General features: G+C 43.0%; 2 protein-coding genes across 2 annotated transcripts; one reads left to right on the top strand and one right to left on the bottom strand.

The window, feature by feature from the left end:
• Positions 1 to 59387: 59387 nt before the first annotated feature.
• On the top strand, positions 59388 to 112723 carry LOC149455661 (opsin-5-like). Its single transcript, XM_089686058.1, has 4 exons — positions 59388 to 59637; positions 80101 to 80394; positions 87925 to 88256; positions 104237 to 112723. The coding sequence occupies exons 1-4, from the start codon at positions 59565 to 59567 to the stop codon at positions 104594 to 104596; spliced, it is 1059 nt and encodes a 352-aa protein (XP_089542184.1). The 5' UTR covers positions 59388 to 59564; the 3' UTR covers positions 104597 to 112723.
• Positions 112724 to 134268: 21545 nt separating this feature from the next.
• MMUT (methylmalonyl-CoA mutase) lies at positions 134269 to 277191 on the bottom strand. Its single transcript, XM_089686057.1, has 13 exons — positions 277070 to 277191; positions 271909 to 272340; positions 262669 to 263036; positions 256857 to 257014; positions 254484 to 254655; positions 250805 to 251053; positions 249250 to 249361; positions 242343 to 242458; positions 210396 to 210511; positions 192323 to 192454; positions 176149 to 176296; positions 157277 to 157444; positions 134269 to 134645 (listed from the first exon to the last, which is right to left on the bottom strand). The coding sequence occupies exons 2-13, from the start codon at positions 272303 to 272305 to the stop codon at positions 134517 to 134519; spliced, it is 2265 nt and encodes a 754-aa protein (XP_089542183.1). The 5' UTR covers positions 272306 to 272340; positions 277070 to 277191; the 3' UTR covers positions 134269 to 134516.
• Between the last annotated feature and the right edge of the window lie 11167 nt (positions 277192 to 288358).

The following is a 288358-nucleotide window of genomic DNA, read 5'->3' as shown; positions in this document are numbered from 1 at the left end:
CGGGCAATAGGGGATCATGGGGCCCCTGTGTCCTTGAACAAACTCAAAAAAGCCTATGAAAAAGGTACCAGGGGCATCTCATGGGGCCCCCTACTGACCCCGGGCCCTCAGGCAGTGCCCGAGTTTCCAAATGGTCAGTCCGCCCCTGCCCCCACACACACCATCAGAAGTCAAGAGTCCCACACCTTCCATTACATCACAGTGCACCCCCTTACTTTGTGCTGCTTCCTGTAAGGAACTGGGTGTGGAGCTGGGAAAGTGAAAGCAGAAAGTGCAGGATCTGGAGGAGGACCATATGAGGGCTGGAGTCAGCTGCCAAAGTCTGCTGAATGCTGAGACCAGGGGAGGCAGAGATGAGGGGGTGCTGCAGCTGCATAGAGAGGTGCAGAATCTGTTGCAGGATTTCTGCCCTTCTCTCTGCTGCCGACTTCTGAGACAAGATGAGGACAGCGATGGGGGGGGGGGGGGTGTCACAGCTGCAGGAGAAGTGCGAGGGCCACATGAAATTGTCTGGGGGGGGGGAAGACCCACAGGCTTTGTGTTTGACACATGTGCTCTAAAAGCTGGAAACCCCTGAAGTAGGCACGACTGTTCCTGTGATCTCCACCTGCATCCAGGTCCCGGGCCAAGCATTTTCCCTGCTGAATTCTGAACACAGGAGGTCAGCTGCCCAGTAATGGCGCATTCAGTAAATGGATGAGTTGGAGAAGAGGAGTGGTCACGCCATACCTGGAATTCTTCTTTAAGCATGCTGAAAGCTGCTAACAGGTATGCAGTACAGGCACTGAAAGGTGCCCTAACTTTCAGTATTCTCTGTTTTGCCAGGGTCAGTGTGACAGGCAAAGCTCTGACATGTTCGGGTAGTCGCTGAGCTTACCATTTAGTCCCCCATATATTTCTATTGGCTGATCACTATGGAGGGCGGCTTCACTGGCCAATCAAAGTGTGTAAATGGAGGGATGTAGCGGGCAAGTCTTAGCACTATGAAGAAGTGCACGGTCAGAAAGCCCAGCATTCCAGCATAAAAGAGGATATTGAAAGCTATTGAAATGAGGAGAGATGATCAGAATATATACACTATGGGATGGATATTGGCTCTCTTCCACATGAAGATGCACTTAAAGATAGATCAAAGGATTAGCTCATTTATATGCATAGATTTGTTTTTCCTGCTGTACTGAAGCTGAGTGATGCTATGATTTGTATAACGAGTTTCCAGAATTACCAATAGAGAAGATGCTGGTCAAACATGCCCATCTAAGTAAATAGATGGGAATAACAAGAGGCAAGGTGCTCAAAATTACATTTCTACAGATGTTCAGACTCTGCAATTTGTTGACAGCTTGCCCCATCTATGCTGCCCCTTCTTAAACCCCATGCATCAATGCTCAATAAACTTCCTTTTCCAATGACAACGGAACCCTCCATTTCTGATCCTGGTGTTAAAATGGAACTTTACTGTCCTTCAGACTTTAGGGGGACTGGATTATGGCCAGTGGGAGAACACTTCCTAATGTCAGTGGGAGTAAACAATCCCACCTTTAGTATTAGGGGGTGGAAGAGTGCCCTATCGTTGGTGTCAGTGCAAGGAATAATGCCCCATCATCGGTGTCAATGTAAGAAATAGCCACCCTCTATACAACATAAGTACTAAATCAGAGAGATGTCCATGTACTGTGTCTAAGGCTCCCAGGTAAGTTCAAATTTTGGAACCATGTCCTCCAGGATCCTGACTAAACAGTCATGGAGCATTATCCAGGAATTTTTTTGCTTTGCAGCAGTCAGAGAAACCTAATAGAAACTCTTACCTATGTTATCCAAGAGAGTTCTAAGTGGACAGGTATTTGTCACTGGCTGGTGGCTGTGTCCCTATGCAACCACATGTGACATAAAAATATCACATGACCAAGTTTAGGAGATGCATGTGTAGTGCCCTCCTATTAGGTTGCTAGTAGAATTAGGTCAACTTGGTTTTGGCTCCTTTGTAACCAGTGGAGCAGAGTTTGATTGCTTTTAGCTGTTATGGGTCCTGCTGGCTACAGGCTCAACTACTTCCTCCTGTCTTCTACTAGGTTCTAGAACAGTGTTTCTCAACCTTTTTCAGTCAAGGCACCCTTTAAATTTATGGACAGTCCCGAGGCACCCTTTAAAATCATGGACAGTCCCAAGGCACCCCATTCTAAAATGTGAAAAACTATTCTAAGTTTTATATAACGCAGCAACATCCACAACATTAGAGGTGATTTATTCTGCCAAAGCAAATACACTTCTGCACACTGGTACTGACTAGTATTCCATTGTTTCTCTTCTCCCTCAATTTTTCTCCATCACTGAGCTAATGTGACCCCAGCACTGATGGAGAGGGGCGGGGGAGGGTCAAACTAGGATGCTGTGCAGGCAGCTGACATCCTACTTATCAACTGATGATGTCATTGGTTGTCAGGACGGCGGCGGCTAGAAGGTCGTAATGGTGCACAATGAGAACCTGTGGCTTTGTGTAGCTAAAAGGCAGTATTTTTACAATTAGACATTTTGCCAAGGCACTCCTGAAGAAACCTCAAGGCACCCCTGGGCACCCTGGTTGAGAAAAGCTGTTCTAGAATATAGTGGTTTTAAAGAGGCAGACCCTGTGCTGAATATTCATACAGCCTCAATCTATGGTCAAGGGGATGACCAGCAGAGGGCTTACATGTGTCTAGGGCCTGGAACAGCAGGTTTCTTATGCAGGAGGAGAATACCCTGCCTGAGGGGCTGTTGAGCTTCGGAGCAGATTAGATGAAGACTTCAGGAGTTTCATCAAGGTCCTAGCTCAGGGAGACCTGGAGAAGGGGGGGGGTGTCTATCTCTAAATCTGCTAAGAACAGATTGGAGAAAGTCTGCTGAGGAAGTGGCTTGGAGGCTCACAGTACAGGATCTGGCTGGTACTGAAAAGAGGCATCCAAATACACAGTAAGTAAGGGCTTGAGAGAGAGAGAGATCCTGGTGACTGTTGTTGCTTAACCCTGGTGCAGATTGTTCCAGAGATGCTGGCATAAGGCTGCTTCCATAATGGGAGTCCCCTGAGCTGTATGTCCATTATCACTTATCACAAGAGGTCCATCCTGAACAGTTTAGATATTACCAGAGAATGTCCTCTGTTACAGTTTGCACTAAATTTGGAGCACCCCAAGGCTCACCCTACACTCCAACAAAGTTTAACCAGCATTAAACTTTAAAAAGACACTTGCTGTCTGGTTACTGTGTTGAGAGACAGGGAAACTACTGTGTGCCTGGCTGACGTGCAGCCAATAGAGAATAGAACCTGGGACACAATGGTAGGACCAGCTTGGGGTTTGTGCTACACATGTTGAAACTTTACTGTACTCAGCATTGGTCATCAGCAGAATTATATAAATACTAGTAATAATTTGTTAGAACAGGGGCCTGTTTGCCTTAGTGAGTGCTGTGACCCCTGTTCTTACTAGATTCTTGGTTTTAAAGTAATGACAACCAACCTAGTAGCAGTTTGTAGTAGAAATAAGATGCTCACCATATATAACAGGGGTCTCCAAACATTCTAAACAAAGGACCAGCTTGCTGTCCTTCAGACTTTAGGGGGGCTGGACTGTGGCCATTCGGAGTAGAAAAGTTCCTGATGTCAGTGGGAATAAACCATGCCCCTTCTTTGGTTTTAGCGGGAGCAATGGCACCCCATTGTTGGTGTCATTGTGAGGAATTGTGCTCCATCATCAGTGTCATTAGGCCTGTTAAATGGTGTCATTGTGAGGAATTGTGCCCCATAATTGATGTCCCATTGGTGGTATCAGTGGATAAAACAGTACCCAAGGGCCAGATAAAAGCAAGCAAAGGCCACATCCGGCCCTCGGGCCACAGTTTGGAGAACACTGATATATAAACTGTGGCTCCTCAGTTCATACAGCACTATTCCATGTAGCAGGGGGAGCAGGCATTATACATACCTGGTAGTATCAAATACCTGTAGCAGCTGGGAAACAGCAAAGTCATGGGCCGCCTGAAGGATAAGTCTATAGCATCTGCTTTTACAGGTGTGTTTTATTTTAGTATCTAAAAACAAATGGCAACCACCCCAACCTATCTTTGGCCTTTGCAGCAAGGAGCACATGGAAGGGTGCTGCATGTCAAAAGAACAAGAAACACAAATTCCCAGCTCATTTACCAGCCAGCCTGCAAGAAACCAAACTGACCCTGTCTAACAGTTCATGTTAAAGCAAGAGGTTTAGTTTGCACACATTTGCAAATATATGTGTAAGGTGCAGAGGCCACATCACGGCACCCCAGTGTACTGCTGCCATAACTCAACTTGATAAATGTTGAGAGGTTCCAAAGATGGAGCACATATATAATAATGGATAGATTAAGGGCAGGCATGTCTGGAGGGAGTCCTCCCCTCCTTAAAGGTATAGGGATGCACTGGACACCCAGCAAGAGCACAATGGCAGTGACGGTATCCAGTGTGTCCCCTCACCAATTCACCAACAGTACACACAAATGGAAACCACCCCAACCTATAATTGGCTTTTGCAGCAAGGAGAACATGGACACATGTCAAAAAACAACAAACAAAAATTCCCAGCTCACTTACCAACCAGCCTGCAACAAACTAAATTGACCCTAACAGTTCACATTAAAACAAGGGATTCGTTTGCACACAAATGCGTAAGCTGCAGAGGCCACGTCAGGCTGGCTGGTAAGTGAGCTGGGAATTTTTGTTTGTTGTTTTTTGACATGCACTGCCCTTCCGTGTTTTGTTAGTTTATTATCAACCCTGTAGTGATAAGGTAAACAATAATTGTGTTTTTGATGCGTTTTTGAAGCATTCCAGTGCATTTATTATGCATTCCAGTTCATTTTTTCCCCTCTTTTTTCTTCAATTTAAATATGGACATGTGCATTCCAGTGTGTTTTTGATGCATTTTGATTCATTCCAGTGCATTCTGATGTGTTTTTGATGCATTTTACCGCATTCCAGTACAGTTATGTGCAGAAAAAATTTAGCATGTTCTACTTTTGTTCCTGCAACCAGAACATACTGGAACTGCAAACACTGATGTGAACTATGATATTGACAACCATATAACCTACTTACTGTGCATTTTGGATGCAGAAAAAAAGCAACTGAAACACATGTAGTGTGAACTTGTCCTTACAGATTAAGATAGGTTAATGCCATGAGACTGCAGTGGGTGGATTCAAAGCTTCAAATAGCCATACAAAGGGATCCTTGATGGGTAATTTATCTTAGATTTTACAGATAAATGTTCCTAAAAATTGACAAGAAGAAGATTTTTTTTTAAATCTTATATAATATTGTACAAGCTGGAAAGTCACATAGGACCTTTCAAAAAGATGTAATGACAACAACAAAAATCAGCCTGACAGTCCATCAGATATCATTTTATTCATGTGAGGCTATTAGGATCCGAGCTATATTTTATTGACATGCTGTATGACATAGGTCAAGCCTTTACCCTGGCATCGCCTTCTGTGTAGTCTGTGTGTTAGCACGAAAAGTAGAAAACATTATTTCACTTTGGCGAGTTTTCCAATCAATTTCTCCCATTTAGCATGAAAAGTGTGAGGATGTCTGATGACCTGAATATTGCTGATATGCTAATAACATTTGGCCGCTAAGGCTTTTAATCATGCAACTTGTGATAAGGAAAGTTCTAGAATTCTTCTCAGCATCACAAGAACTACAGGGCATGATGACATTTAGAAAATGTAAAATCTTCTACTTAGTTCTGCAGCAGTGTCCATTTACCCACCATGTTCAGATGCAAGCACAGTCCCCTTGAACTCCCTTTCCCACAACTACCTGAGTTTTTGGACATGCCCTGTCCCGACACGTCCCATCAGCTTCCCTCCATCCAGAGCTGAGAGAGTGCAGTGCAGTGGAATAACGTCCTTACAGGATGTCTTCAATTTACAAGCCGACCTCAATGCACTGTGTAATTGGGCAACTATGTGGCAAATGAGGTTTAATGTTGATAAATGTAAGGTTCTGCACTTGGGGGGCTAAGAATATGCATGCATCATACATACTAGGGGGGTACAACTGGGGGGGGGGGTCAATGGTGGAGAAGGATCTGGGAGTTCTGGTAGATCACAAGCTTAACAATGGCAAGCTGTGGTTTCTAAAGGGAGCAAAATCCTCTCCTGTATTAAAAGAGGTATAGACTCCAGAGAGAGAGATATCATATTACCCCGGTACAAATCATTAGTAACACCTCATCTGGAATATGCAGTTCAGTTTTGGACACCAATTCACAAAAAGAACATTGGGGAACTGGAGAAAGTACAGAGAAGGGCAACCAAACTGATAAGAGGCATGAAGGAGCTCAGCTATGAGGAAAGATCAGAGGAACTGAATTTATTCTCTCTTGAGAAGAGGAGATTAAGGGGGATATGATCAACATGTATAAATACATCAGTGGGTCATATAGTGAATTTGGTATAGCGTTATTCACTTTAAGGTCATCACAGAGGACAAGGGGGCACTCTTTACTTCTGTAAGAAAAAAGATTTAATCTCCAAATACGGAAAGGATTTTTCACAGTAAGAACACTGAAAATGTGGAATAGACTCCCTCAGGAGCTGGTTCTGGCCAGTTCATTAGATTGCTTTAACCACTTGACAACCGGCTGTAGCTGAATAATGGCTACAGTGCGGTTGTCCAGTTCTGGGAGGGCATCATATGATGTCTTTCCAGAACGTGCCCCCCACGCGCCCCCAGTGATGCACACCCAGTGCTGTCTGTGGTTGCCGTGTCCTATGGACACAGCTGATCATATGGCAAAGTTAAAGGCCAATCACAGTGGCCTTTTACCATGTGATCAGCTGTGTCCAATGACACAGTTGAACACAAAGTAAATACAATTGCCAGTTATCTGCAGCACTTTCCTCATGCTGTCACAGCGTGAGGAAAGTACTGATGATAACGGCAAGTGTCACAGAGGAAATCTGCACTGATTATCAGTGCAGCCCCAAAAGTGCCCAGCAGGGCCACCCATCAGTGCCCACCAGTGCCACCCATCAGTGCCACCAGTAAGTGCCATCAGTCAGTGCTGCCAATCAGTGCCATCAGTCAGTGTCGCTAGTCAATGCCCATGGACTTTTTCAGCTATATAGCAAAAAAAAATAAAAATCCCAATGGTAAATAAATACCAGCAAAATAAATCTTTATCTGTCTCAAAAAAATGCTGAAAAATTCATATGGGTACAGTGTTGCATGACCGTGCAATTGTCATTCAAAGTGTGATAGCACTGAAAGCTGAAAATTGGCCTGGACAGGAAGAGGGTAAAAGTGTCTGGACTTGAAGTGGTTAAGTCAATCGTTTTGTTTCATTGCATTTGTTATGTTAAAATGATTTGTTTTCAGATTTAATTTCGTATATTTGGATTTGTTTAATATATTTGTGGTTCCAAATCAATTAATATTTTTGGAAGTTATTTCAGAAGATTCGGATTCATTCATTATGTCTTTATGTTAGTTCAACGACTTGCTCACGACTTTGATGCGACTTGCCTGTAATTTCAGTGCAACTTTATTGAGACTTTGATGTGTTGCTTGACTTTGGCCAGTCATACAAATGCAAAATGTGACACACATATTACTGAACTTACAAAATCCTCTGAAGTCACAAATGAATGAATATGAATTACTTAGTTGTCTTGGTTATAATTTATTTTGGACTTGTTGAAATTAGTTACTATCGTGATCGTACGAATGCATGTCTAGTCCAAAGGTCTTCCACTGCGATAGGCAAAGATATCATGTCTATGGATTAGCTTTAACCTCCTCGGCAGTATGATTCTTTCAGATTTTTTGTGCTGAAAGCGGTACCATTTTTTTTGCATGGAAATATGTAGTTTTTTATTGTAGGCTGTAATTTTTCGGAATAACTCACTGAAATCTGTCCGAACAAGAGTCTAGTAAACATTCCGGATATGATAAAATTTGAAACACGAAATCATAAATTGTAATTTAATAAATAATCATAAAAAATAATAATATAATAATAAATTTAATTCAATAATATAATCAAACCAAAAACACTGAAATTTGAAATACAGAGGCAAATTCGCACATCGCTGAGCAAAGTCGCAAAATCGTTTTCAGTGTCTGATGATGAATTTCCCCACGAATCATTATCACTCAATTCTGCAAATGGTTCTGATTTACTATCGCTGTTCTAAAACCGCTTTTGACGTAAAGGGACGCTTTTTGGACTCCATGGACTTTTCTAAGTTTTCAGGCAGAAAGAACATTCAAAATGCAGGCAGGGCACAGGACAAAGCAGTAGGGACAAAATATATGTGAAATGCATTGAAACAGCAATGACAGCAAAAATGAAATTTTTTAAAAATTTCAAATTTCCCGCCGGTTCCGGCTCCCGTACGTCCCGACGTCACAGGGACCGGAACACGGAAGCCGGATGCCGGCATCGGCCGGAGGAGATGGCCGGGGACGCTGCAGGGGACACATCGCGGGAGCGAAGGACAAGGTAAGTGCTGCAGGGACCCCCTGAGCAACGCCGCATGGTAAGCCCGAGTGTAGCTCGGGGTTACCGCTCTTGGTATAGAAATTTTACCCCGAGCTACACTCGGGATTACCGCTAAGGAGGTTAAGCTGGGAACACACTAGTAGATTTTCTTTTGATAATTTTAGGTTTTGGAAAGTTTGTTTAATTTTTTTAATGTTTAGTGGGCTCAAATCAATGATCATTTTGGACCGTATTGATGAAAAAAGATGCTGAATGTGGTTTCCACATGTACATATTGTAATGCATATGTTCTAGGCATAAAAGCAACCTGTTTAACATGTCTGGAATTCCATTCAAATAGCAGGTCTGGATGATATTTTAACGGCTTTTGAACAAAATTAACTGACTCAACGATTGCAAGAAGGAATGTTCTGGTCACTGATTTTTCAGAATTTCTGTGTGAATGTTTTAACTTAAGACATTCTTGCAAAACAGATATTTGATATAAATTGTAAATGCACAAAAATGCAGGTTTTATAAAGGTTTTATGCACCCATTTGGGGATACTTGGAAAAATGAGGATTACTGTACATAAGTATTAAAGGATTCTGAGATCAGCTTCCTGAAGTATGTGCTGACACCCAGAGATGGCAGATTGTTGCTAATTCTGGATGTCTTTGGTGGGGCAGCACAGTGGCTAAATGGTTAGCACTTCCGCCTGGCAGTCACTAGGGTTGTTGGTTCGGATCCCTGCCAACACACCACCTGCCTGGAGTTTGCATGTTGTGCCTGTGTGAGTTTCCTCCCACACTCCAAAGACATGCTGGTAGGTTAATTGGCTCCTGTCTAAATTGGCCCTAGTATGTGTTTGTATGAATGTGAGTTAGGGACTTTAGATTGTACACCCCTTGAGGGTTAGAGACTGATGTGAATATACAGTATATATGTAAAGCGCTCTGTAAATTGATGGTGCTATATAAGTACCTGAAATAAATAAATAAATCTCAGGTATGCAACCCATCCCCTGCACTGCACCTGAACTAATGAGTCAGGAATATAAAGGGATTCAATTTCCTGATCGTGAGATTAGACTTATTCCTGTTTGATAAGTTCTAATAAAGTGCAAGGGATGTGCTTTATACCTCCACAGTTCATTTAGGATACAGGATTTATCCTTTCCTGACTAAGTAATTGCTTTGACCAGATTTCTAAATTGTATGATCCCCTTCTTATCAGACAGATCTTCAAGAAAATGTCCAGCCTTTACAAACCTACCCTGAAGAAGTGACACAATGTTCAGCAACTGTTTCCTCTTCCGAGGGCTTTCCTCCAGCTCCCACTGGGTCTTCATACAGTCTTGCAGTTGGTCAATGCACTGCCTCTCTCTGTGGCTGCATACAGTCATATAATAGTTTGAGAAAAGGAGAGGAGGTGCAGGGCAGCAGCATTGACAGTAGTCTAGTCCCAGCTATCAGACAGAGCAGTACTGTGGACCATGATACTGAATTTTCACTATTACTTTAAATCGTTTACCCAGCTTGTTCTTCAATTACAGAGCTTAATTCAGCTCCAACAAAGCCCATTCCACTGTTATTGGTGTCCCAACGACTGTTGGATTGTCATGTAGCTGGTAGAGATCAAGCTGGTAGAGAGGGGGCTTTTCATGCACCTCCTGTCCAACACCCCTGGTAATAGTGATAGGAGGTGTGAGAACACAGAGGGGCACAAGGACCAATGTAGAAGGCAGCGCCAGCTGTTGGTTACAGGATCCAGATGACTGTGGATCACCAGCCAGGGAGCAGTACACGATGACACTTGACCAGTGGACAGGAGCGAAGCCAGGACCAGGGGCGGACTGACAACTCATGGGGCCCCTGTGTCCTTGCCCAAACTCAAAAAAGCCTATGAAAAAGGTACCAGGGGCATCTCCTGGGGCCCCCTACTGACCCCAGGCCCTCGGGCAGTGCCCAAGTTTCCAAATGGTCAGTCCGCCCCTGACCAGGACACAAGCCAAAACGCTGTAGAAAACTGGGCATCAAGGTACAGCAACAGCAGGCAGAGGCAGAGTCAGGATGGAAGCTGAGTCAGTTCTCAGCTGGACAGGGAGATACAGGAAGTAAGACAGATGTGGAGTCAGGGTACAAGCCAAGGTCCCAACAGGTAGGCAGGAATTCAAAGATAGATCAGAGGCAAACCAGGTCATGCACAGGAAGGCAACTATAGCAGGTCAGGGCACAGGTAAAGCAGGCATTAGCTGAAGACCACTCAGCAATCTGTTTATGTCCCAATCCAGCTAAATAGGTTGTATAGCACCCATGCCAGTGCTAATACCCGTGTTGCAGTGAGCCTTTGCTCAGAATTACGAGCATGCGCATGTGCATGAGCATGCAACAGTCTTCTTTTTCTGATGTGTTCTGGGATTTTCTTACATAGATTCAGTTCAGGGCAGGTCACCACTGGCAAGATCAGAAGAATCCAAACATTCCAGCAGCACTTTAGAAAGTTATTGCTACGTTTTCAACATTTTATTATTATTTCTCCCTCACTCCTTTCAAAGCTTACTATAATCCTTGTGTCTGGCACATTTTGTTGGCTGGAAGCTAAAAAGAGTGGGAAATTTGAGTGGAGAGTGAAAAACAGTTGTGATGTTGACTGCTGGTGATTGCGGATGGGTGTAGTTGTTTTATTTTCTTCTTTGGAGTCTTGCTAGTAGCTTTTACTTTTTTAAATAGCATTTTTTCCCTTTTCCTTTCCTTTCCTTTTTTTTCCCTTTCCTTTCCTTTTTTCCTTTCCTTTCCTTTTTTCTTTTCTTCCTTTCCTTTCGTCAGTCTGCTTATTAAGGGGAGGGGTTAATTGGTCACAGGTTCTGCAGGTACTATATATGCTTGCTGGACCTTTGATCAAGTGGACATTTGAGTTAACCTCCCTGGCAGTATTCCCGAGTGTAGCTCGGGGTAAAGTTTCAGCACCACAAGCAGTAACCCCGAGCTACACTCGGGAATACCTTGCAGCATTGCTCCGGGATCTGTTCTTCACTTACCTTGTCCTGCACTCCCGCAATGTCCCTCCTGCAGTGTCCCTGGCAATGTCCTCCGGCCGATGCCGGCATCTGTCTTCTGGGTTCCGGCTTGAGTGATGTTTCGTGGGGAAATTCGTCATCAGACACTGAAAACGATTTTGCGATTATGCGATTTTGATCAGTGATGTGTGAACTTGGAGCTATATTTCAAATTTAAGTGTTTTTGGTTTGATTACATTATTGAATTAAATGTATTATTATTATATTATTATTTTTTATGATTATTTAGTAAATTATAATTTATTATTTCGTGTTTCAAATTTTAACATACCCGGGATGTTTACTAGACTCTTGTTCGGACAGATTTCAGTGAGTTATTCCTAAAAATTACAGCCTACAATAAAAAAATACATATTTCCATGCAAAAAATACTGACATAATCAGACCGCTAGGGAGGCTACAAAAACCAGAGTTGAAAACAGGAGATTATAATGGGAATCGACTAACCTTTAAGTGACAACTGATATTTCCTATTAGTAATATTTATATTGTAACTGGGATAATGATTGCTAGCAGTATTGAAGGTTTTATGCAGTGCACAGTGTGCCGCATGTATACAACAATGGAGTAACAGCTCCAGGATTGATACCGCTGAGACAGATGTGAGCGGGTTGCCCTTCTGGAAGCTCATGTTAGAGATCTGGAGGAGCAAGTTGCAACACTGGACAGAACTGACAACCTTGAAAGGGGTCTTCTGCTCTCTGAGCAAGAAGCTAATGGATTTAATGTGGAGGGCGGAGGGGCTAATCAGGATTATCAGGTAGGAAGATGGGTTACTGCAGTGAGAGGGAGTGGTAGGGGCTCACAGAAAAGAAAGGTCAGCCCTGGGTTTGAGCACAAAACATATTTGCCAAGTGGGGTGAAGACGTGGGGGTGACAAGCTCAGGGGTGGCAGCCCTGGATTTCACTGCTATCCCTAACAGTCGGGACTGCAGACCATCTGGGAGGGGTGGTGAGGGTACTGAAGGAAGGCCTAGACAGTTGGTGGTAATAAGGGATTCTATAATCAGAAGGACTGATAGAATAATTTGTCGCCAGGATCTCCTTAACTGAATGGTTTTCTGTCTCCCTGGTGCCAGGGTTTAGCATGTGGTGGTCTGGGTTGATAAATTACTAGAAAGGGCTGGGCATGACCCAGCTGTCTTGGTTCACGTTGGAACCAATGACAGAATACATGAAAGGTGGAGGCTCCTTAAGAATCAATTTAAAGAAAGGTGACATTCTCTCAAATATTACCTGTGCCATGCACAACTCAGAAAAGACAGGGGGAGATTAGAGAACTCAATGCATGGCTAAAGTCTTGGTGTAAGAGGGAAGGATTTGGGTTTCTAGAGAACTGGGCTGACTTTTCATGGGGTGCAACCTGTATGCTAGAGATTGTTTGCATCTAAATTGAAGGGGGTCTGCTGTGCTGGAGGAGAGGTTTATGGGAAGGCTGGAGGAGTATTTAAACTAGGATCGAGGAGGGAGGGAGAATTAGATTATAAAGGAGCAGACAGATCAGACGGGTCAGTCCTTATTGGTGGGTGGAATGGGGAAAGATGGGGGAGGGCTATGGCAGGTGATAAGAAGGTTCCCTTGTTACAAACAACCTTTGGAATTGGTATTATCTGTATGAAAATAAAAAATATGCAAATATAATAAGTGTGCACAAGGTGTCAATGCATTAAAGTGTTTGTTCACCAATGCCAGAAGTCGTCCAAGCAAAATAGGTGAGTTGGAAGCTTTGGCGAATGAACAGAACTATGATTTAATTAGTATTGCTGAATCTTGGCTTCATTCTTCACATGACTGGACCATGATATTCCTGGCTATGTTCTCTTTTGGAGAGACAGGATAAATAGGAAAGGTGGTGGTGTCTGTCTCTATGTGAGAAGTGATCTCAGAGCGAGTGTGAAAGAGGACCTAGTTAATAGAGAGTGTGATAAGGCTGAAGCATTATGGGTGGAACTGCATATGGGGGTGCGTACTACAAAGGCAAGCCTTGCAGATATTTATAGGCCTCCCAGTGTTAATGAGGAGGTGGAGACTCAGCTCCTTGCACAGATCAAAAGGGCTGCAAGGGCTGGGACAGTGATAATAATGGGGGATTTTAACTACCTGGAAATTGACTGGAGTAATGGCACTGCAGGAACAGTTAAAGGGCAAAAATGTACAAACCTACTGCAGGACAATTTTATGGTACAGTTCATAGAGGCCCCAACTAGGAATGATGCTCTGCTGGAGCTGGTAATCTCAAACCATGCAGAGCGTATTACTAATGTCCATATAAAAGAACATCTGTGTAGTAGTGACCATAACATGATTTCATTTATTGTTAGCTGTAAACAAAAAGCACATATACAAAATGCAAAATATATTTCCATAGCCAACAAGTTTAAAAGGCTAAAAATCAAACCTATGTGGCTTATGGCCAAAGTTAAAAAAAGCTATACATAATAAGAAGGAATGCTATCATCATTTAAACATTACAATCAATATAAGAGAATATGTAAAAAGGAAATAAAGGCCGCAAAAATTGAAAATGAACAACAGATTGCAAAAGATAGCAGGACCAACCCCCAAAAATTCTTCAAATATATTAATAGTACAAAGGTCAGGTCTGAGCATGTAGGCCCTTTACAAAATAATCTAGAGTGGGTGACTGGGGACAAAGACAAGGCAAATTTATTTAATACCTTCTTCAGCTCTGTGTATACAAAGGAGCATGGGGGCTCTCTTGTCCATAATGGGCATGGTACTGACACAGCTCCAGATGATCCACATTGCCTCACAACTGATATGATCCAAAAATATTTAGACAGAATAAAGGTGAATAAAGCACTTGGACCGGATGGCATACACCCACGAATCCTTAAAGAATTGAGCTCTGTTATTTCAAAGCCATTGTTTCTCATTTTTAGGGACTCTTCAATGACTGGCAAGTAATTGTAGACCCGTTAGTTTAAAATCTATAGTTGAGAAGATACTGGAGAGTTTAATAAAAGACCACATAGATGAGTTCTTGCTGGAAAAAAATATTTTAAACAGGCATTGTGCATTCACAAAAGACCAAAGTTGTCAAACAAATCTGAATTTTTTTTTATGAGGCAGTAAGCAAAACCTTGGACAGAGGGTTGGCAGTGGACATGGTATACTTGGACAGAGGGGTGGCGGTGGACGTGGTATACTTGGACAGAGGGGTGGCGGTGGATGTGGTATACTTGGACAGAGGGGTGGCAATGGATGTGGTATACTTGGACAGAGGGGTGGTTGTGGATGTGGTATACTTGGACAGAGGGGTGGCGGTGGACGTGGTATACTTGGATTTAGCAAAAGCGTTTGACACAGTTCCCCACACTAATGTGTAAGTTAAAGTCTACAGGCTTGGAAAATTCATTATGTAAATGGATAGAAAACTGACAAAAATATCATATTCAGAGAGTAGTGGTTAATGATCCATACTCTGCATGGTCTAGGGTTGTCAGTGGTGTACCCCAAGGTTCAGTGTTGGGACCCTTACTTTTTAATATATTTATAAACTATATAGGGTCTGGGATTGAAAATACCTTTTCGGTCTTTGCAGATGATACCAAGCTGTGCAGTGGCAAATGAGGTTCAATGTTGATAAATGTAAGGTTCTGCACTTGGGGGCTAAGAATATGCATGCATCATACATACTAGGGGGGGTACAACTGGGGGAATCAATGGTGGAGAAGGATCTGGGAGTTCTGATAGGTCATAAGGTTAATCATGGCATGCAATGCCAAGCTGCAGTTTCTAAAGCGAGCAAAATCCTCTCTTGTATTAAAAGAGGTATAGACTCGAGAGAGAGAGATATCATATTACCCCGGTACAAATCATTAGTAACACCTCATCTGGAATATGCAGTTCAGTTTTGGGCACCAATTCACAAAAAGAACATTGGGGAACTGGAGAAAGTACAGAGAAGGGCAACCAAACTGAAATGAGGCATGGAGGAGATCAGCTATGAGGAAAGATTACTGGAACTGAATTTATTCTCTCATGAGAAGACGAGATTTATTCTCTCATGAGAAGAGGAGATTAAGGGGAGATATGATGAACATGTATAAATACATCAGTGGTTCATATAGTGAACTTGGTGTAGAGTTATTCACCCTGAGGTCATCACAGAGGACAAGGGAGCACTCTTTACGTCTGGAGGAAAAGAAATTTAATCTCCAAACATGAAAAGGTTTCTTCACAGTAAGAGCTGTGAAAATGTGGAATAGACTCCCTCAAGAGTTAGTTCTGGCCAGCTCAGTGGATTGCTTTAAAAAAGTCCTGGATTCTTTCTTAGATACACAGAATATAACTGGATACTAACATTTATAGGTAAAGTTGATCCAGGGAATATCCGATTGTCTCTCGGGGGATCAGGAAGGATATTTTTTCCCTGCAGGAGCAAATTGGATCCTGCTTTGCTGGGTTTTATTGCTTCTGGATCAACTGTGGGTATAGGATTATAACTTATTTCTTTTTTCAGTTGAACTGGATGGACGTTGGTCTTTTTTCAGCCAGACTAACTATGTAACAATCTAATCCCTTGTATTATCTTTTTTTTTTTTTTTTTTTTTATTTGTTTGTTATTTGTTGTTATTTTATGTCCTGTTTCAGTACTGTTTGCCCATTCTTCAGTGTCCCTAATAGACAAGCCATCTACATGCAAGTCTGCAGGGAGATGGCTGTTTCATTAGAGCATATAGGGAAAAGATGTGCATGCACAGCACCTTACAACTTCATCAACTGAGAACAGGACCAGAGTGCCACCAAGCATAGGTCATGGCTTCTGGACCAGGTCGTCCAGGCAAGAAGAGCATTTCTTTGGGGGTAAAACATGTCAGTTCTATAGATGTTTATTGAACCAAGAGGCTCACTGTGTGTATAAATCCATATTGGGAGCAAAATAGACAGCAACACACAAAAGGAGGGTCAAATATCAACAGACTTTCTGTAACAAAAACCAAGGACTAGAAGTATAATATAAAGGATAAATGCATCATCATTCTTTGTGATTAACTTGATGAGATAATGGTGCACCTTAGCATTGTTATGGTGATAATAATAATGGTTATTCTTCCTAAAGAATCCTTTCTCAAAGTGTCAAAGCTCCAAATGGTTTCATATATATATTTATTTATTTTTTGAGCAGTAAAGGCAGACTGACAACCTTGTTGTGTGGCAATGTGTTGTAACTAGACAAAATTAAGAAACATTATTAAGGATAGACTGGGAGAGGAGTAGAGTTTCTGTTGGGTGTGCATCATGTGTTCCTTTGGGGGGAATCTCCACTCACTTTCTGTCAGTAGTGAATGTGATGAGATCCTCCCAACAGAGACATGGACAAAAAAAAAAAAAGATCCTTAGTAGAGCAAGAAAGGGTTAGAACTTGTGATAATGTGTTTATTGCTTTCTGTGCCATAACACCCCCCGTTTTTTAGAGAAGGTATGACTGGGTTGGGAGACAGCATTCCATTTGGCCACTGGGCCAGTACTAATAGACATGTGGTCCTGAGTGAAGATACTTCACCATCCAGACCTCAATCGTAGTGGGACCTGCAGTCAGTGACACGATTGGCATTTTATAGCTACCTTGCTTGCAGACCTGTGATTACAATGTCTGACACGAGGAAAGTTTTCTAACTTCCTAAGATGTCATATGAGCAAATGCCAAGAGGCGCAAAGGAGGCTGATCCTGGATGATGTAAAGATGTGTGTAATTAGCTATGTCTTTTATGAACGTCCACCTTTCACCATGTCCCCCAATTACTGTGGCACCATTGCAAACTTATTGCACTTCCTTTAGTAGACAGAATCTGTCCCCATTAAAGGGGCCATAGGTTCTAAGTACACCTCTATCCAAATACAAGAGAAAATCTTCCTAATGGGGTCAGAGTAAGAAATAAATGCCTGGCAGGAGTGTTTAACTCTATAAAAAAAAGTTTAAAAAATCTTTAGGTTTACAATCTTTGTGGTGAGTGCAGTTTTCAGTCTTTTTTGCTGGCCGTATTATAAGACAGGACCCAAAGACTGTCTTTGCATGCAGAATATTAGCACATTTAAAAATAGACAGTATATACCAATAAGGAACATTGAAGCTGGAGATGCTCCTTTCAACAAACTTTGATCTCCTTTCTCTGCTTTGACTACATCTGAACTAAGAAAAATCAAATTTTGCCCAATGGCAAGATCTTGATGGAATAATTCTGCCCATGGCCATACTACACCATTTTCCCAATCATAATATTACAATGTATTTAATTGCTTTAAAGGATATGTTCACCTTTTGGACAAAAATAATAAATGCACATTTTTTTGCAGGTAAAAAAATGCATTTACTATTTTTGTCCAAAAGAGCCTGGAAAGCATTGCACCAGCGATCAATAGATCACTGATACCATGCAGGTCTCCTGCAGACCTGTCAGAATATCTGCTTGTCCATATGGGATGTATGAGCAAGCAGATATTCTGACAGGAAGCTTCAATGATTCAATATGTAGTAAAGTCAAGGAATGACTGAGCTAGGGGCCAGTACTATAAGATATGTTGGGCTGGTAATCCTGAATGAAGATGCTTTACCATTTATTATTATTTATTATTATTATACAGTATTTATAAAGCGCCAATAGTTCACTCAGCGCTGTACATTACAAAGGGGGACAGAACATGTGACAGAACAATACCAATACAATGCAAAACATGAGGAGATCGAGGGCCCTGCTCTTTCGAGCTTACAATCTAGAAGGGACGGGATAGTGGTACGGGAGGAGATAGCTGTGGGGGATGGAGTGGTAGGAAGAGTGGAGGAGGTCGCTCAAGTTAGCAGGGGGTAGGCTTCCATGAAGAGATGGGTTTTCAGGGTGCGCCTAAAGGAGAGGAATGTAGGTGATAATCTGATGGTTGGGGAAGGGAGTTCCAGAAGATGGGTGACACCCTGGAGATGTCCTGGAGGCGGGCATGGGAGGAGGAGACCAGGTAACTAGAGAGAAGGAGGTCTTGTGAGGAACGGAGTGTGCGTGCTGGGTGGTACTTGGATATTAGGTCGGTGATGTAGTTCGGGGCAGTATGGTGGACAGCTTTGTACGTCGGTGTTAGGATTTTAAATTTGATCTGTTGCGCAATCGGAAGCCAGTGGAGGTATTGGCAGAGGGGGGTGGCGGAAACGGAGCGGTTGGAAAGGTGAATGAGTCTGGCAGCCGTATTCAGGATCGACTGATAGCCAGCGGCGAGGCAGGCCAGTGAGGAGGGAGTTGCAGTAGTCGAGTCGTGATATGATGAGGGAGTGGATGAGCTGTTTAGTGGTTTCTGGGGTTAGGAACGTGCGGATTTTGACGATGTTGCGGAGGTGGAGTCTGCATGAGTTTGTTAAAGATTGGACTTGGGGCTGGAAGGATAGGTTGGAGTCCAGAATGACACCAAGTACTCTGGCCTGCAGGGCGGGTTTGATATTGGCGTTGTTGGATGTGATGGAGAAGTCAATGGGGGGTGGGGTTCTGGCTGGGGGGAAGACAAGAAACTCGGTTTTGGAGAGATTCAGTTTAAGGAAGTGGAGCGACATCCAATCTGATATGTCGTTCAGTAGGTGTGTGATTCGGGCGGAGACCGAGGGGGTGAGGTGGGGGGTTGAGAGATAGATTTGTGTGTCGTCGGCATAGAGGTGGTAGTTGAAGCCGTGAGAGTGTATGAGTTAGCCAAGGGAGGAGGTGTAGATGGAGAAGAGAAGGGGCCCAAGGACAGAGCCTTGAGGGACCCCAACAGAGAGGGGGAGTGAGGGGGAGGTGGTAGCATTATAGGTAACGCTGAAAGAGCGTTGTGACAGGTAGGATGAGAGCCAGGAGAGAGCAGAATCTCTGAGGCCGAGGGAGTGTAGTATTTTGAGGAGGAGGGGGTGGTCAACTGTGTCGAAGGCCGCAGAGAGGTCAAGGAGTAGGAGCACTGAATAGTGGCCATTAGCTTTGGCGGTTAGAAGGTCGTTGGAAAGTTTGAGTAAGGAGGTTTCGGTGGAGTGTAGGGGACGGAAGCCAGACTGTAGGGGATCGAGGAGGTTGTTGTCGTTGAGGTGAGAGCATAGGCAGGTGTAGACGAAGCGCTCGAGGAGTTTAGATGTAAATGGGAGCAGGGAGATGGGTCTGAGGTTGTTCGGGTCATTGGGGTCCAGGGAGGGCTTTTTAAGTATGGGGGTGATGTGTGCATGCTTCAGTGGGGAGGGGAAAGTGCCGGAGGAGAGGGAGAGATTAAAGATGTGGGTGAGGGAGCATAGGATGGAGGGGGAGGGAGGTCGTAGGAATTGTAAGGGGATAGGGTCGAGGGGGCAGGTGGTGAGGCGGGCATCAGAGAGGATCTTGGAGACTTCCTCAATGGCAGTAAGGTCAAAGGTGTGGAGTGTTGGGGGAGCTTCAGTATGAGGAATGTAGGGTGGGGTGGAAGTGGAGGTCAGAGCAGTGGTGGGGCCGTGGGAGAGGGGTGATGAGGGGGTAGTTGTGTGAGGGGAAACGGGGTTGGAGGGAGTTTGAGCAACGACGAAGTCCCTGCGGGTTATGTCGAGGGGGAGGGGGGATGAGGGGGTAGCTGTGTGAGAGGGGACGGGTTGAGAGGGCGTGTGAGTTGCGGCAATGTCCTTGCGAATTGTGTCAATCTTGTTTTTGAAGTGATTGGCAATCTCAAGGGCGGTGAGTGAGGTGCTGGGTGGAGGTGGGGGTGGAGAGAGTAGAGAGTTGAAGGTGGAGAAGAGTCGGCGAGGGTTGGAGGAGAGGGTCTTGATGAGGGTCAGGAAGTAGGCTTGTTTGGCAGGATGGAGGGAGGAGGTGTAGGTGCAGAAGGCAGATTTGTAGCGGGTGAAGGCTTGTTGGGATTTTGTTTTGCGCCATAGTCGCTCCAGGGCACGACTGTGTCGTTTGAGGGTTTGAGGCATTTAGAGATTGTTTAGAGTGTTAGAGTGACAAGTGCTGGGTATTGCATAGCTGTCTAGTATCTGATTAGACCTGTGATGTCCAAAATCTGGCAGAGCGAATTTCCCAGTATCAAATTTGTTTGTGGCTCTTAGATGGCAGCTAAAGCAGTAGTAAATACGTGCATCATTTAGGAAATATTGAGTTTCTGCAGCCTGGCACATGCTCTCTGAAGGGACAGCATACTCATACTCATACTCATACTCCATTCAAAGCTCTGTTCTGTGGCCACGGCTCCCGTATGCATGCGTGGGAGCGACGTCATTGTGGCTCAGCCATTCAAATGTCTGGAGCCAGCAAACCCGGAAGGAAGACCAGGTGAAGATGTCAGCAGTGACAACGTGCTGCTGGAGGGCTTCAGTTTAAGGAAAGCATTTTATGCACATTAGCACTTTATGCTCTTAACTTGCAGGGAGAATTAAATTTTTTGTTTTTCATAGGAGAGTCCCTCAGGAACACCCATCCTTTACCATGCCCACTAGTCAATGAGACACTGCAGACTATGCATGGTAGACTAAAACAGCCCATGGATGAGTCATTTTTTTTCATTCAACCAGTGGGCTGAATGAAAAAAAAAGTGACCTGATTTCTGATTCCTTACGCTGATACTTACGGGAATCCTTACACTGATCTATTGTATTCTTGTGCACATTGATCCGGCACCAGGCACTTCATTCAAAGTGCGACAGCGCTGAAAGCTGAAAATTGGCCTGGGCCAGGGGCGTATCTACCGTGAGGCAAACAAGGCATTTGCCTAGGGCGGCAATTTTTAGGGGGGGCAGCACCGGCCCCCTGGAAGAAGGGACCTTTTGAGCAGCAGCGGACAGCAGGAAGATCAATGTGGTGGGGCGTAGGGGAGGGCAGTTGCAGAGCAATGGTCATGTATCTCTCCCTCCAGCAGCTGATGAGCAAACACCAGGGGACAGCCTGGAGCAGGGAGAGAAGCAGCAGAGAAGAAAGAGCCTGGAGGAGGTGAGCTGTATTGTGTTCTGTGGATTTTCCCTCCTGTCATTCATCCAGCAGATTACACACTGACAGATCGTATGGGACTGCACCCCCCCCCCTTCCTGCTGCACGGAGATCAGAAGCCCTTGGAGATGGGGGGGGTGGTCCCATACGATCTGTCAGTGTGTAGGATCGAGGGGGGGAGGAAGAAGGGGGGAGAGAGGGAAGAAAGAGAGAGGGAAGAAAGAGAGAGGGAAGAGAGAGAGAGAGGGACGAGAGGGAAGAGAGAGAGAGAAAGAGAGGGAAGAGAGAGAGGGGGAGGGGGGGAGAGGGGGGAAGAGAGAATGAGGGAGAAAGAGATGTGAGAGAGAGGGGGAGGGAGAAAGATAGAGGGGGGAGAGACAGAGGGAGAGAGAGAGAGGGAGAGAGAATCATATACACACACTTATTGAACTCTCTCGCTCTCTCATTGGGGGGGGCGCAAAATTTTTGTGTTGCCTAGGGCAACTAAATACACTACTGGCCTGAGCACAAAGAGGGTATAAGTGCCCAGTAGGCAAGTGGTTAATAAAGCACTCCCATATAAGAAACTGATTTGTAACCACACAAGTTGCCCAAAGAAATTTTAGAAAATGTGGGTTATATGACAAGCAAAATCCTCTACTTGCTGTCCAAAAAATGCAGTGCCTATTTGATTTTGAACAGTGGCTTATATGTGTTTAGGTTCGATGTACTCAGGCTGCAGTGCCACGCACACATTTGAGATCTGTTATGTCTATGGGTACTACTAAGTTCCAAAAATCCCTATATTTGAGATGGCGCTGTAGAGGAAATAGTTAACCTCCCTAGCGGTCTGATTATTTCATATTTTTGGTGCTGAAAGCGGTACCATTATTTTGCATGGGAATATGTAGTTTTTTTATTGTAGGCTGTAATTTTTAGGAATAACTCACTGAAATCTGTCTGAACAAGATTCTAAATCATACATTTAATTCAATAATATAATCAAACCAAAAACACTGAAATTTGAAATATAGCGCCAAGTTCGCACATAGCTGAGCAAAGTCGCAGAATCGTTTTCAGTGTCTGATGACGAATTTCTCCACGAATCATTATCATTCAATTCTGCAAGTGGTTCTGATTTACTATCGCTGTTCTCTAGCTGATCTAAACCCGCTTTTGACCTAAAGGGACACTTTTTGGACGCCATGGACTTTTCTAAGTTTCCAGGCAGAAAGAACAATCAAAATGCAGACAGGGGACAGGACAAAGCAGTAGGGACAAAATGTATGTGAAATGGGTTGAAACAGCAATGTTTTACTATGTAAAATCGTTTTGCAAAAAATGACATTTTTTTCAAATTTTCAAATTTCCCGCCGGCGCCCATACGTCCCGACATCACAGGGACCGGAACACAGGAGGCGGATGCCGGCATCAGCCAGAGGAGATGGCCAGGGACGCTGCAGGGGACACATCGCGGGAGCGAAGGACAAGGTAAGTGCTGCAGGGACTCCCTATACAGCGCTGCATGGTAAGCCCGAGTGTAGCTCGGGGTTACTGCTTTTGGTACAGACATTTTACCCCGAGCTACACTCGGGAATACCGCTAGGGAGGTTAATTCTGTATATGAATGTATTTTATTTTGTATGCTAATAATGTTTTGATTACGTTTGCATTCTTTTGAGTCCTTTTTACCATAAAAGTACAATTGTAATATTAATGTAATACCTACAGAAGCATCTGTATAAAAATTTCAATTTCACTGAATTTCAAAATAAATTCCAAATAAATATTTGGAAAGATGCTGAGTGTATCTTTTTGTGTCTGTTACCTACTGCAGTAGTTATCAATTTGGAACCATAATTAGTACAAGGATAGGAGTTGCCTATCTATGACATTTCCAGAACAGCACACAGTTTCTCAACTGATTTTACTCTAGTTATTTGTACATTGCTATGTTATTTTGCACTTATTCCTATGAACAGTCTATGATGTTGGTTGGGCGGTTTCTTTTGTCTTCAGCAATTTCATAACTCACCAATTACCTATGTACTTCATTTCTTCAGTGTATGCTACATTGCAGAGACATTGACCTATCTATTTCTTTGTTTGAATATGTACAACACACAGTCGTGGTCAAAAATATTGGCACCTATGCATTTCTGTCAGATGCACCACTTTGCCCAGAACATTGTTGCAGTTACAAATGTTTAGGCATTCTCGTGTTTATTTCTTTTGTTTGTATTGGTATGACACAAAAAAGTAAAAAAACAGAAAGCCAAATCTGACACATTCCACCCAAAACTCCAGAAATGGACCGGACAAAATTAACACCCTCAATTTAATATTTAATAGCTGAAATCAATCGCTTCCTGTAACCATCAAGGAGTTTCTTACACCTCTCTATTGGAATTTTGGACCACTCTTCTTTTCACCAACTTCTCCAGGACTCTTGGATTGGAAGGGGGCCTTTTCCCAAATGCTGTTTTGAGATCTCTCCACAGGTGCTCTATGGGAGTAAGATCTGGACTTATTGCTTGTCAGTTCAGTCCTCTCCAGCACTTTGTCTGAAACCATTTCTGGGTGCTTTTTAATGTGTGCTTTGGGTCCTTGTCCTGCTGTAAGACCCATGACCTCTGACAGAGACCCAACATTCTGACACTGAGCCCTACATTGCACCCCGGAATGCTTTGGTAGTCTTCAAATTTTATAATGCCATGCATATGGTCAAGACATCCAGTTCCTGAAGCAGCAAAGCAACCCTTAAACATCATACTTGGCTGTAGGGACTGTATTCTTTTCTTTAAAGGCCTCATATCTTTCTCTGAAAACAGTAGAATGAATGGCTTTAGCAAAAAGCTGTAGTTCTGATTTTTCTGTCTATAGCACATTCTCCCAAAAGGATTTTGGCTTCCTCAGGTAAGTTTTGGTAAACACCAATCTTGCTTTGTTCTGTGTTAGCAGTGGGGACCTCCTGGGTCTCCTACCGTAGCATCCCTTTTCATTCAGATGGTAACTTATAGTGTGAGCTGACACAGTTGTACCCTGTGCCTGAAGGTTAGCTTGAATTTGTTTGGAAGTTGATCGAGGTTCTTTAACCACCATTTGAACAGCCCTTCACTGCAATCTTTGATCAATTTTTCTCTTTCATCCACGTCCAGGGAGATTAGCTACAGTGCCATGGGCTGTACACTTCTTCACAATGTTGCGCACAGTGGACACAGGAACATTAGCATCTCTGGAGATGAACTTGTAACCTTGAGATAGTCCATGCTTTTCCACAAATTTTGTTCCCAAATCCTCAGAAAATTATTTGCTGCTATTTCTCTGCTCCATGCTCCATGTGGCACACAGAGACACACAGAGAAAGGTTTAGTCAATTTTTCACCATTTTAACTGGCTGCTGGTGTGATTTCTATATTGTCAGCATCTGTTAATTGATACAGGTGAGTTTAATTATAAATTACAGGAGCATCAAAAATACCAATGCAAACAAAAGAAATAAACATGAGAATGCCGAAACATTTGTAATTGCAACAATTTTCTGGATAAAGTGGTGCATTATCTGACAGAAAAAAAATAAAAGGCCAATATTTTTGGCCTTTTATTTTTTTTATATTATATTTGGTTAATTTTATTAGCATTTAGATTATTTGCATTTGAAGAATTATACTATGTTAAGGAAAGGTCACATAAATTGGTATTGAGGTGTAAGTGAAACTCCTGCACGTTATTATACATTTCTTATTTTATGATGACCTGTCCTGTGCTTCCTGATGTGTCCAGGGAAGAACAATATTAGTGATCGATTTATATTACACCTTTGAACACCTCCTTCTCTATCACCTTTGCATTATAATACTGGCCATGTCTAGTTGACAAAAGGGTTGTCAAAAGAGGTTTTCTATGGCTAGAAATTTCATAGTAGCCTTCTCAGAGTGGTAATGTGAAAGGATGACAGCTTGGCCAGGTCAGTTTGCTGTCAGTCATCAGCACTCTGAGCCATTAAGCCAAGTTGACAAGTCACAGCTTTTGTATGGACATAGTTTGATGGAAATACTGTGCTGACCTATAAATGTTCTTATCATGCAATTTCTTGCTTTGCTGAGCTTTCCTATAACATCATCTTAAGTGTCATCAATTTTTTGGACAACAATGCAAGGGCAGGCAAAAGTAGACCCTTGCACAAAGAGCTATAATGTTTGCCTGTTAGATTGCCTGCCTGTTGCTGGCTCAGATTAATTTGTCCACCCAGGCTTTATGTCTTGACCCCGACCTGGACATGATTCCTCTCTCACCTGCAGCCCTGGTATATAGTCTCCCCAGCATATTCTCTCCATTACAGCCACCCCTTTGGTGGAGTAATCCTCAAGGCTGTGACTGGTGAAAGTTTACTGGACAGTAAACCAGGACCACTAAGGTCTCAAGACCATTTCCACCTTCAGGGACTCCCATGGAACAGTGCCATACTATGGTAAACATCTTCATAGACAACACTTTAAAAGCTTTTACAGTTTACCAGCTTAGAGTTACACAGGAGGTCAGGAGGCAGAATTATTTTTCACACTCTGACATTTGTGGTGATATCTCACATGTGTAGTGCGATCGCCATTTACATATGTGTGCTGGACCAGTGTACGCATTTGCATTTGCGTGCAAACACGGAGGGACAAGGGGGTTTACATTTTATTATTATTATTTATTTTACACTGTCTCTTTAATTTTTTTAATCACCTTTGTTGCTATCACAAGGGGTGAACATCATCCCTTGTGATAGCATGGGCCGTGACAGGTCCTTTTTTATTGAGAGATCTGGAATCACTGTGTCTCAGAAACAGGATGCCGCTGGTTGTATTCTTACTGAGCTCCCTGATTACACAGGAGAGCCTGGTAAAGGTGGTGGAGGGAGGGCGGTAGGACCACTTCTGCTCCATAACCACTAGGATTATTTTTACATAGAAGGGAATCACTGGCTGAAAAAAATTATTTTTGCAGCTGCAGCTATGATTGAGATGTCACCCTTCCAATCCAGCAATGTACCAGTATGTCAAATAGGTAAAAGTAGGTAAATGAGCGCTAGAAAAAACAAAAAGCAGCTGGCATAAAAGGTATAACCTCTAACCCTCATAGACATAAATAGAAAAATAAAAATGCAGCGCTCTAAACAAATAAAACAGTTAAAGATATAAAATATGAATAAAAGCTCAAATATAGATGCGTATACGTAAACGTACATAAATGTGCATAGGCAAAATGACAAAAGTTGGCGTATTAAGCAGCCAAAACTTACACAGTCCCACTGAAATCAACATAAGTAAATAAATGCGCTGCGGGGTACCACAGTGAATGTGTTGATTACGTCTAAGTATGACGCAAGTGGTGCGTAGGTGATAACAAATGTCCAATATACAGGTGGGTGAGAATCCGTGCTTCAAGTGAGTGTGGTAATGAGAATATATTGCACTAACCAAATAGCGCAATAAAAAAGCACCTTTGAGTAACTCAGGCCACTCCTGGTCATGATCATCCTAGGGTAACCACGGGGATCATCTGGCATACGTCTGCACATCAGCTGATCATCCTCTGCTACTCTCCGGATTCCAGGAAAACTCACGTTTTCCTAAATTTTACATTTTATTCTCCTCCATATAATATAACTCTTCCTACCTAAATATTTTTGACTCTGTTTATCCAATCATTTATTCTTGGTGGCTCTGGGGACCGCCAAATCTTGGGGATCAGGCCCTTAGCCGCACTGAGTAAATTATATAATATCCTGTTTTGGTACTTTTTCACTGAAGGCTCACAGTTATAAAATAAACATTTCCACAGGTCTTTCTGTAAGGTAATCCCACATAATTTATGGCTATAGTGGATTATTTCCTTCCAGTAGACCTGTATTTTTGGGCAATCCCACCATATATGTGCCATTGTTCCCTTTTTCCCACATCCTCTCCAACATAGAGGTGAAATATCCCCTTGCTGCTTATGTGCCACACTTGGTGTAATATACCATCTCGCCAAACATTTGTAATTCATTTCTGCTGTTCTCATATTTATCCCATTATGTGCAACTTTGAATATTTTATTCTTTTGTTTCTCATTCACTTCAGTTCCAAGTTCCTGCTCCCATTATCCGGGGACGGATCAGTTCCTTTCAGATCCATAAGTATCTTATATAGCCTCGAGGTGGCATGTTTTGGTGTCACCTTTACGTTTAACAATTTTTCAAATCCTCTGACATCCTCAATGGTTATGGGAGCATTGCAACAAAGTGTACTAATTGGCAGTACCGCCACTCATCTAATGTGACAAATAACTCTTTTTTTTCCCTTTAAATCCTTAAAAGTTTAAAAGTAAATTCCCTTTTTTCAAAATATCCATCAAACGTGCATTTTTATCATTAATCCATTTCCCGGAAATATTTTCCATCCCTGGGGGGAAATACTCCGTACCAACCAGAGGAGTCAATACTGAATTATATTTCTATCCCTTTTACATATATTGTATATTATATCCCAAACACTTAAAACATTGTCAGTGAACTAGTGTTTACGTCGAATATACAAAATGTTTGTGGTATCCAGACAATCTTCCCTAACTGTGCATTACTCAAAATCCCTTCCATATTTACCCAACCTTTCCCTTGTGAATTAAATTTCCAATATACTAATTGTGATAATATTACCGCTAAATAATACTTCCTAAAGTTAGGCAAACCCAATGCCCCATTCTCTTTTACCCTACACAATACCTCATACCGAATTCTCGGTCTCTTATTTGTCCAATCTGAGTATCCTCTTCTTTATTATCCCAAAAAAAGGCCTTGGTAGATTTACTGGAAGCATGTGAAACTTATATAGATTTTAGGTACTATCACCATCTTTATCAGATTTATACAACCTATCCAGGAAGCTCCTCCCTCAGAAAGTCTCCCCAACTTATCTTTTATTTCATTTATTAAAGGGATATCATTTGCCTGGTATAGGCCATTTATTGAGTGTGTCAATTTTATTCCCAGATAACCTATTTCCTTTTCCCTCCAGGTAAATGGGAATTCTTTTTGTAAGCTCAACTTTTCTGACTTTGGGATATTGATTTTTAGAATCTCTGACTTTGCGGTGTTTATTTTCAAGTTTGATAACTCCCTGTACTGATTCAATAGTCTCATTAAATAAGGCAATGTTATTTTGGGATTTGCAATATAAAATAACATATCGTCCACGTATGCTGCCACCTTATGCTCCACTTCCCCTATCTTTATTCCAGCTCTATCTATGCACTGTCTTACCGTCACCAACACGGGTTCCAGAGATAGGACAAATAACAATGGAGATAGTGGATAGATAGTCCCATTGTACATTTTGAAAAATTGGGAAAGGGATCCATTTACTGTAACCGCCGCTGACGGGCCATTATAAAGTCCCTTTCTCCACTTCCAACATTTTAGGCCCTATTCCTAAGACCTCTAACGTATCAAACATAAATCCCCAGTCGACCCTGTCAAAAGCATTTTCGGCATCGATCAACAGGAATAATGATGGGCTGATTCTCTCTCTTTACTTTTCGTAATAGGAACAATGATCTCAATCCATTATCCCTTCCTTCTCTACCAGGAAGGAAACCTACCTGGTCAAGGTGTATCCACTTCAGCATCAGCGGCTTCAATCTAGTCGCCAATACCTTAGCATAAACTTTTGTATCAATATTTAACAGGGATATGGGCCTGTAACTAGCACACTGGGAGCTATCTTTCCCTTCTTTAAGTATGACCGTTATATATGCTTGCAATGACTCTTCCCTCATTACTAACCCTTCTCCTATTGCATTCATATAGCCACACATTTTTGGGACCAAAAGATCTCTACATTTTTTAAAGTAGCCTATCGTATATCAGTCTGGGCCAGGACTTTTTCCTGCAGCTGTATTCTTCAGGGCCAGAATACTTTTCTTCGGGGTAAAGCTCACTCTAAAGCCTCTAATTTTTGATCTGCTATTTTTTGCAACTCCACCTTCTTTAGATAATTCTGTCTGTTTCTCTTTTTTAATCCTCCAATTCTTTTTGGTTTCTGAGGCTTACATCATACAACTTACTATAGTAACTATAGAACCTGCTAGCGATATCAGTAGTGGCGTACACCAGTTCTCCTTTACCATCTTGAATTTTATCTATAAAATGTTTTGATTTTTTTTTCCTTTAACCTCCTCATTAAGTATTTTCCAGGTTTATTCCCCCACTGATATATTTCTTTTGATACCCTGTTGAGTATCCTTCTCGTCTCTTGTTCCATAAGATCTTTTAATTCTGCCCTTTAATAATTATCTTCTGGTATAAATCTGAACCTAAATTCTTTTTATGTGACTGTTCTAACTTATAAAGCTCCTCTGCCACCTTCTTTATCTTTTCCCCCCGTTCTTTTTTAGCTCCTATCGTAATCAATATTTCCCTAATATATGCTTTATGTGTTTCCCAAGTTGTAGGAGAGGAAATGTCCTCGGTCTCTTTGAGCATAAAGAATAGCTCAGTTTCCTTCCTTAACCTTCTCTCTATTTCAGGATTTTGTATAAATATCTAATTTAACCTGCAGGTACTTGTCCCTTCCTGATCCCCTCCTACCCGCAGTCTCACTGTGACAGGAGCATGATCAGCAATAGACATAACTTCTATTGGAACTCATCAATGACTCCAATTGTCTATGCTCAATCATAATATAATCCAGTCTTCAATACGTTCCATGTAATAATGAGAAGAAGGTGTAATCTCTTTCTTTTGGATGTATCCATGAATTGATATTGGTATAATAGCCTCTTCAGGAATTTTCATTTCCTGCCACCCTCTCTCTGTGTACCCGATGACATATCCAACTGTGGATCCAAACACAAATTAAAATCTCCTGCCACAACCAGACTACCCTTTTTAAATTAAGAAAGTTTTCTTAACACCCCCTCCAGGCATGTTACTGGATTTTTATTTTGACAATAGATTTTAGCTAAAGTATATTCAAATCCTTGTAATTTTCCCTTCAGAAATAAAAACCGACCCTCTGGGTCCATCAATATCTCCTCCAGGGTAAAACTAAAATTTTTTGAAAACCCAAATTCTACTCCTTTAGCTCTTTTCTGTTTCAATATTTTTATTAGGAAAGTTTTGATTTTTAAGAATATAGCAAGCTCAAAATATGTCCTTGCAGGGGCAGAGCAGAACAATAACATATAAACAGGGACATCCTGCTGATTTGTATTAGTCAAATAACAAAAAGTCCGATGACATCAAGAAGGGACGGCAAACAGCCGAGCCAAATAGCAGCAGTAATCCAACATAATATTGGAAGAAAGAGAAAAGAAAAGAAGTTAGAAGAAAAGAGAAAGAAAGTAAAACAAAAGGGAATCAAAAAGAAAACATGAAAGAAGGGAAACTAAAGGGATGACGGATTCCTTTAGCCCTTTTAACTGGGGAATCAGCATAAATCCATGTAGGATTGTACTTTGTGTATAACTTAATGTTTGTATCTTGGGTTATATAAGTCTCTTGTAGAAACACTACGTCTATGGAGTGTTGGTTTATTTCCCTAAGTATCTTATGCCTTTTTGTCGGAGAGTTTAATCCTTTCACATTATAAGTCATATACTTAATCAAGCTCATCACTGATGTTATTAAACCACCCTCTCCACTTTTCCAAACATAGACATCTTAAGGTGTGAACTCCCCCTCCCAAGCTCCCACCATTACTCTCCTCACTCTGTTCACCCTCCCATCCTCCTTCCCGTCCTACCCCCAAAACCCTCATGGCCCACATATTGCCTTGGAATCCGTGGTGCGTTATATCCACTAGCGATTCCTAATTTGCAGAGAGACTCAAAACATGAACACCCGCTCCAATATCTAGCTCGTATCATTAATACTAGAGATGAGCGAATTTCTCAAAAATTCGATTCGGCTGATTCGGCGAATTCCAGTGTGAAATTCGATTCGATGCGAATTTCTTCGCTACGAAGATGACTTATAAAAAGGGTTTCTAGGCTTCAGAGAGCCTTTAAATTAGTGCAGAACACTGTACCTTTAATTTAAATGCCCTTGGAGATGAGGAAAGAGAAGGAGAAGGAGAAGGAGAAGGATGAGAAGAAGGAGAAGGATGAGAAGAAGGAGAAGGAGAAGGATGAGAAGAAGGAGAAGGATGAGAAGAAGGAGAAGGAGAAGGATGAGGAGAAGGAGAAGGATGAGAAGAAGGAGAAGGATGAGAAGAAGGAGAAGGAGAAGGATGAGAAGAAGGAGAAGGATGAGAAGAAGGAGAAGGAGAAGGATGAGAAGATGGAGAAGGAGAAGGATGAGAAGAAGGAGAAGGATGAGAAGAAGGAGAAGGATGAGAAGAAGGAGAAGGATGAGAAGAAGGAGAAGGAGAAGGATGAGAAGAAGGAGAAGGGTGAGAAGAAGGAGAAGGATGAGAAGAAGGAGAAGGAGAAGCAGAAGGAGAAGGATGAGAAGAAGGAAAAGGAGAAGGATGAGAAGATGGAGAAGGAGAAGGATGAGAAGAAGGAGAAGGAGAAGGATGAGAAGAAGGAGAAGGATGAGAAGATGGAGAAGGAGAAGGATGAGAAGAAGGAGAAGGAGAAGGATGAGAAGAAGGAGAAGGATGAGAAGAAGGAGAAGGAGAAGGATGAGAAGAAGGAGAAGGAGAAGGATGAGAAGAAGGAGAAGGAGAAGGATGAGAAGAAGGAGAAGGAGAAGGATGAGAAGAAGGAGAAGGATGAGAAGAAGGAGAAGGAGAAGGATGAGAAGAAGGAGAAGGAGAAGGATGAGAAGAAGGAGAAGGATGAGAAGAAGGAGAAGGATGAGAAGAAGGATGAGAAGAAGGATGAGAAGAAGAAGGATGAGAAGAAGGACAGTTCTGTGACAGTTTCTGTCTATTTCTGACAGTTCTGGGACATTCACTCCATACAGCTGTTTCAACCGCTGTATGGAGGGAATGTCATGGAACTGTCAGAAATAGACTATTAATGACAGTTCTGGGACTGTCCTTCCATGCAGCGGTTGAAACATTGTATGTATTTGTTTCCATAAATGGATCCATTTATGGAAACAAATAGATACAATGTTTCAACCGCTGTATGGAAGGACAGTCCCAGAACTGTCATTAATAGTCTATTTCTGACAGTTCTATGACATTCCCTCCATACAGCGGTTGAAACAGCTGTATGGAGTGAATGTCCCAGAACTGTCAGAAATAGACTATTTATGACAGTTCTGGGACTGTCCTTCCATACAGCGGTTGAAACATTGTATCTATTTTTTTCCATAAATGACATTCTGCAAATACACTTAGAGGAGCGCTGCAGATACACTTTTTGCCGGCTTGGAATTAATCTTATTTTCATCCTACTTCTTCTTCTTCATCCTCATCCTCATAAGAAGAAAAAGAAGAAGTAGGATGAAAATAAGAATAATTCCAAGCCGGCAAAAAGTGTATCTGCAGCGCTCCTCTAAGTGTATCTGCAGAATGTCATTTATGGAAAAAAATAGATACAATGTTTCAACCGCTGTATGGAGTGAATGTCCCAGAACTGTCATAAATAGTCTATTTCTGACAGTTCTGGGACATTCACTCCATACAGCTGTTTCAACCGCTGTATGGAGGGAATGTCATAGAACTGTCAGAAATAGACTATTAATGACAGTTCTGGGACTGTCCTTCCATACAGCGGTTGAAACATTGTATGTATTTGTTTCCATAAATGGATCCATTTATGGAAACAAATACATACAATGTTTCAACCGCTGTATGGAAGGACAGTCCCAGAACTGTCAGAAATAGTCTATTTCTGACAGTTCTGGGACATTCACTCCATACAGCTGTTTCAACCGCTGTATGGAGGGAATGTCATAGAACTGTCAGAAATAGACTATTTATGACAGTTCTGGGACTGTCCTTCCATACAGCGGTTGAAACATTGTATGTATTTGTTTCCATAAATGGATCCATTTATGGAAACAAATACATACAATGTTTCAACCGCTGTATGGAAGGACAGTCCCAGAACTGTCATTAATAGTCTATTTCTGACAGTTCCATGACATTCCCTCCATACAGCGGTTTCCGGCAAAAAGTGTATGTGCAGAGTTCCTCTATTCTGCAGATACACTTAGAGGAGCTCTGCAGATACACTTAGAGGAGCTCTGCACATACACTTTTTGCCGGCTTGGAATTATTCTTATTTTCATCCTACTTCTTCTTCTTCTTCTTCTTCTTCATCCTCATCCTCATCCTCTTCTTCTTCTTCTGAGGATGAGGATGAGGATGAAGAAGAAGAAGAAGAAGTAGGATGAAAATAAGATTAATTCCAAGACGGCAAAAAGTGTATGTGCAGAGCTCCTCTAAGTGTATCTGCAGAATAGAGGAACTCTGCACATACACTTTTTGCCGGCTTGCAATTATTCTTATTTTCATCCTACTTCTTCTTCTTCTTCTTCATCCTCTTCTTCTTCTTCTGAGGATGAGGATAAAGAAGAAGAAGAAGAAGAAGTAGGATGAAAATAAGATTAATTCCAAACAGGCAAAAAGTGTATGTGCAGAGCTCCTCTAAGTGTATCTGCAGAATAGAGGAACTCTGCACATACACTTTTTGCCGGCTTGGAATTATTCTTATTTTCATCCTACTGCTTCTTCTTCTTCTTCATCCTCATCCTCATCCTCAGAAGAAGAGGATGAGGATGAGGATGAAGAAGAAGAAGAAGAAGAAGAAGTAGGATGAAAAGAAGAATAATTCCAAGCCGGCAAAAAGTGTATGTGCAGAGTTCCTCTATTTCTGACAGTTCTCTCACAGCTTCTTCACATGTACAGCGGTTGAAACATCTGTATCCTAAATGGAAACTAATAGATACAAATTCTGCAGAATAGAGAAGAATATTATTCTTCTTTTCATCCTACTTCTTCTTCTTCTTCTTCATCCTCATCCTCATCCTCTTCTTCTGAGGATGAAGATGAAGAAGAAGAAGAAGTAGGATGAAAAGAAGAAGAATTCCAAGCCGGCAAAAAGTGTATGTGCAGAGTTCCTCTATTTCTGACAGTTCTCTCACAGCTTCTTCACATGAACAGTGGTTGAAACATCTGTATCCTAAATGTAAACTAATAGATACAATGTTTCAACCGCTAAACATGTGTTCCTTCTGTCAGAGAACTGTCAGAAATAGCGGAGCTCACTGCAGGGACACTTTTGCCGGCTGATCGGGAAATGTTCGATTCGCGCACCCGAAGTAGGCAAAATTTCGGTTTCGCCGCGAATCGAATATTTCCTGAAATTCGACTCGAATTCCGGTTCGCCTGGTTCGATTCGCTCATCTCTAATTAATACGATTGAAGTTTGACGTCATGTCCGACCTCCAGGCTACCCTTCGCCCCCCCCCCACTCTTCCACCCCTCCCACCTGGCGATCTCAGCCAGGAAAAAAGGGCTGAAGGCAAAGGCACCCATAATGCAGCCGGGGGAGGGCGACGGGGGATGAGCACAAGAGAGAGAGAGAAAAAAAAGGAGGGGGGAGCACAATACCAAACTCCAAAATACACCTAGGAATACTCCCATCCCCTTTCTTCCTCTCTCTCCGACTCCACCCTTCCCTCTCCCCTCTACCTCTTCTTCCTCTCTACCCGCTGCCAATTTCCAAACCCCTGCCCTCCACTCTGCTTAACCCCCTCTGACCACCCTTCAAGGTCTATTTTTTGTAAGTCTAATTTTTCACAAAAGTCACTGAGAACTTCTGGGAACCTCAGCCTTCCCGCTTTTATTTATTTATTTATTACAGGTACTTATATAGCGCCGTCAATTTACGCAGCGCTTTCCATATATATTGTACATTCACATCAGTACCTAACCCTCAAGGGGTGTACAATCTAAGGTCCTTAACTCACATTCATACATACACATACTAGGGACAATTTAGACAGGAGCCAATTAACCTACCAGCATGTCTTTGGAGTGTGGGAGGAAACTGGAGTACCCAGAGGAAACCCACGCAGGCACAGGGAGAACATGCAAACTCCAGGCAGGTGGTGCCGTGGTTGGGATTCGAAACAACAACCCTGCCAGGCGGAAGTGCTAACCATTTAGCCACTGTGCTGCTTTTCCGCTTTTCCATCCGATCAAGCAAGCTGGAAAACTCCTGTTATATCAAACTTTTTATTCTCTCATATGTTCCAAGAGTGGATTCAAGGCTCTTTTTCCAGCCAGTGTCTCTGGAGCAACGTCAGCAAAAATAAGGAACTATTTGTGTGAAAAAAAGGACAAAGTTTGTTTGGGTACAGAGTTGCATGACCACACAATAACCAGTTGAAATACCGCAGTGCTGAATAGCAAAAAATGGCTTGATCAGGAATGGGGGAAAACCTTCCGGGCCTGAAGTGGTTAAATTAAATATTTAATTCTGAAACATGTGTAGACCCCCACTACTACCTTCGCAGCTCAATGGGGAGTGGTTGGGGGATAGTAAAAATGAACTGAACTGTGTGTTTTACTGTCCCCCAACTGCAAGTGTAAATGCCCCTTTAAGATATTTCAACCACTATGTTATGTATTTCAGATCCTCAACAAAATATTTTATCAGTATTTACAGCTACAGCTCATGCTAACTGGGCAGGCCAAAATCCAGAGTCTACAAATGGCACTTACCCCCTGATCACTATGTTAACACGTTACTGTAAAAAAAATTAGTTATCTCCAAATTATATACTTTAATTTATCTTGACCAGACTGACAACACAGCATTGCCTTATAGGAAGGGATGGGAGGAGGACCTAGGCAGCATATCAGGATAAAACTGATAGCGAGCCCTAGAACTAGTGCCAGTGGTATCTTTGTCATCAACTAAGAGGCTCATGTAACTCTCCATATTACATACCAGTATACTGTATTATACCCCCACAAAAACCATTTCAGTGGCACCAAAGGAATCCACTGAACTGACCCAGATATGAGGGCTCTCCAGTTAACATATTCCATATGCTGTGAAGAGGCTGAAAAACCATATTGCTACTGGAGGTCATTTGTGAATACTATTATTAAAACCTATCAAATTACTATTGCCTTCTTGCATACGGGGGGGAAGGGGTTAGATGAAGAGACAATTTTTCTAGAGGCCTTAGCTCCTGTGGCTAGTCTCTTGTTCTTGGCTCCAATATTGATAGCCTTGAAGTAGTTAGCCGCCTCCCTCCCACTTTTGAGGAATGAAGACACCAAATCATTGCCATTCTGTTCAGGGAAAAAAATTATTTTCCTGTTTGAGGGAATCTAGGGTATCAACACCCAGGCTGGTTCCTATACCTCTTATCGTGCAACAGCTATTCCATGAATATGATAACAGAACTTCTTGGAAGTTCTTTCTCCTACCTCCACTCTTAACTCCAAAACGCATTGACTCCTGCTGCCTTCCTCCTGGGTAAATGCTCCTTTCTCCTACCTCCACTCTTAACTCCAAAATGCATTGACTCCTGCTATATTCAGAACAAATGGTGTATTTATATTTTTGTATATGTGGACCAGCTCTCACCTTTAGCTACACCCGTTTTACGACTGGTGTCTGTTTCCTGAGAGAATCATCCCCCACTCCTCATGTGATCTTTATCAGCTTCTAATTGGGGTGGAGTTGAATGCTCATTTGAGCATCTCCCTATAAATTTAGATCAGCTCATGGGGGAGATCTCTGATGGGGTGCTGCTTCAGATTGAGTGCGGCTTCGAACGAGTGCATAGAAGAAGCAGTTAAACGCAGCAGTTGAACTAAAGCAGGAGAACCCAAGCAGCAGGAAGACACAACAACAGTAAGAAGCTCTACTTCATGCTGGAAGACTGCAAGCAAACACCCTGGGAAACCTCTTACATGCCTGAGACCCACTCTGTGTGCCTTTATATAATACGCCCCTCTTCTCATCATATTACTACCCTCTGTTCCCAAATCTCATTTCTCTACCCCTCTGCTCCACCCCACAACCTGTACATCTCCCCCTCACTGCTATCATCTCCCTACTACTGCTCTCTTCACCTCCCCAAAATGCCTCTTCCACTCCTCCTTCTCATTTTCCTCTCCTCCGTTCCCAAATTCCATTCACTATATCCCTCTGCCCCTCCCAAACATTTGTATATCGTGTCCTCACTGCTTCCCTCACCCCTCTATGGCACCCACCACCTCCTCCTATTACTCCACTCTCCCACTGACCCCAACACCTCCACTAGGAGTTTCTCACGCTCCTGCACATCCCGCTTCCATGCCACCTTTCTCACCCTTCTCCTCCTCCTAGCCGCCGGGGACATCTCCCCAAATCCTGGCCCTCCACCTCCCTCACCCGCTCAACACCCTCCCACTTCCACGTCCTACTGCAACCCCCGCAACTTAGTATCTGTCCCCCTGCTCCCTAAAATCTCCCCCCCGTTTTCATGTGCACTCCTGAACGCCCGTTCGGTGTGCAACAAGCTTACCGCCATCCACGACCTCTTTGTTTCCCGTTCCCTCAACCTCCTGGCGATCACGGAAACCTGGATCCAGCCCACTGACTCTACCTCCCCTGCTGCACTCTCCTATGGAGGTCTCACCTGGACCCACTCACCCAGACCTAACGGTCGTAAAGGTGGTGGGGTTGGTCTGCTCCTGTCACCGCAGAGCACCTTCCGAGTCCTCCCAAACCCCCCCTCCCTATCCTTCTCCTCCTTCGAGGCCCACTGCGTCCGACTATTCTCCCCAACCCCCCTGAAGATTGCTGTGATATACCGGCCTCCTGGATCCATACCCCGCTTCCTGGATGACTTCTCCTCCTGGCTACCCTTCTTCCTCTCCTCTGAGCTACCCACCATAATTCTTGGGGTTTTCAACATCCCTGTCAACCTCGACAACCCGGACACAGCCCGTCTCCTCCACCTAACCTCCTCCTTTGCACTTGCACAGTGCATACAATCCACCACCCACTCCGACGGAAATATCCTTGATCTTGTCTTCTCCAACCGATGCGCTCCCCACAACCTCACTAACACCCCCTTCCCTCTCTCTGACCACAACCTGATCACCTTCTCTATCTCCTCGTCCTCCAACGCCTACCCCTCCAAATGTCACACTACTACCAGCCGTAACCTCCGCAACCTTAACCCTGCCTCCCTCCACTCTGCAGCTGATCAACTCCACGACCGCATCCTCCCCCTGTCCTGCCCCGACTTGGCTTTGACCGCCTACAACAATGCGCTCTCAACAGCCCTTGACTCACTAGCGCCTTTAACCACACGCAACATCAGACCCCGACCGCTCCAGCCCTGGCAGACTGATCACACCAAAACCCTCAAACGACAAAGTCGTGCCCTAGAGCGACTATGGCGCAAAACCAAATCCAAACAAGCCTTCACCCGCTACAAATCTGCCTTCCGCACCTACACCTCCTCCCTCCATGCTGCCAAACAGGCCTACTTCTTGACCCTCATCAAGGCCCTCTCCTCCAATCCTCGCCGACTCTTCTCTGCCTTCAACTCTCTACTCTCTCCACCCCCACCTCCACCCAGCACCTCACTCACTGCCCTTGAGATTGCCAATCACTTCAAAAGCAAAATTGACACAATTCGCAAGGACATTGCCGCAACTCACACGCCCTCTCAACCTGTCCCCTCTCACACAGCTACCCCCTTATCCCCCCTCCCCCTCGACATAACCCGCAGGGACTTCGTCGCTGCTCAAACTCTCTCCAACCCCCTTCACCCTCACTCAGCTACCCCCTCATCACCCCTCTCCCACGGCCCCACCACTGCTCTGACCTCCTCTTCCACCCCACCCTACATTCCTCATACTGAAGCTCCCCCAACACTCCACACCTTTGACCTTACTACCATCGAGGAAGTCTCCAAGACCCTCTCTGATGCCCGCCTCACCACCTGCCCCCTCGACCCTATCCCCTCACAACTCCTACGACCTTCCTCCTCCTCCATCCTACGCTCCCTCACCCACATCTTCAATCTCTCCCTCTCCTCAGGCACTTTCCCCTCCCCTCTGAAACATGCACACATCACCCCCATACTTAAAAAGCCCTCCCTGGACCCCAATGACCCGAACAACCTCAGACCCATCTCCCTGCTCCCATTTACATCTAAACTCCTCGAGCGCCTAGTCTACACCCGCCTATGCTCTCACCTCAACGACAACAACCTCCTCAATCCCCTACAGTCCGGCTTCCGTCCCCTACACTCCACCGAAACTGCCTTACTCAAACTCTCCAACGACCTGCTAACCGCCAAAGCTAATGGACACTATTCAGTGCTCCTACTCCTTGACCTCTCTGCGGCCTTCGACACAGTCGACCACCCCCTCCTCCTCAAAAAACTACACTCCCTCGGCCTCAGAGATTCTGCTCTCTCCTGGCTCTCATCCTACCTGTCACAACGCTCTTTCAGCGTTACCTATAATGCTACCACCTCCCCCTCACTCCCCCTCTCTGTTGGGGTCCCTCAAGGCTCTGTCCTCGGGCCCCTTCTCTTCTCCATCTATACCTCCTCCCTTGGCCAACTCATACACTCTCACGGCTTCAACTACCACCTCTATGCCGACGACACACAAATCTATCTCTCAACCCCCCACCTCATCCCCTTGGTCTCAGCCCGAATCACACACCTACTGAGCGACATATCAGACTGGATGTCGCTCCACTTCCTTAAATTGAACCTCTCCAAAACCGAGTTTCTTGTCTTCCCCCCAGCCCGGACACCACCCCCCATTGATTTCTCCGTCACATCCAACAACGCTACCATCAAACCCGCCCTGCAGGCCAGAGTACTGGGTGTCATTCTGGACTCCAACCTATCCTTCCAGCCCCAAGTCCAATCTTTAACAAACTCGTGCAGACTCCACCTCTGCAACATCGCCAAAATCCGCACGTTCCTAACCCCAGAAACCACTAAACAGCTCATCCACTCCCTCATCATATCACGACTCGACTACTGCAACTCCCTCCTCACTAGCCTGCCTCGCCGCTGGCTATCCCCTCTTCAGTCCATCCTGAACACGGCTGCCAGACTCATTCACCTTTCCAACCGCTCTGTCTCCGCCACCCCCCTCTGCCAATCCCTCCACTGGCTTCCGATTGCGCAACGGATCAAATTCAAAATCCTAACGCTGACGTACAAAGCTGTCCACCATACTGCCCCGAACTACATCACTGACCTAATATCCAAGTACCGCCCAGCACGCACACTCCGCTCCTCACAAGACCTCCTTCTCTCTAGTTCCCTGGTCTCCTCCTCCCATGCCCGCCTCCAGGACTTCTCCAGGGTGTCACCCATCCTCTGGAACTCCCTGCCCCAACCCATCAGATTATCACCTACTCTCCTCTCCTTTAGGCGCACCCTGAAAACCCATCTCTTCAGGGAAGCCTACCCCACCCCCTGCTAACTTGCCTCCCTCCTCCACTCTTCCTACCACTCCATCCCCCACAGCTATCTCCTCCTGTGCCACCACCCCCTCCCTCCTAGATTGTAAGCTCGAAAGAGCAGGGCCCTTGATCCCCTCATGTTTTGCATTGTATTGGTATTGTTCTGTCACATGTTCTGTCCCCCTTTGTAATGTACAGCGCTGAGCGAACTATTGGCGCTTTATAAATACTGTATAATAATAATAATAATAATAATACTGTAAAGGAAGAATTGTTTATTTACACAATGGTATTGACTGAACCGAGTGCAACTCTAAGTCAGTTTTATATGGGCTTGTTATGTGTAGTAGGTAGCTGTTAGCTTTTTAAAAAAGTAATATTCTACCACATCAGCCTAAAGCCTAGTACACACGATCAGAAAATGATACAAAAAATACTGCTTTAGATGTGATCGTACGATAATCTGATTGTTAGTATTTTTGTCAAAAACTATTTGAAGGGACAAGCACAAAAAATGTATCTTATACTATACCAGATCATACGATTTTTGTTTAACCAGTACAATTTTCATAAGATAATACAAGAAAAATGCATTACATCACTTGTATTCTGTCGTACAAGAATTTTCAAGAAAATCAAGAGTTAAAGTCAAGTGCACGTTGGAGCCCGCTCTATGTGCACGGCGTGGTTCCATGCTGCTAACGGGACTGGTAGTGGGGAACACTGGACAGGTGGCTGTGGTCAGTGTTTGGCATGGTCCACTTAATGGCGAAAGCTACAGTTCAAGTATGTACATTTACACAGGGATCCGACAGTTAACTGAAGAACAGTTGTTGAGCAAGTGTATATGTATACGTTCATCTCTGAGAACAGAGGTCCGTCTTAAAGTCGAGTATTCCTTGACAGCAACCTCAGCCTTGTCCCAGGGCACTGGTGATAAAGGCATTAAGCATAGGAACCCATGTGTGTCAAGTAGAGAGAGAGAGAGAAACCCTGTACAAGGTGCCTAGTGTAGCCCAGAAGAACCCACCCCGGGGTAGGCCTCTCATGTTTCCCAGACTTGGCGCCCAGCGAGTTAATTGAAAAACATGGAGCACGTGACAACCACCACCCTGCCCCCTTACACTTACATAATATAATATGGTCCTTATATTTAATTTTTGATTGAGGCCAAAAGAAGCCATAGTGTTTAATGTGTATATCAAGTATGTCTCCTGGTTGCAGAGTTTCCAGAATCTTTCTGTTTGAGGGAATGAGCACAAATATTTCCTAGGAACACACACAATATAGTGAATCACAAAACAGATGATTGCAAAATGGCTTCAGCTGGCTCTCCGCCTATCAGGAAAGCACCTGTAACATTTTTCCCTTGAGTAAGGTTTAACCATAGAGGCTTGAAGAAATGGTTTCAAATACAAATATACTTAGACCCTTGTTAGATTTATTAAAGTGAAGTGTCTGAGAACACTATAATCAAATGTGGTATTCCCAAAATGACTCCATAAGGCTACATGCACATCAATGGTTTGGCCCATGTGCATCAATTTCTGGCATTTTCAGGTGCCAAGTAGGCACAGTTGCAGGGTCCAGCCCCACTGCCATCAGCCTGTCAACATCTATAACTGGTTGAAACATAGGATGGCTAGACGCTGCATTGATACCTCCTGGCTTTTGAAGAATTTGATGCACATAGGCCAAACCACCCATGTGCATGAGGCCTAGGGGTGTAGTAGCGTGGACAACGTATATTAAATTACAAGGGCATGTTAAACCATATGTCACACAATCAGAGGAGCAATTTAAAAACTGTGTAATATGATGTTCTTTTACTGTATTATCTTTATATTACAGTGGAAAATACATTTAAAGATATTGCAGGATCAAGTTTTGAATCAATGATTGACTTTAGGTCAACTTAGAAGTGGAGCTGTACTTAGAAAGTAAAGCTAAACTATGCTATACAGTACACTTAGAAATGGTAAAATAAAAATGAACCAACACATTCTCTGAAAAGTAAATAATGTGGAGCTAAAGCTTTTCCCTAAAAAGACTTGGAGCAGGCCAGCTGTTTATTGCAGAAGAGACATAGTAATGTTCCTTCTGCAATAAAGTACACCTACCTGCCTACTCGCAGTCTTCTTCAAAATGTACCCTGAATTGCACATGTGCAGCTTGGTATACATTCTGGCATGGAGTGTGAGTGACAGGATAAGTGAAATTTTGCACATGCACAGGGGTTACGTCATCCTATGCTGTCCAATCAAAATGGAAGAATAATGGCAGCTGGAAGAATCCATGGAGAAGTTGCTGGCTCCAGCAAGGGACCTCACAGATATCAGAATGCTGGAATGTTGTAGGCATTTAGAACGGGCACGCGTTCCCAGACCTGCATATGTCTGTGTGAACCTAGACTTCAGACTGCAAGATCCCGTGAGATCCAAAAACAGGCATGATTTCAGGTACATGACGTTTGTGCATCATCTCATGTATGTGCCATACAACATTACAGCTGTCCCCTTTCTTTTCTCAGACGATGCATTACTGCACATGTGTGAGATGAGAGATAGAGAAAGAGGCCAACATTCTTTTAAAAAATGTTGGTGTAGGTTTCCAACCAACTGGGTGGACAGGGCAAAGAAACTGAGGAAAAAGAGCAAGAAGGAGGCAGGTAGGTACTGCCAACCTTATTTTATTTTGAGGAGGTGGATTATTTTGGGCTGTTCTGTGTCTCACTTGTTGCAGGTTTGACCGCTTCTTCTTGCCTTCAGGAGGGTTCTGGAATGTAGTGGGCTAGGAGAGTCAAATAAGCAGGTTTATGTGGTCCCAACCAATCCCTGGGGGAGGGTGCTCAGTACATGGCTGGGAAAATACATAAGCAGTTTGAGGCCTAGAGCAGTAGGGTTCTTGTCCAGGAGAAGAAGATCCCTGCCCAGGGGCGGACTGACAACTCATGGGGCCCCCGGGCAATAGGGGATCATGGGGCCCCTGTGTCCTTGCCCAAACTCAAAAAAACCTATGAAAAAGGTACCAGGGGCATCTCCTGGGGCCCCTTACTGACCCTGGGCCCTCGGGCAGTGCCGAAGGGTCAGTCCGCCCCTGTCCCTGCCTGAAGGGCTGATGCCCTTCTGGGAAGTCCAGCTGTGTTTCTTCATTTGCTCATCAAGCTCCCAGCTGTGGGACCTATTCTACTGAACTTTGCTGGACCTGATCAAGGGATTTATAAGGGGATTTGGTTTACAGAACTCACAGGAGTGATACTGGAAGAAGGCATCCAAATATCCAAGGAAGTTTGTGCATACAGACCGGGGTGTATGAGGTCCCAGTGATTTTGTGCTCCTGCTATCCCTTTGGCACCAAAGTCAGGATTTGCATGAAAGTAAACATTCCTTATAGTATCCCAGTGTCATTCAGTCTACTATTTGTTTCACCAAGGACTATGCTAGGAAGCTTTGAGAAGGAGATAAGTGTACTCAGGTTACTACTTAGTGGTACTGGAATATCCCATGTCCATCTCAGTTCACGTTTCAATAAAGCATCAGAAAAAGAATACCCCTAAACTAATTACTGAGCCGGAAGAATGATTGGGACTGTGTGGCTGCTAACACTCAAGTATAGGAAAAGAACCTTGGGACCAATCAGTGGGCCCTTTAGGGGGTGAGCGCTACCAATATATTCTGTATATATACAGTATATGGTATATTCTCTCTCTCTCTCTCTCTCTCTATATATATATGTACACAGTTGTGTTCAAAATAATAGCAGTCAGACATCACTAACCTGATCAATCACTGTTTTTGGTAGAAATGACATTTCTACATGGCAAATAATTTACTAGCAGGTGTAGTAGAGTAATAGAAATCCAACAGACCCAACATTCATGACATGCATGCTGCTGTTTCTGTGTAATTGAATCACTAATTGAAAGGGGCATGTTCAAAATAATAGCAGTGTGGAGTTCTATTAGTGAGGTCATTCATTCTTTGAAAAACAGGTGGCAATTATTGCCCTTATTTAAGGAAGGAAGGCAGCAAATGTTGTTCAAGCTGGTTACAGTGCATTTCTCTCTGAAATTCTGAGGAAAATGGGTCGTTCTAGACATTGTTCAGAAGAACAGCATACCTTGATTAAAAAGTTGATTGGAGAGGGGAAAACATATAAAGAAGTGCAGAAAATGATAGGCTGCTCAGCTAAAATGATCGCAAATCCTTTAAAATGGCAACCAAAACCTGAAAGACGTGGAAGAAAGCGAAAAACTACCATTCGAATGGATAAAAGAATAGCCAAAATGGCAAGGACTCAGCCAACAATCAGCTCCACGAAGATGAAAGAAGGTGTAAAGTTCCCTGTGAGGACTGTTACAATTAGAAGACGCCTATGTGAAGCCAAGCTATCTGCAAGAAGCCCCCGCAAAGTCCCACTGTTGAAAAAAGACATGTGCTGAAGAGGTTACAATTTGCCAAAGAGCACACTGACTGGCCTAAAGAGAAATGGTGCAACATTTTGTGGACTGATGAAAGTAAGATTGTTCTTTTTGGGTCTAGTGGCCGGAGACAGTTTGTCAGACGACCCCCAAACACTGAATTCAAGCCACAGTACACTGTGAAGACCGTGAAGCATGGTTGCGTAAGCATCATGATATGGGGATGTTTCTCATACTACGGTGTTGGGCCTATTTATCGCATACCAGGGATCATGGATCAGTTTGAAGACATCAGAATACTTGGAGAGGTCATGCTGCCTTATGCTGAAGAGGAAATGCCCTTGAAATGGGTGTTCCAACAAGACAACGACCCCAAACACACCAGTAAACGTGCAACATCTTGGTTCCAGACCAACAAGACTGACGTTGTGGAGTGGCCAGCCCAATCCCCGGATCTTAATCCAATAGAAAACTTGTGGGGTGACATGCAGTTTCTGAGGCAAAACCAAGAAATAGAGAAGAACTGTGGAATGTAGTCCAATCATTCTGGACTGGAATACCTGTTCACAGGTGCCAGAAGTTGGTTGACTCCATGCAACACAGATGTACAGCAGTTCTCAGAAACAGTGCTTATACAACGAAATATTCATTAAGTGATTCAAAGGAAAGCAAAATCTTCAAACAGTTTTCAGTTTATATAGTGAATGTTTGAGTTTGTAAAGAAGAATACAAACACTGCTATTTTTTTGAACAGTCTAATATTCACTTTTCTTCAATTTTTTTTAGAGGAACAACACAAATTTGATATATTTTTCTTCATGTTTTGATTTGGAATAGAATGTGTAGTGTTCCCAATGCATTTGTGTGGATGGAAATAAAAGCTATTAGAAGGATTTTGAGCTTTATTCACTTTTTTCAACACACTGCTATTATTTTGAACACAACTGTATATATATATACATATATATTATACACTCACAGGCCACTTTATTAGGTACACCTTGCTAGTGCCAAGAAAATCTCCCCCACACCACCACCACCATCGGCCTGAACCGTTGATACAAAGTAGGATGGAGCCGCGCTTTCATGCTGTTTATGACAAATTCTGACCCTACCACCTGAATGTTGCAGCAACCAGTCTGCCCATTCTCCTGTGACATCAACAAGGCATTTTCATCCACACAACTGCCGCTCACTGGATATTTTCTCTGACCATTCTCTGTAAACCCTAGAGATGGTTGTATGTGAAAATCCCAGTAGATCAGCAGTTTTTCAAATACACAGATCAGCCCATCTGGCAACCAACAACCATGCCACATTCAAAGTCACTTAAATCCCCTTTCTTCCCCATTTTGATGCTCGGTTTGAACTTCAGCAAGTTGCCTTCACCACGTCTAGATGCCTCAATGCATTGAGTTACTGCCATGCAATTGGCTGATTAGCAATTTATGTTACCAAGCAATTGAACAGGAGTACCAAATAAAGTGGCTGGTGAGTGTAGACTCCAAATAAATATTCCTGTATAGAAATATATTTTTGTACAAACAGACATTTTCATAATATTTGTCCATAATAATAATTTTATGCTGTCTGGCTTCAAGCACCCACAGCCTCTTAAATATGTTTTTTTATTTATCATAGTTACATAGTTAGTCTGGATGAAAAAAAGACAAAAGTCCATCCAGTTCAACCATTAAAAAAAAAAAAGTTATAATCCTGCACCCACAGTTTATCCAGATGAAGGCAAAAAATACAGCAAAGCATGATGCAATTTTCTCCTGCAGGAAAAAAAAATTCCTTCCTGTTTCCCCAAGAGGCAATTGGATATTCCCTGGATCAACTTTACCCAAAAATGTTAGTATCCAGTTATATTCTGTGTATCTAAGAAATAATCCAGGACTTTTTTTAAAGCAATCCACTGAGCTGGCCAGAACCAACTCTTGAGGGAGTCTGTTCCACATTTTCACAGCTCTCACTGTGAAGAAACCTTTCCGTGTTTGGAGATTACATTTCTTTTCCTCCATACATAGAGTGCCCCCTTGTCCTCTGTGATGACCTCAGGGTGAATAACTCTCCACTGAGTTCACTATATGAACCACTGATGTATTTTACATGTTGATCATATCCCCCCTTAATCTCCTCTTCTCAAGAGAAAATAAATTCAGTTCCTCTAATCTTTCCTCATAGCTGAGCTCCTCCATGCCTCCTATCAGTTTGGTTGCCCTTCTCTGTACTTTCTCCAGTTCCCCAATGTTCTTTTTGTGAATTGGTGCTCAAAACTGAACTGCATATTCCAGATGAGGTGTTACTAATGATTTGTACCGGGGTAATATGATATCTCTCTCTGGAGTCTATACCACTTTTAATACAAGAGAGGATTTTGCTCGCTTTAGAAACCACAGCTTGGCATTGCATGCCATTATTAAGGTTGTGATCTACCAGAACTCCCAGATCCTTCTCCGCCATTGATTCCCCCAGTTGTACCCCCCTAGTATGTATGATACATGCATATTCTTAGCCCCCAAGTGCAGAACCTTACATTTATCAACATTAAACCTCATTTGCCACATAGTTGCCCAATTACACAGTGCATTGAGGTCGGCTTGTAAGTTGAAGATCTCCTGTAAGGACGTTATTCCACTGCACAGCTTGGTGTCATCTGCAAAGACTGAAATGGGATTTTTAATCCCAGACCCTATATCGCTTATAAATATATTAAAAAGTAAGGGTTCCAACACTGAACCTTGGGGTACACCACTGACAACCCTAGACCATTCAGAGTATGAATCATTAACCACTACTCTTTGAATACAATCTTTTAGCCAGTTTTCTATCCATTTACATACTGATTTTTCCAAGCCCATAGACTTTACCTTACACATTAACCATGTGTGGGGAACTGTGTCAAACGCTTTTGCAAAATCCAAATATACCACGTCTACCGCCACCCCTCTGTCCAAGTATACCACGTCCACCGCCACCCCTCTGTCCAAGTATACCACGTCCACCGCCACCCCTCTGTCCAAGTATACCATGTCTACCGCCACCCCTCTGTCCAAGTATACCATGTCTACCGCCACCCCTCTGTCCAAGTATACCATGTCTACCGCCACCCCTCTGTCCAAGGTTTTGCTCACCTCCTCATAAAAAGAAATCAGATTTGTTTTCAATGTTTTCTCTGATGCTTCTGATGTAAAAGAAAGAATGTTAAGGTCAGATTGATACATGTGTAATGACCTCATGACAAAGAGACAAGCAAAATCTTTTAGCAATATCAATAAACAAAATTTTTCGCTTTGACATTTTCTGACATGTGTTAAGATCATGAAGGGGGATGACTTGGGAAGGAATAATGAGCAACTTTTTTTCCATATTATTCTATATAAGCCCATAGCAGATACGTCTTCATGCTGAAAAGACAGCTGTAACAATACTGGAAAATAAATAGCAAATTGGATTCTAAAACATGTAGGGCCTCTTCAAACCATTGTGATATCAGTTAGGCATGTGAATGTGAAGTGGTGCCAGGCACCCTAGAGCACCCTGCCAAAAGACATGTGTTGCAGCGCAAGGTAATGCACTGTGTGTTGAAGTGCACTGCGTTACAAAAAATTGCACATGGACCTTTTTTGCTATGTTAGATGCCATAACGGAAAACATGTTAACAAGCTCTATTATAAACATTAAAATGTGGACACCAAGGCCCCATTTACACCTAAACTTGAAGCTCCAAAATGCTTAATGCCCCAAATCCCTTGATTTGGGCTTCTGCCAAACCATAGACACAGCTCGAGTGTGAATGCAGCCAAAAGCAGACAACAGTGAAGAATGCCTGCATAATGCCTATTGAACTGGCCACCTATAGTCTCCATTGGGAACCTGTGTAACAGGGTAACAACACAGTTGCACCAGGTATGTAGATAATGGGGGAACAAACTCCGCCCCACCCCCAGGACGTCTGTCCAAGGCGCATGATGTTAATGTAGCTCAATGTGGTAGCCACTATATTGGATAGGAGCCACACACAGGGGCAGACTGACCATTTGAGCACTCGGGCACTTCCCGAGGGCCCGGGGTCAGTAGGGGGCCCCATGAGATGCCCCTGGTACCTTTTATTGGCTTTTTCATAGGCTTTTTTGGGTGTGGGCAAGGACACAGGGGCCCCATGATCCCCTATTGCCCGGGGACCCCATGAGTTGTCAGTCCGCCCCTGGCCACACAGCAACTTACTTCTCTCTTGGGCCATAGATGGGCAGCTCAGTGGAGAGGAGAGAAGGAACTTGATTGGCTGCATCAACGGCTGTACTTTTAGCTTCAGTCATTGGACACACAGTTTGGGCTGCATGGTGCAGGGAGCCTGAGAAAAAGAAAGAAAGTTGCAGAGGGATTAAGGAGAGTGTGCTGAACAGCAAGAAAAGCAGAGTGAGGTGAGCTGTGCTAGGCAGAAATAATAGAAGCCTGGTGGGCACTCTGTACCTTTGACTTTGTATGACATGCTCCTGACCACTGCACTCTGTACAATGGGCTGTATATAAGACATGCCCCTGAACACTGTACTCTGTAAGCTGGGCTGTATATGACATGTCCCTAACTACTGCACCCTGTATGCTGGTCTGTATATGACATGCCCCTGACCACTGCCCCCTGTACACTGGGCTACATAGGACATATTCGTGACCACTGCACTCTTTACACTGGGCTGTGTATGACATGCTCCTGACCACTGCCCTCTGTACACTGGGCTACATAGGACATATTCATGACCACTCTTTACACTGGGCTGTGTATGACATGCTCCTGTCCACTGCACTCTATCTTGAGCTGTGTATGACATTCTCTTGAACACCACACTCTGTACACTGGGCTGTATATGACATGCAGCTGACCACTGCACTCTTGATACTGTACAACACTTGCTGGTTTTTCAATTTTCACTCGCTATATTAATGAAGCTCTTCCTGAAGGTTGGCTGTATGCAGAAAAGCATGTGTAATGGAAGAGTTTAATTTTTACAAATCATTGTGCTGAGGTTTGTATGTGTCTGTTAGACTCCCACTTGTAGCACAATAATTAAAGCATATTTTATGGGTACAGTGACTGGGCAGAGTTGTCACCCTCAGACAGAAAGAGTTTTAGAACTACAGAGCACCTTGACCTCTCCTCAACTGGGTAGAATTAGAAGAAGTGTTCTGTAGCCCACAGAGACAACTAGAAACATGATAACGGATACGGGTCAGAGCATGCAACGAGTATGAGAGGTTTCAGCACACAAGGTTTCTGGCAGAACAGCAGGTATTTTTTGTACTTATTTCAAAGATTTAATAAAACACTTTCAATGGTGTATTTACCATTGTTAGGGTTTACGTATGTAGCACCCTCCTAGTTACAATAGGTGGAGCTAGATCCCTACTGGTTATACAGGAGCAGAATGGCAGCTCAGGTGTAATAGCCAAAGGGGTCAAATTGTGGTCAGGGCTGAAAGATTTTGCAGGCCAGACCCTCTTGAAATTCCCCCTGCTCTGAAGCTTTCGGAGGAGGGCCTTGTAGACAGTGGGTGGATCTGAGGAGTGGTCGGCTGCACCTTTGAGGGACCTCAGCCAGTCCCCAAGAGGAGGCTTGGAAAGGGGCTGGACTCCCTTGAAAGTATTAGAGTCTGCTCAGTAGTAGCAGTTGGAGTCGGGTGGAAGGAGTGAGAAGCAAGAAGATGTGAGGCTGGAGGAGGAAGGCTGCCAGGAGGCCTGCCTGCAAGCCTGGAGCTGGAAAGGAGGAAACCTCAGGACTCACTGGTCCCCTGAGAGAGGACCACCTGTGTGGCAGGGAAGAAGAAGCCCAGCTGATAGGGCTTGTTGCAGTAGCCAATCCACACCACTGAACAGGAGAGGATCTAAGTGATTACCCCTGCATCCCCTGGGCGGATAGGAGAAGGAGCACTCAGGTGGGAAACCAAATTAGCCCTTTGCTATTGACTGTGCCCCTTATTTGGGGGAACAGGAGCCAGTTCTCCTGCTCAGGAAGAAACCTAAAGATTGCTGGGTGAAGAGGAGTTCATCTAGTGCCTGGGACAGTTCAACTGGAGCTGCTGGCTAGCACTCCAACAGAGACTGTGTGTCGGAGAGAAGACGCTGTGAATAGTTCAGGAAGTTGTCTTCAGACTTCAGTTCCCTTGGGAATCCTATACATCCATAAACCCTATCCAAGTTTAATCCCTTTAATAAAGCACCAAAGCCAACGTTCAAGGGCTGATTTCTGTCTGTGGATGAAAGCTGTGTGGAAAATGCTAACTGACTGGCTGTACAGGACTATAGGGGCACCCAAATTCATCAGCAATCCAAACCACAAAGGGGGTAGTGCTACACGTACATGTCAAAAACATTGAAAATTGGTTTGCATTAAAAGTATGGCCAAAGATTTTAATGGTCACATTTCTCTTCTGGGTCACAGAAGAGCACCTACTTTACTCTCTTGTGACCCAGAGTCACCTTAACGTGTTACTAAACCCCAGACCCTGCATTCCCCAGACCCTGCATTCCCCGGACCCTGCATTCCCTATATCCGGTTTCCCACAGTACATAAAACATAGAAATGTAATTATTTTAGTAATTATAAACTGCTTAATACCTTTTCTCATCAGCAGTTATAGCAGTTTTGTGACTTCTATCAGTGACCAGCAGGGCACTGATTAAAGCTTGTAGGAGGAGATTTCTGCTTGTAGGAGGAGAACCCTGACCTCTGTCTGGACAGTGCTGATTGGCCCTGTGCTGACAATATGCACTCTCCCAAGAAAAAAAAACTCTCTAGCAATACACACCAAACAGAGCATGTGCAGCTTGTCCCCAAGGGTCTGTTCTATCAGCAGATGGATTCGGGACAGTAGAAGAAGGGAAGGATCAGAGAAGACAGGATCAAACGGCCTTTTTACACAATGCAGAGGATTAACCCCTTAGGTTTCACAGGGAGTATAACAAGCATGCTTTCCTGCATATACAGACTGATTTTAGGGTTGTGGGTTTAGTAACACTCATTTCCCACTACCACCTGAAGTCACAGAACCTCTTCAGGCTCTGGAAGGATCCCAAACATATTGTCAAGATCTACCCAGCTGCCTGATTGAGAGCTGGCTCTACCTCTCAGCACACAGCCGACAGCCAAAAGCGAGCAGTGCTCACCCCCTTTCCTGCCCAGTGCTCCAGGGGTTGGGTGGACAGCAGTGATTGACAGTCTAAGTAGACCAAAAACAGCAGACATGTGATCACTCAGTTCTTAGAGCTGGCAGGGGACAGCTGCTGTGGACTGCCTACAGACTGCCTGGGAACCTGTGTACAGAATTGAAGCAGTTAGGTTTCCTTAACTCCTTGGCGCCGGAGCCTCCCGGCCCTTTAAGGGTTTCAGAAGCTGGGAGGCGGGGCGGGGTTTTAGAGTCAAGTGACCGCCGTGATTCGCCGTCACGGCGGTCAAATGATCGGGAAAGGTCCCGATCGAAAGAGGAGAGCGGGACCTTGCTGTGAGTACCGGACATGTGTGCTGGGAGCGCGCTGGGCGCACGCTCTCAGCACATATGTTTTTTTTAATTGCACACAAATGTGCAGCTACTCAGCGTTTAGACCCAGATGCCGGGAGGCCGCACATTTGTGTGCGGCCGGCGTGAAGAGGTTAAAGGACATGTAATCTCCAACAACAAACTTCTCTTGTTTGCTCTGTTTTGGTCTGCTAAAGATACCATTGGAAGATTTTTTAATCCTGAATGTAAATGAAGAATAATATCTGTTGATCGTGCCGGAAAAACTGCAAGGTAATAACTTTCCTGCGCTGCTCTTATCAGTTACATTGTTTCCGGCTATCTCTAAGAACAACACACCTCCTTACTATGTTATGGAGAAGAGGAGGGGGTTCATTGCTGTCCTGTCCTACAATGACACTGCTTCTTCTCCATAGCTCCAACACATGAAAGTGGATGCAAACCTCTGAAATTAACAAAGCATATCTTTCTTTAGTGTGTCATTTCCTCAATCCAGTGCAATTCGTGTGATTTCTGTCTTTTCACTCATTCCTTTGCTATCTGCATAAGTCACATCTGACAGTCTATGCCGACACCAGAAAATCTCCGGGGGAGATTGTCCCCCTCCAGCACACAGCAGGTGAGTGGCAGCCTAAAGCCTAGTACACAAGATCAGAAAATCGTACAAAAAAAATAAAAATACTGCTTTCAAAGCTACCGTACGATAATCAGGTTGTTAGTACATAGCTTGTGTCCGAAATCATTCAAAGGGACAAGCACAAACATTTTTCACGTACTATACCAGATTGTATGATTTTCGTTTTATCAGTACAGTTTTCATCCCAAAATACAACACAAATACATTACAATACATGACATCACTTCTCAATTTTTATTCTCTCCTATGAGAATTTTCATAGACTTTAGTAACCTTTGCAGTATCTATGTGAGACTTAGCATGCAAAAAAAAAAACGGACGATCATTCGTCCAATATTCTTATCGTGTGTATGGGGCTTTAGCTGTGCATGTTTCCCTATGAGGCTGTGTAGAGGGGGGGGTGTGTATTTCGTCCACTCAAGTCTCAGATTACACTTAGCTATCTGCTGTGCAGTGTGTGACATCAGATCTCGCCCCCTGCCTTCTGAAGCTCAGAAATTCTGTGTAAATTCTGGATTTTGAACCAATGTAGAAAGGAGAGGTTTTCAGGTAAAGAGGTACAACTTATACAGGAAAATTTGCTTCATTTGTGTATCACCTGACGCCAGTCACTGCACTAGGCATATGTAATGGTTTACAACTACTAAGAGAGCATTGTCACCCTAGGCAGGATCACCAAGAAAAAGCCTAAAAAAATAAAAGAAAACAAATGCAACCACTACACCTAAGGACTGGTAAATGCCTATATATTATATTTTGTTCTTGGGTTCCCATATGAAATAAAAATATATTTGAAATATATTTTTAAAATATTCTTCTCAAATATATTGACATATGTTTGAAATACTACAGTTTTGGCCATGTTCAATATATATATACTTTATGTTGAAATGCGCTTTTATTACAAAATATATGTGTTTTTCAACATGCAGTGTATATATATATATATATATATATGTATATACATACATATATATATATATATACACATAAATGTATATATATATACTGCAAGTTGAAATGCGTTCTTTATATATTACAAAATATATGACAAATTTTTTTTTTGCATATATTCTTCAGATTTTTTTTAACATATAAAAAAGTCATTTTAACATATATATATTTACATATATTTGTAAATGCATTCCAAAAAATGTAGATTTGTATTTTTAAAGACATACAGTATATTTGAAAATGTATTTTTAAAATACTTTTCATATATTTTGTAATAAAAACGGATTTCAACATACAATACATATATACATATACAGTCATGGCCGAAATTGTTGGCACCCTTGATATTTCTCCAGGAAATCATGTATTTCTCACGAAACGTATTGCATTAACACATGTTTTGCTATACACATGTTTATTCCCTTTGTGTGTATTGGGACAAAACAAAAAAAGGGAGGAAAGAAAGCAAATTCGACATAATGTCACACAAACCTCCAAAAATGGGCTGGACAAAAGTATTGGCACCCTTTCACAACTGCGGATAAATAAGAATGTTACAAGCATGTGATGCTCCTGTAAACTCACCTGGGGCAAGTAACAGGTGTGGGCAATATAGAAATCACACCTGAAAGCAGATAAAAAGGAGAGACGTTCACTTAACCTTTGCATTGTGTGTCTGTCTGTGCCACACTAAGCATGGACAACAGAAAGAGGAGACGAGAACTGTCTGAGGACCTGAGAACCAAAATTGTGGCAAAATATCAACAATCTCAAGGTTACAAGTCCATCTCCAGAGAACTAGATTTGCCTTTGTCCACAGTGCGCAACATTATCAAGAAGTTTGCAACCCATGGCACTGTAGCTAATCTCCCTGGTCGTGGACGGATGAGGAAAATTGATGAAAGATTGCAACGCAGAATAGTCCGGATGGTGGATAAGCAGCCCCAAACATGTTCCAAAGACATTCAAGCTGTCCTGCAGGCTCAGGGAGCATCAGTGTCAGCGCGAACTATCCGTCGACATTTAAATGAAATGAAACGCTATGGCAGGAGACCCAGGAGGACCCCACTGCTGACACAGAGACATAAAAAAGCAAGACTACAGTTTGCCAAAATGTACTTGAGTAAGCCAAAAGCCTTCTGGGAAAACGTCTTGTGGACAGATGAGACCAAGATAGAGCTTTTCGGTAAAGCACATCATTCTACTGTTTACCGAAAACGGAATGAGGCCTACAAAGAACAAAACACAGTACCTACGGTAAAATATGGTGGAGGTTCAATGATGTTTTGGGGTTGTTTTGCTGCCTCTGGCACTGGGTGCCTTGACTGTGTGCAAGGCATCATGAAATCTGAGGATTACCAAAGGATTTTGGGTCGCACTGTAGGGCCCAGTGTCAGAAAGCTGGGTTTGCGTCCAAGATCCTGGGTCTTCCAGCAGGACAATGACCCCAAACATACGTCAAAAAGCACTCAGAAATGGATGGCAAAGAAGCGCTGGAGAGTTCTGAAGTGGCCAGCAATGAGCCCAGATCTAAATCCCATTGAACACCTGTGGAGAGATCTTAAAATTGCTGTTGGGAAAAGGTGTCCTTCCAATAAGAGAGACCTGGAGCTGTTTGCAAAGGAAGAGTGGTCCAAAATTCCGGGTGAGAGGTGTCAGAAGCTTATTGATGGTTATAGGAAGCGACTGATTTCAGTTATGTTTTCCAAAGGGTGTGCAACCAAATATTAAGTTAAGGGTGCCAATACTTTTGTCCAGCCCATTTTTGGGGTTTTGTGTGACATTATGTCATATTTGCTTTTCTGCCTCTGTTTTATATTTGTTCCAATACATACAAAGGGAATAAACATGTGTATAGCAAAACATGTGTTAATGCAATACCTTTTTTGTGTGAAATACTTGATTTTCAGGAAAAATATCAAGGGTGCCAACAATTTCGGCCATGACTGTATATACACATACATCACCTGGACCCACTCACCCAGACCCAATGTTCGTAAAGGTGGTGGGGTTGGTCTGCTCCTGTCACCACAGAGCACCTTCCGAGTCCTCCCAAACCCCCCCTCTCTATCCTTCTCCTCCTTCGAGGCCCACTGCATCTGACTATTCTCCCCAACCCCCCTGAAGATTGCCGTAATCTACCGGCCTCCTGGACCCGTATCCCGCTTCCTTGATAACTTTTCCTTTTGGTTACCCTTCTTCCTCTCCTCCGAGCTACCCACCATCGTCCTTGGGGATTTCAACATCCCTGCCAACATTGACAACCCGGCCACATCCCAACTCCTCCACTTAACCTCCTCCTTTGCACTTGCACAGTGCATACAATCCACCACCCACTCCGACGGAAATATCCAGGACCTTGTCTTCTCTAACCGCTGTGCTCCCCACAACCTCACAAACACCCCCTTTCCTCTCTCTGACCACAACCTGATCACCTTCTCTATCTCCTCGTCCTCTAATGCCTACCCCTCCAAATGTCATGCCACTACCAGTCGTAACCTCCGCAACCTGAACCCTACCCCCCTCCACTCTGCAGCTGATCAACTCCATGACAGCATCCTCCCACTGTCCTTCCCCCGACCTGGCTATGACTGCCTATAACTATACGCTGTCAACAGCCCTTGACTCACTAGCGCTGTTAACCACACGAAACATCAGACCCCGACCGCTCCAGCCCTGGCAGACTGATCACACCAAAACTCTCAAACGACACAGCCGTGCCCTATGGCACAAAAGCAGATCCCTACAAACCTTCACCCGCTATAAATCTGCCTTCCACACCTACACCTCCTCCCTCCACGCTGCCAAACAAGCCTACTTCCTAACCCTCATCAAGACCCTCTCCTCCAACCCTCGCTGACTCTTCTCCACCTTTAACTCTCTCCTCTCTCTGCCCCCACCTCCACCCAGCACCTCACTCACTGCCCTTGAGATTGCCAATCACTTCAAAAACAAGATTGACACAATTCGCAAGGACATCGCCGCTACTCAAACTCCCTCCAAACCCATCCCCTCTCACACAACTACCCCCTCATCACCCCTCCCCCTTGACACAATCCGCAGAGACATCGTCGCTGCTCAAACTCCCTCCAACCCCATCCCCTCTCACACAGCTACCCCCTCATGACCCCTCTCCCTCGGCCCCACCACTGCTCTGACCTCCACCTCCACCCCACCCAACATTCCTCACACTGAAACCCCCTCAACACTCCACACCTTCGACCTTTCTACCATTGAGGAGGTCTCCAAGGTCTTCTCTGACGCCCGCCTCACCACCTGCCCCCTCGACCCTATCCCCTCACAACTACTATGACCTCCCTCCCCCTCCATCCTACGCTCCCTCACCCACATCTTTAATCTCTCCCTCTCTTCCGGAGCATTCCCCTCCCCTCGGAATCACGCGCACATCACCCCCATACTTAAAAAGCCCTCCCTGAACCCCAATGACCCGAACAACCTCAGATCCATCTCCCTGCTCCCATTTACATCCAAAATCCTCGAGCGCTTAGTCTACACTCGCCTATGCTCTCACCTCAACAACAACAACCTCCTCGTTCCCCTACAGTCTGGCTTTCGTCCCCTACACACAAACCTACTAAACGATACATCAGACTGGATGTCGCTCCACTTCCTTAAACTGAATCTCTCTAAAACCGAGCTCCTAGTCTTCCCCCCAGCCCACACACCACCCCCCAGTGACTTCTCCATCATGTCCAACAATGCCACTATCAGGCCCGCCCCGCAGGCCAGAGTACTTGGTGTCATTCTGGACTCCAGTCTATCCTTCCAGCCCCAAGTCCAATCACTAACTAACTCATGCAGACTCCACCTCCGCAACATCACCAAAATCCGCACGTTCCTAACCCCAGAAACCACTAAACAACTCATCCACTCCCTCATCATATCACGACTTGATTACTGCAACTCCCTCCTCACTGGCCTGCCTTGCCACAGGCTATCCCCGCTTCAGTCGATCCTGAACACGGCAGCCAGACTCATTCACCTTACTAACCGATCAGTTTCCGCCACCCTCCTCTGCCAATCCCTCCACTGGCTTCCGATTGTGCAACGGATCAAATTCAAAATCCTAACACTGACGTACAAAGCTGTCCACCATACTGCCCCAAACTACATCACCGACCTAATATCCAAGTACCACCCAACACGCACACTCCACTCCTCTCAAGACCTCCTTCTCTCTAGTTCCCTGGTCTCCTCCTCCCATTCCCGCCTCCAGGATTTCTCCATCCTCTGGAACTCCCTACCCCAACCCATCAGACTATCACCTACTCTCCTCTCCTTTAGGCGCACCCTGAAAACCCACCTCTTCAGGGAAGCCTACCCCACCCCCTGCTAATTTGCAGACCTCCTCCACTCTTCCTACCACTCCACCCCCCACAGCTATCTCCTCCTGTACCACTATCCCCTCCCTCCTGGATTGTAAGCTCGAATGAGCAGGGCCCTCGAACCCCACGTGTATCGCATTGTATTGTTTTTGTACTGTCGCATGTTCTGTCTCCCTTTGTAATTTACAGCGCTGAGAGAACAGTTGGCGCTTTATAAACACTGTATAATAATAATAATATAAAATATCTATTTATTGAAATATATTGAATATGGCCAAAATTGTAGTATTTCAAATATATGTCAATATATTTTGGAAGAATATTTTTAAAATATATTTTTCTTCCACGTGGGTTCGGATACACCTTGAAAACATATAGCATGAAAATGCATAGGTTACAATTTTACTGTACACAGAACTCTCTGTGTACTGTTGGTACAGTTCATACATATTTTTTACATTTCTTTGTATCAGAGTAGAATGCCTATATTAACAGTATGGGTTGTAAAATCTTCTGTTCTACATCTGCCCCTTTGATCACACGTGTCTCATCTGCATATATGTCACACAGACATTTGTGGGGCAGCCCCCTCCTCTCTGGCACAGCACACATCCTTCTCTTATAATGACTTTATTCCTGCAGTCTGAGGGATTCTGTTATCCCTCCTGACGGCAGCGTGTTTCAATAATGTTCCAGTCTGTGTAGATTCCCCCCTCTGTTTGCTAATCGGAAGCCTCTCCAGCCAAGTCCCTATGATTACAGTCTTATTACAGACAGGATCATGAGTGCACATCCATAACATATGGCTTAAAATTCCAATCTCAAAACTTGGATCATGGAGACCAAATATGTGTCTACTCTACATCCACTGGTGGACTATGCTGCAGGAATATTCTTGGTCATCATAGGTAAGTGGACTTGCTGCCACTGCTAAGACACCAAAGGAAGCACACACTTTACAACATCACATTGTACAATCTACTAAAGGTAGGATGAACTGTACAAAGTTTGGAGTCACATCCAACTGTAAACCTACCATTAGGCTGACATGAAATGAAAACTGGATGAGACAAATCATTTTTTCTTTTCTTGAGATCTAATCAGATTGCACAATGTGTCTGTCATGGTTGCTTGGAGTTTCCCATAACTTTTTTTTTAATTTAAAGACCATCTGGTTTTTATGTGGACGCATTCACTTTTCATTTATTGTTGAAGATTCTTTATATTTTTAGGAAAAGATGAAGGGGCATTTTTTTAAACATCTGTCTATGTTTATGTGTTAGCAAGAAGGCATTATTTATTTTTTCGATGTTAAGTTTTTATTGTATGTCTTTATATATTTGCATATAGTGACAATGTTTGATAGATTTTTTATAGGGGTTCTTTGACTTAATCTACTGGATATACTGTAACTAGATTGGATAAGTTACCTGTAAATACTTGTTGCCTGTGAACAGGTAGTCTAGAGAAACCTTTTTCAACCGAGGTGCCTTGGCAAAATGCTTACAAATTGGCCAAAAATTGTATACAAGCCAGCAGGTGGATCAAGCCTACCTTTTAGTAACACAATACCCCAGGTTTTTATTGTGCACCATTATAACCTTTCAGCTACTGGCATCCTAACAACCAACAGCATTATCGGTTTATAAAGAGGATGTCAGGACCCTACACAGCATCCATGCTTCCCATGCCTCTCTCCATCAGCAATGGGGTTAACATTGGATGAGAGAGGGAGAGAAACTGAATGAGAAAGAAACATTGGAATACTAGTAGGTACCAGCGTATAAAGGTATATTTGTTTTGGAAGAGTAAATTGCCTCTAAGGTTGGGTGTCTTAAGTGTGTGGATGTTGCTGCTTTATGTAAAAATTTTAGTCTAGTTTTTTCCATTTTTAAATGGGGGGGGCGCCAAGATTGTGCAGAATTTTAAAGGGTGCAGCAACTGAAAAAAGGTTGGTCTAAAGTGTTCCTATGCCGTGTAAAATTCTCCTTGACAGCCAACAGACTTTAAAAAACTTTTTGTTTGTATTCATTTTATAGTCTTTTACATCCAGGCAACTTTGGACTGTGTAGATTTTACCAGTGGTCTAATAACACATTGCAAAGAAAGTTAGAGCACAAGAAAAGTTGGACCTTATGCTTAGGTGGATTTATTCATTATTGTCATTTATGTCCCCTAAATAAAAGTAATCACAACTGTCCACTACTTTTTAAACCCAAATCATTCTGGCTCAGATGTCCATCTTTTGGATCTGAAATATGGACCTATAGAAATAAATAAATAAATAAATAAGACATAAATTGTTATATTGCACCAAACTTTTTATAGAAATATAGAAAAATGATGGCTGAAAAAAGACTGAGTGGTCCATTGAGTCTGGCCGTTTTATTTATTTATTTATTTATTTTTATATATATATATATATATATATATATATATATATATATATATATATATAAAATTTTGTGTTTTGATTTGAGTATAGATCTATGTGTGTCCCAAGCATGTTTGAAGCCACTTGCTGTTGACTGGCTCGCTACCTCTACTGGAAGTTTATTCTAAGCATCAACTACCCTTTCGGTAAAATAATACTTTCTAAGTTATCAAGCCTTTAAAATTATGCATTCGTGATTTTTATACACTAGGATAAAGGTATTCAAAATGAATTAGTGGGTTTAAGGCTGGGGCTTTAAATAGCAAAGGGATTTATTTGCCAATGTAGCTAGATTATTGTTGCTGCTATTATTAGTATTATTTCTTTTCTGGGCGTCTCTGCACTTAATTGATGATAAGGCAGCTTTATTGAGCATTCTGCTGCTTTTTATGTGTATTTGTTGCTCATATTGAACACATTGGTGTTATTTTTTAAGTATTATTATATCTTGTTTACCTTTAGACCTATCTTTACATATTTATTTTTGTATGTTACTGTCTTGATTTAATTATTGTGCACTAAAATTCCTCTTTATTATCTAAATAATAGGAGGTATGTAGACAAATATAGAATTCTGTTGATCTTTTCATAAGACAAAGAATAATTGGCAAATTACAGTAACTTGACCATTTTTTTATTATTATCCTCCTCATTGCACAGCTTTCCAATCAGCAGTACAGCAATTGAACAACTACCATTTGCCTTTTTGTTGTACTGAGTATGTACACATGTAAGATAGTAAGCTGCCTTAAGATGATCCTTGTATGTGGATGTGCCTTAAAGAAGGTGAGCTTGCTCTGAATGTATTCATTGCTGTGATGAGAGAGGTCCTGGAGATTAGAGCAGAAAGCATGCTATACATAGACGCCTTGATTCTAATGAATATTTTTCATGTATTTTCACCATATACAAATTGAGATTTCTTGTTTTGTTGAAATATTATAAACAGGCTTTCCTTAGATTTCTAGTGCTTGATAATAGGCTGATACTTGGACACTTTTGTATTTTGTTAAACATTTCCCCAGTTGGCAATAAATCTATTAAGCCCTTACAATTGGCTGTTTTTTGCATCGCACACTGGCCATCAGAATGCATCATTCATTGCCTTGATAGATGAGAGCTGACAGCTGATTGGGTCCTATAACGCATCACTTACTGCACAGCATCATTATTCTTTGCTCTCTCATATTAAAGAAAACTGGCCAGGGCAATAAAAGAGGGAGTGACTGCACACCTGACTATTCCAATGAAAGTGAAGAAATCTAATGTATCGGGCCAATACAACAGAAATCCCTTTAGGAGGAACTCCTCTTCTGAGTCATTTCACCCACAAATAGTCTTAAAGGAAGAGATGAGGAGGGACAGAAAGGAGAGACTTTTACAAGCACAGGTGTTAGTAACTTAAAGACACTGAAAGGCATACAAAAAAATTGATAAGATTGAATTAAGTAAAACCATCCCATCAAACTTCACTGTTTTCAATATTGACCAATGATTCAATGTGACCAAAGTCTTCCAAAGTTTAGTTTTGAACCTAAAATTTCTCCTTCCCCTGATGGGGAAAACATCATCTGAAAGGGAAAATAAGAAAAACACCCCAAACCATACTGCTAACAGCAAACTACACTACATTGCCAAAAGTATTGAGACGCTTGCCTTTAAACACACATTTAATGGAATCCCAGTCTTAGTCTGTAGGGTTCAATATTGAGTTGGCCCACCATTTGTAGCTTTAACAGTTTCAACTCTTCTGGGAAGGATGTCCACAAGGTTTAGGAGTGTGTCTATGGGAATGTTTGACCATTCTTCTAGAAGAGCATTTGTGAGGTCAGGCACTGCTGTTGGGCGAGAAGATCTAGCTTGCAATCGCAGCTCTAATTCATCCCAAAGGTGTTCTATTGGGTTGAGGTCAGGACTCTGTACAGGACAACCAAGTTCTTCTACCACAAGTTCATTCATCCATTTCTCTATGGACTTTGCTTTGTGCTCTGGTGTGCAGTCATGTTGGAACAGGAAGGGGCCATCCCCAACTCTTCCCACAAAGTTGGGAGCATGAAATTGTCCAAAATGTCTTGGTATGCTGATGCCTTAAGAGTTCCCTTTACTGAAACTAAGAAGCCAAGCCCAAACCCTGAAAAAAACCTCCCCTCCACCAAACTCAACACTTGGCACAATGCATTCAGGCAAGTACTGTTCTTCTGGTAACCGTCAAACCCAGTTACTTCCATTGGATTGCCAGACAGACATGCATGATTCATCACTCTAGAAAGCATGTCTCCACTGCTCTAGAGTCCAGTTGTGGCGTCCTTTATACCACTTCATCTGATGCTTTGCATTGTACTTGGTGCTAAAAACTGAAATAGAGACAGGAGTCCTCCTGCGCTGAAAGGAAGTCCACCTACTGGAAGCTACCAGTACTTAAACTGATACCCAAACAGTGTGTGAAATAATCATAAATAGTGCAGCGCTTAAAGCAATACTACGTGCAATTCAAAAAAACTGTGCTCACATACAAATGTGTCAATATTAAATAATATAAATAATATTAAATATATTAAATCAATAAATCAAATGTATCTTGAATATATAGTGCCACTCAAAATAATCTCTTGACAATAGTGCCCACACAATAAAAAAATAATAACAGCCTCCTACAGAGGAGGATAATTAAACAGTGCTTAAGTGTAATACAGTGACCACACTTCAAATACCACTCAAATAATCAAACAAAATGTCCATGAAGTAATCCACAGGTGATATAAAATTCATGCAATGATACCCCGAGGAAGTCACGAGTAGCCTGTGACGTACCGCGTAGGTACGCTATTACGCAGCTTCTGGTACGCGGTGACGCACTTCCGGTGCCTGCCGCCATCTTGGTATACCCAGGACGTTCCTTTACATGCAGTACACCCACATATTGGTGAGGAAGGAGGACTGCGGGAACATGTGAGTGGGTTTTTCTTTTCTTTTTACTGACAATAAAAAGAGTCTTGGTTAAAATACTACACTTAGAGGATTCTTTTTTTGGCTCACTGGGTTGGTGAGCAATTATTCTTCAGAAGCTTCCGGTCTGGGGTAATGGGAGTCCCCTAAGAGATCCACATCGTGAGGAGAGGTACTTGTCCTCAGGAAATAGGGATCCAGGGTGATCCTGAAAGCTGTTTGGCTCTTGGGGGTCACTTGGAGGAGGTGAGGAGGCAATTTAGCCTTAGTAGGTGAGGAGTGTGGACACGCTCACGGAGTACAAGCACTATTTGCAGATTGCATGAATTTTATATCACCTGTGGATTACTTCATGGACATTTTGTTTGATTATTTGAGTGGTATTTGAAGTGTGGTCACTTTATTACACTTAAGCACTGTTTAATTATCCTCCTCTGTAGGGGGCTGTTATTTTTTTATTGTGTGGGCACTATTGTCAAGAGATTATTTTGAGTGGCACTATATATTCAAGATACATTTTATTTAATGATTTAATATATTTAATATTATTTATATTATTTAATATTGACACATTTGTATGTGAGCACAGTTTTTTTGAATTGCATGTAGTATTGCTTTAAGCGCTGCACTATTTATGATTATTGCACTTGGTGATGTCAGGCTTGGATGCAGCTGCTCAGCCATGGAAACCCATTCCACGAAGCTCTCTGCACTGTTGTTGTACTAATCTAAAGCCACATGAAGTTTGGAGATCATTAGCTATTGACTGTGCAGATAGTTGGTGACTTCTGTGCGCTTCAGCATTATCCTGCTCTGTAATTTATGTGGCCTATCACTTTGTGGCTGAGTTGCTGTTGTTCCCAGTTGCTTCCACTTTGTTATAATATCACTAGCAGTTGACCGTGGAATATTTAGTAGCAAGGAAATTTCAGGGATGGACTTATTGTACAGGTGGCAACCTATCACGATACCACACTTGAATTCACTGAGCTCCTGAGAGCGACCCATTCTTTCACAAATGTTTGTAGAAGCAGTCTGCATGCCTAGGTGCTTGATTTTTATACACCTATGGCCATGGAGGTGATTGGAATACCTAAATCTAATAATTTGGAGGGGTGTCCCAATACTTTTGGCAATATAGTGTACAGTGCCTTGAAAAAGTGTTCATACCCCTTGAAATTTTCCAGATTTTGCCATGTTACATCTAAAACGTAAATGTATTTTATTGGGATTTATGTGATAGACCAACACAAAGTGGCACATAATTGTGAAGTGGAAGGAAAATGATAAATGGTTTTCAAACTTTTTTACAAATAAACTTCGACTCAGGCATCACCAGCAAGGCTCCCACTTACCATTCGTTACACATCTGCATCAGAGGCTGGTCATTAGCTCTGAGGAAAGGGATTTGTCCCAGAAACGCGTCAGACATTTGACCACACTGACCGTGAGAACACCTTGCCTGCCGTTGTGGCCATCGTCATTTTTCTATGCTTTTTAGATACATGTTTTGTCTGAGTATGTTTTTATTTTTTCACTCCTCACAATAAACCTTGGATAATGCACTAGGTGTGTGCGCCACCTGTTTTCTCTTTAAGCCCTGGAGAAGAGCATGGGAGGAGGAGACCAGGGAACTAGAGAGTAGGAGGTCTTGTGAGGAGTGGAGAGTACGTTTTCGGTGGTATTTGGATACCAGATCGGTGATGTACAGTTGTAAGAAAAAGTATGTGAACCCCTTGGGATTACGTGAAGTTTTTCATGAATTGGGCATAAAATGTGCTCTGAACGTCATCTAAGTCACAACAATAGAAGAACAGAGTCTGCTGAACATAATACTACACAAACATTAGATGTTGCCATGGTTTAATTGCACATAACATGTAAACATTCACAGTGCAGGGAGGAAAAAGTATGTGAGGCCCTAGCTTAATGACTTCTCCCAGAGCTAATTGGAGCCAGGAGTGAGCCAACCTTGACTCCTATCAGTGTGATGATATTGGATGTGTTGCTGACAGCTGTCCTGCCCTTAAAAAACACACACCTGTTTTGGGTTTACTGGTTTCAAGAAGCACTGTCTGATGTGAACCATGCCTTGCAGAAAAGAGCTCTCAGAAGACCTACGATCAAGAATTGTTGACTTGCATGAAGCTGGAAAGGGTTACAAAAGTATCTCCAAAAGCCTTGATGTTCATGTGTCCACGGTAAGACAGACTGTCTACAAATGGAGAAAGTTTAGCACTGTTGCTACTCTCCCTAGGCGTGGTCGTCCTGTAAAAATGACTGTAAGAGCACAGCGCAGAATGCTGCATGAGGTAAAGAAGAATCCCAGAGTGTCAGCTAAAGACCTACAGAAATCTCTGGCACATGCTAACATTTTTGTTGACACATCTACAATAAGGAAAACATTAAACAAGAATGGAGTACATGGGAGGACACCACGGAGGAAGCCATTGCTGTCCAAAAAGAATATTGCAGCACATTTGAAGTTTGCAAAAGAGCACCTGGATGTTCCACAGCACTACTGACAAAATATACTGTGGACAGATGAAACCAAGATTGAGTTGTTTGGGAAGAACACACAACACTATGTGTGGAGGAAAAAAGGCACAGCACACCAACATCAAAACCTCATCCCCACTGTAAAACATGGCGGAGGGAGCATCATGGTTTGGGGCTGCTTTGCTGCCTCAGGGCCTGGGCGGATTGTTGTCATTGATGGGAAAATGAATTCCAGAGTTTATCAAGACATTTTGCAGGAAAACGTATGACCATCTGTCCGCCAACTGAAGCTCCGCAGAGGATGGGTGATGCAACAGGACAATGACCCAAAGCATACAAGTAATTCAACAAAACAATGGCTGCTACAGCACAGAATACGCCTTCTGGAGTGGCCCAGTCAGAGTCCTGACCTCAACCTGATTGAAATGCTGTGGCATGACCTTAAGAGAGCGATTCACACCACACATCCCAAGAATATTGCTACACTGAAACAGTTTTGTGAAGAGGAGTGGTCCAAAATTACTCCAGATCGTTGTGCAGGTCTGATCTGCAACTACAAGAAACGTTTGGTTGAGGTTATTGCTGCCAAAGGAGGGTCAACCAGTTATTAAGTCCAAAGGTTCACATACTTTTTCCTCCCTGCACTGTGAATGTTTACATGTTATGTGCAATTAAACCATGGCAACATCTAATGTTTGTGTAGTATTATGTTCAGGGTTCACATACTTTTTCCTCCCTGCACTGTGAATGTTTACATGTTATGTGCAATTAAACCATGGCAACATCTAATGTTTGTGTAGTATTATGTTCAGCAGACTCTGTTCTTCTATTGTTGTGACTTAGATGACGTTCAGAGCACATTTTATGCCCAATTCATGCAAAACTCCACGTAATCCCAATGGATTCACATACTTTTTCTTGCAACTGTAGTTTGGGGCAATATTATGAACAGCTTTATAAGTCAATGTTAGCATTTTGAATTTTATCCGTTGGGCAATTGGGAGCAAGTGGAGGGAGTGGCAGAGGGGGGTGGCGGATACAGAGCGGTTAGTAAGGTGGATGAGTCTCGCCGCAGCGTTCAAGATAGACTGAAGCGGGGATAGCCTGCAGTGGGGTATGCAGATGAGGAGGGAGTTACAGTAGTCAAGGCGTGATATAATGAGGGCGTGAATGAGTTGCTTTGTGGTACCCGGGGTTAGGAACGGAGATGTTGCGGAGGTGAAGTCTACATGAGCTTGTCAGTGAATGGACCTGGGGCTGGAAGGACAAATTGAAGTCTAGGATGACACCTAGTATTCTGGCTTGAGGGGAGGGACTGATGGTGGTGTTGTTGGTCTTGATGGAGAAGTCGGGGGGGGGGGGCGCGGTTTTGGGGGAAAACTAGGAGCTCAGTTTTGGAAAAATATCCAAATATGCACTGCTTAGCATAAAATTAAAAAAATATTAAATAAAAGGCAGAAATTTGATATGTAAAAGCTCTTATAAAAGATGATAGTGCATGAAGTAATAAAGTGACAAGTGGAATGGTGAATGGATGATGATGTCTAAAATAATAATCCAGCTGGTTATGATTAACTCTTGGTTACAAACATCATCACAATAAAAGTATGTGCAAAAAATGCCAATAAATATCAGTCCAGTTAAATGGTGAATGGAGGGGATCCAAAAACCAACACACTCAGGAATGTAGGTATTCACGGTGACGACAGGATAAAGTGCAGGTGACTTCTTTGTGAAATATAAATGAAGTGCGCTTGCACTTACCAGAAGCGCAAAAATTATACGCATATAGTGAATCTCTCAACAGTAGTCTGGATCCTGGTAGTCATCAAGGATCTGGTCACGGGGGAATAGAGGGGGGCACCAATGGTTCACACACATCAGGCGGCTCTCCAAACCACGTAACGGATCAATCCCATATGCAGATGATCATGAAGATGATTCCTTGAGTGATATCAGCTACTTTTTGATGATTTGCACCAGGGGTACTACTCCAACCTTAAAATGGCTCAAAATGATGAAGCCACAATGTTCAGCACTACTCCTCATCTGGAGACAAATGTTCACAGGACTCTCCGCTTCCCAATCATTAATGGCAGGTTTGGCATTTTTAAGACTCCAGTGCCTACATGTAGGAGCTGGAGCAGGGGCGGACTGACAACTCATGGGGCCCCCAGGCAATAGGGGATCATGGGACCCCTGTGTCCTTGCCCAAACTCAAAAAAGCCTATGAAAAAGGTACCAGGGGCATCTCATGGGGCCCCCTACTGACCCTGGGCCCTCGGGCAGTGCCCGAGTTTCCAAATGGTCATGAAAAAAAGTGATTTTTTTTTTATAAATACCCCCACATGGTTTGAAATGTTTTACTAGGCTCAATGTCATTCAGCAAATGAGCATACAGACAACCATAACTGATCTTCAACAAAATTTACCAATTACTGTGTTGTATAGGGCAGTATTTCTCAAACTTATTGAGTCCAGGGCCCCGTAAATTCTTAAAAACCTTCCATGCATCAATAATAAAAAATAAAATGTATGCTTACACGTAAACGTATGGAAATACAAAATATGTTTTGAAATTCTTGAAAACGTTAGATGGGGCTGGGTGTCACTGTAGGTGGATAGGTTTTCTAGAGGGGGTAAGGGTACTCTGCAACAGACATGGTGGCCCTATAGGGTATGGAATTTCTGGAGGTGGTGGCAACTGTGAGGGATGGGGTTTCTCCAGGAGGCTGGGGGCTTTGCAGGGGCACTGTGAAAGACTGTAGCACCCAGCGTGGGCTGGGAGACACTGTTGGAGATTATGGGGAGGCTAAAAGTTCTGTAGCAAGCTATGGGGGCAGTGCAGGGCACTGTGGGAGATTAAGGGGCATTGCAGGACACTATGGGAGGATGGGGGGCACTATGGGAGCTGAGAGGCACTGTGGGAGGTTAGGGGATCTTTGGTGGACTTAAGGCCCAGAAGTACAGAAGCCCAGCAGCAGACCAGACGGATAAGAATCACTGATGTAGAGACCTGTCAAATATTTTTTCGACAATTTTTGTCTAATCAAGGAGACCCTCATACTACACAGCTGATGGGTGCTGATCTGACATATGCTATATGAAACAAAATCCATGTGTAGTCAGCATTTGTAAGCCAATTACAGATAGTAATGTAAAGATGTAAATTAAAGGCATGAATGCTGGCCATAGTTCAATCTTTCTGAAAACAGGTGGAGACCCATCTGATTGCCCTTTATGTCTCCCGGGGCCCACTTCTGATTATCTTGGGACGTAAGTTGGCCATGCACTATTTAAACTTAGTCCAGATCCTCAGGAACTGTCCAAAATTTGCTCAGTGGATGGTCCTGTCTGTAGGCATGACCTAAGCCTTGGGTACCCAATCAGGGAGAGACCACACACACAGTCTTTGATGTTGTCATTTATCTTGTATATTGAATAAAGGTTAGCGGTATTGAATAAGGACAGTTTGTACAGGCACTGGTAATAGACAATAAAGCAGTTGAGATAAGACACTATAGCAGTTGGTAATTGTTTAGTATCACCAGGATTGGGCCTGCTTTATTGGAGGATGACTTCTGCTGGAGAGGTGGCAGTTTGTAATGTACTGGGATGGCACTGTGATGCTACTGTAGGGAGTCCCACTTCACTGGTCCGGATACCAGAATGTTCCCTTAGCACATATGATGGACCCTACTGTCAAGAACCTCTCCCTGTGCTATTCACTCTTCCTAACAAGCTGGGTCTCTGGACCTCACCTACCATTCGCTCCACACCTAAAAGAAGCAAGTACCCTAACTTATAGGGTTCCACACCAAGATGGCTGACAGAGGTCTCCAGAAGTTGCAGAGTCCAATCATACAGCTACAGAGTCCCTGAGGAAGTAATTCCCTCTATAGACTCTATCCATCTGTATGATGGCACAGTGCCACCTACCTGATGGAGGAAACACTGCATCTGCCTACAGGTCAGCTGCACCCTGTTTAGCTAATGGGTTAAAACCACTACTCACCCTGCTGTCTCCTACTGTCAGCATGTTCCTTGTTAGAACGCTTTAGGATCGTATGATTGGTTCCCAGCTTTGCCCCTCCTTCCAGGCTGAGGGTTGCTGAACAGAGGACTGACAAAATCAAATAAAAATATTTATATTAGTTATACATATACAACTTTCCAAGATGGGAATGAGGGACACCTGCTATCAAAAGTATGTAGCCACAGGACACACCTCTGCCACACCCCTTTAAAGGAGAATTGTACAAAACAAAGTTAGATTAAACCGACAAGTGCATTTGTACCACTACTATTCCTTTATACTGGCTTTTGAAGTTTACAAATGCAACAATTTAGAAATTGGATGAAAGGTTTAGCACCGTGAAACACTTTTTGATAGGTAAGTGCATTTTATATACAACTATATAGATCAGACCAAATTGAGGGACAAATGAGGAGGAAGGAGGGACAGAGGGACTTTGTTCCAAATGAAGGACAGTCCCTCGAAATTAGGGGCAATTGGGAGCTATGCATATAGAGATGCAATAATGTGGTATATCTACCTGGAGTTCAGCTCCAAATTGTAGGATTAGGTTGAATGCTAAGAATTCATTTGTAGAGTTGGGTTAGATATCAGGAGTCGATTCTAAGGTTTAGTATCTTGGTAGGTTAGATGTCAGGGTTTTATTGGGGGGTAGGTTAGTTAGTAAGGCTAGGGTAGAAACAGGCTGAGTTTTTAAAAGTGATGATAAAGCTATAATAAACCCAAAGCAAAAAATGTAATATAATACAGCTTACCAATCATTAGATGTTGTGACTGCATTTGTTATCTTTTTTTTAGGTTTCCCCTCTGTTTTCACCAGGTGATCTGGCCAGTAACACACCTCCTGTATTAGAGCGACCCCCACTCTGGATGAAGGAGCACAGGGGGGCAGCATTGTTAATCTGGGGTGAGGGAAGTGTGAGGGCCCATTCACACCAGAAACTGCATGTGACTGTGTGTTTTTCCTTGTACCTATGCATGCAGTTGATGTGCGTTTCTACATGCAGTTGATGTGCGTTATACATGCAGATGATGCGTGTTTTACCTGAAGTCAACGCCCATTTACATGCAGTTGATGCGCGTTATACATGCAGCTGATGCGTGTTTTACCTGAAGTTGACACACATTTACATGCAGGTGATGTGTACTTTTCTAACTGCATTTGATTTGTGAGGCCACTCCCTTCTTCTTTCCTTGGGCTTCTATATGCACTGCAATGCATTGCAGTGCATTTGTATGTGTTTTTGCGCATTTGTAGTGCGGAAAAAATGCAGCATGCTGTACTTTATTGCACTGTGCTGAACTGCACTGCAACGGTGTGAACTATGCCCAGAGGATTGCCTGGATTTTGGAACGTCTATGCAGTTGGAGTGCAGATCAAAATGCAGCCAACTGCATTTGGTGTGAAAGGACCCTTAGATGGGCTACCAGATTTAAACACACTAACACATTTAAGCCAAACTCCGGCTAACAATTTTTAGGCAGTTACAGCAAACTGTTTTCCTTTTGGGATAAAGGTTTTACCTAATCAAATAAAAGCTGATAATTGTAGCCACCCCTGATATTGTTAAATTATATGTGAACCTTCACTTTGTACAACCCATTCAGTGTACAATAGAAATGAAAGGCAAAACATTTGTGCATATATATATGTATATATTTACATAGTTAGTCTGGCTGAAAAAAGACAAAAGTCCATCCAGTTCAACCATAGAAAAAAAAATTATATACACTTTTTTCCCTTTTTTATAAGTGATCACATTCCCTCTGTTTTCAGCTGCATAAGAGCTAGAGAAGAAGAAACAGCAACACACTGATTTTTCCAGTGAATGATGGTGTAGGGCAGGGAGGTGTGTGTCAGGCAAGCCTGACGATTGGAGGAGAGCAGGCTGAGTTCCCAGCACAGCTAGATAACTGACCGCACTGTGCTCTCCTGTCTAGTGTGGTCAGTTTTTTTTTAAAAAATAGGAAAGCAGAGTGACTGGCAGGAACACTAGTGATTTCACACAAAGGAAGCAGGAGAACAGGATACATTTTCACGCAAGTACATGGTACAGCAGACACATATCAGAATTATGAAATGTTGGGTTTTTACATATTCTTTAAATGGTTTGTCTCATCTCTGTAACTGATACATTCTGCTGGAGAGCTTGTTCATCAGGATGGACCACCAGATTAAAATAGAAGATAAAAAGCCTAAAAAAGAAAACTAATGCAGCCATCACATCTGAAAATTGATAAGCTGCAATATAATAATATTTGCTATTGGTTTAATACCACTTTAATAGGGATAGGTAATTAATAAAGGGATTATGGTTGATAAGAAGGGTTTGCTTTGGAAAAGGAGAAACCTGCACCCAAATGCCGATCACTGTGTTTCATGACCTAAAAAATCATGTAAAATGTGTTTATGACGGTCAGTTTATTGGATTAAGTAGAGCAGTGTCAGCCTGTCATCCCTTAGTGGAAAGCAGATCTGTCATAGTCTATGCATGTGTGCCCTGCAGCTGGATACATGCTGAAATGGACACTAGAACGGCACAGTCTGTCACTTGTTATACTTGTCCCCCAGCAGGCTGAGTGTGATGAGGACTGGATTGTGATTTAGGCAGTGTCTCTGCTTACTCCTGATAAAAAGGCATTCTGGAGTACAGAAATCTGCTGTCAGATGTGGGGTCCTGGGGGTTAGGGAGCACAGACTGATTTATTCTTGTGGGCAGAGGCATTAGGTGCCCATTTTCTTTCATACAATATAAAGACGGCATTCCGGGAAAAGTGCCTTTTGTAAGGTGATGATGCCACATGGAGGGATAAGGTGAGTATTCCCACATGGAAGAAAAATATATTTTAAATATATTTAAAAAATATTCTTTTAACCACTTCCATACAGGGCACTTTTACACCTTCCTGCCCAGGCTGGATTTCAGGTTTCAGCGCTCTCACACCTTTGAATGACAATTGCACGGTCATACAACACTGTACCCAAACTAAACTTTTATCATTTTCTTCACACAACTAGAGCTTTCTTTTGGTGGTATTTAATCACCGCTGGGATTTTTATTTTTTGCTAAATTAACAAAAAAAAGACCAAAAATTTTGAAAAAAAAACATGTTTTTCTTTTTTTCTGTTATAAAAGTTTACAAATAATTAATTGTTCCTCATAAATTTAGGCCGAGATGTATTCTGCTACATGTCTTTGGTGAAAATAACCCAAATTAGGATGCATTATTTAGTTTGTAGGAAAGTTATAGAGTTCACAAACTATGGGATATATCTGAAAATTGATCAATCCTGAAGTACTGAAAGCCAATCTAATTTCTTGAGGTCTAAGAATGTCAGAATAGTACAGATATCCCCCAAATGACCCCTTTTTGCAAAGTAGACAGTCCGACGTACTTCATAAGAGGCATGGCGAGTTTTTTGAAGTTGTAATTTTTATTGTCATAATTTTTCGGAAATTAAGAAATAAAAAAAAATATTTTCACTATTTTTTTTTTTTACATACTGTCACCAGTGCAGTACAGTGTCATCATATAACTGGCATGGTGGTGATCAGGGACACTGACTGGTGACAGTAAGAAAAAAAAAAATGATAATGACGCTTTTTTTACTTTTTTTATTACATTTTTTTTTCTTTTTTTAAGATTTTGTTTTCATATTTCTCTATGACCAAAGTAGTACAATGTTACCATAGTAACATTGTACTACTTTGGGGAAGTGATCTATAAATATTTTTTTATTTTTACACAATTTGCTTATAGCAAAGAATTACTTTGCTATAAGCAAGCATTTACCTGAATGAAATCGATTCATTCAGGATTTTTTTTTCTTAACTGTGATTTGGCCACAGCTAATCACATGACACAGCTGGGCTGTGATTGGCCCAGCTTGTGCATGTGATCGCTGTGACCATTCAAAAACACAAAAACGCTAAAGAACTCAAGTTTTTAACATGACTTTACACAGCGAATGCTACCAAGATTTATTGAAACGCCCCATGTGCATGGAGCCTTATGTTTAGCTACAGGTGGTGAAAAGTCTTTAGCCAAAAAATAATCACTTACAATAACAAGTGTCCCCATTGGAAGATCCTCACTCTTATACCTGCTCTGGTGGCAACTCCAAATTTTAGGTTAGTTCTTCTATGTAGTGCTTGTCCTGTGACATTAGTCACCACAACAGATGGAGAGGATGGATCTCTCCAACGATGTGACAGCTATAAAAACTTGACAGGGTTGATGTCCCTTTCATACTTCACCTAAAACTAAGGTGCACATACAGTCAGGTCCATAAATATTGGGACATCGACACAATTCTAACATTTTTGGCTCTATACACCACCACAATGGATTTGAAATGAAACGAACAAGATGTGCTTTAACTGCAGACTGTCAACTTTAATTTGAGGGTATTTACATCCAAATCAGGTGAACGGTGTAGGAATTACAACAGTTTGCATATGTGCCTCCCACTTGTTAAGGGACCAAAAGTAATGGGACAATTGGCTTCTCAGCTGTTCCATGGCTAGGTGTGTGTTATTCCCTCATTATCCCAATTACAATGAGCAGATAAAAGGTCCAGAGTTCATTTCAAGTGTGTTATTTGCATTTGGAATCTGTTGCTGTCAACTCTCAAGATGAGATCCAAAGAGCTGTCACTATCAGTGAAGCAAGCCATCATTAGGCTGCAAAAACAAAACAAACCCATCAGAGAGATAGCAAAAACATTAGGCGTGGCCAAAACAACTGATTGGAACATTCTTAAAAAGAAGGAACGCACCGGTAAGCTCAGCAACACCAAAAGACCCGGAAGACCACGGAAAACTGTGGTGGATGACCAAAGAATTCCTTCCCTGGTGAAGAAAACACCCTTCACAACAGTTGGCCAGATCAAGAACACTCTCCAGGAGGTAGGTGTATGTGTGTCAAAGTCAACAATCAAGAGAAGACTTCACCAGAGTGAATACAGAGGGTTCACCACAAGATGGAAACCATTGGTGAGCCTAAAAAACAGGAAAGCCAGATTAGAGTTTGCCAAACGACATCTTAAAAAGCCTTCACAGTTCTGGAACAACATCCTATGGACAGATGAGACCAAGATCAACTTGTACCAGAGTGATGGGAAGAGAAGAGTATGGAGAAGGAAAGGAACTGCTCATGATCCTAAGCATACCACCTCATCAGTGAAGCATGGTGGTGGTAGTGTCATGGCGTGGGCATGTATGGCTGCCAATGGAACTGGTTCTATTGTATTTATTGATGATGTTACTGCTGACAAAAGCAGCATGATGAATTCTGAAGTGTTTCGGGCAATATTATCTGCTCATATTCAGCCAAATGCTTCAGAACTCATTGGACGCCGCTTCACAGTGCAGATGGACAATGACCCAAAGCATACTGCAAAAGCAACCAAAGAGTTTAAGGGAAAGAAGTGGAATGTTATGCAATGGCCAAGTCAATCACCTGACCTGAATCCGATTGAGCATGCATTTCACTTGCTGAAGACAAAACTGAAGGGAAAATGCCCCAAGAACAAGCAGGAACTGAAGACAGTTGCAGTAGAGGCCTGGCAGAGCATCACCAGGGATGAAACCCAGCGTCTGGTGATGTCTATGCGTTCCAGACTTCAGGCTGTAATTCACTGCAAAGGATTTGCAACCAAGTATTAAAAAGTGAAAGTTTGATTTATGATTATTATTCTGTCCTATTACTTTTGGTCCCTTAACAAGTGGGAGGCACATATGCAAACTGTTATAATTCCTCCACCGGTCACCTGATTTGGATGTAAATACCCTCAAATTAAAGCTGACAGTCTGCAGTTAAAGCACATCTTGTTCGTTTCATTTCAAATCCATTGTGGTGGTGTATAGAGCCAAAAATGTTAGAATTGTGTCGATGTCCCAATATTTATAGACCTGACTGTATGGTACCTCACATGCATAGATGTGAATGTGCTCTTAGAAATTCCCTTTACAACTACACTGAACTGCAGAACATAGCTGTCAGCCAGCCACAGATGAAGAGGATGAGACTTCTCCTTGGAATGCATTTTCATGCAGTAAAAGTCATGTATTTTACTGCAGAAAAGAAGACGTGTGCATAGGCATGGAAGCCTGCTGATGTACTGTACGTTCAGTTAGTGTCCTTATTTGCTAGGTCATACCTGACCCATTGACTTGCCCTGAGAGATATTTATGTATTTATTTATTTCAGGTACTTATATAGCGCCATCAATTTACGCAGTGCTTTACATATATATTGTACATTCACATCAGTCCCTAACCCTCAAGGGGTGTACAATCTATAGTCCCTAACTCACATTCATACTCACACATACTAGGACCAATTTAGACAGGAGCCAATTAACCTACCAGCATGTCTTTGGAGTGTGGGAGGAAACTGGAGTACCCAGTGGAAACCCATGCAGGCACAGGGAGAACATGCAAACTCCAGGCAGGTGGTGCTGCGGCTGGGATTCGAGCCAACGACCCTAGTACTGCCACGCAGAAGTGCTAACCACTTAGCCACTGCGCTGCCCATAAAGCACAGTCTTTGCGCAATATTTCTAAATCAGAAGCAGAGCCTTTATATTAGAGAGATCCTATCAGGTCTCTAAAGGATTCCAAATGTCTGCTACCTGAAAAAGAAGACTATATATACTCACCTATCACCTCAGCCTGTGTCTACTACCTTCCCTCTGTTCCAGCTCTCCCACTCCAGTCAATATATTTGGCATTCGATATTTCCTGGAGTGTCAGATGCCTGTGTCCCCTGCTGCATTCCTTGGTTCCTTCCTCTGACCCCTGAAGGACTAAGCAGTGACACAGGGGTCAAAATACAGAACCACTGATAATGTAATACGAGTCAGTAAGGTGGGCATAGCTTGGTGTGGCAACCTATTTCCTAAAAAGACGAAAAAAAATGATTACCGAAGAACTGGCACATTTATTTATTTATTTAATGCACTTATATAGCGCCGTCAATTTACGCAGCTCTTTACATATATATATTGTACATTCACATCAGTCCCTAACCCTCAAGGGGTGTACAATCTAAGGTTCCTAACTTACAATTGCCAATTTGGACAGGTCCCTAACTTACATTGGCCAATTTAGACAGGATCCAATTAACTTACCAGCATGTCTTTGGAGTGTAGGAGGAAACCAGAGCACCCGGAGGAAACCCACGCAAGCATAGAGAGAACATGCAGGTGGTGCCCTGGTTGGGATGTGAACCAATGACCCTAGTACTGCCAGGCGGAAGTGCTAACCATTTAGCCACTGTGCTGCCCACATCTACACTGACAAACCATTAACATGACAAACTGCAGAGAAAGGATGTTTATCTTTCATACTTTGCAAAAATGCCAACATCTCTTAAAAATAAAACTCTTACAGCATATTTCCATCTGTTTGACCAATCGCTTGCTACCTAAGCGGTCACAGTAACCTCCCTGCACTAACCATGGTAGTGCCTTGGTGTACTTTTGTTGTAGGGGGTACGCTCTCAGTCTTTTTTCCTAGTTGTTGCTTTGCCACCTTCTACCCATTGACTCGTTCTGTATGACGTATGAAGTGCTTACCCATGAAGGAGCCACTGGATATATTGGGTCCCCTGGTCCTGTGCCCATGACTCTACAAACAGCACCACACACAACAGGCTGGGTGTGGGAATATTTATTTCAGTTGTATATGCAGTACCCTGGCAGCAAAAGAGATATGAAACAACAGCAATGATAAGCAGTTAACTCTCTCAAGGAATATATTGCAAATAGTTGAACAGTAAAAAGAAATACATTGTACAAGCAATGGGTATAGAGAGCAAATTCTCCTAAACCTTACGTGGGCATCGGAATAAGGAACATATTTCACTGTACTGAAGAAAATAAAAATCTCAGGACCAGGGATGGACTGACCATTTGGAAACTCGGGCACTGCCAGAGGGCCCGGGGTCAGCAAGGGGCCCCATGAGATGCTCCTGGTACCTTTTTCATAGGCTTTTTTTAATTTGGGCAAGGACACAGGGGCCCCATGATCCCCTATTGCCCGGGGGCCCCATGAGTTGTCAGTCCGCCCCTGCTCAGGACTTGGCATGCCCCAAGGAAATGGATTTAGGTAAGTAAAAGGGGCTATTAGTGTAGGATTTTTTTTTCTGGAACATGGAGAGTTGGGGAAAGCAAAATAGGGTTAATGCCTGGAGTGCTACTGTTACTTTCGATTTTGCTTGCAGTGTGCCAATGTGTTATCAGCAACGTTGATCAGTTGCCCTATCATGCTGATATCAATGCCAATAGTTTTCACCATTAAAACAAATGCTAAAAACAAAAAAAAACAGCACTAAAGTGTCTGCTCTAAATAAATATATTTGTCATTGGGGGTATAGTGGAAAAATACAGTTTGTAAAGTCATATGATCTTCATCAGCTATCATTATAGGTTTATTTAAAGGGCTGCAGTGAGGATATCATTTAATTTTCTTAATCTGTGTTATGTAAAAGAGTCTTTAAAGTGATATGTACTCCGATCACGGCCTGGGTATCTCAGTGGTGCTAAGTGTGGGGACCGTAATCAGAGTACATATGACGCAGAACCTGGAGAGAGAGGTGGAGCAATTGATTTTTAGAGCCCACCCGATCCACTGCAGTATCCAGAGGAGGGAGTTCCTACACCCACACATCCCTTAAAGCAGTGTTTCTCAACTCCAGTCCTCATGGACCCCCAACAGGTCATGTTTTCAGGATTTCCCTCAGATGAAACAGCTGTGGTAATTACTAAGGCAGTGAAACTGATCAAATCACCTGTGCAAAATAATGGAAATCCTGAAAACATGACCTGTTGGGGGTCCATGAGGACTGGAGTTGAGAAACACTGCCTTAAAGGGACCTCTGGCTGACTGGATCCTTTGCCACCTGAGAGTTTCTGATGCACCACCACTATCCAGAGGGAGGATTATCCTTGGCCTGGCTCATATCCGATTCCTAAAGGGGGCCTCCACTGATTGATTTAATGCGTATTATCATTACGCATTTGGTGAGTGCGTATTCTTACCCCACTATTCTGGAGCACCAGCACTGAAGCATTGCTTCTATTCACCATATACCTGCACAGATTGTCACGTATGGACTAATACCATTAAGCTGGCATTTATTTAACATATTTTCATTCTATGTGGACTATTTCTTATATTTTTAGCGCTGCACTTTTCTTATTTGATTATTATTGAGGTTTTATTATTGGTTACCTTTAGTTCTACAGCTGCTACTTGTCATGATAGTAATCTTAGCACAACCATTGCGATGCTTATCCTTTTTGGATCCACTACTTGTGCTTTTCATTGTGAATGATGGACCCATGACAAGTATACAGCTGGTGATTCACAATACATTGTTTGTACTGTCTATGCAGCCCTCTTGTATAAGACTTGAACAACATACTTACTGGCATCTCTTCTTCTGCAGCCATTTTAAGTGCGGTAGGTAATCTGGCCGTACTTGCCACAGCGATAAAATGTTCATCCCACTTGAAGTCTCCGGACCTGCTTTCAGTAAACTTAGCCATAACGGACTTTGGTATGGCCATTACTATGTACCCTCTGGCTATTGCCTCTGCCTGGAATCATGCCTGGATCGGAGGAGAACCAACTTGTCTTTATTATGCCCTAATGGGATTCTTCTTTGGAGTAGCCAGTATGATGACTTTAACGGCCATGGCAGTTATCCGCTCCTTGGTGACCAGCACAACCACAAGCACCCGTAAGTAACGCATTGAGGTAAAAAATGTTTAGACTTTAGAACCACTTTAAGCCAGAGACTTTGTTGCAAAATAGCCAATGAAATGTCTAAGATAACAACATTTAACAAAAGTCCAACAGGACAGGACACCAATGTATAGCAGAGATTTTCAATTAAGCCCGTTATAGAATTGCTAGTTCATAATAGTTTAGCAGGTGGTTAAAAGAATCCACATTCATGTCCTACTTTTGTTAATTGACAGCTCTCATATGCCAGTCATATTGTGTAAATCCTGATTTGATAAAGTTACAGTCATAACAAGCATATACCCAAATGTATAAGTAAATCATTATTAATTTGATACCACACATGCCTCTGCTATAATGTACAGCAGGTGAATTAGTTTTATCATGTCTTCTAGGCAATGTGTGCATCCAATTTACTATAATCACATGATTCTATGCAATATGTTGATGGTTAGACTGTAAAATATGGTTATTGAGAGATATAAATAGTTAGAAAAACTGTCAAGAAGGAAAGTTTCTTCTAAACAATAATAAAACATTTTGACACCTCCTCAGCCCACTCCTCAGACCCTTTCATTTATTGCTTAATTTCTGTGATCGTTCTCCTCAGAGACTACAAAAGATGGCTGCAGCTCATGTTCTTCTAAGGTACCATCAAAACTATGCATGAATATCGAGAATCGTTTCTGAGGGCCAGTGACTCTGTCATATTCAGACTTATGCTGCTAACTTGTTTTACATTTCATATGGAAACCCATGTACATTAAGCAAATTAATAAACGCAACAAAAGGACATTTACATTTCAAATAAAAGCTTCTAATGAAGAAATGGCATCTGAAAAATGGTATTTTAAAAGATACTGTACACTTACTTGTAATAAAAAGAAAGATGGATGGAAGGAACAGGGGCGGACTGACAACTCATGGGGCCCCCGAGTAATAGGGGATCATGGGGCCCCTGTGTCCTTGCCCAAACTCAAAAAAGCCTATGAAAAAGGTACCAGGTGCATTTCATGGGGCCCCCTACTGACCCCAGGCGCTCGGACAGTGCCCGAGTTTCCAAATGGTCAGTCCGCCCCTGGGAGGGAACAATCTAACTTGCCAATAAATGAACTGCCAATACTGAGAAATCATCTGTGTTGAGTTATCTGTTTGGTTAGTGGCCTCACCGGCTCGATCCTTATTAGTATTCCCTTTTTAGTAATTCTCACTGAAAACCAGGCTGATATGAGAGTGATTAATATTCATAACAATTTGTACATCCTCCATTAAACCTTATTCTCTGCTTATACAGACCTGTAAAGATTTAACCACTTGTCTAGCAGGGCTATTTTTTCAGTTTTTTTGTATATAGCGCCGTCAATTTGCACAACGCTTTACATATATGTTGTATTTTCACATCAGTCCCTGCCCTTATGAAGCTTTCAATCTTAGGTCAATAACTCACATTCATACATACATACAGGCACAGGCAGAACATGAAAACTTCAGGTAGGTAGTGCAGTGGCTGATATTCAAACTGCCAACCCTAGTGCTGCTAGGTGAAAGTGCTAACCACTTAGCCACTGTGTTGCCCACACATGTTAAGATGCAGATTTTAGACTTGAAGATTAGTTAAACCACCCCAAACTGTGGTGGAAGTTGGAATTTTTTATGTCACATGATACTGGTGCACGTTTATCAAACACAAGTTTTCAGAAAAAATAGACTAAAGTTAATTTTAGTGCACACAAACACAATATATTACTAAATGTTTTGTAAAATATAAAAGATGAGGTATTGTCTGGTAAATAGATACCTAACATATCAAGTCTTAAAATTGCACATATCTGTGAAATGGCAACAAACTTTGGTACCCAAAATTGTCCCTAGGCGTTACTTTAAAAATCTTTACAGGTTATCAGTTTAGAGGCAAACGCAAATGATGGCCCTGGAATTATGGCTCACGCTCCAATGTTTGCAGTTATATGTAACATGTGTAGAGCAATCCTCATTTTCGTATGTACAGTTGCAAGAAAATGTATGTGAACCCCTAGGGATTACATGGAGTTTTGCATGAATTGGGCATAAAATGTGCTCTGAACGTCATCTAAGTCACAACAATAGAAGAACACAGTCTGCTGAACATAATACTACACAAACATTAGATGTTGCCATGGTTTAATTGCACATAACATGTAAACATTCACAGTGCAGGGAGGAAAAAGTATGTGAGGCCCTAGCTTAAAGACTTCTCCCAGAGCTAATTGGAGCCAGGAGTGAGCCAACCTTGACTCCAATCAGTGTGATGATATTGGATGTGTTGCTGACAGCTGTCCTGCCCTTAAAAAACACACACCTGTTTTGGGTTTACTGGTTTCAAGAAGCACTGTCTGATGTGAACCATGCCTCGCAGAAAAGAGCTCTCAGAAGACCTACGATCAAGAATTGTTGACTTCATTCATGCAAAACTCCACGTAATCCCAAGGGGTTCACATACTTTTTCTTGCAACTGTATGTAACATGTGTAGAGCAATCCTCATTTTCGTATGTAGGTATGCCTGCCACATCTGTTTATGTTCTTATATGCATGTGCGCGGGGGCAAGGGACATTAACCCTAGGTTCATATCTTTGCAGGTGGTGCCACTGCGGATCTGCACGAAATTCTGTGTAGCCGCACCATCCGTACAGAGAAATGCGGACCTGCAGGCGGGTGCCATTAGTTCTAATGGCACGCTGCCCTCACTGGAAAACGCAACTGTACTGGGAACCGAGGTTCCCATGTGGGCTGCGTTTTCCAAAGAAGTGCAGGGACTTCTTTCCCTGCGTGTCACGGGCACAGGAGTCCATTCAAATTAATGTGCTCTCGTGCCCGTGCAAAACGCGGCCCGCACGGCCGCATAGATGTGAACCGTGGGGTAAAACGTTTTTGTGTGTTTTTGTTACTTTGTTTACACTATCATTACTATTATTTTATTTTTTACAATTAACTTTATTGCTATCACATGGGGGCCAGTATGTGGTGGCGGTAGACAAGTGCTTTAAACATAACAGGCATCCAATTACATTCCTGCATAAAAATGGCACCTACCAAGTAGTCTGTAGTCAGCAGGCAGTTTTCTTTTGGAGAGCTTTAACTGTTGTGAATCAGCAAAAAAAGTCTGGTGTACTTCTAACAGTCACCACGTCAGATTTACCAAAGCTCCAGGGAAAGCAAGCCCATTGCCTGATTTTTTTTTTCAAATTCCTGACCTGCACAATGAAGGTATGTCAACCTCACCAGAACAGAAAGTAACAATGAAAGCCCCAAACAGGATCACAGATAAACATGAAAAGATAAAGAGAGGTCCTAACCCTACCCCAAGCTATACAAAACTACATGTGAAAGTTCTGGATGTATTCCCATTCTAAACAGTCTGCATCGTTTTTGTAAATGTTGGATTTTCTTACCCAGTCCTATGTTTGGGTTCTGTCTTCTGCTATCTCTATATATTTAACAGCCTCGTTCCCCTTCTTTTTCAACTTATACTCATATTCAGGTAATGCTTAACAAAACAAGATATTGACTTGTTTCTTCTCCCACTCTAGATTAATATATTTTGATAAATGATCTGCAATAACTCTGCTTTCCAATCTGAATCTATGGTCATGTGGTCATTGATGCCTCTTCCTGTAATGGTCACTTGTCCCATAGCTTCTCTCTTTTGTGCAAGTGACTGGTCACTTCTTTCTGCCCCTCTGCATTTTACTTATGTAGAACATTTGGAACACTCCAAACATTCTCCTCTTCATGCTCTGTAATGCTTCAATGCTTTTCATTCCTGTCAAAATATCACCCACTATCACAGCAATGGAGCCACCCATAAACAAGACCTTTTGTGAGGGACCATGGTAAATGTTGTGCTGTGGGCCCTGCTGGCAAAACCCTACCTTGACATGATTCTTCCCATAGCGTTCCATGTTGGAACACTCCACACTTTCTCCAAAGGTACACTCTTTAACACCTTCAGCCCAGCCAAAATGCCACCCACTATCACAGCAATGGAGCAACCCACAAACAAGACTTTGTTTTTATGTGGTTGTAAACCCTTAATATTCTGCTGTGGGACCTGCTGGCAAAACCCTACCTTGACATGATTCTTCCCATAGCGTTCCATGTTGGAACACTCCACACTTTCTCCAAAGGTACACTCTTTAACACCTTCAGCCCAGCCAAAATGCCACCCACTATCACAGCAATGGAGCAACCCACAAACAAGACTTTTTGTTTTTAAGTGACCCACCTCAGGTGATACACAAAGATTAAATAAATTATTCTACATAAGCTGTACCTGTCTATCTGCAGTCTTATGCTTTCTACATCTGTTCAAAGTGCTGAATATTTAAAGCTTGTCTGAAAGTTCAGAAAAAAGGGGGTGGAGAGCTGAAATTACATTCTGCACAGCTCATTGAGGAGAGCTCTGATAGTTGATTGGAGGGACTGGACACACCCCCTTCACACAGCACACAGGAGCAGAGCTGAGGCTGTCAATCTGCTGGAGCTCCCTCCCGTCACCTTTTTTTCCTCTTCGTCAGGGAAACTTGTCAGAAGTGATTCATGCCGATAGCAGAGGGACAAAGCAGTAGACAGAAATGATACTTCGTGCTCTTAATTGATACAAGTACATGCTATAGAGGGATATGTTTTCTTCATATTTCATTTCTGAGGTTTACAACCACTTTAAGAGGCCATGGGAAATGTAGTGAACTGAGTTCTGCTGTCAATAGCCTACCACTGTCTAGAAGTTACAAAAGAAGAATACAGCTTCAATCAGGAAAGCAGTTTTCACAATAATAGTGCTAGAATGACAAAAAGTGCAATAGAGGATAGGAAATTATCTTTTCAACTTGCATGAATTTCAGATTTAAAGAACTTGCATTGCTACATACTGTAGTTTCATGGTTTGGACAAAAATGACACGTCCGTTGAGACTAAGTTCAGGTACCTAAAGTTGCCTGTTTTCACCATTGCAACATTTTCCTTGTTTTCTTTCTTTCTTCCTCCTCTAAGTTGGCCAAGATCTACTAAAACAGTACTAAACCGTGAAGCTCCCATTCACCTAACAACATTTTGGAGGATGCCTAGGTCTTTATCAAGCTAGGAGCAGACTGCATATATTTTATTTCTTGGAATTCTGTTTTTTAGTCCCCTATGTTGCTTTATCATCTTCTTGTTATATTTGTAAGGGAGGGAATGTTTCCAGCTCTCTGTCTTTAAGGACCTTGTCCAATAACAGTGCAAATTTAATTCTCTATATTCATTTTCTTAGCAATGCTTTGCTTGTCTTCTTCCTGGTTGTGACAAACAACCCCATTGGGTCCAGGGCATCATTGTTGATGGGATTTGTCTGCTGCTCAACTGTGGTGTTTTATGAGATAAGGTGCTGTTAGTGGCAGGTCTGTGTAGCAGTTCATGTGGTTTAAACACTGGCCACACTCAGGGTATAAATTATAGTGGTACTAAACCCAAAAATGTGATACATTGCAGCATACCAATCCTTAAATAGAGTGGCCACATTAGTTTCCTTTTATTAGACTTTTTGTATTTTCATCTGGTGATCTGGCCAGTACCACACTTTCTGTCTTCAGGTGTTTCCATTCTGGATGATGGAGTAACAAAGACATTCTTGGACAGCAGCATTGTGAGTATGGGGAGCAGGATTGTATTTACCACAAGGAAAAGAAGGCATTTGCCTAGGGCGGCATTTTTCAGGGGGGCAGCAGTATTTTCAGGGGGGCAGCACTGTCCCCCAAAAGAAGGAAAGGAAGAAGGAACACACAGCATTGGGACAAGGTGGGATCTGAGAGAGGCTGCAGGCTGCTTGATGGTGTATGCAGAGCCTGACTCTTGTTCCCGGGGATGTCCGAAGCTGTGAAGGTGAGTGTCTTATCTCTTGCCGGGGTGGGGGGCTGCGGTGTTGTTGGTCAATGGGCGGAAGTCAATTTTTGTGTTGCCTAGGGCAGCACGAAACCTAAATAAACCACTGATGGGGAGGAGAGTATTGAATGGGCTAGCAGATTTAGATGAACTTGACAAACACATTAAGGCCTTTTCCAGATGGGGTGCACTCCATCCAGAGTCCACATTCTTAGCAGGGGGATCTGTTCACTGATCCCTGCTGAGCAGGCTGATGGCTGGTCTGTGTCTAAAAATTGGTAAGCTGTGATATATTACATTTTTGTTTTTGGGCTTAATACCTCTTTAAATCTTCTCTGTGATGAGTGGTGTGTTTTAGAGAGAAAGATTGTGTGCTGGATGTGTTGGAACAGCTTATAAGTCTAGGGAGACCCAAATTGCCTCATAACTAGCCAGAAGGCAGAATGTTCTGTTCTGCATGGATTGTGCTGATACAGACTCTCTGCGGGAGAACACTTTTGTTTCACGTTTGATGCAATGATGATGAATGAACACGGGCCAGGAATTCCTTAAACACACTTTGGCGCCTGGACTACCTTTCTGCAAGCTCTACGTTTGAAGCTGACCACTTCACAAATGTCTGCACTTACATAAAACATTCTGTTTGGCAGAGGATCTAAATGTTTTATTGCTATGTCTATCTTTACATTAATTTGTTCTAATAAAAAAATTTAACTGTAAAAACAAAATCCTCAGGTTTTGCTTCTGAATAATGAAAGATTTTCTATATTGTCATCTAAATAATAATCAGCTCACAGTTGGTGTAATCCCTAATACCTTCCAATTTACAGTATATAATTGCTCTGGGCAGTAATGCACCTTTATAGAATGGCAAATTTCTCAAAACAACCCAGTGAGAATTAAAAGGAATCCTTTGGGTAATTCATTTCTTACAAGTTACATTTTACAACAGCATCATTTTTAAAACAAGCTTTTATCGCTAAAAACGGTCCTTGAGCTCAAGTCATGTGACTTTGCCTAGACTAAAGCTGGCGGTTAGTTTTTTTCAGCTAACAGATACCTCCATCCACACAAATGAGGTGGATGGAGGCATTCTCTCCGCCACTGTCAGAATATACTGATCAGCAGCTGCAGCTGATTGGCTGCAGCTGCTGATCAAGGAAAATTTTCCAACATGTTCCTTTGATAGAGGTTGATCAAATTGTTATCTTCTGTCAACTGGGGGCAGCCACTGCTTGATCAGACATCTTAATTCTTCAACAACACAAGGAAGTATCCAATGCAATTTTATTTCATCTAATTCTAGTACAGGGGATGTTTTTCCTGTTTTTTGAAGTGTAAGAAGACAACTGTTTTCAGCCGATTGGTTCACACTCTCATTAATATGGAGTATAAGTAGACGTCACTGGCTGACCATTTTCCCAGGGGAATGACTGATTAGGCAGTTTTGAAGGCCACTTGAGCATTCATGTTTGTTCCTGCATCTGAACAAAGAGATCTCATATAAATATCAGTCTAGCCTGCCCATCCAACCATAATTTGAGGTTTATGCCAGCTTTAGAATGTTAAACTTTTGCTGAATCTGATAAGTGTAACTATCTCTCAGAACTGTTTATTGTGTTTTGCAGGCAATATCATTAAGAAGAAAGCAGTCTACATCCTAATAGCTGGCATATGGCTGTATGCATTGCTGTGGGCAATATTGCCGTTGGTTGGCTGGGGCCATTATGGGCCAGAACCTTTTGGGGTCTCTTGCACCATTGCCTGGTCTGAGTTCCAGAATTCCACCAATGGATTCTCATTTATTATTAGTATGTTCATACTGTGCACAATCACTCCGGCTGTGACCATTATCACCTGTTACACCAGGATAGCCTGGAAGCTTCATAAGGCCTATCAAGAGATCCAGAACTATGACAAGATCCCCAATGCAGCCAGAGTGGAGAGGAAGCTCACCCTGGTAAGTTCATATAAAAACGCAATAATCCTAAAATGCAAGCCATCTTTATAGTTTTAGGTTTAAAATAGACCAAACCTGTGCTTTGCCCATGCAGGCCAATACAACACATTTGCTTTAATACTAATAGGAGGAGCATGTGATAACACCGGTTCTTTGTGATTGGCCCAGCACTATCACATGGAAGTGGAAAGTGTTGAGGAATTACAGACACACCACACTCTTATGGTGAACAAAAGAAGTCTTTATTCACATCATACATGTGCATGGGCCAGTCCAGGGGAGGACTGACCAACAGCTTTCCCTTTACAACGATTATTTATACGGTGTAGGAGGCACAAATGTGGTTGGTCAACATTGTTTGATGCTAACAGCATGTCACCATATCTAATTTGGAATAAATGACCAAGTATGACATGTCACATTATAACTAGACAATAAACAAGGTGCAGGGCAACCTCTGACATATGTTCCCAAATGGTCATGTCATAAAACATTCTTAGCTTGCTTGTTTTAGCTACTTAAAAAGGTTCTAATGAGTTCATGACCCAGGTTTGAACCATAATGTTTAAAGCAGCAGTTACAGTATAGTTATGTATTTATTTGATATCTAAGGCCTACTTCCTTGACAGAAGAGTCCTTAGCCCTATGCAAGCTCTAAATTAGAAGATTCAGAGTTTACAAAGAGCTTCCTCTCCTTTGTCCTTGTGGCTGATTGGAGTGGCAGGAGAGCGAAGGAAAGAAGAGAGTAATAAAGTGACCCCATTGACCTATTCCCAAATGTTAAACTATGCTGGGATGACAACACTTAGGTTGGAAAACAGCTGAGCATTAGGACCCATGCAAAGCCATTTTAACAACAGTTTCCTCAATGTCCAGTTGATAGTCTAGAAGCAGGAAGATTTAGAACAGGGAACACATTGCCTACCTTGTGTTTAATTGATAAAGTGTGGAACTGAGCTAAGAAACATCTGGGTTACTTATACTAATTACTCCATGTTTATTAATAATCTTAATTATCCTGAGCTTTTCAAACTGAAGGGATTTGATGTATGGACTGTATAGTGGAAGTGTTCTTAAAGATTTTCAATCATTGAAAGAGGAGTTTGGATTTCCAAACAAATGCTTCTTTCAAAATCTGCAGCTGAGGCATACAATATTAGCGCAGTCCAGGTCTAGTGTATGGTCCTTGACATTCCCTCTCTAATTGATTATATGACTGCCTCCGTCTCAATGAAGGGTCAAATCTTGTCATCGTATAAAATCCTGTTGCAGCAGTCCATGAACCATAGGACTCATGGAGGGAACATTGGCAACTCAATATGGGGCCTATCTTGGACTATGAATAAATCAATATTCTAAAAACTGTGCTACAGGTATCACTGTCTACTACTCAGATACTGACGCAACGGTTTATTATCCATAAGACCTTTTACATTCCTCAAAACCTTTTTAGATGGCATAGAACAGACTCATCCTTCTGTGCATAATGTGCATTAGACATGGTGTGACAGTGCACGGCGTCAGACCCCAGCCCTTCTCACCAACTCGTGACTGAAGGACTAGCTGATCTCAGACCGCGCTGTCAGTTGCGTAACAATGCCACTCTCAGCTGCGCCCTGCACAAAGATTTTCCAGCTCGCGGGGCCACAATCTATGTGCCAGCAGCCTGAGAGCGATTGTTACTGGGTCAGGTTAATTTACGCAATTAACCCTTCACACTGCTGCCACCACCACCTTTTTACAGAGAAGGAGGACACTCACAAATCTTAGCAGTAACACTATGATATTAGAATAAGCGTCTGCAACACACACTGTCACCGCAGACAGATGTATTCAGAGGATTATCACACACAGTAGCACTCTTCAGAGGCAGGGATTCTTTTAGTTTGCATTAAAAGCTTTAGAGACAGTTTCAACACTTTTCAGAAAATAGGATTTATTACTAAAAAGGTCAAAATGGTGCAATTAAAATATTTACAGAAAAAGATGTAACAAATATATATAAAGACAGTAATAAAACAACAGAGAAATAAAAGAAAGAAGTTTCAGAAGGCAGGATACTTGCAAAAGTCCTTGGTTTGAGCAGAGTCCAATCGTCCGAACAAAAAGGTTGCCTTTCTCCCAAAGATGGTTCCTGATGTTAAAAGGGAGAGATCTTACGTTTCTCCAGGCTGTCAGTCTTTTTCTATTATCTTAAAGGGGTGTCTCCTGAGAGCAAGTATCCAATCGCCTCATTTGGGGATGGGTGTTAGGCGTTGACCAAGGTTATGACCAAATCCCTTCAAGTTCATACTACGGTCAATAACCTTCAATAGGTACAGGTAGCATCCTAGCAACTGGCAGATTAATATTTAGAATCATATTCCAAACGTGCAGATACCAAACTGTAGCATATCCTGCCACTCCGGATAAAATATATTGCTTTCTACCCTCTTGTAGGCAGTACATAGGGATGTAAGGTGTCATGTGACTCATATTAAAATGACCTATCCGAATATATACTTCATATCAATGTGCCCAGTTCCTGCTGAAGTTTATGAATTTGTATGAAAAATGACTCATGTGGGATGTACGTTTTATGGCACCCTCTGCTGTAATGCTTACAGGTCATGACCGACTGAGTTATGGTCTCAAGACCGGGCAGAGGAAAGTGGTTGTCAAGTAGACATTCTGGAACCAGGCTAATTAGGAATTTACAACCATGGAGCTTATTCAGCTGTGCCTATGCACTTTTGACCCCCCTTCACTACAGACTCACATTCCATTCAGAAGGGAGGGGGGCAAAATTATGAGAGTCATGAGACAAAATGGTAGACCTAACAAAATGGTTGCCAGCGTCCCTGTCCCTATGCGCACAATTGCCACACACGTGTACGATCATCTACATGCTCCAGAAATGTCCCAAGTTTTCTCGATATTGGACGTTAATCTTAAATACTATCCACATTGTTTTTTGTTCTGTTAATCTACAATTTCATCTCAAGTTTTGAGTGTTCGGATAGTTAGATGAAGAACAATATTCCCCTTGTGTGTATCTTGCTGTTAAATGCTTGCTATTTATAGCACGTAAGCTTTTGTACCGATAAATGGATTTCTCCAACCCCACCCCATTCGTGACAAGTGGAAACAACTGGTACAGTAAATTCTTCCCTCTTAAGGGAGAAGCCAGTATATCAACATATGAGTTGCCTTTTTAAAATCTTCAAAATTCTAAGAATAGAAATTTTAAGAAGTGTTTATTTGAGCAGTGTACTTTTCTGATTACACAGAGTAAATAAAGCCACATTCAGTGTTTACATTGTTCCTGCATGTGAGTGGGCAGGCATTATACTTGGGCCTTCATTTCAATTTCAAAAACTTATGATCGTAAAATAATCAAAACAGTAAATCAATCATGAAAATGAATTAGTTGTACTCCTGATGGAATCCCTGTACTGACTGTGGGTGCATTAGAGATCTTGAAGTCTATTACAGATTATCCTCTGAAGTATACATAAGCAAACTGTCCTGAGAAAATATTTAGGCTATCACTGCTTAACTCTCCTCTTAAAAATGCTTGTTGTTTGGCTGTTATGCTAATCTAAAGGCTTTCATGCTGTTTTTTATTTTAATAGATTTTCCTAAAAGCTCAGCTGAAGTCTGACACTTTTTTATCCATTTACAGCTCTGTCTAACAGCACGCTATGATTTGACACTTTTTTTGCTTGGGAATGCATTCAGATTCATTATTATAAAATTGCTGCTCCCAGTCCTCACACTGTAGTGGTCTATACTGGCATAGAATAGTAATAGCCACCATGGCTGAATCTAGGGGGGTGCTGTGGTGGGCTAAGCCCCCCCAGATTTCAGCTGCACCCCCTTCCCTACCAAAGCCAACTACTGCCCTCCTTCACCCTGTGCCTGGCCACTGAATCATGCAGACAGCAGCACTTTCCCTGTTCCTGCTTCTGTTAACTGCTAAATATACCACCAGGCTAAGTTGATGATCTGCTCAGGGACCCAGCAGGGTGGGGGGAAGCGGTCTAACACTCCCCTGCCATCTAATTAGGAGTGGTTATTCCTAGGGAATCTGCAATATCTCCCGAGGCAGCGGGAGTTGGTGGGCAGGGCCAGGGGTATCCCTGCTTCCTCCACTCCTCCCACAGACTCCTGCACTCAGGCTGATCCCCAGCTGAAGGAGAAAGAGGAGGAGCCAACACAGCAGCCCGGGAGTCTTCATCACCAGCCATGGGGTAGGTGACTGAGCACACTGTCACTACACACTACCCTAGCCTACCACTATACTACCCTAACCTGCCACTATACTTCCCTAACCCGCCACTATACTACCCTAACCCGCCACTATACTGCTCTAGCCTGCTACTATACCATCCTAACTTGCCACTATACTACCCTAACCCGCCACTATACTACCCTAACCTGCCACTATACTACCCTAACCTGCTACTATACTACCCTAACCCGCCACTATACTACCCTAACCCGCCACTATACTACCCTAACCTGCCACTATACTACCCTAACCTGCCACTATACTACCCTAACCTGCCACTATACTGCTCTAGCCTGCTACTATACCATCCTAACCTGCCACTATACTACCCTAACTCGCCACTATACTACCCTAGCCTGCTACTATACCGTCCTAACCTGCCACTATACTACCCTAACCCGCCACTATACTACCCTAACCCGCCACTATACTACCCTAACCTGCCACTATACTACCCTAACCCGCCACTATACTACCCTAACCTGCCACTATACTACCCTAGCCTGCTACTATACCATCCTAACCTGCCACTATAGTACCCTAGCCTGCTACTATACCATCCTAACCTGCCACTATACTTCCCTAACCCGCCACTATACTACCCTAACCCGCCACTATACTTCCCTAGCCTGCTACTATACTGTCTTAGCCTGCCACTATACTACCCTAATCTGTCACTATACTGTCTTAGCCTGCCACTATACTTCCCTAACCTGCCACTATACTGTCTTAGCCTGCCACTATACTTCCCTAACCTGCCACTATACTTCCCTAACCTGCCACTATACTGTCTTAGCCTGCCACTGTACTACCCTAACCCGCCACTATATTGTCTGGAGATGTTTTTAAAAGCAGTGACCTCTGTTCTCTGCCCTGCCAGCAATGACCCCTGTCCTCTGCCCTGCCAGCAATGACCCCTGCCCTCTGCCTTGCTAGCAATGACCTCTGCCCTGCCAGAAGTGACTCCTGTCCTTTGCCTTACCAGCAGCCAGCCCTGTCCTCTGACCTGTACGCAGTTACCTCTATCCTCTGCCCTACCAGAAATGACCACTGTACTTTTGTCTACCTCCCTACTAATCCTTTTTCTCCACCTTGCTGAAACCTGTTTTCGGCTCTGCTGACCCATATCCTTAGCATTGCTGACTCCTGTACACTGCTCTGCTGACCCCTGTCCTCCACCCTGTGGACCCCTGTACACAGCCCTACAAACTAATGGCCCCTGTACACTGCCTTACAAAGTGCTCACCCTATTCTCTGCCCTGCTGACCCCCTGTGTACTTCCCTGTTGACCTCCCATCCTCTGCCCCCCTGACATTTTTTACCCCCACATCAGACAGGCTAGATCTGGCCCTGATAGCCACACTCCTCAGGATAAGCTTCCTTAAACAGACTTGTATTGAAGAGTGAAGGCGGGATGTGTCGGACCAGTGCACTGATTACTGAGTGTATTAGGTCTAAGGTGCCTATTGAATGAACAGTTCAATTTAAACACCCTGCACAACTGCTGTACTGGAGATTCTCAGTTGTTTGTGCAACATTTTTCTGACTATGTATCTAGTTCATATCTATTTTAATTTGGCTTTAATTTACAACTACATAGTGTTAGCTTTGGTGGTTTGTGGCTAGTAGAATTTAGCAAACTTCAACTGGATAAGTCGTATTGAATGTGGCCGGCTGCCAGTAGGCGATATACCATAACCTGGATAAATGAGAACCATCACAGGCATATTGACGATTTGTATTTCTTTAAAAAAACAAACTACCTGGCATAAGCTAGTATTCATAAGTACAACAATGATTAAAAAAAATCAATGCTAAAAAAGTAAACAAAAGGATAACATTTTATACTATGTTAAAACAGTATTGGCTAACAGTTTTTTTTGCCCAAGTTTTTTTCATATCAAGTTTTAACTAGAAAAGCTACAATTTCTGGGGAAATTGTGTGAAGTGTTCTTGCCTCCACCAGTAGTCTACAACTCACACTCTAGCTTTTGTCACTCTGCTGGCTGCTCACACACCTGGGTTCCTATGGCAACTCACTCTACAGCAAGTGCAGAGAAGAGCGGTTAAAAACAAACTGCTCCAACTTGCTCACTTCACTGGCGGTTGCCATTTTCAAACGGTTGTAGTTTAAAAATTATAAATCCTACACTGAAGAGCTTTATATTGTGAGAATCACAAGACCCTGACCTACGGGTTGATGCATAGTATGTCTCTGAAATATTAAAAATAAAGGCACAGTTGCAGTTTAGACATTGCCCTTCAAATTTGAGGTGGCTAGAGTGGAGTTGCAATGAATGTCAATGGGTGTTGTAAGTTGCAAACAAATGGTCATATTGTGAAAACTATCAGGACTATGGCTTAGCCGTGGACATTTTTAGTGGCAGCAGGGATAGCTGAACGTTTTTATATAAGTTTTGTGTAGATGGACTTGAAAATGAGGGAGTGATGGCAGTTTAGAAATCATGTCCTGATTTTTCTGCTCACACTCTAGCTTTTGTCAGCTCCCACTCTAGTTTTGAACATTCCGCCATTCATTCCTATGGGACCAATTTCACCACAAAAATGCCGATATTTCGTAAACCATTCGGCAAAATGTTCCACAAAGTAATAGCACACCAATCGGGAACAATCTGCACGTTTCGGTATATTACTTGTCTATGTAGTGTAAAAACTGTGGGAGGAGTTAGGGTGGTAAATTTGGCTATAATAATAAGAATATATATGTGAGATAACAGTAAGTGGTCTTGCCATGCAAGAACACTTAAAAATATTGGAAAATAGCAAGAATATTTTCTTGTACAGTTTGTCAGTTTTTAGGATATAAAAAAAATGGGTAATTAGCATTAGTATTGTCTCATGAGATCTCAGATACTAATTAAATTGTTACATGCTGTGTTTTACCAATAAAAAGACAGGTGTAACAAGTTCTGAAGTATATAAAAGAGGATAATAAATTTACCTTGAAATATGCTAACTTAATTTAATTAGAACTTAATGAATTTTCAAAAGATTTGTATTGTATGTGAAGAGTTTGTTGTTTGGTTTCCTTTCATAATAAATGGTGTTTGGCCAAAGGCACTTGTAGCTTTCACCATGAATGGAAGTTGTAAGGAATGTCCTAATTAAAATAACTTCAATGTATAGTACCGTATTTTTTGCTCCATAAGACGCACTTTTTTCCCCCCAAAAAAGGGGGGAAAATGTCAGTGCGTCTTATGGAGCGAATATAGAGCGGCCGGTCCGGTATTTCCACCGCCGCCGTGTCAGAATACCGGGCCGGCCGCTCAGCTCTGCAGTGGGACCTTACCTGTTCCTCTATCCAGCGGCGCGCTGTCTTCCCGGCTTCTGTAGTGTGCGTGACAGCCGGGTCCCAAGTGCGCATGCACAAGAAGCGGTGCTCTTTGTGAATGGTAAGGCAGTACCTGGGACACATGACAGATCCCAGAAGCCGCCGGACCAATCACAAAGAGTAGCGCTTCTCGCGCATGCGCACTGGGCATCGGGCTGTCCGTCGAGCGCCCACACTACAGAAGCCGGGTAGACAGCGCGCGGCTGGATAGAGGAACAGGTAAGATCAAAGAAAAACTCTGCGGAAGTAAGAGCGGGTACCTGTCAAATTCAGGTACCCGCTCCCCACCTCCGCAAAGGTCAGCAGTCATCTCCTGTACTGTGCACAGTCTCTGGTCATCCCTGTACTGTCCGCAGTCACTGGTCATCCCTGTGCTGTCCGCAGTCACTGGTCATCCCTGTGCTGTCCGCAGTCACTGGTCATCCCTGTGCTGTCCGCAGTCACTGGTCATCCCTGTGCTGTCCGCAGTCACTGGTCATCCCTGTGCTGTCCGCAGTCACTGGTCATCCCTGTGCTGTCCGCAGTCACTGGTCATCCCTGTGCTGTCCGCAGTCACTGGTCATCCCTGTGCTGTCCGCAGTCACTGGTCATCCCTGTGCTGTCCGCAGTCACTGGTCATCCCTGTACTGTCCGCAGTCACTGGTCATCCCTGTGCTGTCCGCAGTCACTGGTCATCCCTGTACTGTCCGCAGTCACTGGTCATCCCTGTGCTGTCCGCAGTCTCTGGTCATCCCTGTACTGTCCGCAGTCACTGGTCATCCCTGTACTGTCCGCAGTCTCTGGTCATCCCTGTACTGTCCGCAGTCACTGGTCATCCCTGTACTGTCCGCAGTCTCTGGTCATCCCTGTGCTGTCCGCAGTCTCTGGTCATCCCTGTACTGTCCGTAGTCACTGGTCATCCCTGTACTGTCCGCAGTCACTGGTCATCCCTGTACTGTCCGCAGTCTCTGGTCATCCCTGTGCTGTCCGCAGTCTCTGGTCATCCCTGTACTGTCCGTAGTCACTGGTCATCCCTGTACTGTCCGCAGTCACTGGTCATCCCTGTACTGTCCGCAGTCTCTGGTCATCCCTGTGCTGTCCGCAGTCTCTGGTCATCTCCTGTACTATGTCTGCAGTCCATTAGTTCAGAATTTTTTTTTCCTGTTTTCTGCCTCTAAAACCTAGGTGCGTCTTATGGTCAGGTGCGTCTTATGGAGCGAAAAATACGGTATCTGCAGAAGAGAGAGTTGGTCTAGAGCTTAGGGCAGTTAATCAATCACTTAAGCTGGCCATAGATAGAACAAAATGTAGCCAATTTAGCAGGGACCGGACAAATTTCAATCCATCTGTGATCATTCCCATTCATGAGAAGTCAATCCACTGATCAACTTCTCATAAACAGGTTTGTTGGAAAATTTTTGGTTAACCAGCACTGCAGCCAATTGGCTGTAACGATGATCAATGTATTCTGACAGAGCAGGAGTCTCTGCTGTCAGAATACAATAAAACAACGGGGAGAATTCCTCCATCCACCTTGCTTTTGTGAATGAGGGAATCCATTCAGTTTTTTTCGATCAGCCCCACTGATGTATAGGAAAGGAAGCTAGGTCTGCAGGCAGACACTGCAGTCAATGGTTATCTCTGGGTAGAACAGAGATCAGGACTGGTTTTCTAATCTATGGGGGACTGTATTTTTTTTAGACTAGGGTGCATCAAGGTTTAAAGAATGAAAAAGAGAAACACTGCTTAAAAAAAACATTTTTTTCCATTTTTGTCCACTCTGAGACAAGGCAGCAGGACTTTCTCCCATGTTTCTAAGTGCTTTTTGACCCTAGCTATGAGGTCTGAACTGCCGCCCCCCTGCTGCGGCATCTATGCTCTTGAGCGAGCATGGTGAAAAACTAAATCCCTAAAAAGACTTCACCCTCTACAAATCGCCCTTCTCCTGCTTCCACGCTGCTAAACAAACCTACTACACCACTCTCATCCAAAACCTCTAATCCAAACCTCCTCACCTCTTTTCTACCCTTAATTCCTTACTTCACCCCCCACTGCCTCCAGCCATCAACTTGCTTACAACCCAGGAGAATGCCAATCGTTTCAAAAACAAAAAAGACAACGCATGATGGGATATTCAGCGTCCAGTTTTCTCTCCCAACCAACACACCAAGTCCCCCACCACACTCAACACTTTGCTCCTTTAACCCTGTTACCACTGAGGAAGTTGCCCACTGCCCACCTCACCACCTGTCCCCTGTCCCCTCCCAATTACTGTGACCACATTCCTGCTCCATCATAAACTCTCTAACCCACATCTTTAGCCTCTCCCTCTCCTTCGGCACCTTTCCCTCCCCACTCAAACATGCACTGTTCACCCCTATACTTAAAAAACCCTCAATGGACCCCACCTGTTTGAATAACTTCAGACCCATCTCGCTGCTCCTTTTTACCTCCAATTTTCTTTAAAGCCTTGTCCACAACTGTATAAGTTGCTGCCTCACTGACAACAATCTTTCAGATCCCCTACAGACAGGCTTTTGACCACAACATCAACATTCCACTGAAACTTCCCTATTAAAACTCACCAATGACCAACTGATAAAATCAACAGCCAGTACTCCATACTCATACTCTAAGACCTTTCTGCTGCCTTTGACACAGTTGACCAACCACTCCTCAACAATCTCTACTCATTTGGCTTCCATGACTGCTCTTTTCTAGTTCTCCTCCTACTTACTCAGCGCACATTCAGTGTTGCATACAATACCATCTCCTCCGCCCCTCTTCCTGTTGGGGTACCCCAAGGATCCTTCCTTGGGCCCCTCTTCTTCTCTCTCTATACTTCTTCCCTGGGCCAGTTGATAACCTCCCATGGCTTCCAATACTAGCTCTATACTGATGATACCCAGATGTATCTCTCGACTCCTCAATCTCCTTACGTATCACAAATTTACTGAGCGACATCCTCTCCCTAATCCCCTCCCCATGAGTTTACAGTACAATTGAGATCAACGGCACAACCACTGGTCACTCCACACATGCTAGGGTGTTAGCTGTAATCCTAGACTCTGACCCTCCTTCAGCCCCCAGTTCCAATCATTAGCTAAGTCTTGCTGCCTCAACCTCCGCAACATTTCCAGAATTCGCCCTTCCTGACTAACGACACCACAAAACAGCTTATTCACTCCTTGGTTATTTCCCGCCTTGACTACTGCAACTCTCTCCTCACTGGCCTACCCCTACACAGGCTATGTCCCCTTCAGTCTATTATAAATGCTGCTGCTAGACTAATACACCTTACTAACCGATCCGTGACTGCTGCTCCTCTCTGCCAATCTCTTCACTGGCTTCCACTAGCCCAACATATAAAATTCAAAATACTAACCACAATGTACAAAGCCATTCACAACATCACCCCCAGCTATGTCACCACCTCATCTGCAGATATCACCCAAACCATCCTCGGTGCTCCTCCCAAGCTGTCTTGCTCTCCAGCTTGTTGCCTCTTCCCACGCTAGCCTCCAGGACCTATCCAGAGCCTCTCCTATACTCTGGAACTCCCTGCTCCAGTATGTCCGGTCAGCTCCCTCTCTGTCCCCCTTTAGGCAATCCTTGAAAACTCACTTATTCAGGGAAGCCTACCCCACCTCTGCTTAAGAACTGTGCTTGGGTAACCTCGATCAGATCATCCCCTGCAACTATTACTTTTTGTACCACCTCCCCCTCCCTTTAGATTGTAAGCTCTGTGAGTAGGGCTCTCCTACTCCTTCTGTATTGAATTGTATTGTAATTGTACTGTCCTCCTTTATATTGTAATGCTCTGCATAAACTGTTGGCGCTATATAAATCCTGTATAATAACAATAATCTGACATCAGCTATGAAGATCGCTGACTGATAGCTGTAGCTTGTCTTGTCAGTGAATACTTTCCTGAGACAACCAACGGCAAGAGGAATGCAGAGGCTGACGCCCCCCTTCTGCACTCCTCTTGCCTTTGCTGGTCTAAGGAAAGTGTTCACAGCTGAGACAAACTGTAGCTATAAAGCAGCCATTTCCTACAAAGTTGTCAGGTCAAATGTGGCAGGAGGGAGGTGGTGGCAGGTCGGACCTCATAGTTAGGGTTTAAAAAGTACTTAGAAATATGGTGAAAGCAGGTCCAACTGGACTTGGGCACAGCGTGAATTCACTTGGCATCACAGACCTATTCTTCACTTGTCTGAGAGATTCCCCACTCCCATAGGAAGTACATTAACTTAGTTCAGCCATAACCTCATGCTTTCAGCTATTTTCCAGATTCTTTATGGATAGGCCTTAGAGGAAGGAGACACCAATGTGTTTTCAAAATTTTACTTGATAATTTCATGGAAGCAATATTAATAACAGTTCAGAACTTTTAGAAAAAGCAACTTTTAGTACATGACATGAGCACTTCTCATTGTTTCTCAGCACTTTCTTGATCACAAGTCCAAATTTTCCTACCTCTATTCCTCAGCCATTGAATACCTTGGACTGATGAGTCTACATCAAAGGGGGGAGGCCCCAACCAGTCTGACAGGGGCTGACTCAACCCAAGGCTGCATCTTCTTCTACTTCTCACTCTCTGCACCCGGATGATGCCCACTCCACCAACTTAAAGTAGAGTTCAACCCAAAAGGGGACGTTCCACCTTAATGATCCCCATTAAGGATTGGCACCTTTGGGGAGCGGGGGGGGGGGGAATTGACAGGTAACTCCCACTTCTTCTGCGATTGCATATAATGTATATGGTGTGAATGAGCCCTAATTCATTGCTCCAACGCTGCAGAGGGCATTTAGCAGTGGCATGAATTGAGCAACTGAAGTTAGCTGTGCAGCACCAGTATTGGCCTCCCACCCTGCTGGAGACACTACTGTCACCCCCCCCCCCCCCCGTTCATCTCATGCCCATTCCTCAAGTCCCTGCAGACCAGTTCCAACATCTTACACCCAGCCAACTCACCTCCCTTCACACATCCCACAGACATCCCTCCTGGCGGGATCAACGGCAGCCGGCAGCTCCGCCTGTATCTTTCTGTAGGCAGCACTCGAGGAGACTGAGCGAAAACGCTGGAGACTATTAAGAGAGCCAAAGGGGAGAGACTTCAGGTTGGCACTGTATTGCCCTCCTGCCCCCCAGCCAAGGCTATGATAGCAGCTGGGCCCCATTCCACTTGTCAGGGTGGAAAAAAAAATCTGAAAAATATATTTAAAATATATATTTTTAAAACTATATTTTTTTAAAATATATTCTTCAGATTTTTTTTTACGTAAAAAAGTCATTTTAACATATATTTGTAAATGCATTCCAAAAATGTAGATTTGTACTTTTAAAGACATACAGTATATTTAAAAAGTATTTTTAAAAATATTTTTCATATATTTTGTAATAAAACCGCATTTCAACATGAGATTATATATATATATATATACACACACACACACACATATACATATACACACACAGGTGAATCTAAAAAAATTAGAATATCGTGCAAAAGTTCATTTATTTCAGTAATGGAACTTAAAAAGGTGAAACTAATATATGAGATAGACTCATTACATGCAAACCAAGATAGTTCAAGCCATGATTTGCCATAATTGTGATGAATATGGCTTACAGCTCATGAAAACCTCAAATCCACAATCTCAGAAAATTAGAATATTACATGTATATAGCATACATATGTACTCAGTACTTGGTTTGGGCCCCTTTTGCAGCAATTACTGCCTCAATGCGGTGTGGCATGGAAGCTATCAGCCTGTGGCACTGCTGAGGTGTTATGGAAGACCAGTTTGCTTCAATAGCGGCCTTCAGCTCATCTGCATTGTTCGGTCTCATGTCTCTCATCATTCTCTTGGCAATGCCCCATAGATTCTCTATGGGATTCAGGTCAGGCGAGTTTGCTGGCCAATCAAGCACAGAAATCCCACGGTCATTGAACCAGGTTTTGGTGCTTTTGGCAGTGTGGGCAGGTGCCAAGTCCTGCTGGAAAATGAAGTCAGCATCCCCATAAAGCTCATCTGCAGAAGGAAGCATGAAGTGCTCCAAAATCTCCTGGTAGACGGCTGCATTGACCCTGGACTTAATGAAGCACAGTGGGCCAACACCAGCAGATGACATGGCTCCCCAAATCAACACAGACTGTGGAAACTTCACAATGGACTTTAAGCATCTTGCAGTGTGTGCCTCTCCATTCTTCCTCCATACTCTGGGTCCTTGGTTTCCAAATGAAATGCAAAAGTTGCTCTCATCAGAAAAGAGGACTTTGGACCACTGAGCAACAGACCAGGTCTGTTTTTCTTTAGCCCAGGTAAGACGCTTCTGACGTTGTTTGTTGTTCAGGAGCAGCTTGACAAGAAGAATACGACATTTGAAGCCCATGTCCAGGATCCGTCTGTGTGTGGTGGCTCTTGGTGCACTGACTCCAGCCTCAGTCCACTCCTTGTGAAAGTCCCCAACACTTTTGAATGGCCTTTTCCTGACAATCCTCTCCAGGCTGCGGTCATCCCTGCTGCTTGTGCACTTTTTCTTCCACACTTTTCCCTTCCACATAACTTTCTATTAATGTGCTTTGATACAGCACTTTGGGAACATCCAACTTTGCAATTACCTTTTGAGGCTTTCCCTCCTTATGGAGGGTATCAATGATGGTTTTCTGCACAACTGTCAGGTCAGCAGTCTTTCCCATGATTGTGATTCCTACTGAACCAGACTGAGAGACCATTTAAAGGCTCAGGAACCCTTTGCAGGTGTTATGGCTTAATTAGCTGATTAGAGGGGGACACTTTGAGCTGAGAATATTGCACCTTTTCACAATATTCTAATTTTCTGAGATTGTGGATTTGGGGTTTTCATGAGCTGTAAGCCATAATCATCACAATTATGACAAATCACGGCTTGAACTATCTTGCTTTGCATGTAATGAGTCTATCTCATATATTAGTTTCACCTTTTAAGTTGCATTACTGAAATAAATGAACTTTTGCACGATATTCTAATTTTTCGAGTTTCACCTGTATATTGAATATTTTTAACTTATATTTCAAATATATTTTTCTTCCATATGGGTCTGAATTATTGGCTGCTCAGGGACCAGGCACTGCATCATTGGAGTAACCTGAAACCTGATAGAGTCACATGCTCTTATACACCTGGAGGTACTAGGTATTTTACTCTTTCTGGTGAATGGGACAGTTGTGGTGCTGCTTTAGTATCTATAGACATTACATGATGGATTTCAGGTGGCTAATGTGATAATCTTCAAGTTTATGGTTTCTATCAGACTATACCGATACAGCTCGCAGAACAATCTCAGAGAAAAAACAAACATAGCTTGGGCTACATATGTTCAGATGTTGGACTGGCCAAAGCCTGTACTCTGAACTGAACTATTCAGATGAATGAAGCAAGTCCTTAGACATGCAATTCTGTTACCTCCATCATTCCCAGTGAGGTAATCTGCCCAGCCCCTAAACTACGGCTTGCCCCATTAAAATGTTCACCTGCTGTCTCTCCTTTCTATATTCTTAACCAACAGTGTTGAGCTGGTTACACTCTTAAAGGACTAATGATGTTGAAAATAACTTTTGGTAGGTACGTTATTTATATCAGTCTCAAGATGGGTCATTGTTCCTTGAAAGCTTGCAATGATATCCTCTATTGTACACTCACCAGTCACTTTATTAGGCACACCTTGTGAGTGCCAAGAAAGTATCCCGCACACCATTACACCACCACCAGCCTGAACCGTTGATACAAGGCAGGATGGATCCTTGCTTTCATGCCGTTTACGCCAAATTCTGACCCTACCATCTGAATGTTGCAGCAACCAGTCTGCCCATTCGACTCTGACCTCTAATATCAACAAGGCATTTTTCTCCACACAATTGCCGCTCACTTAATATTTTCTCTTTTTCAGACCATTCTCTGTAAACCCTAGAGAGGGTTGTGTGGAAAATCCCAGTAGATCAGCAGTTTTTGAATTACTCAGACCAGCCTGTCTGGCACCAACAACCATGCCGCGGTCAAAGTCAAGTGTTCCCCATTCTAATGCTCGGTTTGAACTTCAGCAAGTCGTCTTCACCACATCTACATGTCTAAATGCATTGAGTTGCTGCCATGTGATTGGCTGATTAGCAGTTTGTGTTACCAAGCAATTGAACAGGTGTATCTAATAAAGTGGCCAGTGAGTGTAGGTATTGTCAGTTTTTTGGGGTTTTTTTGCACTTCAACCAGTGTACGACTCTTGAACCTTTCATTAGAACCAAGGAGAATCAAGCTAAATAGTTGTAATGTATTATCCATGGACTTTTATTTACCTATTTAAAATCATAACCTTCCTTTCTGTCTCTCCACAGATGGCAATACTGGTCAGTGTTGGTTTTCTGGTTTCCTGGACTCCCTACGCTGTTGTCAGCTTTTGGTCCATGTTCCATTCTAGCGCAAGCATACCACCAACTGTTTCTCTGCTGCCCTGCCTGTTCGCCAAATCCTCCACTGCCTTCAACCCCATCATCTACTACACGTTCAGCAAAACCTTCCGGCAGAAGGTGAAACAACTGAAGTGCTGCTGTGGGTGGAGAATCCATTTCTTGCAGTCAGACAACTCAGTGGATAATCCAGCAGTCTCTGTAATCTGGTCGGGAAGAGAAAACATTAAGCTCTCCTCTGCTCTCCAACTAAACAAAGGACAGACTAGCTCAACAATAACACAATGAGCAATGTTTTTGCTATGGGGGTAATAGAGGGTACTTGTTAGTTGCACACAAGTATGGCTAATGGCAATGTGCAGTAACAATCAGCATGTAATCATAATTCTTCTAGCACAGGATCTGACCAGAGCTGTATTTACCATACATGGTACACAGGGGCCAGTGCTTGGGGCATCAGGTTTAGGTGGGGTAGCATCAAGCCTCAGCATGAACAAATTGTGATAACTTCTTCCATACCCATTTCCCCCTTCTGGACACCTCTGGATGTTTGTGATTAAATTCAGCAAGAGTAATGTGGGAGTTGTGGTGGATGCTGAGAGGAGGGACAAAGCTCTTTAGGGTAGAAAGTATGAAGCCAAGGTGTAACTACAGTCTTAGCAGCCCAAGTAGGTACTATGGGGACCCAGCTCAAATATGAAAGTGGTATTATAACAAAAAAGTAGTTCACATATTCAACCATACTCTCCATCATTAAAAGACCACTTTTAAACTGCTGTGCTTTGATTCAACTGGCTAAGGCATCTTGTATTCAGGCTGTGGTGTGGAGTCTATGGTGCCCCAGGGGGTTCTGTTTGCTTAAAGAGGTTCTTCAGTCTGTAAAAAAAAAGTAATCAGCTACAAATACTGTAGCTGCTGACTTTTAAAAAAAAGACACTTACCTGCTCGGGTCCTTGGTGCTACCATGTTTACTGTGGGAAACACGCTGGGATTTGTGGCTTCACAGCTGGCTCCCCCACTGTGCATGTTTGAGTCATGCTTAGCTTTGTTCATGGACTGGCAGCCTTCTGGGACTTGTGACATGTCCCAGGAGGATGCAGGTAGGGGGGAAGTGAACTTCCACTGGGATCCCCTAGGCAATTCTACCACAAGTGTGAGTGGGTACCTGTTAAAACTAGGTATTTGCTCCCTAACCCTCCCCCCTAAAGAAAAAACCTCCAAAGGGGAGGGAACTTTCCTTTTCTTGAGCCTCCTTATTTTTAATTATATTTCAGACCTCTGAATCCAGCAGAAGGCCATGCAAACCTGTATAGCACATGTCTGTGCTTTATATGGGTGTGGGGATGTATGGCCATGCCTTTCTGATGGACCTTAGGTTATTAGAAGAGGAACTGAAATCATTACTAAAAAATAAAACAAAAGTCAGCATCTACAAATATTGTAGCTACTGACTTTTAACAGAAGGACACTCACCGGCCCAGGAGTCCAGCGCTGTCTTTTTTTCTTTTTAATTTAAATATTTATTAGTTTTTCATATTATTACAAAAATTCCATAAGAAGACACACAATACATATAAATAATCAATACATTTCTACTTTGCCCCTTCTAATTACCTCTTTTCTTTCCCTCCCCTCCCAACCCACATTCTACCCCCCTTCCCCCTCCCTCCACTCTGCAAGATCTCCAATCTCTCAAGACCCAATAACTTTAAATAACTTCCTAGTTTAAAATTTTCTATATTTCTCTTTCAATCCTGCTTTTTCCCATCGCGAATAGTATATTTCCAACCTGTCTTCCTGCATATAGTAAGATTTTTCCATTCTACTAATCTGGTTTACCCTATTGATCCAATCCTCCTCCATCGGCACCTCTGTCTTCCACCAAAACTTGGGTATCAACCCTTTTGCAGCACTTAAGTAGTACCATACGCCCGATTCTTTATATTTATTTACTGTTGTCTCAACACTATGTAGGAGACACATGGTTGGGTCTAACCCTATGTCATTTCCAGTTATTATTTCTATTAATTTAACTATTGTCTTCCAGAAAACCTGAATTTTTGGACATTGCCACCATATGTGGAACACCGTGCCCTCCTCCCCACATCCTCTCCAACACATTTTTGAATTCTCCCCACTCATCTTGTGCTCAGTGCTCGGTGTAATATGCCATCGTGTCAGACATTTATAGTTAATCTCAACGTCTCTCATACTAACACTCTCGTGAACTAGTCTAAATATCTTATTCTGTTGTTCCTCATCTATCACCACCTCCATATCTCTTTCCCAATTTGTTATAAAAATTAACTTTGTGTCTGTGTCTAATTCTGTGAGTATTCTATAAATTTTTGTAACACCGTGTTTCCCATCTCTACGTGTTTCTAATAGCCTTTCAAACATATTCCACTCTTTTTTTAATCTCAAGGGTTTTGGGAGACTTCCAATGAAACATTTTAATTGATGATATTTCCACTCATCTATTCTAGTAAACATATCTCCCCCCCTCTCTTTTAATTCTTTAAATGATCTCAATTCCCCCTCTACCAATACGTCTCTCAGTTGGATATCTTCCTTTTTAAACCATCTCCCTGATATCTCATCCTTTCCTGGAGGGAAAAACTCCGTGTTTGCAAGAGGCATTAATATAGAATTGAATTCCCATTTCATGTGTTTATGTAAATTATCCCATGTCCTTAAAACATTTAAAGTGAAAGTGCTTGTGTTTTCTTTAATTCTTCTATAATGTGCTGGAACCCATATCATCTTACTCAAACTAATTCCATTCAATTCATTTTCTATTTTTACCCAACTTTTTCCCTTATGGTTAAATGTCCAATCATAAATTCTTGCTAAAATTACTGCTTTATAATATCTCTTGACATCAGGGAGTCCCATTCCCCCTTTCTCTTTAGTCCTACTTAGTGTTTCGTATGATATTCTTGGTTTTTTATTTCTCCATATATATCTTGTTAACATTCTTCTCATTATCTTAAAAAACGCCTCTGGGAGTTTAATTGGGACCATTTGAAATCTATAGAGTATTTTAGGTATAATTACCATTTTAACTAGGTTTACACGTCCTAACCATGATGGATTTCCTCCTTCTAATCTTTTTAATTCATCCTTAGTCTCATTTATCAGAGAAATATAGTTTAATCTATACAATTGTTTATATGAGGTAGCAAGTTTTATTCCTAGGTATTTTATATCTTTTTCTCTCCATATAAAGGGGAATTCTTTTTGTAGCTTTTCTTTTTCGCTCTTTGGTATATTGATGTTCAGAATCTCTGTTTTTGTTGGGTTAATTTTTAGATTTGATAGTTCACCATATTCCTTCAGGGTCTTCATTATACTTGGTAGTGTTATTCGGGGGTTGCCTACATAAAACAGTAGGTCGTCCGCAAAGGCCGCTACTTTATGTTCTATATTTTCTATCTGGATTCCCTTTACCGCTCCACTATTCCTTATTATTGACAACAGGGGTTCCAATGTCAAAACGTACAACAAGGGGGACAATGGGCAGCCTTGTCTTGTTCCATTGGACATCCCAATGGATTCCGACCTCTCCCCATTTACCGTGATGATTGCGGTGGGCTCCCTATATAATTTACCTATCCACTCACGCATTCTCTCTCCAATCCCCAACACTTCCAAGTTGTCCATCATAAAGTCCCAGTCCACTCTATCAAACGCCTTTTCGGCATCAATTGACAAGAGCACCACCGGGGCTTTCCCTTTTCTACTTTTCTGAATAAGCATCAAAGTTCTCAACCCGTTATCTCTACCCTCTCTCCCTGGAACAAAGCCCACCTGATCTCCATGGATCCATTCAGGCATTAGATCTTTCAGCCTGTTTGCTAGGACCTTTGCAATAATGAAATTGGTCTGTAGCTAGAGCACTGAGAAGGATCTTTTCCCTCCTTATGAATGAGAACGACATGGGCCTGAAGGGATTCCCTCCTCCCCTCCATCCCACCTCCCAAGTCATTCATATACTTCTTCAACTTCGGTAATAGTAATCCAGCGCTGTCTTTACCTGGGTCGGTTGGTTGACAATCTTCCAATCCCTGACAGCGCCATCTTGGTTGTGGGAGCTCGTTGTGACTTCCTGTTGTTGAACAGCTGGCTCCCCACTGCACATGTACAAGATCATTCAAGATTGGTCTCCCAGTCTCCTGGGACATGTGCCAGGAGGCTATGGGTGGGAGGGAAAGGGGGGCTATTTATACTTACGTAATTCACTCCCAGGCGAGATTTGAAGTGGGATTGGGTACCTGCACCCCAAACCCCCCCAATTACCTTGAAATATGTTGGGGGGGGGGTGGAGAGGTGGATTAGTGAAGACTTTCTTTAATGGCAAAGGCATCACATTAGGTACTATAGGGGTGCATTACAGGCCATCTAAATTTACTAAGGGCCCAATCAAACTGTTGCTATGGGGTACTGTCATTTCCAGTTGAGCCCCTGCCTGACACCTTTATACTGCTTAGTAGTCTGTACAGTAGAAATTAGTTCTGCACAAAAACTATCCCCATAATACCTCCCATAGTGCACTTTAGCAGTAATTTTACAATAATCACATGACACAAGGGGCAGAGCTTATACAAGAGGGTGTTGTCAATTAGGAGTGCCTATTGCATTGTACAATAATCATATGACACAAGGTACAGAGATTATGCAATAGGGTGTCATCATTTAGGGGTGCCTAGTGCAGTGTGATGGCTAAGTACAGCCCTGGTTCAGACTTTAAAGTAAGCTTTTCCTGAAAAAAAAAAACATGGCGGCTCCCATCACTGACTTCTTTCTAATGATGCTATTTGCCTAGCTATTGCCATGACCCGATAGCTTTACTGCAGATTAGGAATACCAGAGGCCTTTATCTTTATGCTCCCCTCAAATCAATGACTGAAAGTAAGTGAAAGCTATTCTACTAGCATTTATAGAAAGATGTAATGGTGGCCTCCATGTTTCTCTTAATTACGGTCTACTTTAATTTATTTGTTGCTGAGGGTGACTGCATTTTGTGAATCTTCATAGCTCTTTGTATTGCCTTGTTGAAGTGCACTTGTGATTTTGCTTATACTGGAAAGGGAAGGAAAAATGGGCTCTGTCACTGGTTTTAGATTTAGTGCAAATTTTAGCACAGTGATGAAAAAAGCTCCACCTCTCTTTCAGTTCAGCCCCTCCCCTATATCTACTTTTGTTGCTATGGCAGCTATAGGTGGTAAGGTTGTTGGAGAGTTATGGTGGCACTTACAAGATAGTGCCACCATAACTCTCCAACAACATTACAGCAGGTCTCAAAAGGCTTTCAAGCATCAACTCTCTTACCAGAATTGTAGGTCACCTAATACAACGGAGTGGCCCATATATTAATTTTAAGCGCCATTCCTTTATACATTAGACAGTTTTACTACCAAAGAAATTGGGAATTTGTCCAATGTGTTTCAAACTCTTCTTCATGGGCAGGAGCACATTCTTATCTACAGGAAATGTACAGTTCTATCTCACATAGCATTTTTTGATCCCACTACAACCTATTAATCAGTTGCAAAGATAAGACGATAATACAATGTGTCAGCTAGTACAATCATTCTTATTTTTGGACCCAGGAAAATCACAGCCGACCCGCATAAACCCCAAGTATGTACGGGGTGCCATATTACAAAATAAACAAATCAAATAACTAATCTCAGAAATGTCAATGATAGAATAAATCGTATTATCCCCAATTTTAAAAAGGCCATCAAAGACAAAATACAGTGGCAAGAAAAAGTATGTGTTCGATAAAGACACAAAAAATTTGAATTGTTTATATGTTATCAGGTTAAGCACATTCTGTGTGTGTGTATTGTTATGACTTAGATGAAGATCAGATCTTATTTTATGGCAATGTGCTGCAAAAAAAAAAAAAAAAAAAAAAGAATTCCAAGGGGTTCACATACTTTTTCTTGCCACTGTAGTCAAAATATAAACGCATAATCAAACCAAAAGGGTAATATAGAAGAGATACTACTTCAGAAAGGACCAATGTGTATAATAGTACCTCAATGTGTTTGAAAATCATTCCAACACAAGAGCATAGTATGGCAAGATGAAGATATCAAGATGGTGACCTCCCCACAGATTGGAAAGGAACTCGAAGAGATATTGGAAAATAACCCAAGTTTGCATGTATAAACCAGAAAGAGACATAAGTATACCAAAATGAACCCATCATGTCCAAGCCTCTGTTGCATGCAACCTTTACCTGGTTACCTCTATCATGTGTGGGATATTGGAGACAATCATTTTGGTAATATTTTGGAATGTCAGCCTATGATTTAATTTTGTGTTAAGGATTTTCTATGTAGCACTACCCCCTGCATGGGCCTCTTGATAATGCGTGTCCCCAGTGGTTGCCCTGACCTTGCAAGCCTCTCAATACCTCTGACACTCTGGGTTCAGATATATTTCAATAGTATAGAATAATAATACAAAAGTCACAATTTTTTAGAAAAACCTCTATGTTAGACTTGTTCAAAAGAGTAGGCTACAGAAATAATGGTTTTAGGACATACAACCCAAGTTAACGCATAGATGCAGGATGCTGGTAAAATAAGAATAATCCATTAGCAAAATTAACAGGTTATACAGTCATGAGTAGTAAGCTTCAACTAATTAATTGCAACATCAGCAGCAAGAGGGGGAAGAAAAGGCTTGTTGACTTATCAGCTCCCTTTGTGCCACCGGTGCCACAACAGGACATGCAGAGAATTACGTATATGTATACTCTGGCATAAATAGATATAAATACCCTACACTGATTTGCAACTTGAGTCCTGTGATGTTTATAATTCTTGATATGGTGGTATCCATTTTCTTCTGCTAGCAATGGTGGGGCCCATAAGCATTAGTGGATACTGGTAATTCAATCAAGTTAAACAGGCTGCTCAAAGCAAAGATCTCCTGATACTTTGGTGTATCAAGTGTCTGCATGCAGCATCCCTAGAGTGATGACAGAAAGAAGTTGCTCACCAATCCTATGGATAGCATGGTCTCCTAGGAACGAGAAGTTCTCATTTTGTATTTTACTTAAATTTGGTTGTCTTATTGGAGTGCCTAAAAAGTTCCAGTTTGTTGTGTCGTAGTTGTGTCTATCACACCTAACTCCCTAGCACTGCCATAGCAATAGGCAAACACCATGAAGGCACAGGGGACCTCATCAAGCCTTAAGCATGTCACTTCCGATATACACTAAAGCCTTCAGTATTGTAAGAAACAAGTGCAATATTGCACTCCACTCCTTTCCTCCTTCACAGCATCATGCTTCCTATGAAATCAAACATGCATGTTAAATACGCACAACATGGAGGCCATTTTGAAAACTGAACTAATAGTCATGAAAACACACCATATTAGTTTGCTAGGATCTGGTGACCTCACTTGAGGACATTCAGGTGTCACTGGCTCCTAGTGAACAACTACCTCAGTGATCAACTCAAGTTCTCATATTATTAGTTCAGCCAACTGGTCACTTCCACCAATAAAGTGTATGTTTCAGTGGACAAAAATGTGGAGAGCATGTGCTGATGTAGGAAGCAGTTCATTAACACTGGTCAGTAAGTGCCTGCAAATGGTTTACAGTGATTTTGTAGTGTATGGCTAGGCCTCATACTAATAATAATTTAGGTTAGAAAGTGCCTGGGTATTGATCATGGGAAACAAGGACCGAATGGTGATTTTTTTTTATATCCCAGAAAGTCTTTTCATCACCAAAACATTTTTTAAAAAGTTGTATATATAGGAGTTAAAACCCCTGTCAAGTTTCTATTGCTTGCTGAGGCCTCATTGGGCATATTTCTCTTCTCTTTTGTGTTTGAAGAAGTGCGGTAAACTCTGCAATGGGAATCCAAACAGCAATAAAAAGCCGACAGGGTATTCTTCCTGAACCATATTTTAATACATTAAGAAGGCCTTTATTGTTGTCTGTATCCCTAATAAAAGCTTACTCCCAGGGGCGGACTGACCATTTGGAAACTTGGGCACTGCCCGAGGGCCCGGGGTCAGTAGGGGGCCCCATGAGATGCCCTTGGTATCTTTTTCATAGGCTTTTTTGAGTTTGGGCAAGGACACAGGAGCCCCATGATCCCCTATTGCACAGGAAGTGAGGGGAAAATCTCCCCAAGTGAGTTGTGAACAACAAAAACTCCCACGTTTTTTGCAAAAAAAAAAAAAAAAGAAAAAAATTGGAAAAGGTACTCTTTAAACTAAGACAATTTTTTTTCAATGTTTTCAAAAAGATTATCACCAAATGAAATGTTGGAAAAAACTGCTGTTGATGAGCTGAGCAGTGTATGCAGCATGTATAAAAAGATATTTATTCCATCACAATTTCAGATGCTGTGCAATAAAACTACACTGTACAAAACACAATTACATTATTCATGCTTCTTTTTATTATAGATCTATGTTTTAAATTATGATACGATTATTAACGACTTCAGCTTTCATACCTGTATACCCCTATGGACTTGAGCAATTGTAACAATACAACTTATTGTTTATTTGGGGATGACTTTAGTTACTTAAAGTATCACTAAACCTACAACAGTAAAATCAGTCTGTATATGCGGGAAAGAATACTAGTTATACTCACTGTGGAACCTAGGGGGGGTTAATCCTCATTATGTAAAAAGACTGATCCTGTCTTCTCTGATCCTCCCCTTCTTCTATTGTCTCCAATCCATCTGCTGATAGTACTGATCTCTAGGAGTCACTCTGCACATGCTCAGTTTAGTGTATTTTTTTTTTCTTGGGGAGGGTACATGTGATCAGCACAGGGCCAATCAGCACTGTCCAGGGTCAGGGGTCATGCAGCCTCATAGGACAGTCAGAGGAGAATGAAAACTCCTCCTACAAGCTTTAACCAGTGCTAGGCTGGACACTGATAGAAGCCACATGACTGCTATATACTGCTGATGAGAAAATATATTTAGCAGTTTATATTTACTAAAATAATTGCATTTCCATGTTCTGTGTACTGTGGGAGGCCAGATATAGTGAATACAGGGTCCTGGGTTTAGTATCACTTTAAAGCTGAATTCCAAGAATTCAGCAACTTTAGAAAAAGTGAAGGCACACTATGAGTTAAGTTCAGTGAGGTGCATGACATCTCCTGGACACCTCTCTTTTATTTACATCTGACAGGTTTATTGCACTCTTGGAGGACACACTCGGGGCTGTGAGGGGAGAGACGCACACACAGCTGCTATGCCTGTACCTCCCCTCTGCTGCCCGTTCACAGAAGCCTTTATATTTTTTGAATGAGTGCACATGATACAAGGCATCCTTGATTGAGCCTGGAAGATGGGAGGGGTGGGCATAGCAACTACAGTGAATCTACACTTGAAGAAGCTGAGACCAGAGTGTCCAGCATTGAACCTCCTGCTCCAGAAGTTATCTTCCTGGAACACAATAAACCTGTCAGATTTAAAAATTATAAAGCTACATCCAGGAAGTGGCAGCCACCTCATTGGACTTAACTCATAGTAAGGTTGTAGATTTTACAAAAGGTACTGAATTCCTGGAGTTCAGCTTAAAATATAAGTTCACCTTTGGGAACATGTTACATGTTCTACCCCTTTTTAGGATGGAACATGTAACATCCCATATGAAAGAAAAATAGATTTGAAATACAGTATATTTTAAAAATATTCTTCACAAATATATTGTAATATATTTGAAATGCTTCAATTTTGGCCATATTCAATACATTTCAAAATACATATATACAGCTGTGCTCAAAGTTTGCATACCCTGGAATGTTTGGCCTTGGTACAGACACACAAGGTGACACACACGGGTTAAAATGCCAATTAGAGGTTAATGTCCCACATCCAAGGCTTTTTAAATTGCAATTAGTGTCAGTGTATAAATAGTCAATGAGTTTGTTAGCTATTACGTGGAAGCACTGACAAGGCTAGATACTGAGCCATGGGGATCAGAAAAGAACTGTCAAAAGTCCTGTGTAACAAGGTAATGGAACTTTATAAAGATGGAAAAGGACATAAAAAGATGTCCAAAGCCTTGAATATGCCAATCAGTACTGTTAAATCAATTATTAAGAAGTGGAAAGTTCGAGGATCTCTTGATGGCAAGCCAAGGTCAGGTAGACCAAGAAAGATTGCAGCCATAACGGACAGAAGAATTGTCCGGGATTCAAAGAAACCACAGGCAACCTCAAAAGAAAATCAGGCTGCTCTGGAAAAAGACAGTGTGGTTGTTTTGGAGGAGCACAATATGATGACACTTGAACAAAAATGAGGTGCCAGAAAGAAGACTTTACTGCATCAATGACACAAAAAGGCCTGGTTAGGCATGTCAAGGTGTTAGGCATATTGTAACTGGGCTTTTTGTGGCATTTTTGTCACATTTTCAATATCAATGCCAGTATTGCACAATTTCTGCCAGGGTATGTAAACTTTTGAGTACAACTGTATATATATATATTTTAAATGTATTGAAGATTGTGTGTGTGTATACATATATACAGTTGTGGCCAAAATTATTCAACCCCCAATGCTGTAAAGGGGTTTAGGGACTATAGTGTACATTTGGAATTGTATTCAGAATCAAATCCTACAAGGACGTTGTAACTACCCAAATGCAACTAAAATGACATCAATTGTTTATGTAATACAGTAGTAAATGGTTCTTATGTGGTTTCTTCATTGCCACAATTATTCAACCCCTTAAAGACTACCACTCTGAAGAACAGAGGTTCATACAGGTGCTTTCCATCAGGTATTGAAAACACCTGTGGATGTCACCGAGCAGCAATCAAGCATAATAAGCACCAATTAGGCAGCTTTAAAATGACTGTGATACTCAGCTCCTTCTAGACATTTACTGGTGTGGTTACAAACATGGTGAAGGCAAGAGAATGGTCCAGGAAGACAAGAGAAGAGGTGATTTCTCTTCACAGGAAGGGCAATGGCTATAAGAAGATTGCAAAGATGTTAAACATACCAAGAGACACCTTAGGAAGCATCATTCGCAAATTCAAGGCAAAGGGCACTGTTGAAACGCTACCTGGTCGTGGCAGAAAGAAGATGCTGACTTCGACTGCTGTGCGCTACCTGAAGCGTAGAGTGGAGAGAAGTCCCCGTGTGACTGCTGAGGAACTGAGAAAAGATTTGTCAGATGTGGGTACAGAAGTTTCAGCCCAGACAATAAGACGCACACTGCGTAATGAAGGCCTCCGTGCCAGAACTCCCAGGCGTACCCCCTTGCTGTCTCCAAAGAATAAGAAGAGTCGACTGCAGTATGCCAAAAGCCATGTGGACAAACCACAAAAGTTGTGGGATAGTGTTCTGTGGACTGATGAAACAAAATTAGAACTGTTTGGGCCCATGGATCAACGCTATGTTTGGAGGAGGAAGAACAAGGCCTATGATGAAAAGAACACCTTGCCTACTGTGAAGCATGGTGGAGGGTCAATCATGCTTTGGGGCTGTTTTGCTTCTGCAGGTACAGGGAAGCTTCAGCGTGTGCAAGGTACCATGAATTCTCTTCAGTACCAGGAGATATTGGATGGAAACGTGATGCAGTCCGTCACACACCTGAGGCTTGGGAGACGTTGGACCTTTCAACAGGACAATGATCCCAAGCATACCTCCAAGTCCACTAGAGCATGGTTGCAGAGGAAAGGCTGGAACATTTTGGAGTGGCCATCGCAGTCACCAGACTTAAATCCGATTGAGAACCTCTGGTGGGACTTAAAGAAAGCAGTTGCAGTGCGCAAGCCTAAGAATGTGACTGAACTGGAGGCCTTTGCCCATGAAGAATGGGCGAAGATACCCGTAGATCGCTGCAAGACACTTGTGTCAAGCTATGCTTCACGTTTAAAAGCTGTTATAACTGTAAAAGGATGCTGTACTAAGTACTAAGATTGAATGTCACTTGGGGGTTGAATAAAACTGATAATGCTGTGAGCACAGAAAAGACATTTGTGGTTATTTCATTATAACTGTTATGTTATATTTGTCTGACCTACAAGTGCCTCTTTAATGTAAATGTAAGCAAGATGACTGAATGATCAAAAGCAATGTCAAACTGGCCAAAACACTCAATTTCAGTGGGGGTTGAATAATTTTGGCCACAACTGTATATATATACACACACACACACACACACACACACACACATATATATATATATATATATATATATATATACATACATACATACACACACACACACACACACACACACATACAGTATATATATACACACATACATATACACACACACACACGGCATGTTGCAATGTGTTATTACAAATTATATGCAAAATATTTTTAAAAATACATTTCAAATATACTGTAGGTGTTTAAAATACAAATCTACATTTTTGGAATGCATTTACAAATATATGTAAAAATATATGTTACAATAACTTTTTATATGTTAAAAAAAATCTGAAGAATATATTTTTAAAAAATATATTTTTAAAAATATATATTTTAAATATCTTCTTCAGATTTTTTTTTTTAACAAAAAGTAATTTTAATATATATATATATATATATATATATATATATATATATATATATATATATATATATGTAAATGCATTCCAAAAATGTAGATATTTAAAATGTATTTTTAAAAACACTTTGCATATATTTTGTAATAAAAATGCATTTCAACATGCTGTGTGTATATATATATATATATATATATATATATATATATATATACACATATATACACACATATATACACACACATACACACACACACACACATTGAATATGGCCAAAATTGTACCATTTCAAATATATGGCAAAATATTTGGAAAGACTATTTTTAAAATATATTTCAAATATATTTGTCTTCCATGTGGGATGTTCCCAATGCTGCAGCTGCTGCCCCCTCCCTGTGACAGAAGTCTGGGGAGAAGTTCCCTTTACAAGCTGTCAGTTTTTAAAAACAGCATAACTGAGTCATTTATTCACAGTGCTCTATGAATGAATGAACTACAAGTCCCAATAGCATTAGTGTCCGTTTGTAGTTCTCAATGAACTACCACGGCGCTGTGGATTGCCTTACAGGCAATCAGATATACTGACAGGTCTGCAGGAGACCTGCATGGCACCAGATGTCTGCTGATCGTTGGTGCAATGCTTTACAGGCTCCTGCAACCAAAAACAATAAATACACTTTTTTTTTTTACCTGCAAACGTTGGGTAAACATCAGTTTAGATGCCTTTGGTGCAGGGGCGGACTGACCATTTGGAAACTCGGGCACTGCCCGAGGGCCCGTGGTCAATAGGGGGCCCCATGAGATGCCCCTGGTACCTTTTTCATATGCTTTTTTGAGTTTGGGCAAGGACACAGGGGCCCCATGATCCCCTATTGCCCGGGGGGCACCATGAGTTGTCAGTCTGCCCCTGCTTTGGTGCCAACAAATCTGTGGTATTAACAACATAAAAGCTTCAATTCACGACGATGATATACTTTTATTCAAATTGCAGCTTATTTTTTGTATGGAATGAAGGTGTCAAAGTTTTCTCCATTTCCCCACTCCCACCTCTATGAAAGAATCAGATTTCTTATTATCAGGAATCATAGCTGGTATATTCCAGTGGAATTCCTGGAAAAAGCAGCTTGCCTATATACGGAGCTGTTGCTGAACAAACACACGTAGCTATAAAAGGAAGATATTTATGGATTCATTTTTACCAATTTAATATGTCCACATATCCAAACTAATACAGCATTGTTGCCAATGTCTGTTGGCTTTATTTACCTTTATAGTGCCTAAACTGAAATCAATATTCAAAAATAAAAAAAAACCCTCGCTAGAAGCAAATCCAATAAGATTCCTTTTTAATAATGCGTTGTGCAACTACTGCTTCCCCTTTGACGACGTTACAAGGCTGAAACACATCAGAACACGGCTGCAACCGGAAGTGATGTCAGATGCAATCTGGAAGTGACGTGTTGGAAGTGATGTGATGGGGGACCGAGTGAGAGGCCACATCCACTGGTCCTACCGACAATGGCAATTCTGATGCTGATACTGATTTTGGTGGGCCTATCTTTTGTATTGCTTTTGTGAATGTGATTTTAACTGGAGTCAGTTTTAATAAAAGTGGGGTACAGTATTAAGCGATGCGAGTTCTTTTTATTTTTTAATTAACCCTTTATTAGTCCCAGTGATGTTATAATGGGGGAGTTGGACTGGAAAAGAAGAATCATAGAAGGTGGCAGTCCTGGAAGTCAATAAGGAGGATATCACTTAACCCTTTGGGGACCGTAAGATTTTGGAACGCCAAAACAATCAATTTTTTGGTTTTTAAAGTTCGTACACTTCAGTTGCTGTAACTAAGCCATTTCATGAAATTATTGGCAAAAGGCTAGATCCATTTGTTGTTTGTTGATAAGAACTAATATTTTGACTCAAACCAACAGAAAAAAAAAAAAAAAAGAGAGATTTAAGTTCTTAATCAGATGATACATGCAATTAAAAACATGGGACAAATACGTCAATTGGTCCTCAAAGGGTTAAAGCGCTGTTTGGCAATCAGTAGAATGAGAGGCAATATTTTCCAGTGAGTTTGGTGACCTATGGAACTGGAAACCACTTAGTTTGCACTATTAATGGACACGTTATGATACTGGATATATGAACTTCCATATTATTGAACACTTTTATTTGCACTGAGGTTTATACGTTTGTTTATTTAGGTTGATAGAAATGATTTTGCTACCTATTGGGGGAATTGCATTTCTTCTGTGTAGGTGATACAATTGAAAGTGTTTTGTTATATCTATTCAATATTTGAAAAAAATAAATCTGTTGATCCTACCAGCAGTTCAGTAATGTCCTGTGTCTTGTACATTCAGCATTGTTATCTCAAGCAATTTTATGAACTACAGAATGTCTGTTATAGACATGAAGGGAGGGAGAGATGTTCTGCAGTCCTAACACTCCTTTATGATACAGAATTAGTGAGTGAGTGGTGTCACCCTAGGATAGGAAGTGTACTACTGACAGGATCACAGGTGAAATAAAGCTCAGAAAAGAAAACTAATGCAACCGCTATTCCTATGGACTGACACGCTGCAATATATTTAATTCTTGGGTTTAAAAACGCTTAAGCCCATGTCTAAGTAACAATGAAAACCCCTTCCACCTCCACCTATTTTTCCTATATAGACTTTTCTTCTAGAACAAGGATATACTCATCTAAGTCAGCCATCCATGACCCTTGCTAGTATCATTTCAGGGACTGGTAATCCAGTGGTGCAGATGTGATCATGATGGTTCCTTTTACTAATAGTACAAAACAGTCAGCAGGCTAAGTTAGAAATCCAGATGGAGAATTTACTGAATTCTTAAATCAGCAAAGATGGCCATCTGGCTGTTTTGCACTATTAAAGTCACACAACACCACCATTTAGTTGTGCTTCCAACCCTTTCAAGCAGGGGGTTCAAACTGGCGGCCCTCCAGCTGTTGCCAAACTACAAGTCCCATCATGCCTCTGCCTTTGGGAGTCATGCTTGTAACTGTCAATCTTGCAATGCCTCATGGGATTTGTAGTTTGGCAACAGTTGGAGGGCCGCCAGTTTGACACCCGTGTTTAGAGGGTTATTTCACACGTTTGTGTACTATGGTTTTAGAACTTATAGGTCCTTTTGCTGACAACATCGCTGCAGACTCCTCTTCTGGGTCCCGCTAGTGCGCAGCCAATGGCAAGTGCCCATGTCTCTTTGGCAGTATAGTGGACATAGAAAGAAAGAAGACATAGAAAGAAAAAAGACTCGAGACCGAGACATCACGCAATCATGGATTTGCATAGTTAGTCTTGGCTGAAAAAAGACAAAAGTCCATCCAGTTCAACCATTAAAAAAAAAAAAAGTTATAATCCTATACCCACAGTTGATCCAGAGGAAGGCAAAAAGGCCATTTAGATGCGTAAAATGGCGTTGAAGTAGGTTTTTTTTTGTGGCAGGAATAAGAAGTAGGAGGAGTGTGTCTGTGTGGACAGCCCAGAAAATTGCTTTAAATTTAGGGGCCAAGTTTAGTTAAGAGGTATTTTGGGGGCTTTGTTTAGTGGTTATGTTGAGGGTAATACTCAGTAAGAAAGAACCCTAAACGGAAATCATGCCCATGTTTAGACACTATAAACAAACATATCGTCTATGGTCCCTTAAAAGGAATAAACATCAGCTTCCTGGATCCCCAATTAGGCTGGTACAACTTAGCGTACCGGAGAAAGGTTCACTCTTACTGGCCACTTTGCCTCTACCTCTACTCAGAGCATGACTTGTACCCAATGCTATAGTTTGCGGAATGTTTTACTGAAGGTGACCCACACAGTAAGCAAGCAGATACTAGTAGAACTCAGAATACTGAAAAATATAAATCAATGAAGTTTGCTAAAAGAACGTCACTGATCATAATGCATAAGGTATACAATGCTTCATTTTATTTTGAATGCATGCTGAGACATCTAGTTGGGAGGGTGAAGACAGTATCAGAATTCTGCATCTCTAAGCTTGCTTTAGGTGATCTTGCTGTGCTTACTTCTGCTTTAGTGGTGCAGAAAGTATTGAAAATCACGGTATGAGGAGGACAGCCACACATTGATCACAATAATCACATTGGCAAATACTATCATAAGAAAATACTATGAAGGGAAAAATGTCACGCAAAAGCTTTAACAGCTAATTACATTTCAAACTTATCGATGTTAAAGATGAATTCCAGGCACACTATATTTCTGCATCGTTAGATTTGTAAAGCTTGGACCAACTTAACTACAGCTTGGACCAAAGTAATTATGCATATACCATACCTGTCTGATGTCCCTGGAAGGTTGAGGTGTCTAGTTCAGTGAGCTCCACTTGTTTCTGGATCCCTTGTCTAGTTCAGTGAGCTCCACTTGTTTCTGGATCCCATGTCTACTTCAGTGAGCTCCTCTTGATTCTGGATCCCGTGTCTACTCCAGTGATCTCCTCTTGATTCTGGATCCCGTGTCTACTCCAGTGAGCTCCACTTGTTTCTGGATCCCGTGTCTACTTCAGTGAGCTCCTCTTGATTCTGGATCCCGTGTCTACGCCAGTGAGCTCCATTTGTTTCTGGATCCCGTGTCTACTTCAGGGAGCTCCACTTGTTTCTGGATCCTGTGTCTACTTTAATGAGCTCCACTTGATTCTGGATCCCGTGTCTACTTTAATGAGCTCCACTTGTTTCTGGATCCCGGAGTAGCCAGCCTGATGCATTCTGAACACAGAAAGCTGGCCGCTCGGCACAGAGAGTGATTTGCATTTTCGAATTGAATGCAAACCATTCTCTGATTGAACACGTTGGAAAGAGTTAGGTTACTGCCCTTGCCTCTTCACCTAATCCAATCCATAGACTGCTTTGTATTAATTCAGAAAATGTTTAGCAAGGGGTGAAGGTGGGAGACACTAAGAAAAAAAAACAGAAGGATGAGGAAGGCTGGAGATCTGTCTTTTGCAAAGCACCAGGCCACCTATTTCTATCTCAACTCTGGATATGGACCTTCCAGGCACACAGAGACCCGCCGAACCAGGAAGAGTGGTTTTCTGCTATGGAAAGGCGCTTGAAACACGAGAATGGAACTACCAGTTTATTGATTAACCAAGGTTGGAATGCTACAAGTATACCGTAGCAGCCTTGTGCTGCCAGTATTTTGTTATCTCCCTTCTCTTATTTATGTGTGAATTTTTTAACTAATCCTGTTATCATTTCAACATTATAGGAATGACCACTCTAAATTCATCTAAAGTCTCCTGTGTGAGAGCATCAACAGATCCTAAATCCAATAATGAACAAGAAGAACAAAAGATAACATCTTTTTCTTTTCCTGGGTAAGCTTAAACCTCCTTTTAAAGACTAAATATATCCATGCCACAGTTTTTACAGTGTGTAATTATATGGTGCAGCTGCTAGTTAATTTGATGTGAGTCACGAAAAAACAAAACAAAAACAAACAATCAACATACAAAAAAGGAACAGCATTACTACCAAATTCTAAACAAACCTGTATCTACAAATTTTCAATAAAGTTCAATTGTGCAACATATGATAAGCATAAATACAAATTTGTGCCAATAAATACATAAAAATGTACAAGTGAATTAATATATACTTACATTAACAAATTATCTCATATATATACATATACACACACACACACACACACACATATACATACACACACACACATATACATATATATATATATATATATATATATATACACACACACACACTGTACACACGCATACATGCGCACACACACACACATATATATACACACAGTCAGGTCCATAAATATTGGGACATCGACACAATTCTAACATTTTTGGCTCTATACACCACCACAATGGATTAGAAATGAAACGAACAAGATGTGCTTTAACTGCAGACTGTCAGCTTTAATTTGAGGGTATTTACATCCAAATCAGGTAAATGGTGTAGGAATTACAACAGTTTGCATATGTGCCTCCTACTTGTTAAGGGACCAAAAGTAATGGGACAGAATAATAATCATAAATCAAACTTTCACTTTTTAATACTTGGTTGCAAATCCTTTGCAGTCAATTACAGCCTGAAATCTGGAACGCATAGACATCACCAGACGCTGGGTTTCATCCCTGGTGATGCTCTGCCAGGCCTCTACTGCAACTGTCTTCAGTTCCTGCTTGTTCTTGGGGCATTTTCCCTTCAGTTTTGTCTTCAGCAAGTGAAATACATGCTCAATCGGATTCAGGTCAGGTGATTGACTTGGCCATTGCATAACATTCCACTTCTTTCCCTTAAAAAACTCTTTGGTTGCTTTTGCAGTATGCTTTGGGTCATTGTCCATCTGCACTGTGAAGCGGCGTCCAATGAGTTCTGAAGCATTTGGCTGAATATGAGCAGATAATATTGCCCGAAACACTTCAGAATTCATCCTGCTGCTTTTGTCAGCAGTCACATCATCAATAAATACAAGAGAACCAGTTCCATTGGCAGCCATACAGCCCACGCCATGACACTACCATCACCATGCTTCACTGATGAGGTGGTATGCTTAGGATCATGAGCAGTTCCTTTCCTTCTCCATACACTTCTCTTCCCATCACTCTGGTACAAGTTGATCTTGGTCTCATCTGTCCATAGGATGTTGTTTCAGAACTGTGAAGGCTTTTTTAGATGTCGTTTGGCAAACTCTAATCTGGCCTTCCTGTTTTTGAGGCTCACCAATGGTTTACATCTTGTGGTGAACCCTCTGTATTCACTCTGGTGAAGTCTTCTCTTGATTGTTGACTTTGACACACATACACCTACCTCCTGGAGAGTGTTCTTGATCTGACCAACTGTTGTGAAGGGTGTTTTCTTCACCAGGGAAAGAATTCTTCGGTCATCCACCACAGTTGTTTTCCGTGGTCTTCCAGGTCTTTTGGTGTTGCTGAGCTCACCGGTGCATTCCTTCTTTTTAAGAATGTTCCAAACAGTTTTTTGGCCACACCTAATGTTTTTGCTATCTCTCTGAAGGGTTTGTTTTGTTTTTTCAGCCTAATGATGGCTTGCTTCACTGATAGTGACAGCTCTTTGGATCTCATCTTGAGAGTTGACAGCAACAGGTTCCAAATGCAAATAACACACTTGAAATGAACTCTGGACCTTTTATCTGCTCGTTGTAATTGGGATAATGAGGGAATAACACACACCTGGCTATGGAACAGCTGAGAAGCCAACTGTCCCATTACTTTTGGTCCCTTAACAAGTGGGAGGCACATATGCAAACTGTTGAAATTCCTACACCGTTCACCTGATGTGGGTGTACATACCCTAAAATTAAAGCTGACAGTCTGCAGTTAAAGCACATCTTGTTCGTTTCATTTCAAATCCATTGAGGTAGTGTATAGAGTCAAAAATGTTAGAATTGTGACAATGTCCCAATATTTATGGACCGGACTGTATATATATATATATATATATATATATATATATATATATATACACATACATACATACATACATACATACATACACATATATATACATACATACACATATATACACACACACACACACACACACAAACACACGCATACACACACTTTACTATAATTCTGTAGGTATGTTTAAAGTTAAAGTGCAAACGTGCAATATGTACCCAATCATAATATAGAATACAATTATGGAAATAAATCACAAAAGTGCAAATAACTACCAATTCATGCAATAAATACTAAGAAACCAATTACAAAAAAAAGGTCCCAGGAATAACCATGAAAAGGTTCAAGTGAAAAAATGCTCGAGGAAATGGTGCCTACTCTTCAATTCTTTTGTTTCACTGCAATTGTGCTCTCCACCACCAAATAAACTCATCAGAAAAAATGGTGGTAATATTATAAACCAGCATCTAACACATGTGACTCCTTAGGTCAAGATCTATGGCTTCTCTCCACCCCTCATAGATTCTTCAACTTGGCATTCAAAGTCATTCCAAGGAAGGAAATAATATCATCCAGAAGAAAGAAAGAGCTTGCATAGTGTAAAAACATCTAAAAAATTTTATTTTATAAAAACGCTAATAACAATCACATTTGGCTGTGTCTACACTGACACTAGTATAATACGCTGTCATATAGCAAAACAACCGTCTCCGGCTGCGATCTCAGGCCACGAGTACAAGTTTATTGCGCGGGGTGACATCCAATCCAACATCCTGCCATACGTGTTTCATCATCGAACATCATTGTTGTGCCTCACACATTCCTCCTCCGAGACACTGCAGCTCATACTGGGTTTCAACAGCAGAGGCAATGCTGTCAATCCAGAAAGCAATGGGTATGACCAGGTGTGCCCAGGTGCCAATTGTCAAGCTTGTGAATCAGCAGGGAGAATGCAGATAACCATTCCTCTCTTCAACAGCTTCTCATCTCACTGTAGAGAAACAGGCACTGTCTACATGAAGGTGAAAATGCTGCTCTGAAGTCAAGACACCCCATCATATAAAGCAGCAGAACTTCACTAGGAAGATCAGCAGATATTTGCGTGACATTGCAGGAGGACTAAAAGAAAACTTTAAGCACAGATGCACTTCCCATTAAGTGCTGCAGCAGTTATTTATTTTAAATGGTAGACCATGTTTCTATTTTAAATTTTATGTATGCCAATGTCACATACTAAGAAAAAAAGGATTTACCACCTTGACTTCTTTTTGACGACACATATGCTCACATTTTACATGTTGACAATAGAATCCAGGAGTGGCAGGTCCATTTTCTATAATTTAAATGATTAGTTGGAGTGGTACTTGTACCTCTCTGTTACATTTATCAGAACCGTGGTATAACCAGCTAACTTATACATTTCTGCATGATGAATTATGTTCTTAGTCACTAATATCACCCCTTGTAACAGTTCCTCCCAGTTCATTTTCCATTATCAAAAAATTACTGTAACAAAGTACCTGCCCTAAGAGTGCAGATTTTTTTTTCTATATTAGCGTAAAAGCATCACTAGAAAAATTTCCTTTTTTATTACTTTTTTAAATCTTATAATGGCAATTGATTACCTGTGGCTATTTTGTTACCTTTTTTTGGCCTAAATGATTACTTCACATTACTACCTGCAGCTATGAATAAAAAGGCCTGCCAATAAAATGTACTTTAATTGAGCTTTGGGTGAGAAGGTACAAGGCAAAAAAAAGCAGGCTTAACAATGCTCATGTGCCAAACCAACAATCAAAAAAGAAGAGAGGGAAAAACGAGACAGTTTTAAAGGTGTCAGCATGGATAGTTGTTTTCTAAAGCCGAACTATGAATAGATTTACAGTACATTATCCTTATTAATATAATAAGTTATAGTTTTGTTTTTACAGCACAGTTTTACATTTCCGCCAAGGATAATGCCTAATTCAAAGTTTTATTTTGCCACTGCGGGATTCTGCCTCGTTATGGTCCATTGAAATATCTCCAGCATACAGATTGATCTTTCTTCAGAGAGATCCCTCCTCCAGCAAACACACATTTATTTCTCCCTGGTGAGATCCTTCCTCTAGCACACACAGATTGGTTTTTCCTCCATGAGGTCCCTCCACCAGCACACACAGATTGGTTTTTCCTCTATGAGATCCCTCCACCAGCACACACAGATTAGTCTTTCCCCAGGGAGATCCTTCCACCAGAACACTGAATAAGTGTTCCCCAGCTGATACATCACATCTCATCCCTGGAGTGCAAGCCAGCCTCCGGTCTTGGGGCAGCAGCAGCTATCTTAACCAAAAGCTCTGAATGTACCTGGTGCCGATTTTTAGGCACATATACATGTGAGTGTGCTCTAATTGTAAGGTTTTATATGGTTTAATAAAGTCGGCTGCTTTGCACAATGAACCTTTTATGTGATACTGTTTTTTGGAGTGGCAGTGTATTGCCTTGGAAGAAATCGCATCCTGGTACGTGATTGGTCAAGTTGGGTCCAACCAAAAACGTGCAGTGAGACCTATTGATACAAGGTCCATCCATTGCGGTGAGTGTAAATCCATGTGGGGTCACCTTGAAGTGGTCACCTGTTTATTTCTAATGGCACCAGAACCTGTTCACCTATCTTTTGATTTTCAAGCAATTATTATTTGAATGGGACTTACTGATATATTGGACATTAGTTGGATTTTCTGGTGTTGTTTATCTAATTTTTGCACTTTTACACGTTTCAAACTCTTTAGTAACCTTGATTCACATTTTTGGCAGTGTAGACTATGTAAACATTTATAGGATTTCCAATCAAAGGTTACTCACAAACCATTGCAGAGCAGGAGGAGTCAATGCTTGTTTTTCAATAACCATGTCACCATAGACTACTGTCCAACAGTACATATTGGAGGCACTGCACCCAAGGTTACCCTCTGAGCATTCTATAGCAGGAGAGATCAATGGTCTTATGTGACTAAGTCACCACAGGCCACAGTATCAAAGACATGCTGTGGGACCTTACCACCAAGGGGTCACAAGCCACCCTGACCTGGTGCCATTGCACCTCAGATCTGCCATGTGCTGTGCTAAAGTGTACCTGGAGGGGTACTCACAACAACCTTAATGGTTTGGAAAGGGTTAATGACATCTGTGCCAGGCACCCATGGAGCATGTTCAGATTACTGTGCTGATTTACTGGCAAAAACATGGTCCTCTGCAGGAGTAAAGATGTTGTGCGCATATGCAGAATCTTAATCAAACTAAGCCTTACACATTGCTATGGTGGCCCCTATTGGCATCCAGGAAAAACCCAGTGCAGTTTACCTAACAGTAAAATGGTGCCAATGCACATTCAAACCAATGCTCTTGCCTATAATATGCGTTTTAAGTGTGGCAGCCAAAGCTCTATGAGACCCCAAGGGACTGGAACAAAGCACCTGGGTCTTCCAATGGGCCAGAATCCCAGACTCACCGCTATAGCACATTATCTTCACCAGGAGTAGGATATTCGGGACAAGTCCTATATTGGCTTTGCCCTCCTCATTAGACATAACTCTGAGGGGGTCTTCAGGGACTAAGCTCCACTGCAGGCAGCCCTGGACTTATATAGCTCCCTGTGGCTAACTCAGCAAGATGCATCATATACCAAGGCGAGTGCCAGTGCCTGAAGCAACATTACAGGCTGGCCCTCATCTTCTCCAGGCAGGGTGCAGTCCTCCATTGCTCAGCCGAGGAGTCAATCGAGTCACAAGCTGCAGAAGGAGCCACAGCCAATAAACTTGATAGAAGCAGCTAGAGTAAAAAACCTTCATAGGAAATCAGAAGGCTTCTCTCAGTGGAGAAAAGGTCCATCATCTAGGAACATCAAAAGCTGAGCCTTGCTGGGAGTGGGAGGGATTATATGGGGCTATCCTAACAATTTTGTTTGCCAGAGTCCAATAAATCAAAAGGTGCGCTATATAACCAATGGTTAAGACCACAGTCCATTGTCCTGTTTTCATTAAGAATTTTATTTTTATTACATAGAATAACTGTATTCCTCATTAGCCAGAGGATTTAAAGGGATATTAAACACACACTGTCCTCTTTCTGTATGTGGATGATGGCAAAGTAAATATTTTAATAAAAAAAAAAAAATCTTTTCCTAATCGATATACCCTGCAGCCTGTCTGCAAGGAAACAGTGGCAGGAGGAGCTTCTAGTCCTCTGCTGCTGGTGACATGTTCAAAATAAAGAAAAAAAGCAGCCTTCGGGTTACAGAGTAAAAATAAATAATTAACATCAATAAACCGTTTTAAATAATCATACAAATATATAATCTTTATTATTTTTGGCAATAACCGCTTGTTGGTGGATTTCTTCCAGTCACTGGCTGTGTCAAACACCTTCCACCCCAGACTGTGTCTTAGAATAACAGGGAGGTAAAGCCTCGATTAATCAACCACCCTATTGTGTTTAGCTGATATGGAGGAGGAGAAGGGATGGATTGGGCTGTCATTAACCACTGTGTATATGCCCACATGTATGCCTCTATAGTCACATGGGCCACTCAGATGTGATAGGGAGGAAATGTTCAGCATAGAAACTCACTGAAAACTGAGCATGTGCAGTAGCTGCCAACACTGCTTTGTGAAATCCCCAGCTGCATTGGGGACATGGACAAAAGGCAGAGATAGAGAACAGCAGGATCATCCAGGTTTATTTTTTTTTGGAGAATACAGAAGACAAATACCATATGGAATGAGTGATTATGAACAGTAGGGAAAGGTTTGATGTTCGAGTCGAACATAGGCTGTTCATGTGTTCGACGAACACACGAAAGGTAAAGGCATTTGGCGGGCTATTCACCCGCCACGCTCCACAATGCACTGCACTCTCATGGTGCATCGTGAGAGCTATGATTGACCAAAGCAATGCACCTGACCGCAATGCTTTGGCCAATCAAAGCACAATTGGGCAGAGGTAGTGGTAACATCACCGCTAGCTCCACCCAGTTGTTTACATCTGACTGCGGCGAGTGCTCGTGAGTGCAGACGAGTCGGGGGGCTTTTTTTTTTTTTTATTTCGGCAAGTTGTCGTGACAATGCTGGACATTGTGATTGACAATGGAACTTGTTTGTTTCATTTTTTTTTTTGTCCAATTAAAGGAATTTTTTTTTCAAAAGTCTGGTGTCTATTTTTCTAAATGTAACCCTTTAGTGAATTGGTAGGGGTACAAGTACGCCTTACTCATTCACAAGGGGGGGTACCCTGATGCCAATGAGCCCTCCCTGCCTGCAGATCCTCACAACCACCAGGCCAGGGTTGTGGGGAAGAGGCCCTTGCCGAGGGAGGTGGGGGGGCGCTTGATTGTCCCCTCCCTTTCCAGGCCCTGTGTTCAGATCAAGCGTCTGGTAGGAATTTGGGGGGGGGGGGGCATGCTTCCCCATCTTTGGGGGTGGGGTTCCCCTTATAAGTCCAACCAAGCCTAAAAGGGCCAGGTATGGCTTTTAGGGGGATCCCACGCACTTAAAAAAAATAATAAAATAATTTTTTTTTTCTTACTGTAGGGTCCCCCCTAACCTTCATACCAGACCTAAAGGGTCTGGTATTAATTGGGGGGGAGGGGGCATACTGTTTTTTTTTTTTTTTTTTGTTAAAAATGTTGTTAAAAAAAAATGTCAGTCCTGCTGCAGCAGGTTCTCTACATTGTACAGATGTATAGCATATAAGCCTTCAAAATGGGCACTTTTGAATTTACAAGTTCGAGTCCCATAGTCTTGCATTGAGTTTGAAGTTTGCAGTCATTCATTAGGTTCGAATGTTTGACTGCGAGCTGAACACTGGGGTATTCGGTCCATCACTGATTATCAATATGTAATAGAGCAATTATTGATGGTTTTTATCATGTAGGTATAGTGAAACTTTAAATTCACAGAATTCCTTTGAATACCCAGCTACTACATGGTGAAAGTAGCATTGACATCACTATGCTGCACATAACCTATGCAGAGAGGAGCTGTGGTAGGGACCAAGCAGATCCCATCTACTATATGCTGCCTGCAGAAAACTAAAGGAAGAGGCAGATACAAGACCTCTCTGCCTGTGCAGGGTGACTGATCAATCAACGAATCGTCAAAATTCTGTACAGTATCAAAGTTTCACGTTAGCTTATGCACGATCTGCAAAGGGCAAGAATACACATGCCTCTTGTATTTAGGCAATATTTGCTTTTATTGGACTTCAGCTTTAAGGTTCCAGGCATATATAATATACATAAATGACTTAGAGCTGCGCTCATTGATAAATCTTCAAATTTATTTTTTTAAATGCAAGCAGTGTAAGTAACCAGGGTTGACCTGGCATGAGCCACTTGCAATCCCCTGTGCAGCAGTGCTTAGATAGGAGAGCAAGAAACATCACAAGGAGCAAATCATTCGTGCAGCTATGCAGGGAGCATATTGATAGTAGGAGACCAGAGTGAAATGGAGATGAGGTCATTAGTCTGCTGCAGCTTCTTCTACCACTTCCCAGTCACAGGCTGAAGGTGGGCAAGACCTGTAATTGTTAATGTGTTGCAGCAGAGACTAATGTTAAAATGATACTAAAAGGTACATTCTTAGGTGGTTAAAATAAAAAGATTGTATACTTACCAGTTCTGTGCTCAATGTTGCACAGAACCATCCCTTACCTCTTCTTTGGCAGACACTGTCTGCTCCTACTTCCTCCAGGTGCCTCCTTAGCAAGCTGGGTACTATGGAGGCACCCATGCGTGTGAACTCTTGAGATGAGCTGTGTGCATCCATAGAGACACACAACACCAGTAAGATACGCCCCTGCTTCCTGCTCACATGAGTTTGACTGACAGCAGCAGGAGTCTATGGCTCCTGCTGCTGTCAAGGTCTCCTGGCAGACCAGGAAGGGAGGGGAGCAGGACTACAGCCAAGACAGCGGTGCAGTGGAGTGGTAGCTGGAGTCTGGCTTAGAGTTTAGCTGTAAAGGAAACCTGTATTAAAAGCAGTATCAATACTACTACTGATTACATTTCTTATGGAATTGCTGCTTCCCTTGCTGTTACAGTAATCCAAAGATTCAATACATTTTGTATCACTCACCCAGAACAAGATACATAAGATCAGGAGGTCATAATTTACTTGCTGCTTGTTTGTTCCAGTGTCCTTGAGGTCCAACATGGGCACTATTGCTGTGAGTACAGGTATCCTCATATGCAATATAAGACAGGTACACTTTAGAGATTTTTGACAAAAAAAAAAGCTGTTGATGTTTTTACTGAAATCCAGAACAATGACGTTTTAAAGCTATAGGTTGCAGGTTCAGGTCTGAACTCCCACATCCCCACGCATTATTTAGCAAGGTAGAAAAAGAAAAATGCATTTAAGTTAACACATTTTCCTGAGAAGTTTTCATTAAGTGGAATAACATTGAACAACAATACAAAGAAAACAATTTACCTTGAGTGTTTTAACAACAGTGAACGATCTCTGCCCACACGGTGATAATGGCCTTGCCAAGCTGTCATTTTTTTAATGGTCACCAGGCATCTAACATGAGGATAAGGTTCTATTGTTTGTTTTTGTGTACTTTGCAGCAAATGTTACAAGTAATCCATGGACATAAATTCCTACGCATAAGGTCTGTATTTGGCTAAATGGATCATGTGCATATAAAAATGGAAGTGAAAATAAAAAAAGGGAAGATTTGCTATATTATAGGGTATTTCTAGAAATGTTAATCATGTCTAAGCAGGACTCTAATACTGATTTAAGAAGAAATTTAAAACAAAAAGGTACGTATTCAAACCCCAAAACAAAAGAGTATTAAATTGCAGCTCCCCAAATTTTAGATGTGTTCCTACCAGTAAGTCTGGTGTTTTTCAACTTCCATAACCACTTCCTGCGCGCAGGACATAGGACGGCTGTAGAGCTGCTGGATCCCCGCCACTGCCTTCCCATTCCATCAGGGAGCCTGGGACTGCAGCCAGTGGTTCTGCTGCTGACCATAGAAATGAGGATGAACAGAAGTTCCCTGATCATCTCTAATGGCTATGAAACCAGAAGCGAGATGGATTTTGTCACTTTCAGTTGGGTTTGTTGCTTGCAAGCCATTACCAGCTTGTAACGGCATCTGATCAAGCCGATAATGACAACTTTTATATTTATTTTTGGTCATCAAAATTAATTTTTTCCCAAACCTTTGCATTTGAAAAACCGCTGCGCAAATACCATGTGACATAAAAATATCGCAACACCAACCATTTTATTCTCTAGGGCCTCTGCTTAAAAATATATATAATGTTTTGGAATCTAAGTAATTTTTTTAGCAAAAACATGCAGATATTTACATGTAGGAGAGAAGTGTCAGAATTGGCACAGTATTGAAGTGGTTAAACAAACCAAGCTGTCCAAAGTGGCAGTTAGAGGGTAGAGACAACCCATTTACCACTAACCTTACAACGGTTATCTTCTACTCACTTATACCCAAAAAGAAACAAACTGTTTTACTGCAACTGTTTATAAAGTGTTAGCTGTAGATCAGCTTCAATTTGTTAGTCAAGTCCATCTAAAGCTGGGGTGGTCAAACTGCAGCCTTCCAGTTGTTACAGAACTACAAATCCCATGACGCATTTCAAGGCTGACAGTTACAAGCATGACTCCCAAAGGCAGAGGCATGGTGGGACTTGTAGTTCCTCAAGAGCTGGAGGGCCGCAGTTTGACACCTGTGTATAGAGCATCTAATACTACCCTCTCTCCAGACTGACAATGCTATTGTCCAAAAGGTATCTGTTTTACTACTTCACCCAGAATGCAGACACCCTAAGACAGGAAGTGTGTCATTAGTCGGATCACCTGGTGAAATAAATAAATAAAAAAAGCCGAAAATAAAAAAACAAATACAGCCACACCTATGGATTGGCAAACTGCAATATATTACACTTTTGTTTTTGATTTTAATACCACTTTAAAAAGAGCAGTGCATTTCATGTGCCCACAGCTTTGCATATGCAGTGTGAGATCTAAGGCAATGCTGCCCCTGACTGATAGTCCCACAAGATTAGAGGTCATATTTGGAGAAGTCACTGTTATGTTGCTTACTGTTTTACTTGTTGGAGAGGAAGCTGCATCTGAGGACCTGCAGTGCAAGGATCTCCCTGCCTTCAGCTTCAGTTACCCTGTGGATCTGTGGTTTGTACACTTCTGCTGCTGCTTCTTGAGTATTAATCCATCAGCCATCAGATCACCAGTCAACAGACCACCAAGAAGGCCATCTCCACACATAGACACAATGCAAAACAAGGCATGGTAAGTCCGTAATGAGGAAAAGATCAGCTGAAAAGATCCGTTGCAGGGAGCTTACAATGTTGATTAGTCCTTTGCCTTCTACTTGCCTTTTATTGGGCACAACTTCCACAGTAAAGGTCTTCTTTAAAGTGGAGGAAAAGCCTAACTATAATTATTCTTAAAATGTTCCCTTCCTCCTCCTCCTGTCCTACCTATGATGCCAAACTCGTATTTAAAAAAAAAAGAAAAAAAAAAAAGAAGATCTGTTACTTACCTGCTTTTAATCTTCTCTGGTCTGGTCACATGATTCAGCAGCTACTGCTCTCCTGTGTTAGTGACTGACTGCTGCAGAAAGGAGAAGGAAGCAATGACAAGCACTGGACCATGGGAGTCTATGGGTGATGTCATGGCTGTGGGAATTCACTGCTGTTGCTGAGTGCTCCCTTACACATGAGAACCAGAGCTGCAGGATCACATGACCAGGCTGTAGCAGATTAAAAATCTTTTTCATACTGGGTAGTCAGGATAGGTAAGAGGAGGGGGGAAGGAAATGTTTTAGGAATAGTTCTAGTTAGCCTTTTCTCCCACTTTAAGGGTATTAGGTTTAGAAATGTGTGGCTAAATCTAACTTGAGCCAGTACATCATGAATGCCTAAAATTTCTAATGCTAATTGCAAGCCAGTAATATGTAATAAACTTACAAAAATGTTATTTTATTTTAAATTACATTTAAACAAATCTTACAATTTTTTTTTAACATACATCACTTATTAAACCAAAATATTTGAAGATGGCATATAGGAGAAGTCTTGAAAGTCACATGAAACAGGTTAATCAAAGGTGAGAAAGCTCCCTTGGCACTCCTCCCACTGCACTTACTCCATTCACTGAGCACCAATTGGCAAAACCAATAGACATGTCTTGAGCATAGCCAATTCATTTAAAGAGACTGCTGTCGTTTTTCCAAGCTTCGTTCAATATCATCGATCACCTGGACGGCTGCCTTGGGAATTCGGGTTCCTGGTCCAAACACACTGGAGACTCCAGTATTATATAGGAAGTCATAGTCCTGTAGAAACGAGAAAAAACAGGATAAGCATTATATAAAAAGGAGGGAAAAGATGGAATCTGTTTAATAATACCGGTGACAGAAAATGGTGTAATCTATTACATGCAAATTCCAACAGATTTATTTATTTATTTATATCAGGTACTTATATAGCGCCATCAATTTATGCAGTGCTTTTACATACATAATGTACATTCACATCGGTCCCTAACCCTCAAGGGGTGTACAATCTAAGTTCCCTAACTCACATTCATACAATGTTTAAGCATTGTTAAATATAAAGTAGATAAATATACAGTGAAAATACACACGTTTATCTGCTGAAACATCTGATTCTGTTCCGCTTTGTTGGCGATTCACGAACCCCTTCCATACTTGAAGGACGAGTTGGGTGACACCATTTTTTCTGTTGCAGTTAAGACAGTATTGTCCCCTCCTTGCCCCTAAAGCTGCCCATGGATGGAAATTCAGCTGGTTCAGCAGGGACTGGTCAAATTTCCATCCACCTATGGACAGTCTGACTCGACAGAAGGCGATCTAACAATTGACTGGGACGGGATGTTAGAAAATGTTCATCTTTTCAACGGGCAGCAGCCAAATTGGCAATGCATTCTGACAGCGGAGGAATCCCTGCTGTCAAAATATAATAGCACAGCGGGGAGGATTCCACCATCCACTTTGCTTGTGTGAATGATGGAATTTGCTCACTTTTTTCCATCAATTCTCTTGCTGATCAAAAAAAAAAAAAGACCCATCTATGGCCAGCCAAAACCCAATAATTGTACGATAAAGAAGCAGAAGCATACCAATGAGGTCATACTTAGTCTCTACCTGTATGTACTGTAGGTTCACAATGGCAGACTGACAACACAATACAATAGAGCCTTAAAGCGGATTTCCAGTCACTCTGTAAAAAAATAAAAGTCAGCAGCTACAAAAACTGTAGCTGCTGACTTTTAAAAAAACAGCCACTCACCTGCCCCATGATCCTGCGTTGCCCCCACCGCAGCCAGTTTCACCGGCTGTCCTGTATTCAAGGTGCCGGCATCTTCAGTGTGGGCACCCGGCAGTGACAACTTGTGGCTTCACAGCCGGTTGCCCACTGCGAGCAGTGCCGCGCTCCTGAATGGCCACGTCGTCTTTTGGGACCGGTCACGTGTTCCACAAGACTTCAGGGGGGAGAGGATAGGAGGACAACTTCTGCTTCCGATTGCCTAGGCAATCGCAGCAGAAGTGGGAGCGGGTACCTGTCAAATTCGGGTACCTGCTCCCCAAAGGTGCCAATCCTTAATGGGGAGTAGGGGACCAATCTTTAAAGTGGAACTCCGCTTTAACTGGGTAATATAAAAGAAAAGTCATTGACTTTGAATTTTGATTTCTTTTCTCAACAACAATTGTAACTGCATTTAGGGTTTTTTTTTTATACATTTTTTTTCTTTCTTGCGGTTTACTACCGCTTTAAATTTAAAATTCCCCTGCAAGGTAATGTCATGATGTGCTAGTATGCATGTATACTACCACATTATGTAAAACTTACCTTAAAACGAAGCCCTGCAGCAATGCACTGTCACTGCTGCAGAGGCTTCCATCTTCACCCGATCCTTCTTTCGGGTTTGCGATCTCCGGCCGTCTGACAGGCTGAGCCATGATGACGTCACGCCCGCACACAAGCGCGCAGCAGTCCTGGGCCATAGCACACAGCTCTGAAGGAACAGCATGGGTATGCCGTTCCTTCAGAGTACATGTGCCAGCTTTAGGAAAGAGACTATCTCCTAAACTGTGCATGTTTAGGAGATATTCATTTTACCTATATGTAGACTTTAATATAAGCTTACCTGTAGGTAAAATAAAACAAAAAAACGAGTTTACTACCACTTTAAAACACTATGCATTCTCTTTACATTACCTTTTCCTGACTCCATGGCTAGGATACATTACATTTCGTCCTCTTTTTAATACATGTGACCTCACTGGCCTCTGAGGCAGGATCAGTGTAGCGTTGCCACCTCATCTCTTTAATCCGGAACACATAATAATTACACAGGTTCTGAGGCTAATTTAATGCATATAAGGCACCAAGTGAGTTTAATTACCACCTTAAGCGACCACAGAACCTGCGTAATTAATGTGTTCCATTTTAAAAGGATGAGGTGGCAACCCTAGACCAGTGGCAGTTGCTCCACCCTAGCCATGAAGTTATGTACAATCAGTCTCCAGTAGCAAAGTGAAACCAAATCAGAGAGCGGGACACAGAGGAGACATTTATGGGCAATAAAGGTGCATCAGCCATCTTATGGTAAAAATGTGGTGTAAAAATCAAGTAAAGGATGCATTTAAAGCTAAATTTAATGCAGCTGCTGCTAACCTTTGATTTGGTCTTGATGGGAGGTTTCTGAAATCCTCAGTACAGCAGAGTTCAAACTGGAAGATGGCTGGTTCAGATAAGAAGTCAGTCTCTGCTGGCAGGGAAAATACTGACTGGAGGGTCATGCAGAGTTATGTTGAATCAGTGTGCTGCTGCTCCTACGTTGTTCAATGCGCATCTTTAATCAGCTATGTCCTTGACCAAGCTGTGCTGCTGCATCGGATGTTAAAAACCTGGCTGTGATGTCTAGCAGGGGTGACAGATCGCAAGACTTGCTGCACTGAAATTAAATCCTTTGGCAGGTAAAATGCATCGGGGGGCTTGTCCGGAATCTAGATTTGACTTGAGTTTTATATTGTCTACTTTAGCCAGATTTTAATGTGAGTTGATGACATTTTACCATGATTCTATGTGGAGCAGCCAGACTTGAGAGTTACAGGGGGCGGTGCTCAGAAACAAGGAACACTTGCTGTGCTCTTTTAAAGGTTTAGATCCATGATCATTCAGAAAAGAGGGTTAAAAGGCAACTATAGATATTCATCAAGTGGCACAAGATGACGATTGGGGTGAAAAATAGAACTGCGCAACAATAGATTGTGTACCCCTGAACGTGTTTAACCTGTTGCCGCCCACGTAACACATACAGTATACAGTATGTGAGACAGCAAAAGGATGGGGGTTTAACACCCACATGCTGCATATACAGTGCTGTGCAAAAGAATTTGCCTTTTTTTTCTGCATATTTGTCACACTAAAATGATTCAGATCAATCAAACAAATTATATTACACAAGGATAACACAAGTATATACAAAATGGAGTTTTTAAACAATTTCATTTATTAAGAGGAACCTTAAGTATGTTACAAATCCAAGTATATTACACTCACATTTAAAATATATAAAAAGCGCTAAGTGTCATAAAAGCCTGTGCCAGCTGCCGAGGCATGTACTTGCCGTCTGCCGCTTGCTCTCTCTCCTTCCGAGTGACGTCGTAGCCCCACACCTACACATTACGCCATAGGTCACATGGCTTCATCAGGGGGTTGTGATGAAGCCACAAGATCTATGGCGTAACACGTAGGGGTGGGGCTACGACGTCACTCGGAAGGAGAGAGAGCAAGCGGCAGACGGCAAGTACATGCCTCGGCGGCTGGCACAGGCTTTTATGACACTTAGCGCTTTTTATATATTTTAAATGTGAGTGTAATATACTTGGATTTTGGGAATAAAATACTTTATTTTAAGGATAAAGCACTATGTCTCCACTTTCTCTTTGTGTGCTGAGGAACGAATAAAGAGGAGTAACAGCAAGTGATCTATAACAGCTGAAGGAGGGATTAATCCCTGCGGGGATATACAGCTCATAAGGGGATAGCCTTACTAATCCATAAGGAAGGACCTTACATCCATTCCATACTGCAATTATTCTGGCAGGTTCCAGGTTTGGTGAACCACAAGCGTGTATAGCCTAGTTTTAGGCATAGGAGGTGAGCGTACATCTTTATTGGTTGGAGGATTCACGGAAAGTCACAAATTGTTGATTTATGATCACCTTATCACTAATACTGGACTATTGATTGATGGGACTATTATGTAAAAGTTCAATTTGTTTTTTTTTCCACAATATTATTCTTGATTTTATTTCACTGTCACTTTATTTAAATTTTTTTATTTATAATTTTGAATTTATGGTGTGTGGTATCACAGAAAGTAATATATATATATATATATATATATATATATATATATATATATATATATATATATATATATATATAGTATTGTGGTAATAAGGAGCGCTACATTTATAGGTATAATAATTATTTAAAAACTGTATTTTGTTTTTATGGTTATCTTTGTGTAATATTAAAATCTCTTTGATGATCTGAATCATTTAAAGTGACAAATATGCAAAAAAAAAAAAATCAGGCAAATACTTTTTCACAGCATTGAATACATCACTGGCTGGCCAATGTAACTGTGCTGAGAGCACACTCAAAGACTGCTCTTGGTCCCGATAACAATCGGTGACTTGCAAGACCAGTTCCCAATCATATGACCACTGTGACAATCACAGTGGTCACATGACATGATCACCAATCACATTGGTCTCATGATTGCCGATTCTTCCCACCCCCCGAGCATACAGACTCAATTAAAAAACTCTGGGGCTAGAAGGAAAGTGGTTAAAAAGGGAAATTGTTCATGCCTGTGCTTTTGGCATACCTAAAATGTATTCAGTACATAAACATACCTATCTATATCAAATTCTGTATTGCACAATATTTTGTATTGCTCAATATTTGTCTGTTTTATTTTCAAGGAAGACTAAACCCTGTAAGAGGTAATATCTTCCAGCTGGCTATTCTTGGTTTATGATATCCTGATCTGACTGCAAATGTCCATGCAAAACCTTTTCTTGCCAAGATTCCATACATAATCTATGCTTCAGTCTGAAAGTCTGAGTTTACTTCCAGAAATTGTATTTATCTCAACAATTGCAGAAAAACCCATCCAAATCTACTAAATATGTTATTTCTTACATGTATTTGTATAGTGCCATTAATTTACACAGCGCTGTATCTACTGTACATTCACATCAGTCCCTGCCCTCAAAGGCATAGCAAAACACTGGACAAGTGCCAAAGTTAAAAACAAATGGTTAACTATAGTGACTCTCGTGGCTTTAAAATAGAAATATTGTACAATGAACAAAATTAACAACATTTTTATTAATTTATAGATGTATATACAAAAAGATTCAAAAAAATATTTATGCACAGCACTCTACACCTAAATGTTACAACCAACTAAAATCAGATAAACACATAAGTGTCTGGACGTTCAGTTGGTAAACCAGTGGTAGTGTTGTGGTTAGGATGAAAATCATCCAATGTAATTCTCTAGCACAATGGCTTATATATTCCACAGCACTACCAATGATGCCAAGTTACCCAAAAAACAGTTACTAGAAATTACCTTTTAACCACCTTCAGAACCATAAGTGATATAGTGATGTGATCACAGTCTCACAACTAAAATAAGCCCCTAATGATGGTGCAGCAAGGTCTCAAACCATTATATAACAGTGCCTCAGAGAAATGATGTACATTTCCAGTGCTAAGAATTTATAGAGTATAGATAATCCACATTTACATGTTTCAAGGTATATGAGGACTAAGAGTCAGCTGTTCTAGTTAATGCTTTTTATTGTAGGGCTGCATAGTGGTTGATTTATGCTCCTCAGATTTAAGCCCACGAGAGCAATGGTATAATTACTTATACAAGAAGCCCTTCAGTTATTCACAGTCACAGAATTTCTTTCACTAGATTCATATGACCCAATGTACCAGCCTGTACAAGCATCCCCCTCCATGTTGAGGGTATGTGGCCTGGTATGGTTTGGGGGGGGCTCTCATTCATCCCCCCCCATTTCCTGGCCTGTCGAGCTGCATGCTCAAATAAGGATCTAGTATATAATAAAAGGGGGAACCCACACGCTATTTTTAAAAAAATGTTGGCATCGTGTTCCCCTTCAAAACCCATACCAGATCCGAAGGGGTTGAGTTTTTTTTTCTTTTTAACCGCTTGCCGCCCTGCCACTGTATATATACGTGTGCAGGGCGGCAGTGGAGCGCAAAAGCACGTTTTAAAACGTACTCCGTGCTCCCGACACATTCGCGGGTAGGGGGCGCGCGCTCCCGCCGGCCCGCGGGTGACAATATTCGATCTGGGAGGGATCAATCATTAGATTTCAGCCAGTGATTTCTGGCTGAAATCAGATGATCGGTCCCTGTCCTATCCTGTCCTGTGTTGACATTTACACAGGGCAGGATATGATGTCATTCTTCTCTGCCTGGAGACATTCCATTCCAGACAGAGAAGAAGACATCCAAACAGTGAGTAAAACAGCACATACCCACAGTTAGAACACACCTAGGACACATTTAACCCCCTGATCGCCCCCCCCCCCAGTTAACCCCTTCACTGCCCTGTCACCAGTGTCACTGATCAGTGAAGAGATTTTTACTGATCACTGTATCAGTGTCGCTGGCGACTTCCGATAGAGTTAGCGCCCCTCCCAGATAGCGCCAGATTGCCCGCCAGTACACCAGTAATCCCGTTTAACCCCTTGATCGCGCCCCCCCCCCCCAGTTAACCCCTTCACTGCCCTGTCACCAGTGTCACTGATCAGTGAACCAATTTTTACTGATCACTGTATCAGTGTCGCTGGCGACTTCCGATAGTGTTAGCGCCCCTCCCAGATAGCGCCAGATTGCCCGCTAATACACCAATAATCCCGTCTAACCCCCTGATCGCCCCCCTGAGTTGACCCCTTCACTGCCCTGTCACCAGTGTCATTGATCAGTGAACAGATTTTTACTGATCACTGTATCAGTGTCGCTGGCGACTTCCGATAGTGTTAGCGCCCCTCCCAGATAGCGCCAGTTTGCCCGCTAGTGCACCAGAAATCCCATTTAACCCCTTGATCGCCCCCCCCCCAGTTAACCCCTTCACTGCCCTGTCACCAGTGTCATTGATTACAGTGAACAGATTTTTACTGATCACTGTATTACTGTCACTGGTGACTTCCGATAGTGTTAGCGCCCCTCCCAGATAGCGCCAGATTGCCCGCTAATACACCAATAATCCCGTCTAACCCCTTGATCGCCCCCCCTGAGTTGACCCCTTCACTGCCCTGTCACCAGTGTCATTGATCAGTGAACAGATTTTTACTGATCACTGTATCAGTGTCGCTGGCGACTTCCGATAGTGTTAGCGCCCCTCCCAGATAGCGCCAGTTTGCCCGCTAGTGCACCAGAAATCCCATTTAACCCCTTGATTTCCCCCCCCCCCCAGTTAACCCCTTCACTGCCCTGTCACCAGTGTCATTGATTACAGTGAACAGATTTTTACTGATCACTGTATTAGTGTCACTGGTGACTTCCGATAGTGTTAGCGCCCCTCCTAGATAGCGCCAGTTTGCCCGCTAATGCACAGGATTTTTTTTACCAAAAACATGTAGCAGAATACATTTTGGCTTAAATTTATGACTAACTTTGAGTTTACGATATATTTTTTATAGCTGAAAGTAGAATATTGTTTTTTTTCAAAATTTTCGTGGTTTTTTTGTTTATAGCGCAAAAACTAAAAAGCGCACAGGTGATCAAATACCACCAAAAGAAAGCTCTATTTGTGTGAAAAAAAGGACGTAAATTTCGTTTGGGTACAGCATTGCATGACCGTGCAATTATCATTTGAATTAGTGCAGCGCCAAACAGCAAAAAAAGGCCTGGTCATTAAGGGGGGTAAATCCTCTGGAGCTCAAGTGGTTAATGCCGGAAATTCTTCTGTTTGCATTCTGCTGTCAGCGGGGAACCCCACTGACAGCAGATGAGTCATGGATGTTAAAGACGTGAAGGCCGCCTGGTCCTTAACAACCATGAGATTTACTGGTTGTTGAGGATGCTGGATACCGCTGGCATTAGAGTATCACTAGCTTTCACTACTAAAATACAGCACGTGGTAAAAGGCAGCTGTGACTGGCTTTTTACCATGTCATGTGATCAGCTATGTCCAATGGACACAATGATCATAGACAGCGCCAGGTGCACTCCGCCGGGGGCACATTCTGGGAGGACATCATATGATGCCCACCCAGAACTGGATGACCGTGCTGTAGCCATTATTGGACAAGTGGTTAAAATAGCTCATGCAGTATTTTAGTATTGTTTTTTTTTAGTTAATGGCAACATTATTTTTGAAAAACGTTAGGAAGCATTTTACCTCAGCTCTTAAGCGGTGAATACTGCTTTGTGAATTGAGCCCATAGAGTCATATGCTCATCCTGGCTGTGGACTCACAGTAACAGAGTTGCTGTATACCCAGTTATCAAGCATTATATGGGGTGACATCTTTGCGCTTTGTGGATTATATACCGTGGAGGGCTTCTATTGTAAGCAATTCTACCATTATACTATTGCTCTCATGGGCTTAAATCTAAGGAGCATAAAATCAACCATCATGCAGCCATACAATACAAAGCATTAATTATAACAGCTGACTCTTAGTCTTCATATATCTTGAAGCATGTAACAGTAGATTATCTATACTCTATAAATTCTTAGCACTGGAAATGTACATCATTTTTCTGAGGCACTGTTATATAATGGCTTGAGACCTTGCTGCACCATCCTTAGGAGCTTATTTCAGTTGTGAGACTGTGATCACATCAATTTATCACTTACGGTGCTGAATGCGGTTGAAAGGTCATTTATAATAACTGATGTTGGGGCAACTTGGTACTACTGGTAGTGCTGTGGAATGTATAGCCACTGAGGTAGATAATTACATTGGATGATTTTCATCCTGACCACAACACTACCTTTGGTTCACTGACTGGACATCCAGACACTAATGTCTTTATCTGATTTTAGGTGGTTTTATCATTTAGGTGTAAATTGCTGTGCATAAATATTGTTTTGAATCATTTAGTATGTATATCTATAAATGAATAAAGATTGTTATTTTTGTACAATCTTTCTATATTAAAGCCATGAGAGACGCTATAGATAACCGCTTTTTGAACTCTGGCAGTGTTGCTCTATGCCATTGAAGTTAGATTACAGAGACCACACTACAATTGTGAGTTGGCATGGGAACTAGATACTAGAATTCAAATTTTATTTTATTTTTCCTATACCTGCCCTCAAGGAGCTTACAGTCTAAGATCCCAAACTCGCATTCATATATACACATACTAAGGCCATGCTAGACAGGAGTCAATTAACCCACCAGCATGTCTTGGGAATGTGGAATGAAATCCACAAAGGCACAAGGAGAACATGCAAACTCCATGCAGGTAGTGCCCCAGTTGGGAGGAGAACTTGGGACCCTAATGCTGCAAGGCTTTTTTTTGTGGAGAACATTTTCTGATTTTAAACACAACACGTTTAAGTCAAAAACAAAAGATATAAACTGAATAAAACAGTTATGCAAAATGTTGCTTCAGGTGCTGTCAAGGGTGTCAGCATTGCTCTCCTAAAGATACTAGACATGTGTGATGTGGTTTGTTAAGATTCGTTTTTCAGACGAAAATGCAATTTGTGCAGATTTGGGATTGAGAAGCGAGTTAAGGAGCATCTGTCCTCTGTGGCCTTAACAACCATGACTTATTTGCAGTCAGTGGGGTTCCCTTGCTGTCAACATAATGTAAACAATACAAATGCTGGTTTGTAAAAAACAAAACAAAACAAAAAAAAAAAAACAAAAAACGGCGTGGGGTCCCCCACAAGATTCATACCAGACCCTTATCTGAGCATGCAGCCTAACAGGCCAGGAAAGTGAGGGGATGAGTGAGAACTCACCAAGGGTCTGATATGGACTTTAGGGGGGACCCCACTCTTTTTTTTTTCATTTGCCATGGAGTTCCCCTCAAAATCTATACCAGACTCAGTTTTTAAAAAAAGTTTTTTAATCCCTTCCCGTTGCCACCTTACCTGAACGCTGGTGAGGCAGGTATTTGAGTCATGTGACCACTGGGATCGGCTGTCACAGTCACATGGTCTGAAAGCTCCCAATCACTAGTATGCTTTGGGAGCTATCTAATCCCCGCTAATGTCTGTGTGGGAGCATGCAAGCGAGCTCTCAGCACAGAGAGTTTATTATTTTGAGCAGTATATATGTGCCATATCAGCAGCAGGAGGTTAAACCAGCATTTGTTTTGTTTACGCTCTGCTGACAGCAGGGAATCCCGATGACAGCAGATGAGTCATGGTTATTAAAGATGGCCAGCCACCTGCTCCTTAAAAAGTGGATTTCCACTCACATTTAAAAAAAATAAAAGTCAGCAGCTACAAAAATTGTGTCCTCCCTATAGCCCCACGGTGTCCTCCCCATAGCCCGTTTCACCGGGTGTCCTGTGTTCCAGGTGACAGCATCTTCAGTTTGGACACCCGGCTGTGACAGCTTGGGGCTTCACAGCCGGGTGCCCACTGCACATGCTTGAGTAGTGCTGTGCTTCCTGAACGGTCCCGTAGTCTTCTGGGACCTGTCACGTGTCCCAAAAGACTACGGGCAGGGAGGGTGGGAGGACAACTTGCGCTTCCGATCGCAGCTGAAGTGGGAGAGGGTATCTGTCAATCCCCCCCCCCACTCCCCAAAGGTGCCAATCCTTAATGGGGAGCGGGGGACCAGTCCTTAAAGCGGAACTTCGCTTTAAAAACCAGTTCTATTCTGAATGAAACAATACGAATGCCAAAGCTAGGAACCACATTCTGAAAATGAACTCGTTCATTAATAAATGTATCCAAAAATAAAATTCTTCACTTCATGAATGGATCCAAAACGGAAACAAAACAAACATTTCCAGTGGGTGCTGTCTCTGTATGTGCAACATATGACAATTTTTCTCTTAGGCCTCTTTCACATTTATATTAAGCTTACCGCCCTCTGTAAAGCAATACAAAGTTGATCTCTTTGCAGAGGGTGGTTTAGCAGTGGCTGACAGGCATTCAGGAGTCACTACTGCCGCTTCCTAAATACACTTTTTTTTTTGTTTACTATTTGTCGAATGGAATTTTACATTGTGGGACCACTCTGCAACTGTGAACCGAGCAATTGGCTAAAGGCTGTGGTGCAGCCCCACTGAACTCAACAGGTGAGTTTGACAGGTGGTGCCATCTGTGAAAATCTGCAGCCAGCAATAAAATTGTTGTGGCCACAACCCAAACCACTGCAGCTGAGGCATGTATACATTCAGTCCTGTCCCATCATATTGTTACAGTTCGGGCAGGCGGGTGGAAGGGGCAGTGCAACTGCGGCTTAGCCGCCTGTTTTCACCATCTGGCTGTCTGTGTGAAAGAGCCCTTAGCTTTAGATACACTTGTATGTATGTTGTGTAACTAAAATGGTAAAAATTCTAACTGAAGTATTCTTTATTTCAGGTTGTTACACTACAATATGTGAAAAGTCCAAAGGGGTGAAAAGTTTGTAAAGCGCTGTAAAATCAGACTTGGCAGAATCACTAACTGCATCTTAACCAGCATGATACAGTTGAAATAATCCTCCTCAAGCAGAGATAACAGAAGTTAGTCATTTAGATAAGATTTTCTCCAAATATTATCCCATGAGTTCAGAATATCCTCTCTCTGTCCATCCATGGGGGTTATCTTCATCACCAGGATACAGAAAAAGTTTCTAGACTGAATGTAGAGGTCATACAGATCATTAGAGACTTCCTGCTATTGGTCTGATTGGAAATGGAATTGTGGAAATGTTCTTTAAAAAGGTACAAAAGCAACACCCAGCTAAAATATGAGCTGGTAATTCTACTACAGAGAGAGTAAAGGGATACCTCAAGAGCTGGCACACTATAGGCTGCTCAAATCCAGCGGCAGAGACATGTATAAACTGTAAATAGGGTATATGTCACAGGGGATATATAGAGACCAGTCTTCAATTTATATTTTTGATCATAAAATGTCAGTATTTTGTTGACAATTTGCGTAAAAAAAAAAAAAAAAAAAATCGAAATTTTAATCCGATAACATTTAGTTTGCTAAAGCACTGCATCACAAACAAGTGCTGTGATTTTTGATTTCAAGAAAATGATTTCATTTTCTTATTCCTTTTTTGCATCTGTATTGCTGATCTCATTCAGTCTCTTTCCAGACATGTAATGTACAGTTGCAAGAAAAAGTATGTGAACCCCTTGGGATTACGTGGAGTTTTGCATGAATTGGGCATAAAATGTGCTCTGAAAGTCATCTAAGTCACAACAATAGAAGAACACAGTCTGCTGAACATAATACTACACAAACATTAGATGTTGCCATGGTTTAATTGCACATAACATGTAAACATTCACAATGCAGGGAGGAAAAAGTATGTGAACCTTTGGACTTAATAACTGGTTGACCCTCCTTTGGCAGCAATAACCTCAACCAAACGTTTCCTGTAGTTGCAGATCAGACCTGCACAACGATCTGGAGTCATTTTGGACCACTCCTCTTCACAAAACTGTTTCAGTGTAGCAATATTCTTGGGATGTCTGGTGTGAATCGCTCTCTTAAGGGCATGCCACAGCATTTCAATTGGGTTGAAGTCAGGACTCTGACTGGGCCACTCCAGAAGGCATATTCTGTGCTGTTGCAGCCATTGTTTTGTTGAATTACTTGTATACTTTGGGTCATTGTCCTGTTGCATCACTCATCCTCTGCAGAGCTTCAGTTGGCGGACAGATGGTCGTACGTTTTCTTGCAAAATGTCTTGATAAACTCTGGAATTCATTTTCCCATCAATGACAACAATCCGTCCAGGCCCTGAGGCAGCAAAGCAGCCCCAAACCATGATGCTCCCTCCGCCATGTTTTACAGTGGGGATGAGGTTTTGATGTTGGTGTGCTGTGCCTTTTTTTCTCCACACATAGTGTTGCGTGTTCTTCCCAAACAACTCAATCTTGGTTTCATCTGTCCACAGTATATTTTGCCAGTAGTGCTGTGGAACATCCAGGTGCTCTTTTGCAAACTTCAAACGTGCTGCAATATTCTTTTTGGACAGCAATGGCTTCCTCCGTGGTGTCCTCCCATGTACTCCATTCTTGTTTAATGTTTTCCTTATTGTAGATGTGTCAACAAAAATGTTAGCATGTGCCAGAGATTTCTGTAGGTCTTTAGCTGACACTCTGGGATTCTTCTTTACCTCATGCAGCATTCTGCGCTGTGCTCTTGCAGTCATTTTTACAGGACGACAACGCCTAGGGAGAGTAGCAACAGTGCTAAACTTTCTCCATTTGTAGACAGTCTGTCTTACCGTGGACACATGACCATCAAGGCTTTTGGAGATACTTTTGTAACCCTTTCCAGCTTCATGCAAGTCAACAATTCTTCATCGTAGCTCTTCCGAGAGCTCTTTTCTGCGAGGCATGGTTCACATCAGAAAGTGCTTCTTGAAACCAGTAAACCCAAAACAGGTGTGTGTTTTTTAAGGGCAGGACAGCTGTCAGCAACACATCCAATATCATCACACTGATTGGAGTCAACGTTGGCTCACTCCTGGCTCCAATTAGCTCTGGGAGAAGTCATTAAGCTAGGGCCTCACATACTTTTTCCTCCCTGCACTGTGAATGTTTACATGTTATGTGCAATTAAACCATGGCAACATCTAATGTTTGTGTAGTATTATGTTCAGCAGACTGTGTTCTTCTATTGTTGTGACTTAGATGACGTTCAGAGCACATTTTATGCCCAATTCATGCAAAACTCCACGTAATCCCAAGGGGTTCACATACTTTTTCTTGCAACTGTATGTCAGACTTGGCTCCAAGGAATTGCTTAGGGTAGGCTTTGTAATGGTGAAAACGGCAGAACATGCCTGTGCAATGACAACCTATAGTCTCCAACGGAAGTGCAACTGACAGGGTGACAACCCAGGAAAGCAATTGGAAGACAGAGAGAGAGATTTGTCATCTCATAAGAGGAAGTGGCGGAACAAGTTCCTTTATGACAGGATCACTAGGTATTATTTTAATGAAAGCCATCATCTCCATAGTTTGCAATCAATGAAGAATTCCAGGCAAGGATATTTTTACATTAAACTATGCATTTACTATACCTGTGAGGTCCCTCTAGAAATTGTAAATCACTGTAGTAAACACTGGTTTCTGGGTCCTGTTCTGAGCAGCTGCCTTGGTGCACTGCGAACACAGAAGGTTGCCCGTTTGGCATGGGTCCCATTCAGAGATCGTTTGCATTTTCTCAGTGAATGAAGCATCATCTTATTGGACGAGGTGTAAAGGCAGGTGGTCGCCTCACATTCTCCTCCTCATCCAATCATAAAATGCTTTGCATTCGTTAGAGGTAGAGGTGTCAACTACAGTGATTTCCAGTTTCAAGGGGGATCCCACAGATATAGTATATGCATAGCTAGATTGGACCAAACTAGACCAATGTAACTATGTAAAAATTTATATACCTGGAATTCTTCTTTAATGCCTCATCTGAATAATTCCATCAGCACTTGCGGCTATTATGCCCTCAGAGGATGTCATTTTTTATAGGACCATCTTCTAAAATCTAATTGCTGCAACTGTAAACCTTACATTTTCCCTGAACTGTAAAACAAAGTTAATTCCATTCTTCACCAGTAAGTCTTGGCAACCCTAAACTTACCTACAGTTATGGAGATGTCTACGATCCATGTAGGACACAGCTTCACAATCATCTTTTGACTGTGTGCTTTATTAACAGAGAATGTATGTTCTTTGCTCAGCTTGCTTTGAATCTTGCTGTTCGGTCTCAGAATGAAGTTATCTTGATACATTGGTCTTCACATGTGGTGGTCACTTGAATCTGTGCCAGGTTTTGCTTTTGTTGAAAATGTCTTTGTGAAAATCTCTCTTGCATGTACTCTACTGATCCCTGGCAGCCTTCATCATGGCAATCTGTTACTGAGATAGTTCACCTAAGTGCTGAAAACTATCTGCCCCGAAGCTGCTTTGTTTTCTTAGTATTCTGCATGTTTTTATAGCAGTAACAAAAACATCACTTACAAGACCAACTACATCTTGTACAAGAACACTACTACTTGTTAAAAAACCAAAAATACATTTTGCATGAAAAACGAGATACAATTACCAAGGACCAAATTGGAAATTACCTTGTAGATCACACTCCTAGAAAGAATATATGCACTATATGACACAAAGTTTGTGGAAACCTGAATTGATTCTGCATTTGCACTCATCTAGGAGGGCTTTCTGCAAGTTTGGAGTGTGTCTGTGAGAATTTGAGATATTCAGCCAAAAGAGAATTGGTGAGGTCAGGTACTGATATTGGACTGAAAAAGTTTTGAATCCCAAAAGGTATTCAAGAGAGCTTAGGTCAGGCCTCTGTGCAGGTCAGTCCAGATCCTCCATAACAGTCCTGGCTTTGTGCATACTGGAACAGGAAAAGGCCTTCCCCAAACAGTGATCACAAGGTTGGAGTTGCCCAATTGTCTAAAATGTCTTTTTTGGGAGTGCGCATGCGCGGCCGCCGGGATCGGATGTCCCGGCACTAGCTCCGTACATCTCTGGCACTGACAGCAGCCCATAAAAGGGCATAGTGCCGCTTCACCCCCGGGGCCCCCCCCCCTGCCTTTCTCTGGATCTCGGGCACCTGATATAATGCCCGGAAAGATGGCGGTGAAGAGCCGTGGAGGCTCCCAGCTGCGGCTCCCTGCGGGGACTGGGGGATCCAAGATGGTGGCCGGATCGGCGCCCGCGGCTCCTGGTGCCTCCTCTGCCTCTATTGCAGCAGCACCTCTCCCTCGGAGGGAGAAGATGGGCTCCTCGTCCCATGCTGGTCCAGGGAGGACTGCAGCAGCATCATTGGCTGGGGTAAGTGACTCCCTGCAGCCCCCCCAGTCACCCTCCAGCCCTGTGCCACTAGAGTCCCAGGCTTCGGCCTGTTCATTGAGCCATGACTCCCCTGCATCCTCGCCCTTGAGCAGCGAAATAGCTGCCATTTTTTCAAGCCAGCATAGCGGTCCTGAGCCTGCGGATAGCCCGGCTTCCTCGCCAACGATTCCTCCTGACCCGCCTCTATACTCTGGTGATGCAACTTTGATAGCTCGGTTCGCGGATTTGCTGCAACGCGAATTAGACCGAGCTACCTCAAAACTGGCGGCTGATCTTAAGCAGGATTTTCAGGCCTTGGGCCACCGTCTAGACAGTATTGAGGCTAAAGTTGATGCGACAGTCCAAAGTATCTCCCAAAATTCTAACATGATCACTGACTTGCAAGATCGCCTGGAGGCGTATTCTAAAATTGATGACCTGGAGAATCGGGCCAGGCGATACAATTTTCGCATTCGAGGTCTTCCTGAGTCGGTAAAGGAGCTTACTAGCTGCGCACACACCCTCATGCGGTCCGCTATGCCTGCTATTGATGACCTTCACCTTGAGATTGATCGCATTCACCGGGCACTGATCCCCCCCCCGGCAAGGGGGGCCTCCTAGAGATATCATCGTCAAGCCTCATTTTTTCCAGGTTAAGGAAGTGGTCATGCGGTATGGCAGGGAGAATCCGGATATAAAGCTTGCAGGCACAAGGTACAAATCTTTGCTGATGTCTCGTCGGCCACTATCCAGAGGCAGCGATCCCTCAAGCCACTTCTCTCTCACTTGGTTCAAAAGAGCATTAAATATCGTTGGGCCTACCCTTTTCGTCTACAGTTCACTCTTAATGGAAAGTCCTATGGGTTTGCTACTTTCCAGGATGGCGAAGAGTTGCTGCTTCAGTTAGGTATTATATCTCGCAGTCCGACGTCCCATTCTCCTACGGGATCGGCTCCTCAACCTCCGCTGCTCCAGCCATTGTGGACTACTCCATCATCTAAGAGGAAGGGGTCCCGGAATCCGCCTGGGAGGATTTCTTGAACTTCCGTGTTCTTTTGGGGACTTTTCGCTGGGATATGTTCATTGATGGCGGCCTCTCTGTGGCTCTTAAGGGCGTTGGCCGCTGTTGCTGTGTTGGTATGGGGGGATGGGCTGGGGGTGGGACTTGGGGTGTTGATTGCATCTGTTTGCTAAATACAATTTCAAGTGGTTTTAATTGCTTTGTTTTTATATTCAATGCGCTGTGCGTTTGATTTATTGTTGATGGGTTATAATTGTTGTCGGTGCCGGAGAGTGTCTTTGCGCTCTCCCTGATTGGAAGACTCTTCCCCGGGATTGTTTCTCTGGGCGGATTTATTCCACCACAGGGCTATTGCTCTGTATTTCCTGGTACATTGTTTCATTCATTTACTAGTACTGTTTCGTGTACCGCGGTCACTTGGCATTTGGACTATTGTGTTCCAAATGTTCTCTTTTCTTTTTTCTCCGATTTTTTTCTCTTTGTTTTTTTCAGATTTTTTTGGGGGTCAGCTGGCGACATTTAAGGACTTCTAGGGATCTTCATACTCTTAAGGAATGAGGGGTCTTTATTATGCTTAGTTCCATAATTAATTATTATGTCTTCCTTACGGTCTACTAGCGGAGAAATTCGCTTCTTTTTTCACAATGTTCAGGGGCTTAACTCCCCATCCAAACGCATACAGGCCTTTAGCTCATACCACTCCCTTGGGGCGGATATAGTTGCCTTACAGGAGACTAATTTTCCCCCCTCCTTCTCTCCACGTTATGTTCATAAAAATTACCCTCTCTGCTTTTTTGCTAATGCTTCAGAGAAAAAGCGGGGGGGTGGCCCTATGCTTTTCTCGCCGAGTGTCCTTTGTTGAATCTAAAATTGTCCGGGACAAGGAGGGGCGATATCTTTTGGTGAAAGGCCACTTGGGAGGAAACCTTATCACTTTTATAATTTATTATACCCCCAATGCCAATCAGGTTGAATTTTTCCAATCTTTGCTAAGCACTCTGGCCGGAGAATTTGAGGGTGACGTTATTCTAGCTGGTGACTCTAATTTAGCGTTGGACCAGACTCTGGATCGTTCCCGAACCGCCACGCTTCAGCCTCCTTCTAGACGGAGCCGTAAATTGGCTCAACTCTTATATCGCTATGATTTTATTGATGCGTAGAGGGAGGCTAATCCTACTTCTCGAGACTACTCCCACTACTCCAGGGCTCATAATAGTTAGTTATTCTCGCATTGACCATATTTTTCTTCATACATATTCACTCCCCAAACTTGTTATTGCTAAAATCTTTTCTACGCCCTGGTCTGACCACGACCCAGTTTCTATCACCTTGTCGTCTGAGACTCCTGGTAAGACAGCTTTTCATTGGCGTCTTAATGACTCTATTTTGTGTAATCCTTCTCATTGTCGGGAAATCTCCTCACACCTACAAATATTTTTTGATTTTAATAAAGCAGAGGACACGAACCCGGCGATTAATTGGGCAGCTCATAAGGCCTCAGTCAGGGGATATATTATTCAACTCTCTTCTCGTTTAAAAAAAGCCCGAAATGACCTACTTGCTACTAAAACTCAATTGTATACTGACCTGGTTGCTCAACATAAGCAACATCCCAGTTCTGATTTGTTACTTAAACTGGACCAGGCCCGACTGGAACTTAACTTATGTCTTACTACCACTGCGGACAAACAACTTCGTTGGTCTAATCATAAATTCTTTACTTGGAGGGACAGGCCTGGCACCCTGTTAGCACGCAAGCTGACTCCTAGACATTCCCAGACGGCCCTCCCCAAGCTCAGACTGGACAACGGTTCGTTATCCCAGGACCCGGGTAAGATCCTCCACAAATTCAATTCTTTTTATTCTCAGCTTTATAGTTCGCCCACGGTGGGTTGTTGTTCTTCCTCTCTGGAGGCTTTTTTGGAGTCTATCTCATTTCCCCCCCTCCGGGAGGCCCATAGGGAGCTAATGGAACAACCTATCTCCTGTGAAGAAGTTGGGAATGCGGTGAAATCCCTGGCCTCTCATAAGGCCCCGGGACCGGATGGTCTTCCTAATAATTACTATAAAGCTTTCCCGGACATTCTGATACCCCATATGGCAATGTACTTTAATTATTTGCGGGAGGGGGGAGTGGTTCTCCCAGAGGAAAATAAGGCATTCATTAGTGTCATTCCCAAGCCTTTCAAGGATGCCGCTATGGTCTCTAATTACCGGCCTATTTCTTTAATTAACTGTGATTTAAAGATTCTAACTAAAATCCTGGCCCTACAGCTCCATAACTTCTTGGCTTTATACATTCATGATGACCAATCAGGATTCATAAGTGGTCGACAAACATCGGACCAAATTAGGCGGACTATAGCTTTGCTGTCAGCTGTGCAGTCCAATTGGGATGGATCGTCGCAAAGGGAAATTTTACTACTGTCACTGGATATTCAGAAGGCATTCGACAGTCTGTCCTGGGACTATTTGTTTAGAACGTTGGACAGGTTTGGGTTTGGCCCTTATTTTACGACGCTGTTGCGGGCCCTCTATTCTACTCCGTCAGCTCAAGTTTCCATTCGTGGACATAAATCAGTCCCTTTTTCGATAGAACGAGGAACTAGACAGGGATGTCCTCTTTCTCCATTGCTCTTTGCGTTGGCGATGGAACCTCTTGCGATTGCTATTCGCGCTGATTCCACTATATCGGGTGTTACCTGTGGTCAAAGGGTTCATAAATGCGCCCTATTTGCCGACGATGTTCTTATGTACATATCTAATCCTCGAACGTCTCTGCCTGGTTTCTTCCATCTGTTTCATCGGTTTTCTGAGGCCTCCGGTCTTACGCTTAACTCATCTAAAACTGTTGCTTTAAATATCTCATTACCCGATTCAGAGGTTCGCTACTGCCGGGAAAACTTTGATTTTCAGTGGGCCCCTGGTTCTCTCCCCTATCTGGGGATTCTCCTTACAAAATCTTTATCGACGCTATACCAGGCCAACTATCTCCCGCTTTTCAAACAACTTAAAAATGACTTATTAGCCTGGCAGGATCTTTCACTTTCCTGGTTCGGTAGAATTAATTCTATTAAAATGACCTTCCTACCTAGATTATTATACTATTTCAGGACGTTACCAATTCTGATTCCCAAACGAGAACTAGTCTTACTACAGGCTGCAGTCTCCAGATTTGTATGGAGGGGAAAGCGCCCTAGGCTGAACAAATCTATCTTATTTTCTTTGAAGAGGCATGGCGGTGTGGGACTCCCTAATCTTTTCGCATACTTTCAGGCGGCCCAAATAGCACAACTATCTTGTACTACGGCCAGGGGATATGTCCCCCAATGGGTTGAGATTGAGGCTCTTTCGTGCCGTCCATATGCTATTGGTACTCTTATGTGGCTTCCCAGTAGATTGCGCCCTCCTATTTTGTGTCCTACTCTATCCTATTCATTGTCAGTGGGGGATAGATGGCGAGCTCGTAAACCTTTCTTCTCTCCGCATACCCCGTTGGCTCCGGTGTTTGGTAATCCTGAGTTTGCCCCGGGTTTATCTTTCGCGAGGTTCCAATGGTGGATTAATAAGGGGTTGCTATGTATTGGGGATTATTTGGATGGGGTTCGCCCTCGGTCTCTTCATTATTTTGTGAATTTTTGTGGGATGCCTCGTGGAGAGATATTTCGTTACCATCAACTTCGCTCTTTTATTGATAGCAAACTTAGACTACTCACAGAACCTTGTGCGCTTACTTCCCTCGAGGTCTCCTGTGGGGCAAGTGGGATGATGCGAGGTCGCTTGTCCATTGTTTATGCTTTGTTGGTTGATCCCCTAACTAAATTATCTTACATGACTCTATGGGAACGGGATTTAAATAGTTCCTTAGATTTGGATACCTGGCAGACTGCGGCCCATGCCCTATCGAAGATTTCGATTACTGATCTTGTTGAATCTAACTACAAAACGCTACTTCGGTGGTATTTGGTTCCTGCTTGCCTAGCCATAATGTATCCTTCCGTTTCATCTGGCTGTTTCCAACGCTGTGGTCAAGAGGGTACCATGTTCCACGTCTGGTGGAAATGTCCAGTCGTGAGTAGGTTCTGGATCCGCATATTTAATTTTCTTTACTCAGTGACAGGAATTAATATCCGTAGATCGCCGGAAGTGGCCTTGTTTAATATACTACCCTCTGATGTTCCCAAAAAATCGATTAAATTAATTTTATATATCATATTGGCAGCTCGCATTACCATAGCTAGGAGTTGGAAACAATCCTTGATCCCGCTGAATAGAGTGAAACAAAAACTCAGCTGGATAATGGTTAATGATAAATTGACAAGTATTGTCACTGATGATGTGTCCAGATCTGAGAGGACTTGGGATCCTTGGATTAATTATATTACTGTATCGTGAGTGTCTGGCAGCTGACCCCCCCCCCCCTTATATATATATATATATATATATATATATATTTTTTTTTTTTTTTCCTCTCTTTCTTTCACTTGAGAGTACTTTCCTTTTCGTCTCTCTCTTCCTCTCTTTTTCTACTATTTGTTGAAACATTTTTTTTCTCTCTGTTATTTTTGGTTCATTTTGATTCAATTTTTGTTTATTGATCTATGAAACCTGTATGTTTTGATGGCTATGACATTTCTTATGTGAATTGTAATGCTATTGTCTGCTAATCTTTTTATGTACTTACCAGCGTTATGATTTTGATTCTACATCTTGTTCCACCATGCGGGTTGGCCCTTTTTTTTTTTCTTTTATTGTTTGCCATCTTGTTTTACACTTTAATATGCTTGTTTCTCAATAAAAATATTGAAATATAAAATGTCTTTTTTGGTATCATTATCAAAACCCTCCACTGGAAGCAATAATTTAAAGGGGTGTCTACATACTCAAAAACAGCATTCATATCTTCCATAGTCATATATACTGTATATTATTATAGGGCAGGGATCTCAAAACTAACTAAAAAAAAAGGGCCAGTCCTTCAGACTTCACAGGGGCTTGACTGTGACCATTGGGAGTAAACAATGCCTGATCTTTGGCATTAGGGGGAGAAATAGTTGAGTCAGTGGGAGGAATAGTGTTCCGTTTTTGGAATTATACCCCATCGTTAGAATCAGTGGAAGGCATAGTGCCCCACTGTTGGTGTCAGTAGCAGCAATTATGCCCCATTGTTGGTGTCAGTGGCAGGAATAATGCCTCAAGGGCCGGATAAAAGAAAGCAAAGGGCCACATCCTGTTTCAGGGCCGTAGTTTGGAGACCACTGTTATATGGCATGTCTCTCATGAGTATAATCCAGTTTGTCCAAATATGCCACTTGTCTAGAAATTTTGAAAAACACAACTTTTTTCTTACGTTTTGCATAAAGTATGAATGCATTTATATACTCTGGACATTTTTTGGAGCCAGAAATGTATACAGCACTCTACCTACCATTCATTCACATAAGTCCCTGCCTTAAAAGAGTTCACAATCTAAGGTCCTCAGTGGTGCCAGTTTAGAAAGGAGCCAATCAACCTACCAACAGGAAACTGATACAAGCACAGGGAGAGCATGCAAACCTAATGTTAATTGTCCTGGCTGGTATTTGAAAACAGGATGTCAGTGCTATAAGGCGGAAATGCTACGTCAATCTTCCAAAAGAAAAAAAAAAAAAAACGAATAGAGGATCTATCCAAAACTAAAAGAAAAAATGTTGGTCGGTTAATGGACACTGCATGGCACAAAGTGGAATAAAATATGTCTAGTATTGTTTTGATGATACTCATTCAATCAAATTCACAAAAAAAAAAAAATAATCCTGTTTTCTCTGATCTATTTATCAGTAGGAGTTGGCTGTATTGACTATAAACCATCATGCAGTAAAATTACCTGAGGTGGGATGACACCTCCGCAGATAACCAGAATATCTGGGCGTCCTACGGCACTCAGCTCTTTGATGAGTTCAGGAACAAGAGTTTTATGACCGGCAGCCAGCGTGCTCACTCCCACACAGTGCACATCTGCATCCACGGCTTGCTGAGCAACCTCACGTGGAGTCTATCACAGAAGAAGAAATAAAATAAAAATTCTGATTAACATTCTAAGAAAACTGTACCGGCTCTTCCCTAAAACATGTGTGGACCTCACAGGTGTCCACTAAGCTGCTGACATCTAAAGAATAATCAGATGGCATTAATTATGAGGAAATGGAGGAAATTATAATCTTTTATTAATATACAATGGATGTAAAAATCAAACCTGACCCCATCCCTTTTCCCTCCTCCTAAGGCTTCTTACTGGTCCTTTAATGCAACAGGCCTTCTCATTGACCAATATTGAGGATCAGCAGCTAGGAGGGAAAAGGCCAAGACTGATATCTTCAGGAAAAGTCAAAATTTGCACATAACTTCAGTTGCCTATATACCTGGATCTACTGGTGTTGACATATACTGTAGTTTTCACTGAAGTTAACATCTATTTGTTTCTTCATCATATGTTGGATTTCATTTGCCCTGGAGTGACCGGCATACTCTGTAGGCATATGTGCTGCCCTTCGCATTCCTAAGCACAGTCCATATCAGACAACCATTGTATTTTGGCCACATTAAAAGGGAGAAAATAAAAACAATCTAATTACTATTTCCACAAATGAGCCTCCCCACAGACACCAGATTGTTGGCGGTTCCCGCCAGAAATTGCCACAACAGGAGGTTGCTGATATCTACTGAACCGTACAGTGGATCTATAATGGAATTAATTTTTTTTCAGTTAAAAGGTAAATAATTGTATTAGAATATAAATATATCACCCTCACAGAGATCAGAGTACTCTCCTCAATAAGGCCCCTTTCACACCGACGGTCCGATCAAGTCTGCCTGTCAGTTTTTCAGGTGGACCAAAATCGGACCATCCATAGATCTCTATGGAGCAGTGGGTGTCAGCGGACATGTCTCCGCTGACACCCATCGGCATCTGATCCGGTCCTATAGGCTAAAAACAGACGGATGGGGATTCATTCCCCATCCATCCAGCGGATCAGATTGGATGACAGTCAGGTGGAAACGGTCCTTTCCATCCGACAGCCCCATAGAAAACAGTGGGCTGTGTGTGTCTGCTCTGCAGAAGCGGAGCGGACACAGACCTGTCATCTGTTTGCTTAGCGTGGATCAAGGGAGATATCTCCCGCTTAACAAATGGATCCGCTGACGGGTCTGCCCTGTCTGAAAAGGGACCTAATGTCTTCACCTGCTTTTTTCTTCAGTTTGTTCAGATAATACCTACGGTCACCATATATTTCTGGACTGAGATGCTGGCTGAGAGATGCAAGTCTTCTAAAGCCTGTTGGCTGTGAAGTTCATGAAAATATCTAATAAAATCAGTCCCTTCTGCTACCTCTCACCTTGTGACCTACTACAAACTTACAATGCTGCAGTCTGATGATGGGGGTAAAGGAGACTAGGGAAATACTTCCACCTGCCTGCAGCAGACTGATGACATCTTCTAAGCTTAAGCAAAGAACTTGTCTGGAACTTAAAGCGGTACCAAACCCAAAAACAAGAATTATATTGCAGCTTACCAATTCCTAGATGACTTGGCTGCATGACTGTTAACTATAAGGCTTCCCGAGGACTCCTGGGATAGAGGATACTGATATCCTAGGAGTCCATGGGAGTCACCTAATGACGTCATCGCCTAGGTGGCTGGGACCATAAGAGCCAGCTAGATATCTTAACAAAAAAAAAAAAGGTATTTAGAAACACAAAAATATAAACATTTAAGAATTTACAGCAAGGGGGCATTGAGAACAGAGGGAACTCCACTTTAATTTGCTAGTCAAGTCCATCTAACACAGAACTGGGAAAATTGCGGCCCCAGGGCCACATCCAGCCCTTTGGCTTTCCCTGTTCGGTTCTCGATGCCCCTTTGAGCCTGTCAGCTTTAGGTGAAAATAAAACCAAAACAGGCTAAAAATAAAGCTAATGTAGCCACCTCAATTAAGGAGTGGCAATCTGAAATATTACATTTTTGTTTTCATGTTTTTTTTTTTAATGACATTAAGACTTGTTATTCAATGATAAAAAGGTGGAGCTTTCCTTTAAGATTATATTGTTCCTGAGCAGTATATTGTCACGTCAGAAATTCATTTGTACAAATTGGGAAATGTAATGAAAGTTACAAAGTTAGAGATATGGGTTAAGTTGAGGTTTTTAGGTGTGCTAAATTAGTTATTCAGCCCAGCAGCTCCAACCGCTACAGGCTGCCTGCAAAAAACTACAGGAGAGGGCGGAGACAAGACCAGTCACCCAGCACAAGGAGAGAAAGTAGTGACCAGTCTGTATTACAGGAAGCTCCTAAACTGACGCAAAGTTTCAAACTGGATCACTGCACAACTACTACATCACTACATTAAAGTCCAGCTCTAAGATTAGCCCAGATTTAAGGCAAGTATTGCAGCCTGGTTTGGTTTTTATGTTTTACCCTGCCTGGGGTTCATACTGAAAAAAAACAAAACAAAAAAACAAAAAACAAAACAAAAAACAAAGCACAAAACTTTCAGCAGCTGTGTTCAGAGCTACTAACACCATTTTCTTCCACAGACTAAAAATTAATGACAGGGCAAAATCACAAGTCAATTCCCTCAGTGTCTCTCCAAACAGACTGCCATACTGCAAACTGGCTCCTGAGTACTTAATAAAGTGTAAGAACATTTTTAAGTGCAGGATTCATTTGCACCATTTAGAAATGATTGACTAACACTTGCAAAAATGCATATGTGTTATTAATGATTCTGTCCATCACATGCCTAGAGATTCTTTAAACCTTCAGAAGTAGTTTGCAACTTTATATATTCATTTTGTTCTTTTCCCCTCCTTTTACTGGCAGCTCTGACCCAGTGTATCAGTATCTATTAACCCTTTTTATCCATTTGCCTTCCGGAAGATCAGTATCTATTAACCCCTTTTATCCATTTGCCTTCCGGAAGATTTACCCCCCGTCATGATCAGGCCATTTTTTGCTATACGGCGCTGCTCTACTTTAACTGACAATTGCGCGGTCATGCAACCCTGTATACAAATGAAATTTATATCATATTTTTCACACAAATAGAGTCTTGTTTTGATGGTATTTGACCACCGCTGGGTAATTAAATTGTTTGCACTATAAAACAAGAAAGACCGAAATATTGAGAAAAATTTTTTATTTGTTGGTATAAAACATATCCCATAAAAACAATGCTAGATCTTAGGTAAAAGAAAAATCCCAATAAGTCTACAATAATTGGATTGCATGAAAATGGTAGCGCCTACAAAAGACAGTATACTGTATATACTGGAATTTTTTTTTTTTTTTTTAAATACTAGTAATGGCAGCGATCAGCAACTTATAGCGTGACTGTGATAGTACAGCAGGCATTCTGACACTAACTGACACTGATATGACCAGTGACGCTAATACAGTGATCAGTGCTAATAAAATGCACTGACACTTGGCAGGAATGGGTTAACATCTGTGGCAATGAAAGGGTTAAAGGTGTACTTAACTAAGTGCAATGTGTTGACTGAATGCTGCTTTACTAGATGATGTGCCAGTTTTTGTGTCCTTGCAAAGCAGAAAGACAAAAACTGTCATCCCCGCTGACATCGGAAAGATCTGTGTTTTTTACCAACACAGATCTCTCTCCTGTCACCAGCTCTGATGATTGACGGGTCCTGGCCGTGAATCACTGGCCGGGACCCGCTGATCAGGGACCCAATGACAGCATGGGTAGGCGAGCGCGTGCTCCCTACCTAGAAAAGCAAAGTCACGTATTTACACAGCCAGCCTGCACTGTAGCAGTAAAGCTACAGTACGCAGTTGGCAACTGGTTTTATAGTAAAACTATAGAGAAAATTTTTTTTTTTCATTTTGGATAGCGCAAGTGAGGGTTATAACCCGTCAGGTTTTTTTTTCCACCATCTGTGTCCAATTGCAGAGATTTCCCTTCACTTCCTGACCCACAGCTAAACAGAAAGTGAGAAGAAAGCCCTGCAAATTAAAGGGAATCCATTTGGGCCCCACAGGTCACCAGGATTTGTGCCCTCATTGGAAGATTTCCCCTCTCTTACTTTTCTGGAGTCAACCCCAAATTTTGGATTTTTTTTTACGTTCAATAAAAATGGTAAACAGGACAAATAGAGAGGGTGAATGGGGGTGTAACGGAACCGGATCCCAACTGCGCTAGGGTATTTCCGTTAGATACATGGACACCAACGCTGACCATACAAGACGAGACAGCACCAGACTTGTATTAAAACAGGAAATGGACTGCTTTATTTTAACAGATACAAGATATAAACATTCAAAGGTAACAACCCACCTCCCTGCATAAGGACACAGGGCGAGGCAAACCAAAACTAGTAACAAGAGACACACAGCAGACACCCCCCACCAAGCCCCCCAGTGAGATCTCACCTCCAGCACACACACTGGGTTTTCCCAGTGAGATCCTACCTAAAGCACACACATTGGGTTTTCCCAGAGAGATCCCACCTCCAGCATACATATTGGGTTTTCCCAGTGAGATCGCACCTCCAGCATACATATTGGGTTTTTCCAGTAAGATACCACCTCCAGCACACACATTGGGTTTTCCCAGTGAGATCCCACCTCTAGCGTACATATTGGGTTTTCCCAGTGAGACCCCACCTCCAGCACACACATTGGGTTTTCCCAGTGAGATCCCACCTCTAGCGTACATATTGGGTTTTCCCAGTGAGACCCCACCTCCAGCACACACATTGGGTTTTCCTAGTGAGATCCCACCTCCAGCACACACATTGGGTTTTCCTAGTGAGATCCCACCTCCAGCACACACATTAGGTTTTACCAGTGAGATCCCACCTCCAGTACACACACTGGGTTTTCCAGGGAGATCCTACCTAAAGCACAAACACTGAGTTTTTCCAGTGAGATCCCACATCCCCGCCCACCCCAATTGCGTGGTCAAGCAATATTGTACCCATATGAAATTTTTATCATTCTTTTCACACAAATAGAGCTTTCTTTTGGCTAGTAACCAACACGTGTTAACCCTTGGCAACAAGTCCCTAGCACATGTGTAATTACCCTTCTGTGCACAATGCATGCGCATTACAACCCCAGTGCCCAGTCTCCAGCACAATTTGGATAATCCTTCACATTTAGTCAGTGCATCATGCCAAATGTCCACTGACTTTAGTCCAATAGTAATCTATGCTCCATTGTCCCATCTTCTGCAAGTCCCCAGCAACACTCCCACTGTTCCTGAACTTCAATACACAGCCCTACTAATCACTTGTTGAAATTCCGAGGTCTCTTTTTCAGCCTCCATTGTTCTCACCACCATTACAGTCTGCAACCTTTCTTGTTCTGGAATGGGTATGCAGTTTAAAATGGACCTCTGATTTTATAGTTTCCTAATATAAAGCTCAAGTTAGAAAGCTCTATTTAGGTTATTAATTTCCTAACCACATTTACTTTTTTGCAGTGTTTTCATTTACATTTTGCGCATACATAGTGTATACTACATTCAAGGCATATTTCTGGTGATAGCAATCACAATTGATCTTTCAAGTCTTCAAATGGCTGATTTGACAACATACATGCTGGTAGAGTGCTGCTACAAAAGATAAGGCCTGAAATCCAAACTTGTGAGCAGTTCTTTGTCAACCAGGGTATCCTTGGGGGCCCCCAGAGTAGTCTTAAGAATGTAGAAAGGATGAGATTGCCACAGATTTAATATGAGCCTAGTAAGTTTTTAATGCACATGACAAGAGAAGAGAAAGCCAATGGAGTGATTTACTAAGACTGGAGAGTGCAAATCTAGTGCAGCTCTGCATGGTAGTCAATCAGTTTCTAACTTTAGCTTGCTTTATTAAGCTTTGACAAAAAAAAATTAAAGTAGCTTACTTTAATTACTTAATAAGATGGCAAAATAATGTAAAAGATCTATAAAAGCTATAGAAAAACCCACAAGGATATAGCACCTCAAAGGCTACCACGGCAGTATTTAATATAGACGTAATGAATATTAAAATACACATATCATGCCATATATAATCAAAGCATTTACCCCGACCCGATCCACCCATCTCCTCTCCACTCCCCACCAGTCCTCCCCACCTCGCACCCCCTTCACCCCCAGTACCACACCGACAGGCCTCCACTCCACAGCACCCGGGGTATCCCCACCTAAGTCCCCCTAACCTTGAGAATGATGGACAATGTCCCCCAGAAAGTCCCTCTGTAGCAGTGCCAAAAGCTGGTGAAAGGGTAATGCCGTACAATATGGATACTTGGCCCGACTCTAGTATAGATGCGCTGAATACTACTCCACTGGAGGGGGAAAAAGCGGGAGGAGAAGGCAACCGCAACCCCTACAAATAAAAGTCAATGTTCATGCAATATAGTCAACCGCTTATATTGGATGTACCGCTGTGCCCTCCAAACCTCAGTGGTGTATTAAAGACCATCAGACCTGGCCACATGACAGGCGCCACACAGGTCCAGCCTATCAGTGTTCCCAGTGAAAAGGTAGCTGTTTGACTCTGTGCAGCCTGTATATGGCAGTTAATGCCCTCTGTACCTGCACAATAGAATATAGATATAAAACAGTCTCACCACATGTATAGACAGCAGGTATGTATTCACCCTAAGCTCAATGGGATACCCAGTGTTCATATGCAGGTGTGTAGCAATGTCCAGAAGTATGTCCAGGTCGGCACATGCTATACGGACTGGGCTAGAGAGCCAGCGTGCACTCCGGCGTCTTGCAGAGGGGACTTCTCAGGGTAGGAGGATGTGATCCCTTCTACCTACATGTTTTACCCCTCCCACTGACTGGGGCTTCTTCAGGGACTTCAGCACTTATTGAAGCTTGTTGAAAGCCTGCTGAAGCATGCTAGCAGCTTGCTAAAAAAACACTTCCATTAGGATCTGTGTTCAACATTTACAAACTGGGAGTTGAATGGTACTTGAAGGCTTCGTTCCCACTAGTTTGACTTGTCACGTGACTTTGAAATCAATGGGCTGTGACTTGTCACGTGATTTTATGTGTTCACTGGCTCCTGTTCAAATCTATGCGGCTTAAAGACACTTGACTAAACATGTTAACTCTTAACAAATGCACTTATAGCGTTAATGTACGTTAACAGGTGCGTTTGACTCGTGTTTAATGCGCATTAAAAACACTCCCCAAACGCCCCGTGTGCGTATTTGGCACATTTAAAACTGCACCACAAGCGCCTATAATAGGATGTAATGTTATTAACGCACCACAACTGCAATGCAAACACCTTCCAGCGCGTTTACGGAGTGTTAAAATAGACTTGAATGGGAGGCGTTGAAAGATTCCAAGACTCAACATGATGAAGTGATGCTAATGCTTCATGTATTGATAATGTGAACAGCACTGTGTGCTTTCTGTATTGCCATTTGTATAGGCGTTTGAAGAACGTTAAAAACGCCCCTCAAACGCCTGCTTTCAAAGCCAGTGTGAACTAGGCCTACAAGCTTTAACAAAGCTTACTGAAAGCTCTGCAAATGCTTTAAAAATGTTTGCAGTTCACACTACTCCTATACGAGCTGAAGCCTGTGTAAAACAGACCTTACATTTTAAAACATTCATTGTAACAGGAGATGCTTGTTGGTATCAAAATAAACTGCTTTAAAAGGAGAAGTACAGTCAAAGCTCTTTTGGCTGTACGTCTCCTGTGGATCACAGGAGTGTAATTAGTTCTGTGCTCCTGTGACCATTTTTTAGCTGAAATCAGGCTGAAGCCCGATGTCAGCTGACGTCACTCCAGGCTCCAGGTCCAGGCTGGAGAAAGATCCAGACTTTAAAGTTGAGATCCACCCTAGAGTCAGAAGCATCACCTGGTTCAGCCTATCAGCAAGCCTGTGCCAGCCGCTCCCTACCCCTCCACAGCCCAGCGCTCCAGAAAGCAGGGGCTGGGGTGCAGAGCAAACAGCAGTGGCAGACAGACCTGGCTCTCTGCCACCAGAGCGGCTGTGGAAACTCCACAATTAATGGTCATGTGATCGCTGAGACCTCACACTTCAACCTGGCAGGGGAGAGATGCAGCATCGGACCAATGCTGCATCCACCTATGTAAGTATAATTTAGGAAAAGTAGAGACTAGTAGAGATCTATTCACAGCATTTAATGTGAACTTAGCCTCATACCTTCTTGTCATTAGAAAACGTGTATACTCTCATACAGTGCCCTCCATCAAGTCTTGTGAAAACCCACCCTCTCCTCTATTTTTTTTTTTTTCTGTACAGCAAATGGTGTGATTCCATGCCTCCGGTTGTTCAATTGTATTTGAGTCTGAAAAACTTGAACAAAAAGGAGTTTAAAAAAAATAATGACTCAGGGCAGATGGGGACAATACTACGTTTATGAATGTGTGAGCAATTGCGCTGATGGCACAAGGAAAAAATGTAAAATGATTTTTAAACTGCCCATAATTTGTTTTGTTTGCTGCAGGTATAATAAATAATAAATACAGTGGCAATTGTACTGTCATACACCTCCAGGCAACAATTAAGATCAATGAGACTACAAATACAACGCATAAGAAATAAAATCAGAAAAGCGAACATTATCTTAAGGTAGAACTATAGGAAAAAACAAAACAATGTGCAGCATAGAAGTGAATGCCTACAGCTGTGTGTTCAGATTGAATGTACTGTAAAGTGTGAGCGTGGCTATAATAGTCCTGCATGCTCTGTAAATACTCCATTGTCACCGTTTGTTCCTTGAGCTCTATGTGACTATAGGCTGACACAATGTAGTCACGTGGTCTTCCTCTGTACAGACGCACATCCTCCACCTCCTAGCCCTGCCTAATCTCACATTGCACATTATTACCTGTCTAGGACATGCAGATCTCACCCAGCACTTCCACAAACCAGCCCCACTGTACAGAGAGATGCCGCAATAAATGCTGGGAAACTTATCTTTCAAAGCCACTTCCAGGGTTTCCAGAATAAAGAGGTAGTGCTGAATATCCCTACCCACCACATCCTACCCACGTCAGAAGCACTGATCGTAACATTTAAACTCATTTAAACCAAGAGTTACGTAGATGAGCAACATTATGGTTATTGATCTTGAAGCTGTTGCCGATTGCATCCTACATGGCGACGTATAGACCTTTCATTCAATAAATATACATCTGCGCCTAGTTTTCTCTTAGTCCCCCAGATACCTGGTGATCCTGCCAGTGAATGACACCTAATGCTGCTTCCTGTGATGTAGGGGGGCAACGATGCTGCACTGCTCCTGAATTCAGAGCAGGGTGGACACTCTCATTGCGCCAGAGCAAAACAGAAAAAAAATCTGTAGGGGTCATAGCTATCGGTCATGTTGCGACAAACGTATTGGCAACTTCCTGTTTACTGCCGCAATTAAAGACAGTCAGGTTAAGTGCTTCTCCACCATTTAGGAGATGCTTGTATGTTTATTAATGAATACAAGAATTCCTCTGATTGGCTGAGGTGGAGGAGAGGAATGCAGATGATGTCAATCTCCACTGTGGCAATTCAAAGAAAGCCTTTTATTCAGTGATAAAAATACAAGGCTTCTCCTGAATGGTGGAGATGTGATCCAACCACCCATCTGTATCGACAGCAGACTGGAAGTGCCTCCTACTGCTGTCAGAAAACAGCGCTGCTTACTGTATGCTGGTAACATTATTATAGTATATTACAGCAGCCAGACTGTTCTAGCGTAAAAAAAAATATTTGGACCAGCTTAGTCATTTGCGACAAACTAGAACCAGCTTGGCCAAAACTATTTATTCAAAGTGAGAGCAAACCTAGAATCCTCTTTTAAAAACCAGCTCCCGTCATCAAAAAGGGGTTAAATATAGTGCATGCAATATACAATACCAAAATCCTTTTCCTCCCAGACTGCTCTCATTCACGTACTGAAACTCCATGAAAAGCCAGTTCTGTTATGAAAAGGTGTTATTTTGTTCCTGACCTAATTAACAGTAAGATACCAGAGTGATTATTCTTTCTAGAGGAAGCAACTGCCTCAACTAGGAAAGCAAGAGAGAAAAAAGAAAGAAGTAAAAGGAAAAGAAACTAAAAAAAGAGAAAAAAAAAAGAAAAAAGTAGAACTAAAGTTCTGTAGCAAGTTACAAGGTGACAGGCTGCAGCAGGGGCTGATCTGTACCAGATATTTGTGAACACAATCAAGAACTTGCACAGGTACCAAGATTATCTCTGAACCAGCATTTCAGTCCAAGAAGTATTATTATTATACAGGATTTATATAGCGCCAACAGTTTGCTCAGTGCTTTACAATATAAAGGGAGACAATACAGCAACAATACAGTTCAATACAAGAGGGATAGGAGGGCCTGATCCTTGGAGTAGATGATGATGCCTGAACAAAGATGGCTTGGCCCTTCTGGAGAGAAAAGCAGCTAAATGCATTGTTACAAGGAGTACAGTGATCTCTGTGAGGGATAATACTGGACATTTTACAGACAGATTTCTTATCATGAAGAAATAGATCTGATGCATGGTCCACTTTAAGAGGGATGGTGGGAGCTTACAAATCCAGCATTCACTTTGGCCAAACCTGTAGAAGACTGGTCACCTCTGTGCGGGTGACACTGCAGACTTTTTAGCAGCATGAGCAATTTTCTGTCAGACGTAAAAATATATAATGTCTACTGTAGCATACATTGCCATATGGTGAGCGCTGCAGGGTGAAGAAGCGTAAAAATGGCAATATGAAAGGTCCGTGTTACACACGGAGCCTAATGGATGCCTCCAAATATTACTGGTCACCTACAATGCCAACAGCTAGAAATTACATGCATCTCTGATCAGAGCAAATATAACAAAGCACACTTTACAAATCTACTCATATCGTAAAGTACATAAAAATATTGCCATATAAAAAAAAGGAGTTATAATTTATTCAATCAACTTTTTTTTATAAAAAGATTTACAAGTTTATACACTTTTACATATTTTACTTACTAGTACTGTATACAATCTTTATTTTAAAGAGTAACACCACTTTTGGTGAGAAAAAAACATGGGTAGCACAGTGGCTAAATGGTTAGCCCTTCCGCCTGGCAGCACTAGAGTCGTTGGTTTGATTCTCAGCCATGGCACCACCTGCCTTGAGTTTGCATGTTCTCCCTGTGCCTGTGTGGTTTTCCTTCAGGTATTCCGGTTTCCTCCCACACTCCAAAGACATGCTGGTAGGTTAATTGGCTGCTGTCCAAATTGGCCCTAGTATACAGTGGGGATCGAAAGTTTGGGCACCCCAGCTAAAAATTTGTATTAATGTGCATAAAGAAGCCAAGGAAAGATGGAAAAATCTCCAAAAAGGCATCAAATTACAGATTAGACATTTTTATAATATGTCAACAAAAGTTAGATTTTATTTCCATCATTTACACTTTCAAAATAACAGAAAACAAAAAAATGGCGTCTGCAAAAGTTTGGGCACCCTGCAGAGTTAATATCTTGTACTGCCCCCTTTGGCAAGTATCACAGCTTGTAAACGCTTTTTGTAGCCAGCCAAGAGTCTTTCAATTCTTGTTTGAGGTATCTTTGCCCATTCTTCCTTACAAAAGTCTTCCAGTTCTTTGAGATTTCTGGGCTGTGTCACGCACTGCTCTTTTAAGGTCCATCCATAGATTTTCAATTATGTTGAGGTCAGGAGATTGTGAAGGCCATGGCAAAACCTTCAGTTTACGCCTCTTGATGTAATCCCCCGTGGATTTCGAGGTGTGTTTAGGATCATTATCCATTTGTAGAAGCCATCCTCTCTTTAATTTCAGCTTTTTCACAGATGGCATCAAGTTACCATCCAAAATTTGCTGAAATTTTATTGAATCCATTTTTCCTTCTACTCGTGAGATGTTCCCTGTGCCACTGGCTGCAACACAACCCCAAAGCATGATTGATCCAACCCCATGCTTAACAGTTGGACAGAGGGTCTTTTCATTAAATTCTGTGCCCCTTCTTCTCCAAACGTACCTTTGCTCATTCCGGCCAAAAAGTTCAATTTTAACCTCATCGGTCCACAGAACTTGTTTCCAAAATGCATCAGGCTTGTCTATATGTTCATTTGCAAAGTTCAAACGATGATTTTTGTGGTGAGGACGTAGAAGAGGTTTTCTTCTGATGACTCTTCCATGAAGACCATATTTGAAAGTGTGGTTTAGGTTTGACCTCATATTATATGATTTTTGGTAAATCTAAAACAAAATTCTTAAGAAAATTGTATAATGTATGGCCAACCTAAGTTAGGAACCTTAGATTGTACGACCGTATTTTGAAATATATGTATGTTGTCACTATGTTCCGAGGGGTTATACTTTACTATACATGAGGGGGGTTTTGTGCTCAGCTTGATGTGCTTTGTTCTTATCTTCTCTTTTGAAGAGCATCTTTTGTAATCTGGGTCCTATTATGGACATATCATTTTTTTATGTTAAATGGCTATATGTACTTTATTGTGTGGTCTCTTACCGTGCCCAAAGAATCCAATGCCTTACTATACTTAGCAGTTTGGTCCTTTTTCTGATTAGACAAATATAATCCACTTATTTAAATAGTATCAAATCAGACAGGCCCTTAAAATAGATCGTACAATGAGACTGTAGAGTGTATGGCTAGCCTAACAGAACCCTTCACTGGAAACACCTTAAAGAGGAGGTTCAGCCTGGGTTGGAAAAATTAAAAGTTGGCAGCTACAAAAGCTGCAGCTGCTGGCTTTTAATAAACAGACACACTCACCTGTACCAGGATCCAGTGCCATCTTCACACGAGCCAGTTCTTCACGAGTCTTCGGGTCCCGGTGCTGACATGTTAACTGTGGGCAGCCGGATATGACTCCTTGCGGCTTCACAGCAGGATGCCCACAGCACATGCGCAAGCCACACTGCGCTTTGTGAATGGTCCTGCAGCCTTCTGGGACCTGTTACATGTCCTAGAACGTTGCAGGCAGGAAGAACTTCTAGTGATTAAGCTGCAGCGATCTGACCAGAAAGGGAGCAGGTACCTGTCAAAACCAGATGTCCACATAGTTGTAGGTGTGATGGTCAAGTATCCACGAACATTGAAATCAGTTTTTGCAATGACTGAGGGCCATGCTGCCCAACAGCTATTGGGAAAACAAAGTCCCATTATACTCTGCCAGCCCTCTAACATACCAGAGTATGGATTTCATTGGCAGCAACGCCATCTTGATTTGGGCACGGGGTATAAAATCCCCAGATATCAGGAATTTTGACTTGCCTGTAAATTTCAAATGTTGGAGTCCAGTACAGGGTACAGCCTGGATATTCATAGACCCTGGGATATAGGCTTCTACCTACTGGGTCTATGAATATCCATCTTGTGTTCTGTATGGTACAATTATAATATCTCACATTTATGTACGTACAAAGAATCTGCATCATGTATTATAAAAATCATCTGTGCTTATAAGTTTGGCCACTTTTGAAGCAAAGTGACAGGCGATGCTCAACCATATTCACAGGTTGCTGTTATGACCTGTAAAGAGGCAATCATCACATTGCAGCAAAGTATAAATGTGTGTATGACACTTCGGGGAGCTGCGGAAGGCACAGCTAGTGGCCTTCGTGTGAACCTTCCCGTCTGATCATCCCGCTAATGGACTGACAGCTGGGAAGGGGAAATAAAGCCATGTATATTGTATAATGGACAGAAACAGGCTTGAATGTTGTAGTTTTCAGCACTTCTCACCGCTTGTCTTTTCAGTCGCATTTCTTAAACTGGGCTGAGCAAGAAGATCAAAGTGTATGTAAACACTAAAACAAACATTTTATATATTGCAGCATACCAGTTCTTATATGCTGTATTCATTTTCTTTTCCAGGCTTTAATTTTCTTTGTCACCTGGTGATCCTGCCAGTAACACAATTCCTGTCTTAGGAGAACAATGCTCACTCACCAAATAGTCCACAGAAATTGCTGGGAATACTGTAACTTATAGCACATAGCAAAACAAAGTGTAAGTTTACTGGATTTCTGGGAGAATCAACAGGCATTTTTAAAAACAGGGGGTTGTTAATCAGTTTCAGCTACTTTGGTATTAATGAAATTAACAACAAGTGCACTAGATGGGCAACAGTGAGACAACCCCCAAAACAGGAATACAGGTGGAGACCACCGACATTTTTTTCCCTACTCATCTTTTCTGACTGTTTTTCACTAGTTTTGCATTTGGCTAGGATGAGTGTCACTACTGGTAGCATGATGCGATGCCTGGACTCTACAGAGGTTGCACAGGCAGTCCAACTCTTCCAGGGATAGCACATCAATGCTTGCCATTGCCAGAAGGTTTGCTGTGACTCCCACGAGCATGGAGGAGATTCCAGGAGACAGGCCGTTACTCTAGGAGAGCTGGACAGGGCCGTAGAAGGTCCTTAACCCATCAGCAGGACTGGTATCTGCTCCTTTGTGCAAGGAGGAACAGGATGAGCACTGCCAGAGCCCTACACAATTACCTCCAGCAGGCCACTGGTGTGAATGTCTCTGACCAAACAATCAGAAACAGACTTCGTGAGAGTGGCCTGAGGGCCCGACGTCCTCTAGTGGGCCCTGTTCTCACTGCCGAGCACCATAAAGCTGGATTGGGATTTACCATTGAACACCAGAATTGGCAGGTCCACCACTGGCACCCTGTGCTTTTCACATATGAGAGCAGGTTCACCATGAGCACATGTGACAGACGTGAAAGGATCTGGAGAAGCCATGGAGAACATTATGCTGCCTGTTACATTTTTCAGCATGACCGTTTTGGTGGTGGGCGAGTGATGGTCTAGGGAGGCATATCCATGGAGGGACGCTCAGACCCTTAACAGGCTAGACAATGGAACTCTGACTGCCATTAGGTATCAAGATGAAATCCTTGGACCCATTGTCAGACTCTATGCTGGTGCAGTGGGTCCTGAGTTCCTCCTGGTGCACGACAATGCACGACTCATGTGGCAACAGTATGCAGGCAATTCCTGGAGGATGAAGGAATTGATACCACTGAATTGACCCCACGCTTGCCTGACCTAAATCCAATAGAACACCTCTGGGATATCATGTTTCGGTCCATCCGACGCGGCCAGGTTGCACCTCAGACTGTCCAGGAGCTCAGTGATGCCCTGGTTCAGATCCGGGAGGAAATACCCCAGGACACCATCCGTTGTTGTCAGGCATGCATACAAACTACTGATTGATTACCATTTTGAGTTGCTGCAATGGCATTTCTGCAAAATGGACTAGCCTACCGCATAATTTTTTTCCATTTAGATTTTCGGGGTGCCTTTGAATTCAGTCCTCTGTAGGTTGATCATTTTAATTTCTATCAAACGACGGGGCATTCTTACATTCCTAACAAATTACCTAGTCCATATCAGTATAGATATCCAGCATGATATTTTTTCCCATTGAGATCTGATGTGTTTTCAAAATGTTCCTTTAATTTTTTTTAGCAGTGTATATTGGAATTTACACAGCTTTTACTTTCTGACTGCCCATCACATTTTGTGAGGTGCTAAAATGCCAGGGCAGTACAAAACCCCCCAAATGGTTCTTTTTTGGACAGCAGATACCCCAAGGAATTTTCTGATAGGCATGTTGAGTCCATGGAACATTTTATTTTTGCCACAAGTATTTGGAAAATTACAATTATTTATTTACACAAAGTTGTGAGTTAAAGGATATATTGCTCACACATGCCATGGGTATATGTGATATAACACCCCAAAACACATTCTGCTGCTGCAGCCTTATCTACCCTACATGCCAGTGGTTGCAGGTCCTCTGTTGTCATCAAGTATAATGCAAGGCATTCCACAAGCCCTGCACTGGACATTGGGATGCCTGCTAAAATGTGGGAAGCATAGGAGAGTACTAGGAAAGCGGGGAGACAGGGTACGTAAAAGTGCTCTTTGCAGTACCTCAGACCTGAGCGAGCATTTAACCCTGGCAATGTATGGGGCCCCACTACAAGGGTGGATTTTCTATTTCCTGAAAATAGGCATCAACAAACCAAAAGGAGCAAATAACAGAAGCTCATGGTTAGCAATTACATTCACTTTCATTAGCCAATTATAGCTAAAGCTTTAATCTCTTGCTTTTGGGGATTTAACCATTTGCTAACAGTCACCTATATAGGCTAGAGCTAGACATAAGATTTTTGGTAGCTCAAACCTACTAATAAAATCACTAGTGATTAATTGCTAGCAACTGTTTGCTAAACAAATGATTTCCCATGGGCAGTTTATCCTGCCGCCTCCTGAATGTGTGCTTTTTTTTTTTTTTTTTTAATCCCAAGGGGGATTCTGTGTTAACACATTGCAACATGCTCTCATTTATGTAGGTGGCTGAGGAACAATTAAATCCCGGCTAGTCCATCTGTTTTTACCGCCCCCTCGGCTGCCTATGTGAAACAACCCCTAAGTAAAAAACAACATAATTTAAATATAGTAGCATCTTGTAGTGATCAATCACAGATGAATGGATTATTGTGTGATCATGCAAAATTAATTTGCCACTATATGTTTGCGAACTATCACTAAAGTGGTATTTTAGTAGCAGAATTGAGCTACTAAAACATTTCTATGTAGCTTTAATCTTTTCAGATGACTACCAGTAAGAGGTTAAAGTGTTATAGAGTCACAGAATCAGGATGGTGTGATTTGAGATTATACCGATGCCCATTCCAAAAACTCATTTATTAAAAAAGAGAAAGTGTAATGGGTGGCAGGAATTTTAACGGCATCGTATCAAAAACAACTCTTTAGAATTAAAAAAAAACAAAACTTTATTATTCCAAATTAAAACCCATTTACACAGGCCTTGAAATGTTACACCTCACATATTGGATAGTACAGAAAGTATCATAGATACATATAGAGTGTGTAAAGCAAACAATCACTCTTAAGCACCAGAAATGGTGAGTCAATGCTCTTTATAAAGAAAATATCATGCCCACATACCCGACGCCTTTCGAGTCTTGCTCCTCTTCTTCTGCAGGGACAATCCAATGGACATAGTTAGATGGTAAGCGAATAATACAAAGGATATGAGAGAAGGTAGCCTGTGATCATACTTGAAAAACACCATACACCATATATCCTCAATCTGGTATGAGAGGAAGGCAGGCCAATAGGCAAACGCAGAGATCCCAAGGGTGCTTAAACAAGATATCCAAGAAGCCTTTTCAGTGGCACGGCCAAACCCCCAATGGAGCCAGCGGTGTCACTGGCCTTCCTTCCTCTCCCTTTAGGATGCATGGTGTATGATGTTTTTAAATTATGACCACAGGCTACCTCCTCTCATATCCTTTGTATTATTTGCTTATCATTTTACTTTTTCTGTTGAATTGCCCCTGAAGAAAAGTAAGTCTTGAAACACGCCGAGTATGTGGCCATGATATTTTTATAAAGAGTATTGGCACGCCATTTTTGGTGCTTAAAGTGGAACTACACAATATCTGAGCACTACAATCCAAAAGCGCCATTTAAATAATTTCTAATATTCAAAGCAAACTCCCCCATCCATCCATGTCTCCACGCTTTATGTTGCTGAGAAATCACTTACAAAAAAACACCCCCTAGCATTTCTGGCAGTGGCCATCTTAAGTAAGGGCAGATAATTCATGTAGCATTTACTTCCTGTAATCCATCTGTCCTTAGTTCAGGCATGCAGACAAGAGGGTGTGCTTGACTGAGAAAGCCCCTCCTCCCCTCCTGAAGACTTCTGGGATGTATGACATTATTTGCCTAGACATGGGAACTAGAAAGTAACTAAAGAAATGTAAAAAAAAACTGTTTAAAAGAAGTAGATAGGATATATAAACTAACAGAGGAACCGTGGCTGCTGGTTAAAGGTAAGAACGCACTCGTGGAGCGGGAGAATGGCTAAGGTTAGGTCAGGGGAAGGGGCAAAAAATAAATGTACTTAGTTTTAAAAGTTCACTTATTCTTTAAACCCCATTCATATACCTGTACAACACTTTAGTGGCACATCATCAGCCAGAGCAATTTTTTTTTTCATGGTGTTAGATAGTAAGCAGAAGGCTTAGAACTTCTCTCGATTTTAGTATTCAGTCTGTGTTCTCATTAAGAGATATTCCCTGGGTTAGTGGAAATCTCACTAATAGAGACAATCGACTGCAATAAAAACCTGGCAGAGGTTCTAAACGCTCTTCACTTCCTGTTCTGTGTGACACTCCTCCAATACCCAGGGAGTGAGGGGAGACAGCAGTAAAAGACTTTCCACCCTATCCAGAATGTTTGAATACAGCATAGGACCTGGTCTGGTCATTGGTTATTAACTGCTAAAACACCCCGAAATCTTATTCTCCAATAAAAACAGAACCTCAGAAACCCCCCCCCCCCCCCAAAACAAAACCCCTCCAGCCTCAACTTCTCTTCCAGTTCAGGATCAAATCACGATGAAGGGGGGCCCTTGGAATCCCCGAAACGCGTTTGATTTTATTTAAACAATTACAGTGAATAAAACTAAACCTGAATTGATCACATTACCTTGGCGCTCTTTTTCTGCAAATTTCCAACGCGTTATAGAACACCCTGAAATATCTGCTGGACTTTCTGACCTTTATGCAGATGCAATGTTTAAGTAATCATGTCACATCAACAGTTTAATAATTTGCTGTCTGGAGTTCTCCTTTAACTCACATATATACATGCACAATATGTTTTAAAAATGCAGCTTTCTTACCTGGAAAAGGGGACCAATGTCCACATCGAATCCAAGGTCAGCAAACCCAGTGGCAATAACCTTTGCTCCCCTATCATGGCCATCCTGCCCCATTTTTGCCACAAGCAGACGAGGTCTTCGTCCCTCTCGGTCTATGAAACATTGCACTCTAGAGTAATGAAAAAAAGCAAAAAAAAAAAACACATCAAATTATTAGTTAGATTTGTAAAACTACTACTAAACCCACCAGGACATTATTGGCAGAGCGGTTTCATGCTCTCCATGATTGTAGGAATCTCCTCTCACAATTCAGTTATACAATGGTTGGTTGAAGCCAAGCTCCACAGGAAATTTTACCAGCACCACCCAAACCCCTCCCCATACACTGCAAGGGTTTGGGGCCCAATTGTACTAGTGGTTGGAAGGCGGTAACCCCCCACCCCAAACTGCTTTCCCTTTAGGCTCCAAAGGAAGCGGCTAGGGATGTACATATACCATAGACACAATGTTTTGCTTTCTGGCAGAAATTATACCCAGTTGCATTAAGCAGCCTCCACTGCCTGCCAAATGCAACCCTTTGTGAACAAGGCTGAGCTGCAACCGGTCCACAACCATGCAGTCTTTATCGCAACCCAAAATGCTTGTAATTTGTCTAGGGTACCATGAAAGCAGTTTTACTTACCATATCCCTTGCTCCCCCAGCAGCCAAGACCTCACTCATCTCTCTAATGCTCTGGGTTGTGGGTGGACCACTGGTGTCCTCACTTACAAGGCAAGAATGCTAGTCCTGCTATCTATGTGATGACATCAGAATGTCCACTACTGCCGAAGCGTCGATGCCAAAGATGGGCAACAATTGCACGGAGAGGAGAAACCTTGTCTCTTGATTCACAGGTGTAGAAAAAAAAAAAGTGCACTTAGGGTACCCTAGACAAAAACAAGCCTTTAACCCTTTCATAGTTCTGAATTTTCTCTGGAATTCAGCTTTAGATCTAATTTATACTATAATTATGCTACAGACATTTTACTGCATTGTAAAACATCTGTCACAAGGACACACAGGAAACAATTGTTTCCTATGTGTCCCATTCACAATGCAACACAGCATATGACTGCACTACAGCGCGCTGCGATGAAATGCAGACATGCTGCACTTTATTGCTGCGAACTGTGCAAAATCATCAATGTACAGAAACACATCGCCATGAATACAGGGTATATCTTGTACACTTCAGAAAAAGTTTGCACAACACAAAAAAACAAGCACTGCTCCATACTGCGGCCAGCAATGCAGAGGCAAAGCATCCTTAAAGTGAAATTATAGCCAAAACCTTTTTTTTTTTTTTTTTAAATTTTAACCGTAGGGAAAGATTAGAGCCCCTGCCATGTTTGTATTTGCTGTCTGAGTCCTGGTTGGTTAGAGTCACCTGGATCTTATTACCAGAAGCTGTCAGAAAGATCCAGTGTAAAAGGCATGTGCAATGGTACGTAAAATACGCACATTTATGTACATAAAGCGATTAGAAATGTATGCACATAAATGTATTCTAGAGGCTAGAATAATTATTTATTCAAGTCACTGGACTGAATTTATGTGCATACATGTGACAAGATTATACAATATAAAACACTTAAAGGGTAACTTCACTTTTGTGGGAAAAAAGAATAGCAAATAAAAAAAAATAGAACATATATAATTGCGACACAAGTCATATTGTAATTGAATGTTATTAAAAATGGCTTTTCCTTTTCAATCTGCAGCTCTGTAATTTTCTGTAAAATGCAATACAATATGGCTACCTGTAGGTGTTCTGTACACAGACATGTCACTGCTTGTGTAATTGGCTCACTGATTTTCCCAGAAGTCTGCACCAAGATAAAAATCAGATTTTGAGCATCCCCTGCAACAAAATGTCATTTTTGGTGCGATACTCTCAAAAAGGAAATCATGTCTAAAGCTAGGTTCGCACCTATGCAGCTTGCGTTTGAGCCGTTTCTGCGTTTTGCATTTTCGCACCTGCGTTTTTCCACGTCTTGCAGTTTTTAACATTTATTTTTCTTGTTGCTAGATTTAAAACGCAAAATGCATAAAAAAACACAGCAAAAATGCATAAAAAAAAAAACGCACTACACGCTTTTCTGTAGCATTTCCATTAAAGTCTATAGAACCAAAATCACAACTTTTTGCGTTCAAAAAAGTCCCTGACCCTTTCCAAAAAATGCAGACGGTGAAAACGCGGAGATGTAAACGTGTCTCATAGGAAATCATGTTAAATGCACTGTACTGTGTTTCTGCAAAACACTGCGGAAAACGCTTAGGTGTGAACCTAGGGTAAAGGGTTGCAGACCCTGCCAGTGCAGCAGCTGATAGATAATTATGAACCACTCCCATACAGATTCCTTCTGCCCATGGACACAGGTACACAAACCGCTATTTCTTCAGAACAACAAAACGAAGGAATCTGCAACAATGTTTGTCAAAATCCTTGCAGTGTACATAGATCACCAAGAACGGGAATGTTTTTTTCCCATCACAAGTAGAGTTACTCTTTAAGAGGAAGCCTTAAAATGAACATACACCACGTGTGTTGGAAACATCTAAAGCAGTGTTTGCCTATTCGTACGTAAAGATAGGCATGCACATCCGGTAAGTGTGTTCTCTAAAAAGTGGTGGAGAACACACTGGTGACAAGATTTATTGTTTTAAAGAAGTTATGTTGTGATGGAAATGTTTAGATCATCCACTGTTGGACTGTTATTTTTTTTTATATTGAATTTTGTAAAAAATAATTTTTCAGTGTATGCACCACTGGACTGTTACTTTGTGCAAAAAATGATATGCATCTAATTTGTGCAAAGAATGATTTATTTCAAATTTTGTGTACACATTGGGATTGAGAAGGGTAATATATTTTAATTATTGAATACAAAAAATGAGTATTACTGAAATGAATTGGATGGGAAGAGGATATCATTACAAAGATTTTATTTCTCCACCATAAAATCTTGTGCTTTTCACGTGTATCTGGAGCATTGCTATTCTGAGATCAGAAGAAATGACCTCTGCAGATGGTGGACACGCTGCACATACTGAAAAAACTAGCAGAAAGCTGGGTCTGCCAGTCGCAGCTCTCATCGGGTCTCACAGCCACAGGCGCCTGAGGCGGAAGTAAGCCGGCTTACATATAGGATCTGACACAAAATTCACACTGCATTCCATAATAAAACTATTATTTGTGATATCTGGAAGAGAGACTTTTAATACTGAGAATATTATAGTTTTATGTGTATAATTGGAAATAGTAAAGGAAAGTGTTCTGTGCGTCTAAAAGAAAAGAAACACAAAAATGTAATACTAGGATGGGATATGATTTTAATCCTCGCAGTTCTCCATAAGGGGAATGGAGTCTGTCAACCTTGCAACAAAGCTGCTGTAAGGGCCAGTCTCCATGATTCTATATTCACTTTAATCTAACCCCAGGATTGACTCCAACACTTAAATCTGTACTCCAGCCTTACCCTCAGTCTTCTCCAGTACTGAAATTACTTGATTTCACTGCACATTGTGAGCGACATGTAGTGTGCATTGGAAGCTGCAGCACGTCAGACACAGACACCTTATTTACTGGCTGGAGGAAGTCCAGCATCATCTAGATCAGGGGTCTCCAAACTTTGTATACAAAGGGCCAGTTTACTATCCTTCAGACTTTGGGGGGGGGAGCAAGACTGGTCAAAGGGAATAGAAAATGCCCCAGTGTCAGTGGGAGTAAACAGTGCTACAGGCTTGACAGTTAGTGGCAATAAGACTACATGTACACTGTTCTCATGATTACCGACACTCCACGAGGTGAGATCTTGCATGGTGCACCAGACCTAGGGAGATTGACAGTTGTTTTGTGTTTTTTCCATTTGCGAATGATTGCACCAACTGTTGTCACCTTCTCGCCAAGCTCCTTGGCGATAGTTTGGTAGCCCAGTCCAGCCTTGTGTAGGTCTACAATCTTGTCCCTGACATCCTTGGACAGCTCTTTGGTCTTTGCCATGGTGGAGAGTTTGGAATCTGATTGTTTGATTGCTCCTGTGGACAGGTGTCTTTTACAGAGGTAACAAAATGAGATTAGCAGCACTCCCTTTAAGAGACTGCTTCTAATCTCAGCTTGTTACCTGTATGAAAGACACCTGGTAGCCAGAAATCCTGATGAATGATAGGGGATCAAATACTTATTTCCCGCACGAACATGCAAATCAGTGCATCATTTGTTAGACATGCATTTCTTTTGAATTTGTTGTTGCTATTCTGTCTCTCAGTGTTACAATACACTTACCATTCAATTTTTAGACTGATCATTTCTTTGTGAGAGGGCAAACATTCAAAATCAGCAGGGGAGCAAATACACATTTCCTTCACTGTATGTGTGCATGGTCACATAGGCTTTTATGGAGTTGGGTGTAGGGGCTTTGGGAAAAAAAAGCTCCTAAATTCACGTTCAGGAGCAGCAATGTCCTATGGTTCATGTCAGTGGGAGGAACAGAGCCTCCTGGTAGGCGTCAGTGGGAGGAACAGAGCCTCCTGGTAGGCGTCAGTGGGAGGAACAGAGCCTCCTGGTAGGCGTCAGTGGGAGGAACAGAGCCTCCTGGTAGGCGTCAGTGGGAGGAACAGAGCCTCCTGGTAGGCGTCAGTGGGAGGAACAGAGCCTCCTGGTAGGCGTCAGTGGGAGGAACAGAGCCTCCTGGTAGGCGTCAGTGGGAGGAACAGAGCCTCCTGGTAGGCGTCAGTGGGAGGAACAGAGCCTCCTGGTAGGCGTCAGTGGGAGGAACAGAGCCTCCTGGTAGGCGTCAGTGGGAGGAACAGAGCCTCCTGGTAGGCGTCAGTGGGAGGAACAGAGCCTCCTGGTAGGCGTCAGTGGGAGGAACAGAGCCTCCTGGTAGGCGTCAGTGGGAGGAACAGAGCCTCCTGGTAGGCGTCAGTGGGAGGAACAGAGCCTCCTGGTAGGCGTCAGTGGGAGGAACAGAGCCTCCTGGTAGGCGTCAGTGGGAGGAACAGAGCCTCCTGGTAGGCGTCAGTGGGAGGAACAGAGCCTCCTGGTAGGCGTCAGTGGGAGGAACAGAGCCTCCTGGTAGGCGTCAGTGGGAGGAACAGAGCCTCCTGGTAGGCGTCAGTGGGAGGAACAGAGCCTCCTGGTAGGCGTCAGTGGGAGGAACAGAGCCTCCTGGTAGGCGTCAGTGGGAGGAACAGAGCCTCCTGGTAGGCGTCAGTGGGAGGAACAGAGCCTCCTGGTAGGCGTCAGTGGGAGGAACAGAGCCTCCTGGTAGGCGTCAGTGGGAGGAACAGAGCCTCCTGGTAGGCGTCAGTGGGAGGAACAGAGCCTCCTGGTAGGCGTCAGTGGGAGGAACAGAGCCTCCTGGTAGGCGTCAGTGGGAGGAACAGAGCCTCCTGGTAGGCGTCAGTGGGAGGAACAGAGCCTCCTGGTAGGCGTCAGTGGGAGGAACAGAGCCTCCTGGTAGGCGTCAGTGGGAGGAACAGAGCCTCCTGGTAGGCGTCAGTGGGAGGAACAGAGCCTCCTGGTAGGCGTCAGTGGGAGGAACAGAGCCTCCTGGTAGGCGTCAGTGGGAGGAACAGAGCCTCCTGGTAGGCGTCAGTGGGAGGAACAGAGCCTCCTGGTAGGCGTCAGTGGGAGGAACAGAGCCTCCTGGTAGGCGTCAGTGGGAGGAACAGAGCCTCCTGGTAGGCGTCAGTGGGAGGAACAGAGCCTCCTGGTAGGCGTCAGTGGGAGGAACAGAGCCTCCTGGTAGGCGTCAGTGGGAGGAACAGAGCCTCCTGGTAGGCGTCAGTGGGAGGAACAGAGCCTCCTGGTAGGCGTCAGTGGGAGGAACAGAGCCTCCTGGTAGGCGTCAGTGGGAGGAACAGAGCCTCCTGGTAGGCGTCAGTGGGAGGAACAGAGCCTCCTGGTAGGCGTCAGTGGGAGGAACAGAGCCTCCTGGTAGGCGTCAGTGGGAGGAACAGAGCCTCCTGGTAGGCGTCAGTGGGAGGAACAGAGCCTCCTGGTAGGCGTCAGTGGGAGGAACAGAGCCTCCTGGTAGGCGTCAGTGGGAGGAACAGAGCCTCCTGGTAGGCGTCAGTGGGAGGAACAGAGCCTCCTGGTAGGCGTCAGTGGGAGGAACAGAGCCTCCTGGTAGGCGTCAGTGGGAGGAACAGAGCCTCCTGGTAGGCGTCAGTGGGAGGAACAGAGCCTCCTGGTAGGCGTCAGTGGGAGGAACAGAGCCTCCTGGTAGGCGTCAGTGGGAGGAACAGAGCCTCCTGGTAGGCGTCAGTGGGAGGAACAGAGCCTCCTGGTAGGCGTCAGTGGGAGGAACAGAGCCTCCTGGTAGGCGTCAGTGGGAGGAACAGAGCCTCCTGGTAGGCGTCAGTGGGAGGAACAGAGCCTCCTGGTAGGCGTCAGTGGGAGGAACAGAGCCTCCTGGTAGGCGTCAGTGGGAGGAACAGAGCCTCCTGGTAGGCGTCAGTGGGAGGAACAGAGCCTCCTGGTAGGCGTCAGTGGGAGGAACAGAGCCTCCTGGTAGGCGTCAGTGGGAGGAACAGAGCCTCCTGGTAGGCGTCAGTGGGAGGAACAGAGCCTCCTGGTAGGCGTCAGTGGGAGGAACAGAGCCTCCTGGTAGGCGTCAGTGGGAGGAACAGAGCCTCCTGGTAGGCGTCAGTGGGAGGAACAGAGCCTCCTGGTAGGCGTCAGTGGGAGGAACAGAGCCTCCTGGTAGGCGTCAGTGGGAGGAACAGAGCCTCCTGGTAGGCGTCAGTGGGAGGAACAGAGCCTCCTGGTAGGCGTCAGTGGGAGGAACAGAGCCTCCTGGTAGGCGTCAGTGGGAGGAACAGAGCCTCCTGGTAGGCGTCAGTGGGAGGAACAGAGCCTCCTGGTAGGCGTCAGTGGGAGGAACAGAGCCTCCTGGTAGGCGTCAGTGGGAGGAACAGAGCCTCCTGGTAGGCGTCAGTGGGAGGAACAGAGCCTCCTGGTAGGCGTCAGTGGGAGGAACAGAGCCTCCTGGTAGGCGTCAGTGGAGGAACAGAGCCTCCTGGTAGGCGTCAGTGGGAGGAACAGAGCCTCCTGGTAGGCGTCAGTGGGAGGAACAGAGCCTCCTGGTAGGCGTCAGTGGAGGAACAGAGCCTCCTGGTAGGCGTCAGTGGGAGGAACAGAGCCTCCTGGTAGGCGTCAGTGGGAGGAACAGAGCCTCCTGGTAGGCGTCAGTGGGAGGAACAGAGCCTCCTGGTAGGCGTCAGTGGGAGGAAACAGAGCTCCTGGTAGGCGTCAGTGGGAGGAACAGAGCTCCTGGTAGGCGTCAGTGGGAGGAACAGAGCCTCCTGGTAGGCGTCAGTGGGAGGAACAGAGCCTCCTGGTAGGCGTCAGTGGGAGGAACAGAGCCTCCTGGTAGGCGTCAGTGGGAGGAACAGAGCCTCCTGGTAGGCGTCAGTGGGAGGAACAGAGCCTCCTGGTAGGCGTCAGTGGGAGGAACAGAGCCTCCTGGTAGGCGTCAGTGGGAGGAACAGAGCCTCCTGGTAGGCGTCAGTGGGAGGAACAGAGCCTCCTGGTAGGCGTCAGTGGGAGGAACAGAGCCTCCTGGTAGGCGTCAGTGGGAGGAACAGAGCCTCCTGGTAGGCGTCAGTGGGAGGAACAGAGCCTCCTGGTAGGCGTCAGTGGGAGGAACAGAGCCTCCTGGTAGGCGTCAGTGGGAGGAACAGAGCCTCCTGGTAGGCGTCAGTGGGAGGAACAGAGCCTCCTGGTAGGCGTCAGTGGGAGGAACAGAGCCTCCTGGTAGGCGTCAGTGGGAGGAACAGAGCCTCCTGGTAGGCGTCAGTGGGAGGAACAGAGCCTCCTGGTAGGCGTCAGTGGGAGGAACAGAGCCTCCTGGTAGGCGTCAGTGGGAGGAACAGAGCCTCCTGGTAGGCGTCAGTGGGAGGAACAGAGCCTCCTGGTAGGCGTCAGTGGGAGGAACAGAGCCTCCTGGTAGGCGTCAGTGGGAGGAACAGAGCCTCCTGGTAGGCGTCAGTGGGAGGAACAGAGCCTCCTGGTAGGCGTCAGTGGGAGGAACAGAGCCTCCTGGTAGGCGTCAGTGGGAGGAACAGAGCCTCCTGGTAGGCGTCAGTGGGAGGAACAGAGCCTCCTGGTAGGCGTCAGTGGGAGGAACAGAGCCTCCTGGTAGGCGTCAGTGGGAGGAACAGAGCCTCCTGGTAGGCGTCAGTGGGAGGAACAGAGCCTCCTGGTAGGCGTCAGTGGGAGGAACAGAGCCTCCTGGTAGGCGTCAGTGGAGGAACAGAGCCTCCTGGTAGGCGTCAGTGGGAGGAACAGAGCCTCCTGGTAGGCGTCAGTGGGAGGAACAGAGCCTCCTGGTAGGCGTCAGTGGGAGGAACAGAGCCTCCTGGTAGGCGTCAGTGGGAGGAACAGAGCCTCCTGGTAGGCGTCAGTGGGAGGAACAGAGCCTCCTGGTAGGCGTCAGTGGGAGGAACAGAGCCTCCTGGTAGGCGTCAGTGGGAGGAACAGAGCCTCCTGGTAGGCGTCAGTGGGAGGAACAGAGCCTCCTGGTAGGCGTCAGTGGGAGGAACAGAGCCTCCTGGTAGGCGTCAGTGGGAGGAACAGAGCCTCCTGGTAGGCGTCAGTGGGAGGAACAGAGCCTCCTGGTAGGCGTCAGTGGGAGGAACAGAGCCTCCTGGTAGGCGTCAGTGGGAGGAACAGAGCCTCCTGGTAGGCGTCAGTGGGAGGAACAGAGCCTCCTGGTAGGCGTCAGTGGGAGGAACAGAGCCTCCTGGTAGGCGTCAGTGGGAGGAACAGAGCCTCCTGGTAGGCGTCAGTGGGAGGAACAGAGCCTCCTGGTAGGCGTCAGTGGGAGGAACAGAGCCTCCTGGTAGGCGTCAGTGGGAGGAACAGAGCCTCCTGGTAGGCGTCAGTGGGAGGAACAGAGCCTCCTGGTAGGCGTCAGTGGGAGGAACAGAGCCTCCTGGTAGGCGTCAGTGGGAGGAACAGAGCCTCCTGGTAGGCGTCAGTGGGAGGAACAGAGCCTCCTGGTAGGCGTCAGTGGGAGGAACAGAGCCTCCTGGTAGGCGTCAGTGGGAGGAACAGAGCCTCCTGGTAGGCGTCAGTGGGAGGAACAGAGCCTCCTGGTAGGCGTCAGTGGGAGGAACAGAGCCTCCTGGTAGGCGTCAGTGGGAGGAACAGAGCCTCCTGGTAGGCGTCAGTGGGAGGAACAGAGCCTCCTGGTAGGCGTCAGTGGGAGGAACAGAGCCTCCTGGTAGGCGTCAGTGGGAGGAACAGAGCCTCCTGGTAGGCGTCAGTGGGAGGAACAGAGCCTCCTGGTAGGCGTCAGTGGGAGGAACAGAGCCTCCTGGTAGGCGTCAGTGGGAGGAACAGAGCCTCCTGGTAGGCGTCAGTGGGAGGAACAGAGCCTCCTGGTAGGCGTCAGTGGGAGGAACAGAGCCTCCTGGTAGGCGTCAGTGGGAGGAACAGAGCCTCCTGGTAGGCGTCAGTGGGAGGAACAGAGCCTCCTGGTAGGCGTCAGTGGGAGGAACAGAGCCTCCTGGTAGGCGTCAGTGGGAGGAACAGAGCCTCCTGGTAGGCGTCAGTGGGAGGAACAGAGCCTCCTGGTAGGCGTCAGTGGGAGGAACAGAGCCTCCTGGTAGGCGTCAGTGGGAGGAACAGAGCCTCCTGGTAGGCGTCAGTGGGAGGAACAGAGCCTCCTGGTAGGCGTCAGTGGGAGGAACAGAGCCTCCTGGTAGGCGTCAGTGGGAGGAACAGAGCCTCCTGGTAGGCGTCAGTGGGAGGAACAGAGCCTCCTGGTAGGCGTCAGTGGGAGGAACAGAGCCTCCTGGTAGGCGTCAGTGGGAGGAACAGAGCCTCCTGGTAGGCGTCAGTGGGAGGAACAGAGCCTCCTGGTAGGCGTCAGTGGGAGGAACAGAGCCTCCTGGTAGGCGTCAGTGGGAGGAACAGAGCCTCCTGGTAGGCGTCAGTGGGAGGAACAGAGCCTCCTGGTAGGCGTCAGTGGGAGGAACAGAGCCTCCTGGTAGGCGTCAGTGGGAGGAACAGAGCCTCCTGGTAGGCGTCAGTGGGAGGAACAGAGCCTCCTGGTAGGCGTCAGTGGGAGGAACAGAGCCTCCTGGTAGGCGTCAGTGGGAGGAACAGAGCCTCCTGGTAGGCGTCAGTGGGAGGAACAGAGCCTCCTGGTAGGCGTCAGTGGGAGGAACAGAGCCTCCTGGTAGGCGTCAGTGGGAGGAACAGAGCCTCCTGGTAGGCGTCAGTGGGAGGAACAGAGCCTCCTGGTAGGCGTCAGTGGGAGGAACAGAGCCTCCTGGTAGGCGTCAGTGGGAGGAACAGAGCCTCCTGGTAGGCGTCAGTGGGAGGAACAGAGCCTCCTGGTAGGCGTCAGTGGGAGGAACAGAGCCTCCTGGTAGGCGTCAGTGGGAGGAACAGAGCCTCCTGGTAGGCGTCAGTGGGAGGAACAGAGCCTCCTGGTAGGCGTCAGTGGGAGGAACAGAGCCTCCTGGTAGGCGTCAGTGGGAGGAACAGAGCCTCCTGGTAGGCGTCAGTGGGAGGAACAGAGCCTCCTGGTAGGCGTCAGTGGGAGGAACAGAGCCTCCTGGTAGGCGTCAGTGGGAGGAACAGAGCCTCCTGGTAGGCGTCAGTGGGAGGAACAGAGCCTCCTGGTAGGCGTCAGTGGGAGGAACAGAGCCTCCTGGTAGGCGTCAGTGGGAGGAACAGAGCCTCCTGGTAGGCGTCAGTGGGAGGAACAGAGCCTCCTGGTAGGCGTCAGTGGGAGGAACAGAGCCTCCTGGTAGGCGTCAGTGGGAGGAACAGAGCCTCCTGGTAGGCGTCAGTGGGAGGAACAGAGCCTCCTGGTAGGCGTCAGTGGGAGGAACAGAGCCTCCTGGTAGGCGTCAGTGGGAGGAACAGAGCCTCCTGGTAGGCGTCAGTGGGAGGAACAGAGCCTCCTGGTAGGCGTCAGTGGGAGGAACAGAGCCTCCTGGTAGGCGTCAGTGGGAGGAACAGAGCCTCCTGGTAGGCGTCAGTGGGAGGAACAGAGCCTCCTGGTAGGCGTCAGTGGGAGGAACAGAGCCTCCTGGTAGGCGTCAGTGGGAGGAACAGAGCCTCCTGGTAGGCGTCAGTGGGAGGAACAGAGCCTCCTGGTAGGCGTCAGTGGGAGGAACAGAGCCTCCTGGTAGGCGTCAGTGGGAGGAACAGAGCCTCCTGGTAGGCGTCAGTGGGAGGAACAGAGCCTCCTGGTAGGCGTCAGTGGGAGGAACAGAGCCTCCTGGTAGGCGTCAGTGGGAGGAACAGAGCCTCCTGGTAGGCGTCAGTGGGAGGAACAGAGCCTCCTGGTAGGCGTCAGTGGGAGGAACAGAGCCTCCTGGTAGGCGTCAGTGGGAGGAACAGAGCCTCCTGGTAGGCGTCAGTGGGAGGAACAGAGCCTCCTGGTAGGCGTCAGTGGGAGGAACAGAGCCTCCTGGTAGGCGTCAGTGGGAGGAACAGAGCCTCCTGGTAGGCGTCAGTGGGAGGAACAGAGCCTCCTGGTAGGCGTCAGTGGGAGGAACAGAGCCTCCTGGTAGGCGTCAGTGGGAGGAACAGAGCCTCCTGGTAGGCGTCAGTGGGAGGAACAGAGCCTCCTGGTAGGCGTCAGTGGGAGGAACAGAGCCTCCTGGTAGGCGTCAGTGGGAGGAACAGAGCCTCCTGGTAGGCGTCAGTGGGAGGAACAGAGCCTCCTGGTAGGCGTCAGTGGGAGGAACAGAGCCTCCTGGTAGGCGTCAGTGGGAGGAACAGAGCCTCCTGGTAGGCGTCAGTGGGAGGAACAGAGCCTCCTGGTAGGCGTCAGTGGGAGGAACAGAGCCTCCTGGTAGGCGTCAGTGGGAGGAACAGAGCCTCCTGGTAGGCGTCAGTGGGAGGAACAGAGCCTCCTGGTAGGCGTCAGTGGGAGGAACAGAGCCTCCTGGTAGGCGTCAGTGGGAGGAACAGAGCCTCCTGGTAGGCGTCAGTGGGAGGAACAGAGCCTCCTGGTAGGCGTCAGTGGGAGGAACAGAGCCTCCTGGTAGGCGTCAGTGGGAGGAACAGAGCCTCCTGGTAGGCGTCAGTGGGAGGAACAGAGCCTCCTGGTAGGCGTCAGTGGGAGGAACAGAGCCTCCTGGTAGGCGTCAGTGGGAGGAACAGAGCCTCCTGGTAGGCGTCAGTGGGAGGAACAGAGCCTCCTGGTAGGCGTCAGTGGGAGGAACAGAGCCTCCTGGTAGGCGTCAGTGGGAGGAACAGAGCCTCCTGGTAGGCGTCAGTGGGAGGAACAGAGCCTCCTGGTAGGCGTCAGTGGGAGGAACAGAGCCTCCTGGTAGGCGTCAGTGGGAGGAACAGAGCCTCCTGGTAGGCGTCAGTGGGAGGAACAGAGCCTCCTGGTAGGCGTCAGTGGGAGGAACAGAGCCTCCTGGTAGGCGTCAGTGGGAGGAACAGAGCCTCCTGGTAGGCGTCAGTGGGAGGAACAGAGCCTCCTGGTAGGCGTCAGTGGGAGGAACAGAGCCTCCTGGTAGGCGTCAGTGGGAGGAACAGAGCCTCCTGGTAGGCGTCAGTGGGAGGAACAGAGCCTCCTGGTAGGCGTCAGTGGGAGGAACAGAGCCTCCTGGTAGGCGTCAGTGGGAGGAACAGAGCCTCCTGGTAGGCGTCAGTGGGAGGAACAGAGCCTCCTGGTAGGCGTCAGTGGGAGGAACAGAGCCTCCTGGTAGGCGTCAGTGGGAGGAACAGAGCCTCCTGGTAGGCGTCAGTGGGAGGAACAGAGCCTCCTGGTAGGCGTCAGTGGGAGGAACAGAGCCTCCTGGTAGGCGTCAGTGGGAGGAACAGAGCCTCCTGGTAGGCGTCAGTGGGAGGAACAGAGCCTCCTGGTAGGCGTCAGTGGGAGGAACAGAGCCTCCTGGTAGGCGTCAGTGGGAGGAACAGAGCCTCCTGGTAGGCGTCAGTGGGAGGAACAGAGCCTCCTGGTAGGCGTCAGTGGGAGGAACAGAGCCTCCTGGTAGGCGTCAGTGGGAGGAACAGAGCCTCCTGGTAGGCGTCAGTGGGAGGAACAGAGCCTCCTGGTAGGCGTCAGTGGGAGGAACAGAGCCTCCTGGTAGGCGTCAGTGGGAGGAACAGAGCCTCCTGGTAGGCGTCAGTGGGAGGAACAGAGCCTCCTGGTAGGCGTCAGTGGGAGGAACAGAGCCTCCTGGTAGGCGTCAGTGGGAGGAACAGAGCCTCCTGGTAGGCGTCAGTGGGAGGAACAGAGCCTCCTGGTAGGCGTCAGTGGGAGGAACAGAGCCTCCTGGTAGGCGTCAGTGGGAGGAACAGAGCCTCCTGGTAGGCGTCAGTGGGAGGAACAGAGCCTCCTGGTAGGCGTCAGTGGGAGGAACAGAGCCTCCTGGTAGGCGTCAGTGGGAGGAACAGAGCCTCCTGGTAGGCGTCAGTGGGAGGAACAGAGCCTCCTGGTAGGCGTCAGTGGGAGGAACAGAGCCTCCTGGTAGGCGTCAGTGGGAGGAACAGAGCCTCCTGGTAGGCGTCAGTGGGAGGAACAGAGCCTCCTGGTAGGCGTCAGTGGGAGGAACAGAGCCTCCTGGTAGGCGTCAGTGGGAGGAACAGAGCCTCCTGGTAGGCGTCAGTGGGAGGAACAGAGCCTCCTGGTAGGCGTCAGTGGGAGGAACAGAGCCTCCTGGTAGGCGTCAGTGGGAGGAACAGAGCCTCCTGGTAGGCGTCAGTGGGAGGAACAGAGCCTCCTGGTAGGCGTCAGTGGGAGGAACAGAGCCTCCTGGTAGGCGTCAGTGGGAGGAACAGAGCCTCCTGGTATGCGTCAGTGGGAGGAACAGAGCCTCCTGGTATGCGTCAGTGGGAGGAACAGAGCCTCCTGGTATGCGTCAGTGGGAGGAACAGAGCCTCCTGGTATGCGTCAGTGGGAGGAACAGAGCCTCCTGGTATGCGTCAGTGGGAGGAACAGAGCCTCCTGGTATGCGTCAGTGGGAGGAACAGAGCCTCCTGGTATGCGTCAGTGGGAGGAACAGAGCCTCCTGGTATGCGTCAGTGGGAGGAACAGAGCCTCCTGGTATGCGTCAGTGGGAGGAACAGAGCCTCCTGGTATGCGTCAGTGGGAGGAACAGAGCCTCCTGGTATGCGTCAGTGGGAGGAACAGAGCCTCCTGGTATGCGTCAGTGGGAGGAACAGAGCCTCCTGGTATGCGTCAGTGGGAGGAACAGAGCCTCCTGGTATGCGTCAGTGGGAGGAACAGAGCCTCCTGGTATGCGTCAGTGGGAGGAACAGAGCCTCCTGGTATGCGTCAGTGGGAGGAACAGAGCCTCCTGGTATGCGTCAGTGGGAGGAACAGAGCCTCCTGGTATGCGTCAGTGGGAGGAACAGAGCCTCCTGGTATGCGTCAGTGGGAGGAACAGAGCCTCCTGGTATGCGTCAGTGGGAGGAACAGAGCCTCCTGGTATGCGTCAGTGGGAGGAACAGAGCCTCCTGGTATGCGTCAGTGGGAGGAACAGAGCCTCCTGGTATGCGTCAGTGGGAGGAACAGAGCCTCCTGGTATGCGTCAGTGGGAGGAACAGAGCCTCCTGGTATGCGTCAGTGGGAGGAATAGAGCCCCATGGTATGCGTCAGTGGGAGGAAGACACAGACCCTAAGGTCAGTGTCAATGAAAGGGATAACAGCTCATAGTCAGTGTCAGTGTAAGAAATAGCGCCCCATTGTTGGTGTCAGTGGAAGCAATAGTGTCCCATTGATGGTGAGGAATACTGCCTCATATCAGTGGGTTGAGAAGTGCTCCAAGGCTACAGGCAAGTAAACGGGCATATCTGGCACGTGAGCCGCAGTTTGGAGACTGCCGATCTAGATCTTTTCTCCCCAGCGTGACAGTCCCTGGTCTGCTCCTTTCATTGATTGAAGTTCTTTCATTCATGGAGATTCAGCATCAAGTATGGCTATTAGCTAGTTTGCATGCAAATGTCATCTGCCTAGGAATGCCCAGTCTTTCAGTCTGACATCCACTCCCCAAGGCATTCTGATATTTGCATAACTCCTCCAAAGTGCCAAGTCCTTGTGCTGAGGGCTCTGGAGAAGAGTACTGAGGCAGAGTGCTGTGATGCTTTCAGGAAGCCAAGTACAGCACCCTGCTGGCCCCTTCCACCAGTTATGATCTCTCTGCATAGCATAGAGAAGCACATACCTAAACTCAGGTATGTAATGGAAAGAGAAGGATTTTATTAAAACATTTTATTAGCATGTTGATGAGGGCGGAAAGGAGGAAATCTGGGAAAGCAATTTAGGGTCCTTCACTGACCCCCAGTGTTCTCGGGCCCTTCACTGACCATTAACACCAGATGCAGTGGGGCTGTGCTGGGTAGTTATTCCAGTGCAGTCCTACCACATGACAATGCTAAATGCCTTGTCTCCTGTGTGCCTGATTCATACCGCTGCATTGTGGTGGTGTGCGGGCACTATGCGCTTAAAGACTAGTGCATGCACTACTTTTTTTCAGCTCACCGCAGCGCAGCTCAAGGTAATGTCTCACAAGAAGCCCCCTACGCAACTCATTATCCTCTGCATAGTACATAACAGCACTCTTTTTTCAAATGATGCTCCTCCTACCATTACACATGCAGCTTTGAGAGAACTTGCCACAAAAAAACTGGCCCCTTGATCCCCCTCTGTCCTCACATTCAGTAAGTTCAGTGGCAAAGTGATTTCTTACCTTGATGGTCAGTGAAGCTCTGGTGGCCAGTAAAGGGCCCTAGCACACTGGTGACCATTAAAGGGCCCTAGCACACTGGCGGCCAGTAAAGGGCCCTAGCACACCGGCGGCCAGTAAAGGGCCCTAGCACACCGGCGGCCAGTAAAGGGCCCTAGCACACCGGCGGCCAGTAAAGGGCCCTAGCACACCGGCGGCCAGTAAAGGGCCCTAGCACACCGGCGGCCAGTAAAGGGCCCTAGCACACCGGCGGCCAGTAAAGGGCCCTAGCACAATGGCGACCAGTGGGAAGAATGCCCCTTTACAGATACCTGAAAAGATCATTGGTGTCTGTGGAAGCTTATAAGGAAGTCAGAAATTGCTCTTTGCTCAGGGAACCCCTAGTCACCTCTGGAGGAAGCCTAGCTGAGTAAAGCTGCTCCACATAAATAAATCACTATAAAAGCAAATCTTAGTATTGAACACACAGAGAAGTTTTACCTTTTTAAAGTGAAAGATATTTCTTCACTCTCTCCAAACTCCTGGCGGTAAGCTCCACTCACCATTCGATCACTGGCCTTGTGTTCTCCAAACACCTTCTTCATTGCGTCTGTAATTTCTCCCACAGTGCACCTGGGCAATAGAATACAAATCATAGTTTATTCTAGAACACTGCCATAAAGGGGGAAAAGCAGGAATTCAAAAGGCAAATATTTTCCACATCAGACACCTATCCTTGAGAAACCACATGAAGAAGATGGCTAATTGGGTAGGTTGGATTTTTCACAAAGCACAACATTGCCCCCCCTATCAGTATTAATGAATTTAAAGTCCAACACAAACCGTTGCCCACACAAAAGGTTTTCACCATCAAAAACAGTAAACAGAAACAAATAATGCCAAGCCACCTGGCTTCTTCACTTTGCAGCACTGCTGCTTAGGCCTCAGACCTTGACCTTTGGCTTTTGTCTGCCCCTTTAGACTATTTTACCCAGTACTTCTCTGTTTCTGTACTCCCTTCTCAGCTCATGCAGCTCTCCTGTGTCAATCTTTTTAGGGCCTCTGCCCGATCCTCTCTTTAGAGGATCTCTTGGCAACCCAGGCTCTCCTAGTCCTATGAGACTTCTAGGTTCCCTCTGTCTTCTGGACTCACCTCAACTCTCTTAGTTTTTCAGATTCGCTTAGCCACCTCAACTCTCTCAGTACTCTGTACAAGAAACCTCCTGTCTCAAGCATGAAGAACTGTCTCCTGAGCAAAGTCTCCAAATGGGAGCCCTGACTTGTCAGGCCTTTGTTTATAAGGGCCTTTTTAAAGGGATAGAACATGGGGAAACGTGCAGGTATTGCATGGGGTATAAGGATTTATTTTTAGCCATTTTAAAAGAGGGATCCTTCAGGTGGTAGATGCTGAAAGTACCCTACATGTGAAAGAACCCTACAGCCAACAAACCCCTATGGCTTGTTTAAAGTGTATCTATAGCCTAATTTTATTCTGGATTCAGTACAGGGTGGTAAGGAACCCTGGCAGTTTTCTTCCCAGTCTGAGTGGATCTCAGATAGTCTTGGATGTTGAAGACAAGGTCAACAGGCCAGTTCGAAAAGTATCCTTCTTGGACAATTATTTTGCATAGGGACTATCTACTAAAAAAACAAAAACAAAAAACAAAGTATTCCTGTGACTGAAGTACATGGAAACCCCGAGACTGTTTACTGTAATTTTTCATGGCTCATCACTAAAACAGTCTTGTGATAATCACATGAAGCTTCAACCATCCAACTCGAACCATCAACATGCTCTCAGTTGCACGTAGTATCATAAAATTATCAAGAGAATGGGAAAGTAAGGCATCAAACTGCATATTAAATGTTCCACAGTGACACATGATGCAGTCCCAGACTGGCTCCTCCCACCAGTAAGGTTCTTAGTGATATTGCTAAGTTTACAATAGCAAAGTCTCATTGATACTGTAAGAATAGGTTTAGACATGTGTAGAAATCTCCCCTGCTTCTCAAGCCTGATCCGTGTTTGGACTGCGCTCCAAAGGCTAGACAGGCAGTGAGAAAGTGGTGTGATGCCTCCTCACCACCTGTTTATGCTGACAATTGCGCCGAAACCGCAAGTATTGCATGCGTTTGTGGGGCGTTTACTTGAATGTGTAGCGTTCAGCAGAATTGTCGCCCACCGATCACTACATGTTAGGTGAACTTTGCTGCGAGTGAGAAGTGAAGCATCGAAGCCAAAGCATGTAAATATCGTCAGCTGCCAATTGCAGCTTGGCGGGGGTTTGGCGGGTGGCAATCATGCGCAGTTGAGCAAAAGGGAGCCAACAGTGATGTTTACATACTACGGCTGCAACCAAAAGTAGCTCTAAACTAAGTCTAAAAGTCAAAGGACATAAAAAGCATATTTCAACCCAATCACCAACATCTCATAAAAGCGTTGACACATTAAGGTAACTTCAAAGGAAAATTGTCAAGGTTTTTAATTCGAAGCTTTCAATAAAATAATACTTGTGATCCTGCCATTAAAGTGGCTTTAAGGCTAAAAGTTTTTTTACCTCAACACATTCTCTGCATTAAGGCAAAAAAAAATCTTCTGTGATCACTTCACCCTCACCCCCCACAGCTCTCCTTGTAAACTTACTGGAGCCCCATCTCAATCCAGCGCTGTGCCCGAGAGCAGCGGCTCTCTCCGCTCTCTCTCCTCAGTGGACATAGAGGCTGCAGTGGAACCACTAGCTCTTGCTGCTGTCAACTAAATCCTGTGAGAAGGAAGTGGGGGCGGGGCCAAGCCGCGCTGTGTATGTCAAAAGACACACACAGCCCGGCTTGGGAATGCGTCTGCATGAGTACCCTCCATTGCTTCCTATTGGGGCACTTGGAAAGGAGGAGGAGCCAAGAGCGCCAGCAGGGGACCCCAGAAGAAGAGGTTCAGGGCTGCTCTGTGCAAAATAATTGCACAGAGTGGGTAAGTATATTTTTTTTATTAGAAAAAACTTTTACAATCATTTTAAGGTTCTTATTCAGACATTTCCTGCTGTAGAATGACAGTGTTCTGTCCCTGTCTTCTGTGGTGCTAATCTGTTACACAGGCTTCTGATAGAGACAGCAAGTGGCAATATATACACATTACGCAGACTGCTGTTGTCCATGGTTGTCATCATCAGAAAGTCTGCTCTCAGAAATGCCATAAAGCCAAAAAAAAAAAAGAAAAAAAAAAATAGAAAAGGTAATTGTTTATAATTGAAAGGACTCAATTCGCACAGGCGTTTAGCCATGCTGTGAATACCAGTGGCAGAATTGGATTCCTGTTGCTGGGCTTGACAGCTGTGTGCTGATAGATGCGGCCACTGAGCCCCTACACTGCAATGACAGGCTCTTGGCGGCTGCTGCCACACAAAGTGCATCCAGCCGCAGTTATCACAAGTAATAGCTGGCTGTGCGAACAATCATGAATACCCTGCAGCTGTTAAACCCAGGACAAATAAAATCATTAGATTTTTGCCACTGGGATTCATACTGTAGCTAAATGCTGGGGTAAATGGAGCCTTACAGCGACACTACTCTGGTTAAAAAAAATATATATTCATGTATGTATTTTTAACTAAATAAAAAAAAAAAAAAGTATATTTTACTGCTCCTAGCTTCCTCCAAACCTCCATTTTTTTTTTTTGGCTGAGATCTGACTTCCTGTTGGAGGCTGGCTACAATCAGTCTCCATGGTCCTACTATATGTAGGAATGTAGCCACTCTCTCTTACTCACTCTCAGATGGACTCACTTTTACTCACTTTTCACTTTTTTGGTGAATGGAGTATCCATACTCATTCATTCACATGGGGGAGGGGCTGGGATCTGGGGGCTTACAGATTCCAATAAGTCACCCCATGCATCCCCACAACCACCAGGCCAGGGTTATGGGGAAGAGGCCTTTGTCCTCATCAACATTGGGACAAGGTGTCTTGGGGGGGGGGGTATCCCCTAACCCAATCCCCCCCCCCTGTGTTTAATTTCATAAATTAATTTGAAATTTTTATTCCAGAGCTTTCACAATAACAAATGTGGTATCTACCTGACGCATCACCTTTTTATTTTTATCAACACAATTGGGCATTATATTGTGTTTTTGTGCACTACAATTCATTTAAGTGTATGTTTCCTGAAAAAAATTGTGTTTGCACAAATATTGTGCAACATAAAAAGTTGCAACCATTTTATTCTCCAGGGCCCCTGTTTTCAGAAAATACAGAATATTTGGGAGTTCTCTGTAATTTTCTGGCATAAAATACAGTTTTTAACATGTATAGAAAAAAAATGTGTTTAGGGGTGATGATCAGTGATTTCACAGTGTAGCAAAGCATGCAACTTAACCATTTGCCTTCCAGAGGATTTACCCCATTCCTGACCAGAGAATTTTTTGCAATAGGGCGCTGCGTTACTTTAACTGACAATTGCGTGGTCATGCAATGCTGTACATAAATGAAATTTGTGTCCTTTTTTCCCCCCAAATAGAGCTTTCTTTTGTTGGTATTTGATCACCTGTGCATTTTATATTTTTTGCCCTATAAACAAAAAAAGACTGGCAATTTTGCAGAAAAAAAACAACAGTATTTTTGACTGTTTGTTATAAAACATATCCAGTAAAGAAAAAAAAAAAAAAAAAAAAAAAATTAAAAATAAATTTAGACCAAATTTTATTCTGCTATGTCTTTGCTAAAAAAAAAAAAAAAAAAAAAAATCCAATACATGTAAATTAATTGGTCTACATGAAAGCTATAGCGTCTACAAATGGCTATGTATATATACTGGAATGTTTATTTTTATTATACTAGTAATGGCGGCTATCAGTGACTTATAGTGGGACTGCGGCGAGCATTGAGACACTGGGTGGGAACTGCCACTGACATACCAATGACACTAATACACTGATCAGTGCTAATAAAAAGCACTGACAGTGTACTAATGAAACTGGGCAGGAAGGGGCTAACATCTGGGGCGATCAAGGGGTAAACTGCGAGCTGTTTTACTGTATGTCCTGTATGTGTTTTACTAGGGAAACATGCTGCTGTGTATTTCTCTGCTGTGCAGAGAAATACACAGCAGCATGTTATTGCTGGCAGGAGAGAGACCTGTGTTATTTACACATAGGTCTCTCCCCGACGATCGCTGGGTACCGGTGGGGAATCTCCTACCGGGACCCGGTGACCAACATCTGTAGCCGCCAATGCCGGTGCGGGTAGGGCGGTGCATATATACGTGATTTTACGCAGCCCTACTGCATAGTTTCTGCTATAGGGCAGTGGGGAAGCGGTTAAACCTGAAAAAGTGATACATAAAGCATTAATGACAGCAGTCTGCTGATCCCTCTGTGTGCAAACAGCGTAATAACAACACCGTCAGCTTTTACACGTAAAAGAAGCCTACAGATACATCACACCATTTACATTTCTTCTGCCTGTCAGCATAACATGTTGAGTAATGGAAATCATGTATAACTGACATAAGAGGTAATGTGGAGACACATCTGGGGTAAAAATTATTCAAATGACAGCTCAATCACTGCCCCCTCTACTAGTGTATATAGGCTATAAGGCCTGTCACACGTGCTTATCTAAGGCCTTGTTCACGTAGGCACATCTAAGTGTACACCTGCGCAAAAGGCTGTGTTTGCCTGCATGGGGTGCACAGTTGTTCCTTGCTTCCTCTTGCAGACACAGTCCCATCCATGTTCATTGGGATGCAGCGGTTGCACAGACAAAGCTGCTAGTCCCAATCTGACAGCCATGCATTGTAAACTCCAAGAATCTGGACAGCTGCACTACAAAGATATAAAATGTAAAAGCAGCATAATATAGTAGCAAGGCACTGTGGTGGAATTAGAAAAGTCAACAAGTTTCACACTATGCCATCACTCAGGTGCGTGGCCTGAACAGAGATATTGTGCCTTCAGAGACATGCACCTGCATGGCTGTCTGGTTGGGACTAGCAGCTGCATCCCAATAGACAAGAATGGGACTACCTGCTTGAGGATTCACGAATACCTGTGCAACCCATGCGGGCAAAGAGGACAGACGGATGTATGATGAGGCTTCGTTCACATGGGGCGTACATAACCATACTCATTTGGACTACAGTACGCAGATGCCATTGCACATTGTATTCAACTCCAATGTAACGTGAATGAAAATCTTGCTTTAGCTCAGAACCAAGCCCATCGGTCACATCCCTCTGACATGTTTCACCCACATTGGGCTTAAAGTGTTACTAAACCCACAACAGTAAAATCCGCCTGTATATGCAGTAAAGAATGCTTGTTATACTCACTGTGGAACCTAAGGGGATAGGCCCCGCATTGTGTAAAAAGGTTGTTTGATCCTGCGTTCTCTGTTCCTCCTCTTTTTCAAACGACCATTTTTTATCTCCAGTCTGAACCGTAGGCATGCTCATGCTCAGTTTGGTGTGTATTGCTAGACAGGTTTTTTTTTTTTTCCTTGGGAGACTGCATGTGATCAGCACAGGGCCAATCAGCACTGTCCAGACAGAGGTCAGGGGATTTGCATCCTCCTAGAGCAGAAAAAGAACTCCTCCTCCAAGCTTTAGCTAGTGGTGGGCTGGACACTGATAGAAATCACAAGACTGCTCTAACGTCTGATGAGAAAAGGTATTTAGCCGTCTATATTTACTAAAATAATTGTACTTCCATGTTCTGTGTACTGTGGGAGACCAGATCTAGTGAATGCAAAGTCCTGGGTTTAGTAAAACTTTAATAGTAGAGGTCATATTCATATGGATGTTACATTGGGAACAGTGGCTGTGTCCCAAAAGACAGCAACGTGATTGGCTGCACTGGGGTACATTGAATTACCAAGCCCTCCACAAGCGTACATTTGTGTATGCCCTGTGTGAACAAGGCCTTACTAGTACAATAGCTTCTGGTTTCCATATTAAAGACATGACACTTGGGTTGTAGATAAAGTCCTAACCTGTCCTTGGCTCACACCAAGATGTCAGATGGTGTCAGTGAAGGATTTTTAAATTATATTCAGCTGTCAATCATACATCTGATGTTTCTTAAATTTTCCATGTAAAATGCATGCTCCAGCTTGCTCCCATGTGACTGTGTAGTGGAAATCATTGTCACGCAATGGCTTCCAGGAAAAGCCATAATCAAATTTTCAAGCTGAGGATTTCTGTTTGCTGTGGAAATGAACAGCATGGAGTATGAACTACACTGCCCAATCCACAGAGAACACAGAGGGTAGCAAAGGTGACTATACAGTATGTCTGAGATAACAGAGTGGATAATCTGACGGAACAGGTGAGAAATCACAATCCAGATGCCATGTAAATCTCAGAATGGAATATATTTATAAAAAAAAAAAAAAAGGGGAGGAGACCTATCATCAACCCCTGAGAAGGATGAAAAATGAATGGGTCCTAAAAAAGTCCATCCTATCCAAAAGCTATATAGAAACAATTCAGCTTCACATATTAACACCACAAAATACATTTAAACCCAGCATTTCATATTCCTGATATGTGCCTGCTGTACCATGTACTTGTATGAAAATGTATCCTGCGCTCTTTGTATTGCTTCCTTTGTGTGAAATATCTGGTGTTCCTGCCAGTCCCTCTGCTTTCTTATTGAAAACGGACTACACTAGACATGTAGGCACAGTGTGGTCAGTTCTGTAGCTGTGCTGAGAACTCAGCCTGCTCTTCTCCAATGATCAGACTTCTGCTAACCACCCCCCCCCCCCCTTTTTCCCTGCACAGCCATTCACTGGGAAGATCGGTGTGCTGCTGATTCTCCCCCCTCACCCTGAGAACAGAGGGTATGTAATCATTTATAAAAAAGACAAAAGAGGTATTTTTTTTAATTTATAAACAAATATTTTGCCTTCCATTTTAAACTGAATGGGTTGTTTTATGAGGTGAGGGTCTACATATACTTTAAGATGCATCGAAACAAAAAGGGTGCAAAGCCTTACAGTTGGTTTTCTCTAGAAAACAGCTGCATCTTGAGTAGAAAAGCCTCTCCCCTGCCAACATGCTGTAGAAAAGACCCTGCTCTTTGTGGGGAAGCAGTAGCCCCTCTGCAAAGGTCCAAAATGCTCTGCTGCTAAGGCATAGTGACAGCAGTGTAGTCAGCAAATCTACCTTTTCCTCTGCTGATTAGAGAATAATAGCTGACTCAACAGGTGGCTTGTTGGACCACTGCAGAAGGTCTACTGCTTCCACACAGAGCAAGGGTTCTTGTCTACAGCTATGGATTTGTGACTTTAAATCAGTTACAATGAACATTTTTGTAAAGGGCGATATTGGTCTTGTATAGAATACAAATATATCAGAGCATACATGTAATATAACATATTTAAACAGAAATGGCTTGTATGCACATATTCATTCAACTGCATAATGGCAAAGTGACTGACAGATGAATAGGCAGCTAAAAAATAATTAAATAAGACATGCCATTTAAACTAGCTATATAATAAGTATACAGCACTAAGCCAACAAGCTCAGTGTTTCGTTAGGTGGTCCTTGCATGAAAAAAAAAAGAAAAAAAAAAAAAGTTTGGACTGAAGATGCACAGGTTAAGAAATGGTGAGCTCATTAACTCATGCAAGAAGCAGAATATATGGCCATACACATAGGGTTCCTGCCAATCAGTCCCACTGAAAGCAATGCGAGGCTGCTCTCATATCTAATCGCAGCGGCTCGCATGTAATCGCTCATGCAGTAAACATCTGCGACTGATCAGCCCTGGACGCAGACTGTCGGGCCCATTCGCATGTGTGAATGTAACCTAACCTGAACGAAGACTGATTTCCCAATGCTGCTGACCACTTTGCGTGCAATCAACAAAATTCTGCTACAACTGACTGTCTTGGTACTATCAAACAAATCGAAAGATTACCAAAATCGATCAAATGGAGAATCTTTTGTTTGTGTACTTTATTCAATTCAAATCATTTTGGTCGCATAGAATGACCGACTGCATGACTATCATTATGTGTGTAGCAACCTTAAAGGACATGTAAATATTAGTGAAAGACAGAGGTGGTTTTTAAAGTGAACCTTTGCTTGTTCATACTGGCCAAAGCCACAGGTTTCCTCTAGAGGAGACTCAATAAGCAGCTCTTCTACTTACTCCCCACCACCATGGTTAGGAAAAATACTCAATGCTTCCCCACAATGTATCACCCAAAGCCTTACTGGCCAATCACCAAGACTTCAGAGGGCTTCAGCAATGGATATGATGCAAGAACACAGATGTTTGCCAACTATAGGCAAACTACAGGTTCATGACAAGAAACACGTCAAAACACTGTATTAAACAATTGCCAAGGTTTTCTCTCCATAAAATGCTGCTTATTTAATCCTCCTACACTTCTCAGTGCTACGGATCTCCTTCAGCCTCTTCCAGCCACTTACTGTTGTAGCACTCACTTTCTTAAGGGTCCGCTATTTAGGTCCTTGGGTTCGTTCTCAGTAGATGCACCAGCATCCAGGAACTCAGTAACAGTCACTCTTCGGCTCAGTAATCAGTCTACGGGTATTGTTTTCTGATACTTTATTGCAGAACTTGGATAGGTTTAGGGTAACTGGAGGATATTCAAGCAACATTAAGAACTAACTTGAAAATATTAATCTTCCCTCTACAGAACCTCAGCAGAGTCAGCAACAAATGCTGGGCTGAGCTATATTGGGAAACAATGGACAATGTCCCCTTTAAGCAATACTGACTCTAAAGAGCAGCACACAGTCACTGGGATATCTCACACCAGTCTATACTCAATAATGTCCTTGAATAATGGGATGCTTCCTCCCATATGCCTCTCGTGAGAAGACCATATCCCAAAAAAGAAGCCCCTCAGTCAGCTCCTGCAGATTTCAGTTAGCATAGCTAGGACTTCCATGAGCAATAGAAGCATGGCAGACCTGCTCAGAATGGCAGCATCCTACCAGGGTGGGATCTCCTACTCTAAGACAAGAACCCCTTCGAACAGTGGGGTTCTTGCCTTAGAGTACCGGTCTATTTATGTTCCCTCCCAGCCACCATCTGGGCACCACCCCCCAGGGATTGGCTAAGACTGCATAAATATTCAGCTGCTGATTTGACTCTGCCGGCCCTCTATCCTCCAGAACCCTCCAGAATACTCAAGGAAGCAGTCAACCCCGCAGACAGTGAAACACACAACAGACAAAATTAATCACACGCAGCTCAGCTGATTACAGTGAGCCAGTAACTAAATTTACTTAACCAGCACCTACAGTATCTCACAGAAGTGAGTACACCCCTCATATTTTTGTAAATATATTATATCTTTTCATGTGACAACACTGAAGAAATGACACTTTGCTACAATGTGACGTAGTGAATGTACAGCTTGTATAACATGTAAATTTGCTGTCCCTTCAAAATAACTCAACACACAGCCATTAATGTCTAAACCGCTGACAACAAAAGTGAGTACACCCCTAAGTGACAAGGTCCAAATTGGGCCCAATTAGCCATTTTCCCTCCCCGGTGTCATGTGACTCGTTAGTGTTACAAGGTCTCAGGTGTGAATGGGGAGCAGGTGTGTTAAATTTGGTGTTAAATCGCTCTCACACTTTCATACTGGTCACTGGAAGTTGGGGGGTCAGCCTGTCAGTGCTCAGACCATACGCCGCACACTGCACCAAATTGGTCTGCATGGCTGTCGTCCCAGAAGGAAACCTCTTCTGAAGATGATGCACAAGAAATCCCATAAACAGTTTGCTGAAGACAAGCAGACTAAGGACATGGATTACTGGAACCATGTCCTGTGGTCTGATGAGACCAAGATCCACTGATTTGGTTCAGATGGTGTCAAGCGTGTGTGGCAGCAACCAGGTGAGGAGTACAAAGACAAGTGTGTCTTGCCTACAGTCAAGCATGGTCGTGGGAGTGTCATGGTCTGGGGCTGCATGAGTGCTGTCAGCACTGAGGAGCTACAGTTCATTGGGGGAACCATGAATACCAACATGTACTGTGGCATACTGAAGCAGAGCATGATCCCCTCTCTTCAGAGACTGGGCCGCAGGGCAGTATTCCAACATGCTAATGACCCCAAACACACCTCCAAGATGACCACTGCCTTGCTAAAGGAGCGGAGGATAAAGGTGATGGACTGGCCAAGCATGTCTCCAGACCTAAACCCTATTGAGCATCTGTGGGGCATCCTCAAATGGAAGCTGGAGGAGCGCAAGGTCTCTAACATTCACCAGCTCTGTGCGTCGTCATGGAGGAGTGGAAGAGGACCCCAGTGGCAACCAGTGAAGCTCTGGTGAACTCCATGCCCAAGAGGGTTACGGCAGTGCTGGAAAATAATGGTGGCCACACATATATTGACACTTTGGGCCCAATTTGGACATTTTCACTTAGGGGTGTACTCACTTTTGTTGCCAGCGGTTTAGACATTAATGGCTGTGTGTTGAGTTATTTTGAGGGGACAGTAAATTTACACTGTTATCCAAGCTGTACACTCACTACTTTACATTGTAGCAAAGTGTCATTTCTTCAGTGTTGTCACATGTAAAGATAGAATAAAATATTTACAAAAATGTGAGGGGTGTCCTTACTTCTGTGAGATACTGTATCAAGGAGGGTACTACATCCTCTGCGTGCGCTTAGTTCAGCTTCACCTCATTACTTTGGATTAGCTTCCTGATAGTGAATGGTGGACCATGCAATGTTGTCTGCTGCTTGTAGACCCCACCAGAGGCACATGGGATGGGATATCAATGAAAGAGCACAATTGGGAAACAGCTGTCACCCCATAACAGAAAGTATCTGAACAAGGACTTTCATGGCAGGATTACTGGGTAATATTTAAAATAAAAGCTACAGAATTCAAAGGACTGAAAACTTTTAAAATAACATGTGTACTCTTATATTAGATTTTAGTGATTGAGTTCAGATCTACTTCAATGATGACATTTAACAAGACTAATTGGAATAAACAGACCCTGTCTAGAATACATAATTGCGTAACCGTATCTGCATGACAGCAGCTTACATAGTTACGTGTGGCTAGAGATTCTGCCCAGTTCTTAGGTTTAGATGAAGAGACATACTTAGTGGTTTTGATGCTGGTCATATATTTTGCAGCTGTGAATTCAATCACAGCAATTTGCCACCCGTGGTTACAATCACTGTCCAGGTGTGTGTGGTCAAAAGCATGAAACTGGTTTTGAAATTGAACAAAAAAAACACCTTTTGTCTGGTTCTGCAATTGTGTAGATCTATTTCCCCTGCTATTTCTACTATTTAGTTGATAGAGAAACTATTGAAAATGTGAGTGACAGATTGGTGTGGTTGACTAGTGATATAAAAAGCCCCAAAACGGACAACATTGACAAGTCAGAACAGGCTATTTCTTGCTTAGGAGTCTGTTGGGATATTAATAAAAAGTGGATTCCAAGGATTTAGGAAAGTTTATTGTATCTGATAAGAATGTCTCAGCTGTAAATGTTAGCACAGCGCAGTATTCGGAGATTAAAATGTTACGATGTAATGGCTTCTTTTTTAATTTTGTATAAAATGTGCAAAGGTTAGACAAGCCTTCCTCAACCTATTTACTCCAGAGGAACCCCTAATTTTTAGCTTTTGTGGACCCATTGCTAAAATCAAATTTCCTGGTGGATAATGGGAAGAATGCTTTTACATTGGTGTTCACTGAGACGAATGAGCCCCCCCCCCCCACCTTTTGGTGGTGGTCTCAATACTATCCTTACTGCTTACAGCTAAAAAGATCATTGGTGCTATGCCGCTGACTCTTCCAAATGGGCTCTGGACATGGAACTATCCAGGCACCATCAAATATGAGGTCAATTAGGAATCAAGGAACCACTAGCAACATCTGGAGAAATCCTAGTGTTCCACAGTACATAGGTTGAGAATGGCTGGTTTAGACCCTTACAGCAAAATTATATTGTTTAGTCCATAGTGGGGAGATTCCCTCTTTATTTGTCCTAGTGTCCATTGTTATTGATAAGGAAAGTAAGGGAAAGTCCAAAAAGATCATAAGTGTCACCAGAGAAAGAGGTGACACATTTCAGAGTCAAGTGTCCAAGATTGGAATTTCCCTTTAACGAGAAGAGCGGGTCACCACTCTGCTCCACCAGAGCTCACTGGAGAGAGGATATCTAGAGATCTTGCCAGTAACAGCACTTCTTGTTGCAGGCTGACAACATTAAGCCACTGCTTGCAATCAGCAGCAGCATTGTCAGCCTGTTGGCTGTTGGGCTACCTATAAGGTCTGAACAGAACCCTTGACAACTGAACTAGCATGCATATAAGGTTGACAAAGTTGTTGCTTGATTAATGGCTGTAATTTAAGCTGGCTATACACTAATACATTTTCATATGAAAACTCTCAGTACGACTTGCCAAATGTCATTCGAAAGTAGTTCACACTTTTGTTTGCTTTTAACATTCAATTTTAGAACAAATAGACTTTACCAAATGAAAACCACATACGCTGTTGGAAATTTTGTTTAAGAAAAATTTTACATCCTGCACTTTCGAATTTTGTTAACACTGCAGTTGAAATCAAACATTAGTTCGACTCGGTTATTAAATGATTCATTAGAATATTGAATTAATTTTATAAAAATGAATACATTTTGAAAGAAATTCTACTAGTGCATACCCAAATTTAGTGTTGTCAGCTTGCAACGGAAAGTGCTTTTACTGGCAGGATCTTTGGGTAACAAACTCTACAACAGATACACAAAAAAGTATTTGCTTAAACTGATCTTGTTAGGGGGTTAAAAAACACAACGGCAGTACCCTGTGAGGACAACAGCATCATACTTACTGGCTGGCAGCCCATTTCCTGAAACTTTACTCTGTAGCAGAGCTTCCGACATCAATCTGTTCTGACTCTTCATGTTGGTCAACCAGTAGATCCCCTCACTGGTCATTGTGGTTCCTCCTGTTGACCCCTAGTCACTGTAGGCCACAATACTGACGTAGGGGGTCAGCTAAAACACCACAGTGACCAGAAGGGGACACTCCAATTGACACAGCCGACGTGTGGAAAAAGCAAGATCATTAACAAACACATAGGGTTGGGACCGGTGTCCCCTAATGGACTCCAAGAAAAGGATTTTGCATAGAGTACAAAAATATTTTTTTTTCCTTCCTCGTCCATCAAAAGACACTTGGGGGTTTATTTACTAAAGCTGGAGAGTCCAAAATCAGACTCCCTTCTGCATAGAAACCAATCAGCTTCCAGGTTTCATTGCCAAAGCTTCATTGAACAAGCTGAGGTTAGAAGCTGATTGGTTTCTATGCAGAAGGGAGTCTGATTTTGGACTCTCCAGCTTTAGTAAATAAACCCCATGAAGTCTTCACCTTTGGGATGTTAAAAAGCAGTCCAATTGAGGAGCGGGCAACAGCACACAAGAGCCAACAGGCCCAACCTGAACAAGAACTGGTGACTGTCTGCAGCTCAAGATCCAAATGTTGTTGCTCAGCCTGATTAGCCTTCTCACAGAGTGATATAGAAAATAATTTTGATTTAAGGGAAAGTTTAAGGAAAAAAAGGGTCAAATAAAAGACATCTATCCTCCTAGGACTCTAATAAAAAACTGAGGCATGATGGTTTTTAAAGGAGGGATGGCCTTCAACTTGTATTGTTTGCAGTTATTCATTCCTCTTGTAGGCAACATAACCCGAAGGTGAATAAATCATGTGTCCCTCAATGGATGAGAAAGAAATGTAACTTACTCCAATTCAGTTTTAAGCCAGAAAGTCATTGATTGCCTTTGAGCATTATAAAAGTTAAAAGGGCTTGCACTGGACAGATATTATATTACATTCTCCATATACAGGCTTATCTTTACAGTCAATTCACATTAAATCATACCTGCAATTTGAGGATGTTATCTAATCATTGCAGGATCAACAGGAAGTACAGCCTGCTGATAAAATGAGAATATATAGCTGCCTCTATGCTCACACAAACAAACTATACACAGAAACAGGGTTTTTCAAACACTTTGAAAAAATTATTTACATTACCCTGTAATTTTTTCTGCATGTAGATCAGAAAAGAAATTATGTATGTAAATACTTATCTTTCTGACTTCCCAGTGCTCCTCTAAAGAGGAAAGGTCCTTGGGAAACTGACATTTCTGAAAGTGTTGATCTCCTGTGTCCCCCTGCAGCTCTCACCAGTTCCTCCTAGAGACCCCCATGTGACTGGAAGACACAGTAATGACATAGAGGTCAGCAGAAGAAACGAGTGAAAACTATGGGGACACAGAAGACTGACACTCCAGGAAGTGCCAGTTTCCCAGAAGATGTCAGGGGGCCATTTCTTTTGAATGGATCTGTGTTCAGCAGGGCAGGCAGCAGGAGAGGTATAGTCTTCTTCTGCAGGGTATACGTTTTGTCAGCTTTGATATTTATGGCAAGATTGCTTTTTTCCCAATTCTTTTTTCACAGGGTTGCTTTTATTCCCAAATCTTTATGGCAGGGTTGCTTTAAGAATAACTAGATAGATTAAGTGCGTCTGGGCTATGGCTGGATTTACTAGTCCTGTACATAGCGTCTTGGGTACAGTAGACTCTGTGGAGTTGCACAGATAACATGTACCATAAAAGGATGTGTCATTGAAAAAGCCATTACAAAAAGATACGACTTATTAAAAATGACCTTCCCATTTCAATAAGCAGTCTCTAAAATTTAATAAATCTGCAAATCCTCATATTTCTTGCTAACATGGCAAAAGTACTTGACCTAGGATTTACCATAATTCTCATTTTCTTGTTCTTGCTTCCCGTCCTAAAAAAACTGCAAACAGCATGGTGCCAAATCTAAAGCATCCCCAGTTTAGTGCTGTACTAGCAGATTCATTTTTTTTTTAATAAATAAATTTCAATAAGTTAGCGGTGCCTGTATTTCCAGTGGCAGATTGGATCACAGCACGTGTCTATGCCAGTTTGTCATTGCTGGAACAGCTGTGGTTACATCACATACAGTTCACTTGGGTCACTTAGAAGAGTCAATAAAAACCATTCACTGTCATTCCAATTAGTCTGCTATAACAGCAATGTCAAGGGTCACCAGACTGGTCCAGAGGAAATCATTCCTACTTTGTATCTCTGCACTTCCCCAACACCATTCTGCATGAATACAAATGTAACCAGCTGTGCAGAGCAAGAAGCTCAAACATTGAATGGCATCCAGAATATATCTTCTAAATTTTGCTAGGCACGCCTTTCAACTTCTGAAATTTGTTTTACCGTAGATTTGGAAAAATAAAAAAAAAGTACTAGGGATATCTTAAAGTGAACTTGTAGCCAGGCTTTGACACTCAAGTATTTACATAATCTATAAAAGCAGTATGCTGGCATAAATCAAGCCCTCATGAACCTCTGCAGCTGCAGGCACTCTGAAACAATTCATCCTCATAGTTTACAGCACAAGCACTAAAGCCATCCAAGCAGTTTTCAGTAATGCCTGAGCCACTTAGCTCACTCTGCTGCCTCCTCCCAGACTTTCTCCTGCTCAATCACAGCTGGGAGAGGGAGCAGGGTTAGCTGAGGTGTCACTACTTGGAGGGGGAACAGAGGAAGCTGAGCAGACACTACTGGTAGGAGGAACAGAAGGAGCTGAGGATTCACTACTGGGAGGGGGAGAGTAGAGCGAGCTAAGGAGTCACTACTGGGAGGGGTGAGCTAAACAGTCACTACTGTGAAGCGAAATAGAGGGAGCTGAGGAGTCACTACTGGGAGGGGGAACAGGGTAAGCTGAGCCACTATAAGAAGGACATGACTGCCTTCAGGACTTTTGCTGTAAACTTTGAAAATAAGACCTCACAATAAGAACTCGGATTCAGATGTGCCCTAATTTTACAGCATCTGTCCACCCAATGGCAGTGCTCTGTTCAGAAATCAAGCTAAGAACATATGTATTGCATCCAGCCTACTGCAATAAATGGAAGGAATACCAGCCTGGGTAGCTGGTCCATTCACTTAAGCCTAACTCCAGGAATACTATTTAAACAGTTTCTTTGGCTAAAGCTGGCCGAAACTAACTATTGTCTTTACTAATCAATGCAGTTGCTGTCAGCACTGTATATACTGTATGCAGCATCAGCTACATACAGTATACTGCATGGTGTTCTAGCAGTGGTACAGGAGTTTTATGTCCCTTTCCTGGAACAAAACTGAGTCAGGCTGGATGCTACTCACCCTGTCATGGGAAGCCTTGTATTTTTATGAATGAATACAAGGCTTGCTCTGGTTGGCTGAGGTGGAGATTGAGACATCATCTGCTTGCCTCTCCACCTCAGCCAATCAGAAGGCTCATACTCAATAATATGGGCAGCACAATGGCTAAATGGTTAGCACTTCCGCCTGGCAGTACTAGGGTCATCAGTTTGAATCCCAACCATGGCACCACCTGCCTGAAATTTGCATGTTCTCCCTGTGCCTGAGTGGGTTTCCTCTGTGTACTCCGGTTTCCTTCCACACTCCAAAGACATGCAGGTAGGTTAATTGGCTTCTGTCTAAATTGGCCCTAGTATGTGTATGTATGACTGTAAGTTATGACCTTAGATTGTATGCCCCTTGAGGGTTAGGAACTGATGTGAATGTACAATATACAGTATATATAGGTAAGTGCTGCGTAAATTGACAGCACTATATAAGTACCTGTAATAAATAAATAAAAATAGAACGCATCCTATGAATGGCTAAGCAGTGCCCATCCCGACTCAATTTTGGCTTGGGAATGGGACAGGGAGAATCCGTAGGGCAGACACAGCGCTGTATACTGTATGTAGCTGATGCTACCTACAGTCTATACATTGCTGACAGCTGCTGCATCGATCAGCAAAGGAAATAGTTTGTTTGGACCAGCTTGGCCCAAACAAATGATTTAAAAGGCACAGTATTCCTGGAGTCAGGTTTTAATTTCTATGACCTGGGTGCTGTACATACCCCATAGTGAAAAAAAATAATACTGCATACCATGATAGAGCTCCTGACCTACTACTGGATATCTAGACCAGAATAAAACAAAACACAGGTTTAGCTGAGAAAATGTTTTTTTTTATTTAAAGGAGGTTTAAAGCCTAAGCTTTTGGCTATACGTCCCCATTGGATCAAAGAGGTGCATTTAGTTCTGCACTCCTGATGATGTTACAGAGCTAATTCAGGCCCTGAAAAAATCCCGACCATACGGTCAGGCTTGACCCAGAAGTCTCGATCGGCATCTGGCAAAGCCTCTCAGCAAACCACTGAGAGCCAGCTGCTCTCACCCTCTCCACAGCCCAGTGCACTGGTAAGCACTGGAGGGGCAGAGCTGAGAGCCGAAGACTGACAGTCACCTCACTCTGCTCAGAGTGAAGGGGAGAAATGGGAATCTTTGATCAGTCAGTGCAGAGCTGGCAGGGGACACATGCAGTATTCACCTAGGTAAGTATATATATATTTTTTTAAAGAAAGCCGTACTGCTCTTTTAAGCAAAAGTGCACTTCAAAATGAGTAAACACGAAAATCAGAAAAAGTATGCGGCAAGCGTACAGTACCTTGCACGAGCAGCTTCAACTGCAAGCCCCAGAAGGTTGCCCTTTCCAGTAGTAGCACATTCTGTTATGGCGTTTAGACACCGCTCCGCAGCAGCACCGTCTCTACAGGCTTTGACCTAATCAAGAGACAGGACAATCACAACAGGTAGTAAAAGCCGTCTCATGTACATTTCACATCTCTTACACAGCTTTTCTATTACAGTAAACATGACAGCTGGTGTTCTTAACCTTCTTACAATTACAGACCCCCAGTGGATTGCCCAAAATGTCCCCATCTCCCCTTCACTAGACTGTCAATCATAATCAGAGCCAGTGAAACCATAAACAACATTTTATATCATATTTTATATATCATCATTTTTATTATTTTATTTAATAAAGGTTATTTTACTGGAAAAGGGAGAAGGACCAATTTATAGATTTTTTTATACCATATATACTCGAGTATAAGCCGAGTTTTTCAGCACATTTTTTGTGCTGAAAAACGGCCCCCTCGGCTTATACTCGAGTCAACGTCTGCAGGGAGCTGCTGTCTCTTACCTGGCTCCGGTCCCACGACGATCCGGTCCAGGAAGCGCGGCTGCTCCTTCATTCGGTTCGTCCACTGGATGTTCGTGTGGCTGCTCAGCTCCGCCTTCTCACTGGTGATTGGCCGCCAGAACTGTAGCTCAGGAAAGGCACACAGGTGGCCAATCACCGGCGAGGAGGCAGAGCTGAGCGGCCCCGCGAAAATCGAGTGAAGGAGATGCAGGTAAGTGTGCCGTGCTTAGGTGCTGCTGCAACCACATATGCTGGCTGCAGCAGCACCATACTGGAACAGGGGTCAGCAAGTGTCAGTGGGAGGAATAGTGCCCCATCATTGGTGTCACTGATACCAATGATGGGGCATTATTCCTCCCACTGACACCAATGATGGGGCACTTTTCCTCCCCCCCCACTGACACCAACGATTGGGCACTATTCCTCCCCCCCCCCCACTGACACCAATGATGGGGCACTATTCCACCCCCCACTGACACCAATCATGGAGCACTATTCCACCCCCCACTGACACCAATCATGGAGCACTATTCCACCCCCTACTGACACCAATCATGGGATACTATTCCTCCCCCCCCACTGACACCAACGATGGTTCACTATTCCTCCACCCCCCCACTGACACCAATGATGGGATACTATTCCTCCCACTGACACCAATGATGGGACACTATTCCTCCCACTGACACCAAAGATGGGGCACTATTCCACTGACACCAATAATGGAGTGCTATTCCCCCCACTGATACTAATGATGGGGCGCTATTCCCGCCACTGATACCAATGATGGGGCGCTATTCCCGCCACTGATACCAATGATGGGGCGCTATTCCTCCCACTGACACCAATGATGGGGCGCTATTCCTCCCACTGACACCAATGATGGGGCGCTATTCCTCCCACTGACACCAATGATGGGGCGCTATTCCTCCCACTGACACCAATGATGGGGCGCTATTCCTCCCACTGACACCAATGATGGGGCACTATTCCTCCCACTGACACCAATGATGGGGCACTATTCCTCCCACTGACACCAATGATGGGGCACTATTCCTCCCACTGACACCAATGATGGGGCACTATTCCTCCCACCGACACCAATGATGGGGCACTATTCCTCCCACTGACACCAATGATAGGGCACTATTCCTCCCACTGATACCAATGATGGGGCACTATTCCTCCCACTGACACCAATGATGGGGCACTATTCCTCCCACTGACACCAATGATGAGGCACGATTCTGCCCACTGGTGTTTCCACCCTCGGCTTATACTCGAGTCAATAGTTTTTCCCAGTTTTTTGTGGTAAAATTAGGTACCTCGGCTTATATTCGGGTCGGCTTATACTCGAGTATATACGGTAAGTATTCTTCCCCCAAATATAGCACTGCAAACTAAATTGGGATTCACACTGCCAGAGGAATAGGTTACATTGTTTTTCTCATGTTGAGGATGTCTGCAAAGCAAGGAGTGAGTTAGGACTCCAACATCATGGCCGTTTGAACACCGCCCCCTAGACACTTAAGAGGATGAGAGGAGAGATAAATAGAGACCCGGCCCACAGTAGGCGTATATCCTGAGGAAGTCACGTGCACCAATCGTGACGTAACGCGTAGATACGCCAGTGGGAGGGGCCTAAACGGACCGTGCAGTGACGTCATATCCGGCGTAGGTGCCATCTTGGTGCACCCTATTAGGATCCACACAGACAGTACACCTTTGGTGTGCTGTAGCAAAACGCTGAGGACTAGCTGCATAAATGTGAGTAGACTACTGTAGTGTGGTTTGCAATAAAGCTATACGGTTTTACACTATGTTGGATTCTTTTGCTTTACTGGGGATGTTTATGGAGAGGCACCTGTCCTAGTACCGGGAGGTATTATCTATCAGGGGAGGAGAGTCCCACCACTATTGCTGAGGAGGATCCCACGGTTTTGGAGGAGTAAAAAGAGGCACTTTTAGCTCATTGGTCCTGAGGGGCCTGGGCAGGAAGGTGAGGGGGCACCCCTGTCACTGTGGATTCACACTCAGTTTGGAGCACCTGCATGAAGATTTGTTGTGTTTCACTCATCAGGACACTTAAGGACTTATTGCTAATGTTACTGGGAGTGATCACAATACCATATTCTTATAAGGGATAAGATATATTATTGGAATAGCATATATCATAGGTTCTTTTGTAGCGCTGCACTGTTTTATGTTTTTCATTTGCTCAAAATGTCCCCATCTCCCCTTCACTAGACTGTCAATCATAATCAGAGCTAGCGAAACCATAAACAACAACATTTTAGTGGATATTGCTTCCTTCTCCATAATCCTTTCCCAATTCCTGCCGACTGATCTTCCGTGTACAGTAATCTGAAGCCATTTGATGGAGCTGAAAGTTTCAAGGCACCATCAGTCGTTTAAAGGTTCAAAGTGGTTGTAAACCCTTACGTATACCCAGTGAATCGACTGGCCTCAGGTGACACACAGATATTACATAAATCCTCCTACACAAGTTGTACCTGTTTACCTACATCTTCTCTTCCCTACAGCCTTTACAAGTGCAAAATTTATACGGTTTTTAGTTTGTTGGAGCTTTCAGAAAGCATGGGGAAGGGAGCTGAAGTTACATTCTGCAGAGCTCAATGAGGAGAGTTGATCGCTTTTGGAATGAAAAGAGACAAACCCCTTCACACCGGAACAGAGCTGAGGCTGTCAATGACCGGCTATGTGCTGGAGTTCCCTCTCCTGTCACCTTTTTCCTTTTGGTGTCAGAAAAGCTCAGAAGTGACTTCTGCAGATAGCAGGGGAACCAGACAGCAGAGAGAAATTACACTTAATGCTCTGGATTGAGACAAGTACACATTATAGAGGGATATGTTTTGTTCATATTTCATGTCTGAGATTTACCACTTTAATGCACACATCATAAGGGCAGTGGTAAGATGCCAAAGACTTCAGAGGGTGTCCATTCATGTAGTCACTAACCAGCTGTTCTCAAGGCAAGCTGTCTGTGGGGCTCTCAAATAGACCTGATGTTACAAGTTATGTCATTTCGGAAGCAAGTAGCAAGGTGGCCAGTGCCAGCTTGGCAGAGGAGGAGGAGAGCAGTGCTGGTTGAAAAAGGTTTTGTACAGATACAAGATCCTCTGCTATATCATTTCTACCGGTAACTTCAAGGTTGCTGTTGATAGGACATAGCCATCTTCTAACATGAGAAACACCACAAAAAGGCTATAAAAATGACCAACTATTTAAGACACATGTGCAGGTTAAAGCTCCACTACAGCACTCCAAAAAAACAGGCTGCTCTGAAAATAATGTTGCAATGGATCATCAAAACCCATTTTAGATTAAAAAAAAAAAAAAAAAAACCCTGACAGAGGTTGCAACCCATTCCCACTAAATCCAGAACTAAAGCTGGGCTTTGTGAATAAATAAGACTGCGCTAGTAACAGGTCAAAACACAATATATACCATAACATAAACACAAGAAAATGTATAAATCATAGCAATCCCAGAAGAAAAATATATAAAGTCCCAAAATATATATTAAAAGTCCCCCAAAAAAATATGGTAGTGAAAAAATATAAAAATGCAAAAAACAATTCCTTTCACCAAGTGAATCCACCACCAAACGAACTGAATAAACTCACCAGAGCAATATTCTGATTATATTATAAACCAGCATAAGCGCTTTTTTGCTCTGGGAGCAATGATCTGCAGACAGTTGAGGCACAGCCTTAGTCTGGAGGTTATGGTCCCTTTAAAGGGGATAAATATGAATTGCTTGACTATAATATCTATTTAAACAGTGTGGAGTCCTCCCTTATTGGGGAGTTATGGCCCTTTAAGGGTTTAATAGATGTTAAGCATGTTTAATAATCTGTTGTTGAGATGTGGATATGTATATGTTGTTACTCCTGCCTCCAAAATATATTCTGCTTTTTGTCATTTTTTAAGTATATGTCTAGTATGAAGACCTGTCACTGGCGTTTTCATACACGCGATTGTGAATTATTGTCAGCTGGCGTGAGTTTAATGCATTGCCTATATAATGAGTTTAGAACGTCTCACACTCATCGGCCCCATGAGGATGTCGAATGACGAAACGCGTAGGGCACGGTTTGAGTGTGTGATGTCAGCGTGCTCCTAACATCGCAAGAGCGCATATGTATTGTGGCTGGGTCCATTCCTTGGCTTCCGTCTGTGCTGAATATGCTGGTGTCGGTTGGACACCGTTTTTTTGTAAGTGCGTTTTTGTCATTATTAAAACAGTGTTTTTTAAGAAGTACTGCACCATGGGCATCTTTTTTTATTTCGAGTGGCTATTCCAATACCTCTTAAAAGAAGATGGGATGTGATTAAAGTGGATCTTCAGAGTCTCCTGCAGAGTATTGCTCTAGGAATTCATCTCTTCCAAGCCTAAGCTGTGCCTCAACTGTCTGCAGATCGTTACTTCCAGAGCAAAAAAGCGCTTATGCTGGTTTATAAAATAATCAGCATATTACTCTGGTGAGTTTATTCAGTTCATTTGGTGGTGGATTCACTTGGTGAAAGGAATTTGTTTTGCATTTTTATATTTTGTTTGGGGGGGGACTTTTAATATATATTTTGGGACTTTATATATTTTTCTTCTGGGATTGATATGATTTATACATGTTCTTGTGTTTATGTTATGGTATATATTGTGTTTTGACCTGTTACTAGCGCAGTCTTATTTATTCACATTTGTATGTACCTTCACAAAGGGTAGACTTTGCAGCTGGTTTATTGATTAGTTTGGGTTTATATTATTATCAAATTTTGTTATCTGGCACTATTATATTTATTCAGTAAAGTTGGGCTTTACATACATTTTAAGATCCTCATAATGTTTCCTCCTAAACTGTAAAAAAAAAAAAAAAAAAGCCATGTTTAAAGTAAAAAAAAAAAAAAGACAAAAGAAAAAGAATGCATATTTAACATTTATAACACTATTGAAAACGTTCCCCAATGACAGAAACCATTAGCAGAACAAGAGATTATGATCACTACACGGTGCTGCAGGTGCCCACATACTGATACCGCTTATCTGTATGGGAAACATAATCCCTCTCTGCTGTCTAATCTTCAGTAATCTGCAATTATTGGCTGCTGAATCTTCCAGGTTCCCTGCTTTTTGTAAACCGACATGGACATAAAAGGTCTTCAGATGCAAGGTGTACACTGAATTGTTACAGTGCATTTCCCATGCATATATGATCAAAGCTGCCAACCTTAGTCTACAAAATACCCAAGGATGGATTCATAGGACATGCAAGAAGCCATTTTTTTTTCTTTTAAAGGATAGGTTCACCTTTCATAACATGTTACACTCATATTCAGGATGACCGACCCCGCTCCTCGTTTTGACAGCTAGTCTCTTCCGTTCGCTAGCTCCATCCCCACAACCGAGTCACTTATTCACAGTCATCTGTGAATGAGAGACTACAAGTCTCGACAGCCTTAGCGGCTGTCAGCTTCTAGACCTCAGTTAACTACCACAGCGCTGTGAAGCGCCGTGATAGTTAATTCATTATTCCTGTCAGTATATCTGCTTGCTTGTACATCCCATACAGGCAAGCAAGTATACTGACAGATCTGCAGGACCTCAGCGATGTTGATAGCTGGCGCAATCCTTTCCAGGCTCCTGAAGCTAAAAATAATAATTGCATTTTTTTTACCTGCAAAAAAAAAAAATGTGCATTTATAATTTTTTTTTCTAAAAGGTGAACGTATCCTTTAAAGGGAAAAAGAAAAAAGGGAAAAAGAAAAAAGGGAAAAAGAAAAAAGGGAAAAAGAAAAAAGGGAAAAAGAAAAAAGGGAAAAAGAAAAAAGGGAAAAAGAAAAAAGGGAAAAAGAAAAAAGGGAAAAAGAAAAAAGGGAAAAAGAAAAAAGGGAGAGAGCGAGAGCGCGAAAGGGGGAGAGAGCGAGAGCGCGAAAGGGGGAGAGAGCGAGAGCGCGAAAGGGGGAGAGAGCGAGAGCGCGAAAGGGGGAGAGAGCGAGAGCGCGAAAGGGGGAGAGAGCGAGAGCGCGAAAGGGGGAGAGAGCGAGAGCGCGAAAGGGGGAGAGAGCGAGAGCGCGAAAGGGGGAGAGAGCGAGAGCGCGAAAGGGGGAGAGAGCGAGAGCGCGAAAGGGGGAGAGAGCGAGAGCGCGAAAGGGGGAGAGAGCGAGAGCGCGAAAGGGGGAGAGAGCGAGAGCGCGAAAGGGGGAGAGAGCGAGAGCGCGAAAGGGGGAGAGAGCGAGGGCGAGAGCGAGCGAGCGAGGGCGAGAGCGAGCGAGGGCGGGAGAGAGCGAGGGCGGGAGAGAGCGAGGGCGGGAGAGAGCGAGGGCGGGAGAGAGCGAGGGCGGGAGAGCGAGGGCGGGCGAGCGAGGGCGGGCGGGCGAGAGCGGGGGCGGGCGAGAGCGGGGGCGGGCGAGAGCGGGGGCGGGCGAGAGCGGGGGCGGGCGAGAGCGGGGGCGGGCGAGAGCGGGGGCGGGCGAGAGCGGGGGCGGGCGAGAGCGGGGGCGGGCGAGAGCAAGATCAGAAACCAGCAAGAGCGAGAAAGGGAAAGAGCAAGAGCGAGAAAGGGAAAGAGAAAGGGCAAAAGCAAATTGCCTTTATGCACTGGGCAAGGCATATGGTGTGAACGAGCCCTTAGGGACATTTAACATTGTGACATAGAAAACGGATGTGAAGGATCTATTAGCAGAAACACCAGAGCATTATTATTAATCAAGATAACCCAGACCGTCAATAACAGACTGATATGTGGTTACTGATTATGGACCATCAGCCTTTACTAACTATGACTGACTGACAGATCTTTCCCCTTCCTTCAGATTAGATTTTAATTATGGCATTTCAGTTGCCTTACAATTATTACACAAGATGACAGCTTTAAAGGGCTGGCTGAGGTTATATTAAACACTTTTGAAACCGCAAATTTTCTCGCGAAGAAAGATAACCCTAATTGCTCCCTAACAATGCAATCATGTCCCACTCATCCTGTGTATGATTACCAAAACCACTGGGCATCAGGCAGCCATCCGGCTTTAGAGTCATGCCAACGGTTTTTATTCTAAGAAGGCAAATCTTCAAAGTCCTGAGGGGAAGCAATCTATTTCTCTCCTTGTCAAGAAGGCAAGGTGTTACATATTTCCTCCCAACATTCATCTGGTGCAGAGACATCCATATGATTGCCGGTATTCTCATGTCTTTTATATTGAGTATAACATCTCTAAACTGCTGGCTTGTAGCTCATAACTGGAAATAGAATTCCCTAATCATGCAGCTGAATGATGGAAAACGATGGAAAACTGCCAGAGGACAGAGCAGGACGGTATACCAATGTTATAATATCAGAAGCTGTTGAAATCTATGATGGAAACCAGCTATTATGTTTCTGGGATGCTAAAAGGCACATGAAGAATTTTCATTTTTGTGCACTGCAACACATCAGGGCATAGAGTGAATGTACAGCTCTAAACTCAAACTCCAGGCAGATAAAAAAAAACACAAAAAAAACTGTATGCATTATTAAATCATTAAAGTTACTGTAAAAAGCCTAGAATTATTATTTTTTTTTAAATAACAAATCTGCTCTGTGCAGTGATTTTGCACAAAGCAGTCCAAAACTTTTCTGGGTCCCCCCCGCCGACACTCCAGGCTCCTCCTCTTCTCTGGGTGCCCCCATAGCTAGCCGCCTGCTATGGGGGCACTCCAGCCAGCTTGCTCCAGATTTGCGCTGTGTGTGTCCATTCAGAGACACAGCGCAACTTGGTCCCACCCCCTCCTCACAGCATTTGATTGAAAGCAGCAGGAGCCAGTGGCTCCCACTGTTGCCTGAGTCCCTGTCAGAAAAGTAAGAGGAGAGAAGACCTGAATCCGGTACAGTGCTGGATCCCCGACATGCTCAGGCAAATGTTTGTGAAGGGAGAGGGTGCAACAGTTAGTGGGGTGTTTTTTACCTTAATACAGGGAATGCATTAAAGTAAAAAGCACAAAGCCTTTAGAATCACTTGAAAGTGGAACAACACTCTCAATCAACAATCAGTATTTGTAATCCTTATGCTGTTTGCAATAGTAAACAGATAGGAAGGTATATGATATTTACTTATTTTAATTTTGTTTTGTATATTTTTTTCAGTTGCTTCCTGGTTTCTGGCCTAGGCCAAAATGATGTCATACATCCCAGGAGTCTTATTGTGCTGCATCTTTTTACTTTCATTTGCAGGAGGGGCTTTCTCTGCTAAGCCCGCCCTCCAGCCCGCATGCCTGAACCAAGAGCAGATGGATTCCAGGAAGTAAACGCTACATGAATCATCAGCCTTAAGGGCCAGTTCACACTACATGCGTTTCAGTTGCTTTTTTTCTGCATCCAAAATGCACAGAAAGTAGGTTACATGGTTGTCAATGTCATAGCTCACATCGGTGCTTGTAGTTCCAGTTGCAGAAAAAAAAAAAAGTATAATTTTTCCTGCACAGAACTGTACTGGATTGCACCAAAAATACACTGGAATGCACATGTCCCTATATAAACTGAAGAAAAAGAGGGGAAAAAATGAACCAGAAACCATCAAAAACGCATCGGAACGCATCAAACATGCCAAAAAAAGTGCATGCAGAAATGCATCCGGAACGCACCTGGACTGTGTTTCTATAGTGTGAACTGACCCTTACTCAAGTCGGCTATGACTAGAAACATTATGGGGTGTTTTTCAAAGTAATTCTCAACAAAATAAAGCATGGAGAAACGGATGGATGAGTTTACTTTGAAAATTAAAAATGAACTAAATAGCGCTTTCAGTTCCTGGTGCTCAGATACAGTTTAGTTCAGTGTATATATATATATATACAGTATATGTACATGACTGTGTATATATATATATATACACACACACACACACACACATACATATATATATACACATATACACACATACACACACACACACACACACACACACACACAGTAGACATGCATAAACTGGGCTTGATATGAGCTTCTTGCAGTCCCTGTACTGCTGAGCTCAAAACTGGGAAAGGAAGAAAAAGCAGTACAAAGAGCCAATCAGTTCAAGTGCTGACAAACAGCTTGCTGACAGAAGGAGAGATCAGAGTGACAGAGAGATGAGCTCAACAGTCTGCTGCTTCTCCTTTCACTTTCCAGTTGCAGGCTAGGGGAGCGGCAAGATCTATACGCGTTAGTGAACTGCAGCAGAGAAAAAACAAATATTCTGCCCTGACAAATGGGGCTGTGCTGTCTGGCAGTGCTGCGTAAATATCAGAAATGGATGGACTGAAATACAAATCTTTTACAATATGAAACAGCTCCCCTATATGTGTTTTATGTGTATTTAACGTCTCTAGAGTTTTGATTTAAAAAGGCATGCTGCTGTCCATGCAATAAAGACAGAATACATGTTAATGTATACAGTAAAAAAACATCACTTTCCCATATCTGAAATTCCTTTTTGTTTTTTCGTTTTAATTTTTGTTTATGGATGCACAGAATTACCGTATTTTCCGGCGTATAAGACGACTGGGCGTATAAGACGACCCCCCTACTTTTCCTGCTAAAATGTAGTGTTTGGGCTATACTCTCCGTATAAGACTACCCCTCTTCCAATGCACACCAGTGGGAGGAATAGTGCCCCATCATCGGTGTCAGTGGTAGGAATAGTGCCCCATCATTGGTATCAGTGGGAGGAATAGTGCCTCATCATTGGTGTCAGTGGAAGGAATAGTACCTCATCATTGGTGTCAGTGGAAGGAATAGTGCCCCATCATTGGTATCAGTGGGAGGAATAGTGCCTCATCATTGGTGTCAGTGGAAGGAATAGTACCTCATCATTGGTGTCAGTGGAAGGAATAGTGCCCCATCATTGGTATCAGTGGAAGGAATAGTACCTCATCATTGGTATCAGTGGGAGGAATAGTGCCCCATCATTGGTATCAGTGGAAGGAATAGTGCCCCATCATTGGTGTCAGTGGGAGGAATAGTGCCTCATCATTAGTATTAGTGGAAGGAATAGTGCCCCATCATTGGTGTCAGTGGGAGGAATAGTGCCTCATCATTGGTATTAGTGGAAGGAATAGTGCCCCATCATTGGTGTCAGTGGGGGGAATAGTGCCCCATCATTGGTATCAGTGGGAGGAATAGTGCTCCATCATTGTATTAGTGGGAGGAATAGTGCCCCATCATTGGTGTCAATGGGAGGAATAGTGCCCCATCCTTGGTATTAGTGGGAGGAATAGTGCCCCATCATTGGTATTAGTGGGAGGAATAGTGCCCCATCATTGGTATTAGTGGAAGGAATAGTGCCCCATCCTTGGTATTAGTGGGAGGAATAGTGCCCCATCATTGGTATTAGTGGAAGGAATAGTGCCCCATCATTGGTATTAGTGGAAGGAATAGTGCCCCATCCTTGGTATTAGTGGGAGGAATAGTGCCCCATCCTTGGTATTAGTGGGAGGAATAGTGCCCCATCCTTGGTATTAGTGGGAGGAATAATGCCCCATCATTAGTATCAGTGACACCAATGATGGGGCACTATTCCTCCCACTGACACCAATTACACCTGTTCTAGTATGGTGCTGCTGCAGCCAGGATATGTGGTTGCAGCAGCACCTCTACACTGCACACTTACCGGCCGCTCCTTCACTCGATTTTCGCGGGGCCGCTCGGCCCCGCCCCCTTGCCGGTGATTGGCCGCCTGTGTGCCTTTCCTGAGCTACAGTTCTGGCGGCCAATCACCGGTGAGGAGGCGGAGCCGAGCAGCCGCGCGAACATCCAGTGGCCAAACTGAAGGAGCAGCCGCGCTTCCTGGACCGGATCATCGTGGGACCGGAGCCAGGTAAGAAACAGCAGCCCCTGCCCACCACCGTACTTAGTGTCCCTTCCGTTGGAAGGGGGGGAGCGGCGCCGGCGCCGCCCCCCTAAAAAGTGTCAGTATGCCTTATACCGGCGTATAAGACGACCCCCGACTTTTGAGAGGATTTTCAAGGGGTAAACAGTCGTCTTATACGCCGGAAAATATGGTATACAAAGATCCATAGGCATTAAATAGCTTGTGTTACAAGAAATATTACATCCCATAAGACAACTACAAAACCATTATTTGAATTAACGGTAGCAGTCCTGACAAATCAAGCCGGAGGAATCAAGGTAATCCAAAGGGTCTGTAGAAGAGTCTGTAGAAATTAAGTTTTCGGGTGGGAACTCAGTGACATTGTAGAGACATAAATCCATCAGTCACAATCTGACATCATTGAGCTGTTTCGCTATCTAATGGCTACTGGCCATGGGAATGTGCATTGGTGATATTTATTGTTTTTTGAAAAGAAATGTAGAGAGTAAGGGGGAGAGGGAAAAAAAAAAAAAAAAGGAAGTGAGTGTGGAAGAAAAGGGGGGGGGGGGAGAAACTAGAGGAGAGCAGAAGAGGATGCATGTGGTGTGAAGTTGGACCAAGCTGCAGAGGCATGAGCAGTGGAACAACAATTCAGACGTATTAAGAGTAGTCAGAGAAGCAAAACTTAACCCAGTAGAACAACCTGGTCTGATGTTCCTCCGATTTTCCCCGAATAGCGGAGGTCAGTTGCTCCATGCTTTCTATATCGTTCACTCTGGAGATCCATTGAGCTAAGGTCGGGGGAGATAGCTGCTTCCACTTAGCCAGAATACAGGCTCTAGCTACATTTAGTAGATGCTTAAGTAAAGATTTGTGGTATTTTTTCTTTGAGAGAGTAGTCAAGTTGAGGAGGATTGCTGCTGGGTCATCTGAAAGGGAAATGTCCGTATGTATAAATTGAATGACTTGCTCCTGACAAATTTCAGGATATTCCCAAAAGATATGAAGAAGTGTATCTGCATGGGAGCCACATCTCCAACACCGGTCAGTTTCTTGTCGGAACAGTCTGGCCAGGACCAATGGGGTCCTGTACCATCTGGTCACTATTTTATAGGTTGTGTCCAGTTTCCTGGTACTTGCTGCACAATGAGAATTTATGCGCGAAGAAGAGGATCCGGTCATTTTGAGGTTCGGAGAAAGTGGTTTGTAAGTCTCTTTCCCATTTTGAAAGAAACAGAGGATCAGACCATGCGTGTAGAGCCAGTAAATGTTGGTATGACGATGATGATACAGATTTGTGGATCGGTTCCTCATGTAAACAGAGCTCCTCAAACGTGGTGAGGGGCCTCTGAAAAAGATGTGGTTTAGGTAGGGTGCTCAAAAAATGTGATAACTGAAAGGCTCGCCAGTAGTTTAAAAGTTGAGGTCTAGATTGAGCTAGTGTAATGCTACACGGTGCCCAGCCAGTGGGTCAAAGAAAAAAAGATGCTCGCAGAAGTCTTTGAGTGTGCTGGAAAAATGCGGGATCTGCTAGGCCTGGGTCAAATGTCGGATGGCCTATTGGTGTCATCGGGGAAGGGAAGCATTGCAAAGAAGATTGTACATCCCCCAATTTACGTCAACGTAGCAATGATCAGTGGATAGGGAGATAGATATGTAGTGTATTGATTGCCTGCCCAAGGTAGGCCCATTAAAAAGGTCCACTCTAGTCATGTGTACTGCTGTGTAGTATAGTGCCGGATCCGGGAACCCTTTCAATTTGGGCCGGAGCAAGAGGGCACTACTAAGTCATGGCGATCTCCCATGCCACACAATGTTGATGAATGTTGACCTCACTGAATGGAAGTATGTCTTTGTCAGGCTTCAGAAGAACAGAGATACTGGCCCATAGAAGATTAGAGGGAACACCCTGGCCCTCCGTAATAGCAATAAAAGCGTTCAGGAAGTGAAGAGTGAGTTGAGGGAGGAAGGCTTTGTAATATGCAAGGATAAAGCCGTCAGGGCCAGGGGCCTTACCCGACTGGGTGGTCGCCAGTGCCGCTGCCAGCACATCGGCCGATATAGGTTGGCTCAGGGTTTCACGTTCATCCTGTGTAAGCACAGGGAGTAGGGCTTCTCTTAAATGGTTTGTGATGTCCAAAAGTTGGGACGTATGTTGGGAGACAGAAGACAATCAAAAATTGTAAAGGGTAGAAAAAAATGCACGGAAAGATTTGGCTAGCTTAAGAGTAGAATTAATTTTGGTGCCCGATGTAGAAATCAGGGCTTAGACAAATGATAGGGCGTTCTGGGCCTTTAGTGCCCTAGCCAGTAGGTGATCGCATTTGTCCCCATATTCATAGTAGGAGCAGCATGTCCTCAAGAGAATGTGTTTAGCTTCATAAAGGGAATGTTCCCTAATCAGTTCTCAAACTTGCGTGAGTTCCACCTCTGTGGCTGGATCAGGATTAGATTAATGTGTACATTCTAGAGTATGCAACTGGGTAAGTAAATCAGTCAAAGATTGTAGTCTGCGTTTGACCGCATGCCCAGGTTTGATGTAGATACCCGGGGTATAGCACTTATGTGCCGACCACAAAGCGAGGGGGTTGTCCACTGATCCAGAGCTCGTGGAAAAGAAAACATTCAATTAACGTAGAATGTCAGCTACAATATCAGGGACTTTCAATAAAGACTCGTTGAGGTTGTCTTTGGTGGGGCGTGATTTCCAAAGCAATTGGAGCATGATCACCGCATTATGGCCTGTATCAGTCTTTGACGTCAAGGGTATAGAGGAATGCTGTATGAGAAAGAAGTCAATTCTAGAGAAAGAGCCACGTGAAGGAGAAATGTATGTGTAGTTTCGCTCACGAGGATGAAAGATCCTCCAAATATCCACCAGTTGGCAAGAGTGGAGGAGAATTTTGAACGCAGTCTGAGCCGTTTAGAGAGGGCAGCGGATCAAACAGAGGAGTCCTTACGAGGGTCAATGGTCAGATTGAAATCTCCTCCAAGTATAAGGGTGCCTTCCAAGAAGCAGGCACATATTAGTGGTAATAAACTACAGTATTCAAAGGCCGGCAGTTGGTTGGTGTTAGGTAGATATACGGTCGCCAGAGTGAACATTTGAGCGTAAATGTTTTTTTTCAGCAGAAGAAATCTGTTCTCAGCACATCTAGTGAAGTGACCACACTGTGCTCTCATGTCTAGTGTAGTCAGTTTTTAATTTTAAAAGGAACAGAGGAATTTCACACAAATGAATCAATACGAAGAGAACAGGATATTTTTTCATTCAAGAACCTGGTATAGCATGCACATATCAGGAATATGAAATGTTGGTTTTACATATTCTTTACACAAAGCACTGAAGCTAATGGCAGCTAATGCTTAGCATTTTCAGGAGGAGGTCAGAAGCCTCCATATTTCTCCCACTATGGTTTTGCTTAAGGGAAACCCATCATCTCAGTAACCTCTTCTGTTGCTTTTTAAAAAGAATCCATCACCAGTCATCATGTGGTAGCTCTGACATAAAGAAGCAAAACCCTGCTCCTCTAAAAAGATGGCTTCTTCAACACAGAGACACAACACAGAACAAGGCTTGGACCGTCAGTAATGGGGAAAGATCAGCTGAAAGAAGACAACAAGCAATACATGTGACCGGGCAAAAGGACTAATCTATGCTTCCCTTTTTTTCCCTACAATACAGGTCCTCTTTATTAGTCATTAAGGAAAAAGATTCAAATGGCTCTATAAATACTGTCTGTAAAATCGTCTAATTTAATTTCGTGATGTCAGCTGACCTTCATGCAGAAATGAAATTACTAACAATCTGAACAATCAAATGTTTTTTATTCATGCAATCTGCTTCTTCAGATTGCTTGTCACAGCACGATTTCCACATTAATTCCAGAGTTTATTTTCCAAAAGGCCGTGACCATCCAAAATGTTCAAGCATGTCCGATTTTTCAGCTGAAATTTAGGTGGTCATCTTTGATGGTCATATATACACAGTTGTGTTCAAAATAATAGCAGTCAGACATCACTAACCTGATCCATCACTGTTTTTGGTAGAAATTATATTTCTACATGGCAAATAATTTACTAGCAGGTGTAGTAGAGTAATAGAAATCCAACAGACCCAACAGTCATGCCGTGCATGCTGCTGATTCTGTGTAATTGAATCACTAATTGAAAGGGGCATGTTCAAAATAATAGCAGTGTGGAGTTCTATTAGTGTGGTCATTCATTCTTTGAAAAACAGGTGGCAATTATTGCCCTTATTTAGGAAAGGAAGGCAGCAAATGTTGTACATGCTGGTTACAGTGCATTTCTCTCTGAAATTCTGAGGAAAATGGGTCATTCCAGACATTGTTCAGAAAAACAGCGTATCTTGATTAAAAAGTTGATTGGAGAGGGGAAACGTATAAAGAAGTGCAGAAAATGATAGGCTGCTCAGCTAAAATGATCGCAAATGCTTTAAAATGGCAACCAAAACCTGAAAGACGTGGAAGAAAGCGAAAAACTACCATTCGAATGGATAGAAGAATAGCCAAAATGGCAAGGACTCAGCCAACAATCAGCTCCAGGAAGATCAAAGAAGGTGTAAAGTTACCTGTGAGTACTGTTACAATTAGAAGATGCCTATGTGAAGCCAAGCTATCTGCAAGAAGCCCCCGCAAAGTCCCACTGTTGAAAAAAAGACGTGCTGAAGAGGTTACAATTTGCCAAAGAGCACATTGACTGGCCTAAAGAGAATTGGAGCAACATTTTGTGGACTGATGAAAGTAAGATTGTTCTTTTTGGGTCTAGTGGCCGGAGACAGTTTGTCAGACGACCCCCAAACACTGAATTCAAGCCACAGTACACTGTGAAGACAGTGAAGCATGTCTGCGCAAGCATCATGATATGTGGATGTTTCTCATACTACGGTGCTGGGCCTATTTATCGCATAGCAGGGATCATGGATCAGTTTGAATACATCAGCATACTTGAAGAGGTCATGCTGCCTTATGCTGAAGAGGAAATGCCCTTGAAATGGGTGTTCCAACAAGACAACGACCCCAAACACACCAGTAAACGTGCAACATCTTGGTTCCAGACCAACAAGATTGACGTTATGGAGTGGCCAGCCCAATCCCCGGATCTTAATCCATTAGAAAACTGGTGGGGTGACATCAAAAATGCAGTTTCTGAGGCAAAACCAAGAAATAGAGAAGAACTGTGGAATGTATCCCAATCATCCTGAGCTGGAATACCTGTTCACAGGTGCCAGAAGTTGGTTGACTCCATGCAACACAGATGTACAGCAGTTCTCAGAAACAGTGCTTATACAACTAAATATTCATTAAGTGATTCAAAGGAAAGCAAAATCTTCAAACATTTTTCAGTTTATATAGTGAATGTTTGAGTTTGTAAAGAAGAATACAAACACTGCTATTTTTTTGGACAGTCTAATATTCACTTTTCTTCAATTTTTTTTAGAGAAACAACACAAATTTGATATATTCTTCTTCATGTTTTGATTTGAAATAGAATGTGTAGTTTTCCCAATGCATTTGTTTGTATGGAAATAAAAGCTATTAGAAGGAAATTGAGCTTTATTCACTTTTTTCAACACACTGCTATTATTTTGAACACAACTGTGTATATATATATATATATATATATATATATATATATATATATATATATATATATATATATATATATATATATATATATATAAATAAAATTTAGTATTGGGACATCCTCCAAGTCATTGGATTGGTGTTCCAATCTCCTCCACGGCCCACGGGTGTCTAAAATCAAGCACCTAGGCATGCAGACTGCTTCTACAAACATTTTTGAAAGCATGTGTCCCTCTCAGGAGCTCAGTGAATTCAAGCATGGTACTGTGAAAGGTTGCCACTGGTGCTTTAAGCCCATCCGTGAAATTTCCTTGCTACTAAATATTCCACGGTCAACTGTTAGTGGTATTAGAGCAAAGTGGAAGCAACTGGGAACTGAGTCAGTAGTTAAAGACCTCCAAGCTTCGTGTGGCCTTCAGAATAGCACAACAACAGAGTGTAGAGCTTCATGGAATGGGTTTCCATGGCCAAACAGCTGCATCTAAGCCTTACATCACCAAGTGCAATGCAAAGCGTCAGATGCAGTGGTGTAAAGCACGCCGCCAGAGCAGTGGAGACGTGTTCCCTGGAGTGATGAATCATGCTGTCTGGCAATTTGATGGACGTGTCTGGGTTTGGCGGTTATTATTATTATTATACAGTATTTATAAAGCGCCAATAGTTCACTCAGCGCTGTACATTACAAAGGAGGACAGAACATGTGACAGAACAATACCAATACAATGCAAAACATGAGGGGATTGAGGGGCCTGCTCTTTGGAGCTTACAATCTAGGAGGGAGGGGATAGTGGTACAGGAGGATGGCCATATAGTGTATGCCTATGGCCATTCCTCTAAAAGTGAATCTCCATCCAAATGTTTTTATATTTGTGAACCCAAAAAGCAGGCAGTGCTCAGATGGCTTTGTAGAAAGCCTCCTACACCTCCTCTAATAATGACAGTCCACTATTATGAATGAGTTATAGTAAACTGGCAGCTAAAGAGGTTTGTGGCTGTCCAGCTATGATAAGACTACTAGTCCCAGCATTCCTGTCTGTCTGCTTGATGGTTCAGTCACAGCTGGAGAGCCACAGCTTAAATAGGCATGACCTAATGCAATGTGATTCCTACAACCAGAAGAATGAGATATATAATACAATATTGCCATTTGCTCTCAGCATACACCATTAGATATGTCAGTGGGGAGAGAAGCTGTGTATTTGTGCAAAGTCCACATTAATAAAAGGGGATTTTAGAGGTAATTGTTTGCAGGTTGCGATGTAATAAATGAAGTATTAAAGATGTTCTATAAATACCTATAAAGTATACAAATTATAAATAACAATAAGACCACACAAGCATCCCTGTCAGATAGATTAAACCATCTATTTTGACCGGCTGCAGAAAAATAAAATTCTTTTCCACTTTTGTTTTTTTTTTTTAACCATTTACAAATAGATGTTTTAGATATATTTTGAATTACATAAAACATTTGTATTTCATGTTTATTTCTAAATAATTCTAAATATAGAGTGCCCCAGTGACACAATACAATTCTGGGCTTTCTAATCAAATAAAAGGTTTGTTGTCTGCCTCTGTATAACTAATTGAAAAGGTCCATTATCTGCTGACAGAACAGTCCTGTTCCTAAGCCATTCTGCAGCTTTTAATTGCTGAAAGAAGATCAGCCATATTGGAGAAAGCAAAAAATTGAATCGGCACTAGCTGTATTTACCATGGTAACTATTCTATGAGGGGCATTCAAGTCAAAATCGGTAACTAAATTTTACAGGTATAAAAATGGATGCTTGGGAGGGGCTGGAACATGGCACCATGAGGTCGCGTGTGTTTGAAGCTCCGGACACCCGCCGTTGGAGGAGCTGAACGCTGCCCAGTCCTCTGCCCACATGGACTAGATCTGGATGCACGTTGCTGCAAGCCCCTGCTCTTTTAAGTGGGTGGGTGGGTATCCTAGGAGCCGGTCTGAGGTCCCCGTCGGGATCACTGGCCCGAGATGTGGGTGGTGAAAGATGCAGATCAGAGCAGAAGAGCGAGGCCCCAGTACCAGGGTCCTGATGGAGCTGGAGTCGGGCCCATGGTGGACTGCTGGGCAGGCAGCAGTGGCGGCAGTAGGAGGGGGACCTAGGGATCCTGACGACTGGCTGGCTGGAGGTGATGGCAAGTGGGGATTACCGGTGTGACAGCTCCTGGAATCCTGGGTGAACTGGGAGAAGCGGAATCTGGTGGACAAGGAGTGAGATGCACACAGAAGGAGAGTCTCCCCCCTACACCCCATACACCCAGAGCAGCATCTTCAGCATTTCTCGGAAGACTGGGGACCCTGAAATTTCCCACTGAGGATTCACCTAATGGCCTCCCCACAGAAATAACCGTAAATGCAGGATAAAGGATCGGATACCGTGCTGAACACAGGAGAGTGCTATGAGACAGCAACCTTCGTACCTGGAACACTGTCAGGGATGGTGAGTTGCCGTGTTAGACGGCTGGACATTTAAAGTGTTTATTAATGCTAGCCTGGTGGTAAAATATTGAAAATTGAAGTAGTGGGGGGTAGGAGAACAATATATACTGAGTGTTCTCAGAGGGGGTGGAACTGTTGAAAGCCTTTTTTGCCCCTAAAGTCTCCCAGCAGAAGTCATAAAATTGCATAGAATAGTACAAATAAGAAACTTTGTGGGGATGAGTACGAATATACTTGTATACTAAAAGAAAAGTTTTAGGACAACTAAACAGGTATGAAAAGTAGATCAGCGAAAGGGGGGGGGGCTCAAAACCACCCCCCCCCCCAACGAGTGCAAATGCCAACACAATCCAAAAATACATCCAACGTCAGGAGAATAGTCCGGAAAGGCAAACAATACAACAAGAAGGAATTAGAGATTCAGATGGAGATCACTCTAGACTGTGAACCGGGTCCCAGGTGGGGAACCAGATTAATGAGTCGATAAGTGTGGACAGTGTCATGGTACATAGTGTCATGGAACATCAAGGAGCTTCGTCACACTACCTACAAAAAATTAGATAGCGGAAATGTTTGCGAAACTTGAGATATCCATGAAAAATTAGATGGGGGCACTACGCAATGATTTAGGCTGAATACTAATGAGATTGGAAGAAGTAGAGGAGACCATGGAGGCACAAGCTCAATTAATTATTACATTAGAAATGCAGGTGAAGGAGATGTGTAGAGAACAGAGAAAGTTCTCATTTAAACTGAGGGACCAAGAGAACCGTGACAGAGGATGTAACCTAAGGATCCGGGGTCTACCAGATGAAGAGCAAGGAGAGGATCTCCGTGATAAAATAAAGAGAGTATTCAATCCATTAATGGGAAGACCAGTGTCAGATTACCTTATAATTGAGAGAGTACACAGGATTAGACGGCCACAAGGAGTGCCAGCAGAAAGTCCCAGAGATGTGACAGTTTGTTTTCACCGCTACAAAGACAGAAACAAAATTTGGAAAACTCTGTGTGCTACCTCTGAAATAAAATATGAGGAAACAATGCTGTATATCTTTGCTGACATTGCAACAGAGACCTTAGTGAGAAGATCTTTGAGACCACTGCTAGAACAGATGCGAAAGAGAAAAACAAAAACAAAAAAACTTTGATATAACTCAGGCATGCTGGAAAGCCCCATCGGATGAAAAGAAGGGAAATCCGCAAGACGGGAAATCCGCAAGACTGAGGGTTCCAGAAGACTTTAGTGACTTTTGCGAAAAACTAGATTTACAGAAAATGGACCTTGAAGGGTGCTCAGAGGTGCCCCCAGAGAGGGTAGGGCGGGTGACAGGAAAGTGGCAACGGGTATCTAAGAAGAAAAAGTATGCAGGTGTGGCGGGGAGGGGGGAGGCCGGGGGAAAGGAGAGAAGGAGTAGTCCTAATTTTCTCCTGGAGCTTGTTTTTTTTAATCCCTCCCTCCCGCAATGCCGCATCCCCGACCCTACTCCGGCCGCGCCATAGCTCCTTCGCCCTCAGTCCTTTCCCTCCCCAATTGAGACGGCGAGTGGAGGGGGGGGGGCGTGGACACTGACGCAGCGGATAGCCTGGAAGCAAAACATTCGGTCAAACTCTGAAATAACGAATGTCACGAGCTAGAGATCAGAGTGGGCGTACAGTTGCAAGAAAAAGTATGTGAACCCCTTGGGATTACATGGAGTTTTGCATGAATTGGGCATAAAATGTGCTCTGAACGTCATCTAAGTCACAACAATAGAAGAACACAGTCTGCTGAACATAATACTATACAAACATTAGATGTTGCCATGGTTTAATTGCACATAACATGTAAACATTCACAGTGTAGGGAGGAAAAAGTATGTGAACCTTTTGACTTAATAACTGGTTGACCCTCCTTTGGCAGCAATAACCTCAACCAAACGTTTCCTGTAGTGGCAGATCAGACCTGCACAAAAATCTGGAGTAATTTTGGACCACTCCTCTTCACAAAACTGTTTCAGTGTAGCAATATTCTTGGGATGTCTGGTGTGAATCGCTCTCTTAAGGTCATGCCACAGCATTTCAATCGGGTTGAGGTCAGGACTCTGACTGGGCCACTCCAGAAGGCGTATTCTGTGCTGTTGCAGCCATTGTTTTGTTGAATTACTTGTATGCTTTGGGTCATTGTCCTGTTGCATCACCCATCCTCTGCGGAGCTTCAGTTGGTGGACAGATGGTCGTACATTTTCCTGCAAAATGTCTTGATAAACTCTGGAATTCATTTTCCCATCAATGACAACAATCTGTCCAGGCCCTGAGGCAGCAAAGCAGCCCCAAACCATGATGCTCCCTCCGCCGTGTTTTACAGTGGGGATGAGGTTTTGATGTTGGTGTGCTGTGCCTTTTTTTCTCCACACATAGTGTTGTGTGTTCTTCCCAAACAACTCAATCTTGGTTTCATCTGTCCACAGTATATTTTGCCAGTAGTGCTGTGGAACATCTAGGTGCTCTTTTGCAAACTTCAAATGTGCTGCAATCTTCTTTTTGGACAGCAATGGCTTCCTCCGTGGTGTCCTCCCATGTACTCCATTCTTGTTTAATGTTTTCCTTATTGTAGATGTGTCAACAAAAATGTTAGCATGTGCCAGAGATTTCTGTAGGTCTTTAGCTGACACTCTGGGATTCTTCTTTACCTCATGCAGCATTCTGCGCTGTGCTCTTGCAGTCATTTTTACAGGACGACCACGCCTAGGGAGAGTAGCAACAGTGCTAAACTTTCTCCATTTGTAGACAGTCTGTCTTACCGTGGACACATGAACATCAAGGCTTTCGGAGATACTTTTGTAACCCTTTCCAGCTTCATGCAAGTCAACAATTCTTGATCGTAGGTCTTCGGAGAGCTCTTTTCTGCGAGGCATGGTTCACATCAGATAGTGCTTCTTGAAACCAGTAAACCCAAAACAGGTGTGTGTTTTTTAAGGGCAGGTCAGCTGTCAGCAACACATCCAATATCATCACACTGATTGGAGTCAAGGTTGGCTCACTCCTGGCTCCAATTAGCTCTGGAAGAAGTCATTAAGCTAGGGCCTCACATACTTTTTCCTCCCTGCACTGTGAATGTTTACATGTTATGTGCAATTAAACCATGGCAACATCTAATGTTTGTGTAGTATTATGTTCAGCAGACTGTGTTCTTCTATTGTTGTGACTTAAATGACGTTCAGAGCACATTTTATGCCTAATTCATGCAAAACTCCATGTAATCCCAAGGGGTTCACATACTTTTTCTTGCAACTGTACATGCGCTGAGTCTCACCCCAAAATAGGAGTCGCAAGTGGAAATATTCTACAACAGATTCCAGGGCAACATGTAGGCCATGGGGGTTTTAGGGATAAGACAATTACGGGGAGGGGAGTTATAGGTGGCGAAGGGAGAACGTCCATATCTTAAATTATCTGTATCTGTCTTCCTTTGAAAGGAAATCCAGTAGGATAGTGAAATAACAGATGAGTTTGATTAAATATATGGCTTATAATGTGAAAGGGTTAAACTCTCCGATAAAGAGACACAAGATACCGATACCTGGAGAGTGAAACATCCAATAGAAAGACTACACCTTCTCTCCCATACATGGTTCATATTCAAAGACTGGATTATATAATGATTGAGCATAGACAATTGGAGTCGTTGGTTAGCTCCAACATAGAGGTTATGTCCATCTCTGATCATGCTCCTGTCACAATGAGACTGCGGGTAGGAAGGGATCAGGATAAAATAAGTTTGTGGAGACTAAATAAGATGCTTATACAGGATCCTGAAATAGAGAAAAGATTAAAGCTGGAAATTGAGCAATTTTTATAGCTCAATGAGACCAAGGATGTCTCGGTAGCCACAATTTGGGAGGCACATAAAGCATATATCAGGGGAATATTGAACTCGATAGGAGCAGAAAAAAAGAAAGAACAAGGGAAAAAAATTAAAACGGTGATGGAGGAGCGCTATAGGTTAGAACAGTCACATACAAAGAAGATAGGTACAGACATATATCAGAAGATAATTTTTAAAAGAGAAGAACTAAATGAGCTTATGGAACAAGAGTCGAGAAGGATACTTAACAGGGGGGGGGTTCAAAAGAAAGATATCACTGGGGGAATAGACCTGGAAAATATTTAATGAGGAGGTAAAAAGGAAAAGAAATCTAAAAACTTTATAGAAAAACTTAAAGATGGAAAAGGAGAAATGGTGAATGCCACTACCGATATCACCAACAGGTTCCAAAATATTACAGCAGGTTTTATGATGTAAGCCCCAGAAATCAAAAAGAAAACGGATGAGGAAAGGAAGAGAAATAAGCAGAAATACTTAAATGAGGTGGATATGCCAAGAATAGCAGAAAAAAAATTATTGGCCATAGAGAGAACTATCACCCCGGAGGAAATCACCTTGGCCCTAAAGAATATGGCCGCAGAAAAGAGCCCTGGCCCGGACGGATATATTGTGGGATATTTTAAAAAATTTAGAGATCTTTGTCCCTAAAATGTGTGGCTATGTAAATGCAATAGGGAAGGGGTTGGAATGAGGTAGGAGTCATTGCAAGCTTACATAACGATCATACTTAAAGAACGGAAAGATAGCTCACAGTGTGCCAGTTATAGGCCCATATCGTTATTAAACCGGAGTTCCAGCTGGAGAAAAAAAAAAATAAATAAATAAAAAGTTAGCAGCTTCAAAAACTGTAGCTGCTGACTTTGAAAATACAGTCACTTACTTGTCCCTCGGTCCAGCGGTGTCCTCACCAAGGCTGGTTTCACTAACTGTCTTCTCTCACTGGCACCAGCATCTTCAGTGTGGGCACCCGGATGTGAAAGTTTGCAGCTTCACAGCTGGGTGCCCACTGCGCACGCGTGAAAAGCGCTGCACTTTGTGAATGGCCCTGTTGTCTTCCAGAAGACTACGGGGGGGGGAAGACAACTTCGGCTTCTGATCATCTTAGGCGATCGCAGCGGAAGTGGAAGCAGGTACCTGTCAAATTCGGGTACCTGCTCCCCCCCACTTCCCAAAAGGTGCCAATCATTAATGGGGAGTGGGGGACAAAGGCTTAAAATAGAACTTCCCCTTTTGGGTGGAGCTCTGCTTTAAATATAGATACAAAATTACATGCTAAGGTATTGGCAACTAGACTGAAGGAACTGATGCCTGAGTGGCTACATCTGGATCAGGTTGGATTCATTCCTGGAAGAGAAGGAAGGGACAATGGATTGAGATCATTGCTCCTCTTACAAAGAGTAAAGAGAGAAACTGCTGACAATGTTCCGGTCAGATGACACCGAAAATACCTTCGACAGGGTTAACTGGGGGTTCATGTTTGACACACTAGAGGCCATAGGATTAGGGCCTAAAATGTTAAAGTGCATAAAAAGGCTTCATAACGGCAGTTAAGGTCAACGGATCCCTTTCCCGGTTCTTTAAAATGCACAATGTTACTAGACAAGGATGCCCACTCTCTCCTCTGTTATTTGTATTAACCTTAGAACCTGTCCTGGAGAGGATAAGAAAATGTGTCGATATAGCAGGAATAAAGATAGGGGAAGTAGAGCAAAAGGTGGCAGCACAATGCAGATGATATGGTATTCTATATTGTAAATCCCAGAATAACGTTGCCTAACTTAATGAGACTATTAAAACAATATGGCGAGCTATCGAATCTGAAAATAAATCCCTCAAAATCAGAGATTCTAAATTTTAATATCCCAAAGCTAGAGAAGCTGAGTTTACAAAAATATTTCCCATTCACTTGGAGGGAAAAGGAAATAGGCTACCTGGGAATAAAATGAACTCCTTCAATAAAAGCCCTATACCACGCAAATTATATTCCATTAATAAATGAAGTAAAGGATGAGCTGGGGAGACTTTCAAAGGGTGGAGCCTCCTGGATGGGTCGTATAAACTTGATAAAGATGGTGATAGTACTAAAAATTTTGTACAAGTTTCACATGCTTCCAGTACACCTACCAGGGTATTTTTTTGGGGATAATAAAAAAAGATAATACTTAGGTTTAAATGGGCAAATAAGAAATTGAGAATTAGGCATGAGGTTATATGTAGGATAAAAGGGAGGGGGGATTGGGCTTCCCTAACATTAGGAATTATTATTTAGCGGTGATTTTATTATGAAGAGTAGATTGGACAATTAACTCACGAAAAAAAGGTTGAGCAAATATACAAGGGATTCACAGTTAGGGAAGATTGTTTGGATACCACATAAATTTTGCACATTAGACATGCATATCAGTCCACTGACAAAAAAAGTTTTAAGTGTTTTGGATAGAATGCATAAGCAAAAGGGATGGAAACAGAATTCAGTTTCGACTCCCCTGGTGGGAACAGAGTATTTCCCCCCAGGGAAGGATAATATCTCTGGGAAATGGATTAAAGATAAAAGAGCAATGTTTGAAGGACATATTGAATAATAGGACATTGCACACTTTTCAAGATAAAAAGAAGAAAAAAAGATTTATTTATCACATTAGATGAGTGACGGTTTTGTCAATTAGGTCACTGTGTTACAATGTTCCCACAACCACTGAGGATGTCGGAGGATCTGTATCCATTTGAAAAACTCTTGAATGTAACTACAGTTCCTAAACAGGGCACCTCCAGGATTTAGAAGATTCTTATGGACATGGAAGGAGCAGATCCTCCCCAGTTCTTGGAAAAATGGGAAAAGGAGCTTGGAACAGAATTGAATGAGCAACAAAAGAATAAAATATGTAAACTAACACATGAGGTAATGAATATGAGCACAGTTGAAATGAACTATAAATGTCTGTTGAGATGGTAGATTACACCAAGTGTGGCACATAAACAACAAGTAGATGCTTCACCTTTATGTTGGAAAGGTTGTGTTGAAAAGGCAACAATGGCACATATATGGTGGGATTGCCCACAAATACAGGATTAATGGAAGGGAATAATTCAACATATTCAGGAAATATGTGGGATTACTGTACAGAAAGATACATGGATGTGTTTATTTTATAACTTTGAGCCTTTAGTGAAACTACATAAAAATAAGAATCTATCATTTAATTGGTGCAGCTAAGGGCTTGATTTCCAAGTTTTGGCAAGCTCCGGAGCCACCAAGAATAAATGATTGGATAAACAGAGTGGAAAATATTTATAGGATGGAGGAGTTATACCACATAGAAGAAATGGAATATTTTAGGAAAACGTGGAGTAGTTGGTTAAACTTTAAAATATATCTGGAACTAGACAGAGTTTAGGGGGGAAAGCCTAGAGAGAGTTTAAACGGAGTATCTGAAAAAGAGAGTAAAGGTGTTAGGTAGGAGATATAGATACAGATAGATAACAATGAGAGAGGATAGAGATTAGGAAATAGGATGTGGACAGGGGTATCGGATCGAGGAGGGTAGGAGGGAGACAGGGTAGGGGTTAAGACGATGTAAAATTGGAATTATGTATATGTGAAGTGTTTGTGTATTAGGTTCTTTTTGTATGGGAAATTTCAATATAAGATACAATAAAAAAAAAAGTGATGCTAGCGTTGCAGTACTATACGCAGTAGTAAGTGGCAAGTGTGTCCTATTACTGATAGACGGCACACATGTCGCGGGCCAGTCCAGGGTTAATCAAGATGGCAGACAAACAGCATTCGTGCACGCAATGGAACAGCATGTGGTGATGACGTTTCTTGTGAGTGAATGCGTAAAACCCGCGGATATCTATAGAAGACTTCGAGCACAGTATGGTGATCTGACGCTCAGCTGCAGTAAGACATTTGAATGGTGTAAACGTTTCAAAGATGAACGTACATCTGTCAGTAATGATCTCGGCCGTGGTGGTTCCCAGCCCACAGCAGTCATTCCTGTGAGCATTCAGTGCGACGAACACCTGATCCTGGATAATCTACGCATAACCTGTCTTGACATTGCACAAGAGATGTATCTGTGGGATTGATGAATACAGTCGTTGACGAAGTGAAGCAAGCTGTGCTAGGATGGTTCAGGTGTACTGACAAATCTTTCTATGCCAAAGTTTTCCAGGCAATCGTTAAACACTGGGATAAGTGTATAGATTTAGCAGGGCAGTATGTTGAAAAATAAATTCAGTTTCCACTCCTTGAAATGTGTTCTTTAATTATATAAATGCTTTTTATACCAAATAATTACCATATTTCTTAAAAAATTTATTATCACCACCATAAACTGACTTTTTTTTTTTAATGCATTTGTATAAAGAGGTTGTATTAACAGGGTTTTACTTTATTGGAGTCTCTTTCCCCTCTTATTCTTAGATGTTCCTGGTGACATTGTGAGAAATAAAAAGTGGATTCCTGCATGTGGTACAACCCCTTGGGGAAAATGCACAGAGAGACCGACCAACTCTTAAATGAGATGTCATGGTTGTCTGGCAACTGAATGAACTCCCAGGAATCAGCTCAAGTACTGGCGGTTTCCATCTTGCCCAGTGTATATCCAAGATGGAGGCGTATGGCATACCTCTTTCACCTCATGGATCTTGCAGCATGGTGTTACGCAGAGCATGATGATGTCATTACGTTGGCGCGTTTAGTCGCATTTCATTGCGATGATTAGCGGACTAAATGTGTCAACGTAATGACATCATCACGCTCTGCGTAACACCATGCTGTAAGGTCCATGAGGTGAAAGAGGTACTTGAGCTGATTCCCAGGAGTTCATTCAGTTAAGCATGGAGATATATAACTTCCACTGGAGGCAAGTAAATTTTTTGAATTGTGCTAAGTATTGACTTGCACTTTATCTTACGGGACACACGTTCTTAGCCTCACAGAGGAACTCTATTACTCTTATTTAGAAGATACATTTTTGGGCCTTATACAGGTGACAACTGTAAATATAATGCGATAAGGAAAAAACAGGACTTTGTCCATTCGTTTTGCTCTTACTTAGAGAAATTTTTGGGGCCTACAGTAGGCTATTTATACATGTGACCATACATGCCATCGCAAGATTGCGATTCAAGATATACTCATATTCCATAGTGCTACTTTTTGGCTCAAAGGAGGCTTATTACCTCCCATTTTTTGTCAATGGGTCTAAGATCCACATTTTCCACTTGGAAACAACGGTGTCCTCCATCAGGGTAATCCTCATTTTCAATTGATACTGCCAATAGTAATATATGATTTTCTTTATACTGATATCCATGTTATTCATTATAGATTTAGCCAAAGTGCTATCCAGTGAGATCATCCTGTTTAAGGAATATTGGCCGATTGAGGTTGGCTATACACAGCTCATATTTTTCTTATCAGCTAATATGATGATGATGATGAGACACAAGGTAAATAACGACTATTATAATATTTTCCACTTCAGAGGTATCAGGAATTGTTGGATTTAAGCTTGATGTGATATATATTGATATATGCATATGGTGACTCTTCCCAGCTCTTATACTTATTACACACATTTATCCTCCAGGATTTTCACTACTTATCACCCTACCATTCAACATTGATGAATACATGAGGGAAGTGCAAAAGATATTTCCAATATTGGAAAACAACAGGAACTTGAAACTGTGAAGATTCAACCATTTAGAATACTATCATTATGGACTCCCCATACACCATAACAACTTCTTATATATGAAAAATTATTCTTATACAGATGAAACTCGAAAAATTGGAATATCGTGCAAAAGTTCATTTATTTCAGTAATGCAACTTAAAAGGTGAAACTAATATATGAGAGAGACTCATTACATGCAAAGCAAGATAGTTCAAGCCGTGATTTGTCATAAGTGTGATGATTATGGCTTACAGCTCATGAAAACCCCAAATCCACAATCAGAAAATTAGAATATTACATGCAATCAATAAAACAAGGATTGTACATGGAACAATATTGGACCTCTGAAAAGTAGAAGCATGCATATATACTCAGTACTTGGTTTGGGCCCCTTTTGCAGCAATTACTGCCTCAATGCGGCGTGGCATGGAAGCTATCAGCCCGTGGCACTGCTGAGGTGTTATGGAAGACCAGGATGCTTCAATAGCGGCCTTCAGCTCTTCTGCATTGTTCGGTCTCATGTCTCTCATCATTCTCTTGGCAATGACCCATAGATTCTCTATGGGGTTCAGGTCAGACGAGTTTGCTGGCCAATCAAGCACAGTAATCCCACGGTCATTGAACCAGGTTTTGGTGCTTTTGGCAGTGTAGGCAGGTGCCAAGTCTTGCCTGAAAATGAAGTCAGCAGCCCCATAAAGCTCGTCTGCGGAAGGAAGCATGAAGTGCTCCAAAATCTCCTGCTAGACGGCTGCTTTGACCCTGGACTTAATGAAGAACAGTGGACCAACACCAGCAGATGACATGGCTCCCCAAATCAACACAGACTGTGGAAACTTCACACTTGACTTCAAGCATCTTGCAGTGTGTGCCTCTCCATTCTTCCTCCATACTCTGGGTCCTTGGTTTCCAAATGAGATGCAAAAGTTGCTCTCATCAGAAAAGAGGACTTTGGACCACTGAGCAACAGACCAGGTCTGTTTTTCTTTAGCCCAGGTAAGACGCTTCTGACGTTGTTTGTTGTTCAGGAGCGGCTTGACAAGAGGAATACGACATTTGAAGCCCATGTCCAGGATCCATCTGTGTGTGGTGGCTCTTGATGCACTGACTCCAGCCTCAGTCCACTCCTGGTGAAAGTCCCCAACACTTTTAAATGGCCTTTTCCTAACAATCCTCTCCAGGCTGCTGTCATCCCTGCTGCTTGTGCACCTTTTTCTTCCACACATTGCCCTTCCACATAACTTTCTATTAATGTGCTTTGATACAGCACTTTGGGAACATCCAACTTCTTTTGCAATTACCTTTTGAGGCTTTCCCTCCTTATGGAGGGTGTCAATGATGGTTTTCTGCACAACTGTCAGGTCAGCAGTCTTTCCCATGATTGTGATTCCTACTGAACCAGACTGAGAGACCATTTAAAGGCTCAGAAACCCTTTGCAGGTGTTATGGCTTAATTAGCTGATTAGAGTGGGACACTTTGAGCCGAGAATATTGCACCTTTTCACAATATTCTCATTTTCTGAGATTGTGGATTTGGGGTTTTCATGATCTGTAAGCCATAATCATCACAATTATGACAAATCGCGGTATGAACTATCTTGCTTTGCATGTAATGAGTCTCTCTCATATATTAGTTTCACCTTTTAAGTTGCATTACTGAAATAAATGAACTTTTGCACGATATTCAAATTTTTCGAGTTTCACCTGTACTGTTAACGGTTCTCCAGCCATTTAATTGATGCAGCCAAGTGAATGTGCAGGACTTTTTTTGTTTTTTCTATTCACGGATTTTATTTTTGTGATTGACTGTGTTCACCATGTTTACAATGCCTTACCTTTCCATGATCTACATGATCATATAAAGTAAATAATTTGCATCCACTATCGATGGTGTTGGTTTACTCTGCATAGGATTTATAATATACTGCCTTTTTGGCAGTTTGCTCTAGTCAGCTGCTAACCTTTTTCTCATAAGCTCAATTCGGTTTAGAATCCACACCCCATATTAGGGTGAGTTGGAGACATCCTTTTTGATGGGTGATTACACCCTTAAGAATAATGGCATTTTTTCCTTTTGTATAAGATACTTAAACAAAAGCTGCTGGATACAATGGTAACATAGATAACATTGCTGTATTTCAGTGACAGTTGGATCAGTCTATTATTCTGTAACACAGCTTGACCTTTAGACATATATGACCAATGGCATGTGTTATACCACAGTGCCATTTTGAGGTCAAATTGGAGAATGCTTCTTCCATTGAAACAGTATTGCAAAAGAGACCACACCCATTATTTAAAAAAAAAAAAAAAAAGGTCGGCAGGTTAGGCTGAGGAGGAGGACTCTAAGATGACTTAACACCGAGGGATATCTCTGCCAGAACTGGAAGACGCTTTTAGCTCAATCTCCTGCAACCGTTTTGGAGCAAGCCTGGGGTCAGCATTGCCAACGGAGATTGTGAAGCCTCTGTAATCAGAGCCAAGTAACCTTTTAGCATATTTCCATTGTATACAGAACACAGTTTCACTAGGAGGTAGGTAGCATTTTGCTTGACAGGTATATCTGTCAGTCTTATATTGTATTCCTAGAATTGTACAGAATTTTTCTTTAGTAAAAGCACATTAATATACCACAAAGGTCTAAGCTTCCTTGCTTACAATGCAAAGTAACCTTACTACACACTAAAGCAAAACAGCAGGTGGGTAAGTCTACTTTTCCATGACATCTAGGCCTATACAAGCTTGCAGTGCGTTTCCTGAATTATAGCTTTAAAATACTTTGCCCGACCCCATACAAAAAGAATGAGTTTATTTTAAAGTAGATAAATGTCTAAAATGGTTTAATTCTTTGCAAATGCTCTTTAAATTTTAGCCATATCAGGCCTTTTTGTTATTAGGCTGGAGATTTAGTATCATTACCTGTTGTGCTCCATTATTACATACCTTTTTGAGCTTCTCAATTTGCCGGTTGCGGACAGAGGTGTTATCAATAGCAAGGACCTCCACGGACTCTTCCTTTTCCAACTGGTACTTATTCACCCCAACAATGACCTCAGAACCTGCCAAATTTAAAAAACAAAATTTAGTGAACAGTGAGATAAGGCCTGTATTAGAGAGACACCACTCTGGATGGAGGAGAACATTTTGACAGCAACATTGTCACTCTATTAGATGGACTAGCACATTTAAATTCACTAATAAAATTTAAAGCCAAACTCCAGCTAATACTTTAAAAGCAGTTACAGGAAACAGTTTTTTTTTTCTTTTGGGATAAAGGTTTTAAAAGAAATAAAGCTGATCATTTTAAGCACACCGACACCCTGTAACTGCAAGGGAGCTTCTTCTGTTGAAACACTACAGACCTACTAGATGGATCATCAGATAAAACTAGAAAAACGAAACCTAAAAAAGAAAACCTAATGCAGCCATCACATCTAAGAATTGGTAAGCTGAAATATAATAAATGTTTGCCTTTGGGTTTAATACTGCTTTAAATTTGATATAATGATAAACAGATCAGCTAAACGCATAAAAGTGAGAAAAATAAAGCAGTTCTAAAATAGGTAAACATGAGTTTTAAATTGTTTTCCAAGTGCATGACACACAATAGTTATATTCCATACCATTTGGTGACAAAAGAGCATACACTGCCAAAAGTGGCCTAAAAATAAACCTAAGAAAGCCCTTTATAATGCATCCATCAGCTTACAAAGGATGCTAGTAAACAAAGGCCAGCAATTCTAACTGTAGTACAGAACAATTTCAGGCCAATGTTGATTTTGTTTGTTTCATAAAAGAAAAACCAGCAGGTGGAAAATGTAAAATTGTTTCTAATATTTTACAGATACAGTGATGTACACAAGTATCACCTAAAATAAAATTTTTAGCAGAAAGATTAAAAAAAAACAAAAAACAAACAACCCCATGACACAATACTGCCATCTACTGAGCTAATATGTCAGTTTATGTGCTTGTTTATTGCTGATAGGAGAGGAGGACTGACCATGCAGAAATTCTCTCTTGCTCCAATTATTAATTGCATTGTTATGAACACCAGACTGGACCTACTTCAGCGCTGTTTACTACAGCTGTGCATGGTCACTGTATTATTTATTACAGATACTTGCATAGCACTGTCAATTTACGCAGCGCTTTACATATACAGGTGAAACTCGAAAAATTTGAATATCTTGCAAAAGTTCATTTATTTTAGTAATGCAACTTAAAAGGTGAAACTAATATATGACATAGACTCATTACATGCAAAGCAAGATAGTTCAAGCCATGATTTGTCATAATTGTGATGATTCTGGCTTACAGCTCATGAAAACCCCAAATCCACAATCTCAGAAAATTAGAATATTACATGCAATCAATAAAACAAGGATTGTACATAGAACAATATCGGACCTTTGAAAAGTATAAGCATGCATATGTACTCAGTACTTGGTTTGGCCCCTTTTGCAGCAATTACTGCCTCAATGCGGCGTGGCATGGAAGCTATCAGCATGTGGCACTGCTGAGGTGTTATGGAAGACCAGGATGCTTCAATAGCGGCCTTCAGCTCTTCTGCATTGTTCGGTCTCATGTCTCTCATCTTTCTCTTGGCAATGCCCTATAGATTCTCTATGGGGTTCAGGTCAGGCGAGTTTGCTGGCCAATCAAGCACAGTAATCCCACGGTCATTGAACCAGGTTTTGGTGCTTTTGGCAGTGTGGGCAGGTGCTAAGTCCTGCTGGAAAATGAAGTCAGCATCCCCGTAAAGCTCGTCTGCGGAAGGAAGCATGAAGTGCTCCAAAATCTCCTGGTAGACGGCTGCGTTGACCCTGGACTTAATGAAGCACAGTGGACCAACACCAGCAGATGACATGGCTCCCCAAATCAACACAGACTGTGGAAACTTCACACTGGACTTCAAGCATCTTGCAGTGTGTGCCTCTTCATTCTTCCTCCATACTCTGGGTCCTTGGTTTCCAAATAAGATGTAAAAGTTGCTCTCATCAGAAAAGAGGACTTTGGATCACTGAGCAACAGACCAGGTCTGTTTTTCTTTAGCCCAGGTAAGACGCTTCTGACGTTGTTTGCTGTTCAGGAGCGGCTTGACAAGAGGAATACGACATTTGAAGCCCATGTCCAGGATCCGTCTATGACCAACACTTTTGAATGGCCTTTTCCTGACAATCCTCTCCAGGCTGCGGTCATCCCTGCTGCTTGTGCACCTTTTTCTTCCACACTTTTCCCTTACACATACCTTTCTATTAATGTGCTTTGATACAGCACTTTGGGAACATCCAACTTCTTTTGCAATTACCTTTTGAGGCTTTCCCTCCTTATGGAGGGTGTCAATGATGGTTTTCTGCACAACTGTCAGGTCAGCAGTCTTTCCCATGATTGTGATTCCTACTGAACCAGACTGAGAGACCATTTAAAGGCTCAGGAACCCTTTGCAGGTGTTATGGCTTAATTAGCTGATTAGAGTGGGACACTTTGAGCCGAGAATATTGCACTTTTTCATAATATTAAAATTTTCTGAGATTGTGGATTTGGGGTTTTCATGAGCTGTAAGCCATAATCATCACAATTATAACAAATCACAGCTTGAACTATGTTGCTTTGCATGTAATGAGTCTATCTCATATATTAGTTTCACCTTTTAAGCTGCATTACTGATATAAATTAACTTTTGCACGATATTCTAATTTTTCGAGTTTCACCTGTATATTTTACATTCACATCAGTTCCTGCCTTCAAGGAGCGTAAAATCTAAGGTCCCTAACTCACATTCATAAATACACATACTAGGGCCAATTTATACAGGAGCCAATTAGCCTACCAGCATGACTATGGAGTATGGGAGGAAACCGGAGTACCCAGAGAATACTGTACTGTGGTTGGGGTTCGAACTGACAATCCTAGTGCTGCAGTTGGATAGACATTTTATTGATAGAACTGGCCCATGTAACCAAGATGCCACTTTGGCATTTTCAGTAACTGGTCTGGCAATCCTGGAGGGTGGTGAAGATAACAAACCCTTCTGGATGTATCCTCTGCATTCTTGTCCCCGACAGGGGCGGACTGACCATTTGGAAACTCGAGCACTGCCCGAGGGCCCGGGGTCAGTAGGGGGCCCCATGAGATGCCCCTGGTACCTTTTTTTTTCATAGGCTTTTTTGAGTTTGGGCAAGGACACAGGGGCCCCATGATCCCCTATTGCCTGGGGACCCCATGAGTTGTCAGTCCGCCCCTGGTTGTGTATCTAGTCTCAGCACTACCTGAAGGTCCAAATACCTTTTATTCACACTGGCAGTCAGTAAAATACAGCCTGTTTGGGGATTATGGGCTGCTTAAGCAAGCATTATGGAGTGCTTTTTGTTACTAAGAGCAGTGCCAGCACCCACTGATCTCCTGTTTACATCACATTCTTGAATATGAAGGGGGGGGGGGGGCACCAAATCCTTGAAGCATTTTGGCTGAATTTTATCAATTACCAGTATAATAAAAAGTTATGGGATCTTGAATTCAGTCTCATAGCTCTGGTGATCCCTGCTGAACAGGTGGATGACAAGTCTGTGTCCGCTCTGCTTATGCAGAGCGGACACAGACACGGCCCGCTCTCTTCTATGGGCAGTCGGATGTACGCAGACTGCCTGTCCATTTACACCTGACTGCCATCCAATATGCTGGACGGAAAAGGAATGAATTCCTATCCATCCATTTTTGGTTAATCGGATTGGATGTAGGCGGGTGTAAACGGACACGTCTGTTTACACCTGCTGCTCTACAGAGTAGAATGGAGGTTCCAGTCGGTTCCGCCCAAAAAACAGACAGGAGGACGCAATCGTAACATTCATGTACTGTAAAAGGAACCTTATTCTGTGCAGCCAAGTCTGGCATATGAGGGGCAAGTATTGAAGCAAAACTCCAGTTTGGATATTTTTTTTTCCTTTTTTAACTTAGATGCAGGAGTCCCAACTTTTTGTTCCCCCTCTGCATTACAGCGCCATGTCTTGTGCCTTTAATTGGCTTGGTGGGAACTACCAGCTGTGCAACACTGAGCATCAGCAGGTGCTTCCTATCATTTTAATGCCCCCCCCCCCTGCAGTTCTCAGTACTACAGAGAGATGTAATGATGCAGCCAGTGGTTTTTATTATTGGTCATAACAGCACAGCGGCCACACTGCACATACTTCTGGGACATCGTTTTTGAGGTTGATTTACTAAAACTGGAGAGTGCAAAATCTGGTGCAGCTGTGCATGGTAGCCAATCAGCTTCTTGCTTCAGCTTGTTCAATTAAGCTTTGACAAAAAAACAGGAATCTGATTAATTCCTATGCAGAGCTGCAACAGATTTTGCACTTGTTAGTTTTAGTAAATCAAACCCTTTGTGCTGTTGTTGCTCCCTTCCCACCACCATACCACAGGAAAGAAGATACAATTGGAGCAGTCGCATGAATACTATATTAGCCCTACCCCCCCCCCCAAAAAAAAAAAAGAAAAAAAAAAACCATTATGCTAGAAATGTAATATAAATAGTGTATACTGTCCAGGGGTAGGGGCAGGGACTGCAGAAAATAATAACTTGGATGCCTTGAGTTCTGCTTAAATGCTTTTCCTTGAAACACAGTGAATGCCCTCTGCTAGTTTCATCAATGAAGAAGCAACAGCACAATGAAGCAGTCAACACTTTGCTCACTCCTCCTGCCAGCCAGCTACTGGCATTATATGGACAGAACTGTGCAATGCAGAAAAGCTCTACTTATATAGAAACTGTATGTATATATATACACACACACACACACACACACACACACACACACATACAGACATATATACACAAATACACACACACCTCAGCATAAATGAGTACACCCCAACAGATTTGTCGGAAAACCTTTCCTTTCGTTTCAGAATCAACATTTTCTATGGGATACTATACTACAAAATACTCCCACAACTGTGGGCCATTGACTGCAAACAAGATTTGTTCATTTGCACACACACAAAAAAGTATTTTTCCTAACCAATTCATTCAAGACCATGTTGCAAAAATGAATACACCCCAATGAAAGTCTTAGGAGTAAAGCTAAATTTTAGACAACTTTACTTAAAGAAACCCCCTTCACATTTCATGCTGTCAGCAATGGCACCACATGGAAGAGGAATGTCACAAGGCCTGAGAAGGAAAGTAATTTCTTTACACTAGAATGGCGAAAGCTACAAGAAGATCAGGAAAGCTAAAGCTTTACTTATCAGTCAGAATACTGTAGCAAAAAGTATACAAAACATTTACCAATGATGGAACTGAAACCATCTCACAGAGACGTCCAGGCCACCCACAGAAGTTAACACCCAGACAGAAGCGTCTTCTGATGAGAAGAGTTGAAGAAAATTGCCATGCAAGTTCACAGCAGTTAGCTAAAAAAGTAGAAAGCCAAACTGGGGTGATTGTTTCCCGTGCCACAATACGGCGTACACTGGAGAGGAATGGCATGCATAGGTGTTGTCCATGAAGAAAGCCTCTCCCAAAGCCCATGCACAAAAAAGCCCACCTAGAATTTGCCAGAGCCCATGCTGAAAAAGAAGACTACTGGGACTCTGTACTCTGGAGTGAGGAGTCCAAGATAAATGTTTTTGGAACGGATGACTTCAAAACTGTATGGCATCGCAAAGGTGAGAAGTACAAAGAAAAATGAATGGTGCCTACAGTGAAACATGGTGGTGGCAGTGTCCTTCTGTGGGGCTGCATGAGTGCTGCTGGTGTCATTGATGGTATTATGAATTCACAGATGTACTGTTCTATGTTGAAAGAGAAGATGCTACCATCACTCCGTGCCCTTGGTTGTCATGCACTTTTCCAACATGACAATGATCCAAAACACATATCTAAGGCCACTGAACAGGGTGAACTATGGGGAATTCTAAAGAGACAAGTTGAGCACCGCTTTCTATCCAGTATCCAGGCTTTAAAAGAGGTCATTCTTGAAGAATGGAAAAAGATAGATGTTGCAATAGGTCGTCAACTTGTTCATTCCATGCCTAGAAGACGTGGTGCTGTCTTTACAAATCATGGAGGTCATACAAAATACTAGATGTAGTAGTTTTTGTTGTGGGGTGTATTCATTTTTGCATCAACTAATTTGAGTAAACTGAATATTTTGTAATCTAAGTTATATTATTAACCTTACTTTCATGTAATGAGCTAAACAAAATGTTCTATAAAACTCAGTTTTGTCAAAATGTTGGAAATTGTTCTTGTGTTCATTGAGATATTGATTAAAATCTTACTTTTCAAAAAGGGCTTTACTCATTTAAGCTGAGCACTGTATATATATTTTTGGACTGCAAATTTAAAGCAGAGCACCAGCCATTTTTGTGTTTATTAAAAGTCAGCAGCTACAAAAACTGTAAAATGCTGACTTTTGATAAACAGAGACTCATCTGTCCCAGAATCAAGCGATGTGCTCACCTGAGCTGTCCTTTTCCTCAGTCTTCTGTCCCCTTACAGCACGTGGCTATGCCAGCTTGCGGCTTCACAGCCGGGTGTCCACTGCGCATGTGCGAGCGTCACTACGCATTGTAAATGGTCCTGCAGTCTTCTTGGACCAGTCACGTGCCCTAATAGACTGCGGGGAGTAATGGGGAGAGAACTTCCGTTTCCAATCAGATTAGGCAGTTGGAGTGTAAATGGTCAAAATCAGGTACTTGCTCCCCCCCACACCAAACAAAGTGCCATTTGGGGAAGAGGAGAAGGCAGGAAGCCTTAAAAGCAAAACTTGACATTTTGGGTGGAGCTTCACTTTAAGTAATTAGAAAACAAACGCCATATATAAAAGTAATTTCTAACACCCACCTGAGTCAATTCGAGCCTGCCTCCGGGCTGCGCACTCCTCAATGCGGAGCTTGGGGATTCCCTCAGCCACAGCTCTGGCCATGCCACCCATTTCTTCTATCTCCTCAATAAGCTGCTCCACAGAGAACAGGTAAAGAGTGAATAAAAGTGTCAATAAAAAGTATAAAAACATAGCAAAATTAAAAAACAAACAAAAAAAAAAAAAAAAAAAAAACAGAAAAACATAGGTTTAAAGCCCAGCTCTAGGAAAATAAAAAAAATTGTGCATTTTTCATTTTACAAGACTATGTGGCGTTTTAGTATATATTCCTTCTTTTGCTAGGTAAATTTGAATAATTGCACAGACACATTTCATATTTACATTGCCAGCCAGCAGGTAGAGCTCTGCGCTCCATGTTGAAATGTTAATAGAATAATTTTAGCTGCTTTGCAGAATAAAAACAGTTTACAGAGCCCAGGCAGGTGAAGCTCTATTGTAGGCAAAGCTCAAAGCTGGAAAGAGAAAGCCTGCTAACAAAGAGCTACTGCCATGTGCTTACTTTGGAAAACTCTAATGTTTAAAAAAGGAGAAGTATGGCCAAAGCTATTTTGGCTATACACCTCCTATGGGTCACAGGAGTGCACTTAGATCTGCACTCCTGTGACCCCAATTCAGCCAAACACAGGCTAAAGTCCACTGTCTGCTAACGTCACAGAACTAGTCCTGACTCGGCATGGATCCTGAAAATAATGCCGGGATTCGCCCAGATGCCTAACCGGCACCTGACTCAGCCTCTTGGTGTACCACTGAGAGCATTAGCCAGCTGCTCCCACACCCTTCACTGTCTAGTGCTGAAGTGAGCGCTTGAGGGGCAGAGCAAAGTGACTAACAGCGAGCTCTCTGCTCAGTGAAGACAGAGAACTGAGCGATCAATGGTCTTTCTCGGTCTTAAAGCCGGAAGGGTACAGATGCACCTAGGGAAGTATAACTGATTGTTTTTTGAAAGCCCACACTTCTCTTTTAAATATTTCTATAAAAAGTAAATAAAAAGATATAAAACATCAATGTGGATCACAGAATTTCTTCAAAAAAATAAAAGTGAACTAGAAAACTTAATTGTTTCACTTGAAGGAGCTTAAAAACAGAATTGGATGAATCCATAAATACAAAAGCTTTTTAAAAAAAGAGTGTAACTGTAGTCAAAATAATTTTCTTTGTTAGTTTTAGATAGAGTAGGGAATGGCTAAAACCACTAAAAGTTTGTTTTCTGTCTGTGTCCCTTTAGGGAAATTTTATTTTACTTCTGCCAGAAGACACAACAGAAGCAAGAGGAAATCTCTTTGAAACACTCGTCCCAATTGAAAGATCACCTCTGTACTCCTGTTCTGCTGACCAATCAAAGTTTTGGATTTCTTTGTCGGTGACACTGGTCATCAGTTCAAAGAGAGAGGCCGAATCTCCTCATGGGACGCACAGACAGCTATAAAAAAAAATCTGACAGGTTCTAACCCTTCACCACTCTATCCAATTTTTTTTTTTTATTATCTTGAGATACACTTTGAATGCAGTCCTAACCTTTAGAGCAGCTTGGTAAACGTCCTCCGTTACACACTCCATCATGTAGGAACCTCCCCAGGGATCGGCCACTTTAGGGATTCCAGACTCTTCTTGGATGATAATCTGGGTGTTCCGGGCTATTCTGGCACTCTTCACGGTAGGCAATCCTAGCGCCTCATCAAAGGAGTTGGTGTGCAGCGACTGAGTGCCTCCAAACACTGCGGCCATGGCTTCAATCACAGTGCGGATTACGTTGTTATAAGGATCCTGGTAATGGTAGTTTTGAGAACTTTAGTCTTTTTCATTTTTTTCCCGAGACATACAGGTTCATTAACACAGCGTTGTGACCTGGATCAATGCAACTCAACCGCTAGGCTAGGGAACATAGAAAACAACTGTTTTCTATGTGTCCTATTTATATTTATCACAGCGCATCGGAATGCACTGCTGTGCTGTGGAGACATGAATGAAGTGTCACTTTGTGACACTCCAAATACAGTTTAAAAAATACTACAACCACATATACAAAAAATATGTTATTATGGCAGGGAAAAAGTATTATAAATGGGGCAGCACAGTGGCGAAGTGGTTAGAATTTCTGCTTAGCAGCACTAGAGTTATTGGTTTGAACCCAAACCACAAGACTACCTGCCTGGGGTTTGCATGTTCTCCCTGTGCCTGCGCGGGTTTCCCCCAGGTACCCTGGTTTCCTCCCACACTCCAAAAGACATGCTAATAGGTTAATTGGATCCTGTCTAAATAGTCATAGTATGTATGTAAATGGTCCTAGTATGTATGAATGTGAGCTAGGGACCTTAGACTGAAAGCTCCTTGAGAGAAGGGACTGATGTGAATGTACAATATATATGTAAAGAACTGCGTAAATTGACAGCACTATATAAGTACCTGGAATAATAATCATAATTAAAAAAAATAAAATTAAATCTAAGGAAGTAGGACATACTGAATAATTAAAGCAATTATAAACCCAAAACCAAAAAGTGTAATATATTGCAACTTGCTAATAATTAGAAGTGGAGGCTGCATTAGTTTTCTTCTTTTTTAAAGCATTATTTCCCCCTCTGTTTTCACCTGGTGATCTAGCCAGTGACACACCTCCTGTATTAGAATGCCTCCTCTCTGGATAAAGGAGCAACGTTAGACAGCAACACTGGCAGAAGGGTATAAGATGGACTAGAAGACTTTGTTCTGTTGAAAAACAACAGACTTACTGGCCAGATCACCAGGTGCAGGGTGACTGGTCTGGTCTCCGCCCTCTTCTGAAGTTTTCTGCAGGCAGCCTGTGGTGGATGAGGCCTGCAGGACCCCTCCCACAGCTCTGCTCAGGTTAGGTACAGCTCAGTGATGAGGTCACTGCTACTTTTACAAGAAAATAATTAATTGTATTTGTAAAGGCATTTGGTGCACCAGAAGTAGAGGCACTGTATATCCCTTGTGGATGTTGAGGAATGTATTCAAAAGGAAAATGTTCTGCCCTGAGTTGAGCTTTAACAAAGCTTAATAGCTCAAAATGAAAATTTACACACGTAATTGAGTCAGAGCAAAGGATGGCTCCCTCTGAAGTTTTCATTAGACAAAGCCAGCCTCAAAGCAGGCCTAGGTGGGTACCCCGTAGTGCTCTGGAAATTCTTTATCATATATTTAAATATTTAATTGTAAAAGGATTGTGTATGTGTATGTATATATATATATATATATATATATATATATATATATATATTTATTTATTATTATAATATACACAAACACACACACACACACACACACACACACACACACACTGTAATAACCATTAGAAACATAAAAACATAGTAAATTATAAGAAAATTAATCCCAAAGAGCAAATTCCTAAAGTTGGTAATTGAGAAGGATGAACAAGTACAATGATATCAAATCTCCCTTTACCTCCTTATCATCAAACCAAAAAGTACATACAATTTACCAGTCTACACCTTGTTTGGAAAAACGGTTATGTGTAAAATAGGTATTGAACATGACATCATTTTTCTCAGTAAATATATTTCTCAAGGTGCTATTGACATGAAATTTTCAAATGTCGGTAACAACCCATGCAATCCGTACATACAAAAGAAACCAAAACAAATACATTCAGAAGTTAAGTTCTGTGTAATAAAACAAAATGACACAGTGAAAAAGTATTGAACATGCTAACTGAAATTTATTTAATACTTCATACAAAATCCTTTTTTGGGAATGACAGCTTCAAGACACCTCCTGTATGGAGAAACTAGTCACATGCATTTCTCAGGTGCGATTTTGGCCCATTCTTTCACACAGTCTTCAAATCTGGAAGGTTCTGTGGGCCTCTTCTATGAACTCTGATCTTTAGCTTTTTCCATAGATTTTCTATTGGATTCAAGTCAGGTGATTGGCTGGGCCATTCCCGCAGCTTTATTTTCTCTTTCTTTGAAAACAAATGAGTTTCCTTGGCTTTGTGTTTGGTATCATTGTCTTGCTGAAATGTCCACCCTCGTTTCAGCTTCATCATCCTGGTAGATGGCAGCAGGTTTTTATCAAGAATGTCTTGGTACATTTTTTCCATTCATCCTTCCTTCAATGATATGAAGTTTGTCAGTATCGTATGCTGAAAAACAGCCCCACACCATGATGTTCCCACCTTCATGCTTCACGGTTGGGATGGTGTTTTTGGGGTGATGTGCAGTGCCATGTGACCTCCAAACATGGTGTGTACTATGGCATCCAAAGAGTTCAATTTGGTCCCATCTGACCAGACTATATTCTCCCAGTATTTCACAGGCTTGTCTTAATGTTGTGCAGCAACCTTTAAATGAGCTTCAACATGCTTTTTCTTCAGCAATAGAGTCTTGCGTGGTGAGCGTGCATACAGGCCATGGAGGTTGAGTGCATTACTTATTGTTTTCTTTTAAACAATTGTACATACTAATTCCAGGTCTTTCTGAAGCTCTCCACATGTGGTCCTTGGCTCTTGGACAGAGTTGTCCAAGATGATAATTATTTTCATGTCAGGAATCTTGCGAGGAGCACATGGTCATGGCCGGTTTATGGTGAAATTATGTTCTTTCCCTTCCAGATTATGGCATCAACAGTGCTCACCGAAACATTCAGAAGTTTAGAAATCCTTCTGTAACCAATGCAATCAGTATGTTTTGCAACAACAGGGCTGTGAAGGTCTTGAGAGCTCTTACACATCATGAGATGTTTTTGTGTGACACCTTGGTAATGAGACACCTTTTTATAGGCCACCAGTTGAGACAGAACCAGCTGATATAAATTTGCACTGCAAGGGGCAGGAGTGCTTTCAAATTACTGATAGATTTCAGCTGGTGTCTTGGCTTTCCATGCCTTTTTGCACAACCCTTTCTTCATGTGTTCAATACTTTTTCCCAGCATCATTCCATTTTATTACACAAAATTATTACACAGAACTTAATTTCTGAACTTATTTGTTTTGGTTTCTTTGTATGTATGGATTGCTTTGGTTGTTACCAACACGTGGTGAAAATTTCATGTCAATAGCACCTTTAGAAATATATTTGCTGAGAAAAGTGGTGACGTGTTCAATACTTATTTTACCCCCCCCCCATATGTATGGATCCCTCAGAGCTGTTTGCTGACATCCATTGGATAACAGAGCCCACTTGTTGGGGTGTGGTGTGTAATACACCACCCTCACCTGTTCGGTTAGGGACCAGCCAGAAGTCTGGCAGTGAGCTCGCAGTAAGAGGGATTTCTGATCTTTAGGCTGGAAATGCTTCTCGATCAGATACGCCCACAGACGTCGCCCTGCTCTCATCTTTGCGATTTCCATATAAAAATTCATCCCGATGCCCCAAAAGAAGGATAGTCTAATGATAGAGAAAAAATAAGTAAATAAACCTAAAATTAATAAACCTCCTATGAACCACAACATAATAAAACAAAGTATATGTAGACATTGTTATTTTTAATGGAAAATTAGACGCTTGGCATTCATGAAAATGATTCATCAGAAATGTTTTACCTGCCAAATGATTGCCAATTCTACCCAGGCATCTGTTTAAAACTCTGACAGCAGAAACCCTAGCAGAAAAATGCTGCTTTAAAAAAAAAAAAAAAAAAAAAAAAAAAAAAAAAAAGAAAAAAGACTGGTAAAAGCTATATATTGCAGAAGCGTTTAAGCGTGTCAAGTGTCTGATCATTAATGCATTCCATTGGCTATGAGGGGGTTGAAATGCACATCAATCTTTACAAAATTTATCGGAAATTGATATTTTTGTGTATTAGTTGCCACCAAAAGGGAATATACATTTACTTTTGAAAAAATGGAGAGACAATGTGCGCTGGAGACTACAAAACCCAAGACGAATATTAAATGCAAGTATTGAAACACTGACTTTTGCCCATGTCAGCCCTCATAAGGGTGCCCCTCCACTGGTCTCTAAGGTATCTGCATTGCAATGGGAAAAGGGAAACCATGCTAAAAACTAACTAACTATCAATGATAGCCAAAAGGTAGCTATAGACACCTAATGGTTTCTACTATTATATGATGATCTTGATTTAGAATATCTACTGTAAAGGCAAATTTAAAGCATGATCAAAAATAACAAAAAAAAAAAAATTGTACAGCCCAAATTCCACACTGATATTACATTACATCTTGGATGGGCTGGTAATTTGAACCAGTTGTTGATTTCTTATATAACTTGCATAAAGGCAGTTTCACCCGACAGTGCAAACAGAGTAATCACGATACGTGTGAACCCTTTCTTCCCCACTGTGTCCTGTCCTGTGTTTTTATGCTGCTTTATGTTTTTGTTCCTAATAAAGATAGATTTCAGCGTTTAGTGTGGTCGTCCAGATCCTTTCCCTTCATTCAATACTGATATTACATTTTGGCTGGACTGGTAGTTTGAACCAGTTGTTGTCTTCTTATATAACTTATATAGCATGAAAGTTATAGTGTCTACAAGCAATAGTGTGTGCGTGTGTACACACACACACACACACACACACACACACACACACACACACACACACACAAAATCACACCTCAAAAAAAATTAAAGGAACACTTTTTAATCAGAGTATAGCATCACATCAATTAAACTCCTGGGATATTGATCTGATCAGTTAAGTAGCAGAGGGGGTTGTTAATCAATTTCAGCTGCTTTGGTGTTAATGAAATTAACAACAGGTGCACTAGATGGGCAACAATGAGACAACCCCCAAAACAGGAACGGTTTTACAGGTGCAGGCCACTGACATTTTTTTCTCTAACTCATCTTTTCTGACTGTTTTTCACTAGTTTTGCATTTGGCTAGGGTTAGTGTCACTACTAGTAGCATGAGGCGATACCTGGACCCTACAAAGGTTGCACAGGAAGCCCAACTGCTCCAGGATGTCACATCAATACGTGCCATTGCCAGAAGGTTTGCTGCGTCTCCCAGCACAGTCTCAAGAGTGTTGAGGAGATTCCAGGAGACAGGCAGGCAATTTTTTTTTATATTAGTAATGGCGGTGATCAGCGATTTATAGTGAGACTGTTACAGTGCAGTAGGCAATCTAACATTAACTGACACTGGGTGGGAACTGACTAAATGACACTTACATCTCCAGTGACACTAATACAGTAATCAATGCTAATAATATACACTGTCACTGTACTAATGACATTGACTGGGAAGGGGTTAACATTTAGAGACAATCAAAATGTTAATTTTGTGTACTGTGTGCTGTTTTACTAAGCAATGTGCTGGGTTTTGCAGGGAGAAAATAAAACAACATGTCACTGCTGTCTTTAGAGAGCCCTTTACCAACACAGAGCTCTCTTCTGTCATTTGCTAAGCTGATCAGCAGGTTCTAGCCATAAATCATTAGCCGGGAACCACCGATCGGCATGTGCGGTAGAAAATGAAGGCACAGCCATGGAAGCCATGCTCCCTATCTGGAAGAGCCAAATCACATACATGTACAAGATCCGGGGCAGGGGGGCTGCTCTTCCACAGTATATCTGCGGTTGAAGCTGGGAAGTGGTTGAAGGTGCAGATACAGAATATGTACTTACCTGGGTGCAAATTCATCAATGGTCAGGCCAGCTTTCAGCCCAGTTCTGCAATACTCCAACCCATCAGCTACTGTATATGCCAGTTCCAAGACAGCATCTGCTCCTGCTTCCTGCATGTGGTACCCACTGATGGAGATGGAGTTAAATTTTGGCATGTACTATAGAAAGAACAGAAGGTGATGGGGGAGAGAGGGTGGTTAGTGACACAAATGGGATCTTACCAAGTACAGAACAAGTCCCAGTTAGCAAAGCCTAGGTGTATGTTCATTTCATACACAAACATACAGACAAAAAAAATAATGTCCCGATTTGGATATAACCCCCATCACCTAAAGGCCCAGTTATACATCATCACTATGTTACTGCTGCATAGCAAACGTTTAGGCTGCATTCACACCTGAGCATTTTGCAGCTCGAAGATGCTCAACAAGCAAAATCCCATTCATTTCAATGGCCCCTGTTTACATCTCAGCATGGACAGGGGCCACTGAAATGAATGGGATTTTGCTTGCGGAGTGTCTCCAAGCTACAAAACGCTCAGGTGTGAATGCAGCTAAAGGTCAGGTTACTATGCAGAAGCTTTTGCCTCCAATAACTCTCCTTATAATGCAGTAATTGCAGAACAAAACATGTCTACTCTACTGCAAGTTAATAATTTACTCAGTGAACACATGCATACACTAAGTGTTGCTAATTAGACATATACTTTAACCACTTTCCCTCCAGAGGATTTACCCCCTTCCTGCCAGCCATTTTATGCGTTACTTTAACTGACAATTGCGCAATCATGCAAGGCTGCACACAAATTAAATTTACGCCCTTTTTTTCCCACAAATAGAGCTTTCTTTCGGTGGTATTTGTCCTCATGTGCTTTTTAAATTTTTTGCGCTATAAAAAAAAAAAAGACCGACAATTTTGAAAAAAAACCCAAAAACATATGTTTTTTAATTTTTGCTATTAAACATGTCCAGTAAAAACATTTAATACATCAAATGTCATCATAAATGTAGGCCAAAATGTATTCTGCTACATGTCTTTGCTATTTTATGTGAAAGTTATAGTGTTTTTACAAAGGCAGTATATATACTGGGCTTTCTTATAGCAGGACTGCGGGGGGGCATTCTGACACTGGGGGGAACGGACCTGGTGTCACTGACATCCCCAGTGACACCAATACAGTGATCAGTGCTATTAAAAAGCACTGACTGTACTAATGGCACTGGGAAGGAAGGGGTTAACATATGGGGTGATCAAAGGGTTAACTGTTTCATTTGTAACCGTGCGCTGTGTTTGTGCTTCACTGTAAGCACACTGCTTTGCATGACTGTGCTAAGCACACTGCTTTGCATGGCTGTGCTATGCACAGCCATGCTAAGCAGTGTGCAGGAGATGACAGGCGAGAGAACGGTTTTGTTTCCAAACAGTTCTCCTCCCCGTCGGACATGCTCGGTAATCACCGGCTGGGACCTGGTGATTGACAGCAGAGGCCGCGAATGGCGATGCGGCTAGGGCGCAAACGCCCCCTACCCGGAAATGCAAAATCTCTCACACACACACACACGTGATTTTGCGCACTGCTGCCACCCTGCCCTGTAGCAGTATTTCTGCTATAGGCAGCGGTAAAGCGGTTAACTAGACCATTCCGCTATGTGGTGACAGGATATCCTTAGAGAAGTTTAGGATAGTAAAAAAAGAAAAAAAAAAAAACCACACACACAACACAAGCACACATACTTATATGGCTGCAGAATTAATCAGATGCTGTGGCTGAACCCCCGATGGCTCTAAGCCCAAGAACTGATCGGTCATGTGAGCGCTTAGTTTTGGAGTCTGCTCTGAGCACAGAGCAATGACTGTCGGTCACCGGTTCTCTACTCTGCCCTTCAGCACTCACTGGAGCGCCCCCCAGAAGAGGGCGTGGGACCAGCTGGCTCAGGCTCTCAGAGGCACATTGAGAGGCTGAGCCAGCTAATGATCAGGCATCTGGGTGGATGCCGATATCCTTCCAGAGGCCTCTAAAATATCAGCCGATAAATTTTAGCCCACTGTCAGCTGATTCTGCTTCACAGGAGAGCACAAGTAAGTGCACTCCTGTGACCCTCAAGAGAAGTATGGCCAAAAGAGCTTTAGTCATACATTTCTTTTTAAGAACTCCAGGTAAACATAAAATATACATCTATACACCTAATGCAGCTTTGTATTCTTTAATCACTTGAGGATTTTAAACGTACATGGGGGAGATACAATTAGGTCCATATTTATTCGGACACAGGCACAATTTTAGTTTTTTTTCCAGGTATTTACAAAAATATATTCAAGCTATAGTTATATAATGGATATGGGCTGAAAGTGCACACTCTCAGGTTTAATTTGAGGGTATGTACATCCAAATTGCAGGAAGGGTTTAGGAATTACAGCCACCCTCTCTTTTTCAAGGGATCCAAAGTAATTGGATGATTGACTCAAAAGCTGTTTCATGGCCAGGTGTGGACTACTCCGTTATTTCTTCATCAATTAAGCAGGTAAAAGGTCTGGAGTTGGTTCTAATTGTGGTATTTACATTTGGAATCTATTGCTGTGAACCTACATCATGTGTTCAAAGGAGCTGTCCATGCAAGTGAAACAGGCCATTGTAAGGCCTCAAAAATGAAACAAATCCATCAGAGACATAGCAGCAACATTAGGAGTGGCCAAATCAACAGTTTGGTACATTCTGAGGAAGGAATAACGCACTGGTGAGGTAAGAAACATAAAAAGGCATGGACGTACTCTATGGTAAAGAAAAACCCATTCACAACATCCAGACAAGTGAAGGACACTCTCCAGGAGGTGGGCGTATCATTGTCAAAGTCTACAATCAAGAGAAGACTTCACGATAGCAAATACAGAGGGTTTACCACAAGGTGCAAACCATTCATAAGCCTGAAGAATAGAAAAGCCAGATTAGACTTTGCCAAAAAACATCTAAAAAAGCCAGACCAGTTCTGGAAAAGTATTCTTTGGATGGATGAAACTAAGATTAATCTGTACTAGAATGACGGGAAGAAAAAAGTGTGAAGAAGGCTTGGAACAGCTCATAATCCAAAGAACACAACGTCATCTGTAAAACATGGTGCAGGCAGTGTGATGGCATGGGCATACATAGCTTACAGTGGCATTGGGTCATTGGTGTTTATTGATGATGTGACAGAAGCAGCCGGATGAATTCTGCAGTGTTTAGAGATATACTGTCAGCCCAGATTCAGCCAAATGCAGCAAAGGTTGATTGGACGGCTCTTCACAGAACAGATGAACAATGATCCAAAACACACTGCAAAAGCAACCCAAGAGCTTTTGAATGAAAAGAAGTGGAATATTCTGCAATAGCCGAGTCAGTCACCTGATCTCAACCCTATTGAGCATGCATTTCACTTGCTGAAGGCAAAACTAAAAAGGAAGAAAGACCCACAAGCAAAGAACTGAAGACAGCTGTAGTTAGAGCCTGGCAAAGCATCAGAAAGGAGGAAACCCAGTCTTTGGTAATGTCCATGGGTTCCAGACTTCAGGCAGTCATTGCCAGTAAAGGATTCTCAACAAAATATTAAAAATGAACATTTTATTTATGATTATATTCATTTGTCCAATTACATTTGAGTCCCTGAAAATGGAGGAACTGTGTATAAAAATGGTTGCAGTTCCTAAAATATGTACTTAAAATTTCTGCTCAACCCCTTGAACTAAAGCTGAAAGTCTGCACTTCAAATTCATGTGGAGCGTTTCATTTTAATTTATTCTGGTGGCATACAGAGCCAAAAGTAAGAAAATTGTGCCTTTGTCCAAATATATATGGACCTAACTGTATGTCCTAAAACCGTTAACAAAGTCTCCTATGTTCAGGTGCTCTCACCCTGGTGCCACTCTCCCTGCTGCTCCTACAGGCAATTTTCTGCTGTCAAAATGACAGCGGGAATTGATATAGATTAGATAGCAAAAGCAGCTGTTGAAATGCAAACCCTCCTGTGTAAAACAGATGCAGATATTCTGCACGTCATTGATTAATACAGTGTAACATCATATTGTTGCATTGACATGTATAAAATAGTAAATGCAAATGTGTACTTCTATTTAACTCCTTATTAACCCTAAGCCTCCATGCACATTGGCTTAAAAATCATCGCTTCTACACGTTCGTTGTTTAAGCTCTACGTTTAGAGGCAAGAGAAAAACCCTTCTGGTTTGTGTTTTTGATTGGAGTTTTCTGGCAGAAAAAAACACTAAACTCTCATAAACTTGCTGAAACAGTGTACAAAAATGATCTATATCAGCGTTTTGTTCTGCCAAGGGAACTGGCGTTTTTTTTTTTTTTTTTTTAAGCCCAGTGTGCATGGAGCCTTAGTTAACCAAAATCAGCCCTATATAAACACATTAACGCCTTCCTTTCTTCTCCTACAAGTTTTCATTTATTTAACCTTTTTTTAATGGAACAATAAAACAACTTTTTTAAAACACTGGTAAAAAGAAAAATACTTTTTTTTTCCCCATTTTACAGACTTAGGTCTATAGATTACATGGACAATAAAGCTGGAGCTGAACGCATTCCTAAATGTATAAAATATAAACTGAATACTAATATTTATAGGTAATAACACCAGGGATTGCTGATCCAGGGAACCTCCAATTGCCTCCTGGGGTATCAGGAAGGAATTTTTTTTCCCTACTGCAGGAGAAAATTGGATCATGCTTTATTGGGGTTTTTTGTCTTCTTCTGGATCAACTGTGGGTGTAGGACTGTGTTTATTTTTCTATTGGTTGAACTAGATGGACTTCTTTCTATTTCAACCTGACTAGCTATGTAACTCAGAAAGCCAAGTTTGTCCACAGAAAAAACAAACAAACAATGTATATATAACTTTGCAGTCTTAAGTAATAAAGTTAGCATCAAATGAGCAGGTCCATAGCAGATGTAAAATGTAAATGTAAAAATGCTTTGATCCATTATACATAATAAGGTTCGAGGGCTGAAGTGGTTATTAAATTTCATTTTTGTTTTAATGCAAGCAGTGTAAAGTACCTGAACTCGACCTGGTTTCAGGTCCCTGTACAGCAAGGTACAAAGTGTGAGAGGAAGGAGCAACACATGGAGCCAGTAAGTTCATATGCTGACAAGGAGCATGCTGATAGGAAGGGAGAGCAAAGTGACAAGCTTATCAGTAAGCTGCTTCTCGATTACTGCCAGTCAAAGGTTGGGAACAGGTCCATGACAGCATGGGCTTAAATCATTCAACCCAGAAAACGGAGGACATTCAGCCCGGGTTCATAATGATGTGGTGCAGAATTCGCAGAGTTTTCTGTGCGAATTCTGCACTGCATCAGAATCGCACCCTGTTCATGTGAACCGCTGCGGGTGTGTATGTTAAAAACACCCCGAAAGCGGGCCGCAAAACGTGTTGTGATGTGCAAAATTGGATCGCATAGGTGTAAATACCCATGCGATCCGATTCTAGTGCGGACCAAAAAAAAGGGTCCTGCATGTTTTCTGATGCGGTGCGATTAGAGCCACACAAAATGTATTTTGCACCGCACACAAATCGCATGTGATTTGCACAGGAATGCAGTGCGGTTCCTGTGCAAATCACATATATCGCACCGCACATATGGGAACCCAGGCTTAGTGTGAAAATGGAAGTAATGCTATGAACGTAATGTGAGTATTGCACAAAACATTGTTTTTTAACCTTTTAATGGGCTATTATTTTTTTGGCCAGCGAAAAGTACTTACAGGTAAGTCCTTAGTCTCCATGACATTAACTAAAGAGCAGTAAGAGTATCTTACCTGAGATGTGTACTGGAAGATATCAGCAATGATTTGCATGGAAGGCTCTGGAGGAAATATATATGTATTCCTAACCATAAACTCCTTTAGGATGTCATTCTGTATGGTCCCGGTCAGCTTCTCCAGAGGAACGCCCTGCTCCTGACCAGTGACTATGAACATGGCCAGGATGGGTATGACGGCACCATTCATGGTCATAGAGACAGACATCTTCTCCAGAGGAATGCCATCGAACAGCATCTTAGTGTCCTCCACTGAGTCAATCGCCACCCCCGCCATGCCGACATCTCCATGAACTCGAGGGTTGTCAGAGTCATAGCCTCGATGGGTGGCCAGGTCAAACGCAACAGACAAGCCCTGCTGACCAGCTGCAATGAAACCAGACATAGTAAAAAGCACAGTAAAGAAGGCTGCTGAGAAGGAGCAATGTATAATAGATTTCTAGAGTACTATGGCAGGTTAAGGAAGAACTCTAGTGAAGATCGGGATAAATATCAGCTTTGAGAGAAATAAAGGCATTGTCATCATTAATCTCGCTTTCTGAGAATGCTAAATGCTTGACTGGCATATTGATGCTTTGCGTGCAATACTTTGTGTTACTAACCTGGAACAAGTATAGAAATAAGTAAAATGTGACTTTTCTCCAAACCTGTTTTGCTGCGTAATCATTACACATCAGAAATTCAAAGCTACTAAAGTCAGATACAGACAGGCAGCAGGAAGGTTCGGGGGGTGGCCAGCAAGTGCAGGGACTGTTTTACTCATGACAGGTACACTTCCATACCTAACCCCAACCAAAGTTTTTTTTTTTTTCTTCTCGTTTTGGACAGAACTGAGAAAGGTTAGAATTACCGTTGCATCGATATCGGTATCAATACGAACCATTTTCAAAAATACTTGTACTCGTGCAGATGCCCCAATCCTAAAACCGATACTTTCAAGTCCGCAGACCGTAACCGTCACCTTTATGAAGAGAGATGCAGGAGAATGTTGCACGAGGCAGCTCCCGGATGTCTGACGTCACACACGTCCAATCGGGTGCGGAAGCGCATGATGTGACATCCAGACCGCAGAAGCTCTGGCAAGTACTCTACCGCTTCATCACCATGACACAGGCAGGTGAGCTGGGCATTACGTGTAAAAATAAATGCATCCAAGGACAGTTATTGATTTTAGGGTATATCAATATAAGGGTGCAGCGCTAAGACATAGTGTGTAACATAATACGTAATGAATAACATAAGGTGCAAGATAATTAACCAATTCAATACCGGGCAATTTTACACCTTCCTGCCCAGGCCATTTTTTACGTTTCAGCGCTCTCACACTTTGAATGACAATTGCGCGGTCATACAACATTGTACCCAAACTAAAATTTTATCATTTTCTTCACACAACTAGAGCTTTCTTTTGCTGGTAATTAATCACCGCTGGGGTTTTTATTTTTTGCTAAATTAACAAAAAAAGACCAAAAATTTTGAAAAAATTGTTATAAAAGTTTACAAATAAATAATTGTTCTTCATAAATTTAGGCCGAGATGTATTCTGCTACATGTCTTTGGTGAAAATAACCCAAATTAGGATGTATTATTTAGTTTGTAGGAAAATTATAGAGTTCACAAACTATGGTATAGATCTGGATATTGATCAGTCCTGAAGTACTGACAGCCAATCTAATTTCTTGAGGTCCAAGAATGTCAGAATAGTACAGATATCCCCCAAATGACCACTTTTTGCAGAGTAGACAATCTGACGTACTTCATAAGAAGCATGGCGAGTTTTTTGAAGTTGTATTTTTTTTGTCATAATTTTTCGGAAAATGAAAAAAATTTAAAAAAATATTTTCACAATTTTTTTTACATACTGTCACCAGTATTTTTTTTATTATTTTTAATTTTTTATTACATTTTTTTTTATTTTTTTTAAGATTTTTTTTCATATTTTACTATGACCAATGTAGTACAATATTACCATAGTAACATTGTACTACTTTGGGGAAGTGATCAGTATTTTTTTTTGTTTACACAATTTGCTTATAGCAAAGAATTACTTTGCTATAAGCAAGCATTTACCTGAATGACATCGATTCATTCAGGGCTTTTTTTTTTGTGCTTAGCTGTGATTTGGCCACAGCTAATCACATGACATGTGCATGTGACCTGCTGTGACCATTCACTGCTAGACACTAGTATGCAATGGATGGCATGAATGAAGCCATCCATTGTATACAACTGTCATGTGACCTGCTGTGATTGGTCACAGCAGGTCACATGGTACCGGCAACGGGGGCCGGTACTCAGATCTGTCATCGGCCGTGTCCGAGGTACACGGCCGGTGACAGATCACGCCGCTAGGCGGCTCTGCAACCGTGCAAACTGCGCATGTGCGGGAGGACGCCAAATGGCATACACCCCGGAAAGCTAAAGCATTTTTGCGGCCGCCAAACGGCTATAGGCCGGGCGGCAAATGGTTAATATTTATATACTGTATATACAAACCATGGGCAATGGTTTGTGGACACCTGACCATCTCACTTATAGGACATCCCATTCCAAGACCATGGGTATTGCCATTGAGCCAGAAATAGGAGCCAACTTCATATGAATTCTTCTAGAAAGGCTTACCAAAAGATTTTAGCATGCATCTGTGGGAATTTGGGCTTATTCAGCCAAAAGAGCATTTGCTGATGTTGGACAAGAAGACCTTTCTGGCAATCAGCATTCCAGCTCATCTCAAAAGAGTTCAGTAAGGCTAAGGTCAGGGCCAGGGATGTCAACTATCCGTAGATTTACAGACAGAATGTAAATTTTAACCATTTACGGGCTGTCCATAAGTGCCCGTTTATGGATGGAGGGTGTCTGTGGAAAACGCCGGGAAAATCATTATTCGCATGGGTGGTGCCAGAAGTAGCCGATGATGTGGTGGCAAGTCAGGTCTGCGCATGCACACTGGCTATTTCTGTGACGTCATTGAGCACACCCGTCCACATCTATAAAACTGTGCGACCGCTTCCCACCCACTACCATTTCTCAGCCGGACTATCGGCCTGCTGTGTCACTCTCCTCCACCAGAACGCTTGCCTGTAAAACTCACACAGGCCACAGAAAGAAGCGGTATGTTTGCTAGCCTAGTACTACTACTCTGTCACCGGTATTTTGGTCATTTTTGTGTGCACACAAAAGTTCAGTTTGCCTTTGAGAATGCAAACAGGCCACAGCACCACTTCCCTGCCTATGCGTAAGCCTACTCTGTCATTCAGATGTCGATGTCATTCAGTTAAATGCTTGCTTATAGCAAATAAATTCTTTGCTATAAGCAAATTGTGTAAAAAAAAACTGATCACTTCCCCAAAGTACTTGGCTGTCAGTACTTCAGGATTCAGTACTTCAGTACTCAGATCTGTCATCGGCCGTGTCCGAGGTACACGGCCGGTGACAGATTGCACGGCTCTGAAACCGCGCGAACTGCGCATGTGCGGGAGGACGCCAAATGGCGTGCACCCGAAAAGCTGGAGCATTTTTGCGGCCGCCAAACGGCTATAGGCCGGGCGGCTAATGGTTAAGTGCAAAAATGAAATGCCACCAAGTGGTTAACTTAGTGAATAAATGTCCCAAATGAAACAGCCTATGTGAGGATCTTGTACGATCACAATATTCGTGTGTGGAAATCTGATCCGGGGTGGCAGATGATAAATCCGATTAAATAAATTGCGCACTCACCAGAAGTGCGTAAATACATGCATTTGAGATATAGCCTGTCTCATCAGGTATTACTCAGTTCATCTGCTCCCAGGTCAGGTCAGGTTCCTATACAACTTCTGGTCACATCTGAATAGGGTGCTCAGGGGTCCTTGATGTGTATCACCGTCTGGGGTCACCTTTAAAGCAGGCTCTGCGGATGACGGAACTCACAAAGAGAGCCCAAATAAGTATCACGGTATGTGGTGTCCCTTATTTGGGCTCTCTGTGTGAGTGCCGTCATCCGCAGAGCCTGCTTTAAAGGTGACCCCAGACGGTGATACACATCAAGGACCCCTGAGCACCCTATTCAGATGTGACCAGAAGTTGTATAGGAACCTGACCTGACCTGGGAGCAGATGAACTGAGTAATACCTGATGAGACAGGCTATATCTCAAATGCATTTACGCACTTCTGGTGAGTGCGCAATTTATTTAATCGGATTTATCATCTGCCACCCCGGATCAGATTTCCACACACGAATATTGTGATCGTACAAGATCCTCACATAGGCTGTTTCATTTGGGACATTTATTCACTAAGTTCACCACTTGATGACATTTCATTTTTGCACTTAATTATCTTGCACCTTATGTTATTCATTACGTATTATGTTACACACTATGTCTTAGCGCTGCACCCTTATATTGCCATACCCTTTGGAAGGTTTTATTTGGTTGCCTTTTTGGTGTTCCAGCGGCTATTCTCTTCTCAGGTAGCACTCGCTTAATGTTCTTTATTAAATATTGATTTTAGGTTTGCAGGTCTACCACTATACCACCAGAGCAGAGGCACAGCAAATAATTGTAGTGAAATAAATAGGTTAAAAAAAAAAAAAAAAAACCTTAAAAATAATGAAATGTATTATTTAATTTGTACATAAATATATAAAATTCATACACTGCTGGGCAACCACTACAACACCAGGGTAAAGTCTTTTGAGTTACAGTTCTTCATAAAGGGCAGCACAGTGGCTAAAATGGTTAGTACTTCCGCCTGGCAGTACTAGGGTCGCTGGTTTCGAATCCCAACCCCAGCACCACCTGCCTGGAGTTTGCATGTTCTCCCTGTGACTGCATGGGTTTCCTCCGGTTTCCTCTAACACTCCAAAGACATGCTGGTAGGTTAACTGGCTCCTGTCTAAATTGGCCCTAGTATGTGTATGTATGGATGTGAGTTAGGGACTTTAGATTGTACGCTCCTTGAGGGTTAGGGACTGATGTGAATGTACAATATACAGTGGAGCAAAAAAGTATTTAGTCAGCCACCAAATTGTGCAAGTTCTCCCACTTAAAAAGATGAGAGAGGCCTGTAATTGGCATCATAGGTAGACCTCAACTATGAGAGACAAAATGAGAAACAAAATCCAGACAATCACATTGGCTGATTTGGAAAGAATTTATTTGCAAATTATGGTGGAGAATAAGTATTTGGTCACCTACAAACAAGCAAGATTTCTGGCTCTCACAGACCTGTACCTTCTTCTTTAAGAGGCTCCTCTGTCCTGCACTCATTACCTGTATCAATGGCACCTGTTTGAACTTGTTATCAGTATAAAAGACACCTGTCCACAACCTCAAACAGGCAAACTCCAAACTCCACTATGGTGAAGACCAAAGAGCTGTGGAAGGACACCAGAAACAAAATTGTAGACCTGCACCAGGCTGGGAAGACTGAATCTGCAATAGGCAAGCAGCTTGGTGTGAGCAAATCAACTGTGGGAGCAATAATTAGAAAATGGAAGACATACAAGACCACTGATAATCTCCCTCGATCTGGGGCTCCACGCAAGATCTCACCCCGTGGGGTCAAAATGATCACAAGAACGGTGAGCAAAAATCCCAGGACCACACGGGGGGGACCTAGTGAATGACCTGCAGAGAGCTGGGACCAACGTAACAAAGGCTACCATCAGTAACACACTACGCCGCCAGGGACTCAGATCCTGCAGTGCCAGACGTGTCCCCCTGTTTAAGCCAGTACATGTCCGGGCCTGTCTGAAGTTTGCTAGAGAGCATTTGGATGATCCAGAAAAGGATTGGGAGAATGTCATATGGTCAGATGAAACCAAAATAGAACTGTTTGGTAGAAACACAACTCGTCATGTTTGGAGGAGAGAGAATGCCGAGTTGCATCCAAAGAACACCATATCTACTGTGAAGCATGGGGGTGGCAACATCATGCTTTGGGGCTGTTTCTCCGCAAAGGGACCAGGACGACTGATCCATGTACAGGACAGAATGAATGGGGCCATGTATCGTGAGATTTTGAGTGCAAACCTCCTTCCATCAGCAAGGGCATTGAAGATGAAACGTGGCTGGGTCTTCCAACATGACAATGATCCCAAACATACCGTCCGGGCAACGAAGGAGTGGCTTCGAAAGAAGCATTTCAAGGTCCTGGAGTGGCCTAGCCAGTCTCCAGATCTCAACCCCATAGAAAACCTTTGGAGGGAGTTGAAAGTCCGTGTTGCCCAGCGACAGCCCCAAAACATCACTTCTCTAGAGGAGATCTGCATGGAGGAATGGGCCAACATACCAGCAACAGTGTGTGCCAACCTTGTGAAGACTTACAGGAAACGTTTGACCTCTGTCATTGCCAACAAAGGATATATAACAAAGTATTGAGATGAACTTTTGATATTGACCAAATACTTATTTTCCACCATAATTTGCAAATAAATTCTTTCCAAATCAGCCAATGTGATTGTCTGGATTTTTTTTCCTCATTTTGTCTCTCATAGTTGAGGTCTACCTATGATGCCAATTACAGGCCTCTCTCATCTTTGTAAGTGGGAGAACTTACACAATTGGTGGCTGACTAAATACTTTTTTGCCCCACTGTATGTATGTAAAGCGCTGCGTAAATTGACGGTGCTATAGAAGTACCTGAAATAAATAAAGAAGCAGTAATTTTTCATGAGTCTAAAAAAATAGGTATCGGTAATTGTATTGGTGAGTACCTAAGAAAAAGTATTGATACTTGTACTCTGTCTTAAAAGACTGGTATCGGTGCATGCCCGCCCGAGAGGAACATTAAGACACAAGCATGGTGTAGCACTGCTAAGCAGAGAGCCTGAATGTGTAATGAGCGATCATGGCTATCCCTATATACAAACAGGATAAACTCAGCAATAACTCCTGGCTGAGGCAAAGAAATCAGGAAAATTGAGTATACTCTGAGTGCAGAGATGACATCTAGGGACGAATAGACCCCCGAGGTCTCCACTAAGAGGTCCCCTAGTGACAACATAATAATACAAATAAGTATTAATAGTTCTAAGGCCATCAATTACAGTTAACTATGACCACTTGACCCCAGGCCAGTTCTGACACTTCTCACATACATGTAAAAACATTTTTTTTTACTAGAAAAATTACTTAGAACCCCTAAACATTCTATTTTGTTTTTGAAAGCAGAAATCATATTGAATAAATGTCGCAATTCTCAATGTCGTACAATAATAGTGCAGCCAATACTGGGCCTTTGTCCGTGAGGCTGCATATAGACATACCTGTGTTTGTGCTAGGAGCGCACCGCACAGCATGCCCCCAGCACAGAGACTGGGCCCTCACTGAGAGCCCTGGGTCTCATACTAACAAATCGGGACCCAGGACTCTCGATTAACTGATCGATGTGATAGCCACTGATTGGCTATAACAGTGATTAACCACTGTGCAGCCTGCCCCTGTGTTTTCTTCCTTTTTTGAATAGAGAGAAAGATACTTTGTATCTTCCTCTTCTTGAAGGAGAAAAAGATGTAAACAAACAGAAGTGTGTAAAAAAAAAAAGAAAAAAAACCTAAAGCTAGATCCAGGTTTGATCTAGGTCAGTGCCAGGGATAGTGTTAGGCTGCTTTCTGACAGATACACTTTTGGTGCGTTCTTCAGGTAAAATAAAGCAGAAGAAAAAACTGCATCACTTTAAATCCTTTACACTGTTCCGTTATGCTTCAGTTGCGGTTAGAAAAATCCTGCTTGCTGTATTTTGGTGCATGTTTGATCCAGTGTAAAAAACAAAACAAAAAAACAAAAAACAAAAAAAAAAAAAACGCACCAAAAATGCAAGGAAAACACTACAAACCTGTGGGAAGTTCTCAACCCCAGTTTACAAAATCGCATGACAAGGGAAATCACATTATATTCAATGGTGCCCTTCTAATCAATTCAGCACAGTGCGATTTTGGAAAAGGTTCCTGGTGGACTTGCACAGCATGGTATGCCTGCAGAGAGGATTCCCACATCTCTCCTGTGTGAACTCTATGACAGCCTAGGTTCACACAGGAGCAGTGGGGAAACCGCATGCGATTTGGACAGGAATCGCATTCCTGTTCAAATTGTATGCTATTCTTTGCAGTGCAATTTGCATCCATATATTTTAAATCGCATCGCAAAGTATCGGTATTGGCACAAACTTGACCGACAGTACTGGTACTCGCCGATATAAAAAAGGGTATCTGTACATCCCCACTATTAGCAATAAATATACAGCTACATTTAATTCTTTTTTATATATACACAGCTACATTTAATTCTTTTTTATATATACACAGCTACATTTAATTCTTTTTTATATATACACAGCTACATTTAATTCTTTTTTATATATACACAGCTACATTTAATTATTTTTTATATATATATATATATATATATATATATATATATATATATATACATACACACACACACTTAATTCTTTATATATATATATATATATATATATATATATATATATATATATATATATATATACATACATACATACATACATACATATATATATATATATATATATATACACACACACACACATATATACACACACACACACAGCTACATTTAATTCTTTTTTATATATACACAGCTACATTTAATTCTTTTTTTTATATATACAGCTACATTTAATTCTTTTTTTTACATATACAGCTACATTTAATTCTTTTTTTTACATATACAGCTACATTTAAGTCTTTTTTTTATATATACAGCTACATTTAATTCTTTTTTTTACATATACAGCTACATTTAATTCTTTTTTTTACATATACAGCTACATTTAATTCTTTTTTTTACATATACAGCTACATTTAATTCTTTTTTTTATATATACAGCTACATTTAATTCTTTTTTTTACATATACAGCTACATTTAATTCTTTTTTTTACATATACAGCTACATTTAATTCTTTTTTTTATATATACAGCTACATTTAATTCTTTTTTTTACATATACAGCTACATTTAATTCTTTTTTTTACATATACAGCTACATTTAATTCTTTTTTTTACATATACAGCTACATTTAATTCTTTTTTTTTATATATTTTAGGCCAGTTTTCTACTACAATCCGTCTGGATACACAAAGCAGTTGACGCGATAGGTACATTTTTACCAACACATGTCAAAGCTGCAAAATTGTGTTCAGATATTAACATTCACTTGTTTTTGACTCAGCTTCTGTGGTCAGACTTTTAACCCTTTAGTGACTGACGCTTACCTTTAATGTTGTCCCTATAGAACTTGTTGCTCTCCTCCACTGTGCTGAACCCAGCGTACTGTCGTATAGTCCAGGGTCTGTGCGTGTACATAGTGGGGTACGGACCGCGGGTGAAGGGTTTGACTCCAGGTAGCTCCTCCGGTGTATCTACTGTGTCTCTCTTGGTGTATAGAGGCTTTATCACGATGCCCTCGGGTGTATGCCATCTCAGGCTCTCTGGGTCCTTCCCTTTCAGCTGTTTCTTGGCTAGAGCTGCCCATTCTGGGTGTAAAGTCTGATGGTGCAGGCTTCGTACAGAGGGGCAGCTGCTGAGTCTGAGGAAGGCCGGCAGTCTGCTAGGTGAAGGGAGCTGCTTTATGTTCTGTAGCACCAGATGCTTCATCTTCGTCCTCAACATGATCCAGAGGAGCCCAGCAGTCTGGACAGACAGACCTGGAAGAACAACAGACAAAACATTAGAAATAAAGTGAATTCCAGCAAAACTCAGTTTCTGATGAAAGTGGGAAGGATTGTGATTGTGTGCACTAACATTTTCATGTATAAGCAGGTGTGACATCATCCCACACCGGACAATCAAGGCAGCTGAAGATCGGCACCCAGAAAAATCTGGGAAGAAGATGCAGACACCAGTGAGGGACCTTGTGCTGGAGCATAGGCGAGTATTTCTTTCCTTTGGTTCGGTGGTAAATGGAAGGGCTTTGTTTAACCACTTCATGCCTGTAGGATGTACCTGTAGGTTCTTGGGTTATACCGAGGCCATGGCTGCAAATATGACCACGGTATCAATCTTTTCAGCCGCCAATGATAAATAATGTAAAAGTGATCATAGCGGCTATTTAGCCACTGGATCACTTTTACATACGGCGGAAGATGCCCCCTCCCAGCTAACCATACAGATATAGCAGGAACGGAAGTTCCCTGATCATCAATATGATCAATGAAACAACAAAGATTTTGTCACTTCCAGTTACTGGCTTGTAACAGCACCTGATCAAACCGATCTTGTTTGATCAGATGCTTTGGAAACCAGAGGAGAGATCCAGAGTCTAACAGACCCCAGATATCTCAGTAAAGAGGACCTGTCATGGCTCATGCTATGACAAGGGATGTTGTTCATCCTCTGTAATAGCAATAAAAGTGATGACTATAAAAGCATTAAAGAGACCGAATAAAAGAAAAAAAAAAAATTTACAGCACCTACGCCTCCTTGTGCTCATGCGCAAAGATGCACGTGCACATAGGTCGTGCATGCATACTGGAATGGTATTCGCACAACACACCACCACAAACATTGTGGAAAGAGCAATAATCCTATCACCAGACCGCCTGTGTAACTATAAACTGGTAACCTGTAAAGGCTATTAACCACTAGCCTACAGGGCCCTTTGATTTACAATTGCGCGGTCATGCAACACTGTACCCATATGAAATTATCATTATTTTGAGACAGAGCTTTCTTTCGCTGGTGTTTAGCACCTCTGGGTTTTTTATATTTTGCTAAACAAACCAAAAACAACAAAAAATTTTGAAAAAAAAAATGTTTTTTTCTTAGTTCTAGTTTTAAAATTTTGTAAATAAGTGATTTTTCTCCTTCACTGATATGCGCTAATGAGGCTGCAGAGATGGGCACTGATGGGCATTAACAGGTATCACTGATGGACACCGAAAGGCAGCACTCATATATGGCACTGACTGGCACGGTTAGGCAGCACTGATGCTCGGCACTGACGGGCAGCACTGACTGGCACTGATAGGTGGCACTGACAGATGACACTGAAAGGCAGCTCAGATGAGCACTGATATGTGGCATTGATGTGACACTGATGGGCACTGGCAGGTGGCATTGATGGGCAGTGGCAGGTGGTACTGCTGGGGCTACACTGATCATCAGTGCCCTGATGATCAGTATACATGTCCCCTCCAAGGAATGCCGATTACCAGCTCTCCTCTCTTCAGGAGCTGTCAGTGTGACAGCTCGTGAGGAGAGAAATGCTGATAATTGCCATTTCCCTATTTACATGAGATCAGCTGTGATTGGACACAGCTGATCAAGTGACCGGGCTGAAATCTTCGGCTCTTTCCATTGATCGGTGATCTGCTGTGTCCGAGGGACACAGCACACGGCCGATCGCCGCGCGCTCCCAGAGCCGCGCATGCGCAGTTAGAATGGGAGGACGTCATATGACGTCCTCCCAGAACGAGAGAACCACCTTGCGTCCGTCATTGCTTTATATGGCAGGCGGGAGACGGTTAAAGCATTGCCTATGGAGATTTTTTAAAGTGTTACTAAACCCAGGACCCTGCATTCACTATATCTGGTCTCCCACAGTACACACATGGAAGTGCAATTATTTCAGTAAATATAAACTGCTAAATACCGTTTCTCATCAGCAGTTAGAGCAGTCTTGTGACTTCTATCAGTGCTCAACAGGGCACATGTTAAAGCTTGTAGCAGTTTTATTTCTGCTCTAGGAGGATGCAGAACCCCTGACCTATGTCTGGACATTGCTGATCAGCCCTGTGCTGATCACATGCACTCTCCCTAGCAATACACACCAAACTGAGCATGTGCAGAATGGCTACGGTTCAGTCTAGATATAAGATGTCCAAATTTGAACAAGAGGAGCAGCAGAGAAGACAGGATCAAACAGCCTTTTTACCCAATGCAGAGGATTAACCCCTTAGGTTCCACAGTGAGTATACCAAGCATGCTTTACTGCATATACAGACTGATTTTACTGTTGTGGGTTTAAGTATAGTAGTTTGTTGCTATTCCGTGAGCATGCGCAATTTTAGAGCATTACAGCTTGAGTATTATTATAGTACAGGATTTATATAGCACCAACAGTTTGCTCAGCGCTTTACAATATAACGGGAGACAATACAGCAACAATACAGTTCAATACAAGAGGGATAGGAGGGCCCTGATCCTTGGAACTTACAATCTAAGAGGGAGGGGTCTATTTACTCGGCGTAACATCTTTTATATTTTACCAAACAATTGGGTATTAGATTATGTTTTTGTGCAATACATTTCATTAATGTGTATTAAAAAAAAAAAAAAAAAACACCACTGTATTCTCTAGGACCTCTGCTTAAAAATATATAATGTTTGCGGTTCTAAGTAATTTTCTAGCAAAAAAAAAAAAAAAGATTTTTACATGTAAGAGAAAAGTGTCAGAATTGGCTCAGTAGGCAAGTGGTTAACAGACAGTAAGAAGGGGACATACCATCTCCCATCATCTGTCAACCTCACTCTGAAAAGCGATCCACAAGTAGCAGGGGTTGCTGCACATCCCCACTCTCCTGGTGGTGGGCTGTCCCATAGCTACCTCACATCCAATGCAGGGCTATGGGCTCTGCATTGGTCTTGATGACGACAGAGGACAAGTGACCTCCAGAGCAAGGAGGGGGAGAAGAGCCTACAGGGACCAGCCTAGCAGCACGGTAGTGGAGGATCAGGTAAGGAAACCTGCTTTCCCTTGATGTAAACAAACATTTATCCCTTGCAGTGTGGGCGGGGCATTTCTCTTCTCCCTGGAGTCCAGTTGTAAAGTAGGAAAGGGTTAGAACTTAAGTGTTACTAAACCAGGGACCCCGCATTCGCTAGATCCGGTCTCCCCGGACCCCGCATTCGCTAGATCCGGTCTCCCCGGACCCCGCATTCGCTAGATCCGGTCTCCCCGGACCCCGCATTCGCTAGATCCGGTCTCCCCGGACCCCGCATTCGCTAGATCCGGTCTCCCCGGACCCCGCATTCGCTAGATCCGGTCTCCCCGGACCCCGCATTCGCTAGATCCGGTCTCCCCGGACCCTGAATTCACTATATCACTTGTCCTCTGTCATCATCAAGACCACTGCAGGACCCTGAATTCACTATATCTGGTCTCCCCGGACCCTGCATTCACTATATCTGGTCTCCTCGGACCCTGCATTCACTATATCTGCTCTCCCCGGACCCTGCATTCGCTATATCTGCTCTCCCCGGACCCTGCATTCGCTATATCTGCTCTCCCCGGACCCTGCATTCGCTATATCTGCTCTCCCCGGACCCTGCATTCGCTATATCTGCTCTCCCCGGACCCTGCATTCGCTATATCTGGTCTCCCTGGACCCTGCATTCACTATATCTGGTCTCCCCGGACCCTGCATTCACTATATCTGGTCTCCCTGGACCCTGCATTCACTATATCTGCTCTCCCCGGACCCCGCATTCACTATATCTGCTCTCCCCGGACCCCGCATTCACTATATCTGCTCTCCCCGGACCCCGCATTCACTATATCTGCTCTCCCCGGACCCCGCATTCACTGGTCTCCCACAGTACACACAACATGGAAGTGCAATTATTTCAGTAAATATAAACTGCTAAATACTTTTCTCATCAGTATTTAGCAGTCTTGTAACTTCTATCAGTGTCCAGCCCAGCAGTGGTTAATCTTGTAGGAGTTTTCATTCTCCTCTGACTGTCCTATGAGGCTGGACAGCGCTGATTGGCCCTGTGCTGATCACATGCACCCTCCAATAAAAAAAAAACAAACAACACTCTAGCAATACACACCAAACTGAGCATGTGCAGAGTGACTCCTGGAGCTCTGTACTATCAGCAGATGCATTGGAGACAGTAGAAGGGGAGGATCAGAGAAGAGAGGATCAAACATCCTTTTTACACAATGCAGAGGATTAACCCCTTAGGTTAATACAGGGGTGCATATACAGGGGTGTCAAGCTTGTAACTGTCAGTCTTGCACTGCCTCATGGGACTTGTAGTTTGGCATCATCTGGAGGGCCGCCAGTTTAACACCCGTGGCAGATACAGACTGGATTTACTGCTGGGGGATTAGTAACACTTTCAGGAAATGTTTTATTGTCTGTCCTTCCTGTCCAGGTGACACCTGCATCTCCTAAGTCTCACTTTGGGGGGGGGGGGGTCACAGGAAGTGAGAGAAAATGCCCCCCAGGGGTCACAAACACCTGACAGAAATCTGAACTTTCTATCACCTTCTCCCAAAATACAACTACAGGTCTGGAGATGGAGGTTGCTATAAATGCGCAGTGTCCAGCCTTTGTATGTGGAGCAGACATGGCATTACACAGGAGTGGATTGCACCCCCTGAACGACCCCCTCAGCTGGCTCTTCTCTCCCTCTAGGCATGCTCACCTCAGCTGCAATGTCCTGCAAGGTCTGGACAGCCAGGAACTCAGCCTGGACTACAATTCCCAGCGTGCTCCGTTCCGTGGGCACGTTACTGTGCGTCACTTCCTGAGCCCAGCCCACGTGCGCCACCCCTGACAAGCGAAGGCAGCTATTGGATGGCGGGGGCGGGATTGTTGTTGTCACATGACAGGGCGTCTGGCGATACCGAATAATCAGCTGTCAGCGGGTCACGTGGTGCCCCTTTGCCTTATATTCCAGTCTATGGCTGGATGACACGTGACAGTGGGGGAGGTGGCCAAACCTCCTCCAGTGCATTGATAGTGGTCCGGGATTCCAATCTTGCCACTACATCGGGTGTTGTGTTCAGGATGAGGTTTGAGATGTAAGACGCACAGATCCCAGATATACCCAGTCATCGTCTGATGATTACATTTCACATATGGATGTATCATACACTGTAGTGCCAGAAGTATTGGGCCAGCCCTCCAAATCATGTGATTCAGGTGTTCCAATCACCTCCATGGACACAGGTGTATAAAATCAAGCACCTAGGCATGCAGACTGCTTCTACAAACATTCATGAAAGAATGGATCGCTCTCAGGAGTTCAGTGACTCCAAGCGTGGTCCCGTGATAGGTTGTCACCTGTGCAATAAGTCCATCCGTGACATTTCCTGGATACTAAATATTCCACGGCCTATTGTTAGTGGTGTTATAACAAAGTGGAAGCAACTGGGAACAACAGCAACTCAGCCACCATTTGGTAGGCCACGTAAAATGACAGAGCGGGGTCAGCGCATGCTGAAGTGCGCAGAAGTCACCAACTGTCTGCAGAGTCAATAGCTAAAAAGCTCCAAACTTCGTGTCGCCTTCAGATTAGCACAACAACAGTGTGTAGAGACCTTCATGGAATGGGTTTCCATGGCTGAGCAGCTGCATCCAAGTCTTACATCACCAAGTGCAAAGCAAAGTGTCGGATGCCGTGGTGTAAAGCACGCCGCCACTGGAATCTAGAGCAGTGGAGACGTGTTCTCTGGAGTGATTAATCATACTTCTCTGGCAATCCGATGGACATGTCTGGGTTTGGCGGTTGCCTGGAGAACAGTACTTGCCTGACTGCATTGTGCCAAGTGTAAAGTTTGGTGGAGGGGGAATTATGGTGTGGGGTTGTTTTTCAGGGGTTGGGCTTGGCCCCTTAGTTCTGGTAAAGAGAACTCTTAAGGCGTCAGCATACCAAAACATTTTGGAAAATTTCATGCTCCCAACTTTGTGGGAAGAGTTTTGAGATGACACCTTCCTGTTCCAACATGACTGCACACCAGTGCACAAAGCAAGGTCCATAAAGACAGGGATGAGCAAGTTTGGGGTGGAGGAACTTGACTGGCCTGCACAGAGTCCTGACCTCTACCCAATAGAACACCTTTGGGATGAATTAGGCTACGTTCACACTAGCCTTGTGTGCAGGCGGCAGAGAGGCGTTTGGGAAGCGTTTTTACCGCTTCCCAAACGCCTCTGCCAACTCTGCACATTACAGCACATGGTGCTGTTCTAACAGGAGCGTTTGCGTCGCGGCAAAATGGACGCCTCTGGTCGAGTCAGGAGGCTTTGAAGCCTCCTATTCTCATCTATGGTGCCGCTCCGCAAACGCCCGGCCGGCGTTTGCGGTGCGGTTGCGACGCAGTTGCGGGGCGTTTGCGGAGCGGTAACACCACTCAAATGCATTATAGGCGTTTGTGGGGCGTTATTAATGCTCGGCAAACGCCTAGCAACCGCCGCTAAACCGCGCATGCGGCGTTTGCCGAGCGTTAAAAACGCTCCGCAAACACCAGACCAACGCTTGCCAAACGCTATAGGGGCGTTTGGCAAGCGTTGGCAAAACAGCCTAGTGTGAACGAGCCCTTAGAGCGGAGACTGCAAGCCAGGCCTCCTCCCCTGACATCAGTGCCTGACCTCACAAATGCGCTTCTGGAAGAATGGTCAAACATTCCCATAGACACCCTCCTAAACCTTGTGGACAGTCTTCCCAGAAGAGTTGAAGCTGTTATAGCTGCAAAGGGTGGGGCAACTCAATATCGAACCCTACAGACTAAGACTGGGATGCCATTAAAGTTCATGTGTGTGTAAAGGCAGGCCGACCAATACTTCTGGCAATATAGTGTACATGGTACATGGAGTATCTAGCTGCACGGCTGGTGCTATTCCATTACTCTCGTAAAAGTAAAGCTAGAGGCAAAACATTTTCATTTTGGATAAAGTTCACACTACTGCGACCTAACTTATGGTGCACTTTTGCCTGGTAACTTCCTGGCAATTTGCTGGCGACTTGAGTATGACTTTAATACGTGGTTTTCACGCCTTGTGACTATGCCTGGGTAATCTTCCTGTAATGTCAAATCCAAATCACATCAATATAGATGAAGATCTGTCTTGGGGGCAATTTTCATTAAAGTCTATAGGCACAAGTCAGATAGAAGTCGCCTTGAAGTAGTACAGGAACCTTTTCTGAAGTCGGAGCGACTTCAGTAGTTCTAATTAAGACAGCTCTCTTTGACTAACATGGGATTTCACATGTCTTGTGACTTGAGGTCTCAAAAGTCAGATCCCAATTCACGGAAGTGTGAACCATACCTTAGGGAGGGTTCTAACTTTCAGGTTTTTTTTTTTATGCCATCTGTGCCTCACTGAGGAGATTTCCCTTCACTTCCTGTCCCATAGCCAAACAGGAAGAGGAAATCCCTGAAAATTAAAGGAATCACCAAAACTAGCATCCCCATCAGAAAATGTCCCCTCTGTTGTGGTGACAACCCAAAATTTGGGATTTTCTTTTACTTTCACTTAGATAATAACAGTAAGCAGGATTAATACAGAGGGGGAATCTCCCTAACGGGGGCACAGACAGCAATAAAAACCTGACAGGGGTTCTAATCCCTCTCCAGTCAATCCACAACTACAACAAAAGTTTTGCCTTTAGTTATACTTTAGCCGCTTAAGAACCGCCAACATTGTTTTTACTGCAGGCGGGTGACTGTGCTGTGCTGGATTACGTACATGTACAGTGGATATAAAAAGTCTACACACCCCTGTTAAAATGTCAGGTTTCTGTGATGTAAAACAATGAGACAAAGATAAATCATTTCAGAACTTTTTCCTTTAATGTGACCTATAAACTGTACAACGCAATTGAAAAACAAGCTGAAATAATGTGGTTGCATAAGTGTGCACACCCTCTTATAACTGGGGGGTGTTTTGAATTAAGCAATCACATTCAAAATCATGTTAATCAGGAGTCAGTGCACACCTGCTATCATTGAAAATGCCTCTGATTAACCCCAAATAAAGTTCAGCTGTTCTAGTAGGTCTTTCCTGACATTTTCTTAGTCGCATCCTACAGCAAACGTCATGGTCCACAGAGAACTTCCAAAGCTAATATTCCTCCCACTACCAATGATTGGGTACTATTTCTCCCACTGACACCAATGATGGGGCACTATTCTTCCCACTGATACTAGCAATGTGGTACTATTCCTTCTGTTGACACCCAACATCTGGCACCCCTAAAATCTGAAGGACAGTAAAAAAATGAATTTATTTTTTTTTTAAAAGGTTAACCTAATCTTTTTTATTTACATATTACATCCTTACTGAGTGTGATACTTTTGGCGGTTCCATTTTTGGACCCTCACATCTCAGCTCTTGCAGCTGCTCTGCCCACTTCACGCTCCCCTCCTCTTGCCCAATCATGGAGCACTTTGTGAATCCATTTGCAAATTACAAAGTCTCCTGTGAATGTACAGCAAGTGTGTATTTGTTCCGTTATATGTATTGCCATTTTAAGAAAAATGATGGTATTTCTGCTTTAAGAGCTTTCAGAGATAGTAGGAGGAGTTGGGGCATCACATTTGCGTGAATAATAAAGATGGTGACACTGCTGAGATACAACAATGGCAACAAGGAACATGTTTTATATCAGTTTTTGTATGTGTGTTTAACACTGAATATTGTAGACTTTATCACTGTTATTTATTAATCACCTTTATAAGGTGATCTGTGTCCCCATTTAGGGAATCATCGTATGTCACGGCTATGTTGGAATAATTACGTTGGTTATTTATGCTAGATGTATAATGCACCAATCACCTTCAAATGTCACAGATATAAACTTGGTTGATTTTATATTATTAGTACAGTATTTTCTGGCGTATAAGACTACTTTTTATACTTAAAAATATACCCCAAAAATTGGGGGTCGTCTTATACGCGGGGTATAAAATGTGAACTTTGAGTTTGTTTGGGTCAAGCTGGCTGGATGTGTGGTAATACTGTACATAGTTTACCGCGCTGAGCCAAGCTGGCTCAAAACAGATGTCCCTATGACAGATTAATCTGTCAGCCCGCTGGATGTGCGGTATATACAGTATACTGCGCTGAGCCAAGCGGTTTCAAAACGTACCGGTACATCCCTACTGTAATCAGCCCGCTGGGTGTGTGTATGTACGGGAGCTGTGGCTACATACAGTATACACTGGGCCAATCACGGCGAGTGATGTATTCTACTAATGAATACAAAGCCTGCTCGGATTGGCTGAGTCAGAGAGGTGGACTGATGATGTCAGAACCTCAGCCAATCCAAACAGGCTTTGTATTCATTAGTAGAATACATCGCTCGCCGTGATTGGCCCAGTGTATACTGTATGTAGCCGCAGCTACCGTACATACACACATCCAGCGGGCTGATTACAGTAGGGACATACCGGTACGTTTTGAAACAGCTTGGCTCAGTATACTGTATATACCACAGTGATATATACTCAGTATACTGTATATACCGCACATCCAGCGGGCTGTATATATACTGTATACTGTATGTAGCCCAAGCTACCGTATTACCACACATCCAGCTGGCTGTATATATACTGTATACTGTATGTAGCCGAAGCTACCGTATTAGTGCACATCCAGCGAGCTGTATATATATTGTATACTGTATGTAGCCCAAGCTACCGTATTAGTGCACATCCAGCGAGCTGTATATATACTGTATACTGTATACACATTACTGCACATCCAGCGGGCTGTATATATACTGTATACTGTATGTACATTACCGCACATCCAGCGGGCTGTATATATACTGTATACACATTACCGCACATCCAGCGGGCTGTATATATACTGTATACTGTATGTACATTACCGCACATCCAGCGGGCTGTATATATACTGTATACTGTATGTACATTACCGCACATCCAGCGGGCTGTATATATACTGTATACACATTACCGCACATCCAGCGGGCTGTATATATACTGTATACTGTATGTACATTACTGCACATCCAGCGGGCTGTATATATTGTATACTGTATTTAGCCCAAGCTACCGTATTAGTGCACATCCAGCGAGCTGTATATATACTGTATACTGTATGTACATTACTGCACATCCAGCGGGCTGTATATATACTGTATACTGTATGTACATTACCGCACATCCAGCGGGCTGTATATATACTGTATACTGTATGTACATTACCGCACATCCAGCGGGCTGTATATATACTGTATACTGTATGTACATTACCGCACATCCAGCGGGCTGTATATATACTGTATACACATTACCGCACATCCAGCGGGCTGTATATATACTGTATACTGTATGTACATTACTGCACATCCAGCGGGCTGTATATATTGTATACTGTATTTAGCCCAAGCTACCGTATTAGTGCACATCCAGCGAGCTGTATATATACTGTATACTGTATGTACATTACTGCACATCCAGCGGGCTGTATATATACTGTATACACATTACCGCACATCCAGCGGGCTGTATATATACTGTATACTGTATGTACATTACTGCACATCCAGCGGGCTGTATATATACTGTATACTGTATGTACATTACTGCACATCCAGCGGGCTGTATATATACTGTATACTGTATGTACATTACTGCACATCCAGCGGGCTGTATATATACTGTATACTGTATGTACATTACTGCACATCCAGCGGGCTGTATATATACTGTATGTACATTACCGCACATCCAGCGGGCTGTATATATACTGTATACTGTATGTAGCCCAAGCTACCATATTACTGCACATCCAGCAGGCTGTATATATACTGTATACTGTATGTAGCCGAAGCTACCGTATTACCGCACATCCAGCGGGAACCATCTGATTTGGAATTTGATCCATATGATGACTGTCTTACAAATGTATCACAAGATGTCATTCATGAACATATGATGTCAGAGGATGAACATGAGGATTTTGAAGGATTTTAAGTACCGGTAAGTCATAACCATTTCAATTAAAAAATCTGATGTTTTTAAATGGTGTTGCCTCGGCAGGGGGGTAGTCTTATATGGCGAGTATTGCCCAAAACCTATGTTTTAACTGGAAAATTAGGGGGTCGTCTTATACACCCAGTCGCCTTATACGCCGGAAAATATGGTAAGTAATTTGGAAGCGGTTTTGTACTATATGTATTATCTATTATAGCGCTACATCACTGTTACATTAATTATATCCATGTATCCATCTAAAGGTGAGGATTGGATGTTAGCAGCTGTTTCATTAACCCTAAGTAGGTATAGCAGCGCAGGAGGATTCACTATTTATTTTAAAGCCTGTAATTTCACCTCGTTGCTACAGAAAACTATTTTCGTGGCCAAGAATGTTCTTTTCTTTCCAGGTTTCCTTTTCGATTACATTTCTCGCACGATACTTCCATCATTGATTAGAAATGTGTTTGTTTTTCAAAACATTTTCAACATGCCTGATCTCTCAAATTTGATGGTCACTTGAAAATTGGCCGTTGCTGTGGCCCACTAATGATGTGAAATTCGAACGAAAATTCTTGGAAAATGTGGAATTCGACCCACGTGTGGCCAACTTTACTAGCATCTGGACTGGATGAGGCCCCACCTATCAGGGCATTGCTGCTTAACTCATTAGGTTCAAAAAGCTGTAGAATTTCCTCAACTTTGGGAGCAAATTCTTCATACACAGCTACAGTACAAGCCCTGGAACAATATTTAAACCAATCTCAAATGCTTTAGTGGTCAGAGATCATTTTCGCAGATGCTGTCAGGGTGAGGGAGAATCTATTCACCTCTATGTTGCCGAGCAGAAGCAGTTAGCAGCACCCTGCAGATTCAAACCCCTACACGATGTTGCATCTAGCCCTACCACACAGCCACATTTGGGAAGCCTGGACAAAAACTCCCACTCTCACAAACTGGAGAGTGGAATTCTGCAGAGTTCAGAACACACCAGAACCTTACCCAGGCACTTGGATGACTATGTACTTTAACCAATTGCAGACTCTGGTCATGTTATGGCATCAATATACACAGGGCGTGTGTAACACATCCAGTCCTTCTGCCCTGCTTTCAGGACCTCTCCTGTTCCAGTACTCAACAATTCAGCACTGATTAATCAAAGGGGCATTGCTGAGTACACAGAGAAAGTTCTGACAGCTGGAGTTGTGAGCCTGGGTTCACATATATGTGCGGTGCGGTATATCGCATGTGATTCACACAGGAACCGCACCGCATTCCTGTGCAAATCACATGCGATTTGTGTGCGGCGCTATTGAAGCCATACATTTTGTATGGCTCTAATCTTGCCGCGCCCGCACCAAAAAGGTGCAGGACCCTTTTTTGGTCCGCAATAGAATTGGTTCGCATAGGTATTCACACCTATGCGATCCGATTCTGCACATCGCACTGTGTTTTGTGGACCATTTTCGGAGTGTTGTTAACATACTTAAGCGCAGATAACGCTGCAAATTCTGCACCACATCAGTGTGAACCAGGGCTCAAAGAAAAGCAGTCTGGCAATGTTTATCAACAACATTGCTCAAAAGTAACTGTGTTTCATTTTGTATCTGCCTATTCACCTACAGATCAAAGGGATATGTAAATGAAGTCAGCTAAATCAACTTGACAAGTAAAAAATAGTTTTTCCTTTTTTAATTAAATGTTTCTCTGTGTAACCGCTTATTAATCCTTAGTTTACTCCAATCAGCCCTAATATATGTAGGCCATAGACGGGTCGAAAATCGACTGATTTTTCGTCCGAAAAAAAATCGGCCAATTTTTCGCACCGTTAGTAGGTTAATTGGTCGGCCGTTTTTTGGGGTTTTGGCACATTTTTTTTTATCGATCAAGTTGGAAAATTTGCGGCCAATTTTGACGATTGCCCGATTTTCCCGGCAATGATGGGCAAATCGGTCGATTGTTTTACCGATAAAAAATCTTTGCATGAGCCGTGACCTGCAAGAAGAAGAAGAAGAAGAAAAGAAGAAGAAAAAGAAGAAGAAAAGAAGAAGAACCACCGATTTTTCATTTTATTTATAAAAAAACGGCCGGTTTTCGACCTGCCTATGGCCTGCATATCTCCTTATTCTCTTTCTCCATTCAATTATTATTTTCCTGCTGATTATTTTTGTTAGTTTCAATTTTATTAACTAATAATATTTACTTTTTTTTTTTGGTTGTTTTGTTCGTTAATATTTTTACACCTTCAACATTTGTTTACAAATTTTTACAAAGTGCAAAATCGAAAATAACCCACAATATTTCATTTGTAAATAACTTTGCAATGCTTTGTACCAGAATCATGATTTTAGTATCATTTTAACCACAGTCATGCAATGTTGCACCCAAATTCTTTTTTTTTGCGCTATAAACAAAAAAAGACCAATAATTTTGCATAAAAAAAATATATATTTTTCACTTTTTGCTATTAAACATGCCCAGTAAAAAAATAAAAAAAAATCAAATTTGGCCAAAATGTATTCTGCTATGTACACGTCTTTGCTATAAAAAAAATCCCAATATGTGTAAATGAATTGGCTTACGTGAAAGTTATAGCATTTACAAACAGTGGTGTATATATACTGGAATTTTTTTTTTCTTTTACTAGTAATGGCAGCAATCAGCGACTTTTAGTAGGACTGGGGAGGGCATTCTGACACTGGGAGGAACTGACTTGGTGTCACTGACATCCCCAGTGACACCAATACAGAGATCAGTGTTAATAAAAAGCACTGACACTGTACTAATGACACTGGGCAGGAAGGGGTTGACATGTGGTGCAATCAAAGGGTTAACTGTGTGCTGTTTCACTGTGTGCTGGGTGTGTGCTTTACACTGTAAGCACATTGCTTTGTATGACTCTGCTATGCACGGCCATACAAAGCAGTGTGCAGGAGCTGACAAGGGAGAGATCTATGTTGTGTATACACTGGTCTCTCTCCCGTTGGTAATACTTGGAGATCGCTGGGTGCTGGCGGGGAATCACCGGCAGGGACCCAGTGATTGACAGCTGAGGCCACGAATGGCGGCGCAGGTGGGTGGGGCACGTGCCCCCTACCCGGAACTGCAAAATCACATATATATATATATATACACACACGTGATTTTGTACACCTGTAAATACAGGCACAGGATCTAGCTGGATCTTCTCTCCCTGGAACCATTTGTTCCAGGGAGAGAAGAAAGAGACATTACATGTGAGTAAAAGCAGCACACTGCACCCACACACGTTAGAGACATTTAACCCCTTGATTACCACATTTAACCCTTTGATTGCCCCTTTTCATCCTGCCAGTGCCATTAGTACAGTGCCAATGTACAGTATTTTTCACTGATCACTGTGTTACTGCCTCTAACGATGCCAGATAGCGTCAGGGTCAGTTAGCGCCCCTCCCAGCCAGGGACAGCTAGCGTTAGATTGCCAGCACACTATCACACTCACACTAGTTCACTGATCACCGCCATTACTAGTATAGTGTTTGTACAGATGAATATATTGATGACAAACAGAACTATACCAGTGCCCCTTTATTATTAGTGTCTCTAAAAACCCAGTATTTGCAGGATCAGCCCTGTTCGCTGCCAGCACTTGCATTTAGCCCCCCCCCCCCCCCCCAACAAGAAGTGCAGTGTCAGTCCAATTTCTGATCACTGTCACGTGTGATATGGTGCACACAAAACCACAGCATTAGCAGAATCAGGCCTTGTCTCTGCTAGCACTAGCAGGTGAATTTTATTGATAACGGTCCAAGTAGTCCCTGATAGCCAGGTGCTCTTTTTCCCATGAGTCGCTTTAGGTACCTGTATATTTAGAGCCCAAAAGAGGTACACTAGTGAAGAGGCCTGCAGGATTCTGAGCATATCAGATAAGAGTGAAGGGAAAACCTCTCTGACAGAATCTGCCCCAGAATACAAACCTGTAGAAAGCAGCGGCATGCTGACAGGTAGCTCTGGCAATGGAGAAGAGGTCCCTGTTAAGATCAGGCATAGCGGACTCCATGTAGCTGAAGTGCTAGGAATGCATGACTTAAATACAGGTTAGTCAAATTTTGTTTATACTATCTTTATTCAGTTTTGTGTTTGTTCTGACACTCATTTTCTCTGTTTAGTATCCTATGTGGCCTGCACTGCCACTATAAAGAAAATAAGTATCTGTATAATATAATTCATTCCTGTTTAACAAAATAAATTCAGAATACAAGTGACCAACATGTGTGTTCTGTCTCCTCTTTATCCACTTGCCTACCGGGCACTTTTACCCCCTTCCTGCAAGGCCAATTTTCAGCTTTCTGCATTGTCGCACTTTGAATGATAATTTCGTGGTCATGCAACATACTCATATCACATTGTTATAATTTTTTTGAGACAGATAGAGCTTTCTTTTGGTGGTATTTAATTACCTCTGGGGTTTTTTTTTTGCTAAACAAACCAGAAACAACTGAAAAATTTGAAAAAAAAAAAAAAATTTTCTTAGTTTCTGTTATAAAATTTTGTAAATAAGTGATTTTTCTCCTTCACTTATGTGCGCTAATGAGGCTGCAGTGATGGGCACTGATAGGCTGCACTGATGGGCACTGATAAGCAGCACTGATGAGGCACTGGTAGGTGACACTGATGGGCATTGACAGGCATTACTGATGGGCACTGAAAGTCAGCACTCATATATGGCACTGATAGGTGGCACTGACTGGCACTGATAGGCGGAACTGACTGGCACTGAGAGGTGGCACTGATTGGAAGCACTGATAGGCTGCACTGACTGGCACTGATAGTTGGCACTGAAAGGCAGCTTTGATGGGCACTGATATGTGGCATTGATGTGCACTGGTAGGCACTGATATGTGGTATTGATGTGGCTCTGATGGGCAGTGGCAGGTGGCATTGATGGACACTGACAGGTGGTACTGATGGGGCTACACTGATCATAAGGGCACTAATCATCAGTGCCC

The sequence above is a fragment of the Staurois parvus genome, unplaced genomic scaffold (genome assembly GCF_062004578.1).
Source record: "Staurois parvus isolate SC_StPar_1 unplaced genomic scaffold, SC_StPar_1.0 ptg000390l, whole genome shotgun sequence".
In the NCBI taxonomy this organism is placed as follows: Eukaryota; Metazoa; Chordata; class Amphibia; order Anura; family Ranidae; genus Staurois; species Staurois parvus.
Note: the sequence above shows the minus strand (reverse complement) of the source record. Positions and strands in the feature narration are given on the sequence as shown.

Excerpts from the sequence above, each read along its gene's own strand:
- LOC149455661 (XM_089686058.1), top strand. The coding sequence starts at position 59,565 with ATGGAGACCAAATATGTGTCTACTCTACATCCACTGGTGGACTATGCT. Across the intron at positions 59,638-80,100 it reads AATATTCTTGGTCATCATAG|CCATTTTAAGTGCGGTAGGT; the intron begins GTAAGTGGACTT and ends CTTCTTCTGCAG. Across the intron at positions 88,257-104,236 it reads TGGAGAGGAAGCTCACCCTG|ATGGCAATACTGGTCAGTGT; the intron begins GTAAGTTCATAT and ends GTCTCTCCACAG.
- MMUT (XM_089686057.1), bottom strand. The coding sequence starts at position 272,305 with ATGTTGAGGACGAAGATGAAGCATCTGGTGCTACAGAACATAAAGCAG. Across the intron at positions 263,037-271,908 it reads CTATAGGGACAACATTAAAG|CTGGTCAGCAGGGCTTGTCT; the intron begins GTAAGCGTCAGT and ends GTTTCATTGCAG. Across the intron at positions 251,054-254,483 it reads GCTGGTCCCTAACCGAACAG|GATCCTTATAACAACGTAAT; the intron begins GTGAGGGTGGTG and ends TACCATTACCAG.